Genomic DNA, 257,870 nt, shown 5'->3' on the forward strand with positions numbered 1-257,870 from the left:
TCTACAAAGTGAAGGTGCTGCATTTGAGCCATTTCGTACACAAAAAGAGGCCAAAGTTATGGCAGGACAACTCGTGGCTGCTGTTCACAATTCCCTGAGCATCTGACAGTTCCTGGCAGAAAAGAACATCACCATGCGGCAGTGACCTCCCAACTCACCTGAGCTGGCTCTGTGCGATTTTTTTTTTTCCTGCTTCGCTGGTGCAAGGGGGCCAACAAGGGGACCCATTTTGAAGATTTGGATGGCATCAAGATGGCTGTGATGACACAAAGGTGACTGGTGAGTGGGAGGGCAATGCAGGTTTGTCCTCTTATTTGTGAAATATCTGAAAACAAGGAGGAGAGCGTTATAATTCCACATAAAGTATATGAATCCAATCCAACAATCTTGAATTCAAACTTGGTATCTATATTGATAGTCTATTTTTTCCTCAAAAGTTAATTATATCGTGTATTCAAATAAAATGTGGTTATTATTTGTGATTGGAATGTACATGATACCTTATAAGGTAAAGCAAGTAAAATTTGCAGGGGTGGCTTGCCAGAACAGAGTGTGATTTGCTGTGCACATTTGTGTAAGATAAAGTCAAGATGTCAAGATGACCCCATTGTGGTTCTTCTCTCCCACTAACCTTCATCTGTTTACTCCCCTCTGACCGCCTTCTTCGGCATACGTGTTTGTGCTCGCCAAGCAAGGGACACTGAGATTTATTGTTTTTCACTGTAAGTTTACATTTCAAACAGCTGATCAATAACACAACAATTTGGTGTTTTACCTATGCTTCTCCTCTATAACCGATAGAGGCAGTAGTGTGCCGGATCAACCAGAGGGAGAACCACAACACAGAAAGTCGTAATAGAAGAAGAGGAGGGATCAGCTGATTTGGTATGTCAGTCGTGCAGTTCTGACAAATATTGGATTAATTCATTTTCTCAAGTCAAACGTGTTTTATCCTGAGTGTTTGATTTACACTAAGTTTACACCGACAATGAAGGCAATAACGCTGCGATGTTTCACCGACAAAGGCTAGCATAACAAAAGCGACCAACTTTGAAAAGCTTACTATGGAAAGCCACCACCAACGAACAACACAACGAAAACCAGCCAGCCTTGTTGTTATTCATATCTGAGCTCGTTGTCGGTAGGAATGTCAAAAGACATTTTATTTATCGTAAACATTTAACCTGAAAGACGACGCTGTAGCGAAAAACGCATTCCTGTTATCATATAGCTGTACTCCAGTCTGACCCAAGTGAGTACAGCACTTTAATTTTGCACTGACATGATGATCTGATCTTGAAGCTATATCATCTGAAATATGTCTGAAAGCTCAAGAAAAAGAAAGCACAAGAGATCCTCTAAAGAAGACGAAGTAAGACATAACACTTCCTTATACATATCGCAATTTAAGAACTTTTTACAGTAATAAATTCATTGTAACGTGATGGACAGTTAATGGAATAGCTAAAACACGCACAAGCACATTTTGGCAAATTTTAGTTTCCACTTTGTGTTGTTGACATGTGATACTGTGGTTTTCTCTCATTTCAGACATTCAAAGATCAGCAAAAGGGTGAGCGATCCAAGAGGAGGCACAATGAAAACCACCACTCTAGGTTAGGTATTGTATTGTAGGCGTGATATAAATATTGTATTGTATTGTATTTCAACTTTATAACAAATGAGTGAAAATATTGATATGAATGAAACTACATTACTCAATTTTTAATTTTTTGGCAAATAATGACTAACTTTCTCATTACATTTCTTCTTCCACTTATGGAAAACAGGGAGGATACTTGTCCTATCGAAGAGGAGAGGCGCCAAATTAAAAAGGCCGCATTCAAGCTCTGTAGGTCTACTGGGGAAGAAACAGACAGGAGACAGGTCTCTCAGACGGAGGTTACCCAGTCAAAGACAAAAAGAAACTCTGCTTCGACACACAAGACTTACCCTCATAAAGTGGAGCCTAATATTGCAGGGAAAGATAAGTGTGACAGTGGGAGTAAAATAAAGGAAAGGCGACCGTCAAGATCCCGGAACGTTAAGAATTCGCATAAAGATCATTATAAAGACGAAAAAGGTTCTAAATGTAGTTCAGATAAGAAATCTTGCCACGCGAGCCCACATAGATTAAAGACGAAGCGAAGAAGTCCCAGTAATCTTTTAGAGGAGCAAAGGAAACGATGTTGGGATTTGCTGAAGAGTAAATGCAAAGATATAGAAATACAGAAGACTCTAAATAAGAGCAAAACAAAAGAGACCAAAAAACAAAACCAGGCCTCTCGTCACTCCAAGGACTCTAAAAGGGACAAGCAAACTGAGTTAGTCAAAGAGACAAGTAAGGAAAGTCAGGAGTTGTTGGTAAAAGAAAACTTAAAAACAAAAACATGTACAGATTTCACCAGCCAACCGTTTTCTATTTCAACCGAGCCCCAAGTGTCTTTTCAAATTACTAAGTCATCAGATGCGCAGTCCAAAATATCCTGTCCTCCACCACCTGTACATTCAACTTTTAAGATCCCAAAGAAGGTTAAAGCGAGGCTCGTGGAGACTAACACGGTTGAGAGGAGTGACATTACTTCTACAAGTGGCAGAGCCTCCCGTTCGACTGAGCACGCAGTCTCTGAGGCTGCAACCTCAACCAGCGGCTTTAAACAGCCTCATAGCTATGTGGACGTTTCTCCGAAATTTTTTAAATCATTTGAGAAAAATGACGAGGTTCCATCATCGTCAAGTATCCATCCCACTACAAATGATGCCATCGCAGCGGCGGCATGTGACCAGGTGAGATATGGCATAAAATTTGTGTTTTGATTCGCAATGAAATGAGATTGTTTTTACTAATGAAATATACTTGACTCAAGATGCAAGTAGCGGAAGAGCTTCACCTGGCCCGGTCAGAGAGGAGGCTTGAGGTGGATGTAATGCAGAGCTATGGAGAGCTCACCTGTATGGACATAGACCCCCCAGAAGAGAGCACTACACAGTCTCTATGTAAGTTAAATCATTTTGTGTTGAATGCCAACGCGGATGAAAGGTCATCCCTTGGCACTGTCAGATGAAATGTGAAGTTACACTCACAGATCTTTCCAATGCCATAAGCAATCCATCCCAAAAAAAAAAACTTTTCGGCAAAGTCTGTCATGCTCAATTTTACGAGACAAATTTTGTTACTATGCTGGCAGTTTGCAGTGGTCTAGCACTCGTGTCTTGTGAATGTAGTTATGATGAATTGTGCTGAAAAAAATATCACTTTTAATCTATTAGGGATGGGAAACATAATATCGCTTTAAACCTGAAAACTCTTTGTCATTTCACTTCAGGAACGTTTTACATTTTTCAGGCAAACAACCAGCTCAGCAAAATGTCATACTTGTTCTGGACACCAACATTCTTCTCAGTCACTTGGATTATGTGAAAAAGATGCAATCTCGTGGCCTTGGAGGTGATTTTCTTACCTAATGCAATTTTGTCATCTAAATGTATTTTTTATGTCACATTTATTTGTTTTGGCGGCACGATGGAGCAGCTGTAAAGCCTCACAGTTCTGAGGTCCCGGATTCAATCCCGGACCCGACTATATGGAGTTTGCATGTTCTCCCCGTGCCTGTGTGGGTTTTCTCCGGGCACTGCGGTTTCCTCTCACATCCCAAAACATGCAACATTAATTGTACAACCTAAAATTGCCCCTAGGTATGATTGTGAGTGCGGCTGTTTGTCTCGATGTGCCCTGCGATTGGCTGGCAACCAGTTCAGGGTGTACCGTGCCTCCTGCCTGTTGACAGCTGGGATAGGCTCCAGCACTCCCGCCACCCTTATGAGGATAAGCGGCTAAGAAAATGGATGGATAGATTTATTTGGTTATAAAAAAAAGTATGTGACTGCGGTTGTAAATGTAATCAAAAGCAATTTTGATCATATATATAGAGTTAACTTCTTAGTTAACCTGCATAATATGTTCATACCTCATATACTTTATTCGTGTTTTATGCAGTTGTAAAATTTTGGTTTTACAGTTGTCCTGATCCCCTGGGTGGTACTCCAGGAGCTGGATTCTCTAAAAAAGGGGAAAGGCCTCACAAATTCCGTGGCTCACCTGGCCTGTCCCGCCATTTCCTACATTTACAACTCTCTGAAAAAGCGGGAAGGACACCTTTGGGGGCAGTCAATGCAGCAGGCCGCAGAAAGTAACAGTGAGTAAGCAGTTAAATCCCTCACATTTCTTATTTCATATCCAATTGTGCGTGTGCGTGTCCATTACGTCATATAGTATGTATGTTACAATATTGAAGGGTACCTCGGTAGGTTGTTTGCGCGTCTTCCTCACAGTTGTGAAGTTCAGGGTTTGAATCCAGGCTCTGCCTTTCCATGTGGAGTTTGCATGTTCTCCTCGTGGTTAAGTAAGTTTTCTGTGAGTAATGTCTGGATACATTTTCACTTTCCCAAAACATGTATTTTTAGTTTAATTGAAGGCTGTAAATTAGCTGTGTAAATTAATGTTTGTTTATCCATAAGTTATTGGCGAGTGACCAGTGCAGGATGCACCCCACCTCCTTCTCAAAATCACCTTGGATAGGCTTTAACTCACACGTGACTAATTAAGATGGTTGGAATGTTGCATTACTTGTCTGCTGATCCAGAATAGAATTTAAAAATAAATATACCTAAGACTCGTTTTCAAGAAAAGGTCTTCAACATGATAAAATGGGATTATTTCAGTGTCATTTATTACAGTACCCTACTGCACAGCCACAGTGTACAGTATACAGTACAACAGTAATTTAAAGTACTACTACTAGTACTTTGCTTGACTGTACCCCAAGCATTTGTCCAGTAGGTGGTGATAGTGCTCCGCTCCTTTTCTATAATTGATTCGCGTAGCTTTTATCAGACTTGGCCACAACAATAACTCAAAAACAAAACCTTCATTCATGTGGTGCATTCCCTCAACCAGCCTCACCCTCATTTGTCCACTGACCCACTCTCGAGCTGTGTTGCAAATAATCATTTTGTCTTTTATGTGGTAGATTTTATTTTTGCACAGGTGCTAAATTTCTCATTCCCTCCCCTGTCATTCTGCCTTTGTGCCCTCAGTTAATCTAATGGCTGAGAATAATGATGACAAAGTGCTGCAATGCTGCATACAGTACCAAAGTTTGTACCCAGGCTGTGTTCTCATCCTGTGCACGTGAGTTCCACTCTAAATTCTTGAACCTAAGCACAGGTGTTTAAATTTAGGGGTTCCACTCTACTGAAAACAGGAGCACATTGGCCTCATACTCATTTAAAAATAGCACATCCACATCTCTTTTCCCAGGTAACGTTTTCCTACCATTTTATTTTTCCATTGTAGAAATGATAAAAATCTGTGCAGTAAGGCTGTCCTCAGCGGGGTAAAGGCCTTGAGCAAGATTGACTTGGAGGCAGAGGTTGAAAGATCAAGACGCAATCTTAACCCCTTGCAAAGCACTGTCCACCAAAGACTTCCCCAAATGGTCTCGCCAACATCTTCTCCGACGATAGGAAGGAGTTGTACACCGGTGGCATCTCTTACTCAAGAACGTCAGTCTTTATCTCTTCCAGATGAAGGTGAGACAGCAACGCTCTTGAAAAACAAGAAGTTACTTGTTATTCTCTGTCATGGGACAGCGGCAAGAGCACATACCGCTGATGCACATTCCATCTCCGCTGCGTGTTCTTGGGCTTCACTAGTTAGGCTGCATAACCAGTAATCGCTCTTCGTCCATGAAATGCTCTGGGGAAATATACAACACAAATAGAGATCAGATTTTCTCGTAGAGCCCTAATTCAATGTGTCTCTGCCATATATGAATTCATACAATTAGTCATTGATGGTGGATTTTGTTTGTTTTCATCCAGCGATTCTAAATTTGTGGGAACAATTTAAGTACAGACCCTGGTCAGTTCTAGTATAAATCAAGGTCCATTGTGGCAAATTTGAATAAGTTTTGTGTGTAAAAACATTAGACCTGAAAGGGGAAATCCAGTGCTTTGTATCCAATGGGTCATGTAATATGTACTCTATCTTGACAATGTGATGTTAAATCGTCTCTCATTTAATAATGTTTTGAGATGTTTATCGACAATTACGACTTTTCAGGGGCGCTGCCATTTTCGTGAGTCACATGACCTACGTGGGCATATGTGACGTGTTAGGTGCCGTTCCAAACTCGATTACATGGGACACCATTATCCCCAATGCTGATTTCTCGGATTTATCCTCATCTGATGAAGATATAGGGAAGCGTTTGGAATGGCACATAACACGTCACATACACCCACGTCGGTCGTGTGGCTCGCGAAAATGGCAGCGCCCCTGAAAATTCGTAATTTGCGATAAAAATCTTCTCAAAACACTATTAAATGAGAGAGGATTTAACATCACTTTGTCAAGATAGAGTCCATATTACATGACCTATTGGATACATTGTTAATGCACACCACTGGATTTCCCCTTTAACAGCCATCAAACACATTGGGGAGAGGTCCTTGTTAAACAGGGCTCTCTCGTAAAAAACATATATGACCTCATAAATGTTCATTTGGTTGAATGGGCAATAATTTCCACAAACGCACTTCAAACTATTACCAGAAGAGTGTGTAGCTGTTTTTATGTGCTCATATGTAGGTTTTAACAGGAAGTAACTTGATTTCTTCCTCCATTCTAAGGTCCTTAATGGCCATATGTTCCAATACTTTTGACAGTTTAGTTTAAATTTCTGTCATGTTACCGTCTAAATTTGTGCACGCGGAGATCACCTTCTTTTCTCACGACTGTTTGCAAGTCTTGTGGCTTCACGCATGTTTGCACGTGCATCCAATTCCAGATAGCAAAAGTCTCATAGTGGAAGAGGACAAAATGAAGAGATGCGTCTCTGAGTTTGAAGAGTGTCTGCAGGGGGTGCTGTCCAATGTGCTTGAGACGGAGATGAAAGCTTCTTATGATGACTTGTGGGAAGAGGTATTACCACAATGAATAGCACACCTTCTACTTTCCATGGGAACATGTTGGGACATTGGAATGAGTGGTTTAGTGTCTTCTCAGGCTCTGGCTGTGTTTCACGCAAATGTGCAAAAATGTGTTAAAAAAGAATTTTGTGAACTTTTCCTCTCTCAATAGATCGTCTACTTAAAGCCGCCCTGGAGTCTTCTAGACATTCTGCATTGTTTGAAAAAGCACTGGAAAGCAGTATTTGGCTTCATTGTCCCACGATCTTTACTCCAAACAGTTTTAAATCTTATTGACTTCTTTAAACAAGGTAAGAAGTCTGGATAGAGTGTATGAACTATTTTTTCGGGCTCCTCATTGTAAATTTAAAGGATTCACACCAACACACATTTACACATTATATGGCACAAAATCAGATACCCAAGGCCCCAGATTTAGACCATATTCGTTGAATGATGAAATATAAATGGAATAGAAAACAAGATCAATGAATAAATAAATATGTAGTAAAATGTTAAAAGATACAGCTCTCCCTGTGCCTGTGTATGTTTTATCCGGATACTCTGGCTTCCTTCCATTTTCTAAAAACATATATTTTAGGTTTATTGAAGATTATACCAGCTATGAATGTCAGTGTTTTTTCATTATTTGTGTGTACATTATGTGTGATTGTCTGGTGACCAGTCCCAATGGACCCATCTCTTGCCCAAAGTAAGCTTGGATAGCTTCAGACTCACCCATAACCCTAATGAGGATAAGCTGTCTAGAGAATAGATGGTTCGATGTAGTATGTAAATAACCGCGAGCTATCAGGAAAAGAATAGTATGATCGATAGTGGATCATTTAATCAGGTAATGAATCAGTTTAGATATTTTGGGTTTTTTTTCATGTCGTTCTGAATTGTGGGCATGGAGGGGGTGCAGTCATTTAAAATATATATACTTTAATTGTCAATACTGCACTATAATGTGTGAAAAAGGGAAAAACCCAGTATCATTTATTTAACCAAATATGTACTAGATGTGTTTGACACAAATAATGCAGTGTTTGGGGGTTTGGGTTTTTTTTTTAAGCACATTCAACCTCTGAGAGGCCTCCTAATGAAAGTTGACAAAATTAACTTGTTTTGGAGGAGTACATTTTCTGAGTCCTGAATAATCTGAGTCGTTCATGATTGACCTTGCAAAATTCCACCTGTTAAAATGCAAACGCTTCCGATTTCCAAAAAGCTGACTTGGGTTCTGACAGAACAGAAGGCAATGCTGAGTCATCCCAGGCTGAAAAGCCTCAATCCGACGGGGAATGACGTGAGCAGCACTGCACTGCAGCAGATCTCTCCGGAACAACAGAATTAGGTCACCTTCTAAAACAGGAACAGCTAATATGTGTCAGTATATTGCTGAGTCACCTTTGGCACCGCCTCTTCCTCTCAATCCCTTTACCGTATCTAATTAAATTACCCCTGGTCACGAGGCATGTGCAGAGCATCAGCCGGTAATTCCCTGTCGCCGTGCATCTGGGTGTGGATGCGCACGTCACCACAAGCGCAGTGGTTTTTCATTCCGCACCAAGAATGTTAATGTTGTTTGGTGTGTCCTCGGTTCACACGAGTGTGCGCCACTGTCGTCTGAAGATATGGGAAAATAAACTGCTTTAATGGAAAAATGCAGAATATAATTTTCTTGCTTGTGAAGGCTGAATGGTGCAAGAGGAAAGCAAAGCAAAATTGTCTTGTTTGATTCAAATAGGCTGACGTGATCATATTAATCACAGCATGAGAAGCAGTCATTTGAGTGTCAATCCCCCAGGGGTATTAATTTAACGATCCTTTTCAATGCGGCCCAGATGATCATCCAGCACGTGCACAAAAGAGATCCTTTCGGCGCTTCCTTCAGCCCTGGAACTTTTCTGACACACCGCATGTATTTATTAGGCTGTAAAAAGGATTTGATGTGTTAAAATGCACCGCGACGAGCTACGTAATGACGTTTGCCCAGGAGAGTGCACTAAGAGCGCGATATCGGTTTGCTTGTCTTGCGCGATTACTGTAACGAGCAAATCCTCCATTTGCTTTTTGCTACCGTATTACTGTTTGTACAGCGCACGGAATAAAATAACGGTTGCCTAAATATGGATGATAACACCTTAAAGGCAGATTAATATCTGTTGCTATGTTCTTCCAGATCGATCAAAGGATTGCAGTTCTACACTGAGGACTATTAGAGAAGCGAAGCAATTTGTTCGGGAATTTGCCAAAAGGTCATGCCATGTTCCACAGGCACTCGCCACAATGGACAACATCATCCACAAGCTACAACCTCAGGTGTGCTGGATGCACAACGTGTTGTGGATTGTTTTATCCTCTTGCTGACCACTGAACAAGCTCTCTCAATTCCAATGTTCTCACCTAGCCCAAATCAGAGATCTGTGATGTTGTAATGAATGAGGACGATGAAGCCAAACAACCTCCTTCTCCTCATATCTCTCACCATGAAGTGTGGGCCATGTTCGAGAACATCTGGTGTAAAGTCTGTGAAATAAGGTAAGCTTAGTGGCTGATATTCAGATTTTAATGCACAGGCTGCACAATTCAGATGTAGTTATACAAAATAGTATGAGTAATTGTAAATATTTCATATGCATTGTTATATCTGTTCATTTGCTTGTGTTTTTCAGTGTACTATTTGTACGTTACAGTTCTGGAAAAAAAAAGTTACATGTACGTTGGGTCTGAGTGTCAAATGCCACTTTTGGCCTGCTTGGCTGTTTTAATTCAACATTTTTGTTACTTTATTAAAAAAATACTTGTTTGAATTTGGTTAAAATATTCCGCAATTTCCGGCCTATAAGCCATGACTTTTTTCGCACCCTATCAACCCTGCGGCTTACACGGTGATGCGGATAATTTGTGCATTTTTTCTAATGGCCACAAGGGGGCACTCGATTGGAAAAGGTAAGAGTGAAATCGCTGGAATATATGTGTCGAGGAAGTGACCTTTACCGGTATGGGGTTTTTTTTGTTTTTTTTTTAATCGGCCCTGTTAGCGCTGTGCTAGCATGTTGCTGCTGTGTGATTGTAGTGTCTCAGTGATTTTTACTGCTATGGTTTTTTTTAAACCGGCCCTGTTAGCGCCGTGCTAGCGTGTTGCTGCTCGGTGACTGCTGGGTCTCAGTGATTTAGGTATGTTTTTTTTTTTTACTGGGTGTTAGTACTGTGCAACCATGTTGCTACTGTGTGGCTGCCGCAGCTGTTTTATTTCCCCGGTATGTTTTTTTTTTTTAAACTAGCCCTGTTCATGCTACCGTGTTGTTGCTATGTTAAGCTAAGCTAAGGTATTATAACTTTGAAAACTCTTTCTGTGTACCGTCTTTGTAAATATCTCATGTTTCAATGTGGCTTTCACTGTAGGCACTTGCGGTTTTTACACCGGTGTGGCTTATGTATGTACCAAATGGTATTTCCTTTACAAAAGTACTGGGTGAGGTTTATAATCCGGTGTGCTCTGTTGGCCGGAAATTACAGTTAATAAAATTGAAAATGACAATGTATTGTTAATAACGTATTTATAAGAGTGTGGATGAGGATGTGGGTGAGTGCAACAAAACCTGAAAAACCGGTCTTTTGCCACGTTTTGTCATGGTTCTAATGGCAACCTACGGTGTATGATAGCCTGTTCGTTCCATCTGTAGGGTTAGTGTGCCTTGAGTCCCCCCAATGGCCCATAAAGGACACAGTCAGCAAATCTGGGAAGACTATAATACACAGGAAAAAAAAAAAAAGACACAAATGTGTCTGATACTTCACGTCTCCTTTTCTGTCGTTATTCCAGCTTGGAAGTGTTCAAAGCTCTGGCCTTTGATCCTCATTCCAGACTGAGTGCCTTTCCCGCAGGAGGTCCTGCTCCACCGCGGGACGCCGTCGTCTGTCTGAGGCAAATGTCCTCCGTGGTCTCACAGCTGCTCCAAGCCTTCCTCGGGTATTTCCGCCTACTTACCTCACTGTCTCACTCCAGATTCTGCATCTCTCTACAGTACATTATATTCTGTTTGAATTAAAATGTACATACCTGTTCAAATGCCAGATTTTTGTGACAGAAAAATAGACCACAATAAATGATATGAAAATGTTTTCCACAAGTAATGTGATGTGAAGCTAGTGTCGTTAGCTTTGGCTGTCAACTTGAGGCTAACCCACATACGTGTCCGTTTATCCAGTCTGGTGGTGCCGGTTTCAATTTCTCCTTGCATCATCACAACACCGTGTATTGGATGGGATGTTTCGGTGACAAAAGAACTTGGAAATTTGTACTGAGCCAGAGGGGCCAGCGTACATACTTGGTGTCCCAAAACAGCAGCTTAGTGGCCTTGGACCGGCATTAATGTCAAACCTTGCTCTCTGCGCTCCATGACTTGCGCTGTAAAATCTGACAACAAAAATGTCCAGAAAGTTTACTGGAAAAGGTGAAATTTATTTGGAGATAATCAAAAACACTAACTGGTCGCACGTGTGGACTGACTGGCCATTTAGTTTGAATAAATGGTTTTAAAAAACAATGTGTTGGAATCATATTGTTTTGGTCTCATTTATTTTTGTCACAAAAAAATGGCATTTGAAAAGCAGTGCATGAATTTTTCCATTCACTGGAAGTGATTATGGGACTTTCTCAAACCTCAGTCTTGGGAAAAAAACAAACAAAAGGAAAATATTTGCACGGAGGAGACAAAAGTCATTCTCGTATCGTCACAGGTGTTGTTTTCTTCAGCTGTGGGCCTGTCCTCACTTGTTTTTGCTCGTTTCTGTCTTCCACTTTCCCACAGCATGCTGACCTTTCATTTTGAATACATTACAATCAGCTTGACCTTGTAGCTCATTTTATCACCTTTTCCCATGATGCAACAATACTCTTCAATATTGTTTAGCTACTTGTTCAGCTACCTGCGGTTATCTGCATCTCTTCTCAAAGGTCCTGACAACATAGGCCTGCGCCTTTGTTTAGAGCCTATTTTTATATTGTCACTTACTGCTTCACAGAATCCAAATGCACCATCAAAGTTATGAAAATGTCATGAACTATTGAAAAAAAACACCCAATATAAACATAAAGCTCATCATAATACTAGCAGTTTACATGCAATCAGTTTTATCAACACAGTGGAAGACTTAATAGATTCTGAATGAATAGTATGAGGAGGGAATTTGTTTGCATTTTCATTTCCTCTTGGTATTCTACAGGTAGTTCCAGAAGTATTTAAACAATAGTAGAGTTTTTATTGTTATGGCTTCTTACACCAGGGAAATGGATTTAAAGTAAAAACTTTCAAGAGATTTTGTTTTAAGAGATGTGTTTTTTTGTGGCGTTGCAGTTAATAATCCGATGAGAACTTTTCATGTGATGTTACTCTCCACATAAATGGAGTGTTTTCACATCAAACGGCCATCCATGCCCTTTGAAGCCAGCAACTCCTTTTGAATCTCCTACTCCTCACTTGAATGGTGAATGTCTTCCTCTCGTGGGTCACCGCAATTTGCTTTTCAGGACATCTAGAAATGTCTCCCCACAAAAAAAAGCAATAACCCACAGAATATAATATCAGAACATCAGAATATTTGGGTAGAAGAAAAATCCCCAGGAAAAGCCATCCAAAGTGGAGATATTGTATCTCTGGTGGAGGCAGTGTTATACGATACCTGTTTAAAAATGCTAATTGAACAGGTCTGACAAAAGTAAAACAAATATGGCAGTAGCAAAAGATGGATGAGGGATTTACAAAGTAGGAAAATGAGAAAAAAGAAATTTAATTTGCATGATCATTTGGAACTGGTGGTCTTCTATATATGTCTCACATTTTTTTATTTCTTTGTCTGTATTCTTTTTAGTATTCTGTCCTCTTCTCCTGGTTTGCAAGAAGTGCAGGTGCTTCTCAACACAATCAAATCTAATAAGGTCGGTGCTTGTTTGTGCTATCTTCTATTCATTCATCAGTTTTCTCTTAATTTAGTCTTATCTTCAGTTTTAAGTAGAGCTTCTAATACTTATGCGCTGTTTCTTCAGATGGTTGACATGAATTCCAGACTTGCGGACACGGACCTACTCAGCTGTTTCTCACAGCAAGACTATAGGTAGGACACAAGCGCAACAAGTCCTGCAATTTGTCTCAGCCCTTTTCTCAAATATAACTATTTGCTTTGCAACAGCGATGGCTGGAGGCATATGTGCTGATCTCGTAGCCGCGTCCTCATGAATGTCACACCCCAGGAAGGCCCGCAGGAAATTTCATAGCATCCAACACAAACATCTACTTGTGATCACGGGTGCGTTGATTAGAATCCGCTGGTCAAAGGGGGATTTTTTTCCCATGTTCATTCTTTCAGCACCACAACATTTACAGTCTGTAGCATTTCATGAAATGGGATCTCTAGACAGAGTTGGATGGTAATTCTAGTGACTGGCCACATCATTGGTTATGCAATCTGGTAGTTCCTTGCGCCAATAAAAGAGCTATCGCAACAGCATCTGAAAAGTTTTTTTTGTTGTTTTGACACTGTCAGAGAAGTATTCCTTGAAGTGTGAATGCTATGGTTGTTTGCTTCTTGTGATATCTGTTTTAGATATTTACTGTATACTCTTGTCCTTGAAGACAGTAAATGCAACACTGCAATAATCAAGGTCGGAGCAGTTGGATGCCACTGCAACCTTCAACTGCAATATCGTTCACTTAATACTTCTCTGCCAATTTTGTCTGATTTATTATAAACAGTGCCTAACTGTCCATCCCCTACAAAAAAAAAAAATCAAATCATCTGTCATGCTCCTCCTCATCACATGCTTGAACAGCTGAATTACAGCTTTATGTGTGACTGCAGGTTGAACCGAGCAGCTGCCATGGCAGCAAGCCAGCGTTTTATTTGTTTCCCCACCTTTCCTATCCTCTGACTCTGCGACTGGTTCTGATCGTTTCATAACCCATTTTCATCAAAACCGTGAACATTTGGGAAAAGGTCGAAGAGCCGCACTTAGGCTGTGATGCAGTCCCCCTGGGGGCAGCGACGTGTAGGCCGGGGCAGGACTTCATGAAATGTACAGTGTGCCCTTAGCCATTTGCGGCCCCGCATATTCGCAGATTTTGGTCTCCCAGGTTTTTTGTTTTGTTTTTAATTTTCTGTATTTTCACGATCGTAAAGGCTTTAAATTCTCTTCTACAGTGCCTTGTCAAAGTATTCGGCCCCCGTGAACTTCATAAAGATATACTGTATATTTTCTTTTTTTTTTTTTCAAGAATCAACAACAACTGGGGCACAATCGTAAAGTGGAACTTTATTGGCTATTTTACATTTTTTACCAAATAAAAACCTGAAAAGTGGGGCGTGCAATATTATTCACCCCCTTGCATGAATACTTTGTAGCGCCACCTTTTGCTGCAATTACAGCTGCAAGTCGCTTGGGGTATATCTCTATCAGTTTTGCGTATCGAGAGACTGAAATTGTTGCCCATTCTTCTTTGCAAAACATCTTTAGCTCAGTGAGGTTGGATGGAGAGCGTTTGTGAAGAGCAGTCTTCAGGTCTGCTCACAGATTCTCGATCGGATTCAGGTCAGGACTTTGACTCGGCCATTCTAACACCTGGATACGTTTATATGTGAACCATTCCATTGTAGATTTGGCTTTATGTTTTGGATCATTGTCCTGTTGGAAAATAAATCTCAGTCCCAGTCTCAGGTCTTCTGTAGACTCCAACAGGTTTTCTTCCAGAATGGCCCTGTATTAGGCTCCATTCATCTTCCCTTCAATTTGAACCATCTTCCTTGTCCCTGCTGAAGAAAAGCAGGACCAAAGCATGAGGCTGCCACCACCATGTTGGACAGTGGGTATGGTGTGATGAGCTCTGTTGCTTTTACGCCAAACTTTTTGCATTGTGGCCAAAAAGTCCGATTTTGGTTTCATCTAACCAGAGCACCTTCTTCCACATGTTTGTTGTGTATCCCAGGTGGCTTGTGGCAAACTTTAAACGAGACTTTTTTATGGATATCTTTGAGAAATGGCTTTCTTCTTGCCACTCATCCATAAAAGCCAGATTTGTACAGTGTACAACTTATCGTTGACTGGTGTTGATCTCTGCAGTTCATCCAGAGTGATCATGGGCCTCTTGTCTTCTCCTTGTTCAAGGGGAAAAGCTTAGAGGGACGACCCAGTCTTAGTAGATTTGCAGACATCTGATACTGCTTCCATTTGTATGTGATTGTTTGCACAGTGCTCCTTGAGATGTTTAAAGCTTGGGAAATGTTTTCGTCTCCAAATCCGGCTTTAAACTTCTCCACAACCGTATCTCCGCCCTGCCTGGTGTGCTCCTTGGTCTTCACGACGCTCTGTGCACTTTAAACAGGACCCTGAGACTATCACAGAGCAGGTGCGTTTATATGGAGACTTGATTACACACAGGTGGATTCTATTTATCATCATCAGTCAACATTGGATCATTCAGAGATCCTCGCTGAACTTCTGGAGTGAGTTCGCTGCACTGAAAGTAAAGTGGGCGAATAATATTGCACGCCCCACTTTTCAGTTTTTTATTTGTTAAAAAAAGTATAAAACATCCAATAAATTTCGTTGCACTTCACAATTGTGTCCCACTTTTTGTTGATTCTTGACAGAAAAATGAAAGTTTTGGATCTTTGTTTGAAGCCTGAAATTTGACAAAAGGTTGCAAAGTTCAAGGGGGCTGAATACATTCACCAGGCACTGTAAATAGATGAAGCGTCAAATTAGACATTAGACACCTTACAATTTGGCTCACCTTATATGCACACAGAGTTCCAACATTTGCAAATGTTGTTGTGTGACTTGTCCAACAAAGTACACTTAAGCAAACTGGTTACATTGTTAGCATGCATGGCTGCATGTTTTTTAATGTAGGAGGAAACCAGACTAAGTACATAGCACAGTGTATTATTAAATATCTACATAAAATTATATTGTTACTTTGTTGCCAAAATGACTTGAAACTCAAAGTGTAGGACTTGCTACTTGACTCGGGACTTGGCTGTCTTGACTTGGGACTTGACTCGAGACTTGCAAAGGAATGACTTGTTCCCACCTTTGGGTATCAGTCTTCTTATGGGTCTGTTGATATCAGGCAGAGGCTGGGATTTGAACTTCAGTATTTTATAATGTTAAAATCACAAAATAGATGAGTATGATTATCTGTATTTTTTGTTCATACCAGTTTCTATGAAAATATCTTAAAGCCGATAGCTCATGGAAATTGCCTCACCTTCTTCTATGTTTTTAATTCTTTTGTGTCCTTAGAGAGAAGCTAAGAGTTGGTGTCAACCAGCTGACAGAGCTAAAGGAGGCCCTGGACCACTGTGTTCAGACCACGGGTCAGCATGTCACTCTAAACTTACAGTGAAGAAAAGAAGTATTTGAACACCCTGCTGTATTGCATGTTCTCCCACTTAGAAATCATGGAGGGGTCTGAAATTTTCATTGTAGGTGCATGTCCACTGTGAGAGAGATCATCTAAAAAGAAGAATCCAGAAATCACAATGTAGGATTTTTTCATGATTTATTTGTGTGATACAGCTGTAATTAAGTATTTGAACCCCTGAGAAAACCAATGTTAATATTCGGTACAGTAGCCTTTGTTTGGTATTACAGAGGTCAAACGTTTCCTGTTGTTGTTCACCAGGTTTGCACACACTGCAGGAGAGATTTTGGCCCACTCCTCCACACAGATCTTCTCTAGATTAGTTTCAGCTTCCTCCAAAGATTTTTTATTGGGTTTAGGTCTGGAGACTGGCTAGGCCACACCAGAACTTTGATATGCTTCTTGCAGAGCCACTCCTTGGTTTTCATGGCTGTGTGCTTCGGATCAGTGTCATGTTGACAGACTCAGCCATGACCCATCTTCAATGCTTTGACTGAGGGAAAGAGGTTGTTCCCCAAAATCTCATAATACATGGCCGAGTTCATCCTCTCCTTAATACAGTGCAGTCGTCCTGTCACATGTGCAGAAAAACACAGCCAAATATGGTCCTACCACCCCCATGCTTCACAGTAGGGATGGTGTTCTTGGGATGGAACTCATCATTGGTCTTCCTCCAAACAAGGCTAGTGGAATTATGACCAAAAAGTTCAATTTTGGTCTCATCTGACCACAAAACTTTCTCCCATGACTCCTCTGTATCATCCAAATGGTCATTGGCAAACTTAAGACGGGCCTTGACATGCGCTGGTTTAAGCAGGGGAACCTTCCGTGCCATGCGTGATTTCAAACCGTGACGTCTTAGTGTATTACCAACAGTCACCTTGGAAACGGTGGTCCCAGCTCTTTTCAGGTCAATGACTAAGTCCTGTTGTGTAGTCTTGGGCTGATTCCTCACCTTTCTAAGGATCATTGAGACCCCACGAGGTGATATCTTGCATGGGGCTCCACTTCGATTGAGATTCACCGTCATGTTGAGCTTCTTCCATTTTCTAATGATTGTGCCAACAGTGAACTTTTCTTTCACCAAGCTGCTTGGCAATTTCTCGGTAGCCCTGTCCAGCCGTGTAGGGTTGTATAATTTTGTCTCTGGTGTCTTTGGACAGCTCTTTGGTCTTGGCCATGTTACAAGTTTGAGTCTTATTGATTGTATGAGGTTGAAAGGTGTCTTTATGCAGCTAACGACCTCACACAGGTCCATCTGATTCAACATAATACATGCAGTGGAGGTGGTGGACCTTTAAAGGCGGACTAACAGGTCTTGAGGGTCAGAATTCTAGCTGATAGACAGGTGTTCAAATACTTATTTGCAGCTGTATCACACAAATAAATTGTTAAAAAAAATCATACATTGTGATTTCTGGATTTTTCTTTTTAGATTATCTCTCTCACAGTGGACATGGGACATGAACATTTCAGACCCCTCCATGATTTCTAAGTGGGAGAACTTGCAATATAGCAGGGTGTTCAAATAGTTGTTTTCTTCACTGTATAGTGTTCCCCAGAGCAGTAAAGTAAGACCAGCTATGGGTTACAGCTCAGGTTTGACTGACATCACTGAAAAGTTCACACCATGGAACTTGGTGTGTTTACGTTGGGCTGAAAAGAAAGTTACAAAAGGCCATTGTTGTTTTGTTTTTGAGTACGGAACACGCCAGTTTATATCAAGAAATCTTCTCCCCATCCATATGACTTAAAGGCCTGTTTTCTTGTTCATAGTTGTTTCATAAAATGCAATTATTGTTTTTTTTTTAATTGTGGTCCAACATACTTAGTAGTAGTAATTTATTATTTCCTATTTGTCTGTACCATATAGATTTTATATTATATTGTAAAACATTGTCTATAATTCTCAACGTATTGAGTTATGTAAAGGTAAACCTTTTTATAACTGCTGCTGTTGGACACAAACTGTTGCTTAAAGCAACATGATTCATATCGATTAAAAAATGGTGTCGAGTTTTGTATTTTTTTGTATATTACAGTATTTTGTTCAGATTTGGAAGAGATGATAGTGATTAAACGCTGTCAAGTGTAATTGTCGGGTGCGCTCATTTAAGAAATGAGCAAATGTTTTACAGATTTAAAGAAAAACCTGTTTTCTTTCCACTGTAGGTTAGTGACAAATGCTCCCAGTTGTATTTTTCCAGTATTTTAATGCCTTGCATGAAGTCATTTCTCTGTCAAAGTCACTTTGGAGAGCACATGTGAGCCATGTGCTGAGGGTGCATGTGTCTGAATGGCGTCTACAGTATAAGGGATTACAGTAGTGTGTAATGGTGGCTTTGCTGCTCAGCCTGAAGCATAAAATGTCATGCAGGTATAGCCGGGATGATTTGTGGTGGTGGGGAACTCAAATTACTACATGGTTGTAATGTTTTGTGCAGTTCAACACCACTGCCAGGTAGAACATATAGTATGATGGTGGCTTGTAGTGTAGTGATATGTAATTACATAAATATCACAAGGTCAGGCAGCTGCAACCTTGTGTGTCCAGTTATTCTGTTCAAATCCATTAGTTAATCCTCCCTCAAAGCAGGGCACGCATGATTTAACATTGTCAGAGGAAATTGGTGGCAATGCCAGGCCCTGACCTATGAAACGGGAAGACTAAAGTACAAACCGCCAATTCATCTGTCACCATATTGGTCACGTCTAGTGGCTCATGGTTAAATTGGCAATTATATCAATGGGGCACTGGCAAATGAGACGCATAATGACCCTTTTTGCACTGCAACTTTACTTTCATGAGTCCCATTTGTTCTCAGGGAAATGTAACATGACAAAACAAAAACGAAAAAAAACAAAAAAAAAAAATCAATTGAAATGATTTATTAAGAAATATTACAAATGTGATAATTGTCTTATCACTCCTTCCAGAAAATCTGTCATCGCTTGACAAACACCAAAGCAAACATGTTTTCAGTAACTGCAGCCACTTACATTAAAACATAAAAACTAATGTTAAGTTAGAAGCCTGGCTGTGCATGTGACCTGAGCACAAAAAAAAAAAAAAACTGGCACTGGTTGATGACTAGCTGTCTGCTACTGTTGAGAAATCTGCAGTGTATAAAAATATAAAAAGGCCATTCAAGATTCCAAACACAAACCAGATTTGTTTAAAATGAGAAAACAAGTTTTAAATCATAAGGCTCCATATCATCCACTTTAGTATGTGAGGAAAATGACATCCGCAACACAAAACTTCAATTCATATTCACACTTGCATTTTGAGTGACTAGTAGTAGAAACCCTCAGTTTCAAGTCTTAAAAGAGAAAAAGAAAAGCACTAGGTGTAACAAATGTTGGCGTATGACAAACAATATGTACAAGACGTAGAACAATGTACGCATTATGAAAAGGCTTCATTCGTGTTGCTTTGGGCAACGAGCCCCCAGGCCCACCAGATCCCAACCCGGCATAAAATAAAGACAGTCTTCACTGAAGACCCATCATCCAGGATCCACCCACCCCCTCATTCACTCAAAACACACACACATAGGATATCACGAAACACGATTATGTCACTTTAAGCCTGTTAGTTTGGGGAAAAAGGGTGAAGCACGGTCACTCCGAGAACGGGAAGAGGGCCTTGATGCAGTCGCTCCACTCGTCCGCCACCGGGTTGTACACCTCCATTGTGTTCAGGAAGTCGTTCCCGTCAAAGCCGCCCACGGCGTAGATGGCGTCGCCCAGCATGACCACGCCCGCGTTGCTGCGGGATGTGGTCATGCTGCCCAGCATCCGCCACTCATTTCGAGCCGGGTCGTAGACCTCCACGCAGCGGAGCGCGTGGGAGCCGTCGAAGCCACCGACGACAAAAAGTTTGCCTGGCGAGCACAATGTGGATTACTGACCAAGGGAAGAAAAATTTGCTTTCTTCTAACAGTATACAGGCAGGTCAATTTAGAGTAGTGGGCCTTTGGGGGAGCTCTGAGATCTACTAAAAGAGACTCAGCGATCACGTGTGATGTGTGTTTTGCTTGGCTGCAAGCTGTGATGCTGCGACAGCGCACGCTGGTGAGAACATTTGCCAAAACGCGCAAGCTGTGCGACAGTTCAGTAGGGTCCAGCCGTCACTCGGTGGGCGGCGGGATTAATGAGGCAGTTGTTGGCTCAGAAGAATCCAACCACGCAACTCACCTGACCTGACTCCGTGCCATTTTTTTTTTTGTTCCCTGGACTCCTAGGGGATTAGTCTGAGGGTAAAAACTTGGGTCGTTTTTCAATTTCAACTAACTTGTGACTGGCAATAGTGGCAGAACATTTCTAACACATCCAGTACGTTTGCACATTTTTTGTTTAAATACATGTACAGTACGTGTTTTCATTTAAGTTTTTTTTTTTTTAAGTCATCTTTAAAAGGTCAAATGTCATGAAATGGATGTTTTAGTATGTTATTAATGGAAAAAACGGCAGTCGGTACGGACCCAGTCGTTTCTTCCCCACCACAAAACATGATTTTGACGTAAATATGGCTTTTGTAACTCCCGCCATGAAACTCCTCTCGAGGGATTTGTTTTCAGCAAGAAGCAGGAAATGACATTGGAGGCAGGTGCGCGCTCAAGCAAACTCGTTTCTTTCTATTAGTTTTACCTGCAGTAAGATAGCTCTGCTCCTTCGTGTTAGGCAAAATGCCGGCTCGTTGCATCGCTGGATATTGCTCGAACACTCAGGAGGATGGATTCACTTTTCATACTTTTCCAAAAGACCCGGTTCGTCGTGAAAAATGAATTGCACCGGTGCAAAGGACGAGAGCTTCGTGTGTTCCAAATGACAGATAGGTGTGTATAAAGCTAATTTAAAAAAAAAAAAAAAAGTTGGGGGGCAGGACGTAATCCGTAAATCAGGGGTGCTAAATGTGTCATGTGTGCATCAGAAGGCTTCCATACAGCCTTGTTGGCCGCAGTGGCTCATCGCCGCCGCAGAAGTGGATCAGACAGGGAGGCGGTTTGGCCGCGGCGTCATCGTTGCTCTCGGGCGGCATTGTTTTTATTGTTGTTTTTTAGGTGGATCGGGCGGAGAGGTTGTTTGGCCATGATCCGATCATCGAAATATGGGTCAAAACAATAGGGTAATATTGCCCCGGACACTTTACTCGATTGTGAGATGTTCTCTCCTTTGAAAAGAGCTTCCGGGTCAGAAGGGGCGTGTTCGTCTCCCATAGTAGGTGGCACAGCGTGTTTTCAATGGCGAATGCCCAAGTGTGACGTCGCGGACAGAAGATGCAGCCAATATGGCGACCACTTGGATATCAAATGACACTTCCCCAACTTTGTGCATGGATGACGTGCTCTCCACTCGTATTTATTTTTTCATATGGACATTGAAGTGAATAAATGTTATATGTATTTTTCATTTCAATATCTATAGGGATGACACTTGACCTTTAAGTGGTAGTGAGAAAACAGCTCAAAGCAAGCAAGCTCTATATTTGGAGAACTGCATGCACGAGAGGCACCAAGTAATACTTTAAAAGTGAGTTTAAAGAAGTGTTCAAAGGGTGTGATTGTACATCAAAACTCTGAACATTTAAGAAAAAGCTTGAGGAGCCCCACTTAAGCTGTGATCTTACCTGCACAGACGGCCACGCCGGCCCCCCTGCGGGCCACATTCATGGGCGCTATCAGGCTCCAGGTGTTGTTCTCAGGGTTGTAGCGTTCCACGGTGTTCAGGCAGTTCCAGGACTCGGCCCCTCCGATCACATACATAAAGCCGTCCAACTCGCACAACGCAGCCTGGTGGCGCCCTGAAAACCAAACAGCAAGTAAGTTATTTCGCCTCGACTGCCACCAAAGACCTTTGAAATTGGAACGGCAGGTGAGATTAACACGTACTGATGTTGAGGGGGGCACAGCTGGACCAGGTTTTGGTGACTGGGTCAAAGGCATCACAGTTCTTCAGTCCTTTCTGCCCACAGGGGTCTGACCCTCCCACAACATAGAGCTTGTTGTTCAAGGAGCAGACACCTTCAAACAGAGAGCACAGGTGAGACCCCGAGTCGAAGCGATTCTTCGGAACAAATTCCGGAAAGGCACGCCCACCTGCATTGCAGCGGTTTGTCCTGAGCTCGGGCACCTGAGCCCACTCGTTGGTGAGCGGATCGTACATTTCCCCACAGCTCAGCTCATCAGAGTGTCCGTTTGAACCTCCAATCACGTACAGCTGTCCCTGCAAAAGCGAAAGCTGTCTTTGGGAATATGCTTGAAATGAACACGACTTGGCAATTAGAATGAAAGTCCCCCCACCAAAAAAAAAACGCTACGAATTTATAACTATTAAGACCAGATAAAGTGTGATGTGCTTGGATTTGTGCAGAGTTGCTTTAAGGTCTCGCTAGAGTGGGGGGGTGGGGCTTGCAATTTAAAATGGCGGTCATCGGTGTGCAGCGAACAAAGTGGAAATTCTTGAATTTAGAACGCATTTTTGCTTGGTTTAGAAATCACAAAATCAAAATGTGTATCGTGTAACAAACATTCAAAATAAAAGGGAATGCTTTCAAAGCGTGTATTTAAAAATAATGATTACTTCCAAGTTGCATAAAAATTCTGGTGGCAACTGTATGCTTTTATTTTAGTGGGTTTCTACTTCCTGTTCGGACTGAGCTGGCATTGGGCAACTTTTTAGTCTGCCAACTAAAGGACTTCAAATAGACTGTCAAGCTGTGATGTTTGGCAAGGAGCACCGAGTGCTAAGAGTACCACTTACTTTCTGGCTACCTAAAAAGAATGTTAACATGATATTTTAACATTTTAGTGTGTCGGTGATAGTCTTGTCATGGTAAGTGTCGTGTATATATCTACAATATAGTTTCATCTCGATTGACGACCGGCTCATTGGTTATTGGGAGACAAAAGAGCAGCATACCATCAGCACAGCCATTTGGAAACGAGCCCTTGGAGTTCGCATGGGTGCAATGAAGGTCCAGCGGTCCTCTTTGGGGTCGTAACACTCGACAGTCCTCAGACATTCCTCTCGGTTGTAGCCTCCTGCACAGGGCCAAGAAGAGCGTCAACCCGTTGTACAGTGGCATCCCACTCACTAGTTTACCTTAAAAGCTTAGAATATGACAGTGGTCATACATTGAGTTCTCAACTGCATGTTTTAGTTTTTTTTTTTTTTGCTATATCTTGATACAATAACAGCTGCATGAAGAATGAGAAAAGAATCATCTGCGTGAAGGTACCATGAGAACATTCTAAGCAGAAAAGGTATCCCAATGCTTTTGTTGAGTTTGTGAGTATTTCAGTGTGTGACTTTATTTGTAGTCATGTGGACGCATGAGTGTTGCTTTGCTTTAATGAAGTACCGTAATTTTAAGCCTATAAGCTGCGATTCCCCCCCCCCACACGCTTTCAACTCTGCGGTTTATGCGGTCATGCGGCTAATTTGGACATTTTTCTAACCACCGCAATGGGGGGACTCAAGCGGAAAAGGTAAGAGTGAGACCGCTGGAATGTGACTTATACCAGCCCGGCCCTGTTAGCGCTGCGCTAGCTTGTTACTGCAGTCTCCCGGTATGTTTTTTTTTTGTTTGTTTTAACCAGTCCTGTTAGCGCTCGGGTGACGGATTTAGCTTTAGCGTGCCCAGCGGCGCTAGCATTAGTGCTAGCGGCGGTAGCGTTAAACTCTGTGTACCGTCTTTGTAAATATATCGTGTTTCAATGTCAGGCTCAATGTGGGCATATGCAGCTTTTACACGGCTGCTGCTATGTACCAAATGGTATTTCCTTTACAAATTTACTGGGTGAGGCTTGTAACCAGGTGCGCTCTGCAAGCCAGAAGTTACGGTAAAGGCAGTTGCAGGCAGTCCAGTTACGAGGTTCCCAACTTGAGTTTTTGAGGTTACAAGTGGGTGCAATGAACGACTACGTGCAGTAGGATTGGAATATTTTGTTACACGGTACAAGGCATGCTCACATATATTTCTATGTAAACTTTTTCCATTTAAGTATTTACTTTGGTGTCGATTGATGAGATGACAGTACTTAGATCTTGCACACATATCGTGGTTGCATCACCGTCAAACTACTGTACCCGGTTTATTTTGATGGGTTTCTACATCCGGTTTATGTTGTTGCCGGACTGATTGGACTCTTCACTGGTATTGGAAACTTTTTGTTCTGTCACCTAATAGACTTTGGATGTTCTGTCACACGTTGTGATGTTTGGCAAGGAGCAGTGAATAAAGATGAACACTAACTTCTTACGCAAGGCGCTAATTGGCGAGATGCCTGAAAAGTGTTCACGTGCTTTCATTTTAATTCACATTTATTGTTGATTATTGATTTGTCATTAAAATTACAACAAGAGTTGGTTCTGACGGATTAACTAGAATGGTTAACACCTATTTAAACTTGAGATATTTTCATTTTAATATTACATAAAACATTGCATCATAAAATTTTTAATCAGGGAGACAGTTTTGACATTTATACAACAACTGAGTGGTCAAACTTCAAAGTTCCACTGCTAACACAGGATAGTTTTTTTTTTTTTTGTACCAACCTGCCGCGATGAGCCGAGAGTTGAGGGCTGCGGTGCCAAGGCCAGAGCGAGCATAACGCATGGGAGACAGCAGGTGCTCCTCCAGCTCCTCGGGCTGGGCCTCAAAGCTGAGACTCTTCAGCAGGCAAGGGGTCGCAGAGGGAGAGGTCTGGGGACTGCTGCGGCCGTGCAAGAAGATTACACACAACACACCGTCCAGCACAGCCAGACACAGGTAGGTGTTGTCTGAGGGAAACGTGTTGTTAGTGACAAGAGTAACAAGAGGTGCACAGTACTGTTAACTATGCTCACTTGTAGTCTTCTCAGAGGCAATATACTTCCACTCTCTCCTGGTGGTTTGTTTGGGGGCATTTGCTGCTTGGTTGGAGGGCGAAAGGCTTCCTGAGGAACTGCAGCTCATCGGTCTCTGGGTGCTCTCTCGTACCGGCTTCTTCTGCAAGAGCATAGCGCAGCTACAGAAGCCTGCTCCACAGGCCAACTGATGGCCAGCCCCGGCTAAATCAGACTTAAGCCTTCTCTTCATCAAGTTACGTTTATTGTGGACGCAAATAACCTCACACTCGAACTAACATCCGATGCCTGCAACATTGCGTCGCGGTCAAATCAGTAAGTCCACTCTTCAGATGAACCTCAACTCAAAACTACACAGAATTGTGAGAGGCCTGACAGCCAACTTATCTGCAAGCAGCAAAATTGTTCAATGTAAGCTCAGAAAGGCATTAATTTAATCAGCCGCAAATTTGTTACATGGTAACCCCCCCCCCAAAAAATTAACCTCCCACGTAGGTGCAGGCCTGTGCTCGTTGCATCACCAGGCATAAGCTAAGATAAACACAGCTGATAAATGCGGTAGAGCTCATCGCAGTGACGCTGGACACACTTGACGAGTACCTGCACAAACTGAAGGTGGTCCTCCTCCCCACCAAACACCTCAGTTTGCCCCTCAATCACCAGCCCTCCATCCACCAGCTTGTGATCAGGTGAGTAGTACAGCATTTGCACCTGGAAGACAAACAGGAACAACACACCCATGTGGCTGTCTCCATGGTAACACAGTAGACCCCCGGCATAAAGGGGATTAGAAGAGGAAAAGTGGGGAGGGACAAAGTCCTTGAAATCAAGTTTCTTGTCTGAGGAGTTTCCTTAAGACACACACGACATCCACGGAATAATGCCTTCAAGAAGATCCAGAGTCCGGCAAGGGTTCTCTTCCTTAATTGCATCTAAAAACAAAGAGGGATCGAGTGAAGAACGATGCGCTCCAGTCAGCAAGATCTTCTGTGAAGAATGAATAGGAGTTGTCCAATGATGTTCCAGTCTCCTGCTTGGAAACTGCTCCTCTTGAAGAAGCTGCTCATTGTCACGGCAGCCGCAATAGGCGATCAAAGACATTGCAAAACATTGGCGGCCTAATGGTTTACTCATTATTATTATTGCCATCTCAAAGGAAACAAAAAACTAAATACTGGAAATCTGCATGTTTTTTTTTTTTGTTTTGGCAGTTGCAATATTCAAGAGGCAATGTAAGGTACACGAGCAAAAAAAAAAAATAAATTATGGAAAAATGGTGAAGGACTGAAAAATGTTCTGTGAGCCAAATGGAGCAAATGGAGTTGTCTTCAACAGGATGCATTTTTGTGGGGTGCAATTTGAATTGTTGGCCTATATCAGCTTTTATTTTGGTAGCATTCTGTATACTGTGAGAATGCATGTCTGCAATAGGCATGAACAGATGGGAGCGCAGTGTTGCTTGGCTGCAAAGAGAGGCGGCTGCTCAGAGGCAGCAGTGCTTCCCCTCTCCTTTCTCTGACTCATTACCCTGGTGGATCAGTCGCAGCTCCTCAGCCTGGTCCCTTGCTGCTGCAAATAAACCTACAGGAGAGATAAATCAACGGGGAGGAGTGCCTGTTAGTTCTGGAGCAAAAAAACATGCGCCTGTTCAGATAGTCAAGTGACAGTAAAACAGATGAATCAAGGGTCAAACCTTCAAGAATCTTTTCTCTGCGTTTCACAGCAGAAGAGCACTGTAATACTTAAACGGGGTCATAAGAAAATCAACCACAACCCAAAGGAGAAGAGCGAAAACAAAAAAACAAAACAAAACAAAAAGAGCAAATAGGGGCTCTTTTGGTCTCACCTCTAATTTGTGGCATGGTTCAGGAATACAGTTTCTTACTGCAAAAACCTCAACAAATCAGAGGGAAAGAACAATCCTGACATAGCAGCATGACAACAGCATGCTAACTCTATTTGAGCCCCCTCGATGACTTCTTAACGTCAAAAACAGGAGGAGTCAGAAGGGGGAGGGATAGGATGCCAACCGCTCAGAGTTCAAAGGGCACACCCTGGTACTGACCTCCTCCATGAGTTGTTCCAGTTGTTCTCCATTCTCCCAAAGGCTACGCTGCACCCAGCTTAGCACCTTTGAGTAAAGCTTGCCATTGCTGGGCAGTGTCAGGTTGTCTTCCAGCATTACTTCTAACTGTGAACAAACAGTGAAAGTGGAGTTTAGCTCTCACACTGGAGGGAATTTACAATTCCATCTCAGTCATCATCATGGGGAATTTAAATTTTTCTAAAGAGCCTTAAAACAAAATCTGAAGTGTAACTGCATTGCATTGTGAGGTTAACTAAAAAACACAAACCTGTGTTTAAAAGTACATTTTAAAGTCAGGTTATTGTTGAAATCGTCCTATAAGGAAGGCATCACACAGTAGCCTTCCAATGCAAATCCCTTCATTGCAACATGTTCTATCACCTGCCGTAAATCTATTCTCAGGACTCTATCTGTAGAAGGTGCAACATCATTCATTATGTTAATCTTGTTAAAAGTTAAACTAAATACAGAGTTCATCCGGTGTTAGTCCACATAAGACTCTGGTGCTGGCAAGTAGTGTACAAATGCAGCAGTGCAAGTGGACAAGGATAAAAGCACCAGAAATAGAGATCAGTCACTGAGCATGTATACCGTAATTCCCGGCCTACAGAGCACACCTGGTTATAAGCCTCACCCAGTACATTTGTAGAGGAAATACCATTTGGTGCATACATACGCCGCAGCTGTATAAAAGCCGCAAGTGCCCACATTGAAACCCACATTAAAACATGAGATATTTACAAAGATGGTACACAGAGTTTAACGTTTGCACCACGCTAACGCTAGCACCGAACTAACAGGGCCAGTTGGGGGGGAGAACGACACATACCGGTAAAAGTCACTGAGACACGGCAGTAACTGCTAGCGCAGTGCTAACAGGGCCGGACCGGTAAAGGTCACTTCCTCGGCACATATATTCCACTGGTCTTAATCTTACCTTTTACGCTTGAGTGCCTCCTTGCGGCCGTTAGAAAAAAAAAATGCACAAATTAGCCGCATCCCCGCATAAACCACAGGGTTGAAAGCGTGTGAAAAAAGTCGCGGCTTATAGACCAGAAATTACGGTATTTGACCTGCTCGGTTGTGAGGGCCACAAGAGTCCCTCTTATGGTGTTGCCTTGCTCCATGATTACAAATGCCCCAAATCTCAATAACTCCCCGTCAACACTTACAACTAATGAACAACAATTAAAATAATTGTCACAGAGACAACATGCAAGTTTAGACAATTATTTTTTTTACCTTGAGGCGGGGAAGTTTGAGGAAGTCATCCTGTTCGGAAACCTCCAGTAGATGGTCTTGGATGTAGGCATCCACTTTGGCCAAAACTCTGGCGTCCGCCATTGAGCTGGCAAAGTTGCGAAAAGAAATGGCATTCTGGGAATCCATCTTAGACAGCAGGTAGTCGCCGCAAATCTGATAAATTGCACAGGTGGAAGTACATCACAAATTCAATACTAAAATGGTTTCATTTCGTAAGCGCATTCATATCAATCTTAAATTACACAAGGATCTAACTATTTCATAGCAATCAAACCTGTTTGACTCGCTCCATCTTGAACCTTTTAGCGGCAGTGTAAACATCCTTGACCAACTCCTTATCTGCCTTAAGCCTGGAATACAGGGGAAGAAAAGGTTTTAGAGTACCTGTGAGTAAACAATATTTTATTACTGTACTATAATTCTCATGTAAGGAAATCTCATCTTAATTCATCATGAAAGTGGAGGGGATTGTTTTAGATCAATCTCCCAAAAATAGGGGGGTCGGGGGTGCAACCCAAAAAGTTTGAAAACCACTCATTTAAGGTCCTACGAAAAATCTGCAACAGCTACTTACTGGGCAGTGTAGGCATAGTTGAGCAGGATCTCCACAGCCTCTGGGTCCAAGTCCTCAAAAGTGACGTGAGACACTCCATGAGGTTCAATGTCACTGTTGAAGATCTCAAACAAGTATGGACTGCAGCAAGCCAACACAGCACGATGGGCCATCAACTCATGGCCACATACCTGTCAAAAAGTGCTTTCTAAGTATTTTCTTCAAAGTTGCACTAAATGTTAGCGACTAAGCAATGTGTGCATTCACATTCTGTTCAAAATAGATGCAATCACATGATAGGAAGTCTACTTTAAACACACAATACTCAGGATGGTCAATTTTATTTTTGGAGAAGGTTGATTACTATTTTTCTGGACCCATCAAAAATTCCTTGTGAAGTTATGTCATAGCTGGATATGAACACAGATGAAAAGCTAAAGCAGGAAGTTACATGGTAGCTTGTAAGCCCTTCAATTCTCATTTTATGATTCACAGAGTGACTCAGTGGCGAACTCGCCCGTGTGAGAGGCTGGTTGAGGTTTGCCTTGAGACCATACCTGCAGTCTAACATCACAGAATTGACCACTCTTTCTCAAGGCGTTCATTTTGGCCACAGTGGAATCCAGGAAACTCTCGTCCTCAAAGATCAAATAACCATTCGGAATCATTTTGGCTGAATTTGTTTGGGCAAGCTGTTGAAAAGTACAAAAAAATTAAGTGTACAACTTGCAGCTCTTCTAGTTGAGTTAAGATCACAATAATTGGTCATTAAAAATTAAATAAATGCACACTCCAAGTGTAATCCTTAATCTGACATTTTAGCCTTTTTATATTGTTTCTAATTGTGCATTCATCAGGTCTTACCTAATAGAGAATAAATCAAATTCCAGGGAGTGCCACTACAAGAGTAGAACAGGAGCTGAAGGTGGGCAACAGGCAAAGCAGACCAGAGATTCCAGGGAAACTACGGTCCTCTTCACTCGGGGAGCGGGATGGGAAAGTTGTCCGAAGAAATGCCAGTTGACAGCAGCACAAGGGAGACGGAGGGTTTCCACCCTAGGAAACTATCAGGCTTGAAGCGACTGTAATCAAGTCCTCGTGAACCCGTTGGCTATAGAGTTGTACTTATTCTGTGTTGGTCATGCATTATAACCTGGAGGGGGAAAAAAAATAATAATAATAATAAAAAGATTAGATAGATTTTACAGTTGATGCCCTGCCATCCAAAATCCCTTGAGCAATATTAAGGAAGGCTCATTCTCTCGCTGCATCTCACAAATAAGAAACAAAAGCTTGACTCCAACATTCTCACATCCACACTTGCTGACCGATCCAACCAAGGCAGTGCATTTATAAACTGGCTAGAGTCACGATATTAACACAGTCGTCTCGAGCGCAAGTAATTCCACCTCAACTTCAAGACAAGGTCCTTGGCTGTTCCACTTTATAGGAACACCTTTTACAGAAGCATTGACCTATTACAATCACAGCGCAGGAGGGAACATTTTGTCCGTTTGTCTAAGACCTGTGCACGGTTGCGCCAGTACACAAAATCTAACAAATTCAATGAATCAACTGGATTTTTAATATTCTAATTAGCCACAAGAAGTACATGTTAGTGACAGCCAATGCTCATGCAAACTAACATGAACCGTGACAGACTCCAGGCACTGGCCCATAATCTCTTTCCAGAATAGCCGAAAGAGCAAATAGTCGACAAACAACACTTTATGGTTATGAACAACTAATTTTATAGCGGCGTAAGAACAAGTCATTAAGTGGCACATGGTGATCTTAGTTAATCTATATTCATGGCGTAAAAGAGTTTTTACCATTTTTCATTTCAATTTTCCATACTTATGGGCAGTGTTTTTTTTTTTTAAACATTTTCTGAAATATGACCTGAGTGGTAGCAGTCGTAGTACTACTGTGATCCATCACAAATACACTACACAAGTCTGCTTGGCCCAATCGGTATCGGCTAATAGTTACCATTTTATGATGATCGGATTCAATGTCATAATTTGCCAATCCGATCAATGATTCCAAAAAAGACATTTAGTCCACATCACCATTGTGTACAGTATATCCAAATTCTAAATCTAGTCACACATCTTTTGACATAGTACTGTAAATAGCTGACATATATATATATATATATATATATATATATATATATATATTTTTTTTTTTTTTTTTTTTTTTTGTATGTCAGTGGTGTGGGACGCGCAACACATAATGCTCGGATCAGATTACAAGATAAATTTGGCCTTTCACAATTGGATTATGTCAGACTACTCCCAAAAAAAAAAAATTACACCGCTGCCATTTTTTTTTTTTTTAAATAATCCCTGGGTGGGCTTCATCTTGTCAACTCAAAACACGACTGAATACCCTCGTTACCATGGCGACGACAACAATAACGGATTGTGCCATCTGTTTAAAAGAAAAAAAATGGGGGAAACGTGTGTTGGTCACTGGTACTTGAGGTATGTTCACATACTTTTATGATTATACTGCTCGCAAGCAGGTTAATTTTAAGTAGCCTAGCTAGCTAATGTTAGCACTAATGGCTCTAATCGTGTTCTATCTAATCACACGTTTTGCTGTGTGTGAAGTAATTGAATTACAATAAAGTAATCAATTTTCAAACCTTTACGGAGCCAAAGCACATATTTTACAATCGAAAAATCTCAAGGCACACCAACAAAGAAAAACGTAACAACACGTGGCAACATTAATTACTGTATGTACGTGCTGCCATCTAAAACCATTCATTTCTTTACTCAGTCACTATGCATCACTGCCATAAATAGATGAACAAAGAGATTTATTGTAAATATAACTTAAAGCATTTAGGTACACAACTACATATACAGTATAGTAAATTACTTGAATAAAAACACTGCTCCATCTTGCGATATGTTCAGTGATCATTTATCCTTCTTAAACACCCAGAATTCTGATTGTGTAAAGCCTAAATTATATATATATATTATATATATATATATTTTTTTTTTTTTTTTTTTTTTTGTATGTCAGTGGTGTGGGACGCGCAACACATAATGCTCGGATCAGATTACAAGATAAATTTGGCCTTTCACAATTGGATTATGTCAGACTACTCCAAAAAAAAAAAATTACACCGCTGCCATTTTTTTTTTTTTTTAAATAATCCCTGGGTGGGCTTCATCTTGTCAACTCAAAACACGACTGAATACCCTCGTTACCATGGCGACGACAACAATAACGGATTGTGCCATCTGTTTAAAAGAAAAAAAATGGGGGAAACGTGTGTTGGTCACTGGTACTTGAGGTATGTTCACATACTTTTATGATTATACTGCTCGCAAGCAGGTTAATTTTAAGTAGCCTAGCTAGCTAATGTTAGCACTAATGGCTCTAATCGTGTTCTATCTAATCACACGTTTTGCTGTGTGTGAAGTAATTGAATTACAATAAAGTAATCAATTTTCAAACCTTTACGGAGCCAAAGCACATATTTTACAATCGAAAAATCTCAAGGCACACCAACAAAGAAAAACGTAACAACACGTGGCAACATTAATTACTGTATGTACGTGCTGCCATCTAAAACCATTCATTTCTTTACTCAGTCACTATGCATCACTGCCATAAATAGATGAACAAAGAGATTTATTGTAAATATAACTTAAAGCATTTAGGTACACAACTACATATACAGTATAGTAAATTACTTGAATAAAAACACTGCTCCATCTTGCGATATGTTCAGTGATCATTTATCCTTCTTAAACACCCAGAATTCTGATTGTGTAAAGCCTAAATATATATATATATAATATATATATATATATATATATAAATAATCCATTTTAACATTGAACAGTTGGCTGATAAAATATACAATATATAAACGTATGATGGTTTCATTTGTACATTAAGAAACCATATCAGTAAACGCATTAAAAAAAATATAGCTATAGTTTGAACACAGAAAATGTCCTGAAATCCAACTATCAGCTTCTTCCAAAATCAGACAAAAAAAAAAGGGGGGGGAAACTGCCCATAAAAAAAAGAATGGATTAAGGGGAGAAAGTGTATTGTGAGATGATTTAGAACATCAGATACCAGGCAAAGAGGAAATACAAGCGAAAATAAAATACCAGGAAATTGCTCAGGTTTGGCGCACTAGCTAAACGGAGGGGAAGAAAAATAATGGTCAACATTTTCATAAGGAACAGCCGTCCATTACAGCACACACCATCATCTATTTGCAATCCACTAAACCCAATGTAGAGCAAAATTGGCACTGAATGCTTGAATTCTCCCAGTTTGTGTGTGGATAGTAGTAGCATTGACCCACTTCTGACTGATTATGCAACTGCTCTTAGTGAATGGTCTTGGGTGAAACTCCATCTGCTGACTTGCTACCGTTGTCCCTCCCTCCAGCAAATGGCCTCCCCCACCCACATGTTCTGCCAGCAAAGCCCCACCCAGAGCGACTTGCTGCATTGCCACCGGGAAAAATCCACCTCGTTTAAATTATTGGTGAACCTAACGGCCAAAAAATGTTAGTAACTAACTGGAATGAGAGATTTACTTGTTAGGTGTGAGTCAGACATTCTTTTGGAGAAGTAGCTTCGTGAGGTGTGTCATTGACTACCTGGGAAACAAAAGGGAGCCAAGGACAGATGGGGTGGATAATTGGAGCCCAGAGAGCAAAACTCAAGGTTTCCATGCGACTAGTTGAGCATTGAACAACTAAACTCGTAAGAGCCCCCTCCAGCGGAGAAGAAAACCTACTGCAAGACGTGTCGCACAGTTCTCATTTCTGTGGGCACTACATCAATTTAAATCGAGTAAGAAAGATGACGGTAATCACTTCGGATGCGTAAAAAATACGTATTAAAAATACCTACCCCGACAACAAAACTGGATTTATTTTTTTTTTTTTCCAATTGGGTGACTGGGATCACAAGATTTATAGCATTTGCACTTCTTGATGCCATTCAGCAGGTGTCAAATCACATTCCATAAACATTTATTTCAAAGCGAAATCATTCGAGTTACTTGAGAATTAAAGCAATTAGAATTAGCTAAATTGTAGCCACCAGTTTCCGTCACGGATTACATGCACAGTAGAACGAATTTAATGAGGGTAAGCCTTCACTCGAGGTTAATATTGAACAAACAACTCAAATACAGCATTGTAAAACGGCTTGGTTATTTTCCAAATAATTAAATGTCAAAAAAAAAAAACAAAAAAAAAAAACGTGGCTAGCCCGGCTACATGTTTTAGCCACAATGCCCTTGGTCTGCCTCCCCCCATCCCGCCCCCTCCTCTGCTCGACAGGAATGTCAGGGGCCTGCAACGCTTGGCGTTGTGCCACACATGCATCCCGCCACTGCAAAACGCCCGGAATAATTTGAAACAACAACTTGAAACACATCTTTGCGATGAAGCGAAGAACGCGATGGAGGATCTTGCTAGCAGTCCTTGTTAGCTTGCCAACGGCTACAATGGCAACCACGAGACTCGCGCGCGAGCCAACAAGAGTTCCATTTTCATTTTGAGGCCAACGACGACGCATTATTACACTTTTTGTCTATTCACGGCACCAGAACATTCTCGTCCGGCGGGGCATAACAAGTAAACGTTTATTTAGTGTTCGACGTTGTCGGCGGCGGCAGGAGGGGGGGGGGGGGAGCCGGGCCGTTTCTAGCAGTCTTCGCCCGGTCGAGGTGAAGCCAAGTCATTTCCATCCATTGTTGGGTGGTAGCCATTGCCACTTAAGAACCCACGCTGACTTTTCAAACATTTCACAGCAGAAGTACACACTGGTAGTAAAGGTATATTTTAGCTTACCTGAGGCGTTTGACAGTAGACGATATTAGACATATTTAATAAGAATTGAAGAGTTGGTGGGTTGTGTCTAAACACAGGATGCAAGGCGGCTTCAGGCGCTGCTTGTCCGGCTGGTGGCTGACTGTTGCTCCGTTGTTGAAGTTGTTTGTTTTTTGTTTTTTTTTTAAATTTATTTCTTAGCAGCAGCAGCTCGTCCACTCACTTTCTCTCCATTCACTCTGCGTGTGACCGGCAACCAGGCGCGCTCCCGACTAAACTACGCTGGAAACGTCACAAAGAGGCGTGTTTATTCCGCACGCACTGGCGATGAAGTGACGCATCATACGACGGATGACACAAAAAAAGCCTGCAATTACGGGCAGCCTTGCGACGTAGAATGGGGATCAAACACGTGCTCTCTGTGCTACAGTCCTAGTCGCGTAATAAACATGAAAACAGTAGCTATTCATCAGCAACATAAAAACAAGCAGTCATTTAATTCAAGTATTGACAAACAACAATCTGCAGGGCAAACTAAATCTTCCTTAATAATATTTCTCACACTTTTTAATTGGCACGATAATGAAGATACATATTTTTGGTCATCACTAGGTAATTCAGGTGCCTGTGCTAATTAATTGGCTGATAAAAGTCCCGTTCAGCTCCATATAATTTGGCTAAGAAGACCTTTTGTAGGTTTTTACCGCAGTAGGCAAGTTTGACCCGTTGATGCCAAACAACTATGCAGCAATGCTTCTGTACATTAACAGCAACCAGAATTTGGCTAATATAGGGTACAGTGTTATGCACAAATGTGTCGCAAATTCGTCCACCAGGCCTGACTGAGGGGATATATTTCACCGACGACTTTTAATTTCGGTCTACACTAAAGATTTGATGAACATCTAAATGACATAGAAGTGTACGTGTCAATCATTCATTCGCTGATTGGAAAATGTTCAGATGGTGAAACATCGCCATAGAATGATGTGTATTTGCATATTATATGGCTCAAATCCATTTGTAATTTGTATATGAGAGTAGGCCTACTTCAGAGGTAAAATATTATGAAAAGTAATAGAAGCATCAAGAATGTAAGTTAGTTTCAATGTATCTAATGTGAGTTAAAAAATGTGTTCCATATGTAATTAAATATGAATCATATTGACTGAAACCATAAAAATCTTTAACCGCTTCATCATATTTACACATGAAATTTATCAGCTAGCTTTAGGATCACAAATTAGGGCTAATGGGTTTTTTAACTATTGTTTGTTTGGTAACACAAAAAAATGCTTGCAATATTTCACTCAATGTTACCATTTATGATATGACAATTTGAAATTTTGATAGAGATTTGAGCAAAAATCATGGAAGTTGAGACACGTGATTTACCTTTGCGGGCCACAAAAACTCATGTGGTGGGCCAGATCTGGCCCCCGGGCCTTGAGTTGGACCCCTGAGCATTAGCATGTACTGCATCAAGCGTAACAACAAGATTCACCCCATGACAGCCTTAGATGCATAAATGCGCACATTAGCTTGATTGAGTCAAGTGACTATCTTCGATATGTGTTGGGTTTAATCACTAAGGACATCTTTTCCATTCCTCTATGTCAGGTGGGTCGCGGGAGGGGGGCGGGTGGTACATTCCTAACAAGGTGATAGAGGGTTTTGCTGGCAAGTGAATAGCTGGTTGCCAAGAGAGGTGTGCATCACATTTCAACTTCTTGTTTTGCCAGGCTGTTGCTCACTTTGCTTGTACGACCCCTTTTTGTCCTCCCAAGATCAGGTTAAAGATACTGTAAATATCTGAAATAGCATTGGAAAGGTGACATACTTTAAAGGAACAAATACAAATATTTGCTTTATAATAACACCACCATCACATGGCACTTATAGAAACATCAGTAGAGAAAAATGCAGTATCTGTAGCAGTTTAGAATTAAAGGGAGTGCTCGGTCTACGACTGAGAACCGTTCCTACAGTAGCGACTTAAGTCGGATTCCACCATTAAAATCAGAAATTACATCAGAATACTTTGTATAAAAACAAATACATTGAAATAAACAAGCATTACTCCTGAGAGGAGGATGGAGGAGAAGGTAAGGCTGTGCTTAGCTATTGCGAAGGAACCTGGTCCTCAATCCTCTCTCTCTTGAGAAGTATCAAAGAACCTTGTTTTGCGATCATTTTATCCGACATAGGAACGGAACCCTTCACATGCGCTAAAATACGGGCTTTGTCTTTAATAATTGTCACCAGGGTCGACCGACTGAAGCCTTGGTGGTATCCAATCTTTTTATGATCCTGAGATTCGTTTCCATGGAAATGGATTTTCTTTGGCTGCAGAAACATTGCTAAAAGACACGGCTTTCTTCATTGGGGCGATAATGTCTAAAAAGGAGGGCAAAAGTGAAGATACTTCCGATGCACAAGCATTGGCCAAACAAAATGGCGGACGGGGGACAGGCGTAAAGTCGAAACATCTTGCAACAAATTTGAAATCTAGAAATAGTCCCATTGCTATAAAAGTTTAGGTTGTATCCAGAAGTGTACATAAAAACCTTGGTCTGGGTCTCAAAGGAGAACTTGAAGTTGTTACTTGCTCTCCATTTTTTTTCTAAATTCATCAACCTCACTTGTGAACTTGAACTTTTAATAACTAATAATTATCTGTTCACATATTAATTGATGTATATGACACTTGCATTATCAGACAGATCTTTTTAAGATGTTAAAGTGATGTGTCATTTTCCTGTGATACTTTTTTTTTATCACAAAGTTTGGCACTCATAACATGCATTAAAAAAAAACATGAGGAGAGATGAGAATGAAGACATTCCATACTTTGTTGTAATAATGTCAATAATAATATAGATATAAATAAATATAGCATAGTAAAGGGGGATTTGTAGTTCTGCATCATCACTATTTGTGTATAGTGATAATGAATTCCAAATTCCGGAAAATACTGAATAAAACTGGATTGGAATTTGGGTTGGAAACAGTTAATCAGTGCTTCTGATAGTATTCAGGCAGGCAAAGAAACGCCTTGCTGGTCCTACTCTTCCACTACTTGTATTACCAATATCGATGGAGAACCTGTTCAGAAGGGCGACTCATTCTCAAATATTGCAAAAGGGGTGCACAGCAGTGTTTTTCAACGAAAGCACAGTACTGTTGCATCATTCATTGACAACCATCCAAAAATGAGAGGGTAGCAGTAACATTAATTAGCTCGTACAGAAGAAAATTGTTATGGCTACTTACAATGTAGTATCAGAACGTGTCAAAACAAAGCCTTCGGTGAGGGGCTTTCCTGAGCTGTCATCATTTTGTCAACATGGCCTCTTTGGCTATCAAGACAACACTGAAGCAAAAACCAGTGTAGCTCTTACACCTCAAGCACCGACCTACTGTATCAAGTAACATGGAGGTGCCGTTCCTGGTTTGCATGACAGTCACTGATTTGAAAGCCACTGTCAAAACCATTATCCTTCACGTACTATTACTTTACATCACTATTGTTCATGTGCAGTATTCCAAGCAGTCATATTTACATATTCTCAGATTCTTTCACTCATTATAAACTTGATGCAACATTTTTTATCTTACTTGGTTCATTTTGATCATTCTCATTTATTTTATCATTTTTTTTTAAATGATCATTTGGTCCTTGACCAGTGAAATTCCCCACTGGCATCAATTCAGTCTTCTGTTTGGAGAAAAGATTACATTGACATCATTGTGGAGTCTTGTGTAGGTGGTAAGCTATTTTCCAGAGTGGAAAAGCATGAAGGCCACTACAGCAGAGCAGAAATGTACTGCTGGCAATACACCCACCGAAGATGGCTTGTTACAATAAAAAAATAAAAAGAATTCTGTACTGTATTTTGCCTTATACAACCGCAAACCACAGAATTTTCCCTTATATGCTCTCTGTCACAGATTTTTTTTAAACAGTATTCATATGGAGTATGTCATACTATAAAATGGTTGGAGTATACTACTGTATAATATTACTGTCCCTGTATTGTAATGTCCTTCCATCCATTATCCAAGCCACTCATCCTCACAAGGGTCATGGGAAAGCTGGAGCCTATCCCAGCTAGCTTCAGACAAAAGGCGGACTACACCCTAAACTGGCCGCCAATCAGTCGCAGGGCAGATATCGACACCATCACTGAGCAGGAATTGATCCCACGCTGGCTGCACCAAGGTCAGGGATGTGTACCACTACACCATCAGTGACTTTTGTATTATAATGTACTACACAATTTATGTGTTACGTTTTCTTTTAACAAAAGAACCTGGGAATTCAAAATTATGACATTGCAATTCAACACACTTGTGGCCATAGGACTATTCGGAAGTGTCATCCATAAATCCATTTTCTTAGCTGCTTATCCTCATGAGGGCCACGGGAGTGCCGGATCCTATCCAAACTGTTAATGGGCAGGAGGCAGGGATTACCCTGAACTGGTCGCCACCCAACCACAGGCCACACAGAGACAGACAAAACAATCACCTGTTTGCAATTTAGAGTGTCCAATTAATGTTGCATGTTTTTGGGATGTGGGAGGAAACCAGAGTGCCCGGGGAAAACCCACGCAGGCACAGGGAGAACATGCAAACTCCACACAGGCAGAGGTGCGATCGAACGGTGGACATCAGAACCGGGAGACCAACACTTTCCAGCTGAGCCACCGTGCCGCCTCAAAACTGTTATTTAGTAGGAAAACAATAGCAGTTCGCTTTCAATCCTGAAATGCTTTGCACGTCCTTGGGACAAATCTTAATCGTTCAACATCTAGCCCTAAACTATCAAGTACTACAACACCTAAAAAAATGAAGTTTTACACTCAATGCTCTCTTTTCCTGCCGCGTCGTGTCGAAAGCAATTTCTGGTGCGTCTTGTTTGATTGGCGGATACTGTGTCACCGTGTGAAAGTGCACACCATTGAAACAATATCCTGTTTCACTTGGCACTGGTGGATAAATGGCAGATCTTTTGTTGTCACTACTATTGTGGAAAAAAAAAAAGCTCATGAGGGAGTGCTTTCTACAGCTAAAGCGAGCTGTTCAAAGTGAGCATGAATCACTTAACTTTGTTGTGACAACCGGCATAGAAATGAACGGTAAGTTCCAGCCGGCAACTACCCTTGTCATGTCACCCTGAAAGTCACGAGAGAATCACAAGAGTTCTGTACGACATGTCCAATGCAAAAATAGAAAAGGTACTGACTACTTGCTGGAGTACATTCTTCTAAGGGTCTTATTTTTAAAAGTCTTTCCTGAATCCTGCTGCACTGCTGCACAGGATATGAATCACTATAATAATAAATACAACACACACACAAACCATATTTGGTGGTTGGAAATAAATGGTCAGGACCACAGCGAGCAGCTTTTGGAAATGTTTAATTTAATGATTCCTGAAGCCACTGCATTATAAAAGCTGTAACACACCCCACTCTTTTTATTTTATATATATACAGGTACATGGCGGGCAGCACCGTGGCTCAGCTTGGAAGCGTTGGCCCCACAGTTCTGTGGTCCCGGGTTCAATCCCGGACCTGCCTGTGTGGAGTTTGCATGTTCTCCCCGTGCCTGTGTGGGTTTTCTCCGGGCACTCCGGTTTCCTCCCACATACCATGCAACATTAATCGGACACTCTAAATTGCCCTTAGGTGTGTTTGTGAGTGCAGCAGTTTGTCTTTATGTGCCCTGCGATTGGGTGGAGACCAGTTCAGGGTGTACCCCGCCGACTGCCCGTTGACAGCTGGGATAGGCTCCAGCACTCCCGTGACCCTCGTGAGGATAAGCAGTTAAGAAAATGGATGGATTCTCATACATGGGCCTTTGTCCAACCAGTCCTCATGTGCTTTGTCCTGGGACAACAGGTTCTCTGGCCTGTTACTACGACCACCTTGCCCAATGGAACTGGCTGGAATTTAACCTACCGGTAGATGCGGCTTTCTATGTTAAAATCGCTCCTAACCTTAAAACTTCTTACTATTTTTTTAGAGAGGAAGTTGTCGTAACTCAGAAAGTAGACATATATGACTGACAGTAGTTTTCCGAGTGCATTTTCATATTTCCCCATTCTCGTCTATGACTTTGCCTCTTATTTAGAGCGGTGGGAGTAAGCGCAATGTCAGGTGAAAAGGAATATTTACCAATAAGATTAAATGTCTTCAAAGCATGTGGGAGGGGTAAAACTATATTTTAAAAAGTTCTCTCTCTTATGGGTTTACAGCTATTTTTGGTCTGGTGGGTCTGGTGCATGTTCCCAGTGATAAATGGGAGCTCCCTTTAATGTGACTGAGCTACTCTCTGCTTTTTTTAAACATGTGATGATGTTTGGTTGTCTCAGACAATCAATTATGGCTCATTCCAGTTCCTCTCACCTCGTGTGTGTGTCTCTTGCTTTGGACTTTTATAGTCAAGCAGCCCCCTTTCATTTTTTTTTAAGCGTACAAAACAATTCATCTTAGCACTTGCTGTAATGTTTATTCGCTGTGCTCTCGCTTGTCACGTATGTATTTTTTTGTCTTGCAAGCTGGTTGGTAGGGAGAGCACTACAATGTAATATCATAGTGGTAAAAAAGGATATTATAGAAGCAAAAATTAGCCTGAAAAACAGGGGGAAAAATATTAGCTCAAAAACAGAAAAAAAATAGCCTGAAAAACAGGATTTTTTTTTTTTTTGTGACAGCAATACGCTTCCGTAGGATATTACAATATACCACAGAGAAATAATGGTCTTATGCAAATCATCACATGTAATAGTTTGTGGGCGGAATAACTGCAATTTGTCACCGAGGATTTCTACACCACACCGCCCGTGGAGATAAATTATTCATAAAAAAAAAAATTTTCAGAACACAGTGCTGCACTTTCTTCTATGGAGAAACTGTTCCCGATCCACTACAGAATGTTCTAGGATCTGTGTTCGAGGACACACACACAAAAAAAAGGTCTATGATAGTAGTGACAAAAATAATCCATCCATCCATTTTCATTGCCGCTTATCCTAACGAGGGTTGGGGGGGTGACAAAGAAATCATTCCCTAAAATTGCATTCAAAGAATAACTTATTCATCAGAGCGCTCATGTGATTTTTTTTGTCAGTCATGATTGTACCATTCATCCCACTTCCGGATCAAAATCGACAAGGTATGATTTGAAAAAGGAAATATTGCATCCCTAGTTATTAAATCAATTTAGGTATGTATGCAGCAATTTTACAAAATGCTAAAGAAGAAAAGCTCTGACTCTAAATATGAAAGCTCGAGCCAAAGTTCACTTTCCAAGGATACAGGCCACTAAATTGCCACGTGGAGGAGAGTTAATAATTGTCCAACTCATACTCAATTGTTCAAAGAGAAATTTCCAAATAACCTTCAGAGAGGGGGGAAAAAACGCTGCTGATGTTACAGCGACTTGCTTTGGACCTCCTGAGTGGGTTATTCTTTAGCAAGTGTGACCCAGATAACATTGCGGGTCAACCCTAAGGCATACAATTTTCATGCACTTGCAGGTGAACTTGTGTGTACTCTCTCACACACACATGCACACGCACACACATTACTGTTGAAGCAGCTTCACTTAACCACTGCGATTCTTCAACCACATTCTTGACCTCTACTTTTCTCCAGTAATTCCCAGTGGTTGGGTATTTGTACCACCACTGTTTACTTGTCCTTTAGAAGTGATAATACTTTATTAAGCCGGAAAAGATTATTACTTTGCATAGAAAATCCGTTACGGCACAGAAATAGACTCACTCACTGACATACCTTTTGGAGGCCGTTACACCAGTAATATGTAACATATTAGTTTAAAAATTAACGTGTGGGCTTGCCATAAATGAAATAAAGGGAAAATGATTGAGCTAATATACACATAGATGTCCCGCTGTTGGGAATTCATGTTCAGAATTCTTTACCTTTGACTATTGATACATACTTTTCGGCAACAAAAGTGCCTCAAAAATATCCTTCTGCATTTCATTCAATTTAATCTGACAGACCTGTAAGGACAAACAAGGACAGAAATAAATATAAGATGACTGAAAATTCCATAGCCAAAGTAATACTGTTCGTGCCTTGATGAATGTTGTCATTGTGTGGTCATCCGGGGACGAAATGACCAGATAAAGGCTCATGTTCTCCCATGCGGGTAAGTCAGAAAAGGGGTTCCCCCACACTCTCAAATCAAACATTAATGCCACCCTAAAATATATGCGTTCGCTCTCAAATCTGGCCCTGCACACATGTCCGCATTATCACATGTGCGCTAACAATTTTGGTTTTACACATTCTCACAACAGAGCCAGACACAAATTTAAAATATCTGGAAATATTGGCTTCCTGTACACGTGTTTTTCTCAGTGACCTGTGCGACAGGAATGCAGTGTTGATATTTTCAGCAGAATCATTGTTTTAGGTAAAAACAACTTCAGCACGTGTTTCTTTAGCTTTCTTAAATGGTGTCCTCGTGCTGTTTTCATGATAAAGGGGGGGGGGGGGGGGGGGGAGACAAGCACTGCTCTTTGGAAGTCAGATGACAGGTTGCATGTTTCCACACTTAAGTGGTACATTTTTCTCAGAACATTTTTTTCCCCCATTAGAACCTGCTAGATGTATAGTAAACATGGTATACAGAACTTTAGTGCTCTGACTGGGGTTACACATGGTACATTAGCTGCTTCTTTATAAAAAATGACCACTCCCTCTTAGTTGTTGGTTAATATATTTTAATTCACAATAATTATATAATGTTTGTTTAAATAACTCCATATTTAAGAAGAACAGCCCTCAACTTCTTCCAGGCTAAGATGTATACATAGAACATAAAATGAATGAATTAATGCTTAAACACATGAGCGTTGGGTGAATTTGACAGGTTTTTGATAATGAGGGCAAAGTTCCAGGAAGCTCAGTGTGTTGAACAGGATTGTACATCTGCTGGCGTGTGGGTTAACTTGAAAAGGAGAAAAGCCAAGCTTGGAGAAGCTATGTTTGTTGTGTAATGCACTCATCTGTGCATGTCCACCCACTCTCCTCCTCCCTGTTCTCCATTGCGTGGTCCTCCTCAACTCAAATCCCCTTTCAGTATCCATCATCCCAACATCTGTTGCACGATCCCTGAATAATCTCACTATTTATCGCACATTACCTTTTTTTTTTTTTTTTTTTTTGCCATTACTGGTGAGTCTTTGGATGACACTGAATCCAATGATGTCCTCTCCTGTGATTTGTACAGAAAATCTAATAAATGCGTCCGAAAGCACGAACACTAGATGGTATGATAGAGGGAATGACATTAGCTAACATACCATAAATATAATCAAAGCAAAGGACTGGTCATGCCATCAAGTCTTGTTCGTGTTGGAGAGGGAATGTAACTATACTATAGCACAGACTCCCAAATAACGCTAACACTCAGAGGACTGAGACCAATATTCTCCAGTGTCAGTCAAAATCTAACATTATGATCTATTTTTATACTGCTCAAGGATTGGATTACATTAGATGCGGCAAGCGACTCCTAGCTGGTAGTTTTTATTTCCATTTGTCAAGAAAGCATTTTTCAATATATATTCGAAAATGGAAATGGTCTAACTTTCTTGAAAATGATTTATATTCACCTATTTCATAGGAAGACACCCTCGTTTGTGCCTTTGGTAAACGTGTTGATTGTTTCATTTTGTTGTTTAACAGATGTGTTGTGTTGTAAATCATGTATAAGTTGGGATATTCTTATACCATCAGCCACGGTTGGTACTGGGGTTCACATCCTTGTCACATTTGACCTGTCATCTGGAATTTACCTGACAAGAATCAAACATGTGTAACAACCAACCAACCAAACAACCAACCAACCAAACAAATAAACAAACAAACAAACAAACAAATAAATAAATAAATAGATAGATAAATCATCTCACTTGATTATGCAGTTGCTTTCAGTTTTACTTGCATATGGCAAAGAGCAGTTGTTTGGCTCGATTGTAAGCTCCACCTGTAAACCACCAGATGCATATTTAAATAATTATAAACAGCTTAATCATCCTGTTCCATCTGGTCGAGGTTGTGGATGTGCTCTGGTTTCGTCACCTTGAGACATTTCAGTCAGTTGACACACCCGCAGGACACACACATCGGGTGACTGTCCTAGCAACACACCATGTTCCGGGTAGGTAACAATCAAAACATGACTCAGCACTTAACTGAGCGAACGGCACCAAGACCAGCTTTGAGGAAGATGCACGACAACAAAAAAAGCACCATGATGGCAAATGTCACGATGGCTGAGGAGAACGTTGAAGCTGTTTGACTCTTCTCCAATGCATCTGACAGTTTCAAACGACGGGACACTCTTCCTTTTCATTGATCATTTGCTGATGTTGAAAATTTGCCACTGAAACCTTTCAACCCTGTTTTTATATTTCTGGTGTCCGGTGGACTGTGCGAGACTGGCGCAGCACAAGGGGACCAATTGTGTTTGATTGTGCGCCGGTATTCGGAATGGTCACCCTCGCTAACTGTGTAAAGAGTTCGTTATTGACAGTAGTGAGAGAAGCGGAGTGGCGGGACAGGGTCAAAAGGAAGAATGGCAAGGGCTCACAAAGGATCTGCTGGCGTCTATGTGCTAATGAGCTCGATTGGACATGAGTTGTGTTCACAACAAAGGATGGACTTTGCAGTGACGGGGGGAATTAAATCCAGGGATTAGTAATGTTGGACACCAGTGCTCCAGCCCCCAAGGCTGGCATTCTGGTTGGCTGACTGGACGGCTAGACCTCATGTCATGTGGCTGTTTTTGTCTCACATATGACCTGTTTGCTACACAATGTGGCGGACATTAGGACACAAAGAGGCAAAGCATGATAAATCTAAAAAAAAATAATAATAATAATTTATTTTCAAAAACAAAAAAACAGACAAACTAGGCCCACAGAAAACTAAATACTGTACGAACATAAGTCTGAAAAACAAGGTTGAAAAAACAAGGAAACAAACACTAGGCGTAAAACAAAACATGACAACAGATTACCAACAAGAATCTGACAAGGACAGAAAGAAAGCCAGGAACTAAATTCAAAGTAACTGATGAGACAAGAGGAACAAGATATGCCCTGATTGATTGACATGAGGTAGGTCTGAGGAGGACAGGTGGAGACAAAATCTAACAAGCAGAACCAGACATCAACATTGTCATGGGACACTGGGGAAAACAAGACATGCATTTAAACAAACTAAAGATAATCTAAACAAAAACACAGATGATGACAAGAGGTTTACATATATTTCATTATTATCGGGCACCAATGCCTTTAAACCAGGGGTGTCAAACTTGTTTCTATCACAGGCCACATTGTAGTTATGGTTTCTGTGAGAGGGCCATTATGACTGAAGCCATGAAAATCTTTAACTGACCCATCATATTTACACATTAAAATTTATCAACTAATTTTTTTAAATCAGAAATCAAGGGTAGTGTGTTTTTCAACTATTGTTGATGTTTGGTAGCACAAAAATGCTTCTATCTCAATGTCATCAATTATATGATTTGACACATGATTTGCCTTCGCGGGCCACAAAAAAATCATGTGGCGGGCCGCATCTGGCCCCTGGGCCTTGAGTTTGACACTATTATTTGGATTTAACAATTTAAAGATATTTTACCTTTCACTGGCTTTGGATCCATTCTTCTTGACAAAACAGGTGCAAATTTGTAGGCCGTCTTGCTCATAAATACCTTTACAATTCTGGCCATAAATTTTCAAGAGGACTGAGACCAAGGTTCCATCATGGCTACCCCATTTTGTAGGAGTTGGCAGAATGCTTCAGGTTGTTGTCCACGAGGAAGACGCATTTGCTTTAACTTCCTGGTTGAACTGTTAACGATGCGCATTATGCTAAACAGTTCGTAGTTTCACCAGACCACAGGACGTGTCTCCAAAAATTGAGGCCTTTTTGTGTGTGTGCATTTGAATACTATAATCATCTGAGTTTTTCCAAATCACTTACTGCATGCAGACATCTGACTTTGAAATTTGCCCCCCAAAATACATTTTTATACTGCTAGTGTCTATAGGGTCGTAGGTGAGCTGGGGTCAACTCTGTTGGACTGATCGCCAATCAGTCGCTGGACACATACGTATACACAAACATGGTCCGCAGACTCCATCAAAACATGCTTTGATTAGTTTGAACTTAGAGTCCTGACCTCAAGCCCATCAAATATCTTTTTGGAGGAACTAGGACAGTGACCGCTGACCTTACAAATGTTCTCCAGGAACACTTCAAACAAGTAGAGAAAGATGGTTTCCTGCATCAAGCCCACATTTTCACTTCTCATAAGAGTACTGGCCAGGCATCTCAATATTTTTGTACAGGATAATGAAACACTCTTCTGAGTATCCCTTAAAGGTGCTCCATAAAATAAATGTATTTTGATAACATTTACTTTTCTTCATAAATCTAAAATAATGACTTTTAATATTTTATTTTAAAGTAAAACATAGGCCTTATGCACAGCAGATGTGATTATTGTACAGTTGTGAGCGTGTCATTAAAGAGACTTGTGTGGTTCTGTTTAGAGTGCACCTCACTTTTCTTCTGGGTCTGTCCTCAGCAAGATACATTCACAGTATTTCATCAACCCACTCAGCTTTGAAATTTGTCGCATTTTGTTAGACGCTTTGGTTATGATGCTTCGTGGCCGTGTTAGTGATGGCTTGCATAAGCTGGTTCGGAACAGGGTGTACCCCTGGCTCTTGAGAAAGTGATGACTTATTTATGTTAAGAAACATGTTACGCAATCACATCCTGGAAACTTGGTGTGACACTGCATTTACACTGCGCTTTTTGCATCCTTATTTGTTTACCATGCAAAACTCTGGAAAGCAGATCCCCCCCGGTGTGCAGTTTGGTTAGTGATTTTTGGACCTCCCCATTTGAATGTTTCCGTGTACCTTACCCCATCATCATCTACAATATTATGGTACCTCTGCTGGTGCTGGTGCTGCTGCTGCTGCTGCTGCTTCCTCCCACCTATTCACCATATGTCTATTCTTGCAATGAATAAATAAATAAACATTTGTATCGTAAGTGCGTGCAAATGGGTAGCAAATGGTGAAAGTGTGTTTCTGCAGTAGTATCACTTAAAGCCCTCTGACAGTATGCATCGCTCCATCTTTAGTGGTACCCGGTAGGTTTTTAATCTGGGGCCGTAGAACAGAACAACAGATTATAGCTACATTATGTAGTCTAATTTGTGCAATACAGTAAATTGAAGTATGCAGGCACTCCTTCGGTGTTCCCCTTGGGGGAGCCAAAGAGCTTCTGATCTGCGCAGAGGTGGGACGAGGGGAAAAATCGAATAAAAGCCATTCAATGCCCTGTGAAAAAAACAAATCATTATGTGCATTACGGAATGCACCCATAGATTTTTTGGGGGGATGGGGGGGGGTTTAATTAACTGGTCTAGTCAGCATGATGTTAGAAGAGCCAGATGTGTGTTTTCACTTCAGTCTTTGCTCGTGTTATGTTATGTTTGAAGGGCGTCTTCTTCAGCTACACAGCCATTTGAAAATATTTTGCCAGTTCCTCTTGACCAAGACATAACCACTGCGAGCACACAATAGTGTGATAAATATGACTAGCAGAAGATGTAATGTAATGTACAAAAAAAATTGAGTATGCTTGCAATCTGTCCCCTGAAAGTGTCCACAGCTGCACTGTTCCCCAAGTTCATTCTGGGTTTGACCTTTGACTGCTGCTCTGTGATGAAGCAAGAAGACACTGACACAAGAAGAAGACATTGGAATTTTGTTTTTAATGTGAGGCTTGCCATGCAGCTGTCGGCCTTCTTGCCTCCTTCTATTTCTTCCAGATTAGGGGGTTGCTTAAGCGCACTGCAGAACGAGCTGTTCGTGTGTATACATTATTGCATTCTAGATGTGTGAGACACACTACGTATGTTTTTCTACAGGATGCTCAGAGTATGCATTATTGCGGCTTCTTGTGGTGCAGCCACAGTACAAAGCAGAATAGAATACTGTAAAGGACACATGTGCAATCAACCCACTCGAATAGATGGAACATGCATGCTCTTCCTCAGTGCTCCGCTCGGAGGCGTCGGAGCACTTTGAAGATGCCCAAAGACTGCAGAAGTAATCGACAAAATTTGGTAATCTTGTACTGTACTTGTATACAGTATACAGTATAAAAAACACACGAAAAACAAACAAAGACAAACTCATTATTATGTATTTTCTACAGTCTCTTGCCTGCTCCTGTCTGATTTTAAAATATAGGATATATATTTCTATTAAACGCATATATTTGGGCGGCAGGGTGGTGCAGCTGGAAAGCGTTGGCCTCACAGTTCTGAGGTCCGGTTCGATCCCGGACCCCCGCTGTGTGGAGTTTGCATGTTCTCCCCGTGTCTGCATGGGTTTTCTCCGGACACTCTGGTTTCTTCCCACATCCCAAAAAAACATACAACATTAATTGGACACTCTAAATTGCCCCTAGGTGTGATTCTGAGTGTGACTGTTGTCTGTCTCCATGTGTCCTGCAATTGACTGGCAACCAGTTCAGTGTGTACCCCGGCTCCTGCCTGTTGACAGCTGGGATAGGCTCCAGCACTCCCCATGACCCTTGTGAGGATGGGCCGCAAAGAAAATGGATGGATGGATGGATGGAAGCACATATTTGCAAACAGTGTTTCATAAGGTCTCCTGTCATAAATTGGCATTAAACTGGATTGAGTAGTTTTAATTAGACTAGAAATACAACAGTTTGAGTTTTTGCAGGTCATGCCAATTTTTCTGTTTCATACTTGGAAAAAAAAACAAATACACCATATATGAACTATCTTGTAAGACTTAAGATACTTTTTGTCTTTCTTTTTCAGGCAAATAGGTCCAGTAAACATGAGTTGTATCCCTTTTTAAGTTGCCCCTGTAGTTCTTTTTATTCTGATGGATTTTTGGTGAAAATTCAATCAGACAGAACAATGTTTTTTGAGGGGAGCAACTGAAAAAAACAAAAGGTAGAGGCAGTGAAAAAATAGCAAATATTACAGGAACAGAAGACAACAAAGGACACAACATACTGTAGCTGGAAAAAAGATGAGGAAAGTTAATCATTATTATAAGATTACACATTAGATTAAAGTTTTGTATGGGTCAAGTAGGACAGGACTGGACAGGACAAGGACACGAGGGGCAGCATGCAGGATAGAGGCATTTGATGCGTCTATATACATTCTCAAAATCTAGAGAAACAGAGTGCAAGTGAGGGGAGAATCAAGACAGAAACACCAGGAACAAAGGTGTGTTGGACAACTAATCTACAATAAAGTCCTTCTTGACAGAAATCTCACGTGGCCAAACGTGGTTGAGCAAAAACTATAAAGAAGAAGCCCTTCTAGATATGTTGACAAAACTGCTGATGTTTCCTAACTCCCAAGTGCTCCTGAAGGCACGGGAGGCCGAGTGTTGTAGAGTGGCGGTGTCGTCAATAAAGACTTTCTTTTGAAAAAAAAAAAAACCCTGAAAAACCCTGCACTATTTTTCTTTTCTCTTCAATCAATCCGTTAATAAATCAGAAAGTTTTGATGAAGCAGTGTTTCAAAATATTCTTGCTTTATAGATTGGTTTTGTTGAAGAATTTCAACATGGCCCTTACATCCATCAAATTTTGTGCATGCAGCTCTCAGAGGAAAAAAAAGTTTAGACACCCCTGTGCTGGATTGAATCATAGGCAAAATGCTTTTATTCAAAATTTTATCTTCTACTGGATCACATGATTTATCAACTTTTGGTGGGAGATGGTGGATGACTGGTTAGCAAATCCGCCTCATAACAAAAATGGAAACATAAACATGAAAATTAGTGGAACAACATTATCGTCATTCAAAACCGTTTGCAGCCTGTGTGCGACCAGTAGATGACGCCAGATTTGACTTTGAAAAAAAATCATTGCTCTGATTCATGAGAACTTTTGCACAACTCCTGGAGCACAATATTGTAAACCTTTTGCTATTTCAAAATGTCCCATTTATGTCCATTTACTGCGACGCACAGTTTACATGCATATGCATATCCTGGTCTTCATATCGGAATTCTGATTACATTGTTTTGCGATCGCATCCAGAATGTGAGTCTTACATACTTACTTATATTGTAAGACAAAATGACACGTGACGCGTGCTTTGCTTAGCGTGGAGAGGATGCGCAGCCCCGCCACCGTGACCCCCCCACCTCCACCCCCAAAAGTGCTCGTCCAATCATAGCGCTGCTACTCTAGCGGTCTTGGAGGCTTTGTGCTCAGCTGAGTGGTGGTCTTCGTCAGAGCGGGAGTCCAGCAAGGACCAACTGACTCTGTCCACTTGGCGACTCGAGGCGAGGAAGAGCAAGAAGGCAGGCAGGCCACAGATGCTGCATCCAAGCGCAAAACTTTGATTTGGCTTTTCTTTAAAAAAAAAAAAAAACTTAATGCCTGCGCTCATTTATCAAAACTGACACTTGGGCTTTATACTTTTTTTTTTTATTATTACTTTTTTTTTTTTTTTTTTAACAATTGCATCTTTTGTGATCTGAAATGGGCACCCGACTCGGGTGGTTCCTCTTCGGCCTTTCAATGGCGCTCTCCTTCGGCCAGGACGCGGACATCCCGGAGGGCGCATCCACCCTCGCGTTCGTCTTTGACGTGACCGGCTCCATGTACGACGACCTGGTCCAAGTCATCGAGGGGGCGTCCAAGATCCTGGAGACATCACTGAGCAGACCCAATCGAGCGCTCTACAACTTCGCTCTGGTCCCCTTCCATGACCCAGGTCCAAATTTCCTTTTCATTCACGCTTGTTGCACTGAACAAGGACTTCGCTGCTTTATTATTTGGAGAAAGAGAAAAGTGAGAAATCTCAGTTTGCTCACAATCCGCCCAGTGTCGCTCACACCTCCAGATGAGCTTTGGGGTCTGCGCACAGATGTTCATTCAGCCTGGGGTGTGGGGTGGGGGTGGGGGGGGGGTCACCATAATTAGCTTCAGGTTACTTGGTGTGCTTTAGCGTCGCAATGTTATGTAGCTTGATGGTTAGCTTTCTTTCTGAGGACCTCGTGATTCCTATATAAACTCCGCTGAACTCATGCGACGTGCTTTAAGATGCGTTTGTTTTTACTAGTTGAACAACTTTGGTATGCTAATAGAACAAGTGAATATAACGAGCAGGTATCCCATGATTCGCTTGCGTAAAAGCAGTACCCATAAGTCTACCACTGCATTGCTAAGCAATTATTCAACAGAAATGTAGTTGAGCCAGTTTTTATTATTAGTATATACATATATTTTTAAAGTACCACTGACATGGAATGCACGATTTTTAGTATGTTATTAATGAAAAAAAAAAAAGGCAGCCGGAATGGACCCATCTGTTTTTTCACCACAAAACATGATTTTGACGTATATGTATATTTTTGTAACTCCCACCACGAAAAACCTCTCGAGGGATTTGTTTTCGAGAAGAAGCAGGAAGTGACGTAGAGGGCAGTAGCGCACTCAAGCGGTCTCGTCTGTTTATATTAGTTTTACCTGCTGGAAGGTAGCTCGTTGTTCCTTCGGGTTACCCAAAATGGCGGTTCGTTGTATTGCTGGACATTGCTTAAAAACTCGGGTTTGGATTTATGCTGCATAAGTTTGCAAGACACTCGGTTCGTCGTGAAAAATGGATTGCATGGGTGCAAAGGACAAGAGCTTCGTGGGTTCTAAATGACAGGTAGGCCTGTATACAGCTACTAAAAAAATAGTTTTGGGGGGGGGACGTAATCCTCTCAGAATGTAACAAAAGATCCGCGCACCTAAGTCATGTGTCGATGTACCCGTTGGCACCGAGCACGACTTCGGACGACCTTCCGCCGAAGCCGTGCCTCATCCGCCGTGATCACAGCTTCGGCTGGGTAGCTCATTCCGGCAATGAGCTGCGGTGGCTCATCGTGGCGCCGAACCAGGCTGGGGTGGCTTGTCACGGCGCGGAGGTGGATCGGATGGGGAAGCGGTCTGGCCGCGGCGTCGTCGTCGCTCGCGGGCGGGGATGTCTTTATCACCGCTCTGTGGAGGTGGATCAAACGATGAGCCGGTCTGGCCGAGGCGTTGTCGTCGCTCGCGGGTGGGGTTGTTTTTATCACTGCTGTGCGGAGGTGGACCAGACCGGGCGGCGGTTTGGCTGTAGCGCTGTCGTCGCTCGTGGGCAGCGTTTTTATCATCGCCACGTGGAGGTGGATCAGGTGGGGAGGTGGTTTGATCCGCATATCATCTGAATATGGCTCGAAACAAAAGGCTAATATTGCCCCGGTCACTTCACTCTTGAGAGATGTTCTCTTCTTCGAAAAGAGCTTCCGTGTCTGAAAGGGGCGTGTCCCATAGTAAGCGGCACAGTCTGTTTTCAATGGCGAATGTCCTAGTGTGACGTCAGGGACAGAAGATGCAGCCAATATGGCGACCACTTGGATGTCGAATGAGACATCCGCAACTTTGCGCATGGATGACGCGATCTCCGCTCATATTTATTTTTTCGTATAGACATTGAAGTGAATAATGTTATATGTATTTTTCATTACAATATCTATTTAAGAATGTTTATAGGAATGACACTTCACCTTTAAATTAAGAGCCCCACATCCATTGTCTGTGATTTCGTCTGATGTTTTCTCCATCTTTATAAGTTGAAGTTTTCCCTGATGTGAAAAATGCTCCTTTAACAAAAAGTTGATGGAAAAGATAAACATGTGACTACATTTCGTACATCAACACTGGGGATGATTATTGAGTATTTATAAACTTGTTGTGCAATATTAATTGCAGAGCTTTCATGCGCCCTTAAAGGGAACATATATATTTGACACAATTTGAAAGAGTTCCCAGGTGCCTTAATAAAATGTCTCTGAGATGCTTTTGTCAAAATACCCCAGATATTAGGAAATATAATTACTTGAGGGCGGCACGGTGGCTGAGCTGGAAAGGCTTGGCCTCACAGTTCTGAGGTCCCGAGTTCAATCCCGGACCCGCCTGTGTGGAATTTGCACATTCTCCCTGTGCTTGCGTGGGTTTTCTCCGGGCACTCCCGTTTCCTCCCACATCCCAAAAATATGCAACATTAATTGGACACTCAAAATTGCCACCAGGTGTGATTGTGAGTGCGGCTGTTTGTCTCGATGTGCCCTGCGATTGGCTGGCAATCTGTTCAGGGTGTCCACTGCCTCCTGTCCGTTGACAGCTGGGATAGGCTCCATAACCCTTGTGAGGATAACCAACAAAGAAAATGGATGGATAATTACTTGACACCTCCTAGGTTCTGTCTTGTTGAAATTAATGAGCGGCAGCGCTCATTCCACCCCAGATTCTGCAGAGATCAGCCTGGCTACACATGCACTCTGGAATTGAAAAAATTCTCCCCGCATGTAAAACACAGCACGACTTCTCTTTTTACGTGTGGATTCAGCACTTTGTCAATTACTTTGTACGGACTTTTGCGTGTAACACAACAGACGCATCGGCAAACACAAATGTGTTCGCGCCCCCACCGCATCGACAACTTTACCAAGCCATCAATTCAGTTTTGCCTCTGAAAAGTTAACGCAATTAGCCAATGCTCGATGGGTCACCCAACATAACTGAGTGCAAATATGCACACCTTTTGCCTTTGATGTAGTGATTCAGACAGTGTAACTTGGCTGTTGCTTGAAGGTGGCTCTGGATCTTCAGTCAACCTAGCTTCAAATGATGTGTGCTTTCACTTAAATTAGCCCCGCTGTTGTATAACATTGTTTCCTCATCATCAACATCCTTTTTTGGCCATGTTGTTTCATTGACAAAAGTCTTTCGTCCAAAAACCGAAAATCCACTTTTGGGCCATTTCTGGCTGAAAATCTTCAGTGACTGCATTTTACTTCACTTTGATTCCAGAGAGAACAAACAACCAAGTTCTTAACATTAATTTAATTGATTAAACCTAACCCTAACCCTAACTCTTCTCCAAATTTTAATGGCATCTTATCTGTAATAAAAAATATTGTATTTAAGACCTTAGTGTACTCTTAATGCTTTTAACAGAGACAAATGGATCCAAAGAGAGCTGAGAAATGCTAGTAGAGTTCAGAGAATGGAGGGATTCCTATTCCAGATGTTTGTTTTCCTCAGCTAAATTTCGGCATGTCACAGATTCTTTTTAAGCTCAATTTTGCAATCATTTATTTAAGCAGGCAGCTGCGTTGCCTAGAATAACAATTATCTTCAGGGAGAAACTATTCACAGTGTACACAAATGATGAACTAATTATTTCATGCCTCTGGGAAAAGGCAAAAAAAAAAAAACCCTCTGATTAGCAGGGAAAAAAGGAGGCATTGGTGGTGTAATAAGGCATAATTGTAAGCAACTGTTACCCACAGTCTAATGGCATAACTGCTCTATTGTATAGTTTTTGTGTTTGTCCACAATGTGACATTTCTTTCTTTCTCAAAGCTTTTACGAGGATATGCAAATATGTTCTCCAAAGGCTTCAGGGAACGGGAGGATGAACAGCACAGCACACCGCAAGCCAAAGTAGCAAAATATTTCCCCAAATGTTCTCCCCCAGTGCCTCTGCTGTCCATCTTGGATCATATATATTTTAATTTTACTTTCCCAAATATGCCGTTCCTCTGCTGACCCACTATGATAAAACACCCCCCACCCCCAGTTTGATTTGGCTCGCTTTCAATCAGATGGCAGAACTGTGACACAGTAAACATCCAAGTGTGTTTATATTTCTCCCACCCTGTGTTTTATGCTTGAGTGTGTGTTTGTATCAAGCGGGTGTCAAGAGGTTGCCTGGATCTTTGGTTCCGTCAGGAAACCCCCACAATCCCCAGACCTTCCCATCCTGGAGAGAGAGAAAGCAGAATGATACTTCATAGGTTATTTTTATGATGTGCAGTCTTGTTTATTTAGGACCCCACTCTCTTATGAATCTGTTGAAGGATACTTTTAGTTTTCAATTCTTCTTTACTTTCAAAATGTAGAGTTCAGATTCCTTAATGTTCACATTTCCTCCACTTCTTTGTTTGGATCAATCTCAAATGCCTCCATTTGTTTCTTCTGCCGTTTCCGAGTCAGAAAATGTTAACAACTTGTTGCCAAGTCGTTGATGTAATTTCTGAATTTTTCATTTTTTTTTCAAATAATTGTATTTACTTTGGGTGAAGTTTTTGTGAGAGTTCAGGCTGGCTTTTGGGAAACGTTTCTATTTCTTATTGAGGAAATTGTCTTTAATTCCTCACCATAGCCAACATCCTGGAACAAGCTGTGTTCGACCTCTCTTGGACTACACTTTGAAATCGAGGCGGAGGGCTGATGTCATGTTACTGTTTGTTTAATCGGTGTGTTCTGGAGATTTGTTCTGCTCATTTGATGGCCTGACTTGACTGGCTCAGCCAGCTCTTGAAGCATGGAGCAAATAAGGGATGGCATAGCTGATTAAAGGCACTCATCCCAGAGCTTCCTTTGTTGGCGTTGATTGTCCACCATCCCCTCTTACCTTTGTGTTCTTTTCAGAGCGGCTGTTTGTGTCTGAAGTGCCGCACCTACGTAAAAATTACAAGGAGCCTGCTTTTGGCTGGACACAGTCATTAATGATGCCGTTAGACAGGAATGTCAAAAGATAAATGAGGCGCTTTGGGAGAACAGAGTAGTTTGGCCAACTGCAACCTGTGTGTCCCAACATAGTACAATATATTTGAATGAGCTTACATTTTAAGTACAGGAGCCGCCTCACCCAAAGTGCCTTCAAGCACTCTTAAGACAATAGCTTTCTACTTCATTTAGCTTTGTAATTAGTGCTCAAAGGTTATCCCGAGGCCTACGGGAATGTGTGTTCATCCTGCTTCATTTTATTGAGTTACATATGGGGAAAATGTGTTAGCATGTCCTAGAGGTCACCAGCCTGATGTGACTTGCCTGGACACTCCTCCTTCCAAAAGTTGAAACAATGCCGTATATGCGCATTGGGCAAAACAGGCCGAAGCACTTCGTCCCAGCTGAATGGCGAAGGGGACATGACACACACACGTAATAACTTTAAACTTCTACTATGTCTTTTGTTTAACACAAGATGTCACCACAGAGCTACCAAATATGCTTTGTTCTTGTTTACATACATGTCATATCATGTTGGTATGATTAAAGGATATACATGTAATTTCACTTTTCTCTGAAGACACCAGCCAAAGTTTGGCTTCAAACTATCACGTCATCAAGTCGCGGTGCTGGTCGTCAAGAAATTATGGTCATGCAAGTGAGTTCTTGTTAGGATATGGTTACATCTCGAGCGAAATGCTTGTATCGTGTTTTTTGAAAATTAAAAGAAAAAGCAAAGCGCACATGTAGTGTTAACTTTGATTCTTGCTTCGGTGAGCTCCTGCAAGATTTGCTGAGGGGTACTTTACATACTGTTTGAGGTGCAATAAGTTGGCATCTGACGTGACGTCATGCGTGATAGTGATTGGAATTGAGAATTTTTTTTTCGTGATTTGAGAAGGAATTTTAGGAGTCGGAATTTTCAAATTGCACTGCATTCAAATCCTTTTTAATGTGGTTTGTCGCTGCAAATGTCCCGTTAAGAATTCCAGAAGATGGCTTTGAGAAAAAGAATGTGTTAGGAGATGTTATGAGGCCATTGGACAATCAGTGGAAGCAATAATGTTTTAACTATAACACGTAACGAGTCAGTGAGTCCCTGATGGTGTAGTGGTACACGCGCCTGACTTTGGTGCTGGCAGTGTGGGATCGATTCCCGATCAGTGATGGTATTGATACTTGCCCTGTGACTGACTGGCAACCATTTCAGGGTGTACCTTACCTTCTGCCCGTTGATAGCAGGGTTGGCTCTAGCACTCCCATGACCCTTGTGAGGATAAGCGACTAAGAAAATGGATGGATGGATGGACCTAACCAGTCACTTGCATTTGAAAAATGTACAGGTTTGATTAGTCATGCGTGCAGATATAAAGTTGCCAGTGTGTTTTCTGTTTGTAATTATGAGTATGAGTTAAGAGCGCGGGGGAGGTGTCAGGTAAACAAGGAAGTAGAAGTAGGTTGAGTAGCAGCTCGTTGTTAAAGACCGTGTGCTTCCGTGTTTAAAAAAAAAAAAAAAAAAGACGTCAGCCTGTGGTTCACTGCGCTGGATCAGTTTTTGTGTGCGACAAGTGCGCAATGGCCCAGTGGCACAGCTTAGAACGAACATTGGCCAAGACTACACAAAATAAGCAACATATTTCAATATCTATGTATTTCTACTTGTAACAAATTTTACACGCGTGATTTTTCGTGCTCGACTGCGCAGATTTGCGAGTGCGATGGCGCTCCAATCCAAATGACTCCCTAGTCATGTTCACCTTTGAACTTGTTCTACCTGATGCAATATCCACTTTACATCTGCCCTCCAAGTGTAGTTGTAGTCCTCTCATTTGGTTCCATCTTTGTTTACAACATGTCCAACTGTGTAGTGCTGACACATGTCCGATAGACAATAATGCATTTATGCTTTCTGAAACGTGTGTCAGGACACTCCACGTGCTGAAGGAGTTCCGGGCTACAAGGGTCAAGGTCAGGCTGCCTGCGCCCCACGGTACATGCATCAGTGATGTGTGGGGGAGAAGTCACGTATCATGACATCCCCTCTCCATGGCTGAGTGGTAGAGACCACCTTATGTGAGTGGGTAACAGACACCATGCTTTGCTCATGTGCAAGTTTTGTTAGGCTACTGTTTTATCAATCTTTCTCTTCTTTTTTAACACCACACCTGGGCAAAACTTAAAATTGCTTTGGTAAGCTCTGGAACACAAGCTGGAAATCTCCTAATAAGCATCTGTGGGTGGTCTTCTGTGCTAATCTGCTGCATTTTAGGTTTCTTTGTCAGTTTGAGAATGCATAATTATGCTGTGCTTTATAAAACAAACACGACACTTTGTGCAGTAAAACACTCAGTCACTGTTGAATGCAGTCGTCATAAAGTGCTCGGTCATGAGATTTTGCACATTTGTGGTTGCATGTTGCCACTTAGTGTGTTTCAAACCTTTAAACTTGTTCTACCTAACTCTTAGCTTGCCTCTACTTTTCTTAATGTAAGCATTGTGGGCAAAAAAAAAAAAAAACCACGCACAAATGATTCACGCAATAATGCCTCAGCACAGCACAGTAATAATTTTTCCGTGTGCGTTCTGACCAATGAGGGAGAAACCGTTTGAGATCTAATAACCAAACACCAGTTGAAGCCACTTTTTTTTATTTATTTTGAAACCTCAGGTCCAACGTGTCATCAATGTGACGCATAGAGCATCTCTTACCTCTTTGCTCTCGGACTACGCAGTGGTCAGGTTCTTTGTTATGCTTTTGTTTTCAACACGTAACACAATCACCATCACCTTTTGGTATATTTTCCTTTATTTTCCTGTGATAAACAGTTGGTTAGAAATGTTAATGAAGTTTGGCTGAGTACAGAACAACACTATCACAAAAGACTTGGGATTCATAAATATCCTCAGAATCTTTCCTAACTAAATGGAAAATTCTTCTTCTTTGGTTATATTTTTCAAGTGTGCAACAGTTGTGCATGGTTTAATAATACAATTAACAATACTTTTTGGGGGTACCCATGGGAGAAATCTTTATTTGCCTGTCTCCATTAAGTTTCATCTGGAATTCATCAGAACAGCATTGTTAATCCTTTTATGATGGGGAAAGGTCATTAAAGTATTGTCAGAATGATAATGTTGATTAAAATTGGAAGGGTTACTAATTATAGGCTATTTCACTTTTGTGCTTGCGTTTCAAGCAAAAAAAGTAAAACATGATAATACGCACCAGATGTGTGTTTACGTGGGGTGGATTACACCCAGATCATGGAGTTCAAGTGCATGGTTGAACGCTGTTAAGGTCAAGGGTCAACAGTGGAGACAGGGGTCAGACAGGGTCTAAATAGGTAGAACTCCATAACCTGTGTCGCCAACCTTTGAATTCCACGTGGGCACATATTGTATTATGCAGTATATCTAATCTTCGCGCACCTAAAATAAACTTATTCCAATTTATTTAGTACCATTCTATTCATTTGTCTTACTTCCCTGAATGAGAAATATGGTTTTATCTCATTTTCCCAAGTTCCTTCTAGGAAAGTGTTGATTATTGGTCGCTTTTAATGATTGAAATTTGAAGCCCTTTTGAATCATACATGGTGAATTCAAGTGTAACGTCTTAGTATGAATTGACTGATATAAAGCACTTTTTAAAACATTTTTTGAATAAGGAATATATTCTTGAGTGGAAACATGCAGCATTGCTTATGTGGAGCCACAATGGGTCTAATGTTGGTACATACCGTTGCCTCAAGCTGCAGATTTCAGTTACTTAAGAGAGAGAATATTATGTTCTTGTTCCCTTTGAATTGTGTTATTGTGTTTGTAGACAATACAAAGAGCACTTCAGGCTGTGCGACATCCTGGAACTTCCTCCAAACACATTTGGGGTGTTATCGTCAAACACATTGCAGTTTAGTTTTCTTGCATGGAGAGCGGTGTCAATTGATGCGATGAATGAATCCACCAATCTGTTTCCTGCACACGTCTCGTGAGGGACATACTAAGAGACATCCCTGTGTCGTGGCCAATGGTCACACCTGAGAGATTCATAAAGTTGGTGATGTCATTTTACAGTGCACCTACGTTAACTTTTTTTTAAAATCCGGATTTGGAACACACAGTGGCTGTGTTTTGTGGCACTGAGTTAGAATTCATTATCCAGTGCGAGAGCCACCCATGAGCAGCAGTCCTAAATGTACAAAAAATTCCCACAGTGTGTGCTTAATACGTCCCTTGGGGTCACTCACTCATCTGTGTTGTTTCTCCAACAGCATTATACCACTCAAATTCTTCTTTTTCTTTTCCTTTCGGCTTGTCCCAATCAGGGGTTGCCACAGTGTCATCTTTTCCCATCTAAGCCTGTTTTGTGCATCTTCATCTCTAACACCCACAGTCCTCATGTCCTCCCTCACAACATCCATCAACCTTCTCTTTGGTCTTCCTCTCGCTCTTTTTCCTGGCAGCTCCATCCTCAGTACCCTTCAACCAATATACTCATTCTCTCGCCTCTGGACATGTCCAAACCATCGGAGTCTGCTCTCTCTAACCTTGTCTCCAAAACATCCACATTGGCTGTCTCTCTAATGAGCTCATTTCTAATCCTATCCAACCTGCTCACTCTGAGTGAGAACCTCAACATCTTCATTTCTGCTACCTCAAGTTCTGCTTCCTGTTGTTTCTTCGGTGCCACCGTCTCTAATCCGTACATCACGGCCGACCTCGCCACTGTTTTATAGACTTTGCCCTTCATCCTAGCAGACTCTTCTGTGACATAGAACACCAGACACCTTCCGTCAACTGTTCCACCTCGCTTAAATCGCTCAAATGCCAGCTCATATTGGTTTCAGATCTGTCATCACTCTCAGTAACAAGCGCCTCATTCAGTTTGCTTTGTTTCTTGCATGTTATAGTCTTCATTTCTGGTGTCATACAATTTTGGGTGTGTACGTGTGATTTTCAACTCGAATGTTAGTGTGGGATGGAAGCCCGACATTCTGTGATACCGCCGCTGTATTGAATGGAGTGGTGCCACAATAAGCAGCCTCTGAACACGGTGGTCCTCCTCCATTTTGGGAAACTTTCCAATTCAGGCTCATGTTCATTTACATTAGATTGAAATAAAATCCTGTCATCTCGATCACTGCAGGCTAAAAGTCATTGAGCGTCAGGTATGGTTGTCTAACATGGTAGGCAGTGAGCAAATAGAGGCGATAGAATAGAGTGGAAGGATCCTAGCACTACTGTCCTAATGGAAAATACAAGATGGAAGCAGAGCCAAAGCAAGCTCGTGCTTAAAATGTTCAGCCCGTTTTCCACCAACATCGAGATTTCTTATTACGGCAATGCCTTGGCTCTTGAATTATGTCTGCTAAAAATATTACCCTATTTGTAGATAATTTAAGTTTGTTCCCAAAAGTATAGCAGGGAACACGTGCATGCTCACTAATGCATGTTGAACAGTTTGCAGTTCCACATGTGTTCTTATTTCACTGAGGCCAATGGAATGAATTACACCGAATGGCTGATGGTCATTGACAGCCACTCTTGTTCTGGCACATTTTACCCTGAATCAGCAGAATGACAGAGCGCTGTGTGTGTTTATAGCCTCTGTTGCTTTTTAAGTGCTGCAACTGCTACTTGTTGTGAACTGAACATGTGAGTGTGCGGACTCAAAATTGTATAAGACACTCACTGCATTTTCTCACACTGATACAGCAGCAACTCCTAAGTCGACTCCTATTGGAACTCGACCAAGGTTTTTATTAAAAAGTTAAATCTTAAAAACAAGCAATTGAGCAGGGGGACTGAAAGGATTTTGTTCAAACTCAGAGGTTGCAAAGTCTGTGTTTTTGTCAAGTCTTATGAAGGACGAGCAGTTAAGACAACATTGCATTTCCTTTTCAGTCGGCCTGGCCTGCTTTGCCATATACAGTAGACTACTTGGAGAAGCTGTCTTTTTGCAAATTAATCTTAGTACTTTCTAATTAGTGTTTGGGCCAAAATCAAGTGGTTGCCGTGCTCTACATGGCCCAGTAAAACAGGTGAACTGGTGCAGACATTTATCTCCGGTGATGTGTTGATTGGCAGAACTGAATAATTATATTTTTTGTAGATCCCAATTAGAGGGCATATTCTTCAAAAAGATGTATGGCTGGCCTGCTTTTCTCAACTGTGCTGCTGCCCAAAAAAAAAAAAAAAAAGATTTCCTGTCAAGACATCCATAACTGTGACTCCCTCAGTTTAGTGGCCTCCGAATTCCATGCTGTTGATGTAAGGAAAAAGAAAGTCACACCCCGCTGAATACAAATGGGATTCCGACAAAATTAACCTTAGTCTGAATGTTTGTATGAGGTGAAATTGACATTTGCCAACTTTTCGTCTGCCTCATTAAATTATTTTTTGAGTGTTACATCTCGCGTGTGATGTGCAGATGTGGCCTGCATTCATGGCATTACAGCTGGATGCTGTAAGAATTGGTGAAGCTTTGATGATTTGCTTGTAGCTCACTTATGTCAACTTGTATTACTGGCAAACTGAGACGGAAAGAAAAGGTGGAGATCTTTAGCTCGGGTTGTCTGATCTACGCTGGTCTTTTTTTTTCTTGGTTGTTCTTGACGCATTTTGCCAGCATTCTTTCACTCTTAGTTCATTCACTCAGCCTCACTCATGCCAATTATTTGTTCTTTGTCATCTTGGAGGCAACATTTATTTCCTTTCCTTTTCTCTTTAGCCAGGATTGTAGCCAGGTTTCTTCTGTACGGCATGTTGGTTTGCGTCACATAAATGTAACAAACTGGGTCTGGAACACGTGAGAGGTCTTTGCACATAGAAGCCACTGACATTGAATATTATTTACATAAAAACATTTTTCAGAGATATTAATCAATCCATCCAATCCATTTCTTTCACCGCTTATCCTTACGAGGGTCGCGGGGAGTGTTGGAGCCTATCCCAGCTGTCAACGGGCAGGAGGCGGGGTACACCCTGAACTGGTTGCCAGCCAGTCACAGAGAGACTTAAATCTTTTTCTTTTTTTATCTTTTGCAGGGAGCATTCACTGAAAAAAAAATGTAAATTCCAAGCAGCAAAGGGACACTTATTGCATTTCCTAAGCACATCACAAAAACATTGAATGAATCTTACACACGAAAGTTTTCAACTGTGTGTAATTATTCTTGCATTTACCAATAAAAACGTTTTTTTTTTTTTTTTCATAGTCTGGCATTTTCATTGTGTAATCAGTGCCAGTACTTGGAGCCTAGTCACCTGAAAATGTTTGGGCCCTACTGCAAAAAACTCCTGGAGAATTTCAGAATCAATTTTTTATCTAGACAAAAACTACCCATCATATTCACCAGAGATGATGATTTTTAAATGTATTAATCTGCAGCAACATGTTTGGCAACTCAAACTTGGCTTAATTCCCACGACGGAAAAATGCTAACATTACTATAGCGCAGCTAGGCTGCTCTGAGGTGAATCTGAAATCTGATTGGTGTAAGAAAACTTCACATTTCTAATGTATTGTTGTTTAACTTGAATTTTTAGATGTGCCTTGCAATTGGCTGGCGACCAGTTGAGGGTGTGACAGTTGCGATGGTGTTTAAGCCTTGCTGAATCCGATTCTGATGACACACCACTTATATTTTTTCATAATGGGTTTGGTACAGGCCACTTTAACAAAACCTAAAAGCTTTTTCTAATAATCCTTGATCTTTTTCATCTTACTTACTGATGAATTTTTGATGTGGACGGTATGTTGTAGCACAATTGTTTTTAGAGCTATTCATAAAACTCCGATAATCACCAAACTAGTAGCCCCATGTGTTAATGATTTGGTTGCACCATTTGTTATCAAAAGTTTTGGGTCAGAGACCGGATCTGAAGGAAGCAGAACTGGAGGCAGAAGAAATGAGGATGTTGAGGTTCTCGCTCGGCGTGAGCAGGTTGGATAGGATTAGAAATGAGCTCATTAGAGGGACAGCCAAAGTTGGATGTTTTGGTGACAAGGTTAGAGGGAGCAGACTTTGATGGTTGGGACACGTCCAGAGACGAGAGAGTGAGTATATTGGTAGAAGGGTGCTGAGGATGGAGCTGCCAGGCAAAAGAGCGAGAGGAAGACCAAAGAAAAGGTTGATGGATGTGGTGAGGGAGGACATGAGGACTGTGGATGTTAGAGAGGAAGATACACGGGATAGGCTTGGATGGAAAAAGATGACACGCTGTGGAGACGGGACAAGCCGAATGGAATTGAAGAAGACTGGACCTAATGATCAAATTAAAGACTGTTTTTTTAGTGTATTTTTTATTTGATCTAATCATCTCAAGGTAGAAGGAAACTGCAAAGTGGATTCTTTGTCTACTTATGTGTTCTTTTGTAGCCTTCATCAGGCTCATTTCACAGCACAGCTGCAGTGGCTGAAGTCATTCAGTTTGAGTTAAGAAGAGCTGAGCAGCTCATTAACAGATCAAAAAAAAAGGAAGATGAGAAACAGCAGTGGTTGCCAACACAGCAATGGATACCCAAGTCTCTTGGACGGTCAATGTGTGATTAAAAATGTGAACATTTGACCATTTAAACGTATTTTTTCTCTGCAAAAACATACAGTAGACATATATAAAGTTCATCCTCCAAATATTCATAACTTCGCCAAGTGTTGAGTTCGCCTGATTTTTATTGTGCTGTGTGATTGTCTGGGAACCAGTCCAGGGTGTATCCCACCTCTTGCCTTAAGTCAGAAGGGATATGCTTCACCTCACCCCTGACCCACAACATGATATGTTGGAGAAAAAAAGGCTGCGTGCATTTGGCGGCTTTTATAATTCAAATGGGTATGTTTTGGCCACGAGAAAGTGGCAAAAGACAGTACCAATGGGTGTGACAAATGTACAATTAAAATATTTGCCAAAATGTCATTGTTGTTTCATTAAATACTGAAATGAAATTCGCAGAACGTTTCAAGGAATACAATCTTTTGACTGTTGTAAAAAATCCGTAAAACTCTTTGCATAAACTGCAGCTATCTAACTATAAATGTACAATATATGTATATGACCTGTATTGAGAAATGGTAAGTTGTTTCAAATTTCTGATGCCTGCAGCTAAGCATTTGCCCAAAGGATTAAGCGAATGTAATGATGTTTTCTTTTACATTTTAGCAAGCAAACATTAAACATTAGCTTTTTTTGTTTTTTGCAGAAATTGGACCGGTAACAATCACAACAGACCCAAAGAAATTCCAGTATGAGCTGAGGGAGCTCTACGTTCAGGTGGGTTGGGCAGGCATCAGGTTTACAGAGTTTCAGACTGGCAGGGAACAGCTCCTGTCACAAAACAACTCATGCTGATACGTTTATTAGGAATGGATAATAATTGCCAACAAGTTAGCTTTCTGCTTTGCATTCCCAATAAAATAAAAGTAGCTGACTTCACATCATTCCAGAAACCCGAGGATCTACAGCCCAAGATTTTGCTCAGTGTTGCTCAACAAAAATTCATCTTAGTCTTCCATTATTTCCCATTGTGTGCACATCGGAAATGAATGAAATCTGCAGTCTCTCTAACTAAAGGAGACCTGCAAGAATTGCATTCTCAGGCTTCAGTTTTTTTTCTAATCTGGTGTGTGAATGTGTGGCGTGGAGCATGGAGACAATCCAGTTTCCTCTCACTTCCTGCTTGCTGCAGTAGCGCGCCTATCTGTCCTTCCTTCACCCTTCCACTTGTCCAAAGATGTTTTTTCACCAATGTGCATTTCAGTTAATGACCAATTTATACTTTTTGAATGTTTTGGGACCTTAGAAACAAATGTTTCAAAATTAATTCTAGTGTGCCAATGAAGTGGTTGTATTTTAGTCAACTGGGGAGATGTCTGAGGACTGTCTCATGCCTGCAATCTTGCAGAGGATGTTTCTCTTTGACACGAGCAGGCAGTCGGACACAGATACTGACCAAAGAATAGCGGCCAAGAAGGGCAATCACATGCTTTTCTAATCTACTTGCTTTGTTTGCTTTCTCTCTGTATCTCTCACTTACGTGACGACTGACTGCACGCCCCACCGACTTTAAGGTCCACAAGAGTATAGAATTTTACGAATGGATGCACTTTTAAGTTGGGTTATGATTCACATACAGGGGATGAGTTTTATGCAACTGCTGTTTACTCCATTCCTGGTCAATGCCCCACCATAGACAGAAGAAGCAATATACCAAATTTGAGAATCAATAGCAATACTTTGGCATTTGGTAATTGTGTGTAGTTGGAATTTTATTTCAGATTGATTGCTAGATGCATTCGAATGCTGTCTTTGTTACAACCGGTCGAGAGATTTTCTGAGTTAGAACTTCGAAAGAGGCTTTCCTGTGATGTTTTCTGTGTGCTTGCACGGGTTTACTTGCACTTTCCAAAAACATGGAAGCTTGGTTATCAGAAGACGCTAAATTTTCCTTTCAGTGTATACCCTGTCTTCTGGAAAATTAAAGTTGGATTGAATCAGCTGCAGCTCTCCCGCCACCGTGATAGCAAATGAGTTATATGTGGCTCGTTATGGTCAGTAGTTTACTACACATCATTATGATGGAGCTGAAAAAACAAACATTTGAAACATTTTTGATCACAGGGGTAGATAGATTTCTGCCTTTTTACGTGACGAAAACTGAGGACAAGCTGTCAGTGTGTGGGCATGCGATGGTAGTGTGGCACAGTCAAAAATGGCATGGCATGATGCGACTATGTTGATGAGTTCCAATTCTTCTCCAACAAAGTGTAGAAGTACAAAATTGAAACTACACCCAGCTGACATCTTGAAATAATTTGATTTGGTAACTGTAACTTTGGAATAGGCTAGTAAGTTTCTTTCGGCTTGTCCCTTTTGGGGTCACCACACCATGTCATCTCAGATGAACGCACATATATGTTTGGCACAATTTTTACGCTGGATGCCCTTCCTGACGCAACCCTTCTCAGGGAATGGAGGCCCCAGTGGGATATGAACCCACAACCCCTGGTTTACCAAACCAGTGATCTAACCACTGAGCTCCAGGGCCTCAACTTTGGAATAGGCTAACGATGTCATTTTCATTGCCAGGGTGGTGGCGACTGTCCAGAAATGAGCATCGGCGCCATAAAAATTGCCCTGGAGATTTCCCTACCAGGATCCTTCATTTACGTATTTACAGATGCTCGGTCCAAAGATTACAAACTCACCTATGATGTCCTTCAACTCATCCAGCAGAAACAGTCCCAGGTTTGTCTGTTATTCTTGACAATATATATATCACGTGATAATTCAAATTGACATGTTTGTATTGTGTGTGACTGTAGGTTGTGTTTGTGTTGACGGGGGACTGTGATGACAGAACTCACGTTGGCTACAAGGCTTATGAGGAAATCGCCTCCACGAGTTCTGGACAGGTCTTCCATCTAGACAAGAAACAGGTCAATGAGGTAAGAGTGTTACTAAACAGAAATTCATTCCTACATTTCTGTACTCCTCTGAATTTGAAGTGTCTGAGTCATCGGGAAAATATTTTGATTCACTAAGACGTGCCTTGGCCATGAATATAAAAGCAGGTAAAACTTCAGAATTTAAAAAGGACCAGACAATTTACAACTTCTCTGTATGTGTCTTTCGTAGAATTGAACTACTGTTCTAGTGAATAAATCAAGTAAAAAATATCAACATGCACATTTATTCTCCACAAGTAATGGTGGCATTTTTTTTTTTTATGTCACAGGTTTTGAAATGGGTGGAGGAGGCTGTGCAGTCCTCAAAGGTCCACCTGTTGTCAACCGATCACGTCGCCGGGGTCAGCAACACCTGGCAGATCCCCTTTGACCCCAGTCTCAAGGAAGTCACTGTTTCCCTCAGTGGCCCCACACCAGACATCCAGATTATAAACCCCCAGGGTAAAATGAATTTTACATAAGACTGCATTTTTAAATGAACTGTATTTTTATGGCACAAAACATGAAGGGAATAATTAAGATCTTATAAATAATTTCTTGACAATATTTAACCATGGTAGGTTTTGAAAATGTACTTATGTTTATGAAGCGGGCGGATAATAACCCCATGTTGATGTTTTGCCTCCAGGGAGGACCATGGGGAAGAGTGATGGTCTGACTGAGCTGTTGCACATTCCCAACTCTGCAAAAGTTGTCAACATCAAGGACCCGCAGACTGGATTATGGTCTATCAAGGTATAAGATCCTGTCTTTACCTAGAAATGTGGCTGAAATTACAACCTTGTACCAACAAATCCCAGAGGGCAGATGTTTTTCAAAAAGACTTACAGCAAATGGCTCAGCAGACAAACGTTTGAATGAGGTCATGTATCACGCCCTAAAAGGCAGCTAGGAAGTTTTCTCAAGTTGAATTATTGCAATAATACGTCATTGTGTTCAGATACAGTGACAAGCAATGAATTTGGGATGCACGTTTTTTTTTTCCAAGCAGTCTCGGTAGCTAGTGAAGATGCTGAAACATATTTGTGTTTGGGCATACTATATATCTTGTAGCACCATTCTTGTATTGTTGAAATGAATGTCACCCTTTTCTCAGAGTATTGCCAACTGGGAGACACATTTCATATAGTGTCAACGCCAGATGTTGGAAAATGACAAGTATTTTTACCTGACTGATTTGTGAACAGCGGCGTGTATTCTTTGCTGATCTCTGCTGTGACATTTACCCTCACAGCTTCATTATGTGTCAGTACTCGCTTGATTTACGATGAAACCCATCAGCTCCAGAACTGTGGCGTCACTTAAGATTCATCCCAAATGATTCAAGTCCTCCAGTGAAACATTTTCTTAAAGTTCACTATTTTAGTTTTACATAGGGATTTGGCGGTTTATTGAAACTGGAACACACACCATGACCAATGAATTCATAAATAATGGGTAGCTCCCATCTCTTCTGTTGCTCCTAAATCTTAATGCTTTAGTGTACCGAGACATTTTATGGCAATTTTATGTGCTCAACTGTTCTTTTCTAGAACTACTGTGTCCTCAAAAATAATGTTAAATGCACTTTGAGTCCAGTTCTGTATTATGAGGTACAATAAAGACCACTGGTTACCAACCCGGACTATGCTCTGCATAAAAAGTTTATTATGGTCTTAGATGACTACAAAAGAGTATTGTGTATAACGTGTTGCTTTTAATTGACTAAGAGAAAATATTACAGTATATGGTTGCTGCCGAATTGAAACATTCTTTCACATTATCAATTTGATGTATTGTTAAAATTTTGGATCCAAACAACAAATGGCAATTTTCAGAACAAGAATCACCATTTTCCACCACATATGCACTTCCACGTCAAATAAAATTGCTCACAATCTCACTCAGGTTTTCAAGTAAAGATGTTGAAGAGTGACGTTGTTACTTTGTTTAAATATACCAAACACAGTCAACATTGAGGTGATGGCAAATGTAATGTTTTGAGCACCTCGGTAACAATAAAGGTATAATTATATCAAATACAGTTGCAACTGAAACTAATTAGTACATGTGTTCGTAACATCGTATTAGAGGGAATTCAATATGTCCTCATCTAGACATAACAGAAAAGAGAAAATATGTAAGGAATGTCACAAAATGTGTTCCGTGGCAAATAAAAAGTTCTGGGTATGTTCCAAGCAAGTCAGAGTCCAAAAGCAGCGGCCATTGCAAATACAATAACCTCAACTGAGAGATCCATCTTCCGTTTCAATGGATGTAATGATCAGGTGCGCCAACAATATGGGCCGTACCACTCTGAATCCTCTTTATGCTCAGTGCAATCGCCCTGCTTTCATATCTTGCATCCGGTATTTTGTGTCCAACAAGGTCCTTCCATTTCTCACACTCAGTATTTACAACTTTTTCTTCTTTTGTCCAACTTGGAGAGATTTGGACAACAGGAATATTCAGCATGCTATGTGTTGACTACTGGAAGGTCTTGTTATCTTGTGATATTCAACACTTTCATTAGATTTTTGTGCCAACTTTAATGAAAGTACTGTACTGGGAACGTTCATCTCAAGGCTTCTGTCCCATTCGATCTCGTTCTTGTATTCTCATTCATCTTACTTCAATAAAAAAAGGGGGGGGGGGGAACTTCCTGCTTTCTTGTTCACGGTGCTGACCATGGAACACCTTTTCCAATCTCAAGCTGCTCTGTGCTGTCTTCAAGACTAAAATTAGCTCTTTTTCATATGTTTCTTTAAGAACTGTGGAAACTTATTTCACTGTTCTACTATGCTGGGTTTGAGTAATGCTAATTGTTTGTGACAGGATGGAGAAGTCTAATGCTCTGGCCATAGATGGTGTTTGAGAAGGTATTGACTCAACTTTAATCTGCTTTCAATCAAATATTGTGCATTGGAGTGGAGGACGTTTTACACAGCTGTCTTATATGCAAAATGTCTGTTTGCAATATTGCACTCCCATGTGGTTTTTCTTCTAAAACATTTAGTCTACTGATTTACGCTTGACTGCTTTAAACACGGTTTTGTTCTTCTTTGTAAAAGTCTATTAAAAGGGGTTGTAAATTGCAGATTTCATAATTATGTCTGCACCTAATCCATTTTGTCCTTGTGGCATTCCATTGCTTCAGCAGCTTCCCTTAGCAGATGTCATCTTCCAGTATTACAGTATGTGCAAAACTACCTAATCTTACTCTGTAGACGAGCATTCTTTTGAGAGGAAGACTACCCTCAAGTGTTCTCTTTCATGTTAGGCAAATGCTACTGAGGCTGCGACACCTCCAAGGTGTTTTACCTTACCACACCTATACTTTCATAGTAATTACTCAGTCTCCATGTGAGCCAGCCATCAAAGAAGATGACCGTGAGCCATTAGACGACATTGATTATAGTGATTGTGTGTGTCTAAAGTACAGTACGAATGTCTGACTGATAGCCTCATTTTTAAATTGCGGATGTTTTATAGGGTCATGTGTAAGATGTTTGAATGTGAGAAAGTCAGACCTAATCATTTTGGCGTGTGGACACTTGCAGGCACACAAAAGGCTGTTATTGAGCACAGAGGTCCTATCTGTTGTGTCTGCTTTTGGAAAAATAAAAGCAACAAATGTTCAGAATGATTAACAATAAAGATTTGTGGTCAATTCCAGACACAGCATTTACAGACTAATTTCTGTATAGTACTAGAAAGAGCTGACCCCAACCATAATTAGATGTACTAACACGTGCAAGCATAGCCGAGTACCACACCATGAGAGAAGGACAGTAAAACCCAAATGCAGTCAATTACAGTTAGCGAAGACTTGTTTGATAGAAGTTAAAGACATCTATGTGGGGTGGGAGGAGTGCAGTATAATCATAAGTCAAAAAGAACTCAAACCCTTAGAAAAGGTGAGCAAGGAGGTTGCAACCCTTGTGTGGCCTTCTACTGTTAATTTATAGTAACAAGAAAACCGATTCGCTTGTAGTATTAGTCAAAATTAGCTAGCAAGGAAGCTAAAATTTACAAGTGGTCCTCTATAATTATTTGAGAGTAGCTAACAAGGAATGTCGTCGGACTGAAACCCAAAAGTCCAAAGTCATCTTGCTGATGTGTCAATGTATTGCCCAGATCGACGATTTTGGTTTGGTTTGATTACGCATGGACAGTTTATGGAAGCTTCGGAAGATTTGTCACGTGACCTCTTTTAATTTCAGACTTCTAGCAAAGGAAGACACTCAGTTCGGATCTCAGGTCTCAGCAGTATAGACTTCCGAGCTGGCTTCTCTCGAAAACCCACTGTGGATTTCAAAAAGACAATCAGTCGCCCGGTCCAAGGTTAGTGAGGTTATTAATAATAAAGCCCAACATAGCTTTGTTTGTCATTCATCATTACTTTCAAATTTGTGTCATCGTCAGACTATTTTTTGAATATCACACTTCAAGTATGAATTAACATTCTGTTCAGGTATTCCCACCCACATACTGCTGAAGACGACCGGGCTTTCTCCACCTGCTCGGGCTGACAGGCTTGAGCTCTTGGCAATCACAGGCAAAGTTATTAAAACTTTGCCAATCCGCTATTACCCTGAACGCCAACCATATAGCCTATGGAACGTCACTGATTTTATTCCACCAAATGAAGCTTTTTTTCTGCGGGTGACAGGATATGATCGGGATGGTTTTGTGTTCCAGAGAGTTTCCAGTGTTTCGTTTTCAAGTATTATACCAGGTCAGCAATGCAGGCTTAAAATACATTTATGAAAAATTTTAACGGCAAAGGATTAACTTTGCTTTCGAATGTATCTCTTGTTAGATGCTCCAAAAGTGTTGATGCCAGCTACTACGCATGGTTATTATCTCCAGAAAGGGGCTGTCAGATGTCAAGTGGAAAGCCTGATTCCCTTCACTCTTCGCTTCAGCAGAGACGGTAGACGACTTGGGGTGGATCAACTATTCAGGTTAGTTGTGACATTGATGAGGACACAATACCATTTGAACTGAAAACAGAGAGAAGTGATTTCACATGGTACAATATTATCTGGTTATACTGAAAATATACTTCAACGTTCTGCATTGGTGGTTATCCTAAAGCTCTGAGACTAATTTGATTCCAGTGAGTCCCACACGGCATCATGGGAGATAGAAGAGGTAACTTTAAAGGATGAAGGCTACTATGAGTGCATTGCTGTCAACAGTGCTGGGACAGGACGAGCTCGCACCTTCCTGGATGTATCAGGTAAGCACAAATCTGAACAAAAGTAACTTACACTTACATATGGATGGGTTTTTTTTTAATTAATATAATAATATTCACAAGCAACACGGATTCCTTAATTTATCCAAACTGCAATTCCATGTTTTTTTTGTCTTCAATCAACTGGAGATAATAATGAAATTGTTTTTAATGTGTTTTTTTTTTCATTAAAAAATATTTAGTTAATATCTGTTAATTTCTGTTATTAAAACTATAAGAGAAAACAAGGACATCGTAACACTGTATAAGTCTTGTGGTTTTGTACAAACACATTTCCCATTGTATAAAAATCCTCTGTGGAACATTATATTTTCCATTATGACGAGTTTCAGCACTGTCGCTAGAAGTTACATTTGTCTAAATGCTGCTCTCCAAACTTCCTGCTTTTTGAAAGTCCCCCAAGTTCACTTCAATGGAGACCAAGGATAATGTAGAGGGGGGGAAAAAACTAAACTCCAAAACCTACAGTGGCCTTGCAAAAATAGTCATACCCCTTGAATCTTTCCGCATATGTCAACCTTCCATTTGATGGCAGATGGTACTATGGTAATATGATAAGACAGAAATGGAAAAGGCTTCGTAGGATAGGACATTGACACTTGATTAATTCGAGGTTTTTTTTCTTTTTTTAACCGTGGTTTGTTTGGAGCAGTTCATCTGAAATATGATCATTAAATTGATCAAAGACTTGGAGCTGTGCTAAAATGATGGTGGAAAAGGGAAAAATATTATATTATATATGCTTCTGGAACATTTACGAGGGTGATTAATTTTATTGAGCTAGGAAAAAAATACCACACATCATTGTCTTTTGGAAGTCAACATTATTGAATATTATCACAATACGTCACCAACATAGTTTAATTAGTTGCAGCTTCATTCCAATGTATATTTTTTTTCTCTTTAACCGTTGGTCTGACATTAAGTGAACCTGGACAACCAATGACATAAAATCCAGTATGTATCTTGCACTGCACTGATCAAGACCAGAGATCCATAAGACCAGTCTAAAAAAATCATTATCCACATCACGAGATGCTTCCTTCCTCTAAACCTCACGTCTACTCAAATTTTCTTGGACATCAGTTTAGTCATAATTGTACAATCCTTCTACAGAAATGTTTAAAAGAAGAGTAGAACAAGAAATATTTCCATTGATCTTCTGACAGTTAACATACTGTTGCATTTTAATGTATAGTATGCTACCTTACAATTGTGTTAATAAGAAACCTTTGTATTTTATACTTGATAATACAGTATAAACTTGTAATTTTTGTCCTCCTTGTGCAGAGCCACCTCCCACCATCACAGTTCAAGGCAATGTAACAGCTTCTCCGGGATCCCAAGCTGTCCTCACCTGCCATGTTGTCAGCACAGTCAGCTTCAACCTGACGTGGCTGAGAGAGGGTCTCGATGCCCATCTGGACCCACGGGTACACGTCTTGACGAACCTCTCGCTTCAAGTATCCGCTGTTACGCCAGATCACTCAGGCTGGTATGAGTGTATTGCAGTCAATGAAGGAGGGATGACAGAAGAGCGAATAAAACTCATTGTGCAAGGTAAGGAGCGTTTTTATAAAGATGCCGACTTTCTGTTGTGTAAAAATGAAGGCTCCTAAGCTTTTCTTGGACATGTGGTTTGTTTGTGTTTACGTATCCCAGCTGACCTTGGACAAAAGGATTCCTTTTTGTTAGCTGGGCTAGGCGCAGAAACTGCCAATAGTAGCATAACAGTATAAGCAGTATAGAAAATGAATGGATTATCTTATTTCCTCACTATCTAACCACAATTTGGAAGTAAATCACAAAAGAGGAAATTCAGCTGGGCTAGTTCATGCAAGTAGATGACGTGGATGATTTTATGTGGATAATGAAGTTAGGAAACAGATCGATGAAAGACGGAAAGTGGATTTGTGGATAATTGAGGGGAGGAACTTCAGCGAGGAAGCATTTTTTAAAGACCCGATGCTGCTAAGTTAAAAAGAATGTTCACACATTTAAAGAGGCAAGTGAGAAAAGAACCAAGATGGACTGTATGAAATATGCAGGCAAAATGTCAAAAAGTACTGACCCGTATCGTACAACACTCTGGTGTGTACGGCGTCATGCTGTGCTATGTAAAACTGCAAAAGGGTTAGATCAATGTCTCATATCTTTGACGGACCCTGGGATTGTCATGTCTGCTGTAAGCAGTTTCCCACACTGTGCTTTCTGCAAGCGGTCTTCAGTGACTGAATTTGGCAGTTCGAGTGGAACACACCCTTAAAGGGATGAGGGACACATCATGAATCAATTGGCTTGTCTCTGAAGATTCCACACTTTACCAGGTCTGGAGACAGCATGAGGAGGTTGTGGAAGATTACTTTTTTGGAGGAACTCTGAATTTGATTGAATTTATGAGTGCCTGAAGGAGATAACGTACAATGTTGTTTTCTTGACTAGAATGCTTGATTACTGTATATAAATCTTGAGTGTCATTTTCTCTTTAGAGGTGCCTAGAGTTTCAGTAGAGCCTCGGAACCAGACGTATGTAACAGGAGAAGAAGTGAAGATCAAATGCTTGGCCAGCAGCTACCCGCCACCCGTCCTGGCCTGGACACACAATGGCATGTTTATTATGGCATCGAGCAGGTAGGTTGACTATCCATTTCAAAATTTTGAAGCTTTTATTGGCTGCCTTAAGTTGTAAAATCTAATTTTGTTCAGACACAGAATGACATCTGATGGCGTGCTATCAATAAGAAACATGGAGAGGAGGGATGAAGGTGCTTATGGCTGCTTGGCCAGCAACCAAGCTGGAACTGACTCAATGGTTTCCGTCCTCACTTACATTGGTAACTGACACACAAAGTCATTTACTGGACACATATACAAATATTAACAAACCTTACTGCTTCCCCTGCAGAATCTCCTGTGGTGACAGTGGCTGTTGGTGAGATTCTCAGCGGCATTGGAGAAACCACCACGATGGCCTGTTCTGCATCAGGAATCCCGAAGCCAGAAATCTGGTGGTACAAAGGTAACAACAGAGAAACGGGCCAATGTGGGTGTATTTTAGACAAAAGAAAAAAATATTTAGGGCAGAATAATGCTGTGTAATAAGTATATAGGCAAGCAATATCTTCTGCTCTCCAGGTGATGTAAAATTGCAATCAACATCTTCACTGGGCATAGATGCGCTGGCAGGTATAATGAACATTGAGAATACCCAGGAATTGGATGCTGGAGATTACACTTGCGTGGCGTCCAACACTGCCGGCACCTCATCAGGAAAGGTTGCCCTTGATGTTGGAGGTACTTATCGCCTTGCTTTTTTGGTCGTTTATTTTGTACCGGCAACAGGTACATTAACATTCTAAAAATATAAATGCAGTTGGAAACCACTAAGCAACTCGCACACTTTATTATTCACAAAGAGAAGGTTTTCTTTTTTCAGTGATCTTGGTTTGATACCAATTGCGTGTTATCGAAATATATACAGTACCATAGCAATTAAACACATCAATGAGTATGTTTTATGAATACTTTATAGCAGTATATTTCACAGATGCTACAGGTTTTGAATGTGTGTAGTTGGCATGCTAGCAGCAGGAATGTTCACAAAAGCAGCAATCTTTAAAATGAATGTTTAAAGGCTGCCTCAGACATTGAGTATGGGAGGCCTCACGACAAACAAATGTCTAGATTCTGTAATCCTGGGAAGACCGCCTAAGGTTATTCACTTTTGAGATTGTCTGTGATCAGTCACCCTAACATTTTATGAAAGTATTAGTCAGCTTTATGGGAACCTTGACCACAGTAGAATGTTGTCGTAATTGACTAGGGTTCAGTGTTCTTCTTTTATACAATGGATGAGTGTTCTCCTCAAAGACAAATTTTCAGTTTATACTCAGGCAGGCAGATGGAATAGTGTGTGATAAGCTAGCAATGAATAAGATGTGCAACAGACCAGTGGAAGATTCTAAACATACTTGTGTGAAATGGTGCGTAATAAAACAAAGGCCTTTTTGTCCTGGTATTAAGAAAGACATGCCAGCTTTATATTTCAATTAGCTGTGTGGTGTATGCAAAACAAAAATAACGAGGGCATTATTGTAAAAATGACACGTCAGTCACTGGGAACAGTTCTTTGATGTGTCAGTGCACAATCCTTATGTAATACGGAGTTTGGTTGGTTGCATGTAGCACATACAGTGAAGAAAATAAGTATTTGAACACCCTGCTATATTGCAAGTTCTCCCACTTAGAAATCATGGAGGGGTCTGAAATTTTCATCTTAGGTCCATGTCCACTGTGAGAGAGATAATCTAAAGAGAAAAATCCAGAAATCATAATGCATTATTTTTTAACGATTTATTTGTGTGATACAGATGCAAATAAGTAGGAAAGTAATGTTAATATTTGGTACAGTAGCCTTTGTTTGCAATTACAGAGGTCAAACGTTTCTTGTACTTGTTCGCCAGGTTTGCACGCACTGCAGGAGGGATTTTAGCCCACTCCTCCACACAGATCTTCTCAAGATCGGACAGGTTTCTGGGCTGTCATTGAGAAACACGGACTTTTAGCTCCCTCCAAAGATTTTCTATTGGGTTTAGGTCTGGAGACAGGCTCGGCTATGCCAGAACCCTGATATGCTTCTTACGGAGCCGCTACTTGGTTTTCCTTGCTGTGTGCTTCGGGTCATCCAGGGGAACATTTCGTGCCATGCATGATTTCAAACCATGAGGTCTTAGTGTATTACCAATAGTCACCTTGGAAACGGTGGTCCCAGCACTTTTCAAGTCATTGACAAAGTCCTGTCGTGTAGTCCTGGGCTGATTCCTCACCTTTCTAAGAATCATTGAGACCCCACAAGGTCATATCTTGCATGGGGCTCCACTCTGATTGAGATTGACCGTCATGTTTAGCTTCTTCCATTTTCTAATGATTGCGCCAACAGTGGACTTTACTTTCACCAAGCTGCTTGGCAATTTCTCCATAGCCTTTTTCAGCCGTTAGGCGTTGTACAATTTTGTCTCTGGTGTCTTTGGACAGCTCTTTGGTCTTGGCCATGTAACAAGTTTGAGTTTTACTGATTGTATGGGGTGGACAGGTGTCTTTATGCAGCTAACGACCTCACACAGGTGCATCTGATTCAACGTAATACATGGAGTGGAGGTGCACTTTTAAAGGCGGACTAACAGGTCTTTGAGGGTCAGAATTCTAGCTGATACACAGGTGTTCACATACTTATTTGCTGCTGTATCACACAAATCATTAAAAAAAATCATACATTGTGATTTCTGGATTTTTCTTTTTAGATGATCTCTTTCACAATGAAAATTTCAGACTCCTTCACGATTTCTAAGTAGGAGAACTTGCAATATAGCAGGGTGTTCAAATACTCATTTTCTTCACTGTATTACACAGATAAAAATGCTTACCCCTGTGTTCTTCAACTTCACCGCAGATGCACCAAAGTTCATCCAAAAACCATTCAACATGGCAGCAGAGATCGGCTCCAATGTGACCATACCGTGTCAAGCCCAGGGCCATCCAGAACCGCAGGTCATCTGGAGGAGACTGGACGGGTTACCCCTTTTTATTAAGCACCACGGACATAGCACCTTTACTCAAGACAAGGGAGGACTTCATATCACCAGTGAGTTCTTCGTTTACCTACTTCATATGAACTACATTTTTTGGATTTACACTTGACAGTTCCTTTCCTATATCAGACCTGTGGGTTGAGGACGAGACAGAATACGTCTGTGAGGCTTACAACCATTTTGGAAAGATCCAAACCCAAGCAAGCATCACTGTGACAGGACTGGGTAGGTACAAGAATTATTAAATATGCTCATGCCGTAAATTTCATTTGACTCCTTTGTCAATATGGCCGAGCTTCACAGATCTTGTATTTAGAGTACCTAAAACAAAACACGTGTTTTGATCATGGCGTTGATGGCATATATTACATACTGGAATACTGTATAATCTTGTCAACATTTTTACCAGTGCATTTACACAAATATGCACAAACACAAAAAAAAAAAAAAAAATAAGCACATGCACCATAATGTGTTTTGGACAATACGAGTATGTGTGTGTATTTCTGTGGGTGAGTTTGTGTTACCAAGGAAAAATCTCCTTTCCTCATTCGACACCCATTTGTATGTCACAAATTCCACAAATGACATCATTGTTGTTTGTCTGAATTTGTATCATCTCCAAAGACAGGAAATGGGTGTTTGCATACGTATAATGGATGAATGAATACTGGGTGGTGCTGATTGAAAACCAAAATGTATGGGAATACTCTAACTACTTGGATTTCTTGCATATATTGGTCATATGATTTGATCTACCCTTGATCTAAGTTACAACAATAGACAAACACTCACTTCCTATCATTGTGAGGCAGAATTCACCAGATACTAATCCTATCACACAAATAATTAGACTGCATTCTTGTTTTTGTTGGACACTCCAAGTAAACATTGACAGTTGAGGGTGCAAAATGGATGTGAACTCCCCGTCAAATTTATTAACCATTCGGAGGAAAGAATCGGGCTACCTAGACTCCAGTAAATATGATAACATGTGAGGTCGTGGTAAATGATGACCTGCGCTTTGAGAAAATTTTCTGTTCTCTAAAAGCACTGGCTGATGTGCCTCACACAAAGGAGCATTCAGATACTTATAATTGCACACTTGAAAGGATCACAAACCTATTTCTAAAAGCCTTTATGTTCATTAGAAATATAGTCTAGAAAGGGAGAATGTTCAACATTTTTGCAAATCCTGTAAGGATGGCTGCAAGAGGGTGGCACGGTGATGCATCTGTAAGGGGTTGGCCTCACAGTTCTGAGGATCGGAGTTCAAATCTCAGATCACCTGTGTGGAGTTTGCATGTTCTCCTCGTGGGTTTTCTCTGGGCACTCGGGTTTCCTCCCACATCCCAAAAACATGCAACATTAATTGGACAGTCTAAATTTGCCCTAGGTGTGATTGTAAGTGTGACTGTTGTCTGTCTCAATGTGCCATGCGATAGGCTGGCAACCAGTTTAGGGTGTACCCTGCCTCCTGCCCGCTGACAGCTGGGATAGGCTCCAGCATGCCTCCTCCAGACAGGCGGGGCTGGGATTCGAACTCCGGTCCTCAGTATTTTTGGAGGACACCATAAACTCCTGACAGCCTCACTTAACGCCAGCAGCTACATATCAAAATGGATTCCACAACATTTGAAAAATTTTATGTATAGTTAAGATGTGTAGCTGAAGGGATGCAGCTAGTGTGGTTTTTAGCTATTTTGATCTCTGGGTGTGACATGTGCCATAATTCTTAAATAGATTAAAACTCACAAACCCCTGGTGATGTGAATGCACTTTTTCATGATAATGATCACTTTCAATTGTCCAAAGCAATACATGACTGTTTGAATGTTATCTGCAGTGCCACCTGTCATTGCAATGAGTCCGGTGGTGATTAGCGTGATCGAGGACCAGCAGCTAACTTTACCCTGTGTACTGTTGGCTGGCAATCCACTACCTGAGAGACAGTGGTTGCACAACTACGGCCTGGTAAGTACAACTACCAATAAATACAAGTTAAATAAAAGTTTTTTTGTTTGCTATGCATATGTTCTTTGACTTGAGCATCATATATAAATGAACCTGGCCAATTTCAGGTGACCTCAGATGAGTATGTGACCATATGGAGGGATGGCAGTCTGCACATAGAGCGAGTTCGGCTGGACGATGCTGGTGACTACACGTGCTTGGCTGAGAGCGCTGTCGGGGCCACCAACCACACCACCACAGTCAACGTCTACGGTCTGGTGTTTTGTGTTTTGTGTGTGTTATTCCTTTCTCAAAATGCAAATAGTGTACGAGTGGTTAGCACGTACGCGTCCTGATTCTTGAGTTTTGGGGTTTCGAATCGCATCCCTGGCCTTCATGTGTGGAGTTGAATGTTCTCTCTGTGCTTGCATGGTTTTTCTCTATGTATTCTAACTTCTGCCCACTTTTGGCTGATTTGATAAACGTGTTCAATCTGGTTGCTCTGACGCCATCTCTGTAGGCCAGATTTGTCATCAAAGATAAATGCAAAAATTTGCCACTGAAGCTGAAGCTTGTCATATGCGCATTACACCCTTTTATTCGGTCACGTTTATTTAATTTCATTTATTTTCTTGTTCCCCCCAAAATGTCAAAGCTTTGAAAAAATGTGTTCTGTGACTGCAGAAAAATAAAACAGATTATGATTATGGGATAGTAACAAGGTGGGGTGTGAGAAAAATGTATTAGCTTTGCCAATACTATGTCTCCCGTGAAGGAAAGATATTTTCCAGATGCTTCTAGGATGCAAGACATCCTGATAATGTTAAAAGAGTTCATCCGCAAAAACATTGCAATGACTTTTCTACTTTGCTCTTGCTATTAGTGATTCCATCCATTCAGCATGGCCCACAAGTTTTCAGGACAATTGAGGGGACACCCATCTCTCTGCCTTGCCGTGCCAGTGGAATACCTAAACCTGAGATCACCTGGTCGAAGGTCTGTTTTAGTAATTATATCCTGTTATAGTTATATACAGCATATATTCTTCAGGTGCGTGGGTGAACCGAGAGCCTATCCCAGTAACCAAAGGGTAAATGTGTAGTACTGTACTGTACACCCCTGGGGGATCACCAGTCAGTACAGGGGCAGACAGAGACAATTGTTCACACTCACATTTGATCTTAGAAAACATTTAGAGTCTTTACGCAAGCACACGGATAACATGCAGAAATGCCACAGAAAAATCTCTCAGCTAAAATGTCCTTTTAGGCTAGCAATGTCAAAAATATATCAATGTGTTAACCGGCAATCCAGAAAATCATCATTGTACTTCAGTAGAATAACAAAAGAGATTACTCTCTTAACCGTAGTGAGGATAAGGTTCAAAGAATGGACGGACGGATGGATGGATGGTATACAACATGAATTGGAATTTAACTTTTTAGGGCTATCTACATCACTGTCAGCCAGTTTTATGGCATGACTATCATACTAAATCATTTCAAAGACTTTCGTCCACATACAGGAGCATTTTATGACATGTCGATTCCATTTGACACATATGTAGACTTACTTTACGTCCCTTTCACCTTAAAATCGTGAAAACTGCTACCTTTGTGCGTGTGTTAGGCAGGGATGAGCTCTGGGTACTAAGATGCAGTATACTGGATGTGTGTCTTCCAATATCTTAAGATACAAGTTGAGGGACCTCGGTTAAAAGGACACAAAATGTTAATCCTTGCTACTGTATGTCCCACAAACAATATATTTAAAGTAATTTGTCACACATGATCCGGCAGATACACGCTAGCTTTGTTTGATTGTATTCATTTGATTGTGTGACGCATTTCATGTTTTGTCCGAATATTTTTCGAGTTGCATCGTCGGTATAGTGACGTCAGTAGCGGGTGTTTTCATTCACCCTTTGAGATTTGTTTTGAAGGGTGGCGAGCTTGTGAACTTGGGTGGTCCAGACTTCTCTTTGGACTCTGATGGCAGCCTGCTTATTGCCTCACCCTCTGGAAATGAGACGGGAGAGTTTCTCTGCACAGCTGCCAATACTGCCGGTCACACCTCGAGAAAAGTTCAGCTTACTGTCTATGGTAATGTTTATGCAGTACACTTCTGAAAGTACTTAAATGTTAATACAGTAATGCTAACTATTCTTAAATATTGGGAAACGCCGTTCACTCAAGACGATTGGCCTGATTCAGCAAAATATTTTAAATGATTTCATTAAATATGTTCTTAAAAAGGTTTGTTGAAAAAACGCAAGAATTATAAGATCACAACGATGACGATATACTTTTATGCTCTTTATATCTTAAATTATCAAATGTGTCTACCTCTGTGAAGGTTTGTACATTAGTGAATTCAACAGTCTTTTTAAAAAGTGCTCAGGAGCTATTTTTGTGCATTAGGGTCATTCCAGACAACACGCTATTTTTAACTTGTAATTCTAAAACATCATATCATTCACACAATGAAAGGACACAAAGATTTAGGTTGTTTAAAAACGATTTTAAAATTGTTTAGTACATTTAACAGTATGCTGTACCTTACAGACACATTGGGGTCAACTGGTTGAAAGAACATTTTGTGATTCTAACTGAAAGATTGCATACAGTAGTTTGAGGCATTACTGTGTAGATTCATTGACACATTTGTCCTTTTTTTTGCTTCCAGTCCGCCCTAGATCCAATGCTGGCAGTGCCAGTGGCTCCTTGGACCCAATGAGAATTTCAGTGACAGAGGGCGAGGATGCAATTTTGCTATGTGATGTCCACAGTGTCCCTCCACCCTCCATCAGCTGGGCCAAGGAGAAGCGGCTCATCTCTCCTTACTCCCCGAGGTAAAACATACATATTTGACCACATGCGATATTAAAGTAAAAAAAAAGAAAAAATCTCTGTGGATACAGTTGATACAGTCAAATATAACAGGATAAAATACCCACATTGTCACTGCAATAAAACTGACAAAATAAAATGACGTTTGTCAGATGCATGTGCGAAATATACAGTACTTCTTCTTTTCCTTTTGGCTTGTCCCATTAGGGGTCACCACAGCGTGTCATCTTTTTCAATCTTAGCCTATCTTCTGCATCTTCCTCTATAACCCCAACTGCCCTCATGTCTTCCCTCACCACATCCATAAACCTTCTCTTTGGTCTTCCTCTCGCTCTTTTCCCTGGCACCTCCATCCTCAGCACCCTTATACCAATACACTCACTCTCTCGCCTCTGAACATGTCCAAACCATCGAAGTCTGCTCTCTCGAATCTTATCTACAAAACATCCAACTTTGGCTGTCCCTCTAATGAGCTCATTTCTAATTCTATCCAACCTGCTCACTCCGAGCGAGAACCTCAACATCTTCATTTCTGCTACCTCCAGTTCTGCTTCCTGTTGTTTCTTCAGTGCCACCGTCTCTAATCCGTACATCATGGCCGGCCTCACCACTGTTTTGTAAACTTTGCCCTTTGTCTTAGCAGACTCTTCTGTCACATAACACACCAGACACCTTCCGCCAGCTGTTCCAACCTGCTTGGACCCGTTCCTTCACTTCCTTAACACACTCACCATTGCTCTGGATTGTTGACCTTAAATATTTGAAGTTGTCCACCCTCGCTATCTCTTCTCCCTGTAGCCTCACTCTTCCCCCTCCACCTCTCTCATTCACGCACTTATATTCTGTTTCACTTCGGCTAATCTTCATTCCTCTCCTTTCCAGTGCATGTCTCCATCTTTCTAATTGTTCCTCTGCATGCTCCCTGCTTTCACTGCATATCACAATATCATCTGCGAACATCATGGTCCAAGGGGATTCCAGTCTAACCTCATCTGTCAGCCTATCCATTACCACTGCAAACAGGAAGGGGCTCAGAGCTGATCCCTGATGCAGTCCCACCTCCACCTTAAATTATTCTGTCACACCAAAGGCACACCTCACCATTGTTCTGCTGCCATCATACATGTCCTGTACTATTTTAACATACTTCTCTGCCACACCAGACTTACGCATGCAGTACCACAGTTCCTCTCTTGGTACTCTGTCATAGGCTTTCTCTAGATCCACAAAGACACAATGTAGCTCCTTCGGACCTTCTCTGTACTTTTCCACGAGCATCCTCGCAAATAATGCATCTGTGGTACTCTTTCTAGGCATGAAACCGTACTGGTGCTCGCAGATACTTACTTCTGTCCTGAGTCTAGCCTCCACTACTCTGTCAATAACTTCATTGTGTGGCTCATCAACTTTATTCCTCTATAATTCTCACAGCTCTGAACATTGCCCTTGTTCTTAAAAATGGGAACTAGAACACTTTTCCTCCATTCTTCAGGCATCTTTTCACCCGCTAGCATTCTGATGAATAAGTTGGTCAAAAACTCCACAGCCATCTCTCCAAATTGTTTCCATAACCTCCACCGGTATGTCATCAGGACCAACTGCCTTTTCCATTTTTCATCCTTTGTAGTGCCTTTCTGACTTCCCCTTTAATAATCATTGCCACTTCCTGGTCCTTCACACTTGCCTCTTCAACTCTTCCTTCTCTCTCATTTTCTTCATTCATCAACTTCTCAAAGTATTCTTTCCATCTATTTAGCACACTACTGGCACCAGTCAACACATTTCCATCTCTATCCTTAATCACCCTTACCTGCTGCACATCCTTCCCATCTCTATCCCTCTGTCTGGCCAACCTCTAGAGATCCTTTTCTCCTTCTTTTGTGTCCAACCTGGTGTACATGTCTTCATATGCCTCTTGTTTAGCCTTTGCCACCTCTACCTTTGCCCTACGTCGCATCTCGATGTACTCCTTTCGCCTCTCCTCAGTCCTCTCAGTGTTCTTCTTCGCTAATCTCTTTCCTTGTATAACTCCCTGTATTTTGGGGTTCCACCACCAAGTCTCCTTCTCACCCTTCCTACCAAAACACACCAAGTACTCTCCTGCCTGTCTCCCTGATTACCTCGGCTGTCGTTGTCCAGTCTTCCGGGAGCTTCTGCTGTCCATCGAGAGCCTGTCTCACCTCTTTCCGAAGGGCCGCACAACATTCTTCCTTTCTCAACTTCCACCACATGGTTCTCTGCTCTACCTTTGTCTTCTTAATCTTCCTACCCACCACCAGAGTCATCCTACACACCACCATCCTATGCTGTCGAGTTACACTCTCCCCTACCACTACTTTACAGTCAGTTATCTCCTTCAGATTACATCGTCTGCACAAAATATAATCCACCTGCGTGCTTCTACCTCCGCTCTTGTAGGTCACTATATGTTCCTCCCTCTTCTGGAAATAAGTGTTCACTACAGCCATCTCCATCCTTTTGGCAAAGTCCAACACCATCTGTCCCTCAAAGTTCCTTTCCTGGGTGCCGTACTTACCCATCACTTCTTCATCGCCCCTGCTTCCTTTACCAATGTATCCATTATAATCTGCACCAATCACAACTCTCTCGCTGTCTGGGATGCTCAGAACTACTTCATTTAGTTCCTTCCAAAATTTCTCTTTCAACTCTTGGTCACATCCTACCTGTGGGGCATAGCCGCTAACCACATTATATATATAACACCCTCAATTTCAAATTTTAGTATTGTGCAATAGCCCACATTGTCTGTCTGTACTATGGTAGAGTATAAGAACATTTCCCATTAATATTTGCACTGTGTCTAATGAATATTTATTTATTTTTAATGTCTGTATTCCTTCCAGGCACAAGCAGCTCCGCTCAGGTTCACTGAAGATCTTAGAGAGTAAAGTGTCAGACAGTGGGCTTTATGTGTGTGTAGCCTCCAACATTGCCGGCAACCTAACTCAATCCTTTGAATTGAGTGTTCTGGGTAAATTTCTATGAACATACACTCAACACTACACCACTAGCAAAAAGCCCATGTGATATTATTAGTTTATTGGAGGGTAAATTTTTCGATGGTAAGTACAGAGCATAATTTCGGGGTGCTAATTTTGAGGTCATTGGAACACGAATGAGGAACAATTAATTCATCATCTAGAGGAGTTAAGAAATTCTGTGCTTTCTTTATCACTTATCAAGTATTCCCAGTAGAGTAGTCGCTGTTATGGCTGTAAAATGGCTAACTTTGTTTTCCATTTTAATTTCTTGCCAGGTTTTACAAAACTTTTATTTTTACTTTTATCCAATTTTACTTGCTTCAGATGGGAGAATCCAATGTTTTATCTTGACTTCTATTATCTACCCACCAGTGCCCCCGAGTATTCAGACTGGTCCCAAGGTCATAAAAGTCCAGATGGGTCATCCTGTTGAGCTTCTGTGTATAGTGCAAGGCGTCCCGAAGCCAAGCCTTTCCTGGACGAAGGACGGCAGGAGGTATCCGACGTCGCCTGACGGCATTCTCACTTTGGGCTCGGTGGGGCTGGATGACGCAGGAATGTACACCTGTACAGCAGCCAACATTGCAGGCAGTGATGAAGCGCAAGTTCAACTGCTGATACAAGGTTGGTTTCAACCATGATCTCATCTGATAATGTTGTTTTACAAAATTCTGGGCCCAGCCACTTTTTGGATTTTTTTGTTTTTTATGTTTTTTTATACCTGCATTTTGATTGTGTGGCTTGTTTATGAACAATAGGTACTGTAAATTTACCCGGATGAATGGGTTCAATAGAGAGCTGTATAGAAAAGTCTGCATTGTGTGTGAATTAAAGTGAATTTTTCCATGCTGAGATCAATTTTGAATGTATTTTTCATTTTATTGTAGCAGGGCCACAGTAGAGCGTCAATAGAATCCTTATACAGTATTATGGCGCGTGCCCATCGGGCAAGAAGGGCTGATCAAAACATTTAGTTTCACTTTTCACTCAAATTTCCTGAAAATTACTCATAGTAAGTTTATAGTTTTTGATTAATGCTGGCACACAAACAGGCACACACAATCTCACACATACAGTACACAAACAAGATCTCGTCTACTTTTGTTTGCAGTTTGGCACCTGGAATATGTCTCCACTCAACTTTTTTTCAACTACCGTATTTTCCACACTATAAGGCGCACCGCATTATAAGGTGCACCTTCAATGAATGGCCCATTTTAAACTTTTTTTTTCATACATAAGGCGCACCGCATTATAAGGCGCATAGAATACACGCTGCACTAGAGCGTCAGGTTACGTTATGCATCCATTAGATGGAGCTGTACCGAAGGCTCAATATTGATCCATATATAAGGCACACCGGATTATAAGGCTCACTGTCAGCTTTTGAAAAAATTAAAGGTTTTTCGGTGGGCCTAATAGTGTGGAAAATATGGTATATTGTGGTTTGTAACTGTCCCTGTGTGTATTTTCAGTTCCCCCAGTGGTCGAAGTATTGGAGCCCCCATTCAACAGTCCCTTACAGGAGAGAATTGCAAACCAACATATTGCCTTCCCGTGCCCTGCTAAAGGTACATAACTGTAATCACCTATGCTTACTGAATATTGTCTCCTGTGAAGGCACTTAAAGTATCTTAAAATAAGGTTACCTCTGCTTATATACAGTACAAAAGCTTTTTTGCTCCACTTGTTGACGTAGGCCTTCCCAAACCGGTGATACGATGGTTGCGTAATGGCCAGGAGCTGATTGGGAATGAGCCCGGTGTGTCTATCCGGGAGGATGGCACACTGTTGATTCTGGCATCTTTGTCGCCACTGGACGACGGGGAGTATGTCTGTGCTGCCTCTAATGATGCCGGGTCCACAGAGAGGAAATACCAGCTCAAAGTCAATGGTGACTGATACCATTAATATACTCACTACCACGAACACTTTTGCTGATTGGATCTCCTATTATAATCACATGTAATTGCTTTGCAGTGCCCCCCACACTCCTTAACAGTGACACATCAGGAAACCTGTCTGTGGTTCAGAGCCAGCCTACATATTTGGTGTGTGATATAACAGGAAGTCCGACACCAGTTATCACCTGGTTCAAAGATGGAATTCCTGTAAGTAAAAAGATCCTGTACAAACTTAGATTTGGAACTTGATAGTTTCTCAAGCCTTCTTACTGTGAATATCATCAGAGTGACTTTAATGAGCACTCCATCTGTTCACTTGCTGTATGAGGTGAGTTTTTCTTGAAGCTGGAAAACACCATTGTTGACAGGATTCGAATCTGCGCGGGGAGAACCCAATGGATTTCTAGTCCATCGCCTTAACTGCTCGACCACAAGAACCTGCAGCTCCCTGTTGATATTGTCATTATTACACTCACAGCAGTGTTTTTTTTTGCGCATTTGTGTGTGTGTGTGTGTGTGTGTGTGTGTGTGTGCAGCACCAAGACATGATTTGAGCTTCTAACTCTGATCTATCTATCTATCTATCTATCTATCTATCTATCTATCTATCTATCTATCTATCTATCTATCTATCTATCTATCTATCTATCTATCTATCTATCTATCTATTGACATTTACGATCAGGAAGATTTGATATTGAACTTCTAGAATTATTCTTTAACTATTCGTGTCTGAGACAGAGAACATGATTAAAAAGTATTGTATTGCAAGTAAGTCGATTAACCAAGAGCATTCAAATATTTTAAAACCAACCGTTTTCTCAGTATTGGGTATTTGTTACATAGAACTAAAAAATATTAAGCTTTACAACTGGGTTGCTGCACTAAAAGTACCCTCAGTAGTTAATATCCTGTGATTTTGTACTTTTTTTGTATGTTCTATGTTATATAATATTTCTTTTTTTTTCAACAGGTAGACACTAGTAACAGCATTCAGATTCTTGATCAGGGGAAAACCTTAAAACTCCTGAAGGCAGCCATCGCAGATGCGGGCAGCTACACCTGTAAAGCCATCAACGTGGCTGGCAGCACAGAAAAAGACTTCTTTGTAGATGTATTGGGTGAGTAAAGAGTCACTATTGACCAAACATGTATTTTGTATGTATAAGTAACTGCTGAATTGACGAGCTAGGTGCTCCAAGGTGGGATCTGTTTTAAAATCTTAGTTTGTGCAGCTCTCTTGTTGAAGTTTGGCTATTTTCGTCTCTCTCCACATTCCAAAAACATGCATGTCCGATTCTGTCTTATTGCTCATGAGGCATTTGTTTGATCAGTGGTTAAGTGAAGGTGTAATCTTCAATCTTAGCCAATGGACCTTTCCGACTGGTGATCCTAAACTCCGCCCCCTTAGCTACAGTTGCCATGTCCCACAAGCTTCCAAAATGGCGAATGAGCAGAACAGGTTTTAAGTCGATTCTCTATCGCGTATTTCAGATAATATTGCGGTATGTTTTATGCCAAATGCATCAGACTTGTTCAAGAGAGTTCTACGGAGACGTCTCATCTATTTCACGCAAGGATATGTACACGGAATTAAGATTTTGGATGGAGCGGGACGTAATGTCAGAGTTACAGCGAAATGTTGGCGATCGATGCAAAAAAGTTTCATGCCTCACAAACTTCATATTGAAATCCAAAAGGATAAAATAGTGGAATCGTACTGCACATGTAAAGCAGGCTGAGTACTTTTTACTTGGAAAGATCATGAGTAGTAATATTGTAATCTTTATAAGTGAGTTAGGTTTGATTTTCTACAAGTGTATTTAAGCAATGGTGATTAACTCAGTCAGTACCGTAGTCACCAGATGAAAAAATTTGACTTGGCTCGTAATCAAACCCAGTGCTCTGTCTTAAAAGTCTGATGTGATACAAATAGGCAAATAGACATTTCACTTGCATGATATGGCGCATTTACGTACCCCTAACCTGACTCTTTGGCATAAAACATTACACACTTCATTGAGCAGGTCAGTGATAAACTAACAAAGTGAAAGTTGTTCTCTTGCAATGTACAAAGCACTGATAATAATTCAATCAAACTCAAGAGAAGATACTTCTCCCTCGCTTACCTTCGTACATACAGCCTTGTGTTTGTTGATATTGTTCACATTTAGTTGTATGTGCGGTCTTCTGCGAGCCTTAATCCTTCGTAGACACTTCGTCAACTGTGCTTTAGGCTTTGGAAAATGAATCAACCTGGCCCCTTGTAACCTAGCAGGATATCTTTCATCAGAATTACACGTTCCCGAAGAGCATCTGAGGACTATTTTCTTCGTAACATTAACTTTTCCAAGCACGCGCTACTGACAACCACTATTGCTTATGGGACAACATGGCAGCTGGGATGTCTCAAGCCAGGGGTTAAGACAATGCAGCTATCTGATTGGCTATTATTGTACGAGTGTTTGATAGGTCGTAAAGGTCCATTGGCATCAGCTGCGTCGGTGCCGGTCAGGATATGTCAAAGAAATCGGAGGAATTAATGATTTGTTAACCATATTTGCTCTGTCTCAGTGCCACCGACAGTTTCAGGGTCAGACTCTCCCCAAGACATGTCTGCAATTCTGAAACAGGAGATCAGTTTGGAGTGCCAGGCCAAAGGTGTGCCATTTCCCACGATCCAGTGGTACAAAGACCGAAAGTTGGTACCCAATAATATTATAATGGTCAAATTCAATGAAGTCTCTTTTTTTAATCGTTCTTTTTCACCTCTGCTTTGTCATCTTTGTAGGTTAGTATTTCTCGGCGATCCAAACTTGGAGGTCACCAACCAAGGTCAAGTTTTAAGAATAAAGAGTGTCCGTCTAGGAGATCAGGCGAGGTATCAATGTAGTGTCATGAATACGGCAGGCAAACAATCCAAGGACTTTAAGCTCAGTGTATACGGTGAGTGTTTGACAAAAAAAAAAAAGAGTTTTGAGGTGAGGCATTCCTGTTGCATGGGGAACCCTTTTTTGGGACCAAAATGGCTTGGCAAAATATTGGGAAAATATCTAATATAGCATTAAGAATGGCATAATGTAAAAAAGCTCCAGAGAAGGAATTATTGCTAATGGTTTATGGAAACAGATTATTTAATTTAATAAATTGTCACACAAAAATCCAGAGGTAAATTACAGTTCCTAAATTAATTTTTTTTTTTTTTCTCGTGTTTCAAGTTCCCCCATCCTTTAAAGGCGGAAACAAAACAACAGAAGTCACCGCCCTGCTGGACACAGTCGTCACACTCGAGTGTGAGGCACGGGGCGTACCACTCCCCATCGTCACCTGGTACCGAAAAGGAGAGGCCATCTTGTCTAATCGTCAGTCTCAGTACGTAGAGCAGGGGCGTTACCTGAAGATCCCTCGAGTGCAGGCATCCGATGCTGGCCAGTACACATGCAAGGTGTCCACTGTGGCCGGAACAGCTGAAAAGAGCTTTGAGCTTGATGTATATTGTAAGAAATCAGTATTTTCTTCTCACTGGACTACTTCAATTTAGTACTGTACTGGAAGTAGAATGTCATAACCTGCAGCGCTCTCTGCAATTTCTCATTCTGCCTTTTTTTACTTATTCATCCTCCACTCCCAGTGCCGCCTTCCATCGAAGGGGGGCCGAGCGGGGCTTCTGAAAGCAAGGTGGTCCTCGGTAAGCCTCTCATCTTGGAGTGTGAGGCAGGTGGCTACCCTCCCCCTTCCCTTACCTGGCTGAAGGATGGCGTTCCAGTGCAACATGGAGACGGCGTTCACGTCCTCGAACAAGGGAGGAAACTAAAAATTTTGTCAGCCACGGTTGTGGACTCGGGGCGCTATGTTTGTGCGGCGACGAGCATTGCTGGGGAGACAGAGGTCAAGTACGACGTCAGAGTTTTGGGTATGCACGAATGTCCGTGGGGATATATTTATTTTATTATAATGTAATGCCTCGGAGGCGTTATCGATTCAACCACATCCGGAAATAGGCGAGGGAGATGCTTTTAGGCTGTTTTTTGTTCTATATTTTGGATGCCTTGAAACATTATTCAAACCTCTATCGCAAGTCCTTTTAAACACTTATGTGTGTCATGTGTACTGCTTATCTTTGCATCTATCTTGTGAAAGTAACACGTCCTGTCTCAGTGGCTTTGCAAATGTAACGAATACGGTCTTGTGTAAATAAGGGCAGAGGATATGTACATGTGAATATCCAGACCTGGAGAATGCATCTTAAAAAGAAATGATTTCCCTTAGTGCCGCCTTTAATTGATGGAGGAGATGAAGTGACTGATAGGACTGTAATAATAAACAGTCCTTTGGAACTGGACTGCCACGCCACAGGGGCTCCTGCACCCGTCATAACGTAAGACCTCAGATTTATTCATTGATTTATTTTTACCTGTTACGGAGAATTAGGAACAAAGTCATGTCCATCCTTAGGTGGTATAAAAATGGGCAAGTAGTCAGACAAGGGTCGGGGCTTCGACTTGCAGCCAACGGATGGCGGCTGATTATCCCTCGCGCTCAGGTCTCGGACACGGGTCGCTTTCAATGCGTGGCCACCAATGAGGGAGGAGAACACGAGAAGGACTTTATGGTGCTTGTACAAGGTAATGGTTTCTTCAAATAGAAAGAAAGAAGTTTTATAGTGGCGCATTAAATATTTGGCACACAATATGTTAACGTGAAAATTTACACTCCAAATGCAAGCTGCTGTAAATCTTTTGGTGAATATTTCTATTGTCTTTCTTTTCATGCTTTATCCAAATCCCATTTGGGCTATTCTCTGGTTCTATAAGTCCACCCTCTGAACTATTCCAGTTCCTCCATCGATTCGTTCCCCGGAGAATGCCAAACGTGCCGTGGTTCTGCACGAAACGATCAGTCTGGAGTGCATCTCCAGTGGCATCCCTGCACCCACCATCACATGGCTTAAAGACAGTCGACCTGTTGATTCATCTCAGGAGCACTTTAAGGTTTGATCAATAGATTGGAGTATGAGAGGTCCAGTAGTTGTTGTCTAATGAAAACAAGTTGGTCTCGGTTTTATGTGATTTATACATAGAGAAGAAAGAGAAGAGGTATTTACTCTAACTCTTCACACCTAAAACCAAGACAGCTTTTTCAATCTAAATCTAGAACAAGTAGTGAAACTTGCAATTGAACCTGAACGGTAATTGGACGCGTTTGTCGTTGTGTGTCTGTGTGCATGTTTTTTTTTTTTTGGTTTTTTTTTGCACACAAGCTGGAGTCAGCAGGCAGAGTGCTAAAGGTCAGAGGGGCGAGACAAGAGGATTCAGGGAAATACACCTGTTTGGCCACAAATGCTGCTGGTGAAGCTCAAAAAAACATAAGGCTCAGTGTCCATGGTAATGAAACAATACTCCTTGAAAATGGACTCCTCTGTGTATTCTTTTTTTCCCCCTTCTTTATTGTTTTACTACTCTATTTGGTTAATTCCGTGTGTATGGGTGTCTTTCGCAGTGCCCCCCACAATCTCCACCTCTGGAGACATCATCAACCAGACCATCCTGTCAGGCTTCTCTACTGAGCTCGAGTGCAAGGCTGCAGGCAATCCAGTACCCGGTGAGACTCGCAAACAACTTCCTTTCTTCCTTTCTAGTTCCGAGGCAGTTTCTTCTAGAACACGAACATCCCTGTTTACTCAAGAATGTTGAGTTTTTTTTCTCACTGTACGTATAACGGCCGTCAAATAGCCACTGTGATTTTCAGTTTTCGGAGTACAGTACTTTTCCTGTGCCCCCCGGATGGTCCTCTATATTTGTTTCTCAGAATTGTTTTTGCCCTAGGCGCATATTGAACTAAAATGGAAGTTGAAATGCCCTCAAAAATTGCATGTGAGCACGCCTTGCCAAAGAAAATTGATTTGAGGATTCTGATACAGTTTGATACATGCATCACACCGTGCCATATGTTGTAATGCTCAAACATGCAATAAATACTCCAGGAAAATCATTTTTCATTCAATAAACAATGATGATCGGCAATATCATGAGTGTGGTTGCTTGTCTCTTAATATTGACGCCTGTTCCTTTGTCTAACAGCGATAATATGGTACAAAGACGGCCAACCTCTGACAAGTACAGCAGGGGTGACTATGTTAAAACTTGGCCAGGTGCTGGAGATTGAAAGAGCTCAGTTATCAGATGCGGGGATGTACAGATGTGTGGCCATCAACCTCGCTGGATTTGCTGAGATATCCCAAAGCCTGCAGGTCTTTGGTTAGTGTCTTCTCCCCCGCCCATTATTGCAGATGTTTTCTGATCCTTTGTGTCAGTTAAAAATGTCTGATTGTGGTTACAGATTTGTGTGGTTAATCAAAAAACAAATTCTTCCCTCTTTTTCATGCAGTGCCTCCAGTCATCTCGAGCCGAGGTGGCCCGGTAACTGTGGTCGTGAATGAGGCTGCTAAGCTGGAATGTGAGGCCACTGGAGTCCCCTTACCTGGTCTCACCTGGCTTAAAGATGGTAGCCCTGTGACAAGCGTATCTCACGGCATACAGGTTTTTTTATCCAACACCATTTTTGATGTTGTTGTTGAAACAAACAAAATCCCAAGACACACAACGCATGATTTCCATTATTAACATATAATATCAAGCCTTTCATTCATACATATCTATACACTGAGTCACCAGACACACTCGCTTACCGTGGCTGTCCCTCAGGTCTTGTCCGGTGGAAGGGTGCTGTCTCTGAGCAGCGTGCAGGTGAGTGACACGGGCAGGTATACTTGTGTTGCGGTCAACGCTGGAGGAGAGCAGCAGCGAGATTATGAGCTCAGGGTTTATGGTGAGTCTCTCAGCATTCATTGATTGTTTGGTTCATTCTTCGTTTATATTTAACTATATGATACGAATCATATACAAACAAGAGTTTGTGCACATTAGAAGTAAGTGTGGTCCTTTTTGTGATGAAGAAATGGAAAAACTGGTCAAAAATCTCTGGGGCTCAATGGGTGTACGCTTGATTTAAATCCCATTCCTGTGAGTCAAATGTTTTTTTTTTTTGTCAGGAACTGACATGTTTTTTATGCCAGCAATTTTCTTACAAGTTTAAGTATTTAAAATTTTAGTAAAAATGATTGATGATGATGATAATGAATGATAAACGTTCTTGGCAAGCACTGAGGAACAAAAGCTCTGCTTGTTCCATTGTTCCATTCTTCCTTTTCCATCCTTTTCTTATTTGTTTTACTGACAAATTGCTTTTGTCATCAGACTGCACTTTATCTTCCAGCAGACCAACAGAGATCATACCGGGAGTGTAGCACAGGGTTCTTGACAAATTCACGCATATTGACAGGAAGCGCAGCTGGAGTAAGCTTAGCCTTCCAATAAATATTGTCAGCTTCCTGCATGGAGCTGAGTGTGATGGCATTTCAGTCATTACACAAGTCCAATCAAAGTCACTTCGGCAACATAAGACGTGGTTTACATGTGGGGGAATCACGGAGGCTGCACATGTGTGACCGTGTCGGTCCCCCCCGCCCCCGTCGTGTCTGTCTAAACATACACTGGACATATGCGGAATGCAAACATTCACATGGTATGTGCTTCCTCTGAAGGATCGAGAAGCGCTTGTCTGAAGAAGTAATCGCACATTTGCTGTGGTAATTGCTACCATTCTTCAGCAGCTTCCTGTGTCTGGCCGAATGCTGAGTTGAGGGTTTGTTTGAATCCTTCCCCTGTGACTTGCTCTCTGGCTGTCCATAATGTGGAGGAAATTGCCTTATAGTCATTTTATCAGTCAGGCCACGTTTATGCAAACAAGCAGAGTGTCTTGTTCAGAGAAATAATGATTGTCGAACACCTGAGTAAAGATGTAAGGTTTACTTATTTAAGGTTATTTTGTTTAGTTCCAGACAGGTTCCTGCAAGATCGCTTCACCACAACAGTCCCATTATGTTGTTGTCAGCTTTGCTTTTGTTTCTTTCAAGAGCTCAAGATCAACATCTCAGTGTTGTGTAATTTAGGTCATGGTTAGGTGTTTGCTAAAAAGCTGCCCTGACTTTAAATCCATAAACAAATGTTGAATGGGGTTTATTGCTGCTCTCTTGGCACAAGATAATGAGCACCAGATGCTAAAAATAGAAGATCGTGTATCAACTAGGATCACGTCATTCTGCCCAGATAATATTCATAAACTATAATGCAAAATGAAAGGGTTCATCTGTAGGGCTCTACAGTCTGGTTTACATATGACATTTTTTCAGCCTTCATAACAAAAATAATGGTCAGTGCTGTTTGTTGATAGATTTGTGATTGTAATTGTGGTTTACTGTGATTTAGTACAACACTACATCATATTGAGTGGTATCTTTCTTTCTCCTCCCTCATTAAGATCAATAAAACAGTCACCAAAACACCTTTTAGTATGACTGTGATAGTGCAACCTGCCACCACAATAATAAAAATATTGTTGAATTACGATTTGACAGTATTAATCAAAACTATGCATCATTATCTTTGTTATGGCAAAATATGATGATGCTCTTAGTGTGTGCGTTATGGTTAATGATATAATCTTCTGCGTGAGGTGTTTTTTTTTTTTTTTTTAAATCATACACACTTATCTTCCACAGTGCCGCCCAACATCAAAGGCGAGGAAATGAACGCCACGGTGATGCTCGGTAATCCTGTGGAGCTGCTCTGTCTGAGTGATGCCATCCCCCCACCAACTCTGTCGTGGCGCAAAGATGGTCGCCCTCTCTTCGGGAAACCTGGTCTGACCCTCTCAGCTGATGGAAGTTTGCTCAAGGTAGGAAATTGACCTTAGTAGGCAACTAGAAACAATGAAACACTTGCTATTTCTCACCTTTTGTTTAGTTACTACAGTATATGTCATCTATATAGTATTTACTCAAAGTGTTTACATATACTCCATGGACAAACCTCTTAATACATTTATTAATAAGTTAAGGTCATTGATCAATCAGGGCTTGGCTTTGATGGCTTAATTAAAATCACTAAAACGGCAGCAAAGTGGTGTTGTGATTAAATAGATGGATGGCACATATCCAAAATGTAGACATGTATCTCTTTCCACCTTTGTGGGAACAGTTTGGTGCGGCTTAGGTAGCTTTGGTGTGGAAGAATGTGGGAGCTCTGTCTACAACGCCATCAAACACTTGTAGGATGTACCTGAGGTTGTCCACTTCTCATGTCACCAGAATCGTTCTCTGCCATAAAATCCCATAGCAAATCTTATGTAAAGTCTTTCCAGTAGAGTAGAGAGAAGGGAAAACTCCATACATTCTTGCTTTGTTAATTCATGTAGCTGTAAATATTGAGTGTCCCAATGCTTAATAGAATGTACAGTACCAAGGATGGTATTGCATTCACAGTTCCTCTGTAAATCTGATTGCTAGGTTGTCAGTGCTCAGGTGCACGATTCTGGCAGGTATACCTGTGAGGCCACGAACATTGCCGGCAAGACACAGAAGAATTATAACGTGAATGTGTGGGGTGAGTTCTGTACTTCTGTACTTTGTATCTGTTGTTAGATTAAAGCGTCCAGTGTATTTTAATGGGTAATAAAGCTACAATGTCTTTGGATTTTAACTGTGCACGTCTTGTTCATCAACTGCAGTTTACTTACATCGACTATTGTTTAAAAAAAAACGTCTTTGTAACATCACATCCACTATCTGAAACTTGTTTATCGGAGCCACCATTTTTAAATTGTGGCGTGGATTCGCCATTTCTATTTTATTAGACAGTTTTATTTACAATGAAAACCATACACATTTATTCCGCAACGAGAACTTCATATTGGAGTTGTTGCACAAAATCCTCACAAAAAAAGTAAAAATAAAAAACGAGTTGAAATGACAAGTGATGGAGACTGGAGTTAATAGATTTGTTCTCTTGCTATTTCAATACTCTGATTGATTATTAATTAGCAAAAAAACACAGACCACGTGGGGATTGATCAATGGTTAAAAAAAAAAAAAATCCCATATTTGGACTTAGGAGGCTTCTGCCTGACATCAAGGATATGTAAAAAGAAATAACAGTGATTTTTTTTTTTCCTGTACACCTCTGCGAAATACACGTGTAAAATGGGTTCAGTATTGGTTAGCTCTTTTTTTGTGACTTCTGCAGTTTCTCCAGGCATTCGAGACTCAGATCAGGTGTCGCCACTCACGGTGATTGAAGGAAGTCTTATCACACTGGTGTGCGAATCCAGTGGAATTCCACCTCCCAGTCTGAGCTGGAGGAAGAATGGTAGGTTTGAATGTTTATATTGAACAAAATATATCCAACAACAATAGTGTACCTGTATTCGACACACTTACTGTGTCTACAAATATTTGCGTTGAACAAAAAAAAAAAAAAAAAACATGTGAACTGTAATATATTAGTGGGTGATCTTTTATTTGTGACTCAATTTCTTTATCCCAGTATTTTTCACTAAAACATACATATACAACAACACTACAAGGCATTTGTGTATTACTCTCACGTTTCATTCCTGCTTGCGTTTCAGGTGCAGTGCTCCAGTATGACCAGCGGCTCAGGGTTTTGTCGGGGGGTCGTCATCTGCTAATTTCCAGTGCTGAGAGGGCTGATACAGCTTCGTACGTGTGTGTGGCCTCCAGTCCAGCAGGCAGCACCTCCAAGGAGTACAGCCTGCAAGTTTATGGTTCGTACACAGTGACTAACCTAAGGCAACCATATTTTACTTAGATGTATTTCCCATATTGCAAATTGTGTCCTGGTCTAATAAAATGATGGTTGAAATACAAGCCCCAATCCCACTGAAATTGGGACATTGTGGGAGACCTAAATTGTATCCTGTTTTTTTCTTTTCGTTTCACATAACATCCCAACTTTGTTGGAATTGGGTTTGTTTGAAAAATTTCCAAGTTGAAATTTCTGTTTAATATTGTACTCTCCATATCTACTGCATGAGAAGCTACAAGATTTGCTTAGAGACATAGTATATCCCTTAAACAAACATCTGTAACAACTGTGTGCTCTTCTCACTTCAGTTCGCCCTTCCATCAGACACAGGGAGGACAACGCAGAGGACGTCGTTGTGACAAAAGGAGGCAATGTGACATTGCAGTGCGCTGCAGATGGCGTGCCACGGCCAGCGGTCAGCTGGCTGAAAGACGGACGACCCGTCACAGGCTCGCGTGGGGCCGAGCTTCTGGATGAGGGAAGGGTGCTTCAGATTAAAGATGCTAAGGTTTCAGACACAGGACGCTACACTTGTATTGCTATTAATGTGGCAGGGCAGGCAGACCGCAAGTACGACATCACTGTGCATGGTATGAAGTCTCCTCTATTTTCTTTAGTCAAATTGCATTGTGCTTTAGTTTACTTTTTTTTTTAACTCTTTGTTTTCCAGTGCCACCTACCATACTTGGTGAGGTTCAGTTCCCAAAGAATGTCAGTGTTGTTGTGAAGAACCCTGTGGCTCTTAGCTGTGAGGTGTCTGGCATTCCTCTTCCTGCCATCACCTGGCTGAAGGACGGTCGGCCAATCGGAGGCACCAGTTCTCTTCGTGTTCTTTCAGGTAAACATCTATACGCTGCAGTCACTCACATTTAAAAAATGTACAGGTGTGGTCAGTCATGCCCGCAGATAAAGTTTCAGGTGTGATTAGGAATGGAATCTCAAGACCTTAAAATTGCAAACTTACAATGAAAATGTCAACGTACAAAAAAATACATTGCAAACTAAACCAAGGCCACTACGAGCTGTAAATGTGAAAGGTCGTTTGCAACTTTTTTCTTTTTTTTAACCTGCAATGATATCCCTGTCTGTTTTTCTAGGTGTAAAACGGAATTATTGCTTGCAGAATATCTAGCAATGCATGTTGAAAGCTGAATGATGCTCCCAAACAGTTTTAAGGTTATGTTATGTTGCCTATACTTAAAATACAGAATTACCTATTTATGCACTGTATTGTGCTTTCATCCTCGATCAGGCTGTGCCAAGGTGGAATTTTAACATTATACACCATCTCATCCTGTACTTTCTACTTTGGCTTCACACCAGACCTTTTTTACTCAAAAAAACCTTCATTTTCTTCTATTATTCACATACCCGACATTCATTGAAGCAACAGCACTTTTTTTTATTTTTTTTATTTTTACCATTATTATCGAGAGTAAACAATGCAGCATGTCGAACTCACTTTGCTCTACCTTGCGCAGACTGTGTGGGTGGACGTTGTTTGTAATTATGACTTTACCCCTTTAAGAGCCGAAGGGGGGCGGAGTCAGGTAAACTAGCAGTAGACCATGTGCTTCTGTGTTAAAAAAAAAAAAAGCGTCAGGCTGTAGTTCACTGCGCTGGATTGGTTTTCATGTGCGCTCAGAATGTCTATGTATTTCTACCCGTAACAAATTTTATGCGCGTGATTTTTCATGCTCGACTGTTCAGATTTGCAAGTGCGATGACGCGCAGGCGTGATTGCGCCCTTCAAATCACAGTGACTGATGCTGGTATGTTTATGTATAATACAAATGAAAGCCCAATTTCCATTTCTATTGATGAATGTTTTTAAGCCCAAAATGTGTATAAACATTGCCAAATGACAAATGATGCTAACTGAATTGAATGTGTTTACGATTTAGGTGGACGTAGCCTGCGTCTAATGCATGCAGGGGTGGAGGATGCTGGGAGGTACACTTGCATTGCATCAAACAATGCTGGCGAAGAAAAGAAGGATTTTGACCTTGATGTCCTTGGTAAATAAAGTTTTCTTGTGTGTGTGTGTTTGCTACGGATATTCAGACATTGATTACCGTTTCACACGTTTTTACCTTATCACAACAGTTCCACCAAGTATTCTACAAGAAGGAAGTGTTACAGACACAAAAGTGAAGGAAAGACACAACATTACTCTGAGCTGTGAAGCTTCAGGTAAAGAACTTCTGCAGCATTGTTGTCATGGCCATCTTGATGTCATCCACATCTTCAAAAGCGGTCACCTCGATGACTCACATGAGGTTGTAAAAAGAAAAAAAATAGGAGTTAGGTCGGCTGGGTAGGAAGGTTTCTTCATAGCAGCTGTTTTTCCCAGGAAGGAAGTGTCACATGCTCAGGGCATTGTTAGCAGGTACGTTGTTGTGGTGAGAGAGCCTCGAATTGTCCTGGCACAAATTTCACCTCTTCTTGCCCATAAAACAAAACAAGATGTCTCTGGCAATGAGTAAGTTGATTGTCTTACCCGCATTGAATTGAAAAGATTATCATCAACGTTTATAGTTTGGGTTTGAAATACAGTACATTTTTTGTGACTTTGTTGACTCACCTCTTACATGCCAACACCATTTTCTGCAAATGTTGAAAGTCTCTGTTACTTTGGTTAGGTAACCCAATTCCAGAAATCATATGGCTTAAAGATGGGAAAGAACTAGTGGCTGACAGGGGCCACCATGTCTCCTCTCACGGACGTCACCTCCAAATTTCTGGTGTGAAAGTGACAGACACTGGCAGATACAGCTGCCTGGCATCGAACATTGCAGGGGATCGCAGTCGCCATTTCCACCTGAATGTCTTGGGTACATACACACGAACCTGCCAAGGATCATTCAGTTACTGATTTCAAACATTGTCAGGTGATGTTCTTTGACTCGCTTTCATTCTTGTCAGTTTCTCCTACCATTGCTGGGTCGGGACCGGATGGTTTGGCAGAAGAAGTGACGGTGACCCTGAGCAGCCCCACCTCACTGGTGTGTGAAGTTCAGTCGTACCCTCCTGCGCTGGTCACCTGGCTCAAAGATGGCATAACGTTCGAATCCAGCCATAATGCCAGAGTTCTTCCAGGTTTGGTATTATATTGAAGACTGTCTTGAATTCTTCTCAAGGTCGTATTTCACATCTGACCACTTCACTGAGTTGGTCTAGATTGATGCATATGTGAAAGTTTGATGTCAGTAGTTTAGTAACCGGAGCATTGTACACATTAAACGTCAGAAGTTCTCTGTTTATCCGTTCCCAGGCGGCCGAACCTTGCAGATTCTGAAGGCACAAGAAGGCGACGCCGGGCGTTACACTTGTGTCGCTACTAATGAAGCTGGAGAGACACTCAAGCACTACGATGTCAAAGTATATGGTGAGCTTACACAAATAGCATGCTGTGACTTGTTCAATACAACCATCTTAAATCTCCTCATTTTTAAAACTGATCATGTTTTTTTTTGTCTTTGCCGACCTCAGTTCCCCCACAAATCGATAAAAATGATATTCCAGGCGAAGGACTAGCCCCGAAAGAAGTCAAGGCCAAGGTCAACAGCACACTTACCCTGGAGTGTGCAGCTCAAGCCTTTCCTACCCCGGCGTTGCAGTGGTACATGGACGGAAAGGTACGCCGTCATCTTTTGTGTGTAATGCATTTCCGTCTGTAAATTCAACTATGATTTCTCTTGTTGATGTTTTTGGTCTGTATAGGTTCTGCAGGCTGATGAGCACGTGTCCATCACAGCTAATGGTCGGATTGTTCAGATCAGACATGCTCAGGTGTCAGACACTGGCCGCTACACTTGCATAGCCAGTAATGTAGCCGGAGACGACGAGAAGGACTTTGATGTAAATATACAAGGTGAACTGGGTTGGCTGATGATAATGTGCCTGAGAGCAAACGTGAAATGAATGGATTTGTATGTCATTTTTCTTGAGCATTGTATTTTAAAATCAGCATAATTTTTAATTATTCATTCAATTTCATTAAATGAGAATCCTGCACTGCTCCACAACCCTAAAACTGGTCCACGAATAATATATAGTATTTATGTATTTATTTATTTATTTTCAGTTCCTCCTAGCTTTAACAGACCCACTGGAACTGGCGATACACCGTCCCTGTCAGGCTTGGGAGTGGACACTCGTGATGTGATACTCAATAATCCAATCTCTTTGTATTGTGAGACCAATGCTGTACCCCCTCCTATACTCACGTGGTACAAAGATGGCCAGCCACTGACCTCTAATGACAACATTCTGATCATGCCAGGTGAGATGGAAACAAGCGAAAGAAATAGAAGAAACGAAGATAACAAGCCAATGCATAGCAACATGTCAATGCTTCACTGACAGGAGGAAGAGTGTTACAGATCCCCAGGACCCGGGCGGAGGATTCGGGCAGATACACATGTTTGGCAGTCAATGAAGCAGGCGAAGACTCCATTCACTATGATCTTAGAGTGTTACGTGAGTAGATTACATTGACATTAGACTGAATTTAATTGAATTGTGGCACGGCGTTGGCCCCACAGTTCTGAAGACCAAGGTTCCAATCCCAGCCCCGCCTGTGTGGGATTTCTCCAGGCACTCCGATTTCCCCCCCAGATCCCAAAAACATGCATCATTTGGAGACTTTAAATTGCCCCAAGGTGTGATTGCGAGTGCGACTGTTGTCTGTCTGTATGTGCCCTGCGATTGGGTGGAAACCAGTTCAGGGTGTACCCCCGCTTCTGCCCGATGCTAGCTGGGATAGGTTCCAGCACTCCCGCGACCCTTTTGAGGATAAGCAGCTCAGAAAATGGATGGATGGATTCAGCATTTTCAAGAGATTTTGTAACCTCTGTTCAAATATATCTCCATCTTATATTAGTGCCCCCTACTATACGAGGAATGCACAGAGATATACCTGATGAGTTGACAGTCTTAGCCAATAAAACAAGTTTTTTGGAATGCCAAGCGGATGGAAACCCTGCTCCCAAGATCACCTGGTTTAAAGACAGCGAGCCAGTCAGCCCTGATGGTCCTCATAGGATTCTGTCCAATGGCAGAACACTTCAGGTAGCAGGTCTGCAAATGTTACTCTTATGTTTAATCAAGGCATACATCTAATACTATGCATTCGGTGTCAGGTGTTGACAGCTCAAGTGTCTGACACAGGACGCTATGTATGTATGGCTGACAGTGTCGCTGGAAGTGTTGAAAAATCCTTTAATCTCAATGTACATGGTGAGACAAAGAAATTGTCACGTAAACGTTTGTTCAAATTTATCTTTTTCCCCCTAACACTACATCAGTATCTCTCTTCTTTCAGTCCCTCCAACTATTTTAGGCCTAAACCATGAGAATGTGACAGTGGTGGTCAACAACTTTGTGTCCTTGTCGTGTGAAGCCACTGGTTTCCCCCCTCCCGCCTTGAGTTGGTTAAATGACAGGGGTCCAATTCAGGGCAACCACAATGCACTCATCATGCCCGGTATGTTAAACTGATGTCACGGAGAAGTACTCAATTCTAAAATGTAATTACCGTAATTCCTGGCCTACAGAGCGCACCTGGTTATAAGCCTCATCCAATACATTTGTAAAGGAAATACCATTTGGTACATACATACGTCGCAGCTGTGTAAAAGCCGCAAGTGCCCACATTGAAACCCACATTCAAACACGAGATATTTACAAAGAAAGATGGTACACAGAGAGTTTAATGCTAGCGTCACGCTAATACGAGAGACGCGCTAACCCTAACGCTAATGTTAGCATTGTGCTAACAGGGCTGGTTAAAAAACATACCGGTAAAAAACACTGAGACACGGCAGTAACACACTAGCACAGTGCAAACAGGGCCGGACCGGTAAAAGTCACTTCCTCGGCGCATATATTCCACAGGTCTCACTCTTACTTTTTTCGCCCGAGTGCCCATTTGCAGTCGTTAGAAAAAATTTACAAATTAGTCCCATCACCGCATAAACCGCAGGGTTTAAAGCGTGTGAAAAAAGTCGCGGCGTATAGGCCAGAAATTGCGATACATGAATTCTTCATATATAGCAGTTTGATTTTTGCCCGTAGGTGGTCGTACAATACAAATCATGAAAGCCAAAGTGTCTGATGGTGGAAAGTACAGTTGTGTTGCCGTGAATGCAGCAGGAGAGGCTTACAAAAACATCTACCTGACAGTTTTGGGTTAGTCCTCCCTTTATGTTTTGTGCAGTACGCTGAATTCTAGAAACATGGAATGTAAGAGTAACAATGTTCTATTCTTCTTGGCCTCATAGTTCCTCCGAGTATCCGGGACAATAACGGGGACTCTCCTGTGATCGTCAATGTGCTTGCGGGTAAATCAGTGACTCTGGAATGCGAATCCAATGCAGTACCTCCTCCCACCATCTCCTGGTACAAGAATGGAAGGATGGTGACAGAGTCTGATAACTTGCACTTGCTGGTTGGGGGGCAGACGCTTCAGATCAGAGACTCAGAGGTGCGACTCATTTTTGTAGTTTTGAACACCCATGATGATTTTCTCAAGGCAAGTTGTTTGTAAATTGGTGTGTGTGTGTGTTTTTTTTTATTTTTTGTCACGTCCGATGTTACTGACTAAAACATCTTCCTCTCTGTTGGGAAGCCTTGGGTTTTTTTTTTTTATGCTGCAAATTGCTATTAATCAGAATGCAAGCGCTTTGCCCCAAAATGCTTAATGTTTACATAAATCTGATCAATAAAAGGATCATTAGCATTGATTTTTAGAATCTTGATCGTGTGTATTCTCCTTTTGCTTTCAGGTGTCTGATACTGGACAATATGTGTGCAAGGCCACTAATATTGCTGGTCAGGTGGACAAAAACTTCCACCTGAATATTTATGGTATTCATTTTTTCCCCTGACTATTCATTTGATATGCATTTTATTTCTGAATTTAAGACTTCCGATTTGGACGTCGTTGTAGTTCCTCCTGGTATCGATGGCCCAGCAGATGAAAAGGTTGTTGAAACCATCAGCAATCCAGTCACCTTCACTTGTGACGCCACCGGGATCCCTCCTCCCAGTCTCACGTGGCTGAAGAATGGCCGACCAATAGGTAAACCTGTTCCCATGAAGAGATGCTCTGACCGTTTTTTATTTGTCTCGGTGGTGTTCGTGTCCATGAGAATGAACAGGTCCTACGTGCCATATTTAAAAGCGTTGAACATTGAATGAAGTTGATGTATCCTTTTTATAGAATGACAATGACATGAATGTGGTTTGTTTAGAGAGCTCAGGTTCTTTGGAAATGCACATCTTCTCTGGAGGCAGCAAGCTTCAGATTGCACGGTCACAGGTGTCTGACCGTGGCACTTACACTTGTTTGGCTTACAACGTGGAAGGCAGAGTGCAGAAAAACTACCACCTGACCATACAAGGTACCCGGAGACTTTGAACTTGAAGTTTCCTCTGAAGAACATCTTCTCAAGCTAATATGTTCAATTTCTCGAGTGCATCCCGTTGCCTGGAGCTAAAATCAACAAAACTCTTAGTCCCCCCTAGTATCTCTGGGTCAGAGCTACCCAGTGAGGTTGGAGTCTTGCTAAATGAAAGCATACAGCTGACATGTCAAGTCCATGGCTCGCCACCTCCGAAAATCCAATGGTTAAAAGATGGAGAAGTCCTCAACAATGCAGAGAATAAGGACTTCAGGTACATTGTGACATGAAAAAAAATAAATAAATCACGATGACAATGATTATGTTGATGATGATGTTTAGGATCAGTCCGGATGGCAGCAATCTCACTGTGACTGCTGCCCACGCCACTTACAGTGGCAAGTACACCTGTGCAGCCTCCAACAGTGCAGGAGAAGAAGACAGGATATTCAATTTGAATATATATGGTCAGTCAAACACGAAAGTCACATGTTTCGCATTAAACAAATGTGTCCAAATGCATTTACTCTCCTGTTAATCACCTAGCACCGCACTTACTCCCTCAGCGCCTCCTGTGATCGAGGGGATCAGTCAGAAAGTTGAGGAATTGACCACAGTCCTCGACGGCGCAGTCAACATCGAGTGTGTCGCAACAGGATCTCCTCTGCCACAGCTTAATTGGCTCAGAAATGGCCTCCCCCTTGCAGTGTCCTCACACATACGTCTTCTTTCCGCTGGCCAGGTGCTCCGGTAGGTCTGTAGACATGGCTCTGTTCAAAATGTCGTCTCTTCAGCCACCAATTAAAGAACAACTTTACTAAGAATGATTTTCCCTGTTATCCTCTTTATCTATCTGAGTCACCCTAACCAGAAAACAACAATAACAGCACATTAGATGTCATTTTGTCTCGCGTTGAAGCATATTTCCATTATCGAGAGTAAGAAATCGTACAAAAAATATATATACTGTATATGTCATTCTCTCACATTTGGTGCAATGAGCCATGTCAAAGGAAATTCAGTTACACCAGCTCAATGCGTCGGATCGCGAGGCAGATCGTGTGACGCCGTGCCCAAAAAAAAAAAGACGTTAGACTATCATCCACCTCGTCGCTTGATTCAGGTGCGGCCAGTACGTCGAGCGCACACATGTTCTAGCAAGCCAGCCTCCTATTTACGGCAGTTGCGGCGATGCGCATGTGCACCCGCGAGAGGCCGGCTGCTTGAAAATTAGATAGTAAGTAAGTAAGTTTCTTTTGGCTGGTCCCGTTAGTGACATCTCAGATGAAACGCTCATATTTGTTTGGCATAGTTTTTACGCCAGATCTTTGGGGAAAAAAATCTGGGCACGCCTGAGTTACATTTAAAACATTTCTGGGATATAACACAGGTAATGTTTCAGTATCAAAATATAATAAGTATGAGATTGTGATTTACTTTGACTTGATCCAGTTCTAATGTTAGACTAGTCTGTCCATATATCTAAATGCGAACGGTCATTTCCCCCATGGTACCGCGTTATCTTGAAGTTGATAACTTGACCCCTCTCCATGCTTTAGCAAGATATACTGCTAGCTTTCATCAATGGTTTGACAATAGATAGCGCCGTAAATTAGACAAGATTATTACAATACATTATGATGAAATAAAATGATTTGATGATATGAATATTAAGTTTTGAAATTGAATGTCTATTGACCTCTTTAAAAATGTCTGTCTCAGTGCAGTGTCAATAAATTATGATTACTGTATGAGGTAACAACTACATACTCGGGTATAACAATTCTATAAGTTATTTTAAGGTCTTGAGATTCCATCCCTAATCACACTTTATATCTACGGGTAAGAGTGGTGGACCACACTCGTAACTTTATATCTGTGGGCATGACTGAATATACTCGTACATTTTTCAAATGTGAGTGACTGATCTGTACATATGTACTGTATGTGGAAACACATGTATTAATGCACTCAGGCATTTCTTTATGCCGCCTTTCTATGGGTGCAGGACTAAATACGACTGCTTTGTTGTGCTCATGCAACACGCCAGTCCCATAACTTTATGAAGTAATTGCATTTCCATTATGCAAAACCATATCTTAAAGTTACAACAAAATGGACTTGGGAACACAGGTGCAAATGATTCAGCAGTCAAAAATCACGATGAATATATTGGTGAATCAAGGTTAAAGATGATGCTAGAATGCTATTTTGAATTTTATTATATTGGTGATGGAAAAACCAGAGGACACCAGCACAGGAGTCTCACAATAATTATTTTTAAAAATAGAAAAATGCCAAACAAGGCTCATGTAAATTGTTTAATAGTAAATTAGGAAAGGGCCACAAAATCAAGAATCAAAGTAACAAAGAAACAAAACACTCACCACAGTGGGAACCATGATAAAATGAGAAATTCATTTCCATCAACAGTACATAGTCTGATAGAACAAACCCCGGAAATGAAATACCGACAAATTAACGCTACAACAAGGCACACATGGACAATATGCGTCTCGTGTCTGGAGGGAGCTGATTGGTGGACACAAGGTGGAGTGGTGACGAAAACCGGTGGAGACGAAAATTAAACCAACAGACTAGATGTAAACATGGGGCATGAGAAAAAAACATGAAAGAAATGTAATCTAGTCAACCAAAGTCAACAAAAAGCAGATCATGACAGTACAACCACAAAAAACGCAATACATACTTGCATACTTCTCAATCATGACATCGGTTTGTAATTATTTTGAGAAGTGTTCATAGAAAGCATTCATCCGTAAATACCACTTTGTGATTAAAATGTGCAACACCTATCTTTAAATTTGTTGAAAAGTCCAAAATGTATCAACATTCTTCCGTGCTGGATGTATCAACCAGGATTACACGCACCCAAGTGTCCGATGGTGGCACCTACACCTGTGTCGCATCAAATAGAGCAGGAGTTGACAACAGACATTACAACCTACATGTGCACGGTGAGTCTAATCTGATCATTGTTTTCTAGTCTTGCGGTGAAATTCTTTGAAAGGCGATCCACTGTTAACACATTTGTTTAAACTCAGTCCCCCCAGGTCTGGATGGAGCAGGGAGCACAGAGGACATGACTGTCGTTAGAGGAAACCCGGCTTCTCTCCTGTGTTCGGCTGATGGAACCCCAGCCCCATCTGTCACATGGCTCAAAGATGGAGGGCGGCTCTCATCAGGGAAGCAACTGAGACTACTACATCAAAATACTACTGTGGAGATAATCCAGGCTCAAATCAGTGACACAGGAGTCTACACGTGTATCGCTAGAAACACAGCCGGTCAAGCAAGCCGTCACTTTAACTTGAAAGTGCTCGGTGGGTTAACGTCGTAGTGAGACTGTTAACTTATCGCCCCCTAGATTTGTGCTGGTGAAGTGTCTTTTCTTTCCTTTTCAGAACCTCCACGAATCCAGGGATCTGGTGTACCAGCAGAAGTCTCTGTGGTGGTTAATAATGGACTGGAGCTTCAGTGTGAGGCCTCAGGTATCCCTCCACCCGCCTTGACATGGCTGAAGGATGGCCGTCCTCTCCTCCAAACAGCCAACCTGCGACTACTTCAAGGAGGAAAAGTGCTGCGCGTGGCCTCAGCCCAGGTCCCAAATTCCATTATTCTTCAATTAGTACTTTGCCTACTTAAATCTAAGCTATTCACAATACCCATACTACATTACACAACGTATTTGATAACCTAAGACGCACCTTCAAATGCTAATTCAGTTGGAAGATACTGGCAGATACAGCTGCTTAGCCAACAGTCCTGCAGGCGATGACGACAAAGAGTTCTTAGTGCGAGTGCATGGTAAGTAACAGACGCATAGTCAGCGTGCTTCACGGTAGCCTCGCCCTTCGAATGGGCTGTAAAATGTAACGAGCTTTGTTTTTCAGTTCCCCCGAACATTGTGGGGGAGAGCACACCTCAGGATGTGTTAGTGTTGCACAACGGACAGGTGACCCTGGAATGCAAGTCTGATGCCGTTCCACCTCCAACTCTAAACTGGCTCAAAAATGGTCAACCATTGCAGGTAAAAAAACCCAAAAAGTTTATTTCTCTATGAAAACTGAAAAAATACATGACTTCTCATGATTTATGTGCATTAATGACATGTGGCATCATGTAGATGTCAACACGTGTGCGCGTTCTCTCAGAGGGCCGCTACTTGCAGATCAACATGGCCGACCTCGGCGACGAGGCTCAATATACCTGCGTGGCCAGTAACATCGCTGGCAAGACCACACGAGAATTTAACCTGATTGTCAATGGTAAAGGTATTTTTTATAGATTTATTTATTTGTATAGACCAATTCAAAATGTATGCAAAAAAAAACAAAACACTGATACCATCGGGTGGCAGAACATGGCTGACTACTACTGACCTGGAATGAGAAAAAATGACAAAACTTCAATTTTGGGTTAGATTTCTTTGAAATTCCTAAAAAAAAAAAAAAAAAAAAATAGATCTAACTTAATCCCGCAAAACCAGTGCGTGTGGAGAATAAGGTTAATGTTAACTATACATGAATTTCCACTGCATCTATTTTTGAATCAGCTTACCAGTGAAATGTAAACTATGGTGGTGGAGAAGAAACTTAAAATCATCATTCAATCAATGTAACCTGTTAATGTTTTGTTTATGAGTGGTGCCATCTGAGAATGTTTTGCCTTTTGCGAGTTGGAAGTCACGTTAATTGGTCTACATAGAAGAAATGGTGTCACAAGACTTTTAAAAGACACGATCATTTTTTTCCCTTCAGTGCCCCCAACAATCAAAGACGGCCCTCAGACAATGTCAGTTCGTATTAATCAGCCAGCTGTGCTCGAGTGTATTGTAAGCGGTGTACCAGCACCTCGGGTCACATGGAGGAAACATGGAGCCATATTGGTCGGCAATAACTCCAGGTACATGAAAACTCTTATCAAACCCAAAAAGTTGCCAACTGTTGTTTAAATGTATATTTTTGCTTTTTCGATGAATTGGCTGTGCAACCATTGCTATGAAAATGCACAACTTTTTTTTTTTAATTCATGTGCGTGCAGGTACACATTCATTGAGGATGGCTCATTGCACATCCACTCTGTACAAGTGACGGACACCGGCCGCTATTTGTGCATGGCAACCAACCCAGCTGGGACACAACGCAAGAAAGTAGACCTCGAAGTACACGGTGAGAATAAACATGCAAAGACATGATCAATTGACTCATTTAACGGTGTCCGTCGGCCAACAAATGTTATCTGTATGCTCTCATCTTACAGTGCCTCCGTCTATTCTCGATGGACGCAGCAATGTGACGGTTACGGTTAATGTTCAGACCACCCTCGCTTGTGAGGCCAGTGGCATACCCAAGCCCTCTGTGATCTGGCTGAAAAACGGCCGAGCAATCAATACTGACCAGAACCAGAATATGTACAGGTTGATTCAGGTTTCCTACCTTTCTGTTTCATTATGCAGGATCCCCTAACTCAAGCGTTCCTTTCACTAAACAGAATATTTTGCGTACTTCATTATATGTTTATGTATTTTGCAAGATTACAAACTAGCAATATAGTGTTCTCCTGCTATTCGAGAGGGATAGGTATGAAAGTAAATAAGTGCCACCAAGATTTGAAATTGAAATGTCACAGAAAACAGGATTCGAATTTGAACTGTAAAGTGATCACATTTTCAATAGTTGCTAGGGTTCACCATCTCTGCCACCAGGCAGGGTTACTTCAGGTCAGAACCAAACAGAACCTGGTGGCACTGACGGTGAATTTCAGACAGCGAATTGTAACCAGTTGAATTGTTAACATTGAAAAGTTAGACTGAAATACAACTATTGAAAATGTGATCACTTTACATTTCAAATTAAAATCCTGGTGGCACTTATTTACTTCTATAGAGAGCCCCTTCCTGAAAATAGCAAAATATTTTAACTATTAAACTATACTAACTATAAAAACTAATTGTAAAAACTTTGTACTATTTAGCTGCAAAGAACTAAACATACTGCAGTTCCTTTGGCAGCAAGATTGCACAAGATTGTGGCAAAGCAGTCCATGAAGCTCCTCAACTGAGTTCAACTTACAGTAGTTCCTTGGCACCAAAGTAATAATTTTACAGTGTATGACAGGGCTTTTGCATGAGCACGAACAGCAATTAGGCAGGTTTTTAGTTTAGTCCCGTCACTGATTTAACAATAACTTAATTTTTTTTAATGTGTAGGTTGCTTTCATCGGGCTCGCTGGTAGTGATAGCGCCCACAGTGGAGGACACAGCTTTGTATGAGTGTGTAGTCTCAAACGAGGCAGGGGAAGATTCCAGAGCCATCAATCTCACTGTCCAAGGTGAGCGACATCGGGATTCTGATGATATTATGTTTACCAGTGGCGGGATAATATTTGGATGGTGATTCTAAAGTAGAAAAAATTTCAGTAAACTGTTTACATGCTGCTGTTTTCCCCAGTTCCTCCGTCAATAGCCGATGAACCCACAGACTTGGTTGTAACTAGATTGTCCCCAGTGGTCATTGCCTGTACTGCATCAGGTGTGCCCGATCCCACAATTCTCTGGAGCAAAGATGGTGTCAAGCTGGTCGCACAGGGTCAAGGATACACAATCTTGCATACAGGTCAATGTCATAACGGTCTTGTTAGTACGCATTTGCAACAGCCCTCATATTTTCTCAAAAGCTATTCCGGGTGTATCTCAATTGAGTATCTGGTCATTTTATGGCAGTGACTAATTAATCACTGCTATAATACTGACGTGGGATATTGGATCGTGTTTAGGTCAAGTAGAAATAAACTCAGCTGAGCTCAGTCATGCAGGACGCTACACATGCACAGCAAAGAATGCTGCAGGCTCTACTCGTCGCCATGTGCATCTTGCAGTACAAGGTAAGAAGATCTTCAGTAAATTAGATTCGCTTGAGTATCTTGAAATATGACACGTTCCCTTTTCCATATTACTAAATACTACAGTTAGATGAAATGTTCATTTTCCCATTCGTTTCCCCAGAACTTCCTGTGATCCATTCACACCCATCCACACTGGAAGTGATCCTCAACAATCCCATCGTGCTGCCCTGCAGAGCCACAGGCTCCCCAAGGCCGACAATCACCTGGCAGAAGGAGGGCATCAATATACGTACCACAGGTACCACCTTGTCCGTATGTGTGTGTGTGTGTGTGTGTGTGTGTGTGTGTGTGTGTGTGTGTGTGTGTGTGTCAGTAATCACGTTTGATCGCTTGTAAAATAAAAACATTTTCTCCAATAGGTGTCACAGTGCTACCTAACGGAAGTCTACAGATCACCAAGGCGTCCGTGTCCAACTCTGGAACTTATATATGTGTAGCTCAAAACCCAGCGGGTACAGCCCTGGGCAAGACCAAGCTCAGAGTACACGGTAGGTAAGACAATATTGACTAACTGTTATTGCAACAGCTGAAGTTCTGGCATTGAATGGTCTCCAGGAACTATTCATTCATTCATTCAGTATCTACATCTTATGGTTGTACTGTCCTCCCCAGTACCTCCGTTAATCACCTCAGAAACCCAGGAATACCTGGCTCCTGTGGACTCCTCTGTGACGCTCCAATGTCACTCGGATGGCGTCCCTCCCCCTTCTGTCACCTGGCACAAAGATGGACAGCCCCTGGAGGAATCCATACGTCAGCGGGTGCTCGGTTCCGGCTCCCTTCAGATCGCATTCGTCCAGCCGGGCGATACAGGAAGATTCACTTGCACTGCTGCCAATGCTGCAGGAACCACTAGCCTGGAGATGAGCCTGACTGTACAGAGTGAGTTGTCCTAAATACAGAGAGCTTACCTTTAGCATATTGCAGTCACTCACATTTGACTTCGTGCTTGCAAATCTGCACAGTCGAACATGAAAAATTACATGCGTAAAATTTGTTACGAGTAGAAAAAAATAGATATTGAAAGACGTCACTTATTTTGTGTAGTCTTGACATGTGTGTATTTAATAAATGTTAACTAAACAAGCCTGCTCCTAAACAATCAGTATTCACCCGGAAACAGGAAATGGAAGTTAACCGTACTGACCATGTCCGGAAGTGATGCCAAACGCGCATGTTCAGACCTTTTTCACGTACTGCAAGCGCATTTACGTTGAAAGTCATCAACATAATGAGCCTTGTCAAAGAAAATTCAGTTACACCAGGGGTCCTCAATGCGTCGATCGCGAGGCAGTTTTGGTAGACGCAGCATTTTCAATACATTGCGGGTACAGACCGTTCATGTTTATTCCTTGACAAGCCAGTGCATTTAACTTTTCTTCAGATAAAGTTGGTCGGATCAAGAATTTTTATTGATGAAAAATTTTAAATACCGTTTTATACCATGTTCTACTAATATCAGTTGAAATTGGAAATGATCATTTCTGAGATTTAAATTTTTGCTTTCTATTTTAGTTATGTATTTGTTCATTTTATTTTTAATTTACAGTTATTATATTCATTCAGTAAATTATTTTAAGTTCTTGAGATTCTATCCCTAATCACACCCACAACTTTATCTGAGAGCATGACTGACCACACCTGTACATTTTTCAAATGTGAGTGACTGCATATTGTATTGTATTGTATTGTATTCTATAAATCAAATCACCTTCTGACCATTAATAAATGTACCCTTTACAGTTCCCCCCTCCATTCTTGACTTAGCACAGGAAGTAGTTGTGGTGGAAAGTAATCAGGCTCAGCTGGCATGTGTGGCGAATGGCGTTCCTCAACCAACTCTGTCATGGGAGAAGGACGGAGTTCCTTTAGGAGAGGGAACTGGGGAGTACACCATTTTGCCCTCTGGGGAGCTGGTTATCGATACTGCTCAGGTGAGGCACATAACTACATTCAACGTTCTTACAGTATACTGTTTGTCCTATAATTTTATTGGATGAATATAAATGATCTCCCGCCTTTTCCACCATCTACATCAGCCTGGGGATGCAGGCAGGTATACGTGTGTTGCCACCAACGAGGTGGGTCATGACAGTCAGACAGTGACCCTGTCAGTTCATACTTACCCGGTCTTCACCAAGTTGCTTGCAGACGTCTCCCTCAGCAAGGGCGACCGCCTCCTGCTGGACTGTGGAGTCAGTGGTATCCCCCCGCCGAGGATCACATGGGCCTTCAACAACAAAATAATTCCAGGTGCATCATTAATTATCAAAAAGTATTTAGGGGTTGGGGGGGGAATCTCTGAACATTTGTTAAAAGGGCGCTAACAATTTCTAGGTGTCTTAATAACATGTCTGTGATATTCTTCCATCAAAATACCCCAAAGATCAAGAATTATCGTACGGCTTCCACCCCATTACTATTCGGCGGGGGGGGGGGGAGACCTCTTTCATAAAAATGAGGGACTGGTGACGCTATCATCTAAACTGGAGCATTATTTCGGATTAGGGTTAGAGTTAGGTAAGGAAATGTCAATTTGTCACATGTAATGAACAATATTGAAATATTGGAGGCGGCACGGTGGATCAGCTGGAAAGCGTTGGTCTCACAGTTCTGAGGTCCCGAGTTCAATCCCGGACCCGCCTGTGTGGAGTTTGCATGTTCTCGCCATGCCTGCGTGGGTTTTCTCTGGGCACTCCGGTTTCCTGCCACATTCCAAAAACATGCAACATTGATTGGACACTCTAAATTTCCCCAAGGTGTGATTGTGAGTGCGGCTGTTTGTCTCGATGTGCCCTGCGAATGGCTGGCAACCAGTACAGGGTGTACCCTGCCTCCTGCCCATTGATAGTTGGGATAGGCTCCGAAACTCCCCGTGGCCCTCGTGAGGATAAGTGACTAAGAAAATGGATGGATGGAAATATTGGAAAGTTGAACAAACTATTATCCTTTGACTCTGATTTTAGAAAATGTCATCCATCAATTTGTTGTGTATTTATAATAACATGATGAGGTGATTAAACAGCCCTCTGAGGAAAACCAAATGTATCTCATGACAAAAATTGTTCCCCCAAATGCTCCCTACAACGTTTTTTGTCACATTTTTCATTCCTTTGGTGTTTGCGTGTCTGACTATAACGAGGTGTCCCGTTGCTTTTGCAGTTAAAATGAAACAACATTAGAGTTTTTATATTTTTCCCTATAATTCACTTGACATAAGTCTTGTTACACTGACTTGTACCGAAATAAATAAAACAGAGTAGTGAGCTTGCACATGAGGGAAGATGGGATTTTATTTTTGATGATGATCAACTTTTATCTTCATGTGAAACCTGCATTACTGTAACGTTTTTCCATCATTGTCTCTAATATGCTGTAGTTCACTATGATCACATGAGCGGCCACAGTGAGTTGGTGATAGAGCGAGTGAGTAAAGAAGATGCTGGCACTTATACCTGTATGGCAGAAAACTCAGTTGGGAGCATCAAGTCTTTGGGCTTTGTCCATGTCAAAGGTAAGAAGACATTTATCCTTCCTTAAAATCTTTAGTTTAAAAATGCATCATTACTTTGTTTTCTGCTTTCAGAGCCTCCCATCATTGATGGGAACCCTCACTCCAATCGTATTGAACCTTTGGGCGGCAACGCCATCCTGAATTGTGACGTTCGGGGAGACCCACTTCCCACCATCCTGTGGAGCAAAAGTGGAATAAACTTGCACATAAACAACCGCATTCGCCAACTGGACAATGGTTCTCTAGCTATCTATGGCACAGTGGTAAGAAAGCACTGTAGAGTGTGCATCTAATACAATGTGGCATTTCCACAGTTAAGCGCATTTCTTTTTGACACATTTTTTGTGGGGGTTTTCATTTAATTTTTCACAGGTTGAGGATGCAGGCAACTATATTTGTGTGGCAACGAACGATGCTGGTGTTGTAGAAAGAAGTGTCACGCTGACCTTGCAGAGTAAGCTCCAAGTGATACTTTTTGGCAGGATTGACCAATACAATCGTGTGTGCTGAAGTCCACATGTGTCTGCATTATTTTGTGTAGGTGCACCCACCATTATGGTAGAGCCTGTAACAACAGTGGTGAATGCTGGCACTACATTGGTGCTCAACTGCCAGGCAGAGGGTGAACCTACCCCTGTGATAGAATGGTCCAGCCAAGGGCGTCTTCTATTGGGGGGCGACCACTTCTCCATTCTGTCAAATGGCTCCCTTAGGGTAAACAGTGCCCAAAAGGAGGACACAGCCGAATATGAATGTGTGGCTAGAAACTTACTTGGATCAGTACTGGCTCGGGCTGGGCTAACTGTTCAAGGTAAGTCCTACCTCTGCCTCAAATAGCCATAGTCATATATAATCATACAAAAAATTGACCATTGTGTAATTTTGTTATATTTTCCAGTTCATGGAGGCTACTCCGAGTGGGCTGAGTGGGGCCCTTGCAGTTTAACATGTGGGATTGGTTTTCAGAAGAGGCAGAGACAATGTAGCAATCCTCTTCCTGCCAATGGAGGACGCCACTGTGCAGGATCAGACACTGAGACCCGCAGTTGTCACGGGAAGCCTTGTCCGGGTAGGAGTACCGTTAATGTCTGGCGATAGGGGATGTTACATGAATGTGATTGCATTAGGAGATCCACAACTGAGGATTTGTACTTTTCAATCTATAGTTGATGGTAATTGGTCAAAGTGGTCTTTGTGGGAGGAGTGCTCTCGTTCCTGTGGTCACGGTAACAGAACAAGAATGCGGACCTGCACTAACCCTCCAGCTCAGCATGGAGGGAGGCCATGTGAGGGAAGGACCGTGGAAGTCATTATGTGCAGTGTCCGGCCTTGTCCAGGCAAGATGACTTATGTGGTTTTACTCACTACAACACTCAAGTCACTGGCTATAATATTTCATACTACAATTTAATGATTGTCTAATGAGATCATAATTCAGCTTTTGGAAAGTTTATAAAGCTCAATTATTCCAATATTGATTATATTTTTCTCAATGTTCTAGTTTTATGGGCTTGTATCTAGCTAACAGTCTAAGCCTCCAATGAATTCCTTGTTTTTTTGGGGCTTTTTTTGTACTGATACAGTCGAAGGTGGCTGGGGGCCTTGGCTACCTTGGAGCCCATGCAGTGACACCTGTGGAAAGGGGACACAGTCCAGAATCCGACTGTGCAACAACCCCCCGCCAGCATTTGATGGATCACCGTGTGAGGGCGCAGACACACAGACACAAGTGTGCAAGGAGAGACCATGTCCTGGTAAGCACTCTGTGGTGGATTGTATGCAAGACTCATAGTTGAATGAATGATACAATATGTAATAGTGAAATCCTTTTTCAGGCATGTAACTAACTGAACTCATGATTATATTCAATAGTGGATGGGAAGTGGTCATCGTGGGTAAGCTGGGGTGCCTGCAGCGTTTCTTGCGGGGGCGGAACCAGACAGAGAACGCGCCTCTGTGCCAGCCCCGCCCCACAGTATGCTGGGAGGCAGTGTGAAGGCAACGACGTACACATTGACTTTTGTAATAGTGACCCCTGCCCAAGTAAGTTATCACCACTTTAGATGAGTTCACATGTGCTATCCGTGATTGAATTCTTCTGCTCAAGTTCTTGTCCTTTCATGTGTGCAATATTTTGCTTATCAGTCAGCGGGAACTGGGGTCCATGGAACAGCTGGGGCAGTTGCAGCAAGACTTGCAATGGGGGCCAGATGAGGCGTCACAGGACATGTGACAATCCCAGGCCAGCCAACGGTGGCAGAGCATGTGCAGGCGCGGATGCACAAATACAGAGATGCGAGACAGCCACGTGTCCTGGTGTGTGTTTGTAACTAGAATAGTGTAGAATAGAATAGTAGCATACTGTTTCGGTTCATTTTTTGGGGGGCGGTAGGACAACCCAGCTGTTCAAGAGAGTTTGTTTGAAATGAAGTTGATGTGAATCAGTTTTGTGTAATTGCAGTTGATGGTAATTGGGGACCATGGCAGTCTTGGGGAGAATGCTCTGCTTCCTGCGGGGGTGGAGAAAGGACACGCATGCGTCTCTGTAACGGCCCGTCACCCAGCAACGGTGGCCGCCTGTGCCCGGGCGACTCCTCCCAGCTTTCCAGGTGTAACATCGAGGCCTGTCCAGGTAAGGCGTTTGGATATAGGATGTGTCTTGTACTAAAATCCATGTTGAATATCGTATCTCCTTGCCAGGTGGGCCACAGATGGCACGGGGAGGCATAATAGGGAACATCAACGATATAGAATTTGGTATCGCCGTAGTGAATGCCACCATCATGGACACCGCAACTGGTGGCAGACTCATCAAAGCATCCATGTCGAATATACCAAGATCATTAGGTCAGTTTTTGAAGCAATTTTGTAAACTACTATTCCGATACTTGGGACCTCCCAAAGGAAGTAAATATCTCTGTCCTCGAGGGCCTGCAATGAGGAATCTCATCTCCATCCTCAATCCCATCTACTGGACCACTGCACAAGAGGTAGGACAAGCTGTCAACGGGTACACATTGACTGGAGGTATCTTCAGGCGAGAAACACAGGTGGAGTTTGCCACAGGTACATATGCGACCCATCACATGAACTTCATGACTATGCAAATATTGTTTCATGTGTTTAGTACAGCTCCAAATGTTGAAGAATTGGAATTTCAAAACAAATAATATGTGCAGGGATCAAGGGACATGTGGTAACCCTGCAATGATATTTCTCACACTTAGGTGAGATTCTGAGGATGACTCACATTGCCCGGGGCTTAGACTCAGATGGAGCATTGTTACTGGACATCGTCGTGAACGGACAAATCCTCCAGCTGCCCTCACATCTTGACATCAGCATCAAGGTACACACGTACATAAATACACAAATACATATGATACATTGTTATTTGTAACAAAAATATTATTTTTATCTTCATATAATGTTATATGGTGGCCCAGTGTGTGGTTGGTTAGACCGTTGGCGTCACAGTTCTGAGGACCAGGGTTCAAATCCTGGCCCCGCCGGTGTGGCATTTCCATGTTCTCCCCGTGCCTGCGTGATGTTTTCTCCGGGCACTCCGGTGTCCTCCCACCTCTCAGAAGCATACATGGTAGGTTAACTGAGGACTCTAAATTGCCCATAGGTGTGAATGTCAGTGTGAATGGTTGTTTCTATGTGGGCTGCGATTGGCTGGCAAACCGGTTCAGCGTGTACCTGCCTCTTGCCTGAAGATAGCTGGGACAAGCTCCAGCATTTCTGCGACCTTTTTGAGGATAAGCACCTCTGATAATGGATAGATGGATGGATGGATAGATGGATAATGTTATACGTAATGGGTGTCCAAACTACAGCCTAAGGGCCTTTGTAGGCAGGTTTTAGCGGGTATAAAAATTTTAAATTCACATGGTCTGTGTCATTTGCCCGTTTGGGAGCGATAACCCTGACTACCACTACTTCTACTAATAAATACCACTATTATTATTATTAATAGTACTTTGTATTAATAATAATACACAGGCTTTATATAGAGCAATTCCAAATGATGCTCAATTTTTGGATTCATGACCTAGCTGTTTTTTTTTTTAAAGTGGAGAGGGCGCCACAGTGGCTCAGCTGGAAAGCGTTGGCCTCACAGTTCTGAGTTTTTATGTTCAGCGTGGGTTTCCTCCGGGCACTCCGGTTTCCTCCCACATCCCAAAAACATGCAACATTAATTGGACACTCTAGATTGCTAGATCTAGAGGTGTGATTATGAGTGCGGCTGTTTGTCTCGATGTGCCCTGCGATTGGCTGGCAACCAGTTCAGGGTGTACCCCGCCTCCTGCCCGTTGACCGCTGGGATAGGCTCCCCGCGACCCTCGTGAGGATAAGCAGCAAAGAAAATGGCTGAATGGAAGTGGAGAATGTCAGTGGCCCTTGCATCCTTTGATTTTTTTGTATTGTATGCCACCCAGGGAAGAAAAAGCTTTAATCGCCACTGTTAAATAGTTTTGAAAAAAAAGAAAATAACTATGCTAAAGCCATGTGAGCTGTGTTCCTATCAGGACTACACAGAGGACTACATCCAGACAGGTCCAGGCCAGATCTACGCTCTGTCCACACGTATGTTCAGCATCGACGGGGAGAGCGTGCCGTACTCCTGGAACCACAGCATCTCCTACGACGTGTCCAAGGGCAAGATGCCCTACCTGGTGGAGATGCTGCACGCCACAGCCCTCAGCGCTCAGTATCATGCCTTGGAAGAGGTGCTGGAATACACCATCCAAGCTCATATCAGCAAGGGTGAGAGAACCGATCTTAATTAAGAATGAGGGCAAATGTTATTTTTACTCTCCAACAGAGATTGAGGGAGCCACGTTCTGATTGCGTTGAGCTTTACTTGGTTTTAGTTCCTAAGTTGATCTGTTCCATTTAAGTTGATTGTTTTTTAGTCTGACATTCGTACTAGAAAAAAAAATTCCAATGTTTTTCACTCCAGGTGATCGCAGTAACCAGTGTCCTCATGGGTTCACTTTGGTTTCTGCAGGGCCGTACTGTGCAGGTGAGTGTTCTTCGCTTAATTTGTCGTCTATGAGACTTTATATATTGACATATTTACTGTACAAAGTAAATCACGTGGATTGCTCAGGGGTGAAAGTATAAATGTTGACTAAAATACAAGTGACAAAGTTGAATATTGATGTGGGAAAAATCGACTCAAGTGCAGACAAAATATATACCTGTACTCTGTTACATGACAAGACTGGTTCATGTCTTGCTTTTATGCTGCAGATGAGAATGAGTGTGAAGTGGGAAATCCTTGTTCTCATGCATGTCATAACGCCATGGGCACCTACTACTGCTCTTGTCCCCGTGGGCTCACGATCTCAGCTGACGGCAGGACCTGTCAAGGTACGCAACTCTCGTACACGTTGAACGTCCGTCCTTGTTGTGTCGTAAGCAAACATTCCTCGTCCGCCCGTCCCCCCCGCCCAGATATTGACGAGTGCTTGCTGGGTGCGAACGTGTGTCACGATGGACAGGACTGCGAGAACACTATTGGATCGTACCACTGCGTTATGCGCTGTGGCCGCGGCTTCAGGAGAGCGGCCGATGGTCACAGTTGCACAGGTACAACAACATAGTGGGATCGGCTGAGCCTGGAAAGGATGTTGAAATGTAACCTTTTTAAATCTCTCATCTTTTTTGCTCAGATATAAATGAGTGCCAGGAGTCCAATTTGTGCAATCAACACTGCGTGAACACAATTGGTAGCTATCGCTGCACCTGCGGGCCCGGTTTTCAGCTCAGAAACCGGCGCTGTGTTGGTAAATGTCCCCTGAAAAAAAATCCTTTTTCTTTCATTACCTATCCTAGAAGAGACTTATTGACACTGAGTCGTCAGTTTATACACATAGAGTAGATGACGACTCTTTAATAGTGCTGTATCATGTTTATTGCTGGACATAATTTACCCATGTGCTGTCATATGGAAGTAAATTAGTGCCACCAGGATTAGAATTTGAAATGCCACAGAAAATAAGATTAGAATTTGAAATGTAAAGTGATCACATTTCCAATAGTTGCTAAAATTCTCTGTCTAAAATTCACCATCCGTGCCACCAGGCAGGGTTACTTCAGGTCAGAACCGAATACCCAGCCAGTCGCAGTTACGCTTTCTTGGTCACGTGACGTCACATACTAAGAAAGCGTAACTGGATTGGCTGGCTATTTGGTCCTGACCTGAAGTCACCCTGCCTGGTGGCACAGACGGTGAATTTTAAACGGAAAAATTCTAGCCGGTTGAATTTCAGAAAGCGAATTGTAGCAACTATTGAAAATGTGATCACTTTACATTTCAAATTCAAATCCTGGTGGCACTAATTTACCTCCATATTGTCATCCTTTTCACTTTGGAATGATCACAGGACTACTACATGAAGACAGAAACATTTACATTCACACCAGAAGCAAGAGAAACTACACCAGAGAACCATAATACTGAATGTAATTCAAATTAAACCGTAAAATGCCAAATGATCCTAAATTGTCATAAATTGGGAACTACATGTAGAGTAAACCCCAGATTTATTGGTGATGACTGAGCCCTGCCGCGAATCACCCCCCCCCAAAAAAAAAAAAAAAAATTGACACGCCCACAAACTGTTCAAAATTACCTAGACTCTATTGATTTTTAGTCATAAGTATACCACAAATTATGATCCAAAAACACTTTTATAGCATTATCAACTCACTTTATGTTATGCTTTAAAACAAATGGCTTGGAGATTATTTGATTTTGAAAAAAATGCACCAGAATCGCACATGTAGATGTAGGTGCGTCAGAGACTCTCCGCTAACAATCCAGGCAGAACTTAGCTCCTCCCTGTCATAGAAAGACAAGTCATCAATATACACCCCTCAACACAAATTACTACTTTCCAATTAGACAGGGCTCGTGTGGCATCATGTGGCATTTTAGAGATGATAGAAAGGAGCCCAAAAATGCTAATAATTGAACTTCTCACTCAATAGCTGAGGATAGATTCCACACAAAAAAAGGGTGTAATCTTGAGGAGCTAATTGGAAATAAGTGAGCTTTTTACTGTATGGCATTTTTAGAAAAATGGTGTTCTGGGATGTGACACTTTGCAGTTTATTTTTTCTCCCAAATGTCACCTCAGATATAAACGAGTGCAGACAGCGGGTTTGTCGATCGGACCAGCAGTGTAAAAATACTCGCGGTGGTTACAACTGCATTGACCTGTGCCCCAGCGGTATGACCAAGGGCGCCAATGCGACGTGCGTAGGTCAGTATCGCGTGCGTGCTCTTTGGCATGCTCGGAGTTCCGTTCTTCGACTTACACCACCCTCTGTCGTAGATATTGACGAGTGCAGAGATGGCATCCATCAGTGCAGATACAACCAGAACTGTGAAAACACCAAAGGGAGTTACCACTGCACGTGTCCACGTGGCTACCGATCTCAGGGAGTGGGCAGGCCCTGTGTTGGTACGTACTTCATCTTTGGCTCTTTTTGCGTGCACGTGCAAAGATGTTATGTTGAGTTTATGTACAGTATCTTAGAAAGGAGGATTATGCTAAGTATTCAATTTTTTTAAGGACTTGCTAATTGCTTGCGCCTGACTTTGCTTAAATTTGCCAGCAAACTCACTCCCCTAAACACAGACTATCTATCCTGCTATTTGCCATCTTGTTTAAACATCACTGCAAGCTTACACCACTCAAGTCCTGAAAACTGCTCATTTGCTTCGGTACTCTATATCACAAACATTTGGCAATGCCATGCATGGTGCCGTGCGCTTATTCCGCTTGGGCCAAAGAAAATGGCTATGGAAAGACTTCAATAAGAAAACAGTTGCTAATTCCACACTGCAGTGGTTCGGACTTGTACTTCAACCATCCAAAGACCAGCACCTTTTCGTTTCACCCCCTGACAGTTGGGACTCTTCTACTTTTGCCATTTCAAACTCTCGTCTGACCCTGCTTATATATAACAGCACAGCACACTCCTGCCTGTGATGTCACTGACATGTCTTCTAGTTGTCATCAAATTTGAACATCACATTTCAGATTGTCCCAAACTTGAACTCTTCATAACTCATTGATCATTTGTGATTAGAAGCAGCAATAGATGACTAATGTGCATTGAGTCTCAATACATTTCACACGGGTTGAAAATGTATTGTTGTACAGAGGGGTAACTGATATATCCCCCTCCCCCATCCTCATCTCTCTTGTCTATTTATGTTGACCCTCACCCCATTTCTTTTATTTCTGTCCTCGTTATCTTTTCTCCTCAACCATCTCCACGTGGCCTATTTCTTGCTGTTTCTATTTCTATTCTGTTCTCCATTATTGCTTTTCTCTCTTCTCCTGGTGCTGGTCTTTCTTTGTGTCGAGGGCAGATATAAATGAATGCGAGCGGCTTCTGCAGCCCTGCGCCCACCGCTGCGTCAACACTCCTGGCAGCTTTAGGTGCACCTGCCCACCGGGGCGCTACCTTCTGGGGGATGGCAAATCTTGCGCCGGGCTCGAGCGCCTGCCCACTTATGAGACTTACTCATACGGCTTGCGACCGTCGCAGTCCTATCCTGAGCGCAACCCGTACCGGCGCCTCCACCACGGCTTGGCCTCTCACAGCTATCACTCCTACACCGCCAACGCAAGGGGGCGCGACAGTGGCCGTAGTCGCAGAGGAGTCGGGATTAACTCAGCGCATCAGGGCCCCGAAGCTTGTCAGGAGGGGTTTGTGTCCAAAGATGGCCGCTGCTTAGGTAACTATGGCGGTTAGGCAGGGTGAAACCGAGCAACACGGTGCGGCTGATTCAATCTGAACTGAAAAATGTGTTTTTTTTTAAATCAGAGTCATTAGTATTCTCCCAAGGAAGGGGGAAACTACGGTACGTATTCCACTTCCTGTTTTGATGACGCACTGCTTGCCTTCTGCGTTTTGTGCCAGATATCAATGAGTGTGAGGTGAGGGATGCCTGCCAGCACGAGTGTATGAACACACCAGGGAGCCACAGGTGTCTTTGCCCGGCTGGTTACCACCTCATGACCAATGGCAAGACATGCCAAGGTGGGTGCCGCACTTCTGGACCACCGCATTTGGTCTTTGACCAGTTCTGAGAAAACGTCACGTTCGCATATAAAAAGACATTTGGATGTAAGTTGCCTGTTGTATTTCTAGATATAGACGAGTGCCTTGAGCGGGACATCCAATGTGGAGCCAACCGCGTGTGCTTCAACATGAGAGGAAGTTACCAATGCATTGACACGCCTTGCCCACCAAACTACCAGAGAGAGCCCATCACAGGGTAAACAGCAGAGCCCATTTAAACTGTCCCCTCCTCATTGTTGTGTATGTTTATGTTCCAGTAATTTTCCAAATTTGTCCCTATTTTTTTGACGTTTCTCTATTCCACATTTTTGTTTTCAACTCATTTCATTTAGCATCTACAGTACCTGTATTGTAATAGTCACTGACACAGACATTTTAAAAAATGTGTTGCTGCCAATGTTCCCTCTAAGCTGCGCAACTGTGCATTTGCGCACGTGTCGCACACTCAGCGCAGAGGAAAACAGATCCAGCGCAGTGAACTACAGCTTTTTTTTTTAAACACGTCAGCACACTGCCTCTCACAAAGAGCTGCTGCTCGGCCTCACCGGGCCACACTACTACTTCCTGGTTTACCTGACACCGCCCCCCTCCATTTTAAAGGGGCACAGTCATAATTGCAAACACCGGGGTATGTGAGTCATTGAAGAAAAAGTGGTGAAAGTGGACGAGATTTTCTCTTTTTTGAGTAAAAAAAAGGTCTGGTCTGAAACTAATGTAGAAAGTCCAGGATGAGATTGTGTGAGAGTGTTAAAATTCCACCTTGGCACAGCCTGATAGAGGATGAAAGCATAGACCAGGGGTCACCAACGCGTTGCCATATAAGGCGCCCCCGCGAGGTATGTTCTAAAAATACCATAGGCCACGAATTGTTACTATTATTTGTGCTTTAAATTCTGAGTCTGACTTGCTTGCGTGAATTAAAATTTTAAAATACCTGTAATGTCATTTACTACAATAAATTAAAACAAAAATATTTTGTGTACGTGTAATGAACTGAGTTTGAAATTTGCCGCCAACATGCCACATAGCCCTTCATACGATCGGTGCTCACGAAGTAGCCCTCAGCCTCAAAAAGGTTGTTGAGGCCTGGCATAGACAACAGTGCCCAAAAAGCTAATTCTGTCTTTTAAATATCGGAGGCAACATAACATTACCCCCAAAACTGTTTGGTAGCATCATTCAGCTTTCAACATGCATTGCAAAAGATATTCTGCAAGCAATAATTCAGTTTTACACCAAGAAAAACAGAGGGGGATATCATTGTTGGTTAAAAAATTTTAAACAAAGTTGGAAGCGACATTTCAAATTTATAGTTAATACTTGGCTTGGTATCTATTTGTATTGTAATGTCTTTTTTTGTTTGTTCACATTTTCAGTGTAAGATATCAAAAATACAAAATTGTTCTTAAAAATGTTCTGATGGGAATGTGATCTGAACCTTTTAATGAGCCATGTAACTTCAATGGATGACACTGATTGAACACAGTGTTGCTCGCAGTGGTCAAAGGGGGGCGCTCATGGGCTTAGTGTGTTTGCTCAGACACGTCAAAAATTAGAGGGAACATTGGTTGCTGCCTTGTTGAAGTTTGATAAATTCTCCCGTTATGCTTGCAATCTGTCTTTCAGGTTCTGTCTGAAGAACTGCCCTCCAAATGACCTTGAATGCGCTCTGAGCCCTTACGCCCTCGAGTACAAGCTGCTCTCGCTTCCCTTCGGAATCGCAGCCAACCAAGACCTCATCAGACTAGTGGCCTACACGCAGGACGGAGTGATGCACCCGCGGACCACCTTCTTCGTGGTGGATGAGGACGTCACGTTACCGTTCGCCATTCGAGACGAGAACCTCAAAGGGGTGCTGTTTACCGTTCGACCCTTGCGAGAGCCTCACACGTACCGCATGAAGGTGCGAGCCCTGTCCTACAGTGAAAATGGAGGCATCGAGTACCAGACCACCTTCATCGTCTACATCGCAGTCTCGGCCTACCCCTACTGAGAGCACTTTAAATGACGCCAGGCTGAAAGTGTGGCGGGCTTCAGTTGCATCCACCTCATGCGACTCCAATGGGATGCATTGCGTTCCGACCAAGAGATTGAACTAAGAACATTGACTTGTGTGTGAGGGGCTTTGGAGACAAAACAAGTCCTAGCTATTTATTTCTTTTAATTCCTGCCCTCGTGTTTGTACGGTCTCAGTTAATCAATAAATGGTTGCTTCCTGTTATACACAAAACGCCCACCAGATTCTCACAAAGGCATTTTCACTAATTAATCCAAAGAATAGACCTCATCCACGTGACGTCACCGTTTTCACGGCGCCATATTGCCGGTCAAACAGAGCTGCTCGACATTGTGGGAGACATTGAACCGGAGGAGAATATTTACAATACCCGAGACCTGTTGTGCTGCTGGTTGTCACAACAGATGAAATGGATATTCAAAGAGATCATTCGATTGAATAGCAGCTGAAAAGACCAGAAAATATCGATGGATTTTGGCAATTAAACATGAAGGATGGTGCCCAACCAAAATACACACACGCCTCTGTCGCGATCACTTCATTTCAGGTAGGAATTATTCTTAATCTCAAATTACGAAGTCTTTATAGTGCCAAATTGACTCATTTGAGACGTGTGTGTGTGTGTGTGTGTGTGTGTGTGTTTGTGTGTGTGCATGTGGCCAGAATATGCTTCCGTGTCCAGGGGTCCTTTATTTAAATATTGGTATTTGTATTGAATACTATCTAAAAAGATCGATGGATTTTGGCAAAGGTTAAGATGTAGCCGAATACGCTTCCGCGTTCACGAGCCGTCTCGCTGTTGAGAACAGACCCAGCAACGAAGTATTTGTATGTGTCCAGACTTTTATACGCTTTCAAACTTTTTCATGTAAATCTCGACGACTTACTCAAAAGATCCACGTGTATATCCAGTTATCCAAGACAAGGAAACGAATTAACGGTCCAATTTCTTATCGGTGAAAACATCGACTTCGGCATTAAATACGAATCCTCTATGCCAAGTTTAACAAATTTTTCCACGTACCTTTGTTTATTTTCACCTTCTCAATGTCTAACGGTATCGGACAAGACTCTGGGTGTGATGCTATAAGACATATTTTCGTGTCATCTCCAACCGACTTACCATTGAACAATGCTTTGCTAGAACGGCAATATGGCGAGGTAAATAAGTCTCACGTGATTTTATGACGGAGTTGCACGAGCTCTATTGGGACATGTGGCCATTACACCAGCAGGAAGTGAAAATGTAAGCAAACGTGAGATGTGATAGAACCGAGTAAAAACTTGCTGGCCAACAATCCCATTTTAACAGGCTTGAGGTCTGGGAACAGGAAAAGGCTTTAACCAAACTGGCCCCACATGAGTAAATTTATCCAAAATGAAGATTTCTGATTGAGGAGCAACTAAGCCAAACACTGGGTGATTAATTGATTTGGTGTTCCAAGGTTTTTGGTGAAATACTCAAAGCTTTAACTTATTGGGAAGCTTTTGAATATACCTTGCATTGTCGAGAAGTGTTATTTTTTATGTGGCATAAAGGCACCCTCAGGAAGCTTTCCATCATACCCACACATCATAAAGAACCCTGGTTTATGTCATGCTGTTTTCCACCAGCTGAGATGTATTTTATTTTGAACTTGTACATAAGTGTTAATTGTTACATGTATTCACTTTTTTATGCAATATTGTACTTTCATTTTTTTAAATAAAAAATAAATTGCATCATATCTTTAACGGTAGAAAAACAACGTGCAGCACAGTTGCCTAATGTGTAAAATGTCCAACTTTTTGAGATTTAATGTTGGAACATCACCACTGGCCTTCTTGTGTGGGGTTAGCGTGTTCGGGCGCTTCCTCCTTTATTCCAAGGACAAGCATTTCTTTGGGCTCCAACACGTTCTAAAAAAGCTGGGACAGGTGGCAAAAAAAAAAGAGAAAAGTTGAGGAATGATCATCAGCCATTTGGAACATCCCACATGTGAACAAGCTCACTGGCAACAGGTGGGTGCCATGATTGGTTATAAAAGGAGCATCCCTGAATTGCTCAGTCGTTCACAACCAAAGATGGGGTGAGGTTCGCCTCTTTATGTACAAGTGTGTGAGAAAATAGTCAGTTTGTTTCTCAATGTACAATTGCAAGGAATTTAGGTATTTCATCATCTACGGTCCATAATATCATCAAAAGGTTCAGAGTATCTGGAGAAATCCCTACATGGTAACCGGCAATCCTGAAAACCGACATTGAATGCCCGTGACCTTCGATCCTTCAGGCAGCAGCACATCAGAAACCGATATCAGTGTGTAAAAGATATCACCAGATTGGCTCAGGAACACTCCAGAAAGCCAACGCCAGGAAATTTTGGGACTACATCTTCTTCTTTTCCTTTCGGCTTGTCCCGTTAGGGGTTGCCACAGCATGTCATCTTTTCCCATCTAAGCCTATCTCGTGCATCCTACTCTCTCAAACACCCACTGTCCTCCCTCACAACATCCATCGACCTTTTCTTTGGTCTTCCTCTCACTTTTTTGCCTGGCAGCTCCATCCTCAGCACCCTTCTACCGATAATACTCACTCTCTCGCCTTTGAACATGTCCAAACCATTGAAGTCTGCTCTCTAACCTTGTCTCCAAAACATCCAACTTTGGCTGTCCCTCTAATGAGCACATTTCGAATCCTAACAAGGGCAAACAGAAAATGGATGGATGGCAAGAGGACACAAAAATGACAAAAGTTTCAACCAGCATTCACACTATTTTTATTTTTTTTTTGTCAAAAAAAGCACAAACATAAAAAAGGAATATTTCGTAAGGCAGTTTTTTTGTACATCAGTTTGGTTTGTTTCCTTGACTCCTTGCCGTCGCCAAGAAATACATGACGCAGAAGACAATCGCACAAGTTCTTCTGATCATGTCGAAACGGCCTATACTGCATTAGAAAATACATCTAGCGTGTTGGAATGCAAAACCACCGATGACAAACTCGAACCATTATGATTCCATTTCCAAGAATGAAAATAATGTCAACTGTCGTGAAGCTTTGGTGGAACGATAAGGAAACTTCACACATTAGTGATTCGAAATAAGCAGGGAAATCAAAAACTGGGAACTGGGAATGAGTTACAGTATTGTTTATAAAAAGGGTTGCTGCTCTTACATAGTAATCTTTTTCGTTGAAGTCGTTTTGTTTACCACAACACAAGGACATCTAAGTCATCTAAGATGACATACATAAACTAATTGTTTCATTTGGCAACGGATGAGCTACCTCGTAAGGCAGACAAAACCTTAACAGGTTTCCCCTGGTTATAGAAAATGTTTGGGATCATGATGTCAATGACAAATCAATGCGCATTATATTTGTACTTAGCTACAGAGCACAAAATATACAAAAGACAGGTACGGAAATCCTTGAGTCACTGCCCGAATTGTATTTTTAGATTGACAATTAGTTTCTGTGTATAAAGACACAAACCAAATATCTATTGTCCATTATTTGTCTCTCTTATTAAAGCAAGAATGCTGACTTAGCTCAAAATCACTTCAAACATGGAAATTAAATTGGGATTTGGTCATGAGGTGGTTAAACGCAATAAAGGTTCCCGTTTAAAAATAAAAAAGAATAACTACTCTTTAAGGTCATTAGTCCTAGTTGAAGAGCTGCTGGAAGCCGAAACAGCTGGGATGAGGACGCACTTCGTGACCAACATGATTTTAAGCATAAGGATGGATAAATGTGCCAAATGATTTGAGAACTTAATGTGAACCAGATAAGATTAGCAAATTGATCTGACACAATCCCGCCGGCTTGACTCATCTGATTTTTCTGGTAGTCCATACGCCATCTGTTACATTGTGTTTGTGTGTGTTAACGTGCTCCAGATTTAAACGGTCTTCCTGGCTGTCAGCACCCGCACGATACAGCCCGCTCCTCCAGCGGCCAGCGCCTGCAAATGACCACAAATGGATTACTTACTGAACACATAAAGGTAAATTTCTACTTAAGAAGACAATAGCATCCGCCTACAAATCCAATAATTTTAAAAATTTTAAGAAGGGGCATGAATACCTGGTCGACAGTTCTGAATTCTAGTATTCGTATTCCAATGTTATGTCGTCCAGCAGAATGAGTTCCAAGCAGTGTGCCGCGAGCGACGTGTGGCGGCAGAAATGACCCAATTTGACTTTATTCGTGTAAAAAAATATTCAGACAGATTCCATCTTTGTTCATCAGGCCATGCCAGCAACATATAGTGACAGGCATTATATGACAGAAGGTACCGTAATTTCTGGCCTACAAGCCGTGACTTTTTTTCCCCACACGCTTTCAACCCTGCGGCTTATGCGGTGATGCGGCTAATTTGTGCATTTTTCTAATGGGCGCAAGGAGGCACTGGAGCAGAAAAGGCAAGAACGAGACCGGTGGAATATATGTGCCGAAGAAGTTAACTTTTACCAACCCTGTTAGCGCTGCGTTAGTGTTAGCGTGTTGCTTATATGTTACTGGGGTGTCTCAGTGATATTTACCGGTAAGTTTTATTTTAACCGGCCCTGTTAGCGTTAGCACGAGATTTAGCTCCACGCTAGCGTTAAACTCTTTCTGTGCACAGTCTTTGTAAATATGTCGTGTTTCAATGTGGGCACTTGTGGCTTTTACACAGCTGCGGCATATGTATGTACCAAACGGTATTTCCTTCACAAATGTACTCGGTGAGGCGTGTAACCAGGTGCGCTTTGCAGGCTGGAAATTACAGTACATAACTGATATGTATCCAGTTTTTGTGTTGTGGTCTATTAAAAATAGGAGCATTTGCTCACTAAAGGTATGGAAATGCTGCAAAGCCAGCATAGGACAACTCAGACGACAACTATAACAACTCAGCTACTTTACTGGTTAAAGTTGGAATGAGGTTGCAACCAAGTCCAGTCATAACAGCCATGCTGTTATGACAGTATTATAACACTAATTAAGCAAAAGAGGTTTACAAGTTAAGTGTTATGTCACCAGAATGGGAGAAGGAAAAGTGGGATGAGGAGAGAGACATTATTGCTTTTAGAATATATGTCATTATTATTATTATCATCATCATCATTTGGGAATTTAATTGAAACAATACATACTCTATAGTGTGTATGTATATATATATATATATATATATATATATATATATATTTTTTTTTTGCAATATTCCTGGGTGGACGTGCCATCAAAACAAACCTTTTCATGCCACTGCAGGAGGACAGCGCTGCTGTTTTCCGATGGCCTCTCAAAGCCTTTGTAGATGTATTTCATGAGCAGGTCCACGCCGTTCTTGTCCAGAGACTGAACGCCTTTCTCGATGTCGCTACTCTTAAAGGCGCTGAGGACTTTGAGCACCAAGCTCTCCGCGCGGTCCTGGTGACAAAATGGTAACATAAACCGTGCAGCTTCAAGCCAAAACGTCAGAAAGAACCCGGACCCACCTTGACGTTCTGGTTCTTGGTGTTTATTGGTGGGTTCTTAAGGACGGCGTGCAGAGCTGCCATGTTGTCTCCTGTGCAGACTCCGGTTAAGGATGTCACACACGTTAACAAGCAACATTCAACATCTTTAAATAAAATTATATCAGTCAGGAGCAACCTGTGATATGAATCTGATGTCGATTTTTATTGTATTTATATTTTCGTGGACCATAACGAAAGCAGTTTCTGCCTTGGGCAGCACCAGTGGTAACACTTTTCCTTCATCACTGTACTAAAATTACTGTGAAATTGAAAATAATAATTTCTGTTAAAGCATTATAACAAAATACATGTTAAAAAAAACAGGAAGGAACTACAAATCTGATAGGTTGAAATAAGAGGTGGGCGGGACATGGCTCTTTGACAACCAGGAAGTGCCGCACTTTCATACCTTATAAGGCATTCCATCAAAATATTAAAGTAAGTTTTCGTCGTACAGCAACATTTCCGAGACGGCACGCGGTACTATAAAATCTTTATAATTCACTCGAATGCCGAGGATGAGAGGTATAAAGGCTCAAAGTGTTTAATAAAACGCGGGTGGAAAGCTCGCCTCTGTCATACTTCGCTCAACCATCCGAGCCCGAGGTCGAATGGAAGCGGAAATCCCTGGAATGTGACTGTCAGGCAAGTCTGGGCAGTGACTGGCCTCATTGTAAACGCCCGATTATAGCAAGATAACGAGCCGCCCGAGCATACATTGACATAGGCTCTTTCACACATTTCATCGTTCCATATTAAATCACTATTTACCACAATATGCTTCGCATGCTAGCATAAAGCGGGATAATAACGTTGTGGATATTGTCTGATGAGGGAGTCCACCTCAGCCTCGTCGGGACCCAGCTGGTTCTCCCCTCCGTCCTCCTCGTCCACAAATTTGTTCTCGTCGTATTCATCCACGTCCACTCGCCTGAAGCGGGCGGACATCACGTTCTTCGACATTTCGGTAGTGGAAGGGGAAATAAAGGGGGACGACGAACTGAATCAAGGAGCGTTGACGTTCAAGCTTAATTTCCGGCCTTTTCGCAGTCAACTGCAAGCAGGAAGTCGCTTGATGTCCGCTGCTTCCGTGTGTGGCTTTTGGTTCCGCTTTTGTGCGCCATCGCCACCCTGCGGCCAAAGATTTGAACTGCAAGCAGCCCTCACCTCGACCGCTAGAGGGCGAGCATGCCTCACAAATCAACCCTTTACAGTCGTTTCAATCGCCTTATTTCAAAAATGGAAAAAGGAAGAAATCCAACGGACAGGATTCCAATTACGCCATCTTCTGTTTCATAGAGGTCAGAGAACACAGGTGATAGGTGAAGCGTGAAGTTTTTTTCAAACGTTAATTTATCCGATTGGTCTAAGGGTGGTGACGTCATTTGAAACCTATCCATTGGAAGTTGGATCAAGTCTCAGCACTTCAGCATGAAAATATGCGTGTACATTATCATAGCAGTCAAAAAAACTGCTGAAAAACACAACTGAAATTATCTGGAGATATCTGAATTGAAAAATGCTTTTTGAGATGGTTTGAATCGTTTCAGAAATGTGGAAGGAGGTGATCATCTAGAGCATATAATATTTCTCTAAATTTTTGAAATAATGTGAACATCAGTGCTTTTGGGAAATGTGGTGAGAGGGGAAAAAAAAAGAAATGTTCCAAATATGTCTTGGATTAATGGAATATTTTGAAGTTGGGATGGGTTGAACCGCAGAAGAAATAGGTCAGGATGATGTAAATCTGTCAGATATCTAATTTTATTGTGAAATGTGTATAACTCGGTGAATGTGATAATAAATTTAATTTTGAAAACAATTCCAACATCCATCCATGCATTTTCTTTACCGCTTCTCTTCACTGGGGTCGCGGGGAGTGCCGAACCCAATCCCAATATGTCCTAAATCAGCTTTTAAAAAAAAATTCAAGTGACTCTTACAAGAAACATGTAAAATGGTAGATGTGTAAACTCGCTCTTATATTGGGAATTTTGTTGTGAAAGTGGGGGATTTTATGAATATGCTACAAATTGCAATGTGGTGAGGGGGGAAAAAAAACTTCCAGTATGTCTTAACTGACCTGAACACTTTAAAATTGAAATGGTCAGTTGACTCAGTCGAGAAATATGGAAGGAGGTAAATGTGTAAAATGTGTTTGTACATATACCTCTTTGATCATTTTCTCATTGAGGAATTTTATATCCATTTTATGGAAAATTGTTTCCAAGATACAGACAGCATCCTGTACTGAATGAGCGGAACAGTCTGACGTTGCACTTGGAAGCCTGTAAAACTCTGTGCTGGAACACTTGCCCACTTGGTTCAGGCTTTGGAGTGGAAACAGTGGAAATTTGGGACGGTGGATGAAATCAGCCCATAAAAATTGCAAACGCTTTTGCAACACAGCAGCACTATACGGAATAATAACACAAAAACAACATGGAAAATGATGTGCATTGCCGTTATTCATATTGCAAAATACTTTATTCATAGGTGGAGCTTCATAAAATGTCACCTGGTGTTTTTAGTTAGTTGTGTACAATGATAATGTTTTGTGATATGATCAAACCTCTGACTTTTATTTTAGCAATTGGTTTTATTTTTAGTTTGCATTTTTGTTCGTTCATGTTTTTATGTATGCTCAATTGTTGAAATCTGTTTTTTCTTCCAGTACGTTTCTTCTTCTTGTTTGATTTATGCAATAATTGATTAGTTCACTATAACCTCAATCCATCCATTTTCTTTGCCGCTTATCCTCACAAGTGTCACAGGGATTGCTGGAGCATATCCCAGCTGTCAACGGGCAGGAGGCGGGGTACACCCTGAACTGGTTGCCAGCCAATCGCAGGGCACATGTAGACAGACAATAGTCGCACTCACAATCACACCTAGGGGCAATTTAGAGTGTCCAATTAATGTTGCATGTTTTTGAGATGTGGGAGCAAACCGGAGTGCCCAAAGGGAACCCACGCAGGCGCGGGGAGAACATGCAAATTCCACACAGGCGGGGCCGGGATCGAACCCGGGTCCTCAGAACTGCGAGGTAAACGCTTTACCAGCTGATCCATTGTGCCGCCTCGTTATAACATTTATAATGACTAATTAAATGAAAGACATCAAATTTGAATGCAAAATAATATGATGTTTGTCTGTTATCCCCGCGCCTACGTGGGTTTTCTCAGCGTACTCCAGTTTCTTACCACATTCAAAAAAACATGCATTGTAAGTTGATTGTAGACTTTAAATTGCCTCATAGGTGTAAATGGTGTGCAAGGGAGCCCTGCCATTGGCTGGCGACCACTTCACTCGTGAGGATAAGCACTGCGGAAAATGAAGTCACGGATGCAATTGTCGCACTGTTTTTTGTTTTTTTATTATTCAGTTTCTTTTTCCACCCTGCAAGTCTCACATTATGAGTTAGAGTGGTTACGATGTTGAGTGAATATTGCCCCAAATGAGACTGCGTTGAGACTTACAATTAAACTTACACTACTTGATGTGCTATGAAGCGGGTTTTTTTTTTAAACTTGGATGAGTGAAATGGAAAATACTTTTAAGACTCCCACACATGTTCGTGGGGCCTTGGAGAAACAGCTGGTGGTGAAAATGTATCTGCCATGATGTAAATGGATGATCTATACATCCTTTAGGCTTGGTAAATTTCCACACGGAATTGACGTCCGCAGTGTGTGTGTGTGTGTGTGGTGTGTGTGTGACATGCTGATTCATGGCCCGCTCCAACGGGTGGAAATATTTATTTTTCTGGCTGCAGGTGGGTGGTCGGCGGTGATTCCTGAAAGCTCCACGTCATCACGGATTTTAGGATTTTCCTGCTCTGAGTGAAAGTACGCGTTTACCAGAGGAGGAAGTGAGGGCGGGGGGAAATTTCCATGTTGAACTTCAACGCGGTGAACTTTCAAAGACTCTCGAGAAGGATCTGCCAGAAAACTAAAACACCAAAATTCCCACATCCCCCAAAGCTATCCTTTTTTTTAAAACCGGGATTCTTTTGCCGTTGTTATGACAACAAGTGATTTGACTTCTTTCCGCTTGTCCCGTTCGGGGTCACAACAGGCTCATATTGTTCATATTTGTTTGGCGCAGTTTTTACGCCGGATGCCCTGCGTGGCAAGCGAGAATTCTACCACTGAACCAACAATGCCTGTTTTGACAACAGGTACTGAAGCTAAATCGGTTCTGTTTTGTATGTTTGTTCTTCGCTGCCTTTTTCTCCTCCGTCTAGACTGTCGGCCTCCTGCCGCAGGGTAATCAAAATTAATATTGCATGCGCTCTACTGTTTGCAACTGTTGCACTCAAATCACTTTCAACACACACACAAGCAGTATTTGGTGTGTTCATAGCAGGGACACGCACACCCACTCATCCAGCGTTGCGTGCACGGGTCATGAGTGTGTTCACTGAGGGCATTTAGGAGTGCCCCAGCCCATCAGTGTTATGCGCGTGACTCAGCACATCAAACGCGGAGGAAACAGGCACCTACATGACCTTCACGTGCCAGGCCCCGGCCGGAGGAATGCATTACGCCCGCCGTTTCCTCTCGTGTAAGGTGCACGGCATGCAAATGAGGCGACGAGTGAAGAGTTAAAAGACGCCGGCGTCCGCAAGGCATTTGTCAAGCCTTACAGATGCTCTCCGTGCAACAGAAGAAGAAGTATCTTAAGCACATAATTGGCTTTTTCCACACGAGGAGCGTTCGGCTCATTAAATTGGGTAATGTGAGAACTTGGCGTGTGTTGTGTGGGAAAAGGGCTCGGAGACATTGGCGGAAGTGACTGGGATTTGGGATTTTGCACACCACTGGCATGAACTGAAATCATATTTTTGGACTTTTTATTAGTTGTATCGATTCTGATATGTCATTCCAGTTTGAATTTCATCATAATAATCAAGATGTTTCTGTGACAGTGCAAACAGTAGTCAACAATAATTCCACTGGGACATTTTTTGAAACTGAAGTGACAGGACTTAACGGTAAGAAACTGATAAATATAAATCTGATGATGACTGCTCCAGGATTATTTGGAATTAACAATGTCCCGCCACTAATGAGATGTACTTTTGGAAGTGGCCCGCGGGCTGCTCGTGTTCATTTGGATCGACTTTGTGCCCTCGGGCAGCATGTCGATGGAAGGAATTCTCAACAGGGCCCGGGATTTGCCCAGCTGCTCTCGCTGGGAAAAAGTTCATGATGAAATTCCTTCTTCCTGTGTTTTTCTTTTTTTTTTTTTTTTTTTATGTTCAATGGTGATCTTGTTTCCATATAAGAATCCGAATACACTCAACTTGCCTTCAGAGTACTTATTAATTGCAAATGTTTTGGTGGGGTCGAAGCTTACTCCCGTGGGATCCGGAAGCCCAGTTAACGTCCATTCCAAATCGCAGTTCCTGTAGCCTCAGCATCTCCTTATCAATTTGGTTCTCGCCTCCTGCCAGCCTGAATGTTATCAGTATGTGTGTGGTACGTGTGTGTGGGCAGATGTGTTTCTTCATCACAGCGTGGCCAGTTTGAACAAACAAAAGCGAGGGTGTGTACTTCCCCGCGTCCAGTAAGCAGCAGCATTGAAAAACATCTTATATTGGTACCATCTTCAATATAGCCTTTCTGTTATGATACAACATACAAGGCTCAGATGGTAAAGCGTTGGCCTCACAGTTCTGAGGTCCCGGGTTCGATCCCGGTCCCGTCTGTGTGGAGTTTGCATGTTTTCCCCATGCCTGCGTAGGTTTTCTCTGGTTTCCTCCCACATCCCAAAAACATGCAACATTAATTGGACACTCTAAATTGCCCCAAGGTGTGATTGTGAGTGCAACTGTTTGTCTCCATCTGCCTTGCCCTTGGCTGGCGACCAGTTCAGGGTGTAACTTGCCTCCTGCCCGTTGACAGCTCGGATAGGCTCCAGCACTCCCTGCGACCCTCGTGAGGATAAGCGGCTAAGAAAATGGATGGATGGATATAATAGACTCACGTCTGTATGTCAACATTGTGCAGGCAATACATTATGTATTTATAACATTTTTTTTCTCAGGGAGGAAGTACGTTTCCCATTTGGGTTTTGAGCAAAAAAATGCTTTCCATTGGAATGCAATAGTGGAGGATGCTGTACAATATGACAAATATATTTATATTGTTTACATAAATACACAATGGTCAGCATGTGATACGTGAGTTTGACCACTTTGTATATTTTTTGCTCCAAATGTGTGATTTATTCGTTTTTTTATATTGGTAGTGGAATCACAACCGGTTAGTGTTTGCCTCACAGTTGTGAGGACCGCCTGTGTGGAATTTGCCTTTTCTCTGGACTTTGCTGTTGTGACATGACTTTCCCCATTGCTGTCTCATAGTTCACACAAAATGCCTTATTTAGGAAGGCTGTTGCTAATATGAAATCACAGCAAAGATTTTTTCAACAACAAACATTACACGGTATTTTAAATGCATTTATTTAATTTGTTCCTTTAAACAATTGTCCTTCGGCAACTATACCACAGTAGATGGTATTCTGTATGCCTTACACTTCAACATAAAGGTGTTTGAATGTCTGTGACAATTTATGAACACAAATGTGTAACATCACAGTCATTAAGAAATTCTAATCATTTGACCTATTGATAACATGTGATTATTGCAGCCTAGTAATACACCGTTGACACAGATTTGAGGATGAATTGTGCCACAGGAACTCTAAAATATTAGTAATAATATTAACAATAACCATGGTTACAAGTAAAAACCTCTGGCCTGTCCACATTTCATCAAACAGCGCTACACACTCATTTCCATTTACCACACAATGAATTCATCAACACAATACATCAAAATTTGAAATACAGCTAACATAAAAAGTGAGAAACAGCACAATTAGCAAACCATTTGCTAACAATGTTTTTTTTCTTCTTTTATGGCTACCATTGAAAACAGAAACATGAGTACAATAGTGGTCGGAACCATTTCAGTGTAAAATTCCACTGCGGTGTGCGTGTACCCTTTGAGCCTCTGCAGGTGGAGGTGTAACCTGTCAAATTCCGGCCTTCCACAGCTGGGGGTGTAGTGTGTAAAATTCCACTGAAGTAGAGCTATCGTTTTCTGATGCTATCTCACAACCCGACCTTCCCTTCATCTGACCTGAGCGCCATGTTGAGGAGCGCTAAAACCCGGTCAGGTGCCGGGAGCTTGAGGAAATGGCCACCGGATGACAAACTTGGGGCTTTATCTCAAAAGTGGCCTGAAACAACACAGTCAGGATATTAAACACACCTTTAATCGCAATGGCGAGAGAAGCAGTGAGGCTGTTTCTATGGTATCAGGTGTTGTTTTTTTTTGTATAATGGCTGCTTTATTATGAGGCACTCCCTGCTCCCTCCCTCCCTGTAGGTGAGTAAACAGCATTGAAATGTTTGCGGGGTAGCACTCGCTGTGTTTAGAAGTTACCATCAAACAAATGATGACAAGCTTCTCGGATGATTTCAGTCGGGTTTACGTGTTTAGACGAGTCATTCCTCCGGAAAAAAAAAATAATAATGTTGCGTATTGTTAAGGCACAAAGAAGATGGAAGGAAGTTCAACCAACAAATTGATATAGCACAAGGCTCCGAGGCAAATTTAATATCATATGTTGGAGGCAAGATGTGGAAGTACTTTACCCCAGGAAGCAGTAAGGTATAAAAGCATTGATATGTGACTTAGCTGTTTCTTAAAAAAAAAAAAAAAAATAGAATACCAACAACTTGTTGCACACAGAGTACAAGCGTTGACATCCAGTCTTAGCCAGGAGTAAACAAAACATCAGCTGCTTCCGATCCGCGAACAGTTTTCCCAGTGTGCAAATGAAGTCAGGTGAAAAAAATGTCAGTGTGTTTCCGAGGCTTTCAGCGGCAAACGTCACAGTTCTTGACTAAACCCCATTCGGGTCCGATTCAGCAACAGCATCAAAGCACGACATACAAAGTCATCGGCGGTTTCCAAAAAGAAAATGCCCATCTCGAAACGGAATCATATCGTGAATCCAAAGTCTCCATCTTGTCGCAGGCTCCTGGTCCTTACTGGTTGTTTTCATGGTGAGTCCAGGGTTTGCCATGAAGATTCCTTTTGAGGAACCTCTTCTTGGGTATATCACTGAGGGAGAAGGTCGACGTGCGGTTTGAAGGATTCTCCTTCCGAGACACGATGCAGTCTTTAATGGCATCTTTAATGACCTACAAGAGGCAAGCAAGTGCAGGGATTAGCACCAACAAATAGTACCTGATTCACAATGGTAATAATACATTTATTATCAGCAATTCTGTTCTGAATTCCGTTTGAAATAAACAAACAAAAAAATGTATTCTATTTTGTGAATTGAATGACAGCACAACTGCAGTATCATTGATCAATGTTCATTTCGAGACTTTGCAATACAAAACAAAAGCAAAGGAAAGCAAAGCAAATTTATTTGTGTAGTGCATTTCATACACGAGGTAACTCAATGTGCTTTACATGCTTAAAGGCATTTGAAAACAAAGAGATAAAACATTTAAAACAGGATAAAAACAATAAAAATGACAAACAATGTTACAAAAAGACAATTAAAACCGCATCCAGTGCAAGCAATATGATCAAAAAGTGGATATATTCTAAAAAGCATGAGAAAAAAAGAAGAGTTTTCAACCTGGATTTAAAAACATTCGCACTTGGGGTTGACCTCACCTCTGTTGCCAACTTAGGTAATAATAGCTAAATGCTGCTTCACCATGTTTGCTTTGGACTCTGCGCTCCACTATTTGACCTGAGTCAGTCGATCTCAGCGCTCTACTGTGTTTGTATTCCGTACGCGTTTCTTTCGTGTATTCAGGCAAACGTCGTTTAGTCTCTGACGACCGGTACGTCTTTGTCACATTTTCAGCAGATGTAGGCTCTCAAAGCGATGAAAGGATAGTTTGTTTACATTCAACCTTTTATTTACCAGTGGTGCAGCCCACCCGAGTGACATCATGCACGCTACGACGGCGAGATTACAATTTCAGCGAGCCATCACACTCATACTAGTCAGTGGAGACGAATGGGGTCCATATAATAATAATAATTTATGTTATATGTTCAATTCTTATTATGTACACCATTTTGACATCATCTTTTTCACCTCCGATAGCAAGATTTATCAGAACTGGATGTAGCAGAAATGAAGATGTTGAGGTTCTCACTCGGAGTGAGCAGGTTGGATAGGATTAGAAATGAGCTCATTAGTGGGACAGCCAAAGTTGGATGTTTTGGAGACAAGATTCGAGAGAGCAGACTTCGATGGTTTGGACATGTTCAGAGGCAACAGAGTGAGTATATTGGTGGAAGGGTGCTGAGAATGGAGCTGCCAGGCAAAAGAGTGAGAGCAAGACCAAAGAAAAGGTTGATGGATGTGGTGAGTGAGGACATGAGGACACTGGGTGTTTGAGAGGAAGATGCAGCAAATAGGCTAAGATGGAAAAAGATGACACGCTGTGGCGACCCCGAACGGGACAAGCCGAAAGGAAAAGAAGAAGAAGAAGTTCTCAAACATTTTTTATTATCACCGAGGCTCAAATGTCAAGGCCACATAAAAACTGTAGAGGACGCATGGGAATAAGAAATGATGAATCCCAAATGTTGCCTTAAAGCGGGAGGCGTGGAGGGATTTGGAAGTGATCTGTCGGGCCATTGCGTCACATCTGCCTCCACACTCAGCCCGGAGGTGACTCAGTTACAGTCAGTGAAAGTCAGGCTTCCCTTTCATAGTGATGCACCTGATTAAACTTGTACTATAAGAGTAGAAAGTTTTAATGTTGCACAATAATATGATGGTGACAATTGTACAGTGGCAATCCAAATATGCAAAACATTCCCAATGACCACAGTGAATGAAGAATCCTCAGAAATTTTGTCATGGATCTCGTTGCAATCGCAGCCGTTTAAATAAAAATACATTTAGATTTACAAGCCAGGAAAAGCCGAACTGACCTCCAAGTTGTTGAGGGTGTTGAACTCCATGAGGTCGTGGAGTCGAGTGTAAGCCTCGTTGGAGTACTGGAAATTGAAGGTAGAGAACGGCGACTCGGGGTCGTCAAAGATGTCAAAGTCTGCCAATTCCTTCTCTTTCTCAGTCCCTCTGGGAACACCTTCCATCATATGATCAGAACGGGTACATCATCAATAACTTTATCAACCTAAACTTCATGAACCAGATCATTCCAGAATTACTTTTATTTTGTCTTTATTTTGTTAAAAACACATTTTAATGTAATGCAGTGCACAATAACGATCATATTGTTAAAGGAGAAATCCACTGGTTTGCATTAACAATGTATCCAATAGGTCATGTAATATGTACTCTATTTTGACAATGTGATGTTAAATCCTCTCTCATTTAAAAGTGTTTTGAGAAGAGTTTTATCGACAATTACGAGTTTTCAGGGGCCATTTTCGCGAGTCACATGACCTACGTGCGCGCATGTGAGAAATCAAAACTCATTGTTTTCATAAAAGCAGAATTTGGGACACTGGTCTTATGTCGGACGGATGTCATTACACGGCAGCTGAAGGTTTTTCCATGGATCAATTTTCTATAGCAGTTGTTCTGATTAGGGCTGCGCATGAGCAGGAGCCTGTAGAATCTAACCTTGGCCGAGAGGCTTGTAGCACCCTGGACCGGTTCCGAACCAGTCGGCGGGCCCATCGAGAACAGCCATGCACACTCACATTTGTAACCAATGTCAATTTAGAATCTTAATTTGGGAATGTGGGAGGAAGTCTTCGTACACGAAGAGAACCCACATGAGATCCCAGAACCGGGTGCATAAGTGTGACCGTGGGTTTGGATGGTTCTTTGTCTGTCCGTACCCAGGCATTAACCGGACAAAGCTTATCCCACTTCACCCTGGTCAATTGTAAAGAGTGCAATGAGTGGGAATTGATCCTCAACCCGTTTCCCAAAAGTCAGCTTTCTAAACCTCGACCCTAACAATGGCCCAGTTACTTCGTATTGCTGCCATCATAAGATAAATGCCTAACTTGCATCCATGTGTAAAACAAATTTACACGTGACGCATCGGCTGCACACAGAATTGTCAGACAAAAAAGCAACATGCAGGAAAAAGTTGTCATTTGGAAAAGTGAAGCAACCAATAGGAAAACTGATTCAACATTCAGTCTGGATTACGTTGCAAACTGGAAGTCCATTTATGGACTTTGTTGACAGTCAAAAAAAAAAAAAAAAAAGGAACCTCCATAAACAGAGTGCGGAAGTATGTGGGCACGCACAGCTGACCGAACGAAAAGAGGCACTGGAGAGAGGATGAGATGGAGATGAGGTGCGAGGATGACTTTGTGAGGATGGCCAGCGATAGACGGCATGTTTACTCATAACTCTCCCACTGCACTGACAGATTCCCTACCGGCACCTGGCTCCTCAAGGAACCATCCTTCTCACAAACAGCTCGTAAAACACACACACACGGACCGCCGCTCTGTGTCCGCATGGGATTCCAGACTCCAAAATGTATGTTGTTTTAAAGATACATCATTTCCATTAATAACCACAGCAACCTTAAGCACACACATTAAGTCGTGAGCAATGGGGCGCAACGGGCAAGAAATAATTATCTGCCGTCTAGAATTATCGCGTAACTTCAAGGAAGACATGCCTCATGCGCCTTTACGGTAAAATGGCATCAAGGCGTACTGTTGGAATGTTTTTCCTTGCACATATCCTGTGGAAAACTCACCATATGCACACACTTACCAGGGGCTTTGAATTGCCTGAAGTTGATATTGACCAGGACAAAGTGGATGACAGTGGGGCAGTTCTTTTCGCCTTTTTTGGGTTTGAACACGTAGCATTCCTTGAGGCCCTCTCGGTCGAAGACTTTTGGATCGATTTTCGGGAATGGAAGCTTGTTCATACGCGCCCACTTTTCGGCCAACAGGAGCTCCTGGTGTGAACATTTACAAATGGTGAATGGGGTCATGTATAGGGGTGCCACGGCGCTTTCATTAAATTTAAAATGTAAAAGAATATTTGAAAAGGCAAAGACATAACGCAATCCATGGTGTCCCAAGCTGTACTCTATTTGCCTAAATGTAGCGTGACATCCCTTAGTACAAATCTATCTCGACACAATGTGGAGTCGGACCTTAAACGGGGGGCTGGAGTCGCTTGGGCGTGCGGAGAAATCAAAGGAGATGATGAGGTCGACGCCACGTTGGGGCCGCAGGATGAGAGGATAGGGGAGGTTGTAGGTTAGGCCGCTGTCCACCACGTGGATCTTCTTACTCTTCACGTCCAGAGGCTCGTAGATACGGTCAAACTCATCTGGGTCTAAGAAGGTAAAAAATAAGGCAAACAAGACTGACATAAATTTGTTGGTATGGGAACACTTTTCAAACAACACAACAAGGACTTTATTAAACAGTGACAGTTGTAATCTAATATGTCCCTTCGTTCTTACTTTAAATCTTTAAATCAAGACTATCTAAAATTTTTTCATTATAAATATGAAGGTTGCAAAGGCTTTGTTAATATCCTTGACCTTATGTTAATTCAACATCTATCTATTTTCTTCATCACTTATGCTCACGAGGGTCGCTGTTGTGCTGGTGCTGCGTTTGATCATTGATACCTTTTATGTGCTGACTTGACTTTCAATGCCTTTTTTGCTGCTTTCTTTCTTCACGTGTTCAATACTTTTTCCCTCTGTCATCTCACGCTATTACGCAACTTCATTTCTGAGTTCATTTGTTCTACTTTCTCCATATGTATGGATTATTGGAATATAGATTAAATATAAAGAGTGCAGTAACACAAATCGGACTTGCAAAAGTGGCATAATCAAAATATGGGAATAAGATGACCCAAAACTTAATTGTAGCGTGCATCCACCTGGTCATTAAAATATCGTAATTTCCGGCCTATAAGCCGCGACTTTTTTCCCACGCTTTCAACCCTGCGGTTTATGCGGTGATACGGCTACTTTGCGCATTTTTTTCTAACGGCTGCAAGGGGACACTCGAGCGGAAAAGGTAAGAGTGAGACCGGTGGAATATATGTGCCGAAGAAGTGACTTTAATCGGTCCGGCCCTGTTAGCGCTGTGCTAGGGTGTTACTGCCGTGTGTCAGTGATTTTTACCAGAATGTTTTTTTTAAACCGGCCCTGTTAGCGTGGCTATAGGGTTAGCGCTTCCGTTAAACTCTCTGTGTACCGTCTTTCTTTGTAAATATCTCGTGTTTCAATGTCGGTTTCAATGTGGACACTTGTGGCTTTTACACGGCTGCGGCCTATGTATGTACCAAATGGTATTTCCTTTATACATGTATTGGGTGAGGCTTATAACCAGGTGCCCTCTATAGGCAGAGAATTACGGTATGTCTTGTTGTTGTTACCTGTGACAGCGTCTACCTCCTCCTCCGGCGTAGGTGCAGAGTAGATGACTCCGCTGACAGGAGAGAAAGGGATGCTGGTGTTCAGGTTCAGGCCCAACATGAAGTTATGCACCTGGTCAAGTGGGCGGGGAAGCCAAGATTCATGCACACATCAATAGAGGCCTTCTGATGATGACCTTTTGCGATGTGATTTTGGTCACCTTGCCTGCGCGGCCTTCCCTGGTGTTGAACAATGCCGAGTCACTGAAAAGCGAAGTGAACATCCTTTGAACCCAGCTGGCCTGAGCAGTGCGATGATACTCGTCCTCTGCCTCTTGGTTCTCTGTGCCAGCTGAACACAAGTATGTTTGAAAAAAAAAGACAATTTAGCTTGCAGATACAAATGAGCCATCATTGAAAGTACACTGACGTCATAGCTTGAACATGTTGTGACTTTGCTTTCAGCCTAGTCAGTATGAGTTTTTTAAAAATTTCCCTGGCTTCATAAGAGAAGAAAAAAAAACATGAGATTGCAGAGTGCAGCAATGCGGAGTCACCTCTGTAGCAATACCTGACAAATGAGGAAGTTTGTTTGGGTGCTCACTCTTTTCAAATACTCTAGATCTGGCTATTATCTAAATAGATAGATAAGGAGGGAAATGTTTTTTCATTGGCTTTCTCCAAACGTTATAACGTGTCTTGTGCAAGCATTTCAAGATGATGAAGTGTTCCTGTTTAAATGCTTTTCTGCAATTTAGAGAACAAAGCACGATGTTCAGTGTTTTGTAATAGGTACTTTTGGAGCAAATGTTAAGTAGTTTTCATTCGTATTTCCCTTCCCCTATCCCCTTATTCATTATTCACCCAACATTTTTCAAGTGTCATGGCAAACACATCATTACAGAGGGAACATTGATGATCCTCTGGACTTTGGCCTTTACGTGCAATAGATGCAAATGGAAAATGTTCCGCAGATATGAAAAGCAAATGGTCACAATTTCCATTTTGCTACAAATATATGGCTTAATAAGTTAACGGATTCTGAGCCACAAAAGTTGAACCTCACCTTTGCGGGGTTCATCCTCGTTGTCCATACTGTCTTCTCCCACGATGTGTTGTGGCTTAATCTGTTCTGTAAAATAAGACATGAAATATTTAATGGAGTGGAATTGGAAGTGTTACTGGAAAGGATAAACACACAATACTCTTTTCCAAGGAAAAAAAAATGGACTGCAGCAATTCTGTGCATTTGGCAGTCACAATCACAAGCGTCTAATCGGTAGATCAGCTTCATATCTGCATGAGCATCAGGTTTCCAGCCTTTTTTTTGCAAGTGCAAACCTTTGAAAATCAGCTCCATAGTGTTCCCATCAAAGCTGTGCCCAAAGGAGTTGGTATTCCTCTCACAATTCTTCATAACGACAAAAATAGCCCAGGGGGCAAGAAATATAATACAAGTGACAAACAAATGCATTATTGAACAGGATGGGGGCGTTACCACGTTTGGCACATTCAGTGCATTGTGCCTGTGCGTGAAAAGGTCATCCTAAGCAAACGCGTTAGAACTAAACAAACAGCAGAAAATTCCACGGAAGATGATACTTAAAAGCTGTTGTGGGAACAAGAAAGACTCACACTACACAAATGCGCACACACACTGAATGGCCCTGCTACATTACAGTTTAATGTGAGCATGTAGACCTCTTTTTAACAATCATTGTATATTTTCAAAACATTGATTCACAGGAAATAGCATTGCATTTTGCATAGATACAGTCTAGTGAAAAAAATTTTGGCCCCTCCCTGATTTTAGAATTTTTTGGAATATTTGTCAAACTTTTGTTTCACTACAGCTCATCAAGCCAATTTAATATCTCATAGAGACCACTCAAGTAAACCCATAATGCGGTTTCTAAATGATTTTAACTATTGACAGAAAAAAAACAAAATTCTATCCCTACGGGGGAAAAAAATTGCCACCTTGTTAAACCAGGAGTTTAATTTGTTGACTCAAAAAATAAATTGCTTATGTAGGCTGCATGATGTCAAAAAAAAAAACATCTCACGCCACAATCCAAAGAAATTCAAGTACAAATCAGCAAAAAAAAGTGATGGAAATGTATCAGTCTGGAAAATATTACAAAGCCATATCCAAGGCTTTGGGAGTCCAGTGAACCACAGTCTGTGCGTCCACAAATGGAGAAAACTGGGAATAGTGGTGAACCTTTCCAGGAGTGCTCAGACAACCAAAATTACTCCAAGAGTGCAACAGTGACTCAGGCAGGAGGACACAAAAGTAGCCAGAATGATATTCAATGAACAGCAATTCTTATTGAACTCCTCTAAGATCAGTAGTGTTCATGACTCAACCATAATAAAGGCACTGCGGAAAAATGGGAGCGTTCCTAAAACCACTTCTGACAGAAAGCTTGGGTTACATATCCTGAGACACATTTTGATTAGACTCAAGACTTCTGGAGGAATATCCTGAACTGATGAGACAAAAGTTAAATGCCCTGGAAGGTGAGTGGGCACTACATCTGCTGTAAAAGAACAGTATTTGAACATCATGCCGACAGTCAAACATGGTACTGGCAAGTGGGAAGGTTTGGGGATGATTGACTTCTTCAGAACCGGTGATTAATGCAACAATGAATGCTATCTACCAGAAAATCGTGTGGGCGAATGCCCGGCCATCACTTTGTGCCATCGAGTTCAAGCGCTCTTGGTTTATGCAGCAAGAAAACAACCCGAAACATTCCAGGAAGTCCAGCTCAGAATGGCTAAAAAAACATGTTCAGTCATGGGTGGTTGGAGGCAACGTAGGGCAAAAGGTGAACTACACCTTCTATTAGTCGACAATCCATCACAGAGCAAACGGTCACACTACAGTCACATTCATACCGTCACTGAGTGGGAACTTAACATGGAAGTCAGCCGAATTTACCACCACACCAAAAGTGACTATTCACAGCATCCTGCAGTGTAATTATCACGTACCAAACCCAGAATCCAAATCCATTTCCAATATAAGTACTAAGCACGATGAAAGAAGAAGTGCTTACCTAACTCCTCTTCCATGGTGGAGCCTCCGGTTGTGTTTTTCACCCCAAGTACTCTGTTGAAAAGAATGGAGAAGGCGCTGCCCCACACACCTGCCACAGCCCAAACGCAGACACAGTATACTCAATACACGTATTTTTAATTTCACTTGTAATGGGCGGCATAGTCGCTCCTCACCCATTAGAAAGTGAAGAGGGTTTTCTTTGTATTTCTTGACGACTGTTCCCATGAAGAATTTGCTTCCAAACAGGCCGGGTGTCATGAAGGTGCCGTACTTAGCCATTCCAATTTCATACGGGCTGAACTCTACCCAGTCTGCAAGGGAAATCTCAACGTAAGATCACATGACTCGGACGACCATATCACGACAGGCTTTTGTTTTATTTTCAAATTTGAAGACATTTCTAAAAGGTAATAGAAAATAAGGTGTGAAAAATCTCTGGACTTATTCTAGTCTCAGGTCAGCACCAAGATATGCTTAACAACTTTGCACAAATCAGGCTTTAAACTTGATTATTGTTAAGGGCCACCAATATTTTATCCATGCGATACCTGTGCACCTCCCCCCTACCACCACCGCCCTACCCCCGCCGGGGGTAACAACGTAAAGGTGGATGCCCTACCTTTCAATCCATCAATTCAACTATAAAAAAAGCTTTGAACAAATTAAAATTACAGTATTTAATTCACACGCCTAATAATTATTTCATTAACTAATCGGAACGACAGGAATTGGAAAAAAATGTATTGAGGACGCCATTTCAAAGAACTTATCATGCACTTTAAATGAGCTGTAAATATAATACGAAAAGCTGCTTGACTTAATGGCACATATTCTCTGATATTGCCGTTTGCTCGCTATCACTGTGTGATAAATGTTGCCTACTCAACATCCATTGCAGCCCGGCCATCCCGGAATTGGGATTCACGATTTTCCGCGGTGTAAGACTTGAATTGTTGTATGCTGGACCTGATTCACGAGGCACCCGTAATTTCCATGCATCCATCCAGGCATTCATGCATTCGACTAATCCTGTTCAGGCTCAAAACTGAGCTGGAGCTTCTCAGATGACTGTGGGCAAAAGGAAGCGTACACCTCTGACTGGCCGCGGGTCAACGACAGAGCACGTACAGAAAAGAATCTTCAATGAACCTATTATGCGTGTTTGTGCAATGTGGGAGGAAGCCACAAAGGCAGTTGTTTCAAAATGGTTTTGTCCTCCGGCTTCCTCCCACATTACATAATCATGTCTGTAAGGGTAATTAAAAGAATAAATGGTCTACAGGTGCGAAAGGTTGTTTGTCAACTGATTATGTGTCTTGTGGCTGGCAAGCGACCAATTAAGGGTGTACAGTAGCTCACCACATACCCGAAGTCAGATGAGCGAGGCTCCAGCTCGTCCATGAACCTCAATAGGATGAATGTTAGAATCTAGACGGCCGTTGTTCATTTTCCCCACAGTTGATCAAGGAATTTTGGTCAAAATCAGGTAGCACTGTTTTTCGGGGGGCGGGGGGGCTTAGTGTCTGATGTTTGTCTATTTAATACAACAAGGAGGTTGAAATGGGCCTCAGGGCCAACAAAGAGCATAGACCCATACAGACACGATAAAAGTAGCTTGTCATCACGACATTTGTTCAGGCTTGTATGACATATTGTACATGGAAGAGCAACAAACACTCCGGGCATATCACCAAAAATAGACACACAAATGCACGCAAACATTCACTCGCACTATTATTATACCAATTATTGCTGTAGAAAAGTCCCAATACTCAAGATAGCTTTTGACACCAAGGTATTTCCTAGGACAAGATTCAGTGTCAAGACGAGAGTCGAGACAAAATACAAAATGCGTACTTGTCACGCTTTGAAAGAAAATTGTTTGAAGGTCCCGATTTAAGTTTGATAATGAGATTATGAGAGCGGGCAAATAGTTACCTGCAAACATGAGCTCAGAAACATCTGGCTTGACATGCAGACACGTAAAGAGGGGAAGAGGACTTTGCGCCTGGTTTATTTTCTCCTGAATGTCACTTAGCTTGATGTCCATCCTCTAAGGAGAATCAAAAGATTGACTAATGTAGTTGAACTCATATTACAGAAAAGGAATTCCAATGAAGATGTTTCATGCAGCCCTTACCGCGGGTATGAGTGTTTCTCCTATAAGCATACCGAAAACATCAGTAAAGGTAACTGGCTGTCCGGAGGCCTTCTTGGTCCACAGCGCTTGGATGTAATTGGTAATATGTTGGGGCAGGAGGAGCCTCAAAGGATTACTGCTGACTCTGTTCATGAGTTCCTTGTTGATCTCTTTCGGGCCCTTGTTTGGAAACTCAGGGTGCGAGTAGAGGGTGGACATGTACCTAGAGACCCAAATCGAGAGGATTGAGTAATGGAGCACTTTAGTATAGAACATATCTAAGCACGGCAGTGCGGTAACAAATGTTCCATATACCGATACCGATATGCGGACCAGAGATTCGGGACTACTGATATGATGGTCTGGACAGGAGTATGAAAGAAGGGAGTATTAAAAAAAGGAGTACCCACCAGGTGGATCCGGAGAGACCGGCAATATAGGTGGCACAGTCGAAGACTCCAGACTCAAACAGGGCCTTCATCACACCCGAGTAGCCCACCATGGCACGAAAGCCACCGCCTGAACCCGCGATAGCGATAACTGGTACCTGTCTCAGACACAAGAGTAACGTTATCATTAGTGGAAGCGTGTTTAATCATTTTGCTTATGAGGCTCCCGCTATCTTATCCTTCCGTCTTCAAACTTCTCTTCGCTCCCTCCGCCACCTAAACATCATGTAAGTGACTTCTGATATATGTATTCCACAATTTCCTCATGGTAAATGGTTGCTTCCTGTGTCAGTGTGTGGTTAAGTCATAAGCAGATGTTTAAATATTCACACATCATTCCAAGAAAGCCAAGAAACAAGATGTCACATTGTGACACTGGCAAGTTATCTAATTTCTCAAGAACTTCCTGTACATGATGAACATGACAAAGCCTGGCTGCAGATTACAAATAGCCTCAAGGGCATCAGGCAAAATCCCCACCAATGAAGAAAATGAAACTTTGTACAAGGAACAGGAACAGAATGTTGAACACTTTCTGTCAGTCGTATTTTGATAGGAGAACTAGCAATTAAATCCAAGCAGGCTTTGCTTTGGCTTTCAGGCAAGCCCCACAATGATAATACATGCACCTCTTGGTAAGTTCCAGCCTATATGTGATTCCACATATACAGGTCAAAACAGAAAACTGCTTATTTCCAGTACATTTCAAAATATATACAGTATATGTGGTCCTAGTTCTAGAAAATGTATGACATCAAGATTGATGGCTACAGCTGCAGTTTTATTGAACAGGTATGGAGACCCACAGAACTGATTCTGATTCTGTAATGTTTTGTTCCCTTTTCCAAACAGTCAAGTTATTGATATTCTCGTTTTGAACCGCAATGAATATTAGTCCACATCTGAAGTGTGGGGTTACCTCAGGTTTTTATAGAGTTGAAGACACAAGAAACTAGGGGAGGCTGACTATTGCATCGCATGCTTGTGCCTGGGCCAAAAAGGGTTTAAGCATTCCTCGGACTGCTCGTGAGAAGCAATTTGAGCATACCGTAGCTTTGGGCTCGGCAGTTTTACTTTCTACACCAAATGCTGACTCTCTCCAACAAATCAAGGAACAAGTGTGCAGTACAGTTTATCTATCTCTCTGGGGGAGTCTTTAGTACGTCTAGATTACTTCCTTGCGCATCCCCTTATTCTTTCAATTCTCCCTTTGCAGATGTCATCACACCACAAACAGGTGTTACAGGTTCAAATACTTATTGATGTGTTCTTCAAGGGACTAAAAAAAAGAAAAAAAACTTTTTGAGCTTTTTCTGAAAACATTGCACACACACGCCCACCTCTTCTGGCGAGCTGGGAAGGAATCGAGGTTTCTCCATGTTTAGTAGCTTCTTGATGCCCAGCATCACTCTGTCCCTCCGGCTGTGCCGGAACTCTTTCTCATTGTCGCACAGTGCCAGGCTGAAGCGTAGATCCAACTTAGTGCTGGAGGCACAGAGACGACCATTTAAGTCAGGTGGGACAAAAGAGGATGTGGTGGTGAGAAAAATATGTCATTGTCTGGACCTCTATTCCTTTACCTTTACAAAATTGTGAAATGACTGGGACCACAAATTAATTCAAGGAAGTGAACTATGATTGTAAGTAAATCCCAGGAATGATCCTGTCTCTATTTAGTCATTCTCTCATGGGTAAAAATATTTGCACATGCTTATTCTGAGTAACATACCATATCTCCAGGAACATCTCTAAGTAGACCTTGGTTGCCTAGCAAAACAATGACGAGGGACATTCGATACACGTGAATTTCATTTTCATCAACTTTTTACACGGAAATGTTGCAGAGAATTACAAAGTTTAAAGTGTTTGTTTAATGTGTATGCCTCACTTTGCCAATGAGGAAGGTCTCCTTCTTTTTGTGGCCCACTTTGAGGTTGGCAATGTCAAAGGAAGCCGTCCCAAGGGTCTCGTCCATCACGTAATTGGCATCCATTAATGTTACCTGAGTATGAACAACATTATATTGACGTGTTTAGGCTCGCCTGTTTTATATCCTGAAACCAGTTTCTAACCAGTCTTGTCCAGAACAAGTATATGTATAAAAGTATACGTTTAAACACCTGCTGATGCAGCATGAACCATGCCGATTGTCATCCTATTCAAATGTACCAATAATGTTTTTTTTCTTTTTTTTTAACAATATTAGCATCAGTGTTTCAGATAAAACAAGAGAAGTCCAACCTCAAGGATGTTCTGCAGGTTGGGGTCTAAAATGAAATGAAACGTCTCGTCCCATTTTGGGTTGATGTTGTTGTCTATGTGTTTGGTCTTCTTCCTGCTTTCTGGCGCTGTCGGGATGAAGAGCTCCACATACGGATCTGGTGTGTCCACTGCACAAACACAATGTCAAATTATAGTTGCAAAAAGTACATTTAATTGCATTCATGAACAAAAACAAAATCTCAAATGTAGGCATGAAAAGGTGAATACTCTTTAAAATTTCTCATTCCTGTTCAATTGTCAAGTTCCTGTTTAAAACATCATGAGTGCACTGAAATGGAAAACTGCTTTACAGCTCATTAGGATGCTCGATGTGCTAAGCGAGTTATATAAGTGAATAAGATTCATTATTAATGTCAGTTTCATGTATGGAGATCAAGCAGGCTCACACAAGTCTCCAAGTGCTCCCTTGGTGACGCTCTCGGCGCAAACGACTGTCACAGTCAGTTTGTGGGAAAATTGTTGTTCCACCTGAAATACAGCAGTAGTCCAGATCATTTTTAATGTCACCACCGCACAAGCGGAAAATCTTCCAAATCAGCTAAGAAAAAAGGATGAAATACTCAGTTAAAAATAATCACAGATAAAAAAAAAACACAACAGTGTGGGTGCTATTCAATGCCTTTCTGCTTTGCACTGATAGGACGTGTCGAATCAAAATGATCAGGGGACGACTTAATTTGGTTTCATACGTCACATTGCAACCATATTCTTGAAGAAAAAGTCCAATGCTTCAATCATAGTGCTTGTGCTCCCAAAAAAACAGGGTTTCTTTAATTTGATATACAGGGCGTCCTCAGTCCACGACTCAGATCCATTGCTTCAGACTTAAGTTGGGTTCCACCATTAAAGTCAGAATTCAATCAAAATACTTTGTATAAACAAATACATTGAAATAAACAAGATGATGTACTTAGCATTACTGCTTAGAGGTGGCTGGAGAAGAAGAACGGGAGGCTGTGATTAGAGATTGGGAAGGAACCTGGTCCTCAACCTTCTCCATCTCGACAAGTATAAAAGAACCTTGTTTTGTGATCATTACATCCGACATACGAACGGAACCCTTCACATGCGCTAAAATACTGGCTTTGTCTTTAATAATTGTCACCATGGTCGGCCAACTGAAGCACTGGTGGTGTTGGTGTTTCTCCTTTGTCCAATCTTTTAAAGATCTTGAGCTTCGTTTCCATAGTAATGGATTTTCAGAAGCATTGCTAAAACACACAGCTTTCTTCTTTGGGGCGATAATGTCTAAAAAGGAGGGCGAAAAATGCCAAGATACTCCCGGCGCACAAACACGGACAAGCATTAGGCAGACAATGGAACGGGGGACTGGCGTTGTAAAGTCGAAACGTCTTAGGTCGAGACCGTCTTTACCCGAGGACTCTCTGTATATATTTAAAAAATGTACCATTAAGCATATTTTTAAAAAGGTGGTGCAACCCTTAACTAATGTTAACGGAAGAATGTGAGATGTGAAGAACATAGCATAGCATTTTTTGATTTTGCATTCATAGCAACAAGCCTTCAAATGTGATTAAATGACCTGTACAATTATTGACTATTTAACCCTGGAACAGATTTGTTCTGGAATAACTGAGGTCAAAGAAAGACGGTATGACCTCGGGGTTTCCACTGGATAAACAAAATAATATCTAGTCTAAAAAGTCTTAAAAACAGCTACAAAGATAAAGTTTATCTGAAATAAAAGGGCCTCTTTTGATAACCATCACAATATTCCTCTTCTGCAGAAACACCCATCATTGAGCCGTTGATTAATCTCGAGCAGAAGTTGTTAAACCTGTCTCAAAAAAATTTCCAGTAAGTGACATATCGGTTTCTCTTTTGCCCAATTTCCTTGGTTGCTGTAGGTGATAGCATTAATACGCACAATTATATTTGACGCCATGATGATGTGTTGGTGGTGGAAGCCTTGATCAAGACTGCAATTCAGGAGTAGAACATCTCAGTCCTCAGTTTACCGGTAGAGCCTGTAAAATTAAACACATCATTTCAAGCCATATTAACGAATGTTTTAATACACACGAGGGCAATTTGACTGTAAGTGCAACACATGGAGTCTGTCTGTGCCCGTGTGGGTTTTCTCTCGGCACTCTGGTTTTCTCACACGTCCACAAAATATGAATATGAGGTTATCTGAAAACTTTAAATTGCCCATAGGTGTGAAGGTGAGTGTGAACGGTTATTTCTTTATATGGATATGGGCTGCAGCACACCTGCAACACTAGTGAGGATAAGTGGGATAGAAAATGGATGGATGGATGGAAATTTCAGTTGACTGCGTGTGTGTGTGCGTGTGTCTGTGTGTGTGTGTCTGCATGTGTGTGTGCGAGTGTTTCCTCATCTTTTCAGAAAAGAGTGCCATAACGGATGAGCCTGGGAGCACGTAGGGAGATTTTGTAGTCATCCAACCTGTCACGTAGTTTGCCTCAGTGGTCCAAATTCTGCAAGTGCCAGCTCATTCTGGCCTCGTTCTGCAGCATACAATGGGCGCATGCATTGCTGTGTGTGCATGTGTGCGTGTGTGTGTGTCTTGGTGAATATAACTCAAAGTTGTCACGATACATTTTCATGCGTGGTGGCCAGAGAGACAACAGGAACCAGCAATGGTGCATGATGAACAATTTTTCCAAAATATTACCCCACTGTTGAACTATTTGGCTTTAAAGTTTATTTTCCTGTCTTGTGAGCTGCAGTCAAATTAGAAACTAAATTTTCAATCTAGGGAATAAATTTAATTCATACTGGTCTTTCATTGTATCACAATAATACTTGAGACAGTGTAAGGCTTCAAAGACTTGCAACATTACTTGATGTTGCGATGTGGCTTTACTTTAGTTAGATTACCGGTAGTTTGCATAGTACATCGATGACATTGTTATGCACTGTATTCGAAAGGATAATATTTGAGATGACTTCATAGTAATATGCTGATCTTGGTATGGTAAAATGTATAGTTCTTATCTGGAAGAATACATCAACCACATAGCCATCCATTTTCTTAGCAAGAGTCACTGATGGTGTAGTGGTACACACGCCTGACTTTGGTGTGGGCTGTGTGGGATGGATTCCTGCTCAGTGATAGTATCGATATCTGCCCTGTGACTGACTGGCGACCAGTTCAGGGTGTAGTCCGCCTATCGCCCGAAGCTCACTGGATGGACTTCAGCTTACCCAAAACCCTTGCGAGGATAAGCGGCTTGGATAATGACATGACATTTTCTTATCCACTTATCCTTAACAGGGTCTCGGGAGTGCTGCAGCCTATCGCAGCTGTTAACGGGCAGGGTACATCCTGAACTAGTTGCCAGCCAATCACAGAGCAGATGGAGACAGACAACAGTCGCACTCACAATCACACCTTGGGGGAATTTAGAGAGTCCAATTAATGTCGTATGTTTTTCGGGATGTAGGAGGTAAAATGGAGTGCCTGGAGAAAACCCACGCAGGCACGGGGAGAACATGCAAACTCCACACAGGTAGCGCTGGGATTTAACCCGGGTCCTCAGAACTGTGAGGCCAACACCCTACGGCTGCTCCACCGTGCTGCATCAACCACAAATGATAATGCATTATTTGTTCTTAGTATTAGAAGTGCATACACACATACATACATACGTACATACTTATTATTAGTATTAAAAGTATGTCTCGTAGTAATCAGTCCTATTTCTACCCCTGGTTCTGCTATCATTATCTATATCGCCCGATTTTTCAACCTCATTCAATACAACCAGTCGAGGCAGATGGCCGCCCCACACCAAATATTGGTTTTATAATAATATAAGTAATATTGGTTTCAACAAGTGAGATTTCTTTTTGTTTGTGAAGGGTTCTTCCTTTCCCAAAAGGTGTGTTTCTTTATTGTTTTTTGTTGTTGTACAAGATAAAGAGTAGACAAGCCGAAAGAAATACATACATTATTATTATCCAGACATCCATTATCCAAGCCACCTATCCTCACAAGGGTCACGGGAGAGCCGGAGCCTATCCCAGCTAGCTTCGGGCGCAAGGCGGACTACACCCTGAACTGGTCGCCAGTCAGTCACAGGGTAGATATGCTGCCTGCGCCAAAGTCAGGCATGTGTACCACTACACCATCAGTGACTGACTTCTATTATTATTGTTATTATTATTATTATTATTATTATCCAAAATAGGAGCTTTTGTTTTTATTTGTCCTGGCATTTCCCATATAGTGCTTGTAGAACTGCTCCGCTCAGGCTTGCTGCAAGCCACTCCAACAGGTTCTGCCTGATTCATTCTCCCTGGACAGATCATAAATTGCAAGACTACTATTTGACATGGATAATCACAAAACGTGAGAGCTGATTTACAAATGTGAAAGCACCACTTAGACGAATTGACAGGTCCAAGAACAACGACGGGCATATTTCCCCCAGTAAAGTCATCCGTCGCGCTCCTTAAGACAGATCGCTACGACAAAAATTGAGTATATTGGCCTGTTTTTTTTTCGTTTTTTTTTTTTTTTTTTTTTTTGTTGTTTTTGTTTTTCAGATAATATCGCCTCTGGTTTCCTCGTCATCTAAAGTTCCGTAAAGCCACAAATGCACTTCTCCCAGTGTGGCAGCGTTTCTTATTCACGCGATCAACCCTTAAAGGCGTGTTTGGAATAAAACAAAGTAGACATACCTCAAAGAAGATAAAATGACTGAACTCCTGGAAAAAAAAAATGTGGCGCCGACGATCGAGAGTATTTCATTCCACCACAGCAGTCGCGGCGGAGGGAGGAGGCGCCTCGCTCGAATCTGTCGTGGAGAAGCCGAGTTTACTTGAATGGAAGCGACACGTAAGCTCCTGTTAATATCACGGAAAACCCTGATAGCAACTTAAGAGAGGCGAGCTTCCTCAATGTGTGAAAAAAAAATGCTGACTTTCTTCAGAGGAAGCTTTGAATAGCGTCGCTCCAATAGCGCACACTGCACCCGTCCGCGTCCACTTGGGGGCGCGACGGATCGCTCCTATGGTTCTAAAACCAGTCACTGCAACACTTGCAGCTCAAATTCCATTGGCTTTCGGCACTTGAGGCAATTATTTGGACTTTTCCTTCAAAGGGTAATTTCTTTTTGAAGAGGTTTTCGCCTATGAAAGTGCAATCACAATTGCCCACATAAACCCTTTGTTTCAAGAACAACAACAAAAAACTGTCAAAAAAATCATACATTTATTTTAAGAAAAATAAATGCCAAAAAAAGGACTTCATCATGATTAGTGTAACAGTATGTTTGTACCTTTTTATTTTTATCTTGTTTCTCTTTATCGAGTCTGTAATTACAAAGCAATATGAATTCTTACATCTCCAAAATGAAATGAAACTAGTGAGGGGCAGGGCGATATAGGGAACGTTAAGATGACTCAACGTCGAAGAATTGATTGAGTTTGTGTAAGTAAAAAAAAAGTATGACTTCGACCTCTATGTGTGAGAGTTGCGTGAGGTGGCAGATGACGTCACAAAGCAGGAGCCCTATAAAGGTGTTCCCGTGAGCAGGATGGGAGGTTCAAGCGTTCAACTCGGAGAGGAAGAACAGCGTGGAGGTGGAGAGCTATTGCGGCCGAGAAGAGAAAAAAAATCACGCAAAGTCTTTGGAGTATGAACAAATACACTTTAACGCTTTTGGTCTTGTCTGTCAGTTTCGTTGTGTGCGTTGGAGGTAGGTCATCTTGTGTGATTTTGCTTCAAGTATGCCCAACGCATCTAGAGTGATTTTTATGAATGACTGTCCATGGAAATGCTTCTCAGGTAACCTTTGCTGCTCAGAGCCATGCCAGAACAGAGGTGTTTGCACAGCCCTGGGACCCGACGCCTATGAATGTGACTGCACACGGACCGGCTATTATGGTCCAAATTGCACAACCCGTGAGTACACGGAAACATTGGAGTTATCAATTTATCTCATTTGGTTGAGTGAGTAACTTTTCTTGTTGGGTCTTTACAGCTGAATTCCTCACCCGGGTAAAAGTGCTCCTGAAGCCAACACCCAACACAGTCCACTATCTTCTCACCAACTTCAAGGGCTTCTGGAACATCATCAACAATATCTCGTTTCTCAGGGATGCCATCATGAAATATGTGCTGACGTGTAAGTGTGTTAACGGAACCAGCACCGAGCTGGGAGACGGCATCGCAACGAAGCAATACTAACCGCCGTTCTTCTTCCGTTTTTCCTTTCTAGCTCGCTCCCACATGGTTGACAGCCCCCCAACCTACAATGCGGATTACGATTACAAAAACTGGGAAGCCTATTCCAACCTTTCGTACTATACGAGGGCGCTCCCCCCGGTGCCGCGGGATTGCCCAACCCCGATGGGAGTCGTAGGTGAGTCTTCACTTCCTGGCTTAGAGAAACCTGTTTTCTTAGATTCCTGAGTACTCAACAAGAGGTGCCTAAGTCTCATTACATCAGAAGAAGTACTCTCGTAAAATGGGAATTGTTGTGGCTTGGCAGGCTTTTTGTGGGGGTGTATAGCAAAAAAAAAAGAACTGGCCAAGTGAGGTTCTTTGAACAGATGTGATTCCCCTTTTAAATCGTAACAAAGGCTCAAGTGTGGCTTCTGTTGCTCATTTGAAGTACTTTTGTCGGCATTTCATTCAATCATATTTTCTGAGGCATAGTGCAAAAAAGAATCAATATATTTATTCTTCTTCTGTTGACTCGGTCACATTTTTATAATTGCTCATCCAGGTAAAAAGGAACTCCCTGATGCGAAGCTCCTCGCAGAGAAGCTCCTGGTGAGGAGGCAGTTCATACCCGACCCGCAGGGCACCAGCCTGATGTTTGCATTCTTCGCACAGCACTTTACACACCAGTTCTTTAAATCGGACATGAAGAGAGGCCCCGCCTTCACCGTGGCAAAAGGTCACGGGGTAAGGATGACAATTTTTTCTTCCTGGTTAATGTGCAAAATGATTGCTTTATGCCAATATGTTAATATGTTTTCAGGTGGACCTCAATCACATTTACGGAGACAACTTAGAGAGGCAGTACAAACTGAGGCTTTTGAAAGATGGCAAACTGAAATATCAGGTACATGTGGAGATGTTGTGTCACGGTATTGTCCCTCTCGGAATGCACAATTGTCTCACATTTCCCTAAATAAAACCAAACGCAGATGCTGGATGGAGAGATGTACCCTCCGACCGTAAAGGATATTGGCGTTGATATGCACTACCCGCCTCACATCCCCGACTCTCACCGCTTTGCTGTGGGCCACGAAGCTTTTGGTCTGGTCCCCGGTCTCATGATGTATGCCACCATTTGGCTGCGGGAACACAACCGAGTCTGCGACGTTTTGAAGCAAGTCCATCCATACTGGGATGACGAAAGACTCTTTCAGACCTCGCGGCTCATTCTGATAGGTGAGTGGATGAGAGAAAAAGAAAAAAAGGCTTGTAGTGTCGGTTTTGATGGTGTTATAATAGAGAAGACACGGCAGACTGTTGATGTAATTACCCTAAGACATTTTCAAAAGTCAAAGTTATGCAATCTATTTCACTAATCACCTACCTCAGACGCTGTTGCACACATAGGGGTTTTTATACTTAACATTTCGAAACTGATTTTAACTCACAAAGAGGTAATGTTTACTATAGAGGTGCCCATCATCATCTTCTTCATCACAGTACGCTGGTTTACTTCTCTAAAATGGAACCTATTATTTCCCCAACAGGTGAAACCATCAAGATTGTGATCGAGGACTACGTGCAGCACTTGAGTGGCTATAACTTCAAGCTTAAATTTGACCCCGAGCTGCTGTTCAGCCAGCGTTTCCAGTACCAGAACCGCATTGCGTCTGAGTTCAACACCCTGTACCACTGGCACCCACTGATGCCCGACTCCTTTCACATCGAGGAGAAAGACTACAACTATAAAGAGTTTGTCTTCAACACCTCTGTCGTGACAGAGCACGGAATTGCCAACCTGGTGGAGTCCTTTAGCAAGCAGATAGCTGGACGGGTGTGTTTACATATTTTTTTTCTTTTGTTGTTGCTGCTTTATTTTTATTGCAACAATAACCTGGTGATTGACAGTGATCATACTTTTTGCATAACTTTTTCTGTAACTGTTTTTTTTTAGGTTGCCGGAGGCCGGAATGTCCCTGCACCGATTCTGTATGTGGCGATTAAGTCCATAGAGGGCAGCAGACAAATGCGTTACCAGCCTTTGAACGCCTACAGGAAAAGATTCTCTATGACTCCATACAAGTCATTTGAAGACTTGACAGGTGAGCTCATCATTTCCAAGAGTACTTTTGATGTCATTTGTTGTATGCTAGCGAGTACGTTACTGTTAAAGCAACAGGAAGATTAAGAAATGTGACATGATTGCTGCACTGTTTGAAAAAAATCCAAGACGGATCTCCTCTTTGAAGTGTTCGGAATGTATTTTCACCAGTTTATAGTCAGATGTTCATCTCGTGTTGTACAGCGTAAACAGATCGTCGTCCCAGTGCGCGAAATGTAAACAAAATGTCAAGTGTTCTTGCTTCAGAGAGGAAGGGTTACAATAAAGAGAAAACCCAAAAGGTACACAAGTAAGACAAAGTATGTGTGGACATCTGTGAGAAAAGCTGGAACAAAATATAAAGCAAGCTCCTTTCATCCATCCATTATCCTCCCGCCTGTCCTATTCAGGGGTCACCGGTGAGGTGGATGCTATCCCAGTTCATTTTGGACTTTCTGCCAGTAAAACCCAGGGCACCTTTTAACAAGCAGCCGTTCACACTCAGATTCAAACCTACGGGCAGTTTAACACCACTCCCCCAGTTAACTTAACATGCATGTTTCTCGCATTCCTCGTTAAACCGGATTGATTAAAACTGCAAACACTAATTTCCTCCTTTCTCCTTGTTCAGGAGAAAAAGAAATGGCGGCTGTGCTCGAAGAGATGTACGGAGATGTTGACGCCGTGGAGCTCTACCCGGGCCTACTTGTGGAAAAACCCAGACCCAATGCCATCTTTGGGGAGACCATGGTGGAGATGGGGGCCCCTTTCTCACTCAAGGGCTTGATGGGCAACCCCATCTGCTCTCCAGAATACTGGAAGCCCAGCACCTTTGGAGGAAGCGTGGGCTTCGACATTGTCAATACCGCATCCCTGCAGAAGCTCGTGTGCAATAATGTGCGGGGGCCCTGCCCGGTGGCATCCTTTCACGTGCCTGACATCGAAGATACGGCCGCTGTCGTCATTAACTCGAGCACGTCCCCCTCACGCAGTGGTGACATCAACCCGACAGTCATTTTGAAAGAAAGGACTACTGAGCTCTAATGGGTTTTTGTTTTTTGATCCATCGGAACTATTTATTTATTTATTATTCTATTATTTATTCTATTTATGATGGAAATTCTATGTAAGCAGACTTTTGTATGGACGTTTCAATACTGTTGTATGGCTGTGTTTATTTATTCAAGGAGAATGTATAAGTTATTGTAAAATGAAAGACCTCAGTGACTGCAACCCAATACTTGAAAGCTAGTTTACGAGTCCATCGCAGTGTAAGTTTTGTTGTTACCGTGTCATTAGACCGAGTGCTGCTCGTCTCCCACTTGTGATTATTTGTTTTCGTCTGTTTTACTGTCACACAACGAATGTTACTTCTTGAGATCTGGAATACTACTGTAGGCAGTATAATAGGGACACTAATGGAAATATTCACAGTGAGTCACATGATTGCAATAAGTGTAAAGTATTTCTGATTAATAAATTATATTTCTGATATAGACATGGCCCTCTCGTCGTCATTTCGAGTTGAATGTAATATTGATAATAATTATAATAATAATTATCTAGCCCATTTCAAGGGAGCCATAGTCAATAAGCAATATTCCATGTGAAGGATTAAAATGTGTGTATTTGTGATGTAGGGTGCTCCTCCGCATTGAGAGGAGCCAGATGAGGTGGCTGGGGCATCTGATTTGGATGCCTCCCGGCATGTCCCACCGGAAAGAGACCCCGGAGATGACCCTGGAGAGACGACAGTATGTCTCCCGGGTGGCTTGGGCCTCAGAAGAGCTGGAAGAAGTGGCTGGGGAAAGGGAAGTCTGGGTATCCCTGCTGAAGCTACTTCCCCCGCAACCAAACCCAGAAAAGCGGTAGAAAATGGAGGGATGGATAGAAATTTGTGTTACTGATGTTTTATGAGTGAATACAGTAAAAGACAGCAGAGGCAGTAAATCAGTTGGGTTGGACAGAGAAAGTACCAGCAATGGAATCACAATACATAGAAACTAACGAAAGTGAATCATGAGGTTCTTAACGCGCAAGACTTGTTGAAAGCTAGTATTTGATTCATTTCATCTTCACTCATTCATTGTAGGCGCATGGCATCAGTGTCCTATCACAGGACACAATTTCATGAAAAATATTTAAACAGCAAGGTTGGTTTCAAAACCTCCCAAACTTCTTTGTCAATGTGTTTGAGGTGTTGGGGCTAATGCTTGGTTTTTGCAACGGGGACACCGGGGCACGGCCATGACTACAAATCTCTACTCAAAACTCTCCATAATAGCAAACACAAGCCATGCTATTATTTTTTAGGAACAAGCCATTGCTGAGTAGAATTTTTCTAATTGTACTATCATCAGTGTGAGAATGTCAGTCTTGAAAGTCTCTGTTCTATTTTTTGCTATTTCTTAAGTATTACATGAGTTGACCAAAGAACTTGCTGCTTGCACACTCCTTGGAGGCTTGACCACTTCTAAACTGCCAGTTGTTTTCCACTCATCAATAATTTTTCTGCTTGTCTCCAGATTGCTACACTGATGGGCATCACCTGTATATGTGCTTGTCTAAGATTGTTGCTGATCATTGGTGGTCTTTGCTCCTTGACTTTACGCATCACACCCGTATGCTCCATCCGTCCATCTTTTACCACTTAAAGTGTTCAGTGTTGCAAGTAAGTTGGACCCGATCCCATTTGACTATGGCAGACACATGATTTATGAAAGAATTACATGACCAATGTCTCTGCTCAAGCAAGTGCTAAAGTATTTACTTTCATATTTGGTGGTTATCAATTAATCTATTCCCCTTATGTCTCCAATAATTTCTCTTTGTATTTTATGCTTGTATACATGTACTCATGTGTTTCTCTTCATTTGATGGATGAATGGATGGATGGATTAATTGATTGATCGGTGCAACGCTGTAAATCCAGAAAAGTAGATGAGTACACCGGATGTAAAACTCATTTAACTCTGTTATGTATCCTGCAAACCCTGGATGGGTAGACTACATACGAGGGTCAAATCAATGTTGTTGTTTTTTTATATATTGTGGTGGTGATGATTCACACAAAGAAAAGGGAAGATCTTTTGTCTTGCAGAAGTTGGCCAAATTGAGCAATCTGCAACAAGTACACACTTGTATGCAACGCAACTGATAAATCACATGATGATGCTTAATCTCAGGTTTATTTGCTAATGAGCAGAACTGACCAGGATATCACTCTATTGCACACAACAAACAGTCATGAAAAAAAATGTACCATAATGTAAATGTAACACGGGAGGTAAATGAGACAGCCATTCAATGAACTACGGGTAAAATAAACTGACAGGATCAATATTACGTTAAACTGTATCATTCATGAACATGAAGGAGCAACGTCTTTATTACGGCAATAGTTCAACTTATGCTCGGAGCAAACAGCTTCACAATTCTGCTGCATGAAAAATACAGAAATACAAATTCTCATAGTGCAGTATTTTCACTGTAAAGTATTTTATTGTATTATCCAACCATCCATTTTCTTTTTCCACTTACCCTCATGACTCACGAGGGTCGTGGGAGTGCTGGAGCCTATCCCAGCTATTATCAGGCAGGAGGCGGGCTACACCTTCAACTGGTTGCCAGCCAATCGCAAGGCACATGAAGACAAACAGCCCCACTCGCAATCACACCTAGGGGCAATTTAGAGTGTCCGATTAATGTTGTACGTTTTGGGGAAGTTGGAGGAAACCGGAGTGCCCAGCGAAAACCCACGCTGGCACGGGGAGAACATGCAAACTCTACATAAGAGTTTTGGTGAACCAAAGTACTTGCATCTTTGGAGCTCAAACACGTTATTACAATAAGATGGGGAGTGAAAAAGTCACACAAATTTCACAATATTGGAAAATTTGAAATATAAATCTGCTGGTTTGAGTAAAAAAGTTTTGATTTGACTTCAAAACACATTTTCAATAAGAAAGCAGTTCAAAAGTTCCATTTCATCAGAATGAACAAGCAACATCAACAAATTGTCCATCCATTTTCTTAGCCACTTATCCTCATGAGGGTCGCGGAAGTGCTGGAGCCTATCTGAGCTGTCAACGCCCAGGAGGCGGTGTACTCCCTCAACTGGTTGCCAGCCAATCGCAGGGCACACATAGAGACAAACAGTCATACTCGGAATCACACCTAGGGTCAATTTAGAGTGTCCAATTAATGTTGCATGTTTTTGGGAGGTGGGAGGAAACCGGAGTGCCCAGAGGAAACTCACGCAAGAACGGGGAGAACATGCAAACTCCACACGGGCGAGTCCGGGATTGAACCCAGGACCTCAGAACTATGAGGCCAACGCTTTCCAGGTGAGTCACCAGTCGCCGTCAACAAATTATATACATTTAAATTATATATCCCAGTCTCTTGGAATCCAATACAATGGAGTTTGCAATGTAGAACAGACCGCTCCTACTTTGAGGCAAGCAGAGGTTTCGATGATCCATCCGTCAAGAAACCACATACAGTAAAGCGTGTTTGTTTTAAGGCTTCATGAACATTCCCGAAAATGTCCACGTTTCGACAACGGTTTTGCCAGGAAAGACGCTTATTCTTTTTACTGTACATGAGGTGTGAGGAAATGGCAACCAATCCAAATTCAACGATGAGGGGAAATCATTTGTCAGCAACAGAGGATGGCAACGTTTCACAATTATTTTTCTTGGGTCCCACTCCAAAATCAAACAACGTTGACGTGACTGTCGGCACAAAGTTGTGAGTCAAGCCGCGGACAATCATCCCCTTTAAACACAAACAATAACGGCCACATTTTCCCATCCACACGGACAACACTTTTACTTTTTTTCTGTTCAGTCTGGGCTGTTAGTTAGGAGGGGGAAAAAAACAAAACTACACAGAAGCTCTGGGAAATTACATTAATCAAGTCATGTGCATCAGTTGTCATTTGAACTGCCTTGCCTGCTCCGTTTGCCCGTCTTTGTCCTCCACAGGACCACGCGTAGGATTCCCTTTCACAAATACTTGCTCCATCACGGCATGAAAATGACCTAATTGTGTGTGGACATTGTTCTGTTTCCAGACTGTCACTTGCCCGAGGAGTGTTATTATTCCATTACGCAGCAGTGTGTGGCACGCTCAGGTTCTGGTCTAGGAAAGCTGGGTGGAGAAACAGATCTCACTTTGTGTGAGTGTAATCAGGATAACTCTGAGCACGGACGGGGTTAGCCAGAAAAGGAGATACGTGACGCCTCGCAGGTGCAGGCAGGAATCAGTCATGTGATCATCCGAGCTGCCAAGGCACACTTGAAGCGCTAGCACTGACCGATGTACATTGTGTGATATTTACATTTTATCTCCTGTTTGTTAATTGTTAATTAAGATTTATGTCAAATCATCAAATAAAGCAAATGATTCCAAGGTCATCCACGTAATGTTTCATTGAATCTTGGATAGCAAAGGACATTGTACAGTGGGGAAATTTACAAAGATGACACAGAATGAGGTCAATGCTCACACTGGTAACTGGTCAGTTTGACTGGATTCAAGACATGACCAATTTACCCCTCAACCAGTGTTGCACCACATCCTGGAACACTATTTTTGCTCCACCGCGTGGTCACTGGAATGATTCAATTAAAAACCATCACTGTTGCTCTCGATACCAATGTGTCAATGTGAGTAAGTGGATTCATTTTGGAATTCCACTTTTCACCTCCTCAGACCTTAAAACGTTTGCTGTCTAAGATCATTTCGGCATTGTTGACGTACTCTGATAAATCATAAAGATAGGGGGGAAAAATGTTTTAATTCTCACAGATTGTGTTCAGGAGTCCTGCTTTACCTTTTCAGACCTTATTTGGAATTTAGATCAAATGTCAAAATTTCTTATCTGCCACGGCCAAACCATAAATGTTCCGGCGGACCTGTGCATAGAATAATAGAAAGGTCTATTGTTCTTAGGTTTTGACCAGTAGTGTACGTGGTTTTAAAGTCACTGCTTTTTTAATGGTTCTTTTTCCCCAAAAACATTTGACTCACACTGTTCTATGATACTAACGGTATCTGTATGAACTGATCCATTATTCTACTGAGCAGCATATTCTTAGTTAAACTGATATGTGTATTTATGACTACTACTAGTATATTTCAAACCAGGAGGCCCTGTAGCTCAGTGGTTAGAGCACGGGTTTGGTAAACCAGGGGTTGTGGGTTTGTATCCCACTGGGGCCTCCACTCCCTGAGAAGGGTTGTGTCAGGAAGGGCAATCCAGCGTAAAAATTGTGCCAAACATATATGTGGGTTCATCTGAGTACACACGCTGTGGTGACCCCGAAAGGGACAAGCCGAAAGAAACCATCCAGGAGTATATTTCAAACTGTAACATGATTTACATTTTCCCTATTTTGTGAAGGCGTGTGTGTGCGCACGTTTATGTGTGCGTGCGAGTGTGCGTGTGTGCGTGTGTGCGTGTGTGTTTGTCAGGTTCCCATGTGAGGCCTCTGCCAGCATTGACACTGCCTAGGGAAAGGTGTCATTGTCTATGATGTCATTCTTTCATAAATCTTAGCAGTTTCGTAATTAGTTTTCATACTAACCACTTTTTCATGTTTTCTAGGTGAACAAATGACTACGGTGACTGTGAGGAGCAATCAGGGGATCATTGAGATAAAAATTATTTATTGGAATGCATGTTCTGTTTATCTATGTGATCTTTGTGGAAAAAGCATTAATTCGAATATCAACAGATTTTAACTATATCCTAAAAGATTGTGGATGGTAGAGGAGACCCGTCATGTGAATCATCAATTTATTTCTGAATTCATAGGAACCAAATATTAGGGTAATGGCCCAAGAACTGAATATTGGAGGAAAACTTTATGGAATATTTCATGTCTATTCACGCACAAAAGGATTTATGAGGGAAGAAGTCACTGACGTGGATAACCAGGAACAATCTTCGTCGCAGTTCGCCATGAGGGTGTTTGAAGAGTTTTAACAACGCTGTATGTGGTGCTCTCTGACTTTCAGGAGGGAAGATTTTTAATTTTTTTTTGGCACCCGTTTTTACTGGCCCATATCTTGCCGCCGAGATAAATTGCAACCTTTTAAGGTTACATTGATGGTATCTTCCCACTCCGTCACCCGTTATCACTGGGTGACACAGTAACAAAATAAAAACACAAAACAGCTGTAAAGCTTCTCCCCCAAGCACACGATGACAATACAAGCGTACTGTCCACACACACTTACTCACCTTTGAGACTCACGCAACAGATACTACACGAGGCCCTAAAGAAGTGCAGCGTTGATGACACTCCACACTGAGACTTTTAGAGACAAGAAAATGATTGTCTGGTTATCCTACTGAACACTGATAACTGATTCTTTGAAAGTCAGATCATTTTAATGTACTGAAAAATACGTCTCGGCTCTATTTGAGGTATCTATCTTAGAGGGAAGGCGTTTCCTCGTCATAGCGCTACTTCATAAGTGTTTCCGTTACTTTTGTATGAATAAAAGGTTTCTTGTCTCTGATAAAATACAATGTACATGACTTTGGAAACTGAACTCATTTACAAATGACTTGAGAATGTCAACTATTTGAGTTGGTGTACTCTCGGTATTCCCACGTTCGTAATGGGTGACTCGGGCCTTTCACCTTGACACACCTTGAATAGCCGTCATATCTATTTGTTTACCTTTCCCACCATTAAGTGTCTGCATTCCACTTGTGTACATCGCTTTCGAAACAGTTGCACTCATCAAAAGCCCAACAGTGACTGACTATACAGTATTTACGGTGGGTGATGGCTACAACTGATGGATTAAAGAACAATTTGAAAAAAAAAAACTGCAGCTGAAAGAAGGTGTTGTACATCATTATGTATATGAATAAAAGTGTAAGTGTGGACTTTAAAGGAAGCTGGTTAATACGTTTCAAGTGTTGTTGCCTACAGTGTTGCAAAATAGTAGTTCCAGTCACAAATATGTAAATTTCCCTTTTGTAAAAACATAAGATGTTATTCATTTAGCTTTTAGCTTTCCAATCGGTGATGAGATGGCGCAGTATGTTTATAGATGATGGGAGAATCTATGTTTAAGAATCCACAGGCATGCCAAAACTGGCAGGGGAGTTTTAGGATGCCTCGTAATAAATTTAAGAGTTCAATCAGCATGTAACTTCCATATCAGCGGCTTCATCTGTGTAAAGTTCCAGCAGGACCATTTACATTCATCCATCCATCCATCTATTTTCTTAGCCGCTTATCCTCACAAAGGTTGCGGGTGTGCTGGAGCCAACCCGGCTATCAACAGGCAGGGTACACCCCGAACTAAATGTGTAAATGTGATGATGCGCATGTCTGTGCACAGAGTACGTTATATGTTCTTGTTCTACTCTATGGATGGATGGATGGATGGATGAGAAGGGAGGTAAGAATGTCTATCTGTTTCTGGTAACGATTTGAGTCAGAAGATGACGAGTAGATTGACGCACTCAGGAATAGATTTCTGTATAGGCAATAGGTAATGTTCATTGTTCTCTGAAAATAACCACAAACATTGCGAAACAGATACCAACACCAATATGTATTGGCAATACATGTATGTCAGGTTTCTCAAGGGCAACGTAACGTTGGAGCATTGCTTTTGTTTGGCTACGAAGTAGGTACCACAATGGAAATTCCTGAGTGATCCACAGATTCCTGATTTTTTTGTTTTGTTTTTTGTTTTGTGACTGTTCACTGGGTATTAATAAAGATGAAGATTATTTCACTTTTCTTGCCCGTTGTTTGAAGAAGTTTGGAGATGAGCGAGGAGGAAGACGGAAGTCTCCACTGACCCATATGGGGGAATTGGCATCATCAATGTCACAATCACAGCGTCCATGACGTCACATTTGCTACTAATTGAGCTTGAAAGTAAACAAGCAGCTAAAGTTTCCCTAAAAGCCAATACTTTGTCTGTCAGTGAGTAAAACACATACAGAGAGATCATTTCAATTCTCCAGTCCCATTTAGTCGACTCCCGTTAAAGTCAAATTCCATGAATTACAGTGTAACAACAAGAACCAGGTGCTAATAAGACATACAGTACTTCATGGATATTGTGTGGAAAGTAACAACTAGGGTAATGTTTTACTCTGTAACTTAGATATTGACTGTCACATGTTCATCGCCTGCAGTCTTTGCCAAGCCTTACCTGGCCAAATGTTTCCATGACATCCTGTGCAGTGTTGCCACAACATGTCAGGGGACAGGTTAAAAAAAAAGTATCATTCCCGCAAAACTCTCTGTTGTCGAATACTAATGGGGTGTGTGTTGATGTCGTAACACAATGACAGCATTTGATAGTGTAATGCTGATCAGATAACTATATTACATTTTTTTTTTTTATTTAAAGAAAAGTTCACTTTAGTCACACTGCCTACATGTCTTACACAAATTTGTTTAAAACAGGGGGCCGGTTCTGTTAATAGTAAACTTTAGCCAAACAAGAAACATAAACAGTTTACTTAAGTGCAGACTTTTACGCACAGCATCGTTTAGTCATCTGTTGCTCTTGTGGCTATTTTCAACAGCAGATCAATGTGTAGTAAATCATTTCTCTTCCGTGTTACCATGCGTTTGAACTTTTTGCTAGTGCGGTTTGACTGATAATAAATCTATATAATTTTCCCCACATTTGAAATAAACAAATTCACGTTTTGAATCACTGAAAAAAAATTTGCAGTCTGTAAATTGTTGCACAAAAAGCATCACTCAGATTTGCTAGCGCTAACTATTGTTTTGCTAGACTTCCTTCTTCCATGAACAGGGTTAGCAGGAAATGAAAACTCCTCAGTGGGAAGAGATTGATGTAATTAAATTAACTGTTGGATTTGTTAATTTGATGTAATGGGTGGAAGAACATTAGGCCACCATTCACAAAAGTGTGCCTCTGCGATGTCAGGAATTTCCTGAACAATAAAAAAAAGAATGAATTTAAGAAAACCTCAATGTTTGTATAAGTGAGTCATGAGATTCGATGGCGACTACGGGGAAACACGCACATGTACTGTATATGCAGAGGCTGCCACTAACAAACAGTGTGACTGCAGTCAACTCAAGTGCACATTGAACCCTGAGCAGGAAGTTCATGTGGGAGAGGACCATTGGTGTGCAGCCTACAGTATTTCCAACTTGAAACACTGATCCTGATAAACACAGCTACATACGTACAAGTGAATCTACCAGTTGGGAAAAGTTTATCACTTTAGCCTGGGCCAAGCACTACAAACTAATTTTTAGAAGAGAAGATAATTTTTATTTTTTTGGGGGGGAGGGAGGGGGATATGCAAAATGCGTTTTATTCTGGTGTTACTGTATTTACATTCAAAGTCAGAGTAATGCAATGCTTCCAACATTTTTTTTTTCAGGTTCGGCTGCCCTCATCTTTATCTTCCATCAACATCGGTTTTGAGGATCTTCTGCCTTCACAAATCCCCTGCAAAGTATCTTTCCATCTCTTCTTTGGCCTTCCTTTAGGGCTTTTTCCTTCTAACCTCGGTTTCATAGCCTCCCTAACAAGTTCACTGACTTCGTTAAACTTCCTTACATGGCCATGTCACCTCATTCTGATCTCTTTCACGATCTCATTGAAATCAGCTCAATTTTGTTTTTCTCCCCTGGTGTCCCTCCCTTGATTCTTCCGAGCATCCTCAATTCAGTTGCTTCTAAAATCTTCTCCCCCTTTGTCCTTATTGTCTTATTGTCATTGCTGCATACAACACCTGTCATATGTCTGTGTTGTACAGTTTTACTTTTAGCTCCCATAACACATGGCAGTTTAAAACAACTACCGAAAAGAAGAAAATTGAGAAAATTCCAAACTTACAAAATGCATTATTATTATTATTATTATTCATTTCACTCCTATTTAAACACGACATACTTCAGTTACCGATATTTTGTGTGACAATATAGTTTCACATTGTTATTTCTTATAGACATGTAAGGATGCTGCCAGGGATTTAGGGCCCCCTGAAAATAAACAACACCCCTTAAGCCCCCAATACTCCAGTGCGGCAAGTGAAAAATACTGTTTTTTGAGGCCCCAGACAGTCGTCACGTCATCACATTTCTGCCCATTATGGCTCCCATGCAGACATGCCGGTGGCTTCATGCATGACTGTCATCCACTTCTATAGTTTGTTTTGTGTTCCTGTGGCTCCTGCCAGTGGACTGGCTGAATACAATGACAGAAAACAAAGTGTCCCGTACTCCCTGTAAAGTCAAGCAGCCAAGAGAGGCCCTCAGAGTAATACAGTATTAGTTTTGGGTGAATAATATTTATGAATGGGTTACAGTAGTGGGCTCGCGTTCCCTTCCTCTCTTATGAGATAAACACAGAGGGGTTGAGGGGACATTGTGGAGTCAGTGAAACTGCTCCTCACATTCTGTGCAAGGAAATTCAAACAATCCTGTCATAACATTTTTATCTTCATCATCATCTTGGAACATGTGCTACTGGAATCCTAACTCTAAAGTGACACTAAACCCCCACCGCCCCTCCACACACACACACACACACACACACACACACACACACACACACACACACACACACACACACACATGCAATTTAAAATTATCCTTTAAAATAACCTAGATGGAATTAGTCGGGTGGAGGGACAAGCAATAAAAAAAATGGGTTTCTGAATGGAATCCAAGTTACAAGAAAATATTTTGGATGACTGATACAATCTGAGATTTTGCATGCATGAAAACTGTTCTGACATGTTCCTTCAACCGCATGTGCCTGCTGATTTGGGGGGGAGGAAAAAAAGAGGGATGAGGTTCATACACATGATACAGCAAGTCATGTTGTTGATATCTTTGTTGCCAGGCACCAAAGCACAAATGCTCAAAATGATCTTTGGTTATTTTGCCACCACTACTAAAGCACCAGAGAAACAAACGTTTATTTGTTTGAGTTTCCACTGATCCACATGTGTTCTCCCCAAACTTTGATGGTGTAGACCACATTCTACATGGTTCATTCCACTGATTATCAAAGTGTGGTTCATGGGCTATCTCTATCTATAAAAGAATCACCGGAATAAATACAATTAAAAATTGCAGTTTGTAAAATATGAAATTCAATCAAAAATTTGGAATCAAGCCTTTAGCTATTCAACAATTAATTGAAACAGTGTGGTTGTATTTAACGTAAGTACAGCAAATGTACTTTTTTGGACTAAAACCTCAGCTGTAAATATTTTTTGGACTGTATTTTCATGTTTGCTATAAACTTTTTGAGGTGTACTTTGTGTAATAAAGCTCAAAAACCAGAATTTACTGGTCAATTATAAAGGGTAAGCAGCACGGTGGAACAGTTCATAGTGTCACGACCCATCGGAATGGAGGTAGGACCCAAATGCAGGTACACGGGAGACGCAGAGGTAATACGGGAAAAACGTTTATTGTTCCACGGTCGAGGATCGGGCAGGCAGTCAGGTGCAGCAGTAGTCAGGACGTCGGGCGTAGAGAGCAGGTCAGCGGGCAGGCATGAGTAGGTACACGGGAGATCGATCAAAGCAGGCAGTAGTATCAAAGGAGTCAGGCTTACGGGGTTGGTCGGAGGGCAGGCGGAGGTCGGTACACTCGGGAAGACGATCAGAGATACAGGAGTGCTGGAACGGGGCATGAACCGCAACGATCTGGCCCCGGACAAGTCGTTCCCATGGTCCTACATACACCGGGGCCAATCAGCCAGCATGACTGCACAGCAGTCCCGCACAGCCAGGGTTGGACCGGCAGGATCATGACACACAGTTCTGAGGTCCCAGGTTCAATTCCGGCCCCTCCTGTGCGGAGTTTGCATGTTCTCCCCGTACCTGTGTGGGTTTTCTCCAGGCACTTGTGTTTCCTCCCACATCCTAAAAACATGCAACATTAATTGGACACTCTAAATTGCCCCTATGTGTGATTGTGAGTGCAACTGTTGTCTGTCTCTATGTGCCCTGCGATTGGCTGGCAACCAGTTCAGGGTGTACCCTACCTCCTGCCTGATGACAGCTGGGGTAGGCTCCAGCACTCCCCGCGACCCGTGAGGATAAGTGGCTAAGAAAATTGATGGATGGGTGGAATTATAAAGGGTGTAATAAGGTATGGGAAGCATCTTGATGATTATGAATTTATATACCAATGTAAAGCGCTGTAAATTGTTGATTAAAACTTGATGTTATTGGTTTGGTATTTTTGCATTGACTTTTCAAACTCTTATTTGTCCGTTCCCTGTTCTCAAATCCAGGCACTTCATATGCAGATTCAGACAGACATGCTGTTAAGAAAAATAAATGTATTCTCTCTGTATGTGATTTTCCAGAAGGTTAAAAAAAAACAAAAAAAAACCTCCTGATTCAGAGTCAAACCAGGGAAGCGTCACGTAAAGCTGGACGGAATTTTGGACAGTCTCCCAAAACACTGCAATAGCCTGGAGTTGTCAAAATATTGGAAGGATTCCAATCCTTCCCGCTCACAAGGGTGATAAATGTGTCAGGAGAAAACAAATGAATGATAAAAAAAAATAATAAACCCATCCATAGCAGGTCAGAGGAAAATTACAGACCTACAGTATGATTTCACTGAAGAGATCAGTAGGGAATAACTTGGCAAGAATGTTTTAATTAACGACAAATAAAATTTGAGAAGTTTAAAGCAGAGAAACTATTCATCATTATTAAGCCTATTAAACTTGACTAGCATATGTGCCATTAAATGCCCTGGAAATATTTTTTTATTTTTTTGATCATTTCAACCTAACTATTCATGAACGGATTAATACAAAAGGATGTTAACCAAATTCATTTTTATCCATCATCGTTAGCTGACATGCGCTGCATCCACTAAAAACAAAAGTACTAAAGTGTTGTTCACTATATTTAGCGAATTTTTTCCTGTCAGTCACATTTATTCAGACAAGCAATCATTCATTATGTAAGGAGCCAATTAAGGCGTCAATTACACTGAACACTGCCCACCACATGGTGCACATTTGGATGTTGCAAAATTGTTCCTAAAAATATTGTAAACATTTGACTGGAGTTATACGTATCAAAGCCGCAAACACTTTGCAATGGTCACATTGTCTCACTGATAACAGTCTAGTATACGCGAGGAAAGCAGATCGGAGACTTAAAAATGATGCGTACCCGCACGGGTGTCAGATTTACGGTACTGATGATACATCACCATCATTATAGCACTTTTAATTTACTTGAAACTAAGGGAGGGAGATATATGTTTGGTTCAATATGTTTGTTTAATTGATGAACCGTTTCCCGAATGTATATGGGTATGTTTTTTTTTTAAAGCTACAGCAAATGAATTTATTGCAATTTATATTTATGTGTATAGAACTGCTAATCGGGAAACTCTAGAAGAACAGAATACCTAAACATGTTTCTGAATTTTTTAAAAAAAGGACAGAGATAAAGTGTACACTGCATTTCCAAAAGGTTGATGAGCCCCTCTATTGATATTTTGAAACAACACAGACGATATCTGAAAGCCGATCATCCTCACAAGTGCTTTCGACTACCAGTACTTTATCAGGTCTACGTTTTAATAAGCTTTGTAAGAGCAAGCCATTTTGACACAGTGTCACATTTCGATAGGATGTACCATGCAAAAAAAAAAGAAGTTTCCACAAAACGTAATGTGGCTTTTAATGTTGGCAAGGATCTGGATGAGGGTGTGGATACGGGAAATACTACCACAATTTCCTCATTATGGAATCCTTTTGTGAGTGAGCGTAAATGTTTTTTTTATTATTATTATTATTTTAATCATAGGCCAAAGACTTAGTTGAGGTGTGGTTCTGTTACTCAATTCTCCCAGGACCATTGTGATCAAAAACATGCATGTAGTGTTGTCACTGTAGGTTACAAGTATTGTGAATTGTTGCACATTTATTTTTTTAATAATTATTTTGTGTAATCTGGATGATTAATAATTAATCAGTGTTACAAATTGAATGACTTTTTCTGAGACCCCCTCATCGTCCAGACTCCAAATAAGTCACACTTGCACGCAGCCACCATTATTTGATTTGACTGAAAATGAGATTTTAATTGAGAAGGAGATTGAACATTTTCATCTTGTGGGATATATTTTTCATTTTTGGACCTGGTTTGAACCAAACCTAAGTGGGAGATAAAGGGGGCGGGACCACAGAGTTAGGGCGGCACTGCCCCCCTGGGCCACCAATGTTGGGGTTGCAGGTTAGGTGGCACCTAGCCCAGCAGACTTGAGCCTAGAGTCAGGATGCACCCTGGAACCGTGACCTGCCAATCCCAGAGTGAGCGTGTAAAGTTTTATCCAACGTAGAACCATGACCATACAGGATACAGCTATAAATAAATATGATAAAACAATAATGGAAAGGCAAAAAAAGGCAATTGCTATACTGTACATCATCACAAATGACCATTTTGAAGATGAAAAATAAAATACTACCAACAGATAGGACTGTACATTCAAAATGTGATTTCAAGAAATAGTAGCATGGCTGTGAAAAAGTGGAAAAATGTCCTGAGCTGTAAGAGGTTGAAATAAGACATATTTAGTAAAGTTAAAATAATCCAATAATCATCGTGAATGTGATGACTGTATGATCTATGATCATGAGATACAGACACACTTACTATTAGGATTAAAGAAAATCATGCTGTTATTCAGATATCAAAAATGTTTTGACGGTTGCAGAGAGAGTGATAAAACTAAAGAAAGCGCAAGGCTGCTGAAGTATTGTCAGGTCTTGGAACACGCCTACTAAATAATCTGCTGTATTCCATTCTAAGCATCCGGTGCTGAGATGATGAAAACCCCGCCTGACATGCATGGCTCCGTCCTCTGTGTACCTGAATTTAAAAAGTCTGCTAATCTTTTAAGCCAATATATACAGGACAAAAAAGGGAGGAAAGACGACACACAGAAGTCAAACACAATTCCACAACCTGATTCGGAAAACCTTTGATGATTCAGCAATTGACTGAAGACAACATAATCTAAATGAAATGTCTCAATGTCGAATTTATTTTTACAAATTTACTAGTGCAATTCTCTCTTTAGGTGAATGTGTGTGGTCAGAGCTAAAAACAAATGTACACTATACCATAGCTGACATCAACCACCACATGATTTGACCAAGTTACACAACAGAAATCATCCACGCATCCATTTTCTTTGCCGATTGTCCTCACGAGGGTTGCGGGGAGTGCTGGAGCCTATCTCTGCTGTCAACGGGCACGAGGCAGGACACACTCTGAACTGGTTGCCAGCCAATCGCAGGGAACATCGAGACAAACAGCCGCACTCACAATCACACATAGGGGCAATTTAGAGTGTCCAATTAATGTTGCATGTTTTTAGGATGTGGGAGGAAACAACAAAGTCCCCGGAGAAAACCCACACAGGTACGGGGAGAACATGCAAACTCCACACAGGAGGGGCCGGAATTGAACCTGGGACCTCAGAACTGTGAAGCCAACGCTCTACCATCCACCGTGCCGCCAACAGCAATCGAATCTAAAATATTCCACCTTTACAAAGATACAGTGGACATGTTTACATTTAATAGTAATTACGCCATCAGAGAGGTATTAATTTTTTGACGGTTTTGAGGTCCCAGGTTCAATCCCGGACCCGCCTGTGTGGAGTTTGCATGTTCTCCCTGTGCCTGCGTGGGTTTTCGCCGTTAACTCCGGTTTCCTCCCACATCCCAAAAACATGCAACATTAATGGACACTCTAAATTGCCCCTAGGCGTGATTGTGTTTGCAGCTGTTTGTCTCCATGTGCCCTGCGATTGACTGGCAACCAGTTCAGGGTGTACCCCGCCTCCTGCCCGTTGAGAGCTAGGATAGGCTCTAGCACCCCCGCGACCCTCGTGAGGATAAGCGGGAAAGAAAATGGATGGATGGATATGTTAGTTATTGTGGTTATAATTTGCAGTGGCACTATACTTTATGATGATGAGAGCTGTGTAATAGTTTGATAAACTGCAATTAGTTACATGAGCGAGTCAAAAAAACCCTTGACGCGGTTTGTGGACAGTGCGCTGTTTGTGTTGACAATGTGACTGATGAAGCATCCTTAGCTAGAGGTACTTTATGTTTCATAAGGTCACCAGCATCTGTTAATATTGTGTGAATAATTCGATGCCTGGGAGGATGTTCACTGAGTTACAAATAAGACTTTCATGGAACTTTTGAATACGCCGTGTTCTTGCTTCGGTGAACTCTTGTGATGTGATCTGTCAAGGGGGGGACAACAATATTGCTTCAATGTTGACCAAATCAGCTGCCTATTGGAAGAAAACAATTAGTCTCTCTCTCTCTCTCTCTCTCTCTCTCTCATCCTCTCTCTCATCCTCTCGCTATCTCTCTCTTTCCCTTGCTCTCTCACTTGTGGGTAGTTGGGCCTGTATCAAGTGGAAGCTTCTAATTCCTGAAGTGAAATCCTCTTAGGATCTATTTCCGTTAGGTCTACAGCGTCTTTTTTGAAATCTCCATTAGACGCCGCTCATTGGCTGGATAGAGTCTATGCATGTACGCAAAAACACACAACAAGTAGCAACAGACAATTCTGGGACAGGATCGAGTGTAGACCGGTGCGACTTTACTTAGCACACAACCTCAAGATATCAGTCTTAAAAGGTAAGAACAAATATTTTAAATTCTACTGAAATATTATTCTACAACATATTACCAACGCATTGTGTATATATGTTATATGTTTTGACTACAACTCTGGGGGTCAACAATGCTGTTTTCCTAATTTTCTCAACTATTCATTCAATTTACTTTTCAATCATAAATTGCAATAATTTGAGTATAACACCAACAGATTTAAATAACCTAACAAAATGTGGAAGATTAGTTCAGAGCTACAGTCTTCATCAATATCTAACAACAAAGATTATTTTGACTGTACATCATGAGTCCATTTTTCTCTCAAAGAAGTCTCTGTGCATTTCCATCTTTTAAACATCCGGAAAATAAACAATGAAACATTCATACGGGACTTCACGTGGTCCAGCAAGAACTAATCAAGGCAAATCTCCTCCAGTGACAAAGACCAAGAGCCCAGATAAGCTGAAGGAAGACGATACTTAACTGGAACGCTGGATTTTTTAATGCAATGAGGTTTTAAATGTCATTGTCCACCTTCTCACTAAATTGTGATGTAAAAATCTAACATCCACAAGACAGTACACAAAAAAAAAACAAGAATGGATACAACGATGGCAAATGGCAAAAAGGTTTCATATTTCATATACAGTAATAAGCAATAATGGAACAACAATGGGGTGACTTGTGTTATTCAAAGCACTATTCACGCCTATATTATTCTGATTCATTTCATGAGGTTATTGAACAGCATTATTTTTTTAATAACAATAGCTAAAAGAAGTAACAAAGCCACTGAGAGAGCCACTACAGTTAACTAATCCTCTTAGTCAGCATTAATTTAATTAAATGTGGGAATCACTTTGTAAACAAGTCCAGAGGTATAAAATGATCTTAATGCAATATGGTCTTTCATATGAAACATATTTGTGGCCATCGTCACTTCAAACTGCCATTCCATCATTTTGAAAATTCCCGTTATTTTGTCCAATTGTCTGCTTCACGCAGAGACATGTGTGACAAGATTGACCTGGAAGAAACGGCAACCCAGACGGGTGAGTGAAACAGTGTTGAAATCGCAATATTGTGGGCTTACTGTGCCCTTGTGTCAAATGTTGTGTGTCATGCATGGTTAAAAATGATAATGAATGTGTCTTACTCCTCTGAACATTCTCCATGACAAGAAAATGTGTGGGGGGGGGGGGGGGATTGTTAATAGGGAATGTGTCTCTAAGTGGATAACTGCCAAGAAGTTGGGTAATCTTTTTTTCTTAAGCAATTAGTGCTAGTAGGACTCCTTGAGCTTCACATGAAGCCTTAAGCTCTTGAACACCATTTCAACATTATACATAAGAGAAATGTTTTCTGTGTCGACATTTTCAACCCAACTACTGGTAAACAGTATTTGCCTACATTTCAAAAGGTCCCAAGGGAGTCATCAATGACTGGAGAAGGTTTAAGTTGGAGAGCATGGAGCAGGACAACCTGCCACCTGCCAAGCGGGAACTGCTCAGGCAAATGTCATCTCCTCATCGGAAAAAGGACGACTCGAGGGTAAATCTTAATCGCAAGGTATATTGTAGCGAAAAGGTGAAAAGATGATGCGTTAGTATTATCATTTTGAACACCAAGACGTGTGTTACATAATCCAACGTGAGGGTCTTTGCCTCTGCACTACAGTACAGTACAGAATTTCACCAATACACCGCTGCATTAATTGACTACAGAATAGTAGCTCAACGGGAAGTCTGTATTCGAACAAAATGAACGTTTTCACATTTTATTAACGATAAACAGAAAAACTGAGCTTGCTGTGACAAAAAAATGCTTCAAATGGGTAGTCAAAATTTGGTGTGGGGCAACAATTTTTTGATTGTGCCCAAATGATATTCCTCACAAATTCTTTTCATCTATGGTGCTACAACCTGTTGGCTAGGATATATTGTTGAGGTTTTTATTTCCCAATGAATACCACCTAATTTTCCATTTTTATTTCTTTAGTGTATTGTGACGGGCGGCATGGTGGCGCGGCGGTAGAGATCTGGCCTCACAGTTCTGAGGACTGAGGTTCAAACCCCGGCCGCAGCTGTGTGGAGTTTGCATATCTTTAATTGGAGACTCTAAATTGCCCCGAAGTGTTATTGTGAGTGCGACTGTAGTATGGCTCCATGTGCCCTGCGTTTGGATGGCAACTAGTTCAGGGTGTAACCCGCCTCCTGCGCGATGATGGCTGGGATTGGCTCTAGCACTCCCGTGACCTTTGAGAGCATAAGCAGCTCAGAAAATGGATGGATGAAAATAATGTGATATATTTGAGTATATTGTACTTTTCCTAGACATGGTAGTTGTTCCCATTCAAAAAGCACTTGTATATTCAGACTTAACGCGGTAAAATTGAATTTCTAATTCTTTTCAGATGAGTGTGCAAGAGTATGAACTGCTGAAGGAGGAGGATGAGGGCTGTCTCAAGAAATACAGAAAGCGCTGCATGCAGGAGATGCATGATAAGCTCAGTTTCGGGCCAAAGTTTGAAGGCGTGCACGACCTGGACAGCGGGGAGGCCTTCCTTGAAGTCATTGAGAAGGAACATCACAGCACAGTTGTCGTAGTCCACATTTACAAGATTGGAGTCAAAGGCTGTGAAGAGCTCAACAACTGCCTCGACTGTCTGGCAGCAGATTATCCCACCGTTAAGTTCTGCAGGATTGATGCGGTTTCCTCAGGTGCTGCCGAGAGATTCTCAGATGAGGTGTTGCCTACGCTTTTGGTCTACAAGGCAGGGGAACTCCTGGGGAACTTCTTGGCTTGCACTCAGCACTTAAATGAGGAGTTCTTTGCGACGGATGTTGAGGCTTTCCTCAACAGCTACGGTTTGTTGCCAGAGAAAGAAATGCCCATGATGGATGATGAAGAGGAAAATGACGTGGAGTAAACAATCATATGTGGCTGCTGAAGAGGGAGAAAAAAAATTGTCTGGTGGGTTGTATATAGAGCTTCACAAGGATAATTGGATGTCATGCAATTTGGCTAAATCCCTGATTGTGAAAAGGATGTTCAACATAACATTGGTGAAGGATTTTCAGGCATGGCTGCACTCAAATATGGTTGGGGTTAATTGTGGAAGACTTAATTTGTGTTTCAATAATAAAAGTACCATCACCAAAACAAACCATGTCACTCTAACTTTAACCAATGTGGTCATGCTTTCTTTTTGTAACGTAGAACATTTGATGTACCACATTTCTTGCTGAGGTTGAAAGTCTTTTAGCACCTGAATGGATCCATTTATACTGTAAGAGCTATGTAAATTCTTTCGCAAGCGGTTTTTCGAGATACTTGATCTTACCAAAGAAGTCTGCATGTGTAAAATGTTGTAAACAGACCTGGATAAATAACAAGTGAATCTCTTTGAATGTACAGTATGTTGTGTATACAGTCCACCATTTAGTAAAAATAAAAAAAATGATCTGTGTAATCATCTTACTAAGTTTTGTTAAAAAGTGCCCATGATTTTGAAGAATAAAACGACGTCAAATTTCGATTTTGAATTATTTGCCTCGATCACACCCACACCTTAAAATGTAAATCTTTACATGTATCCATGACAAGGCCACTATGTGCAGAAAATACAACATTGTGGTGTTTTATAATATTATTCAATTCGTAACAATTCTGTTTGCATATTGATTGTGAGCATGTTAAGCATTTAAAGGTTTGTGAGGCTATTTGCCTTGAGTATAATAATGCAACACGGTGAGGGCAGTGGTTTGTACTTCTGCCTCACAATCGAGAGGTTATGGTTTGTCTTTCTCTTAGTAGTTTGGCTTCCTCTCACATTCCAAAAACATGCACGTGAGGTCAATTGAAGATTGTAAATGACCTAAATGTGATTCTGAATGTTTTTACATCTAACCTGCAAGGCTGCAGGGTGGATCAGCTGGTAAAGCGTTGTCCTCACAGTTCTGAGGACCCAGGTTTGATCACGGCCCTGCCTGTGTGGAGTTTGCATGTTCTCCCCATGCCTGCGTGGGTTTTCTCCGGGCACTCCGATTTCCTCACACATCCCAAAAACATGCAACATTAATTGGACACTCTAAATTGCCCCTAAGTGTGATTGTGAGTGCAGCTGTTTGTCTCTGTGTGCCCTGTGATTGGCTGCCCCGCCTCCTGCCCGTTGAGAGCTGGGATAGGCTCCAGCACTCCTGTGACCCTCGTGAGGATAAGCAGTAAAGAAAACGGATGGATGTACCCTGCAAATGGCTACTGGTCAGTCGAGGGTGCACTCCCCCACCCCCTTGTCCGAACACAATTGGAATGCCAGTATGGAAAACATTTTAAGCATGGTTTGTCGCATTTGATCTCCGGGTTTTGCTTCTTAATCATTTCTGTCTGTTTTGTCTTTTTGTTAAAAATTGTCAAAGCTGTCCTAGATTGTTAGGCTAAATTCTTCTACTCTTTTGTCACAGCTTCTATCCTTGTATAGTTGGAGGCGATTTAGCAAATGAGGTCAACAAAATGCTTGGTTAACAGCTGTCTCTTGGCACGCCCCAAAGTCGAGGCTCTCTAAACCCCCTCCCTCAATTTTTTTTTTATCTAGATTAAAATGAAGACAGCACTCATTTGAACAAAAAAATGCATGTGTACTTTATTTTTAAATGGGAATGAATTTATATGCATCAGTTTTTAGCACTGTCAAATGTCATGTTAAAATACCATATTGCATTTGCATCTGCTACAAAAGCAAATAAAATACAATTGTCAGCTTTATCCTTTCAATATTGAAACCTAAGGCGAAGACAAACACAAATCAACATTTTGTAGTGATTCTGCCTTTGTGGTTATGTATCAGTTATTATATTTGTGTACTTATGAGGATTGGTGTCTCAAAGTTCAATAATCTTTGGCATATTACCTGCAAACCAGCACTTAATTCCCAATTAGTTCACTGACGTTTGAATTTTGTCACAGTAACTACGGATATTCATGAGGTGGTGTTTTGACACGACCACATCTGAGAAGGCTTGCAAAGCCTCCAGCTGGTAACACATCACATGCCTAAGATTTGTTCGATTATTTTTATACCAAGATCTTCTTGAGGTGTCAGAACATGTAGTCAACTGATCTCATACGCCACCTCTATCAAGAACCAGTGCATATTGCAATGAAAAAAAAAATCAACCTCTATCAGAAGATGAATAACCTCTCCCACACGAATGAAACAAGAGTCAAACTTATTAAACACAAGGAAGTTTGAAGTCATCTTCCATTCAATTTTTTTTATTTTTGACATATTGGCAGTGACATGGTGTGTTTTTAAGTGCGCAGTCTCTCACATGGATGACTTCTTGCCCCATTAGGCCACCGTAAATCAGGATGTAATGTTCTTCATAAATCCACTTGGATAGACTCATCAAAGACAATCCAGTGTAGGATGAACAATCAAGTAATTCATTTTTAAGATCCATTTTTGACGTGTGACCCCCCCCCCCCTCACCTCCAAGATTGGATACAAGCACGTCACCATGACTATTTCAAACATCCCCTTTTCCCCTCCACAAACAGGTTTGCAAAGGAGGAATCATCAATTTACAGAAAGGTGATCGCGGGTGAGAGGGTGGGAGGCAAGGGTCTTGTAAAAAACATCGTGGGATGACTCATTCGAAATGTTTGCCCCTCCATACCCCCATACCTGATATTATATTCATATAACTGATTAGACTAATCAAAAGAGGTTTTTGCCTTTTGTGTTTGGACTTGTAATAGTCCAGCTTGCATGCTCTAGTTCACCCACATAAGAAAAAAAATGTCACAATGATGACGTCATGATTGTGCTATACAGCCCACTATTGGCCACTCTCACCAAATTTGGACAATGGGCATAGAGGAGATTGTATAACTGGTATGTGTTTACTGGCTTTCAACCTGAATGAAAATATAAACAAGTTAACTTACTTTACGTGTAAGTTCATCCTGATAGGTTACAATAAACATATCTACATTTAAAGAAAAAGAAATGTTACAATGTAGCCCCGACACGTGCCAAACTAAGGAAATAAGTGGTAAGGCATCAGAATGCAACACATGTAAGCTCAAACTACAACAACTCCGCATTCACCTTAAAGCCAAGCACACCTGTGATTGTCACGCAAGTCTAAGTTTACCCCTTAACTTTGTTCATGTAAATAAAGCCAATAAAAATCAAAACAATGTGATAGCCAGTCTGGATCTTTCTCCGGATGGCAGCGTGTGTCACCATGTTTCTTGGTATCCGTTGACACCTTGAATTGTAGCTTCTTGTTTCTATTGCTGTGCTTCTACGGAAATATGCTTGCTGCAAATCACAGTAACCAGGTGGAACGACTGATCTTAAAATAGTTTCTCTGCCTGGAGGCAAACCTTTCCTTTCATTCCTCTCACGTTCACTTATTTACTAAAAACTGATGATGAAAGAAAGAAGACATACCCATCACTAGATGCATGTGAAGAGCAAATAACATCATAAGATAATGAGAAAATGACTTCATTCATTCATCTTTATTCATTCTTTGAGATGAACATTCTCTTGAATTCCCGACAACATTCCTTAAAATGAAATTACTCAAGTATGTGAGCGCTGTGGCATGTTTTTTATGTGCATAACATGTGCAGGAATTAATATTGATTGTTTTGCCGATTTCAAATTGTGACAAATCACAATAGCAAGTTGATCCCAAAGAATAATTCCATAAAATAGTTGCTTTGGTTTGAAGGTTATCTCTGAGGTTTTGAGTATCTTTTCTTCCCTTGAAATACTACTTCTACATCCAGCACCAACTTAGTTTAAACTGTTAGCACCATCTGCTGGTGAACCCTGTCTAACAAAGCAGCCCAACGTGAATTTATTACGTTATTTTAATGTAAAGGGAAACGAATCAACGAAACCACCGTGTTTTGTCGTTGTTTTTCTTGTTGTTTTGTTCTGTCTTTTGCTGCTTTTAATTTGATCTAAAAAAAATCTCCACAAGTGTGACCTGTAAGAAGACACCATGTAAGAAATACATGTCCCACAATGCACCAGTGAGGTTGACGACCCCAAATGGTAGCCCTGCGCCTGCGCATGTTAGCCTTCAGGGAAAATGGCGGCACTCTTGCTGCAGGATTTGGATAGTTCTGAGCTGTCGAAGTTATCAAAAGAGACACTTAACAAACTCGAAAAGGTTCTGTCCGACCAACTTTCTGAAATTGACACTCTCAAGGCCCAGCAAGAACAATTTAGGGTTGACAGTGGTAAGATATGCGCCATTATTTCGCTAGCTAGTAGTGCTAAAAAAAAAAGCTAGTAAGTGGGCTTCGTTTACCATGCACACCATGGTAAATACAGATGTATTTACAATTAGACAATTTAGTGATTTGTTGTCACTTCAAAATAGTGCTTATGGTTGTCTAGAGTGCATTGTATTTAGCAACTGTTGTAGCAATTAATCTTCACTCGCCATATTGCATGCTGTTTTCAGTAGGATGCAATTAGCAATGATAAGGATGTAGCGAACCGAATACCGGTACTACTGTAAACAACATGACATTGTGCTTGTGATTCCTTCGTGTCTCCCAGAGCAACATTTCTTTGACAAGGTGAAACAGCTAGCTCAGTCTCGGGAAGACTTCCTGAGACAGACACAAGAGAACAGCAAACTTAAAGAGGAGTTGGAGGAAATCGGTAACTAACTTTGCGACCTAAACTTACCATATCTCTTGATTTTGATGCTAACTTACTATGTATGTGGTTTTCCCTTATTTTAGCGGATGAGTTCAAACGTGTTCGCGAGACGAACCAGCAATATGAAAGTGCTCAAGAGAAGTCTTTGTCAGAACAGGTAATGTAATTTAGTTTGTTTGTTTGTTTACATAGATCTGTTTTTTTCTTTCTCTCTTAAGATAACAGTAACTCTGCCAATATACCACAAAAAGTTTATTCAACCATATTTGTTGACTTACTTTTAGACTGTGCTTTCAAAAGCCAAGGAAGAACTGGAAACACAAAAGCTTGATCTTGTGCGGACACTTGAGAGGAGAAGCTTGGAACTGGAGCATTTAAATGGTACTGGCTATTAATCTTTTTTTTTGGTTTTTTAATTCCGCTTTTCCTCACAGTTGAGTTGGTACCTGTTCAACGTGCACTTCAAGTAAAATTACTCTTTTGTTTTTCTTGGGAATAAAATCCCCAACTAACACCAAAGTATTTATTTTTGTTGTCCCATTAGATGACTTAAGGCAACTGAACGATAAGTTGGTGGAGGTTAGTGCCACTAAAATGTCTCAGCAGCTGAGGTTAGATGAACTTGAAGCAGCGGAAGTCGACCTCAAAGTGAGTTGTAATGAATTTGATTAATAGTTATTGTATTAATATTCAATCACAAAATAGATTTTACATACTGCATGATATGCTATTATTGTGTGAAAGTATGTAATTTGGTGTTATGCAACAAACTAATATGACTCGTAATTGTTCACTGTTCCAGTACAAGGAGAAGCGTATGGAACAAGAAAAAGAGCTGCTGCATGGACAAAACTCCTGGCTGAGTGCGGAGTTGAAGGCCAAAAGTGAAGAACTTTTGAGCCTGTCACGACAGAAAGGTAATGAAATCCTGGAACTGAAATGCAGCCTGGAGAATAAAAAAGATGAGGTATGTTTCTTTCCTTTGTTGCTTTATTAATGGTGATATTATATCCGTGGATTGAATGAGTTTGTGGTGTGTATTTTGTAGTTAAACAGAGTCCAAGAACAAGTGGCCAGTTTGAAAACATTAAATGAAAACCACCAAAAACAGAATGAGGACCTCATCCATAAACTGAAAGAAGTATGTGCGGCCTATGGATACTTGACATTTTCACTGTCCTTGTGTTATTTGGAGATGGAAAGTTTAATTATTGTAATGGATTAACTTCAGATTAAGGAGCAACAGACCACTACAGAGGAGAAGTTCAGAAATGAGCTCAATGCCAACATTAAGCTCTCCAATTTATACAAGGTATGTTATGTGAAATGGTGTGTTACACAAACACATCAACATTTGGTTCAAATGGAAGCTTAAGTAGATTGTAATGTGTTATTGTTAATGAAGGGAGCAGCAGCTGATTCTGAGGCCAAAAGTGAAGAGCTGAGTCGAGCTGTCGAGGAGCTGCAGAAACTGCTGCAAGAGGCAGGGGAAGGTATGATGAAACACATTTGTCCAAGAAGGAAGACTATTTCTATACTTAATAGGACATGTAAAAATATCATAAAATTGTTTTTTGACTGCAACCACATAATAGAAATAGGATTTTGTGATGTCATATGTTCAAAAATCCAACTATGAAGAACTAATAATGATATACGTATTCATTTTGTATCTCTGTTTTTGTTCGTTAATATTTGCCTTGTTAATACTCCAATGTGGTACTCTGTTTTCTCCTTTTGCTCAAGTCAACAAAGCTCTTGAGGACAATTTGCAAGTAGCTAGTGCTGCTTCGGACAAAACTGTTGGTGAGCTAAAGCAGAGGATCGAAGGACTGGAAAAGGAACTGGACAATGCCAATGAGCTACTGTCCAACTTTAAACTAAGAGGTAATTTTGGTTCTATTGTTTTAAGGCCCTTAGATGCATTTTGTCATTGTAAATTGTTGTTGGTGTTTATTTATCGACAGTTAACCAGCCTACATTTCACGTACCATTGGTGACCCAACAAAAACAAATCTTTCTTGAAGTTTCTTTTTCTTTTCTGATTTTTTTTCTGCATGCATTTCTGTCTTTTGCCTGTTTTGTGTGTCCAGGTACAGTTGGCACAACATCTGTGCTCAATGAGACTCAAATGATGACAGTTTCTCCTACAGCAACTGCAGTGGCAAAGATTAAGCCAGAAATGAAACTGACCGAGGTGCGTGAAATGAAATTTCAACTGTCAGATTTGTATTGTAGCTCTCATGGAGCTCACATGATTTTGGTGCTGGTATTTGGCTGTAGAATTCAATTTCAGGCATCTAAGAAACGACATAATCCTAAATCTTATTTTATTTCTGGAGTTCATTCAGTATTTCAGTTTGATGTTGGCATGGATATGTTTTGCTCACCCAGTTGGCTGGGGATTGGCTTCGCTGGGGTTACATGCACTAGGCCCTTGTGCTCAGGACCACCGTGCGGTGTGCATCTTAAGGGCCTCCTTCGTGCAGTATGGCATTGTTCCGGGTGTTGCGCTGGGCCAGCTGCTCATGCTTTTTGACAGGGTTGGCGTGTGCTTTAGTTCGTTGCCATTGGGCACCTTAGTCCACCATCTTCTCCGTTGGTTTTTGTCACTTCTTATTCAATGCCCAACCCTACTCATGACAGATGCTTAAATCTGTCTTGTTTTGGTGGGATATGTTGATTCCCTGGAGCCCAATGCTCTTTGGGGGTGATAGGGGCAGTGGCAGCAGTGGGACTTGTAAGGTGGGCTTTTTGCATGGGGGACAATCCTGCGGTACCCTGCCCCTCCTTTTGGGACTGGTCAGGGCGTTTCGTTTGGGCCGTCCCTTGGTCCTGGGTGGTCAATGGTGTCCCTCCGGCTAGGTCGCCTACTCGACAGGCTTGCTGAGTGCATGTCTTCACCAAATGTAACCGCTCCAGCCCCCACACTCCCCCACTCCACCATCTACAAATAACTGATGTATAGTTTACTTGTCTCTAAATATCTAGAATGTCTGCCAATAGTTCTCACCCCTAGTCCCCTTGACCCTTTTGTACCTTGAACCATTTTCTGCTCGACTGCATTCTCAATAAACATCTGATAAATTAACATAAGATTCAAATTAACCAGAGGGAGTACCTCAAATTCCCCTGTTGTACAGTGAGACTTTTCCAGCACAAAGGCATTCAGAGCCAACATTCAACAAGGTCATGAAGGTGAACAGGACAAGTTTAAAAAAAAAAAAGTTAACATTTGATACACTTGAAATGTTTCTGCTCACTGTGGAATATTTTGATTTGTCTTTCTGACTGTGTTTTGTTTCTGGTATTTTTTTTACATTTTTTGTAGTTGTATACTGCCTATTTAGAAGGCCAGGAGCAGCTGCAGTTTGAGCGATTGGAGAACAAGCGTGTCAACAAATATCTCGATGACATAGTACAAGAAGTGGAGGCAAAGGGTCCCATTCTTAAACGGCAGAGGGATGAGCATGAGCGCATGCAGAAATCCGTGGCGAGTCTTTCAACCAAGCTGGAGCACGCTGTAAAGGTAAGTAACCACATGTATGTTCCAGGTTTTCCACAATGAAATATGTCATGAAATAATTCTCTTAATCTAAGAAAGAGGACATTATCTGATTTACCGCGAGCCAAAATATTAACATAATTTTTACACTGTCACTCGATTGTAAGTTACCCTTATATAGGCTTGCCAATTTTATATCAGCTCTGACAGGCAAGTAAGGTCTACTTAGACATTTTCCTTGTTTTCTCTTGTTTAAAATTAAATGTACCATAGCTGTGATGTGTAAGAAAATTTGAACTTTGAACTGTATTAGTCCTCATGTTTATTCATTCCTTTCTGTCATTGGAAATTCATTTTGCCTGTATATTGTATGTGGGGAATTGTTTGGACGATTTCATCATACATTTTTTAGTTACGGTGAACAACATTTTACCCTTGTCTTTTAATGTCAACAGCTTCTGATGTCTGCATGATTGTGTGTTTCAGGAGGTGCATCGTCTGCAGAATGAGGCTGATGAAGCCAATAAGCGTTCCTCTATTTTAGAAAGAGACAATAAAAGATTTGAACTGCAGCTTGCAGACATGGCTCAGCAGGTAGGTTCTTCTGACAAAAAAATGTTGGTGTGGGTATGTATTATAATCAGGAAAAACTGAATTGAGATTTTTTTCGATTTTCAATATATTACCCTTGTGTTAGGTGCGTGTGCTCCTTATTGAGCTTGAAGAATCCCGGGGAAATCATGTGTTTCTTGATGAGGACTCGAGTTTGGGGGATGTTACCAGTACCTCAGAAGTGATCACCCAACACTTGGTGACCTTCCGGAGTGTGGAAGAGCTACAGAAGCAAAATCAGCGTCTTCTGGTGGCCCTCAGGGATCTCAGTGATGCCCAAGAGAAAGAAGAGTTAGAATCCTCTGGGTACAAGTATGTTATTGTCATTTATCCTCTGTCATATAAAGCGGAAGCTCCATTGTATGATAAGTCATCACGAGTGATTTTGTAGAAATGCTGTTGATGTTTCTCTGGCTGGATTTAGACTCCAACAGACTGTCATTCAGGTATGCACAACTGTATACCGAAAATAATTTCCTTGCATTTGGCTCAGCTACGGCGTTTAGAATATACATTTGAAATTATCTTTAGAAAATGCACGTGTGTATCCAATTTACTTAGCCCGCAATTATTTTAAAATACATATATCATCAGTTCTCATCTTTTGAGAACTGGAGTCATCTACAGCATAATGTAGAAAATGCAACAGTGTTGCAGTTTAATAAGAGACAAAAGCTGTAACATTTTTTAGCAGTCTGATGACTATTTTGGAACTCTGGCAGTTCTGCAGCAAATGATGGGGAACCTATTTTCAGAGGCGAAGAGGATGTGAGGGGTAATGGCTTGCTATTTGCAACGCTTCTGTGCCAATTCCTAAATGGAAGAAGTCCCAATAATCTTGTTCACTGTCCTCATCTCACATTTGTTACAATTTACACTGCAGGTCATTCCAATTTCAACTTAATTCAATTTTTTTTATTATTTTTAATACGATTTTTGACTTCTTAGATTTTCTTTTGAAGTGAGCAACACATAAAATTAACTCATATTTATATGTACTGAATCGCTGAAACAACCCACATCCGCAACTGTTAAAAATGTAATCCGTACAAGACATTACTTGACGTCAATATCGCAGATGTAAACAATAAATATGGTAGTATGAAGACTTTAAACCGATTTTATTGGCATCATCATTTTATGCTGACGGGCTTTTGTGTCATTATTCACCGATCGGATCAATTATGTCCTCAATCGGCTTCGCATGACACATTTTGGTCTGCATCATTGCAAGTATGAATTCAAAACCTAGTTTATCTTTAACTTTGTCACTTGTCTTGTGGTGTGGTTCTATTACTATGTGAGAGCCAGTGAAGTTTTTTTCCACTCCTGTCGGTGCAAAAAAAAAAAACACAGTCGGTGTGGGACTATTTTGCTGTGTCTCGGACAAACACCATGGAAGTTATTTGCAGTTTGTGCACAACTGAAATACGTCTTGGGGAATGTCATCTAAATGCTTTAACAACAAATTTGATTGGGCACCTGAAGAATGTACATGCGAATGCCGCATTCAAGCAATAAGGCGTTGGGGCGAAGAAAAGCTAAACGGATGTAATCTCTGAAATTCGGTCCATATCGCTAGATCAATGAGAAAGTTAGGGTAAGCATGTAATTAACAGTACTGTATTCGTTAAAGTAATTTACTGACAGTAAGTAAGCAGCCATTATTTCTGCGATGTTGGAATGTTGATTTGACCAAAACTTGTCAGTGGCCAAATCCTTGAATTCCCCCTAAAAGTCACTGATGTATTAACTTTTGTTTGTTTGCCTTCAGCATATAGTACACAAGTACTTACAATAAATGAACAAGTCATATAAATAGACACATTCCTCCATGTAGTTATCGGTTGTTGTTTTTAAACATGGTGATTGGTGATCAGCCCCAAAAATCCTGATTGCTTAAATCCTAATAGTATATTATAACAGTATTACTACTATATTAGTCAGTACATCTGGATGTTCCTGCCATTGGTTTATACTTTGTTAACCTTATTCCACCGGCCACCGGCGGTATTTATCAATATTGACATTGTATTTAATGGACTATGCTTTGGTATGTTTGACTTGTCTGCTTATGCTTCCGTTTCATTGACTGATTTTTATCAGATTTTCTTTTTCCACATTTGAGGCCTCATTCTTACATTGAGATATCTTTCATCCATTTTCCCCCCTCCCCAATGCTGCCACGATATGTGTAGACATATCTGAATTGTACCACCTGAGAGCAAAACTAAATGGAATCATCTTACTTAAACAATGTAGTGTACATGGATCTTATATCTGTAATGAAGAATTAACCTAATCAGGGTGAACTATCACAGCCGCGTGGAAGTCGAGCAGACTTTGGAGACCACTCTGGCTGAGGTGGAGTCTCTGAGGGAGCAACGCAACAAGCACATAAAGATGTCAGAGTCTATCATGAGGCAAAGGGACATGTACCGTTTGCTGTTGGCCCAGGCAACAGGAGTGAGCTTCTCCCAGCAAGGTACCACGCACATTGGAAATCATGAGGATTCTGTTAATTGTTAATGGCGAAAATGAGATTTTTACATTGAATATAAGATTCTTCAACAAAAACAATGTCAAATCTGATCAATGTTAGGCTCCCTATTTAGCTCAATTTTCTGTTTAAGGTACATCAGCTGAGGAGCTCCCAGTCACGTCCACGCCTGGTCGATCACCTGCAGCCACTCCCACCGCCGGAACACCCACCACACTTGTCTCCATGGCAACTGACACTGCTGAAGCATTGGAGGCCAAGGCAGCCTTGCGACAGGTGTATTAACTTTATCATTTTAGTCACTTGCTTACTAGGTTGCGCGCACTGCTGGAAATGAAGCGCTTGTTTAAAATACTCCCAGGTTGTGTATTTGAATCTAAAGCCTTTTTATATGTAATAGGATGTGTATTCTTACATATGCAGTTGCAGGAAGTGTTTTCCTCCTATAAGAAAGAACGAGTGGAGAGTGACAAAGCACTGGCTGAGCAGAATGACAAACTCCTGGAGCAGCTTTCAGACCTTCGCTCAGAGAACGCCAAGACAGCAACACAGTTGGAATTTGCCTCCAAGAGGTTTGTTCTATCTTGAAGAGTGGGACTATTTACTGTATTTTTCAATAAGCATATACTCTCTACAATGTTATGTGAATCTGGTCACATGCTTCTTCATTTTAATATCAAAAGAATTCCGTCTTAGGAAATAATTTTAGTAATGAGTAATTTGTTGCATCTGTCCAAGTCAGTCAAATTCCTCATTCTATCAAATTGCCGCCAGTTGCGTTGCAACGGTTAACACAGACAGCTGATGACACGCATGCACACGCATAAATACAAGCACTTGAACAGAATGAGGGTAAGGGTGATGGAGGGTCTTTTTCACAGCTATTTATGACAATATTCAACTAATAAGCAAATTCCCTAAATTATTATCATTGTTAGTATCAATGACTGGAGTATTTAGATGTTTTGCATCTTGGGTAAAAGATGTTTGGACTTTTTTCAAAAGCTGATCCTTCATTGTGTATAAGCATAGTCTAAGGAGGTTCTAAAAATGTTTTTGCTGAATATGAATATATTGATGAATCACAGATTTGTGCTTCAAACTTGTGTTTAAGCGCCTATTTGTACGTACAAACAATTAGCAAATGGAGGCCGATATCCTTAGATAATGTGGCTACATAGAGTGATGGCTGCTCTGTGCAATGTAAAAACTAAACAAAAATCTTAAACTAATGACAGATATCAGTGTGTCAACCATTCAGCATTTATCAGCACAGTCCTACCCCCTCACAAGTTCCTAGTAGTCTTTAGAAGACCCCGTGGAACAGGAGAAACTAAATAATCCTCGAGGATTCTTTACTCCCCTGGCATTTTTTAGGGAAATTCCTGGAAAGGTTCTTGCAGTGGAAAAATGGCTATAGTGTATTTCTGGCATCAACCAAATAGTCATAATTTTCCTTGTTACATTAAAGCTTGAGTTTGGCATTTCATTCATAATTTTAAAGAGTAAAGATCTTTCTTTCATCACTGTCAGGTATGAGATGTTGCAGGACAATGTTGAAGGCTTCAGGAAGGAAATTGCTTCCCTCCGGGAGAGAGAGCAGAAGATGGCCTCTGCCACACAGAAGCATGAGCAGACCATCAACACATTAAATGAGGATCTACGAGCTGCACTGGAAAAACTTTCAATGGCAGAGGTATTTTTAATCACGAGATAAATTGCTGCTGTGGCCATCTGTGAAATAAATTAATTGGTCTTACTTTAAGGGTCTTGCTGAGGGTCTGCGTAAAGAGAGAGACATGTTGAAACTGGTTGAGTCCAGGTTGACTCAAGAGAAGGATATGATCTCAAGCCAGCAACAGAGTCAGAACCTTTTGATGACCAATCTTCAGGCTATTCAGGTAATTTAAACTATCTGGAATTTCTTCCTCACTGTCATGGCCACAGAACTATCGGTCCCAATCATAAGTTATTGTTTTATAGGCAACACTTGAGCGTTCAGATGCTGACACACGTCAGCGTTTTAACACCCAGTTAGAGAAGCAAGAGCGAGAGATCTCTCAACTGCAGAAGAGGCTGGAGCATGAGGTGGAACAGCGGCATTTGCTGAGCAGAAACCAAGAAGTAGGAAATTAGAATGAGCTCCTTGTTTTGAGCCACAACACTTTTTTGCATTGATTGGGCCTGGCTGCTCATATAATGAGTTTAAAACATATTTGAATAGATATGTTTTTCCTTCAGACTGCACAGTTATAAATAATTGAACTGAGGGCAGAAAAAGCACATCCATGTAATTCACTCCTTCCTCTGCTCAGATCCAAGTATTTGAATCAAAGCGACAACTTGAGATGCAAGTGGCTTTACATGAGAAGACGAAAGACCTGTTGAATGCTGCTGAGATGGAACTGGACTCCCTCAGGTTGCTGCAAGGTAGCAGTGAACAACGTCAAATCCTGTGCTCCCCCTCGACGCCTAAAACTAGAGGTTGGAACAACAAACAAGTGCATACACTGTTTTACACTGAATTAGTTGCATTAAGAAATAGTTCTTGTTTACCAAAGTGACCATTATCATTCCAGTTGCTATTACAACTATATCTATGCAGATTGTTACTTCGCAATGTCCAACATTCCCGTTTATGAAACAAATATTTAGTTTACTAGATTTAAGTCTATCTGGTGGCTTGTTACTGTTGCCCATGTGAAAAAAGAGCAGTTTAAACAACATTATTAACTTGTCGTTTCTCAAAGGCTTGCAAGTTTCACACCAAGAACGTGAGGATCTTCAGGGTCGCTTGCTGCAGGCTGAAACACAGACAGAGCAGCTGGCAGAGAGCCTCAAAGAAGCCACTAACAGCATGGAGCAGTACCGAGCCATGGCTCAGCGTCTGGAGGAGTCCCTGGAAAAAGAGAAACAGGTGAAGGACACTTCTATATACTGTATATAGGGGCAGATGTCTTGTATTTGAACAATTGTTGCAACCTTTCTGATGATGTGCTATTTTTCTTTTTAAAACATTTAGGTTTTTTGTTGTAATTCTTATGTGCAGATAACGGAGCAGGCCCGTGCTTCTATTGAAAGTCACGTGAAGGAGGCTGAGCAGCAGCAACGCAGGCTTGAGGAGAAACTTCTTGATGCTGAGAAAGAGAAACGTAATATGGAAGAAGAAAATATGAAGGCTATCAACTCCCTGAATGAGCAGGTAATCAAAGATCTTTCACAACTGTTGCTATATTTTTGTGGGTCTCTTTTAAAAAAGATAAAAATTTAAAAAAAAATCTTTTCATCATCACCTTATTAGATGGATGATCTCCAAAGGAATCTGAAAAGTGCCCAGGAAGAACACCAGATGGCACTGCAGCGTCTATCAGCTGCTGAAGCCCAGCAGTTGCAGGCTTTACAAGACAGCCAAGAACAGGTAGACTGCCAACATGGTTAGAGGTCATGAATATGATCCTGTCAATGATAGCTGTTTACCTATAGCCTTGTATTTCTCTTTATTTCCTTCAACCTAGCGTAGTGTAGGAATGAACGATATGGACAGAATTTCATATGTCAATATTCATGCAAGATATCCCAATCAATATTGTGGGGCTGTGGGCTCAGTGAAAACAAAGCTATATAATAAAAAAGGATGTGAAATGTGCAATTTTATTTTGGAGCTGACTGTCAGTCATTAACAGAGTAAGAATAGATATCCAACAATAAACTGCAGCTCTGCTTTGGGAATAAGTATAATGCGCCAGATGGTGCTTGAAGCAGAAGCACATTATATCAGTCTACAAAGGACATCATAAGTACAGTACATTCAAATTGTATTAACCAGGTGTGTGTGGGTGTGTATGTGTACATTTTATCATTTTTTTTGAAAAACACAGTCAAACTTGTCAAAGTCAAAACTTGTCAAACGCGGGTCCAGACAGGACCTCTCACAAAATAGGATGTCCCCCATGTGCAGTACTAAAAACCTTGTTGTGCGCTTCACATTGTAAAATATATTGTTGTCGCAATTTTTGTGAAGCAAACACGGCCAACACGGCACCTTGCTCTCGTTTAGAAACTTTTTAATCCAAAAAGTCACCAAAAATAATGGAGGATAACGTTTTAATCTTTGTTCTGTTGAACTCCATCAATGCCTTCCGTTCTCGACATGAATTCCCCACTGTGTAGGAAGTATGCGCCTGTGTGCTTGTCTGCCCATTGCTCCCACCCTCAAATATGTCATTGGCTGGCTTAATCTGTTGAACCTGGCAAGAATGAAATGTGGTTTATGATTCACTGGCCTTACCATTGCATTCATAAGAAAGATAGAAAATAACCTCTCCGCGCTGTTGTGAGTGGGGAAAATTTTAGTTGAATTTGAGATCTTATCTTAAATGCTCATATCTTAATATTTATAATAATGGTACATCATTCAGCTTTAGTATATTAGGTTTGTTTGCTTTTTCAAACTGGATTTACAATTCTGTGGAAAAGTATTGGCCCCCTTCTCAAATTCTTATTTTTGAATAGTTTCTGCACTTTGCTTAAACTCATAAAGCAAATATAAATATCGGACAAATATAACCCAAGTGAACTTAAAATGTAGTTTTAAGTTGGAATTTAATTTATTAAGGGAAAAAAAAACATTTAAAATTACCTGGTTCAGTGTGGGAAAAGTAATGGCCCGTGAAACATAATAACTGGTTGAGCCATCCTCAATTGCAACGACTGAAATCAACCGCTTTCTATAATTGGCAATGAGTCTTTCACATCTCTGTGGATTCAAGTCTGGACTTTGGCTAGGCCATTGGAAAAAAATAATTTTTGTATTTATTTACTAACTATTCGTGGTTCCTTTCATCCATCACAGTAAGCTGTCCAAGTCCTGAAAGAGCTAAGCGGCCCAGGACCACTACCATTATCATATGATGTTCTTTTTCTGAAATACAATGCTACATTTACCTTAAATGTAACGACGCACAACTTTCATCTCATTAGTCCATATAACATCCTCCTGAAAGTATATAGAATCTTTTTGTGTTTGTTTGTTATTTTTGGTCAGGAGTAGTTTTCTTTTGGAACTTTGCTATGAATGCCATTTTTCCCCAGTCTCTTCCTTATTGTTGTCACGAACACTGACCTTAACTGAGACAGGGACGCCTGCAAGTCTTTAGAAGTGGTTCTGAGTTCCTTTGTAGTCTACTGTTTGAGTCATTGCTGTTTTCTAATGGTAACCTATATAGGCCAACCACTCCTGGGAAGGTTCACCACTGTTCCATGTTTTCTCCATACGCAATTGCTTTCCCTGTGATTGACAGATTTTTTTGTTAACCTTTCCACAATCAGAGTCCAGGTTTGGAGGTAATCAGGTTTGTCTGATCAATAAAAATGAATCAAGAATTAGCCACAATAAATTATTTAACAAAGGAGGATGGGGTTAATTATTTTTTCCATTCCTGTCCAGGTAACTGAATAGTTTCCCTTAACTGAAATCACCATTTAAAAACAGTTTTTTATGTTCACTTATGTTTGTCCATTTACATTTTTTTGGATCTTAAACATTAAATTTAAATACAGAAATATAAGAATTTGAGAAGGGTGCCAATGCTTTTCCATGGCACCGTAAACTGATGGTGTTTTGTATCAAATTTCTAAGGCTAAACTGGCAGCTGAAGCACAAGACAAATATGAGCAGGAGATGATGCTGCATGCAGCAGATGTGAAGGCAATGCAGGATGCTAAGGCTCAGGCCCAGCAAGCAGCTGAGCTCAGACAGCAACTAGAGGAGAGAGCCCAAAGGGCCAGTGCTGAGTTGATGGAGGCCAGAATATCCTGGGGGGAGCAGGAAAAGATCCTCAAGGTGGGTTTTAAATCGAATAATTTCAGAAAACGCCTCACTGGATTATGTGTCCTATCTAATATGTAAACTCTCCAGACCTACTGTATTTCATTTCATTCTAATCTTACAGGAGGAGATGTCCAAAATAGAAAGCCGCTATGAAGAGATGCAAAAACAGAACGTTCTCTTGCATGAACAGATTCAGGCAATGAGTAGCAAAATGGCTGATAATTTGCAGCGTGCTGCAAGTGAGAGTCCACTAAACTTCTCTTTTATGCAAGAAGGCAAATCTCAAGAACAAGTCCTCGAGATTCTAAGGTAGCAGACATTTACAACAGTAAAATTTGATTTTCACTATGAAATAACATTCAATTTGTGTCACAAACCTTACATACTCTCCTTGTTAATTGTCATTAGGTTAAAAGTTAAAAGTGACAGTCGAGTAACTGAAATAATGCTGGTTTAACTGTTGAAGTATCCTTAAACAAAAATTACTCACACTGACAAATTAAACATAATCAATTACTAAATAAACCTATTGAAAATTTATTCCAAAACCACATTCACCATAATCCTTGTTTGACTTGGATAACATGACAAGCTTATTTGAATATTATAAAATCTGAAACTGCAAAGTTTCTATATAATGACCAACCTTTTGCCATTATGTGTCAACAGGTTTGTGCGTCGTGAAAAGGAGATTGCAGAGTCTCGTTTTGAGTTTGCTCAAGGGGAGAGTTTGCGTTATCGTCTCAGGGTTGAACACCTGGAACAAGAGCTAAAGCAAGTTCAGGGCAGCTTAAGTGCTGCACAGGAGAAAATGCACGTACGTTTGTATGCTAAAGGAACCAACACTGAATGGTAATGCTTATTGGCAATAACGTAAGATACAGAAAAGGTGGAAGGATACTGTCTTTTTCGGTCCTTTGACGTCTTGTTTCCCAAAATATACTGCACTTCAAGAGTTTCGACACATTTTATTCTTATCATTGAATGTGTATGTCCAAACCTGTGGCTGATATTGTTGAAGAAATTTGACGTGCACATTGACTGGCTAAACTTAATCAATGAAAAACAGATGTGCCAGTATACTTAACGTATTGACTGCCATTGATGGCTTTAGAAGTGAATTATCCATCTTAACTGAGAAGGCTGTCAGTGATTAAACAATAGTTTCTGACCAAAATCTCAAATGTTCTTGCGTGTCAGGTGACCGCAAAGACCTTAGCCCAGCATGATGACCTGATGAAGAAGACAGAAACAATGAGCATCTTGATGGAAACAAACAAGATGCTGCGAGAGGAGAAGGAAACATTGGAGAAAGAACTGCAACAAACCCAAGCTAAGGTAAGGTTTGTGTGCATGAGATATGATTGAAAATATTAATGTACATTTCTGTCAAAATTGACCAGATACACAGACATCACAAGCTCTCTTAGCAAGTAACGCCTACAATCTCAAAATTCATTCAGGTTAATCACCTGGTTTATTTTTTTAGGTGCAAAAGTTGGAGTCAGATGTTTTGCCACTGAAACAGGCAAACACTGAGCTGACTGAGAAGAGTGGCATGCTACAAATGGAGAAGAAAATACTCGACGATGAGATCAAGCGCTGGAAGGCTCGAACACAAGTTAGTGATAGTTTGTCCAACTGTGCTCCCCTCAATGGTGCCAAGCACAAAATGAGGCCAGGGGGCTCCTGTCTAACAGTATGTGCTGTAATATACACGAAGACAGTGCTAAAACAATTTGGCATTGTTCCAAAAGCTTCCGCAGTGAAGCCTTTTCTTTTGGTAGCCCAGTACTATTTTTGGCCTCTATGAGGCGGCTTCTGAGCAACGGGTCCTGCAGCACATACGTTCTGCCCCATGTGCATGGAGAACTCCATTCTATTGTTGTTGGATCCCAAGTCATATCGCATATATGTGTATGTAAACTGCACTGTATGTGAGGACAAGGCAAAGTACAAATTGTGATTTCTTTATGAACCACTAGTCGGAATATAGCTTACTTGAAGAATGAAAATGCATCAGGTTCCAGTAATAAGTAACAGTGGGTACAGAAAGTATTGAGACCCCCTTAAATGCTTCACTGTGTTATATTGCAGCCATTTACTAGAATCACTTACGTTCATTTTTTTCTGCCATGAATGTACACAGAGCATGACATATTGACAGGGAAAAAAATAAATTGACATTTTTGCAGATTTATGAAAAAGAAAAAAAGAACTATGTCAGAACTATTAAGATACCTCAGACTGGGCAAAAGGTTCCCCTTTCAACAAAACAATGACCCTAAGCACATAGATAAAATAACGGAGTCGCAGAGGATCCCCAATCAAGGTGTGGAAAAACTTGTCGCATCATTTCCGAAAACCCTTATGGTTGTATTTTGTTCAAAAGGGTTGTTCTACTAAATACTGAACAAGGAGTCTGAATGCTAGTGGCTGTGCAATATTTCAGTTTTTGAATAGAATCTGAAAAAATTTCAACAATTCTTTTTTTTTTTTTCCTGTCACTATGTGAGTACATTAATGAGGGGAAAACAGATTTAAATTATTTTAGCCAATGGCTGCAATTTTTTTTTAAATCAAAACAGTTGGAATACTTTTTGTACCAACCGTACCCCTCCTTTACTAATTTTTTTTAATTAAAAAAAAAACATTTTAGCATTTGGTGAGTCAACAGAAAGATTCCGATCCAGAAGAGTACAAGCGTCTTCATTCAGAGAAGGAATTACATCTGAAACGTATCCAGCAGCTCATTGATGAGAACAACAAGATCAAAGCAGAGGTTACCAAGTAAGAAATTATAACTATAATTTTTTGGTGTGAGTAGTACATAAACTTCCAGCAGTCGTAACTCCATTCGAATGATTAGGTAACTATGTTCTTGCATAATAAGTTATTCTGTTCTGTTAACATCTGTCTTTAGAACCAGCAATCTCTCAGCATCCCAGCAAAGCCAAATACAAACCTTGCTGGATAATTTAAGTAAGACAAACGAGGAGCGAAATTCGCTCAAAGAAGAAATCGTTGCAAAGAGTCTGGAAATCCAGGAGAAGGTAAAGACAATTACCCAGGTCAAAAAGCTTGGACGTCGCTACAAGACTCAGTACGATGATCTCAAAGTAGAATACGACAAGGTAAATACACCAAACACTTTCGACTGTCTTACAGTTCCTACCCCAGTTAAACCTTGTCGTGTACTTCTTCAAGGTAATAGCTGAGGCCGCAGGGCCATCCAAAGAAGAAGAAGCTCGTCAAGCCTCAGTTCAGGAACTGCAGGGACTTAGAGACTCTCTCAGTCAGGCTGAAATAAGGGTTAAAGACCTGGAGGGACAACTGGAGAGCATCAACAAGGTGAGCCAACATCAAATATTTTATTTCCTCTGTTGTGGTAATTAGTGAAGTCTACAGCTGTACATTTCTAGTTAGTCAAAAAAATTACACACTATTGTACTGGAAACATGTTTGCCCCTCTTTATGCCGTCATTTTCCCCTTTTAAAAGGTGGTGACAGAGCGTGAAATTGAAGTTCACAATGCTCAGGAACAGTCATCCAGGCTGCAGACTGAGCTAGGCAGGGTGAGACAGGAGCTGCAGGAGAAGGAAGATGCACTGAAACGGCAGATGGCAGACAAGGTGGAGAAGACCAGGAAGGCAATTGTTTTTGCTAAGCAAAGGATCAGCCAGCTCACAAGTGAGAGAGCGTTCCCTTCATTACACTAACCTATAACCCTAACCCAATCATCATTGTGATATTTAATTTGTGATGGGTTTTTTTTGTACAAAGCTTAATGTTCTAATTAATGTCTTAATTTTCTTCTTTTGTATGTATGGAATGTTTATGTACTGTACAATGCAATGACAAAGTATTCTTACCCCTTGAACTTTTTATGCCATCTTACAACCACATTTTTGAGGGGAAACTGTGATCATTCCACACAAAGAAGCGCATAAGTTATTTTAAAACTAGTGAAAGCACTGAAACATCAACTACATACTACAGTAAAATACAAACTAAAAATCAGACATTAACAATAAAATTACAGCAACGGCATAATCGTAATATGTTCTTCCTTTGCCTTTTTGAGTCGCACAGTGTTTTTCTTGTTTTTTTATTTTTATTTTTAAGTTTCAAAAGAATATGTCATGTCTAGGCGCCAAAGACGAGCTGCAGAAGGAAAATGAGGAGTTTAAGCAGCGATGTGAGGAGCTAAAGCAACAAAGTGAGGAGTTTGAAGTCCGTGTAACCGCGATAAAGTCTCAGTACGAGGGCCGGTTTAATCGACAGGAAAGAGAACTAAGAGAACTGCGAGGTCAGCAAGAAAGACAAGAGCAAAGAGATGAGCCTGTTGAGGCGGGTCCAAGCAAAGTGAGTCTTTGATTTTTGATGGGAATTTCTGTTCTGTTGAAAATAGAAATAAAAATTAATATGGCTTGGTGTCTGTTGTGGTTCTAGCCTCAAGAGCAGCAAAGAAGTACGGAACAGAGACAGATCAGTCTTAAGTCCACCCCAGCTACAGACAGGGGCAGGTATGATGCACAAAAACTAAGGAGTTTGTCAGGGGTGGAGTGGAGAGCTAAAGCATTCAGTGAAACACTTATCCAGTCTAAATGGGTGATACAGATGTGACCTGACAGTCTTTCCACCTTTTGCGTTCAGTGCCAGCACATCTGAGCCGCCAACTGCCAACATAAAGCCAACACCTGTAGTAGCCACAGCGAGCAAGCAAGCCGTCAACCCCGGGAACAAGCCCACTCCAAGGGCAAGCATCAGGCCCATGATCACCCCAGCCACTGTGCCCACTCCTACACCCACTGCTACCGTAATGCCCACAACACAGGTTGAGACACAGGAAGGTAAGTCTTAAGATTGGGATGTAGACGCTTGAACATTCTCTAATAATGTTTGTAGTGACACGAATCACATTTCATCTGTAATATTTTTAAAGGAATGTCATGTCTCATAGTGATGTGATACTATATCATACTCAAACAATGTCTTCTACATAATGACCTAACTTCCTCTTCAGTGATGCAGACGACAGAGGGTCCACCAGTGGAGCATGTGACTGTATATGGGAGTGCTAGTGGTTCTGTACGCTCAGCAAGCCCCAACATCCAGACCACCTTAGCCAGCCCCATGTTGACCGTGCAGCAAACCCAAACACAAGCCACAGCTTTTGTCCAGCCTACGCAACAGCAGAGCGTCACCCATGCGGAGCCAGTCAATCAGGAGCTGCCACCTGTGGTAATTGAGGCAACACAAAGCTCGCAGGTGGAATGGCCTTCAACATCCTCCACCTCTGCTGTATTTGGGACCGGTGAGAATAAATTAAATCATCTATATAAGTATTGAGAATCTTGTACTGTATTTTAAATAGATTCACCAATTGTTCAATCTCACTATCTGAGATTTGGCCAAATAAAGTCCACGCTTTATCTAGTTTCAGCCACACCAGGATCATCTTCCTCAATGTCCAAAAGACCCCGTGAAGAAGATGAAAGTAGCAGCACTGTTGTCACAGACACCGAGGCTCCTCAAGAGGACACCTCCAGGGCTCCCATTCCAAAAAAACTGCGCATTATTCAAAGAGTTGGTCCTGAGGTGAAGAGGTTACACAGGTTACACGTCTTTATTTATTTTGAATTTGTTCAAGACACTGGTGTAATGTGCTGCTCTCAGGAAGAAATGATGGCTGATGACAACGCAGAAGCTGAGGGTGTGGTACCAACAGACAGTCAAGAGGGTATCGAAGCCAGTCAGGTATGCCAGCATTTCACATGAAAATGTAAAGAGAAATGAGAACCATTAGGTGTATGTGAGAAAACATCCAACAGTGATATTTTGATTTCCCTGAAAAAGCAGTTTTCCAACCTTTATTCAGCAAAGGGACAAATTTTGCATTTAAAAAAAATCCCATATCACACCACCAACAAAAATGTTAGTGTATCCAGTACTGTATACTGAAATGATATTTCAGTTCACTTAGTGTGAAGTGCCGCATGTCATCCCTATATGACGTTCAAAATGTCTAGAACCCTCGCACTGTTAAATGGCTTTTCCACACACAAACATGATGAAAGTTGCATATATAACAAGGGTTCTTTGAATCCCCAATGAGGGGCAGGCAGTGGTGCTCAAAGCACTGAATATTCCCTTTGCGCATGCACAGTTCGAGTATGCATACCAAAAAAGTCTCATGGTGTCCGACGTCACATGGCCTCAGCTCGTGAGAACATGAGGATTCTGAATGACAGAACACACTGGTAGGCATTCAGAATTCATAGAACCGTAGTTACATATTGTAACTCTCGTTTTGTCATCCTTGCTGACCGCTAGACTGCGGTCCCGGTCAACATTGCATGTTGAAACTCTACCTCAGAGGCGGGGCTGTAGCCCAGTCCTCACTGTCCGAAAGGTGGCTGACGCACTAATAAGCTCGTCACGATGTAGGAGACATGCAACCACCATCCATGCACGGATCTCCAGGAAAAACTCTTGCTAAGGGGGTCAGGAGCGAGTCATCCTGTGCAGAGGGCACTGGCTCCAAGGAGGGCACCAAAGGCAACAATACAGTTTGCGTTTTCCTTTGTGAATGACCAAACAGGACCCTGACAAGCTGAGGCAAAAGGGGTGCACAAACTGCCCTTACACAGCAGAGTTGGCAGCGCTAGCAGACCTGCACCAGCAGCTTACATCCATCACAAGACCAAGTGTAGCTCGACAAAGTTGCAGGAAGAGGGCAGAGCTCCTACTCAACAAACACAAGACACGCAGGACTAGCAGCCGTAAGGTGGTAGAGGAGCTGTGAACACTGCCATCACTAACAATGGCCATAAATGGAATGCAAAAATCATTGCTCAAATTGGATCATTTCCCACAGCACACCTGCTGATATCTCATGACAGTGGTTAGGTATTACTGTATTACATTACTGAGCACTGTTTATGTGAAATGAAATGATGTTGAGATTCTTAGTTTTAACAGTGCCCGGACGCCACCTCATTACGTTATGTTAAAATGAATTACTAAGAAAATACTTTGAACAAATTGTTTTAATGTTGGAATCAGCATTGGTTGCTTCACCTTCTAGACGGAAGAGCTTGCGGCGCTGGATGATGATGATGAGAGTGCAGCATCTCAATCTACCACCATGCACCAAGAAGTTACTCTCACACAGAGTGAAACTCCTGAGCAGCAGCTAGAAGTAATAGTCATTGTAACCGATACGGAGAGTGAGGAAAACCAAGAAGAAGGGGATGAAGAGGAGGATGAACAGGTAAAGGTAGAGAAAAAAGCACCTCAAAAGCTTCATTCGGCTGCTTAAATACATTGGGAACACTGCATATGCGATTCCAAATTACATCATTGGAATATTGAAGAACATTTTCATTTTGCCTACAAAAAAAATTTAATCACATCTGCTATTTTTAGATGAAAATGGCCTGCTCAATCCACCAGCAATTTCGGACATAGAGTACTGTAATATTTGTTGCATCAATATTGATCTTTCTCGTTAAATCATTAACTTATTATATGTTAGGAGTTTCGTCCAAATGGTCGACTGTATATTAGAATTTTTCCAGTGAGGGTTCTACTCCACTCTGCCCTTTGCAGCAGATTCTGTTCATAACCTCGATGGAAAGAATTTCTAAGCGTAGCTAAGGTGATGATGGGGTTCGGTTTGTTGACTTTAGTATTGCTGGATTTGCGGATGGTTTTTTTTTTTTTTTTTTTTTTGCTTTACCGGGACTTTCAACTCTCACCGGAGAGCACAACAGACTGTTTTGTGCTTTTGATGGGAATCGCAACCTCCAAATCTGAGGCTATGACCCGCAGTCGTAAAAGTAAAGAGCAAAATGTCCTTTCCCTGTCCTGCTCCATTTGGAGGAGTTCACTTTTCTTGGGGTCTTGCTCACTATGGAGCAGGAGAGCGACTGGTGAATTGGTGACGCATCCGACTTTGCTCACTTATGTTCTAAGCACAATTAAAGAATTAGAAAAACATCCCTGAACTAGTTGTACAAGCACTGCCTCCCCCCCGTGAACTACTATTCTCATCGAGGATGAATAAATACCGTTCCACTATGGTGTTGAGTGTGTCTTTATGTCAGTTGTGTGATTGACTGGTGATCAGTCCAGGGTATACCTCATCTCTCACCCCATGTCAACTGATACACGCTTAAGACTCTCTGTGACCCTGTTGTTGTTGTTGTTTTATATTCTGTAGGACTATGATGAGGGCGATGAGGAGGAGGTGGAGGAAGAAGAGGAGGAAGATGACGGAGAGGAGAGTAACGAGGGCAGCGGAGAAGGCAATGAGGCCTACGATGGAGATGACACAGAGGTTCGATTAGCACACGTGTGAAGTACCGGTAGTGACAGCCTGACCCGTACACTCACCCACACACTTGTCATTTCCAGTAGACGTGTTAACCCTTCCCACACTCAGGTCCTGTGTGCCTCACAACTGGACTCAGTTTTTCCACTCTAATCCCAGCAGAACGTTATCCATGTGTCATAAATTGCACAGGGCCAAATTTGCTGTCATCTATAATCTTTGTGAGTGAAAGTAGCATGATGAACTGCAAATCGCTACTTGTTGTTTTTGTGTAACTCTGCTGTTATGTAATAAAAGTATGACTGTTAACAAGCTTTGGTGGAAAGAAAATGCTTGCCAGTTGGCTCTGAGTGACTGAAGTTGGCACCCAAAAAATAAGGAATACCACAGAAGTTAGTTTAGACCTCCAAAGAAAAAACAACAAAGTAGATCATTTCAGTTAAGATTTTTTTATTCCCAAGAGGTCTTTATGGTACATTTGAGAGTTCCATTGGGGTAGTTTTGTTTTTTAACATTCTTGCCCTTCTCAGAAGGGGTCTGTAATCCTATCAATTCACAGCTCGCATCATTAAATTGGAAAATAAGCGATTTTCTGTCCCTTTGAACTCGGCTTCATTTACTTTTAAGTTCATCAGAAGGTGTTTATGCATGTGAAGTACTCTTGCAATACTTTTTGTTCCTTCCTTGTCTCAGGGAGCTGACGTAACCGATCCAGGGACAGAGACGGAGGAGAGTTTGGGGGCGTCCGACTCCACCCAGAGACCAGCAGATTCCCAGACGGCCAGCTGTAAGATCCAGGAAATCTTATTAATGCACACGTGTTGCTCCACCTTAGACTCGCCCAATGTGCTCACAACCTGTCCCGTCATCTAATTAGTTATCGAATGCTAAACCATGACTTAGAGAGCTGTAATGTTGTTGTCTGTCTGAAGGAGAGGGTAGCACCAACTGTCCTCTTGTGACTACAATGTTCCTACTTTAAGGGAAAAAAAAAACTCAAATGTCAGCAGTCTCTTTACTTGAATGGTAAAACCACTCTAAGAAGATGCTGCAATGAAAGATAATTTCATTTCACTGACATATCGTGTTTCCAAATATTTTAGTTGAGACCACGACAATGGAGGCCTTCTCTACTGAACAACCCATAACAAGCTCTGGCATTCGTATGCCCCAATCACCAAGGAGACCAACACATCCACTACCCCCCACTCAGGTATGTTGCACATAGCACAGATCATCTGACCAGGTCTACTTACAGATTACACCAGTGCGCGTTTTTTAATACCCTCTTCGTTTATTAACACGGAACCCAGTTTATATGTGCCAAAATACAAGATAATAAAATGCAATTTAAGTCAGATTTCATGTATAAAAAAAAAATTCTCCCACTGGATTGCATTGTTTTAAAATGAACAAAGGAAGCTCATTTTGTCATACAGCTTCAGCGGAAAATTGTACTTTTTTCCTCGTTTTTTAGATGTCGCAACGGATTCCTGCTCGTCGCCAGTCAGTCGGCAGAGTCCCTCAGCTCTCTGGGGTCCCCAGCAGTGCTGTAAGTCCCTCTGCAATATTTTTTGTGTGCCACACCCAAACACACACACAGCGTGTAACATGACATGATTTAACCAATCGCTCATCTTTACAGCAGCACCACATTGACGACGAGGACCGGATGGTACCTAGCGCTCCCACGCTGGTGGTTCCACACTGCTCTGATGGTTTTGACCAGGCTGTCCAGTGAGTCTCACACATGCACACCTTTTCATTCTACCAAGATCATAATCAGGTGAATTATGTATTAATACATCAGAGAATATACCAGCAATTGCCAAATGCCCTACTATGAACCCGTGCTATTTGCTGGGGTAGGGAATGCCACCCACCATAAATCTAATAGTCACCCTACCAAAACAGGTTTGTTTTTGGCTACAAGACTGTGCCATAACACTTTTTTTATCATGACGAAATGAAGCTCTTTCCCTCAGATTACACCCAAAAAAATACTTTTGACTTGACTTTGCCTTGAGAGCAAAAACAAATAGGTGACTATTCAAGCAAATAATGGATTTATTTATTTTTTAACTAACGACTCCTGTTATTTTGTACTTTAAGATAGTCTGAATGACCCGTGGCATGACGCTGCCTCTCACAGAACAGTCTTGCCAGGACAGATGTCTGTCTGTCAGGAGACTCATGTTGTTGGTGGAGATGTTTGCTTTCAGCCCTCATAATGTGTGACCAACACAGCTCACCACGCATTATTTGGGCAGAAAGTACACACATGCTGATTTGCTTGGGTTTTTTTTTTTTTTTTTAATTGTCAATTGTAGAGTAGAATATTGTTGGAACCTGCTTTAACTGCAATTTATTTTACTTTTTTTTTTTTTTGTCTTTAAGTTCTAAATGAAATCACTTGTGCATAATAAGCTTCCATGGATTTAAACTTACCACTTGGTGTCTCCATGTTTCTGCTGATTAGTGTCCCCTCCTAACTCAGTATTTCTTTCAGCAGTTCGCCCCAAATGGCTTCAAGTCGGACCTTCCGTTTTGGCCAATCTGATGATGTGCCACAGACCAGCTCAGATCTCGGCCAGCTTGCAGCTCAAGGAGGTATGTATGTAGTATGGATGTGTGTTCTGTGAACCCACTATAAATAGTGAAGCATTTATTGTGATTGTGACTCTCTTCAGGTCTTGGGATGTTTGACAGCCCCTTGTTCCTAGCATCTCATGAAGAGGAGTCTGGTGGACGCAGTGTTCCTACCACACCACTACAGTTAGCAGCCCCAGGTATCACTCAGTTCTCATTGAGATACTTAACATGCCAACACACGACCACAGTGTCAAAGAAACGACGTGTACACTCCTTTTTCCCCCATTATTAGTCTTCTCTGAGGTAGTTCCATCAGACACTGTTGAGCAGGCCTCTCAGTCGGTTCCTATGGTGAGCACGTCCACTCCTGGGCTCCTCACGGCAGGCACAGCCAGTACAAGCGAGGAGAGAGATGACGTCTTTCTGGAGTCAGACCCTGATAAGTAAGACGCCATCAATGTTATCAGCAGACCAAATACTTCAAATAGTGGTAGAAATTCTTAAACATACGATTGTTCTGTTTTCAAGTTCACTTGAATGTTGCATCAAGCTCTCTAAATTGCTTAAAAAGTACTTAAAAGGATAAACAAATCCACTTATTCCTCGCTTGAGCTTATTGACATGATGGGTTTATATCAATTAGACAAACGGCATTTTATTTTATAACGCTTGATTTGACAAGCCACAAATTTGTGTGTGTGTGTGTGTGTGGTGTGTGTGTGTGTGTGTGGTGTGTGTGTGTGTGTGTGTGTGTGTGTATATATATACACACACACACACACGATAACCGATTTGTATAAATACATACACTGGCCTCAGCCCAATAATGTTGCGGCATCTTTGGATTTTTATTACGGCACTTTGTGTTTTTGGGTAGGGCTCTATCTTTATTTTTCATCATTTGCCAACTCTTTGCAAAAACGCTCCAAATCGGTCAGATTTTGAGGGAATCTCCTGTGTACATCATTCTTCAGATCACCCCTCAGGTCTGGGCTTTGGCTGGGCCTTTCCAAAGCTGCTTCTGGTGAACCCATTTTTCTTGGGTCATTGTGATTCTAAAAGATGAAGTTGGTCAATTTTGGAACAGAAGCCTTCAATGTTTTGTGCTGCCAATGGCTGCGTTTGGACTTTTTTTAGGCGCCAGTTCCAGTTGGAAAAAAAAAAGTATGATGCTGACACCATCATGCTTCACTTTCGTCATGGTGTTCTTTCGGTGATGAGCGCTGAGGTGTTGGCGCCAAACATAACTTGGAATTGTGGCTAATAACTTCAACCTCGATTTCGTCAGACCATAACACAATCTCCCATGTGGATTTGGGAGCTTTCAAATGTTTTTTGCAAAATTTAGCCGGGCTTGGATGTTTTTCTGTATACGAAAAGACTTGTCTTGCCAAACTACCCCAGACATGTGAAGAAGACCAGAGAATGTTACCCCCATACTAAAATGCCACTAGTTGCCAGGAATTTTTTATTTTTCTCCTTCAATGTTGTTGTTAGCGCCCAGTATTTCCTTTTAGTAAATTATTTTAGCATTTGTTAAAGGACAAAAACAGTAATTCCATCACTAGCTTCCCATGACTCTGAAAAGAATAAGTGGTCTAGTCTTTGTTCTCAAGTCCTAAGTCAAGTCCCAAGTCCTTACTTTTAGTTTCAAGTCATTTTACCAAGCGGATAAAAATATATTTCCAAATCAAGTCTTTTAAGATATGGTCAAGTCCAATCTAAAGTCATCAAATTGAGTCCAAGTCATATGCTACAAAACTTTTATTTTTAATTTTATTATTTTGTGGGGTCTTTGAAGGAAATCAGTTATAGTTTGGATCCTGAGTTTGAAAATATTTGGGGGAACCAGTGATCATAGTAAAATAAAATCTTAATTGTAATGAATCGTTAATTACACTGAAATAAAATGAAAAAGGTTGTGTGTATTCTCATAAAAAGTGTACTTGACGTGTTAGTTCCAGGCCAAGTGCTGAGAGTTCGGTGGATGCTGTGATATCTCAAGATGATTTGGTGGAGCCCAGTCAGCCCTCCGACACGGCCAGCTTGCCGTCCACCAGCCAGGAGCCTTCCTCCAGCTCTGCGGGTACACTTTGTAACCCAACATCATCTGACGTTCTCATACATTTTAATAGTAGTAGTCCCTTTTGAAAGGTTCGTTGCTCTCTCCGCAGATACCAGCAGTGCTCCAAGCAGGGCTGCACCCAGCAGGCAGCTGCAGCGTTGGCCAGGAAGCCACGGTGGGCGCGTGAAGAGAGGAGGTAGGATTTGCTCTCTCATCGTCCGGTATCGCCATACACGCATCAGGAGGACACAACAGGATGTTGTTACTAGATATTGCCTTCTCGTGCGTTTAATCAAAGTTGTCTTAAGACTCGGAGCCTGTAACAGTAGCCTCCGTGAGACTGGCGATACTATATTTTGAAAGTAGTTTTATTTATATCTAATATAGTTGGGGAGCATTTCAATGTTAAAATAGTTGAAATGTTCATTTATTTCAGTTGTTCAATTCATAAAGTAAAACTAAGATTTATCGCATGCACAGGAAAACACTTTTCTGACGGCCAATCTTGTCTACATAAAGTTTTTGTTCAGTTATTGTCAAAATTGATTTAGTATATGCACTGTTACTTAGTTCCACAGTGCTGTGCTTTCAACACTGTAAGAAAAGAACCTTGCTTACAGTTTGACAGTCTTTATTGCAAATTAAATATACAGTTACAGACGCTGCTTCTAACACATGAATATCTTTGCATACTTTTGAAAGGTGTGCGTTTTTATTGGAATGACACTTTATTCAGTCACTATATGTGATGTTTAAACCTCAATCCCAACAGGACAAGCGTTTCCTTCCCGAGGAGTTCATGGCAGACGCATCGCAAGATGAAGCTTCCACAGGGAAATCTTGACAGAGCCTCCTCCATTCAGTCTTGATCTTGTTCGCCTGTTCTAAAGCCCTTTGCTTTTATATTGCTTAGAAATTAATGGAGTTTTGATCACAGTCTGTGATGTGCTTTCTCTAAAATGTTATTAAAAGTTTTAAGTCTGTACAATATAGGCTGTGGTCATCAGAGTTTTTTGGGACAATTGATGAAATTGTTGTTCTGCGCAGATGGGGTTTCTCTTGTGGGAGGGACAACGGGTCGCTCGCCGTCCATCCTAATATTGTAGGATTTAGCTGCAAAAGACATAAAAATAACATGGATTTGGGTTTGGGTTCTGTCTATATCAGGACATTTCTGTGCCATAAAGGGGAAATGGAGCCATTTGAGAATTCATCTGATGACAGTTGACTTTTAAACGAGAGGTGCAAGGTCCAGACTGATCGCCAACCAATTGCAGAGCACACTATGAACAATTTGGTCTTCAATCAACTTGTTTTGTTATGTGGAATACTACTATAATTACTACATCCTTGAGGGTTTAAATTTCTTGTACTCTGATGGAACTTTAACTGCTGTCAGTACTGCAATAAAATTGTTCTCTATGAAGTTTTTTTTTTTAATTTTATATCCAACCGTGTTTGGCACACCCAAACACACATGGTCCCTGTTCTAGACTCCTCGTAAATCTGTTTTAAATTTGTTTTTAGGTAAAGCTCTGCTGCTACTTACTTCTTGAGAAGACGTAGTATCTGTAGCCCTCTGGTTCCCTGTAACTGGGGACAGAAACAGCCGAGGTGACAGTGGTGGGGAATCCTCGCCAGGTCGTCCGTATGTTGATTGTGGGTCCCAAAAGTGACTCTGGAAACAATTCGGCTTTGTCAAAAAACACCTTGTTAAAATGTCACACCTAATGGTTCTCATAACTGGTGCAGAAGCCCTTTCCCGTGTGCTAAATCTCCCAGGATCCCTCTCAGTTGAAGCATGACTCATTTCCCAGAGAGCTGTGTTGAAACTCAAAAGTGGCCTGCGTAAGTTCACACTGTGTCAAATTGCTCTGCCCACACCCACTGCGACATTTACTACACAGTTTTACTCCAAACAGCCTGAAATCCACTCCTTTGATCAGAAAATCTGCCTTTTACAAGGTTAATTATGCTCAGTTTTGATTGACACTGTTAAGAGAGGCATTCGTTGACTGGTCTTCCCTAAACAACACATCCTGTCAGAGATGGCACGCTCGCTCAACATACCCTGAAAACAAAACCTGTTTAAACATCCCATGTTAAAATTTGCACATGATATCAAAATGTGACCAATTTAAAAAATAAAAGACTACAACGAGCTATATCGTTGATTTTGTCTGATTGACAACCGGTAAATAAAGTGTATTTTGGGCACAGCAGTTTTATCTAAATTCCCTTGTGCACTAACTTAACTACCGTTTTATTTTATACCTGCATGTCTTGCCACTCGGTTGCGGATTGTGTAAATGGCAAATTGGGGTTTCTTCTTGTTACATGATGGGCTGGTGCCAAACTTATATGAATATTTCTGCACCAATCCACCTGTGAGAATCGACAGAAAGTGGGCATGGGTTCATACGTTTTGTCGAATGGAATATTGAATAATTTGAGTGTAAAATGTGGTCATGTGGTTCACCTCTCTTGAAGAAATAGACAGATTCTCTCCTCCCGCGGTGCTGAGGCACAGGCAGAGCAGCCGTGATGTGACCCCGAAGTCCATCGAAGCCCGTCTCGACAAGCTTTGGATAGCCCGGGTCCAAATTATTGTTCTCAAATCTCCAATACTGGTTTCCCTGTGAACCGTATGAAACCCGTACATCAAAAACTGACATTTACCTTTTTAAATTTTTCCTTTTGTTAGATGATTCAAATGAAGTCACACAAATTACCTTGAATATGTATGTTTTCCCCTGACAATTGCAACGGGTGAACACGGTGTCAATGGGGGACGGCACACCCCACGCTTGTGTGATGTCACGGGCTGGACCTGGAACCCTGTTTCTGTTCAAAAACCAAAAGTAGTGACCTGTGGACCAAAACATTAACACGTTGTTAGACACTAAAAAAAAAAGAAAAAAGTCTTAAGTAATATGTATCATAAGCATAGGACTTTGAAATCCATTGTAAAAAATGACCTAGATTATGACTACAATTGTGTGCTGAATATAGTCAAAAGCATTTTCTTTCATATAAACTATAAAAGATCAGAAAATAAATAGAGACATACAGTTAAGTTGAAAACTACTATCGCTCCTTTCAATATTTTGACAATACTGTAGTTTCATAAGTTCCTTGGTAAGGTTTTTTTGCTTTCATTGACTTTCATTTAATACAAACAATTACATTTTTATGGCTAATCTTAACTCTATATTTTTACAATACGTTCCGAAAGGTTTTGCCTTTATGGGCGTTTTATGAGAGTTGATTCGTTAAAAACTAGTCATGTAATAATGTTAATGTCATAAATTACAACGTGAGATGAACACAAAAACAATACTCCTGTCTGAACTGCGTCCCATTGTCACAACAACAAATTTTATTTTCAGAACCGTTGTGACTTGACATGTGTAGTTTTTGTAATGTTTTTTTCTCATCTTGGCACCAACCTCTGAAGACCACAATTGTGCCGTTCCTCAACGTGGTGACTGCACTGGCAGGGCGCCCGCTGCACAAGTTTGTGTCATTGCTGTCATCTGCAAATAAAGACATCTTGGATAAAATCATTGCTCTGGAGAATATTATATATACGTACATATATTTATTATAACATCAATTTAATATGTAAGTGGTTGGTTCTGGACAGGAGGTATTTCTATGTTTCTTTAACATCAATGTTTGTATTATTATTACATATTGGCGCGAGCTTAAATGCTATTGGACATAATTACTCAACAACAACAAAAATATGGCAAACAAAATTGCCAAGTGGGTAGTAACTCTTGGAAACTACCAGCCACAGTGGATGGTGAGCAAAAAAAAGTTCATCTCAATCCCTGCCGACCACTGCACATAAACAAATAACTCTTAATAACTCATCAACTTACAATGTGGTCCTTATATTCAAACCAAATGTTTACCTGCTTGGTAGTCTCTGGAACTATCCACCATCTGCACTGCTTCCACTGGCTTAGTCCCAGGTTTGAGAGCAGGTTTCTCCACAGGGGCTGTAGTCGTCAGTAGACTGGAAGGGTTTGGCTCGTCCTGAGCTTTAGGAGTGGGTTTAGATGATTGAGGGCTGGTCGGTTTCTGGGTTACTGTCTGTGGATTACTGGAAGGTTTTGCTGGTGTAAGCTCATTTGAAATACCAGCCTGTGACACATCTAAAGGCGAAGGATCAACTGTTGTTATGATATCAAGGTCGGACACCGCTGGAGGAGCACTCGTGGTGGGATTCTTAGGGTCCGATGGAGAGGAATCGAGGTGTGTTGTAACAACTAAGGTGGTTGATGGTGGGACCATTGTCGTTGAATCAGGAATCATAGGTGCTTCAGAGCTTTTCACTTCTGTGGAGGACTCTTGCGTGGGTTCTTTAGATGCTAATGTTGGGGAGGACTCTTGTGAGGGTTCTTGTGGGACTGAAGGTGTGAATGATTCTTGTGTGGTTTCGGGTGGAAATGCAGGTGTGGAAGACTCTTGTGAGGGTTCTTGTGGGACAGAAGGTGTGGATGATTCTTGTGAGGGCCCTGGTGGCGGTACTGAAGATGTGGAAGACTCTTGTGAGGGTTCTTGTGGGACTGAAGGTGTGGATGAGTCTTGTGAGGGCTCTGGTGGCGGTAGTGAAGATGTGGAAGACTCTTGTGAGGGTTCTTGTGGGACTGAAGGTGTGGATGATTCTTGTGAGGGCTCTGGTGGCGGTAGTGAAGATGTGGAAGACTCTTGTGAGGGTTCTTGTGGGACTGAAGGTGTGGATGAGTCTTGTGAGGGCTCTGGTGGCGGAACTGAAGATGTGGAAGACTCTTGTGAGGGTTCTTGTGGAACTACAGGTGTGGATGATTCTTGTGAGGGCTCTGGTGGCGGTAGTGAAGATGTGGAAGACTCTTGTGAGGGTTCTTGTGGGACTGAAGGTGTGGATGAGTCTTGTGAGGGCTCTGGTGGCGGTACTGAAGATGTGGAAGACTCTTGTGAGGGTTCTTGTGGGACTGAAGGTGTGGATGATTCTTGTGAGGGCTCTGGTGGCGGTACTGAAGATGTGGAAGACTCTTGTGAGGGTTCTTGTGGGACTGAAGGTGTGGATGATTCTTGTGAGGGCTCTGGTGGCGGTACTGAAGATGTCGAAGACTCTTGTGAGGGTTCTTGTGGAACTGCAGGTGTGGATGATTCCTGTGAGGGGTCTGGTGGCGGTACTGAAGATGTGGAAGACTCTTGTGAAGGTTCTTGTGGGATTGAAGGTGTGGATGATTCTTGTGTGGTTTCGGCTGGAAATGAAGGTGTGGAGGATTCTTGAAAGGCTTCTTCAGGGACAGAAGGTGTGTATGACTCTTTTGATGGCTCTGGTGTTGGTACTGAAGTTGTGGGAGACTCTCGTGAGGGTTCTTGTGGGATGGAAGTTATGGACGGATCCAGTGAGGATTCTGAAGTTGTGGCTAAGTTGGGAACTGCAGTGGTGGTGACTCCATCAGCCATCTCAGTGGTGGTTAACTTGACCTCGTCTTCTGACGCTGTCATGGCCAATGTAGCTGCCTCTGTGCTGGCCTGCGCCGTGTCTGTTATCAATTTGGCTTGAGTGGAGGCCACATCCACGAGCTCTGTTGGAAATGACCCATACCCGCTATTGCTATCTGGTGTCTGATTTTCCTCTGTAACTTCAGTGTAGGGCAGTTCATCATTGCGAATGGTCTCAGTGTACATGCCTGTATTCACAATGTCACAGTACAAAAACAGTGTTAAAATTTGCCGTGAAATTGAAAATGTCATTTGTTTCCCATAAAATTGCTCACCATCATTGAGATTATCAGGTGTATATGCTACTGGATTCACTCCTGGAACCTCATAATTATCTGTCACAGGAAAATATGAAACAGATGACACAAATGTCTGCACGCCTAAGCATGAATGAATACTTTCAAAATACATTCATACTAAGGAACAAGCAATGCAGTTTCCCAAACATTTTGTCTACATGGAAGAACATATGGATTTCATTCATTATTCCGACAAGTTTTTCTGCAAGATGTTGAGAGTGTGTCTTGAGAATTTGCTCCATTCATCCATCAACATTGTGAGGGTAGATTTGGACCTGAAAGAAGGCCATTCTCACACCCATCCATTTTTTTTTGAGCCGCTTATCCTCACAAGGGTCGCAGAAGTGCTGGGGCCTATCCCAGCTATCTTCGAGCAGGAGGCAGGGTATACCCTGAACCGGTTGCCACCCTCACAACGATCCCAAATTATGCTTGATGGGGTTGAGGTCGGGGTTAGGGGTGAGTTCTTCCACACCAGAATCATCCAAGCATGCCTTTATGGCCCTCGCATTGTACATCGTGACTCAGTCATGCTGAAATCGGAAAAAGCCTCCCCCTAACTAGTGGTCTAAGCCATCCCTTATTGGTTAATTACCAATTAATAGATTAAGAGACGTGTTCCAATATTTTTGTCCATACAGTATATGTCTTGCTACCCATTTTTTTTTTTTTTTGCTTTTGCTCTCTTGGGTGTGAAGTTGTACTTATTAGTCTCCCACACTATGACAGTTTAGTGCTCTCTTGTGTCACACTTGGACACTCGAGCTTGTGCTTTTTGGCCCGTTCTGCATGGAGATAAAACCACAGTAATAGAGCCACAAGGGGACAATTGCTTAAGAACATCCTCTTGATAATTGAGTCTTGCTCATATTCATAATAGATGATCTCAAATGTACTTCAGAAGACCTTGGATTACACCACTGGAATCCATCCAGTCATCCATGTATTTTCTCTACAACACGGTTGAGCTGGAACCTGTCCCAGCTACAGTAAGTGGGCTTCAACTACAATTTTTACTCTTGTCTAAATTTCCGGTGGGGGGTGAGAGATGGGGTGCACCATGGACTGCTTGCCAGAAAAGTTTGAGGGAATTAGGGAGACCCCGAACAAAAGGAACAACATGCAAAGTCCATACAAGAGGGCAAAGCCGAGATTTGAACCACACAACTCAGAGGTGTGAGGTAGAAGGGCTAACCACTGTTCTACTGTGCTCCTGGAGTATTAGGCAAAATTTAAAATCATTACCTTCTTCATTTTCCGCGCTGAGTGCCAAATTTGGCTGCTCTGCTTCATTTGCGGTTTCCTCTGTTGGAATATGGATGAATAAATGTTAGAGGGATCACCGCAAGCGCTATACAGTATTTTGTTCGCATACAGTATATATTGTGTTCAAAACAGGCCTTTTTTTTCCAAGTTAAAGATACCTTTGGGGTTTTTAGCGTCTACATTTACACATGAACTACTCGTTCCTGGTGCTGTTGCACTGGATGCTCCACTGTTTTCCTCTGTGGCAATTGTTAAGAAAAAAAAAATAACATCAAGCCAATGTGTTGCTGTGGATTCCTGCAGGAATCGCATGCTACATGCAGGTTGTCATGCAGAACTACTCGGTGCTGAATGTCTTTTTTTTTTTTACACCATCCCTGTCTGTCCTATTTCTTTATTGTGTTGTTCATGCAAAGTGACAACAAAGTCATGGATATGGATAATGCACTATATTTTCTGCCCCAAACGACTTTCGGAACACTATACTGATCATGCTGAATGTCCTGGATAAAGCTTGCCTTCTGCATCGCAGTGGATCTTGTAATCTGGACAACACTGCTTGAATTTAACACAATCAGAGTCGCAGCTACACAGTTGGCCTCTCTTGAAAGATTCCCCACATCGACCTCTACAGGAATTCTCTGTGGCAGATAAATGTAACACGACATGCTTGTGCAGTGAGCCGCAGCACATGAACGTAGTACATACTGTATATAGTGATAGTTTTTTTTTTTAATTCTTGAGGAACACGAGAGCAATAATATTGTCACTCAACTCATTGGTCGCTTTGGGGACATCAGCAGGCCAATGAAATCCAGTATAATTATTATCATCCATCCATGTTCTTAGCCGCTTATCCTCACGAGGGTCGCGGGGAGTGCTGGAACTTATCCCAGCTGTCAAAGGGCCGGAGACAGGATACACATTGAACTGGTCGCCAGCCAATCGCAGGGCACATGGAGACAGACAAGAGTTGTACTCACAATCACACCTAGGTGCAATTTAGAGTGTCCAATCAATGTTGCATAATTTTGGGATGTGGGAGGAAACCGGAGTGCCCGGAGGAAACCCACGCAGGCACGGGGAGAACATGCAAACTCCACACAGGAGGATCCAGGATTGAACCTGGGACCTCAGAACTGTGAGGCCAATGCTTTACCAACTGAGCCACCGTGCCACCCCTAATTATCATCATCATTATTAAAAACCTGGTGGCATGATGGCTCTGCTGTAAAGCTTTGGGCTGACAGTTTTGAGGTCCTGGGTTCATTCCCGGACCCACCTGCGTGGAGTTTGCATGTTCTCCCCGTGTCTGTGTGGGTTTCCTCCGGGCACTCCGGTTTCCTCCCACATCCCAAAAACATGCAACATTGATTGGACACTCTAAATTGTCCCTAGGTGAGATTGTGAGTGCGGCTGTTTGTCTCCATGTTCGCTGCGATTGGCTGGCAACCAGTCAGGGTGTACCCCGCCTCCTGCCAAAGGATAGCTGGGATAGGCTCCAGCACTCCCGTGACCCTCGTGAGGATAAGCGGCTAAGAAAATGGATGGATGGATTAAAAACCTTTCTTTATAAGGATAACAAAACCAAACAGGCGAATCATGAATTTTTCGTATGGTTGTACATTGCCAGTATTATGGCTAGTGAGAGTAAATTTGACCGTAGTATCTTAATGTCCATATTGGTGAAAGCTTATGAATAAGACATTGCGTCATCTGTTGAATGCTGAGGTTTTGATTGGGGTTCAAATATACAACCAATATTGATGGTGCGACATGATTGCGGTACGAGATGAAACACAGTATCCACTCACTTGTGGTGCATTGAGATTCAAAGTCCAGGCAGCATTCGCCGTACGCCACGCAGCTGTAGTCGCATTGGCACAGGTAACCGCGGTAGTACTCAATACCACATCTCCCTCTGCAGCTGGCTGTTGATGGGAAAACAACATTGAAGAGGTCACATACACAGGACTCACTGCGTGGTAAACTACTGCCAACGTGGTAAACATAAATGAATACAACACACAAATGCCGTGAAGGATTTGTTTACTCACAGCGTGCAATTAAACGTAACAATATGACTAAAGCATCATACTCACTTTGACTGACAATCGGAGTCACGGCACAAGCCAGCAGAATAAACGAACGTAGAAGCGTCAAAGACATCGTCCTGTATACCTGAAAGTAATTTCTTTGAGTTTAATATGAATGAATGGAATTCATGCACAGAAAGAAAAAAAAATGTCCCTACCAAGCATAAGTCTCTGTGTTAATCCTGCTTAACTTTGGACTCCTGCTGCTTTTAAAGGCTCAGTGAGGCCGACTAGCGCCGTCATAATTGGCAGATCCGGTCTGTAGTCGAAAGTGATGAGCTCACAGGGCGCGGGGAGGGTCTTCTCGCTCAGACAGCTCACACAGCGCCTTTCCTCACCAACACCTGGCAGTACACCAGCCAGACTTCTGAAAATAAAAACTTAACGATGAGCCACACAGAGAAGACAATTATTGCATCATCAGTGACCTTTTTCATCATCGTTTTTTTTTGGGGTGGGGGGCGGGGGAACAATTATTCCACGTGTGTGAAAACAATACTGTCAATTATTTTCCGTGCATGAAATAGTTAAGGCTTGATAACTACTGAAATACATGAACTCACTTACATTTCTGATTAATGGCCATCTTTGTGTGTGTATGTCTGTACAGTATATATCTATATCCATCGATCCATCTATTTACTTCACCGCTTATCCTCATGAGGGTCGCGGAGAGTGCTGGAGCCTATCCCAGCTGTCAACAGTCAGGAGGCAGGGTACACCCTGAACTGGTTGCCAGCCAATTGCAGGCCACATGGAGACAGACAACAGCCGCACTCACAACCACACCTAGGGGCAATTTAGAGTGTCCAATTAATGTTGCATGGTTTTGGAATGTGGGAGGAAACCAGTGTGCCCAGAGGCAACCCACCCAGGCATGGAGAGAACATGCAAACTCCACACAGGCTGGTCCAGGAATGAACCTGGGAACTCAGAACTGTATATATATTTTTTTTCATTATTCCCCTCCCCCCTTTCAGTCTCCTCTTCAGGAGGTAAACTGCATGCTTTATTGAGTTAAGGTCCAGTGATTGACTTGGCCAGTCTAAAACCTTCCACTTTTTCCTCTTGATGAAGTCCTTTGTTGTGATCCCAGTGTGCTTTTTTTTTTTTTTTTGTCAATGTGTTGTTGCATGATGAAGCTTCTCCTGATTAGTTTGGAGGCATTTTTTCTATACATTGCCAGACAAAATGGTTTTGCAGATTTCAGACATCATTCTGCTGCTACCATCAAGATTTACAATTAAACACTAATGAGCCAGTTCCAGAAGCAGCCATGTAAGGCCATTACCTCCATTATGCTTCACTGATGATCTTGTGTGTTTTGGATCATAAGCAGATCCTTTCTTTCTCCCTACTTGGGTCTTTCCATCACTTAGGTAGAGGTTAACCTTGATCTCATTCGTCCATCAAACTTTGTTCCAAAACTTTTGTAGTTCATCTCTGTACTTCTTTGCGAAATCCCATCTGCCCTTCTGGTTATTTTTACTGATGAGGGGTTTTACATCTTGTGGTATGGCCTGTTATTCATTCTATTTTTTTTTTTTTTTAAACAGATTGCGATACATTTACATCCGCTCTGTGGAGATTGGCAGTGATGTCACTGACTGTTGACTTTGGGTGTTTCTCCACAGCTTTCACATTTTTATCATTAGCTGCTGTTGATACCCCTTGGCCGACATCTATTGCTCAACAAACCAGTACTTTCTTCTTTTTTGAGGACATTCTAAATTGTTATGTTGGCTAAGCTCTGCTTGATTTTCCCTCATCTCTCTTACTTCACTTCGATATTATTTGCTTTTCTATTATAGGCAGCTCTTTGGTTTTCATCTATGCTAAACAGGAAATTCAGTTTTCACAAGTGAAACCCAACTACCCTCTAATGTTTGAGCAAAGAGTCGAAAAGGCAAATCCTGAGCAACTTGAAACATCCGTCAGTCACATGTTCCAGTACTTTTGATCACTAGAAAAGTGCGCTGGTTCAAACAAAAGGTGCTCTGTCCTGAGTTGTTAAACACATCCAGATGTAAATACTATGAAGTTAAAAGTGGAATTCGTCTCATGTTACAAAATCAGTCACTGCCATTAGTACGGGTTATATTCCGTGTCTCAGTGGAGATTTAAAAAAAAAAAGGCATTTATTATTTTTTTCCCCCCATCAAGGAGAGTGGAACAAGTGGATCTAGTGCGTTCTCTTGTGGTGACGCTCTGCATTGCTTTCCATCAGGCCCAAAATGTTGCGTATCATTGCCTTAGATGCAAATATATTTATAAAAACGCCGATAAATTCACGTAGAGGCCGACCCTCTCAACAGTTCAATCAGATTTTGGAGTTGTGCGTCACTTTTGTCGTTGTTGGAAGAGACACGCTGATGCTTTGCGTTTCGAGGGCGTGCGTTGTACACAAGGCATTCTTGCATATCAGAGAGGCCACAGCTGGCTTCCATCTTCCGTGGCCATCACTGACAATGAGCACTGCATCAGCAACGTGTCACTTGCAATCCTTGCCTTAGGGACTTCTTTTTCCTTCGGCTTGTCCTTGCCACAGTGTGTCATCTTTTTCCATCTAACCCTATCTTGTGCATCTCTAACTATCTCTAACACCAACTGTCCTCATGTCCTCCCTCACAACATCCATCAACCTTCTCTTTGGTCTTCCTCTCACTCTTTTGCCTGGCAGCTCCATCCACAGCACCCTTCTACTAATATACTCACTCTCTCGTCTCTGGACGTGTCCCAACCATCGAAGTCTGCTCTCTCAAACCTTGTCTCCAAAAGATCCAACTTTGGCTGTCCTTCTAATGAGCTCATTTCTAATCCCAGCATCGCTTTTTTCTTCTTCTTCTGGCTGGTTCTCCCCGATTAATAGAAAGCCCGAATTACTGATATGCTTGTTAATTTAATTGATCCCCCCCCCCACCCCACCCGCCTGAGGTCTGAGTTTTAAAATATCCCAGTTTGATGATTGTCGTTGAACAAGCACTGAACGCACTTCCGAGGCTGCCGAGGAAAAAACGAAAGTGACGTCACGTTTGGTTTCGCTTTTCTTGATTTAGCTCTTAATGATTCACGTTGACAGCTGGGATACGCTCCTGCACTCCCTGCGACCCTTGTGAGGATAAGCACCAAAGAAAATGGTTGGATGGATGGATGGATTCATGTCGTCGCAATTTCTCTTAATGGGATTTCACTATAATTTAATAAACATGTGATTTTTTTTTTTTTTTACTTCCCCCACTCGCCTCCACCCACCAGGGGTCTGTTGATAATGGGCGCGTGCATCTAAAACGCACCTTCGTCAATCTTCCTGTTAGTCGGACTTCAAGGGGCGCGGTCGCGGACCTGCTTTCGTTTATGACGTCATCCATCGTAGGAAGACGCAGAATAGTTGGGCTGAGCGTGTTTTTTTTTTATGTATTTATTTTATGTATGTTAGTTGAGTTTGTATGTGTGTGTGTGTGTGTGTTTGTGTGTGTGTGTGTGTCTGGCTCGTGCGTTGTCCAAAGATAAACCAAATTAAAGCGAGTCATCTGTTCACCGATGAACTGCATGCAGCAACTATGGAGCACAATACAACCGAATCACCCGAACAAGTTGAAGTGGCCGCAAGACGTAGGGAGGACAGCACGACTGATGCTCCTCTAGAGAAGAAGACAACTGCAGAACCTGAGGAGGAGGAGGAGGAGGAGGAGGAGCAGGAGGAAAGCATATCAGCACTTTCTGAGGAACAAATGCCTGATGCATCTCAAGAAGAGCAGGAGGAAGAGGAGGAAAAATGCACGTCAGTACTTTCTGAGGAACAAATGACTGATGAGCTTCAAGAGGTCCAAACCACAGCAGCCCATTCTGAAGAGGAAGCCACTCTGGAAGAAGAAACCTTTGCATCAATTGAGAATGAGATGGAAGTAACTGGAGCGATTTTGGAGAGCAAGGCACCTGCATCGCTCGTAACTCAGTACACGCAGACGTTGAAGAACTTCTCTTCCAAAGACCAGTATTTTGAACAACAGATAGAGCATCGCAAAAGAGAATTAGATCTAAAGCTTCAACAACGAAGGGCCTCGAATCTGCTCCAGAAGATTATGGAGCAGGCTGCTCCGGCTCTGCTCTACCAGGAATATGAAAGACAGAAAAATCGTTCTATAGCTGAGGAGTCCGGCTCGTTTGGCGTCTGCAGATCCGCCGCCGAGAACACGGGAGAGGTCCAAACCGGCACTGATCAGACTGACGAACACAATAAAGTAGCAGAGGGTGAAAATGAGAAGGGGCAGCACACAGGAGGAGGAGAGGAGGACAAACACGAGGAGGTTGAAGGCCATGGAGGAGGAGAGAATCAAAATGACAGCGAGGCGCAAGAGGTCCTGTCACAAACAAGTCACACAAGTATCCTGCGCAGGAGGCGCATGGCGGAAGAGGAAGAAAAGATCTCCAAAAAACAGTCAATCATGGAATGGTTGAAGAATTTTTTCAAGATAAAAACAAAAAACTAATCCTCATCCGAGTGAAAAAGTGTCTCCCTACCTCTGAGCTTGTGTGGCTCGACACGGGGATTTCATTTTCCGTGGGATGAGATGCACACATTGCTGTTACTATGTATTGATATCTTGGTCGAATGATTGTACTAGTAGGCCAAAAATTGGCACTAGTAGTGAAAAAAAAAACTTTCCTCATAAGACAGGCATATTATTCTACTAGTGCAGCTGAGTTGTGTGGCTGAATTTATGTCTTACTAGAGAAGACCAACAGTGTACCAGTACATAGTACATGGTAACATAACATAACATAACATAACATAACAAAGGATATTGAATAAATGTTCAATTGACTTTCCATACACTGTAGACAGTGATTCCCAATGGGGGTGTAGGAAGAAATTAGCTAACCAAAAAAAGATTATCAATTAGAAATACTGTATATATGTATTCATATGTCTATGCCAGCGATGTATAGTGTCAGGCCAAATTATTAGATGCTCTAGAGGGTACAAGAAACGTGTGTATCTACCTGTTGCTGCTGATACAACAGAATAAGTGATAGCTTGCTGCAAGCAAATCAGATTTCCCACTAAGTGCAATAAAGTACATTTAGAAAAAATCAGTCGTATTATAGAATTTATTGTTCTATTTTTTTTTTCCAGTAGTGTGCCGTGAGGTTTCTTCAGGATTAAACGGCCGGTTTCGCTCATTGAAAACTGCCAAACTGCCGTAGAAGCGTATTCGGGTATGTTGGTGTAGTTGCTATCCTCAACCACGCGGGAGCGCCATCGCTCGTGTGCGAAATTGAGCAGAGAAAGTCGAAACAAAAAGCGACCGTGCAAAATTATATTCATTGCGAATGCAGTGTGTGAAGTTGTTACGTTCTCAGCCCTTTGCGCACGTAGTACAACTGTCAATATTCTTTATAGGTTAGAAGCCGCTATTAAATGACGAATGCGTCTTCAAGTGCCAAGTCTTTTTTTTTTTTTTTTTAAAGAGAAGGAAGGGGGTGGGCCTGATTCTATGTAAATAATCAACCAATCAGATATTAATATAGGCACTGAAAAACGCCCCATTTCCCGTTGCTATGCCTACTTCGCGGATTCTCTATGAGTGACGTGCCGGGCAGCCAATCGTCGCCATGCAGGGTGCGAGCGGGAGTGCACAACGGGGAGCTTTGCTCATTTCTACTACAACAAGCGTCCCGGCTGCTGAACCCGAGAGTCAGTGAGGTGACGGTTACTGACAACGCCGGGGATGGACAATGCTATATAAACGTCTCCGGAGAAGTCGACACGGCCGCAGGTCATAAATTACACTTTATTTCAATGTACGTCGGTTCAGTCTCCGTTAATAACACAGTAGACTTGAGAAGGCGTCGTGCGGTTTGGTCAGGCATGGCTGTGACAGCGGTTGTTTGACAGAAGCTAACCCAGCAAAGGTGGAGTTGACCTGGAGAAAACTTCACGGATGGAATTGCTGGAACCGCACTTTATAGTTTGCTTTTCTTTGACGAAGTAGAAAATCATTCAATTTTCCATTGAGGCGTACATTGTGTCAGGGTGTTTTTAACAATGTATAGGAAGATTAATGCTACCTTTTAAAGTTAATGAGTATTAATTGTTTCGTATTAACAAGTTTTCAGGCTGGTTTCAATTCCAAAATGTACACAGTCAGTACTTTTCATGCTAGGGTCGCAGCGTTGGTCTATGAGCTCAAACACATTTTTGACTTTTAATTTACCCTCTGTGATGCCTTCTGACACGTTAGCCTATCACCACAGGTATCGCCATGCCATCCGACAAGTTGTTTGACTTTGAGTAAGGTTTATGTGACTCTTGAACAGATTAGACGCTACTCAAAGGTTATGAGCTAAATATTGGGTTTCTTCCCAAAAGGTACTGTACGGTAAATACAGTATTCAGTTACGATTCATGGTTTCATCGATTTTTTTTTTTTTTTTTTTTTTCCAGTCAGCTGATCAGTTACACATGATTGTAAAATTCTACAAGTATTATTTATGGGATTTTATCAGGCTCTCCCAAAATATAAATTGACTTTAACTATCTGTAGATGCTGAAATATGTGAAGTACAGTACATACTGAACCTGGCTTGTTGATCTTCTTTTCCTTTCGGCTTGTCCCGAGTAGGGGTCGCCACAGCGTGTCATCTAGTATTCTACTGAATAAGTTGAATAAGTTGGTCAAAAACTCCACTACCACCTCTCCAAATTGCTTCCATACCTCCACTGGTATGTCATCGGGACCAACTGTCTTTCCTTTTTTCATCCTGTTCTGTGCCTTTGTAACTTTCCCCTTACTAATCATTACCACTTCCCGGTCATTCATGCTTGCCTCTTGTACTCTACCTTCTCACTCATTTTCCTCATTCATCAACTTCTCAAAGTATTCTTTCCATCTATCCAGCACACTACTGGCACCAGTCAACACTTTTCCATCTCTATCCTTAATCACCCTTACCTGCTGCACATCCTTCCCATCTCTATTCCTCTTGTCTGGCCAACCTGTAGAGATCCTTTTCTCCTTCTTTTGTGTCCAACCTTGTGTACATGTCGTCATATGCCTCTTGTTTAGCCTCCGCCACCTCTACCCTTGCCCTACGACACATCTCAATGTATTCCTTTCGCCTCTCCTCAGTCCTCTCACTGTCCCTCTTCTTCTTCGGTAATCTCTTTGCTTGAATGACTTCCTGTACTTTGGGGTTCCACCACCAAGTTTCCATCTCCCCTTTCCGACCAGAAGACACCCCAAGTACTCTCCTGCCTGCCTCGCTGAAAACCTTGGCAGTAGTATTGTTGATTTTAATGGTGAAAAATATCATGTGGTGCAAATCAGTACTATTGCATTTATTAGTTATTCATTTTTTTAATTTTCTCATTCAAATCATTCAGAGAAATAACCCTCAAGCACCAAGTTGGTTTAACACGGTCAAGATCAAATGAAGTTCTCTTGAGTAAAGAGGACGAACAATTTTCTAACATTGATGTATTGGTGGTATTGGTGTATGAAACAAGTGAGTACATTTTTTTGATTTAACATTTAATTCCTGATAAATTTATATATACATATTCTATATAATGACCATATGCTGTATAACTATAATTCTATTATAACTGTAAGTATAACTATATATACTAGATAACTGATTTATCAGTTGCACTGAGCTAAAATCTAATAAGAGAGCCAGTGACAAATGGGAATCACCAGAAATGGGGAGAAATAACATGAACTGTGATTATGTGAGAAAACATGGACATGCAAAGAAAGCTTTTCTACATGTAATACTGTATGCAGCCAATTGTGTGTCCATGGTACATGCAACACTCAGAGGAAGAATGAAAGAAGCAGCTGAATAATGGGTCGCCCTGTTTTGCATTTTGATTTGAATAGACTAGCCTATTGACACCCGCGGAATTATTTTAAATAGACAGAGCAAAATGTCCACATGGTTACAGCCAGGCATAGGCAGATGGACCATACTCGATGAATTTAAGAATATTCTTTTTAACTGATCTTGTTCTTTCAGAACAATTGGCTCCCATTTAACATGTTGTACTCTTGCCATGACATTTTAATTATACATAAGCTTATTTTATACCTGCAAAAGCCATTGTGACTGCCAAAATCCCGAGGCAGGGAATCATAAAGCGGCAGAGCAAATCGAATGTTTCACACAGCACAAACAAAATGTTATTGTTCACTGTTGATCATTTATTAAATGTTTTGCATTACTTGACACCTTTTCAGGGCCTCAACATAACGAGCCCATCAACCAAACATGAGTGAAATAAACAATCACTAACAATTTACAGAGACCATCGCACACCTACCAATGCACTACAATTGTTCTTCTGTGGGGAAACGATGTTTTTAGGTTCCACATGCGGACCCTTTCTTGAAAAAAGAAAAAAATGGAATATCATGGAAAAGTTTTTTATTAACGTAATTCTATTCACAATGTAAAACTTTCATAGACTGTATGTCAAGTGCCCACAATTTAAAAAAAAAAAAAAAAAAAGTTAATTTTGACATAATTTGAGTTTTCTGTTCATAAACTCCACGAAATGAGGAATTCAACAAATTGCTTTGAAGAAATCAGCTTCTACTTCTCCATTTTTGTAGGGAAAAAAGACAGAAATTTGGGTCATGTTGAATCAATCAAAATATAGTACTCTCAAAATGATATGCTGCTCTTCAGTACTTGGGGAATCCCTTTTTTTTTATCACTGCCTCGATACGCCATGGCAATCAGCCTGTGGCATTGCCAGGGAGTGATGGAAGCCAAGATTTCCTTGATGCTTGCTGTCAGTTCTTTCTTTTTTTTGGTCTGGTGGCTCTCATTTTCCTCTTGATAATACGGCTCTTGATGAGGTTTGGATCTGGGGAGTTGGCTTGCCAGTCAAGCGCTGTGATGGCATGGGCATCAAAGCAGATTTGGTGCTTCTGGCGATATGGTCAGGGGCCAGGTTCTGCTGGAAGATTGAATCTGCATCTCCATACAGATCCTCAGCACAAGGAGTCCTGAAGTCTTTTAAAACATTCTGGTAGAGTGTTGCAGAGACCTTAGATTTAAGAAAGCAGAGTTTACCAACACCTACACTTGACATTTCACCAAAATTCTGTATGTGGATATTTCAGACTAGACCTAAAGTAGCTTGGTTTCTGTTCTTCACCAGTCTTCTTACAAACCCTTGGACCTTGATTCCAGAATAAAAGGCAAAGTTTACTTTAATCGGAAAAGAGAACCTTGGACCATTGAACCTTGTTTTCCTTGCCCCAGTTCATTCCAATAATACCTAAATTTGCACATTCATTTTTTTTTAATTGCCAGTTGTACTTGAATGTAAAAAAAAAAAAAAAAATGAGGAGGAGAATATTTACAATAACTGAGGCCTGTTGTGCTGTTGGTTGTCACAACAGACGAGACAGTTCTTCAAAGAGATCATTCTATTGAATTCTAGCTGACTAGACCAGAAAATATCGATGGATTTCGGCAATTAAACATGAAGGATGGTGCCTAATAAAAATACACATACGCCTATGCAGCGGTCACTTCATTTCAGGTAGGAATTATTCTTCTCAATCTCAAATTACCAAGGAGTATATCTAATTCCAAATTGGCTCATTTGAGAACAATGCGTATTAAAAAAAAAAAAAACGTCAGTCGCAGAGGTTTACGAAGGTTAAGTGTGGCCGCAGTCGCTTCGGTGAACGTTCTGTGGAGACGACTTCGTCCTCTTTTTTGTTTTTGTTTTTTTCAATCATAGTTAATGAATGCGAGTTTGAGTAAAACTAGGGGTCATTTATTTAAATATTGGTATTTGTATTGAATACGAGCTGAAAAGATCGATGGATTCCAGCAAAGGTTAACGTGTCGCCGAACACACTTCCACGTTCACAAGCCGTCAAAACCGTCACTATGTGGGATTTATTCCTGATTGAGAACAGATCCAGCAATGAATTCTTTGTATGCGTCCAGACTTTTATACGCTTTCAAACTTTTCTCTGTAAATCTCAACGACTTACTCACCAGCTCCATATGAAATATCCAGTTGTCCAGGACAAGGGGAAGCGAATTCACAGTCCAATATCTTATGGGCAAAAAGACAGACTTCGACATTAAGTACGGGTCCTCGATGCCGAGTATACTGTATCTAATTTTTCCACGCACCCTTGTTTATTTTCATCTTGTAAATAGCTAACAGTATCAGACAAGACTCTGGGCGTCATGCTATAAGACATATTTTCTGTCGTCTCCAACCGACTTAGCATTGCACAATGCTTTGTTAGACTGGCAATATGATTATGTAAACAAAATTCACGTGATTTTTATGACATAAGTGCACGAGCTCTGTCGTTGGCCACTCATTAAAATTAGTAGCAGAACTCACTACATTGTCCCTCAGTTGGGTCGCGCGTCTATGTGCAATTACCCTAAATTATACATGCAGGTTAGTCCATATGATCTTGTGAAGAAATACTGTTGAATTGTCTCATACAAGACCATGACCTACGCTTGAGGCTGTTAATGTGTCCAGCCAAGGTGCCTCTCCTCTACAGATGGAAGGATCCCGGGGCAATCTGGTCCTGGCTCTTTTTCTGGGTTAGTAGTTCATGTACTGCCTCGCTGTGTATGATAAGCAACTCATATTTCATGTAAAAAAAAAAAAAAAAAATGAGAGTTTGTCGCACGAGTGCATGATTTGGTCGCACCATTTTGTGAGGAGGTACACTATGGACATGGCATACCATAGTTTTATTTGAAAATTGACACTGGCTCAACGTATGATTATTGAAAAATGTTACTGTGAAAAAGATGTTTGTCCACAACAGGCAATAACAGACAAAACAGACCAATTAAATTAAAAAACACAAAGGCGTTACTTTTATTTGAACATTTGTTTGACTCAGAGGGGCAAGTTTTTATCGTAAGAGCTCCTAACCCTCGCTCCCTGAGGAAAGTCACTTCTTTCTGAGCTTTACCACAACCCTATGATTGACATACATCTAAAAACAATTGCATCAGTGTCCCATCAAAAGTATCATTTATGAATTATCCATCCATTTTCTTTGCCGCTTATCCTCACGAGCGTGACAGGGAGTGCTGGAGCCTATTCCACCTGTCAATGGGCAGGAGGTGGGGTACACCCTGAATTGGTTTTCAGCCAATTGGAGGGCAATCATATGAATTTTCACACTATTTTGAAAATTATTTGCTAACAAAACAAGCCAATTTGCCTCTTTAAAATCATAGTCCCAGGTCATAACATGGATAAATCATTACTACGGCAGTTATCACACTTTATTTGAATGATATTGTGTTTTCCTGTATAATTATCTTTGCACATATCTTCTTATGTCTATGCTGTAAACAGCGTTTAGATATTTTTGCTTTGCGAGCTTCATAAAGTTATTAAAACCTTTGGATGTGACCATGTTTGTTATAAGGTGTGAAATGAAAAGTAAAGTAAGATTGAAATGATATGAATATGGGACGTCACCTGGGGAAACAGCTTGGTCTTATTCCTGTGTGACAGCTGTAGCACCATTGATAATAATTATTTCGTGTATAAAGAAAAACTGTGAGTGGCTTGACGAGTACCAGACTTGACAAGATAAGTGTTGTGTAGCTATCTTGTACACCAGTAGTCCAGATGAGTTGACGGGTCACACTTGTCATTTAAAATTAATAAATAGCGGGCTCGCGTCAACGTACTGTAGGTACGTGATACGTGGCCAGACACAAAGGAGTATGTCGTGGTGGCATATGTGACGCGACAATGCTGTTGATAATAGTGTCTCCTATCTGGAAAAAGCAGGCAATAATGATGCAGCAGGCAGGCAATCATATCGCACTGGGTCGCTTCTAACTGAAATGTGGTTTATAACAATGATGGAGAGTGCTCCCTTCTCTCTCTGTCACTCTCTCTCACAGCAGGATGAGAAAAAAAGGCTATTTTCAACTATTAAAACAAACGTGCAAATGCGACACAATTTGTAACTGTAAGTTAGCTGGACAGTGAAGCTAAAACCGCAATCCTGTATAACAGAGGATTCTGTATTCTGTGATAAATTGCAGAGACTCACTGTTCCAGGGTTGGGGCTCATTGTTTCTAGACATGTGCATCCTAGGACTCACATTGCTTCAAGTGTAAAATTATCTACTGTCTGTAAACTCAGTTAAGTGTGTCACCATTTCTGTCCTAATCGGTTTCATTATTTTTTTATTTCTAACAAATACATTTTACAACGAAAATACGGCAAAATTTGATTTCAATAGATAATTCTTTGTCATTAATAAATACTGTAATTATTAGTTTTGTCACTTTCACATTATTTCAATGACCAGTTTGTGTTTTCTTTTAAATTGAAAGGATACTAGTAATTTAACCTACATATGTTTAAAAATGTGATATAAAAAATTATATATAAATTTATATATATATATATGTATATATATTTTTTTTTTAATTTTTTTTTTTAAATGAACATTAAATTAATAAGGTTCGCGAAATTTACTCTAGCTATCAGTTAAGCAAATTTCTCACTTAATCCTCTATTCAATGAGTGTCTACGAGTTCTCCTTTCATCTTCTGTCACCTGTACCTTTATGTAAACGAGTGTTGATGTAGTATTTATTCTTAAAATACTGTTAATATTTCAAACAAAAGAAAATCCATACATAGTGAAAACAATAGGAGAACACGAAAAAATGCCACACGAAATATAATGTGGGTCATTAAATAAAAGGCTACTCGTGTCAACATAGTCTTAACGCAGTGAGAGGTTGTATGGATGTCCTTGTTAGATTGCGAGGAGTTATTTTTCTGTGGCGCTGCAACGTATTCTCATGCAGCTGCTCTTGCAAGCCGTGCCTGTCTGGCACATGGTCACGGGCTGCAGTAGTGCTGCATTGACAAAACTACATTCAATCCAGCACAATGGTGGGATGACTGCCTGGTCTTTGTTGATCACATTTCCCCCCCCCATATTTCCTCTTTTAGTTAAAAAAAAAAGGCTTTTCTGGACTGTGGAGGTTTTTTACCTTGCCATTAAATACAGTATATGTCACCCCCTTGGTCATAATGGTTGATTTGGCTTTCTTTATGTGTTAATTAAGCATTGTCTTCTTGTTTTGGTTTGCAGGGACATTTTGAGAGTGCAGATTTTGTTTTGAACATGTTGGGATTATGTGTCTTTGTATGAGCCACACAATGACTCACTACCAGAATTAATACACCAGTAGTAGGATTCAGATGTTCATGTGCTTGGATATTACGTTATGTAGAATGTCCACACACTGTTGAAATGAGTGAGACAAATATTAATGTGGAAAAATAACCTTCAATTGAGAAATTTGAATGCAGAAATGTACACACCCATAAGATTAAACTTTGTTGAAGTCAATTTAGATTTTTATCACTGTATTCAGTCTGTTTTGCCTATCTGCATGCCGCACCTTTACAACCAAATTTCTTTGTTAGCAAATCCTTCCGTCTAGCCACCCAACTTTCTAGGCATACATACAAAGAGTGCCCAAGGTTGTTTTCAAATGTAGGAGATGGCTGCAGCTCCACCAATGTTGCTGTGGGGTTCTTGGCAGCCTCCCTGTACTGTTTCATTCTTTTCATACATTTTGAATTAAGGGATGCCTAATCCATGGTGATCTTATTGTTGTGCCATATTTTCCATACTTTGATGATGATCTTTTTAGACTGTTATTGTCAGTGTGTTGGATATTTTAGATTATTTTCCTTTGTCAGATTGTATTTATTGTCTTATCCATGTGGTTGTCTTGCTTATTACTGTATTGTCTTCCTTGTTGTAGGTCTTTCAGTACATGACATACAAATTCCCCAGGCACTGGATTTTTACATAAGATTACAGTACTAAATATGCACATTGAATCCTACTGTATGCAGCCACAGATATTTCCGACTTGCTGGTATACATGAGAACTAATTTCACCAAATAATGAACTCAATTTTGCTCTTTGTGGAGATTAATCTTATCTGTACAATCTTAAAGCCCATGAAATGCCCGATTTTCAGTATGTTAATCAAAAAAAGGCAGTCGGAATGGACCCAATGGTTTTTTCATTACACTTGATTTTGACGTATATGGCCATGAAAATCCTCTGGAGGGATTTGTTTTTGAGAAGAAGCAGGAAGTGACGTTAACAGCAGCAGCGCACTCAGGCGTGCTTGTGTGTTTCTAATAGTTTTACCTGCTGGAATGTAGCTTGTTGTTCCTTCGTGTTAGCCAAAATGCCAGCTCGTTGTATTGATGGATATTATTGGAACACTCGGGAGGATGGATTCCGCTCTTCATTCTTTTCCAAAAGACCCGGCTCGTCGTGAAAAATGGATTGCACAGGTGCGAAGGATGAAAATTTTGCTGGTTCCATGACAATTAGGTGTGTATAACAACAATAGTTGTGGGGGGGTGGGGAATTCTCTCAGAATGTAACAAAAGATTCCCGTACGTAAATCAAGGGTGCTAATTGTGTCGACGTGCCCATCGGCGCCGCATACAGCTTCACCGGCGCCTCGTCCGACCCAGACAGCTTCAGCCGGGGTGGCTCATACATACTGTCGGGGAGTCTGTTGTTAGTTAGAAGTGATTGTATATCATCAAAATATGGTTCGAAATTATAGGGTAATATTGCCGCGGTCACTTCACTCGATTGTGAGATGTTCTCCTCGTTAAAAAGAGCTTCCGTGTAAGAAGGGGTGTCGGAAAACTGTGAAAATTTTGTTGTTCCTCTCCCATAGCAAGTGTCACTACGTGTTTTCAATGGCGAATGTCCTGGTGTAACATCTGCTGGTGACGTTGCAGGCAATATGGCTACCACTTCGATGTCGAATGAGATTTCCGCAACTTTGCGCATAGATGACATGCTCTTTGCTCATATTTATTTTTTCGTATAGACATTGAAATGAATAATGTTACATGTATTTTTCATTACAATATCTATTTTAGAATGTTTGACAGTGGGGCTTTAAACATCTGGAGCTGGGTTGTACCATACCCATTCAGCGTCTCACAGCATCGTAAACCTACAGAAGGGGAATGCCATATTAATGTTTAAGAGCTATGAGTTGTTTGTGTTGACCTTCATCTCCTTGCTTGTGAGATCTACTTGTACCCACTCCACTGCACTAGTTCCCAGCCTGACCTTTGAGCACACGGGGTCACAGCTCACACCTTTCTCTTCGTCTACTGGCTCGTGCTGAGTCCAATAGTGGCCAAAATAAAGTGGCTTTTAATCTGTGTGGTGCGCCAAGGTGTCCCTTGATTAAACGCATTACAAGGATTAAGAAGATCAATGGCTATACAGTAAATAGAAGATTGAAAGTGTTTTGTTTCAGTTCAGTTGAGTTGATGACTAAAGTTTAAATCAGAAGTATCAACCCACACAACAATTACCATGGCAGGTCTTCCATTTCCACTTTCCTTCTGATCACTCCTCCACTCAACCTCCTTCCTTCACTCACCTCATCCTCTGAGATTGTCTTCTGAAGTATTTTATAAATCTGTTATACCCCAGATGCACCCTTCCTACGTGTCTCGTGTGTTTTCATGAGGACATTACCAATCTAAACCTTGTTTTTTTTTTTTCTTATTCAGATCGCCACCTGGATGATACTGTAAACTAAGGTTGCACGATATGGAGAAAGAATATTGCATTTTTTTTTCATCTAACCCCGCAATATATAGTCAATGTGGAAAAAATGCACGATAACATACATGATGGGGAAAAAGAGTGCACATTTCTTTTCCATTCTCTCTGTATTGTTTGGACAGTTTTAAAGTAAAATAGCTTCAATCTAAGTAGTAGTGCACAAAAGAATACTGATTGATTTTATTTGAATGAAATGCTCTGTCATATTAATCAGGTAATAGTCCAGCTGCCCTGTGTCTTATTTGAAGGGTTATAGTTTACCATAAAATAGGTTCTAATATTATTACAATTCAGTGTTCTGCTCTGCTGGTCATTTATTAATTACAGTTGATCATAATGACGATAATCAAACAACTACTACTTAGTAATTAGTTGTGGGTTTTAGTGCCATCTTGTGGCTTCTTGGAGTTTTATATAAAGAACACAAAAGCTGTAAAGTAGTGACTTTAGGGAATAAGCTGATGATAGGGTCCACCAAAAAAAATCAAATAGGTGAATTCATGAATAATGAACCTTGAATAAGCAGTGGTTCACTGTACTTGATTGTCAGACAGCAAATATAAAGGAAATCAAGAACTTCATCTATTCTTTGTGCTGTATAAACAAGGCAATCTTTAAAACATGAAATGAATTTCTAATAAATATACGTCCTTTCTGCTTCCATTACAGTTTAGTGACTGTTGATTGATGATGGCTTTCTTTCAGAACAACTTCTGGGTAAGTGTCTCGAGCTCTTTCTTCAACTAAAAAGAGTAAATACAAACTGTCCGTGCCGATCAGTTTGATCCAAATGCACAAGGATTACATTAATTTTAAAGCAACAAAAATTGAGCTACTAAATCCATGGTATGCTTTTGGAGTGCTGTTGTGCTGTATTTGGATTTCTATAGTCTGATGGATTCTTTCTCATTTTTGCCTCATGAAGCGAGCGTGACAAAATGTGACATTTGTCATTTTGGTTTCTTTCCACAATGTAGTTATTTTCTAAATACCTTACCCTCTGAAGATAATAATCATAACTTATAAGAAGAAAATATGGAAAACAAATATTTAAATAGTGCAGACCTAGAAATTAGTATCTTAATTTTAAAAAATCAATTATTGATCAGGAATTACTTTTGAAAGCAGTGAAAACTGGTCAGGGAGGCTGCCAATAGACTGACTGCAAGATTGAAGGAGCTGCATGACTTTATGGCCAGTAATGGCTTTTTATTACATGTGACAACAATCTCCCATCTTTACAGCCTGGCTACATTTTCTAAAAATCTTTGCATTTGAAAAAAATAATCTTGAAATTCTTGTCTCTTCTCCTGCTGCTATGAAAGGATGCACCTTCCTGATGTTATTGACACTACTTTGCTGTGAGGCCAGCTACACTGTGTAAATGGTCTTGTCGGCAGGAAACATTTGCGAGTCAGCGAAACACTTTTTCTTCCTGACTATTCAGCATCTGTTTGCGGGACTTAAGCTTGGCTCTGCCACACTGACCATTCAGCAGCTGTTTGATCTGAGACTCAAAGTGGGCTTCAGGTCGATTGGACTGATCGATGGTTTTTACAGTTACTGTCTGTGGGATATAATGAAGTCCATGCATTCACATACTGTATTTAAATTTACACAAAGGGGGGCACTTAACAGTATAACCTACCGTAAGGTGAATTACAGTAGATAGATTGCCAAGCTTTGTTCCAGGTTGCAATGCATCAGTCTTTCAAGATTTCATGTTTAAGACTGATGAATTCCATATTAAGTCTCAACTCCATGTCAATAAATGATGAGAACAATTACAAAGGAGCAATGAAAGCACTTACAGTGGGGCAAAAAAAGTATCAAGTCAGCCCCCAATTTTGCAAGTTCTCCCACTTAAAAATGTGAGGGAGGGTGTAATTTTCATTGTACGAATACCTCACCTATGAGAGACAAGATCACAAGAACAAAAAAATCCAGAAAATCACAGTCTTGTTTTTAAAGAATTTAATACCAAATTATGGTGGCAACTAAGTATTTGCTCACCTACAAACAAGCAAGATTTCTGGCTGTCACGGACCTGTAACTTCTTGACCAGTCGGAGCAAATTCTCCTTTTAAGCCTTCATAGGAATGTTGCCCTGTAGAGATTTTACACATTTACATACACTGCCCCCAATACCCTCCTATCTCCCAAGTCCCTTCATTGTGATGGTAATGAGCTCCCTCGTGGGTAACCAAAATGCTTAATTTAATTGATGAATAAGAGATTGACAGCGGTCAAGGGAAGAGGGGGTTTGCGTGATTCACATCAAGGATTTTCATCAAACTCAAGTATATTTGAAGAAGGTTAGCATTGGGGTGTGTGTAATAGCTTGACATCTTCAATAAGTGTTTTTTTTTTCCCCAGGAGAGCGGTGGGATATCTTCTCACATTGATCTGAAATTAAGAATTATTCTAAACATTGTCTTATCTGCAGTTCTGAGATTGGGTTCAACAGCTGCAGGCTCTTTTGTCTGCCTCACAAATATAAGTCATGACACTTGAAATCAACCCCCCTAGGATTTACCATCTGTGTTCATGGTTTTCAACAAAATCATCAAAAGAAAGTTGTCCTGAAGCGACAATGGATTAATCACTGATGCACCTTGTATTTCTGATGAAGACATAATTATTTACCAAAAAAAGGTACTGTATGTTGCCTTTAATCCCCACCACGAATGAATTGATATATATGCACACACACACACACCCCATAAACCTAACCTGTCTTCAAGTTTTTTCAAAGTGAAATCGACATGGCCTACCACAAAGGGAGCTACCTCAATAACACAGGATAACCCCCAGAATATAAACAGTTTTCTCCCAAAAATGAAGTGAAGACAAAGACCAATCACATCAAACATGAACCACCTGGAAGCTCAGCATCAACACCATGAGTAAATATTTTAATACTTATAGAATATTGGTTATTGGTTTATAAATCACTCAATGGTTTAGGTCCTGAATACATGAAAGAAATGCTTTTGGAATACAAACCCACTAGAGCTCTGGGATCAACAGACTCGGGTCAAATGGTGGAGTGCAGAGTCCAAGGCAAAATTGGCGAAGCAGCATTTAGCTTTTATGCTGCACGCAAACGGAATAAATTCCCAACTGCGGTGGCGTCAGGCCCAAGTGTGAATGTTTTTAAGTCCCTGTTGAAAACTCTTTTTTTTTTTTCCCGTTTTTTTTAGTTTCCACTTTTTAATGATATTTCTTACACTGTATGCTGTTTTAAATTATACTTTCATTTTTTAATGTTTTATCGTCGTTTTTAATCTTTGTTTTTTACCCCTGTTTTAAACATTTTACTTCTCTGTATTCAAATGCTTTTAATCATGTAAAGCACATTGAGTTACCTTGTGTATGAAATGCGCCATATAAACAAATTTGCTTTACTTATCTTTATCAAATTTGTGCTGCACTTCCCAAAGCAGAATATGGAATTTCTTTTGCAAATATCTTTACTGTGAACGATCATTAATACTGAATGTTCATACAGCCTGCATGCTTTAGGCTGTAGCAGGAGTGAACAGGAGCTGTGGAGTGTGTGTTGCACTCGGGCCTGAGTGGCAGCTCATCTATCTCTTGTGTGGGTCAGGTTGCAACAGCAGAATCCTGTCAACTGCATGAACAGAACAAATTCTCAAGCGTAATCATCAATCTCTCTGGCCTTTCCCCCATTTCATACAGACAACTCCTGTGTGCAAAATCTTACTATTTTATGTGTTCTTAGTTGTCTAATAATAACAACAACTACAATAAACACCATGTGGGAATCTTTTGATGCGACTATTTTTTATAGTATGGACAATTGTATTTGTGTATCTGCCTCTGGTTTACCTACTTTAGCAGTCTCCAATAGGTCTGTCTGCTGCACTTTCAATAAACATCAGATTAATAATATATTTACATCCATCCGCTTATCCTCACAAGGTTTGCGGGACTGTTGTAGCCTACCACAGCAATCTTCAGGCAAATTGGCCTAAGGTGTGATTGTGAGTGTGAATGCTTGTTTGTTTTGATGTTCCCCTGTGATTGGCTGGGAACCAGTTCAGGGTGTACCCCGCCTCCTGCCCAAAGCTGGAGGTAGCTGGGGTAGGCTCCAGCAGTCCCGTGAGGATAAGCGGCTCAGAAAATGGATGGCTGGATGGATACTCAGCCATAGCTGCAAGGAATGCAAGGTTATCAATACTGTAATACTGTTATTTCATGTTTTTGTTTGCACATTAAGAAAAAAAGTCTTGTTTTATTGCTCGTTTAAAAAAAAAAAGAAAAAACACCCTTCAAGCAACAAGTTTTTACTCATGTTTTTGAGATTGTAGGGCGAAACCTGCAGCTGGCTACTAGTGTGGACCAAATTGGTGGGAAGGGTGGAGAAATGAAATGCCAGTATTTTGAGGGTAATGCTATCAGCAACATTGAAAGTATTTTTATATTTAATTTTTTAGTATTTTTTGTTAAATGAACTGAACTATGAACGAGTTAGTTCAGAACATGAACTTTCTCTACATGGATCATGTATAATTTTCACAGCGTAAATTTGCGGGATTAAAAAAAAAAAAAAAAAGTTTCCCAGTATTATGCAGCCCGACACTAAAGAGCTACCTGATTTTCTTAGTGTCATGCTGATTTGCTGTTTGCTAGGAGGGTTTTGACACATTATTTTTGCCTTGACAGGGGGAGAAAAATGCCGGCTTTGATGTGCTCTACCATAACATGAAGCACGGCCAACTGGCAACCAAGGAACTTGCCGAGTTTGTCCGTGAGAGGTAAGGTTAGTGTGTATTTGTGAAAATGAGAGGGGTCGGTGACTCGACTGGGACTCTCTGCACACTTGTGTATTTAGAGAGGTAGTCTGGTTTCTGCAGGCATTGTGTGAAATGTTCAGCTTCTGTAAGCAAACTTACTTGAATTTCATGCTTTTTATCTTTTCAAAACATTTATGAGCTTTGACTGGGTGAAGCGAGTTTCAGATTGTGGTGCGAACACACTCTGCTGTGACTTCTGATCTGTCTTCACAACCGTTCCACTGTCTCAAACCATCCATTTTCTACACCACTTATCCTCACCAGAGTCGCAGGCTTGCTGGGTTTGCTAAGCCTAGCTCAGCTGACAGGAGGCTTGATACACCCAATCACAGGCGATATATAAACAATCAAATATTCCCACTCACTTTCACACCAATGGGGGATTTTGAATTTTCAATTAACCTGCTGTGCATGTATTTGGAATGTGGGAGGAAACCGCAGCACCTGGAAAAAACCCCACACAGGCACTACGTGGGCCCAATTAAAACTTCCTAGTCATCAATCAGGAGCAGAGCGGCACCATTTGGGGAAATATTCTTAATTGAGAGGGATGTTTTTCATTCCGTTTAAACAAATAGTGTATTGCAATTTCGATTCAGCGGGTTATTTTTTTTATTTTTTATTTTTTCCCCCGGAGCGAGCTTACTATCCTCAGCATTATTCAGTCTTTAGTATGACCGACACATTGTATATAGCCAAGGCAACCCTTTCCTGTACCAGGACTAAATGTTGTGATGAATCGATACGAAGAACAAATGTTTATTTTACAATTGAATTGTAAAAGTAAAAACATTTCATCTCAGTAAAAGGTTGATTTATTGATTTACCTTCAAGCCTTGTAAAATAATACTGTATAATGATGAACTTGTCAGTAGCAGTAATTATACGCTCACCTAAATGACCTTATAAAAGCCGTTCAAATGATAAACGCTATTAAATACTTAATGTTCTTATCAATTAAAGTAAAAGTGTCAAGAGGATTCTCTTACTTGATATTCTTCAAGAAGCATCTCTCACCAGATGCCTTGCATCCCACTGGACTGTGTTTTTACATACATTTGATAATATATTTTAAACTTTGCTGTACTGTTATGAAAGTTTAAATGTTGGCAGCAGTTTGATCAGCTTGCCGAATATAAGAATTTACTATGAGGAAAAAAATGGTTCTAAATACAACCAAATCACAGTTCAGCCATCTTCCTCCAGATGTGAATTTAAGTGCCTTGTTGAAGTTTGTTTATCATATCAGATCAACTTCATTCAGCAGTTAGCTGTGATTAAATTGAGACGAATAAGGAACTTCTGCTCGGAGGTAAACGCACAGCATGCACTGTCACTGCGTGGCATAAAATCCTGAAATTGATTCCGAAGGCCTGTGCACATTCCTTGCAAGGGGAAACTCGCTTATCGGCTGATGCATACAACAACAAATCAGCTGTCAAAATATGAAGTGTGTAAGCCCACAGGACGAGAGAGAACATCAGTCTTCTTCTACCTCTGCATTCCCGAAAGGCTTTTCTCATGAGAGAGCGTAACTGGGACAATTTCTGGTGTTGTTATTTGTCTGTCAACACTTTTAGATGTCTCTTTCATAAATCCATCTGACACATAGGAAAACTGTTAATTTGAGATTTGGAAGACTGATGATCAACAAGTTGATTCTAATAAATGTCATCTGTGGAGCTTGTGCCTCTGTTTTGTGATAGATATGTTGAACAATTGTAAGATTTTATTGATTGGCATTTAGAGAGTATTTGGCTTACTAATGCAATAATGTACATCATAGAAACAGCTGAAATTAACTACTGAAACAGGCAAACAAAAAAAAAAAGATCTCTGATCCTGGTTATACTTTACAATTGATAGTGTTGTGCTCCTTTCCAGTAAATCATCATACAGTAACAGTAAGGAGAAGAAGCCTGCATCTTGTAAGGATTGTGCACAACTACAGCATTTTTCATGAGCAGCACCATGTGTTTGCATTAAACTCACTCCTCACAACCAAGTTATAATTTTCCGCCTTCAGCTATTTGGATCAATATCACTATATTGTTTCTTCTCTGCAGATTTGTTTTTAAAGTTTAATGCACGGCCTAGCTAAATAAGACTATTAATCATTTCCACATGGTTTATATCGGGATTTACCGAGCATTGACAAGAATACATTATGGTCACATTAATTATGCATTCTCATTAAATAAAGTTTGATGGTGTTACGAAGAATAAATGTTATTCTGATGCACCAACTGTTTTGCTGTTGCAGCTTTGTACTGCCCATGCTTACAAACACATATCCACAGGTATAGAGTGTATAGGGCTGAAATGTTGCGATGTCCAGATTTCCATGGCTACCCTGAAATAAAAACAACTCCATATGTTTGTCTGCTGATGTTTGTTTTTCCCAGAGCTGCCATCGAGGAAACGTACTCCAAATCCATGGGCAAACTCGCTAAAATGGCCAGCAATGGAAGCCCACAAGGGTAAGTGACTGGGTCCATTTAAGTACAGATAAAGTATCAATAAATGGAAGGGTGTTGAACCTCTATTATAAATAGTGACATGACTACATATAAGATATGGATGAGAACCATCTGCGCCACCAAATGTTCACATTCACTGCTTGTCTTTTTTTTTCTTTCATAGTTTCTGTTCTCTGCTCTTTTTAAACAAGCACTTTCAGTATGTTATACTGCAGAGGATGTTTTTCAAGTCTTTGAGGAACAGTGTTGTTTCATTTGCCTTGCCATACTTTGTTTTTAAATATAACAAAATTAAATTGTGTTTCCAAGGTGAGGTCAAGGTCACCTCATCTACTTCTTAGTTGTTAATGTCTGTGGAAGTCCAGAGGAGGCATTTAAATATTGTACGTAGCCCAACCAGCCTCTTATGGTCAACAATCGCTTATGCTAAAGAATGGACAAATTTCAATTTGATGGTCAAAGGTCAAGGAACCTGCATTGTCATAAATAGTACAAATAGTCATTTGTAGCAATATTTATTGAAAGAAGCCTTTATTGTTCAGATTCAAGTTGGTTACAAGAAGCCCTGGAATTTTATAATTCCTTTTAAATACACTTTGCATGTGTGGGCGTCCGTATGCGTGTGTGTGTGTGTGTGTGTTTTCCCTTCAGGACGTTTGCACCAATGTGGGACGTGTTTAGGGTCTCTTCGGACAAACTGGCTCTATGCCATCTTGAGCTCATGAGAAAGATGAATGATCTCATCAGAGACATCAATAAGTATGGTGACGAGCAGGTCAAAATTCACCGCAAGGTATATGTCTGGGAAGTTCTCAAGTTCTCACTGACAGTGATGATCATATGTAATTTTTGTGTGTGTTTTTGTGTTATTCAGACAAAAGAGGACATGGCAGGGACAGTAGAGGCTGTGCAGGCTCTGCAAGTTCAGAGTGGCCACCTTCAAAAGTCCAAAGAAGGTTACCATGCGAAATGTTTGGAGCTGGAGCGGCTCAGGAAGGAGGGAGCTCCACAGAAAGAGCAGGAAAAAGTTAGCTCCTTAAAAACACATTTTAAGCAAGATTTAGATAAAATCACTCCTTTATTACAATTGATAATATTGTGTACTTTGTAGAAACAATGAAATGTATACAATACATAATTTTCTATAAACAATTTTAAAACAACAAAAAAAATCCCCTCTATTATGAGGCATCAAAAATAGTTATCTTTTCTGTCTCTCACTAGGCGGAGATGAAGTCTAAGAAAGCAGCAGAATCGTTTGCACTATGCATCGAGAAGCACAATCGAGTAGGAGGAGAATTTGAACAGAAGATGAACGATTCTACTCAGGTAAGCTCCAATTTCAGGACCGCTTGTTTTTTTTTTTTTTGTTGTTGTCCCAACCATACGCTTTCCCTCCCGACTTAAGTGCTCCATAACCTCAGAACACATTAGTCAACATTGTGCCTTCCCCAAAAAATCTGAATTTAAACCAATCTGTACATCCATGTACCATTGTTATATTAATCACCTTCATTTTAACTTGGCTTCTGCTGCTGTTTCCATGGGGATAATCAACATACCATAATGACTGCCTCCCTGTTTTAGATTTCAAATGATTTCGGGAATAATTACCAGTTATCTCTTCTAAAAGCCAGTAGGAATACCTTTACGAGTAATTTAATAGAGCATCTGTAAATAACTAACTCAAAAATGTAAAACTCACAAATTAGTCACTGAAAGTGCAGGATTTTTATATGATGGGTTTGTTTACGCTGCCTTCTGTGAAATCCTGATCTATGCAGAATTCTGTTTTCTTTTTCTTTGTGGAATAACTTTTTCTGTTATTTTCGTCATTGTAATTTAATATAAGGTGGAACGCTCTGTTATTTCGTCATTATAATTTAATATAGGGTGGCACGGTGGTGCAACTGTAGAGTGTTGGCCTCACAGTTCTGAGGACCAGGATTCAAATCCCGGCCCTGCCTGTGTGGAGTATGCATGTCTCCCCATGGCTGCGTGGGTTTTTTCTGAGCACTCCGGTTTCCTCCCACATCCCAAAAACATGCATTCAATTGAGACTCTAAATTGCTCCTAGGTGTGATGTGAGTGCGACTGTTGTTCGTCTCCATGTGCCCTACGATTGGCTGGCAACCATTTTAGGGTATACCCTGCCTCCTGCTCAATGACCGCTCGTACTGGCTCCAGCACTCCCACGACCCTCTTGAGGATAAGCGGCTCAAAAAATGGCTGGATGAATGGAGTTTAATATTTACTTGATTTGTTAATTAAATGAAACCCAGAAGCAGTAGCCATTTATAATGGGGATCTGAAAAACTGACTTGCAGACATCCACGCAGTATATATAGTAGGGCTCACCCTTGCCCTCTTCCCCCATTCTTAATTGGAATTGACAGTAGTGAATAACTTCCAAATCAGAATCACATCCTTATTCCTTGTATTATTCTGAAATAATAGCCCAACAAATAAAAAGCCATCTTGTTAATTTCAAAAACGATATTTTGACTCTAGCCTCAGTGGGGCCGACAGACCGGCCTGGGTTCCCCGGTGTGGGGACGTGTCCTGTCTACTGGGCTGCTCTCAGGTGGATCCCTGGGCCCGAGGCTGCCCCTTGACTAATTGGGTGTGGTCCTCAGCTTCTGCGGTGCAGCTGCAGCACTGTGTTTGTCAGTCTTTGTGCATGGGAAAAAGTCTCGATTTACTTGTATGTATCCGTATTCGCGCACTCCTGTGACTCTTGCTGGGTGCGGGGCCACTCTCTTATGGCGTCAAATAACTCTTCAGTATGCAAATTACTTGGGTGTCCCCTCAATCACACTCTCGTCCTATAGACTTTTGTAATTTACATAGTCAATCCCACCACACTTCAGTTGTATAGCCAAGTTCATGACCGTGTCCTGCATGCTTTTTTTCCTTTTCTTGTGCTGTCTGATATCTTCCTGTCCTTCCCTCACCGGTGTCGCAGTGCTGCCTCTTGCAACACACATCTCTTTTATTGTTGTACATATGTAGTGATTTACTTTTCTCATCCTGTAACAATTTGTTTTTTCTTTTGTGTGTTTCTCTCTTCTCCCGATCAACTGTTCTGTTTGACTGATTGAATCTGAGTCTCATAAAGCAATTATAATAATAACAGACCACAACGACAACTTAAAAACTCCACAGTACACAGGCACATTAAAACTGTTTCAACATAAAAAGGATACAGATCTTCCATTCTTCTTGACCTAACAACAGATGAACAGGAAAAAAAAAGAATAACAAAATAAACCACTGAATACACTGGCACTTTTTGGCTGACAGGTTGTGGTTTCCATATATCCTTCGGAAAAGTTTTTCTCTTTAGTTTAAAACTGCTTACTTCAACCAGAAATCCTTGCCATCCTTTGGCCCAAGGTAGTAGCATGAGTCTGCTTTGCTCCCCTTGGTGGACAAAGCTGTTGCCTTTCTAGCTAGCTGTTGCCTACCTTGCCGTCTCACGTCATCTTTCACACTGTATTGATACACTTTCTCCCATTCATTCCGCCGTGGTCGCTGTCCATCCTGGCGATGGCTCCTTTTCGGCTTCAATTGTGGAGCATCCAGGCACCTGTGGAAATCCTCACAGCTGGACTAAGGGATGTCTCATTCCGTAGAAATGTAGTTTGTATTTTTTTTTAAATTGTGGGGTCACAGCATTGCAGCTCTTATCAGATTACAGTAAGTAGTATGTTAGTTAGTTTCTTTCTCAACTGATTCGGATGCCAGTTCACATCACCACAGATTTTTGCATAACCCTAATATGTAGTAAGCTGAGCTGAAAATATTTAAGCAGGTCTTGATCACAGTGGTAACACTGGTGGAAAGCAGAAGACTTTTCAGAGTAGGCTCTTAGTACACACAAAATAAACTATAAGAAAAAAGACTAATCATCTATATGCATTTTTCCTTATGTAGAGGTTTCAGGAAATTGAGGAAGCCCACTTGCGACAGATGAAACAGTTAATTAAAGGTTATTCCCACTCCATAGAAGATACCCATGTACAAGTTGGGCAGGTACGTTTGACTTGTTACTGATTGACAAATTTAACCACGTTATTGTTGGACTGTAAAGCTGGCAATATATTGGCCCTAATGTCATCAAATCATTCTCAAAATTATTTGCCATGTACATCATCATCATTTTCTGCTCTGCTACAGGTCCACGAGGAATTCAAACAAAATGTAGAAAATATTGGCATCAATAACCTCATCCAGAAATTTGCAGACCTTAAGGGCACTGGTAAAGAGAGACCAGGTACTGTTCACTCACACAGATGAAACACTTCATTGTGCAAGACCATAGTATGACTATGAACAATAATTCACACTGTCAAAATAAAGTAGGGATGGAGAAAATCCATATCTTGAGCTTCACTGTGGCTAAAACATATAAAGGATTTCAGCAGTGTATTACTGTGTTCTGCTTGTGTGTGTGTTCTGCAGCTGTAGTTGGTTTTGAGGAGTACATGACAGCTCTAGCACCCGAGGGGGGAAAGAAAAGTCGGGCAAAAGCCTTCAGGATCCCTGGACTGGGCAAGAGGGACAAGGAGCCAGATTCCACGTGAGCACAGTTAGATAGTTGCATCTCCACACATGCGCACGGTCTATTTCTTGATGTTTTCATGGTTGATGGGCTCTATTTTTTTTTTCTTCTACATTGTTAGTTTTACTTAAGAGTTACACGTAAATGAAAAATAATTCCCTTATGTTTGTTTTGCAGGGATTCTGCTGTGACAGAGATACCGGTCAGTATCTTATCTTATTCACATCCGCCACAGTTCCTGATAGTGAGAACAGTATCAATTCACTTTAAATGCAAAAACTCACCCTTGAATATTTTCTGTGGTAGAAGCTGGTGACAGTGGATGAAATGTGTGACAATGACATGAGCTACAGTACGGTTCTTCCCAGGTTTTCTTAAAACTACAAAGACAAGATATTTACTGTTCAAACTGATAAAATTTATTGTTCTTAGAAGATAATCATTAATTTTGAATTTTATAGCACTATTAAGTTCCAAAAAATCAGGGAAAGGGTCATATTTACCACGGTGTTACATCACCTTTTCTTTTAACAACATTCAATTAACTTTTGGGACCTGCGGACACTAATTGTCGAAGCCTTATAGGTGGATTGATGGTTTGATGTACAGCTTAAGGTGTTCAACAGTCCGGGGTCTCCATTGACATATTTTACGCCTCGTAATGTGCCCCAGAATTTCAATGGGAGACAGGTCTGGACTGCAGGCAGCCCAGTCTAGTACCCACTCTCTTTTACTATGAAATGCAGAATGTCTTTTGACATTGTCTTGTTGAAATAAGCAGGGGCGTCCATGAAAAAGACGTTGCTTAGATAGCAGTGTATGTTTCTTCAAATCTTTTATGTACTTTTCAGCATTGATGGTGCCTTCACAGATGTATATGCCATTGGCACTCAAATAGTCCCATACCATCACAGATTCTGGCTTTTGTACTTTGCATCCATAACAGTCCGGATGGTTCTTTTCCTCTTTGGCCCTTAGGATCTGACATCCACTATTTCCAAAAAATCTATGAAATGTGGACTCGTCGGAACACAGAACACTTTTCCACATGGCATCAGTCCATCTTAGGGGACCTCTGGCCCAGAGAAGCCGGCGGCGTTTATGGGTGTTGATAAATGGCTTCCGCCCGAGGGATCGAATATTTCGGGCTTTCACTGTTGGTTTTTGGCCTTACCGCTGAGATGCAGTGATTTCTCCACATTCTCCCAACCTTTTGATATTTTGGACCCTACATGATGAAATACCAAAATTCCTTGCAATTAAATGTTCAGCAGAGGTGAGCCTCGCCCCATCTTTGCTTGTCAGCAACTGAGCAATACAGGGAATTTTTTTTTCCACCTTTCCCAGCTTTTTTTAGAACGTGTTGCAGCCATAAAATTAAAAGTTCTTTTTTTTACCATTTTAAACATCAAATATCTTTGTTGTGTACGTACTCACTCAAATCCTAGTTGAATATGAACTGTTCTGCTTGAGTTTCATTGGATTCTGTTTGCAATTTTAGGTTGTACTATTTGTGTCTTGTTGAGCATCACCAGCTATGAAATCCAGCATCTGTTGCCGTCTTTGCATTCTGGTCTTAAAACTGTAATTGATTGCAAAAAGTCTGCAACCAATTATTCAAATGTGATTTTTAAATTTTTTTTTTTTTAAACGAGTATTATTTTCTCCTATGTTGGCTGGCAACCAGTTTACGGTGTACCCTGCCCTTCGTCCACAGCTGGGATAGGCTCCAGCACCCTCGCAACCGTAGTGAGGATAAATAGTGTGGGAAGTGAATGAAAGAATGAATTTATCCCATTACTTTTGGTCATCATATATTGTGTTTACTATCTGTTGTAATTTTTACAAAATTCACCTATTTTGGATGAAAATACCTTCTATCAAAGCTGAAAGTCTGCAATTCCATTACGGTGTTTTTTTTTTTTTTTTTTTTTTTAGCCAAAAAGATGACTATTGGATTGATATACATTATAATAATTTTTGTGTGTGTCTACAGAATTCACCCTTTGATGTTGACGACGAAGGATTTGTCATCCGAGCTGACAGCAATCAGAATGATATCCCTTTCTGGTCATAATACTACAGTTGTTGGAACACAATGATGAACATATGATGAAAGAATTAGAGACAAGTGACCTTTTATTTTGGAAATGTAAAAAATTATATGAAGAATTAGAGCGATAAGAATTCATTTTGTGAATGTTGGCGGAAAACCATCTCAAATTGTGCATCTGGGCGAAGACATGCAGCCATGTTTTAGGGGACCATCTTATCAGATTCCAACCTACTCAGTGTGTATTTGCATAGTACCAGTATTTGGAGGCCAATGCGAGGTACTTATTACTCTATTTCTTTGGTATCTCGGCATACTTGTGGTCAATACCGTACCCTGACTTTTTCACACAGTCAGATGAGATGGGCACAGTACACCCACGACACTAGTGAGGATACATTATTGGGAAAATGGATAGCTGTGTGGTTAATGCTGTATTATCGTATTCAACAGCAAGGTGAAGTAGGAGTTAGCAAGTATGCCTCTTGTACGGGTAGGGGTTGCATTTTCCACTCCAGCCTTCCTGAGGTTAGGTTACGTGTTTCCCTTGTCCTTGCGCGGGTTTTCTCTGGATACTCTGTCTTCCTCCCACATTTCTACTTTTCCTCCAAACAAAACATGACACCACAGGATCTTGGTGTAAAATATTAATAATTTCAGTCCAACTACATTACAGTTTTCATGACAGATTACACAAAGTTGACTCTCACATCACGTACACAATAGGCGCATTCACTGAATTAAATCTTGTGATTGAATACACTGAAAAGCTCAACAGATAAATCTCACAAGGACCGTTATTAGGGGGTCAGGGGTCGTTGCTTCATCGAATGTTGAATGCTACAGTTAAATCTCTATCCTAGTTAGCTGAAATGGCTACGTGCATTACCTTCATTAAATTGAAATGAAAAATTCAAGATGAACTGCTCCACAGTGCAATGACAGTGTACTAAAACTGACTCATGCCTCTGCGTCCAGATCAGTTTATCATCACTAACGCTGTCTTGCCCTGACAGCCTCAAGATAACAACTGCTGTCTTTGTCACTGTCCCCTTTTCTCATTAGACACAGTAGAGCCACATGTGACAAGGAGTGAAAATAGAGGCAGGAAGTGGCTGGTATTTTGGAAAAAAAAAAAGAAAAAAAAAAAAAACATCTCCCAATACACACTGCTGTGTGATTGTTACTCATCTTTGCCTGTTTTATGGCCTTTCTGTATAAATGCATCTTCTCTGTCCTCTGGTTTAATCACAACTTTTAGAGAATCCAATTTATTTCTTCTCTCTAAGGTTTCTGTCTCAATAGAGGAACTTGGGCAATATAAACTAAGCCTGCTAGTTCTTTTTTGTAATCTACAGTCATGTCTTCCCCATTTATTATACTCTGGATGCTCTCAGATTTATTTTTAAAATTAGTTATTTTACATTTTACGGACCAAACAGCATATATTATGCGGGTTCTCCTTGACTCTCCTGTGCCTCTTCACGCTGCTCTAAAGAGAAGGAGAACAACTTCTACTCCAGTGACTCAGACTTTGATGATGAGGAGCCCAAGAAATTCCAAATCCAGATCCGACCAGTGGCAAATAGCAACCGCAGCAGTGCTGCTGCCTGTGAGAAGGAACTGAAAGCCACCGTGGGGACTCTCACCCTGCCACCCAACAGAGGGGTATGATTACCTTTAGTTACGTGTAAGGATTATTATGCATTTGCATGAGGGAATTGGGCTAAAAACTTAACCATTGCAAAAATGGTCAAATATGTAGGTTTATGTCTGGCAGCACTGTAAACACTGCTTTGAAATTTCCTTCACCTTTTAGGTAAATGTCAAACGACATTTTTCCAGTAAGTAGTTTTTCTATTCTATTCTGTTCTCATTGAGGAAAAAGTAAAAGGTTGAAAATCTAGAATGCACTGCCCTCCAAATGTTTTAGAACACAAAAGTAAATTCCTTTGTTTTTGCTGTAGACAAAAGATTTGGGTTTCAAATCAACCATTCAGTTTTTAATTCCATGTATTTATATCTTAATCTGATACACAATTTATATTACAAAGGTCTGCATTATTTATGATGAAACGCCATATTTTAAGTGTGTGAACGTGTTTGAAATAGTGTTGCACCCCCTACTGATACCAGTACCTGACATATTTTGACATCAAAATAACGTGGTGGTGGTTTCCTATGGTACCGGTATTCATTTATTTGGAAAAAAAAAAATGAGACTAATTAGTCAGGCTATTCTTGCCTGTCTTCCAACATGTTAGAAATGCCTTCAAAGTGTGGAGAATGTGTGTGCGTGTGAGCCGGAAGGAGCAAGCAGCATACCATACTGGCTCCTCTGCAAGTGCTGGCTGTACAGACGTGCAGGTGTCTCCCTCTGATTGGTCAGATTTTGAGGGCTCTCATTGGACCAATCATTGGCTCTCTACTTCATCTTGGTAAATTTCAGGTGTGTGTTTCACTCAAGGAGGATGAGGCCCTACACACAGTGCACACACTGCATTTAAGGAGGGCTGACTCTGTTGGATGCACAGCATACGAAATGATGGCTTCAAAACAAAGAGCTTGTCTTTTAAATTGTGTGAATTGTGTATCTGATCCAGAAGGTAGTACCTGGAATTAAAAGTGAATTAAAAGCTAAAATATTGTGTTCTTTCATAATTCATCATTTGATGACAATCTGTTGTTTTTTTGTCTTCATCAAAATTAAAGAAATTGCCTCAGTAAATTCAGTACTCTTAGAGGGGAGTGTGTCAACGGTTAAATAATGCAATGCTGCAAACTTACTCGTTTCTGAATGTTTGTATTTAAAGGAAACTCAAGTACTGCTGGACATACAGAAGATGAAGGAGCCTCCACAAGAGGTTTTTTTTTTCACCCGTTTCTACGTTGTATTGTTTTGAGGCTAGCTTTCTCTGCCAGAATAATTTAAGAAAACAATAACTCCAGATAATCAAAACACAAAAATGAATCTACTATCTTTCTCTTTTCAAATTTTTTATATTTTATTACATCAATGTCAGAGTAAAAGGGTTTACGGAAAACAGGTTAATTTACACGTGGCACTATGAGAGTCCAGGGATGCACGTCAGGGAAAATAATAAGTCCCTGCAACTTACAGATACAGTAATCCTGTGCAATATCATGGTTCGTGTGTCGTTATCCTGCCATATTTAAATTGTTTATTAGTTGCTTTATAACAATTGAATTTTTGGAAGGTTTTTTTTGTACAATCCTTTTATCTTTTTGTTATCCTTTGCTCCTGCTCCCTCTGAATATATTAAGCCTGTCATGCAGATACTTTTTGGAAAAATATATCACTATTTTATATAATGTGAGTGTGTGTGTGTGTGTGTACGTACACACACTACACTTCCTCAAATACTGATACATACTGAATGCGTACCTGCCAATTTTTGTGCATTTCAGACCGGGGACACTCATCAAATAAGAATTACCGAGCCACATTTTGAGTCCTATAGAATATTTTAAATTATTTCAAGTACAAAGTAAGTTGCAGTCATCATTTACTGTGAATTAAAGTGCTCACTAAACCTCATCAAGCATCACTGAGGAGATGAGTGTTCAGCCAACTGGCTGACCTTGAAGAGACCACCTTCCAATGGCCACAGCTGACTTCTGCTCCTGCGCCAAAATATGTTTGCTTAGCAACACTATTTGCTAGCTGCCAACACCTTTGGGTGCAGTTTGAGATTTTGTTCGACTGCAAGCCGGTAGCAACGAGGCATTCTTTTTAAATCAAGAGGTAACGACATTATTGATAAATCTATTACGACAGTCATGATGGAGGGAACAGTAGTGGTTAGAGTTTAGTAGCATCTGGTTAATTACTGGTATTTCCTTATGGGAGAATATAGCTCGTTTTATTGTTGCCTCCACTCGAACACTCATCCAGTGGGTGCACTGATGAACATTTTTGCTTGAATGACCCAATTTTGTTATAATTGCAGATACTGAACAGGAAAGCCTGCGCAGGTCAACTTCCAGTCCAGATCACAGCAGGTGACATGCTCTGCCACTCTTATCGTCTCATTCTGGTTTCTTGATAGTTTTCTCTGTTATAGGTGTGCTTTAATTGAATTGGCTTGGTGTTCAAACCAGACTGAAATTTTAAGATTTGATTCTGAAAGTTCCATTCTCTTTAAACACGATTCAAATCAGCAGAAAAATAGATTTGGACAAAGTTGAAGAACTTTTTCTTAGCCTGAGAGAAAGAAGCACATTTTATCCATGGTTAAACATTACATGCCACGTACACAGGCCAGAGACTCTTGAACCTGCATGAGCACAATCCTGTGAACATGCACTAAGCAGGAAAGAATGTTGCACAGAACAAGCACCCTTAGCCATTGGAGTTTCTAAAAAGTACTTGGGAGACTTAACCTGGGACCTGATCTGCATGACTGCCTGAATTATTTTCTCTTGATCAGGTTGAGTTCCACTGCATCCGGTGTTGACAGTCTGTTTGGACCTCCGCTTGAAACAGCCTTCAAATTTAAAAGCTTTGGTGGTCGGGAACAACTCCAAGAACAAAGATCTATTGGTGCCTCTGAATGTAAGAGTAACAATAAACATATTTGGAATTTTAATTTGAAGACTCTGCCCATTGTTTGGCCATTCAACTGTTGATTCCCCCCCCCCCCACCCCTTCACTTCAGATGCTGCCTTTTCATCAGAATCGTCCTCACCAGAGAACATAGAGGACTCTGGTCTAGATTCACCATCGCTTCAGCCACTTGGACACTCCCCCGAGCCGGCGGGCTGGGCGGCGTGGCCCCCTGTTTCACAGAGCAAAGAACAGACACAAACACGAGCACGACCT

At 41.3% G+C, this 257,870-nt stretch overlaps 10 protein-coding genes across 20 annotated transcripts in view; 6 read left to right on the forward strand and 4 right to left on the reverse strand.

Annotated features, from left to right (window-relative positions):
• Nucleotides 1-688: 688 nt before the first annotated feature.
• swt1 (SWT1 RNA endoribonuclease homolog) lies at nucleotides 689-18,434 on the forward strand. 3 transcript variants are annotated; one of them, XM_061824449.1, is made up of 18 exons: nucleotides 689-722; nucleotides 802-1,252; nucleotides 1,303-1,372; nucleotides 1,552-1,616; nucleotides 1,791-2,787; nucleotides 2,868-2,997; nucleotides 3,347-3,448; nucleotides 4,020-4,196; nucleotides 5,098-5,191; nucleotides 5,357-5,592; nucleotides 6,852-6,985; nucleotides 7,145-7,283; nucleotides 9,158-9,297; nucleotides 9,386-9,516; nucleotides 10,805-10,951; nucleotides 12,853-12,919; nucleotides 13,028-13,095; nucleotides 16,280-18,434. In XM_061824449.1, the coding sequence occupies exons 3-18, from the start codon at nucleotides 1,319-1,321 to the stop codon at nucleotides 16,380-16,382; spliced, it is 2,784 nt and encodes a 927-aa protein (XP_061680433.1). In that variant the 5' UTR covers nucleotides 689-722; nucleotides 802-1,252; nucleotides 1,303-1,318; the 3' UTR covers nucleotides 16,383-18,434. The 3 variants fall into 3 exon arrangements, with proteins under 3 accessions (XP_061680433.1, XP_061680430.1, XP_061680432.1); XM_061824446.1 differs by having other exon boundaries at nucleotides 690-722; nucleotides 802-1,372; XM_061824448.1 differs by lacking the exon at nucleotides 689-722 and having other exon boundaries at nucleotides 829-885.
• An 840-nt stretch (nucleotides 18,435-19,274) lies between these two features.
• On the reverse strand, nucleotides 19,275-35,295 carry ivns1abpa (influenza virus NS1A binding protein a). The gene is made up of 15 exons (XM_061824450.1): nucleotides 35,010-35,295; nucleotides 30,023-30,311; nucleotides 29,716-29,850; nucleotides 29,180-29,349; nucleotides 28,880-28,955; nucleotides 28,585-28,758; nucleotides 27,322-27,447; nucleotides 25,857-25,967; nucleotides 25,257-25,398; nucleotides 24,966-25,190; nucleotides 23,325-23,446; nucleotides 22,502-22,628; nucleotides 22,295-22,426; nucleotides 22,033-22,206; nucleotides 19,275-20,287 (listed from the first exon to the last, which is right to left on the reverse strand). The coding sequence occupies exons 3-15, from the start codon at nucleotides 29,824-29,826 to the stop codon at nucleotides 20,025-20,027; spliced, it is 1,953 nt and encodes a 650-aa protein (XP_061680434.1). The 5' UTR covers nucleotides 29,827-29,850; nucleotides 30,023-30,311; nucleotides 35,010-35,295; the 3' UTR covers nucleotides 19,275-20,024.
• A 16,235-nt stretch (nucleotides 35,296-51,530) lies between these two features.
• Nucleotides 51,531-130,112, forward strand: hmcn1 (hemicentin 1). Of its 2 annotated transcripts, XM_061824970.1 has the most exons (107): nucleotides 51,531-51,851; nucleotides 65,883-65,953; nucleotides 67,769-67,927; nucleotides 68,005-68,127; nucleotides 68,418-68,589; nucleotides 68,777-68,883; nucleotides 72,351-72,471; nucleotides 72,602-72,865; nucleotides 72,950-73,094; nucleotides 73,251-73,372; nucleotides 74,681-74,950; nucleotides 75,880-76,021; nucleotides 76,097-76,224; nucleotides 76,296-76,409; nucleotides 76,526-76,684; nucleotides 78,840-79,031; nucleotides 79,108-79,203; nucleotides 80,825-80,952; nucleotides 81,060-81,204; nucleotides 81,815-81,927; nucleotides 82,874-83,033; nucleotides 83,617-83,782; nucleotides 86,645-86,772; nucleotides 87,155-87,406; nucleotides 88,258-88,353; nucleotides 88,482-88,676; nucleotides 88,763-88,893; nucleotides 89,660-89,807; nucleotides 91,261-91,387; nucleotides 91,478-91,632; nucleotides 91,905-92,183; nucleotides 92,318-92,599; nucleotides 92,956-93,064; nucleotides 93,142-93,311; nucleotides 93,523-93,677; nucleotides 93,947-94,070; nucleotides 94,186-94,287; nucleotides 94,767-94,943; nucleotides 95,074-95,225; nucleotides 95,391-95,514; nucleotides 97,307-97,482; nucleotides 98,093-98,189; nucleotides 98,829-98,951; nucleotides 99,214-99,369; nucleotides 99,719-100,000; nucleotides 100,081-100,248; nucleotides 101,315-101,428; nucleotides 101,517-101,603; nucleotides 102,053-102,244; nucleotides 102,336-102,509; nucleotides 102,685-102,798; nucleotides 102,903-103,048; nucleotides 103,134-103,284; nucleotides 103,498-103,695; nucleotides 103,779-103,892; nucleotides 104,296-104,483; nucleotides 104,555-104,651; nucleotides 104,737-104,898; nucleotides 105,489-105,602; nucleotides 105,695-105,897; nucleotides 106,199-106,280; nucleotides 106,363-106,494; nucleotides 106,667-106,816; nucleotides 106,931-107,090; nucleotides 107,159-107,283; nucleotides 107,383-107,566; nucleotides 109,697-109,794; nucleotides 109,882-110,160; nucleotides 110,242-110,438; nucleotides 110,563-110,644; nucleotides 110,731-110,867; nucleotides 110,964-111,105; nucleotides 111,598-111,742; nucleotides 111,881-112,008; nucleotides 112,100-112,256; nucleotides 113,049-113,170; nucleotides 113,290-113,454; nucleotides 113,615-113,722; nucleotides 113,844-113,981; nucleotides 114,103-114,231; nucleotides 114,356-114,625; nucleotides 115,487-115,677; nucleotides 115,783-115,996; nucleotides 117,123-117,257; nucleotides 117,330-117,520; nucleotides 117,630-117,711; nucleotides 117,799-118,068; nucleotides 118,156-118,326; nucleotides 118,424-118,594; nucleotides 118,841-119,011; nucleotides 119,130-119,300; nucleotides 119,403-119,573; nucleotides 119,719-119,889; nucleotides 119,958-120,104; nucleotides 120,186-120,323; nucleotides 120,485-120,606; nucleotides 121,790-122,027; nucleotides 122,224-122,286; nucleotides 122,517-122,636; nucleotides 122,721-122,855; nucleotides 122,939-123,052; nucleotides 124,409-124,534; nucleotides 124,607-124,735; nucleotides 125,653-126,021; nucleotides 126,207-126,326; nucleotides 126,438-126,564; nucleotides 127,995-130,112. In XM_061824970.1, exons 1-107 carry the CDS (start codon nucleotides 51,617-51,619, stop codon nucleotides 128,359-128,361), a joined length of 16,848 nt encoding a protein of 5,615 aa, XP_061680954.1. In that variant the 5' UTR covers nucleotides 51,531-51,616; the 3' UTR covers nucleotides 128,362-130,112. The 2 variants fall into 2 exon arrangements, with proteins under 2 accessions (XP_061680954.1, XP_061680955.1); XM_061824971.1 differs by lacking the exon at nucleotides 125,653-126,021 and having other exon boundaries at nucleotides 51,532-51,851.
• A 1,005-nt stretch (nucleotides 130,113-131,117) lies between these two features.
• arpc5b (actin related protein 2/3 complex, subunit 5B) lies at nucleotides 131,118-134,963 on the reverse strand. The gene is made up of 4 exons (XM_061824968.1): nucleotides 134,689-134,963; nucleotides 133,846-133,917; nucleotides 133,601-133,777; nucleotides 131,118-132,329 (listed from the first exon to the last, which is right to left on the reverse strand). Exons 1-4 carry the CDS (start codon nucleotides 134,827-134,829, stop codon nucleotides 132,267-132,269), a joined length of 453 nt encoding a protein of 150 aa, XP_061680952.1. The 5' UTR covers nucleotides 134,830-134,963; the 3' UTR covers nucleotides 131,118-132,266.
• Nucleotides 134,964-140,318: 5,355 nt separating this feature from the next.
• On the reverse strand, nucleotides 140,319-160,196 carry pla2g4ab (phospholipase A2, group IVAb (cytosolic, calcium-dependent)). 2 transcript variants are annotated; one of them, XM_061824966.1, is made up of 19 exons: nucleotides 159,866-160,196; nucleotides 157,083-157,182; nucleotides 155,581-155,662; nucleotides 155,153-155,301; nucleotides 154,800-154,913; nucleotides 154,641-154,678; nucleotides 154,252-154,396; nucleotides 152,873-153,009; nucleotides 152,463-152,685; nucleotides 152,261-152,375; nucleotides 150,496-150,633; nucleotides 150,321-150,410; nucleotides 148,322-148,387; nucleotides 147,477-147,607; nucleotides 147,277-147,388; nucleotides 146,030-146,214; nucleotides 145,639-145,828; nucleotides 143,859-144,016; nucleotides 140,319-142,087 (listed from the first exon to the last, which is right to left on the reverse strand). In XM_061824966.1, exons 2-19 carry the CDS (start codon nucleotides 157,098-157,100, stop codon nucleotides 141,932-141,934), a joined length of 2,247 nt encoding a protein of 748 aa, XP_061680950.1. In that variant the 5' UTR covers nucleotides 157,101-157,182; nucleotides 159,866-160,196; the 3' UTR covers nucleotides 140,319-141,931. The 2 variants fall into 2 exon arrangements, with proteins under 2 accessions (XP_061680950.1, XP_061680951.1); XM_061824967.1 differs by lacking the exons at nucleotides 157,083-157,182; nucleotides 159,866-160,196 and having other exon boundaries at nucleotides 155,583-155,662.
• Nucleotides 160,197-160,719: 523 nt separating this feature from the next.
• ptgs2b (prostaglandin-endoperoxide synthase 2b) lies at nucleotides 160,720-164,951 on the forward strand. Its single transcript, XM_061825978.1, has 10 exons — nucleotides 160,720-160,884; nucleotides 160,974-161,090; nucleotides 161,170-161,313; nucleotides 161,407-161,550; nucleotides 161,917-162,098; nucleotides 162,175-162,258; nucleotides 162,344-162,590; nucleotides 162,902-163,188; nucleotides 163,309-163,456; nucleotides 164,087-164,951. The coding sequence occupies exons 1-10, from the start codon at nucleotides 160,824-160,826 to the stop codon at nucleotides 164,497-164,499; spliced, it is 1,827 nt and encodes a 608-aa protein (XP_061681962.1). The 5' UTR covers nucleotides 160,720-160,823; the 3' UTR covers nucleotides 164,500-164,951.
• Nucleotides 164,952-181,025: 16,074 nt separating this feature from the next.
• pdcb (phosducin b) lies at nucleotides 181,026-184,621 on the forward strand. Of its 2 annotated transcripts, none has more exons than XM_061825979.1 (4): nucleotides 181,026-181,152; nucleotides 182,134-182,180; nucleotides 182,549-182,697; nucleotides 183,542-184,621. In XM_061825979.1, the coding sequence occupies exons 2-4, from the start codon at nucleotides 182,138-182,140 to the stop codon at nucleotides 184,055-184,057; spliced, it is 708 nt and encodes a 235-aa protein (XP_061681963.1). In that variant the 5' UTR covers nucleotides 181,026-181,152; nucleotides 182,134-182,137; the 3' UTR covers nucleotides 184,058-184,621. The 2 variants fall into 2 exon arrangements, with proteins under 2 accessions (XP_061681963.1, XP_061681964.1); XM_061825980.1 differs by having other exon boundaries at nucleotides 182,549-182,679.
• A 3,580-nt stretch (nucleotides 184,622-188,201) lies between these two features.
• On the forward strand, nucleotides 188,202-215,253 carry tprb (translocated promoter region b, nuclear basket protein). 6 transcript variants are annotated; one of them, XM_061825083.1, is made up of 51 exons: nucleotides 188,202-188,391; nucleotides 188,717-188,821; nucleotides 188,905-188,978; nucleotides 189,106-189,202; nucleotides 189,366-189,469; nucleotides 189,624-189,788; nucleotides 189,870-189,962; nucleotides 190,053-190,133; nucleotides 190,227-190,314; nucleotides 190,568-190,708; nucleotides 190,915-191,018; nucleotides 192,153-192,350; nucleotides 192,813-192,920; nucleotides 193,024-193,250; nucleotides 195,260-195,423; nucleotides 195,572-195,714; nucleotides 195,862-196,010; nucleotides 196,972-197,134; nucleotides 197,205-197,339; nucleotides 197,422-197,562; nucleotides 197,754-197,922; nucleotides 198,189-198,355; nucleotides 198,488-198,640; nucleotides 198,740-198,856; nucleotides 201,077-201,280; nucleotides 201,390-201,577; nucleotides 201,938-202,085; nucleotides 202,469-202,606; nucleotides 202,758-202,889; nucleotides 203,928-204,058; nucleotides 204,192-204,402; nucleotides 204,476-204,619; nucleotides 204,769-204,958; nucleotides 205,419-205,633; nucleotides 205,721-205,794; nucleotides 205,925-206,121; nucleotides 206,295-206,585; nucleotides 206,709-206,869; nucleotides 206,948-207,028; nucleotides 208,359-208,544; nucleotides 209,496-209,612; nucleotides 210,300-210,393; nucleotides 210,710-210,819; nucleotides 211,084-211,158; nucleotides 211,252-211,343; nucleotides 212,116-212,216; nucleotides 212,297-212,395; nucleotides 212,491-212,641; nucleotides 214,157-214,284; nucleotides 214,373-214,459; nucleotides 215,036-215,253. In XM_061825083.1, the coding sequence occupies exons 1-51, from the start codon at nucleotides 188,241-188,243 to the stop codon at nucleotides 215,083-215,085; spliced, it is 7,032 nt and encodes a 2,343-aa protein (XP_061681067.1). In that variant the 5' UTR covers nucleotides 188,202-188,240; the 3' UTR covers nucleotides 215,086-215,253. The 6 variants fall into 6 exon arrangements, with proteins under 6 accessions (XP_061681067.1, XP_061681068.1, XP_061681069.1 ...); XM_061825084.1 differs by having other exon boundaries at nucleotides 212,119-212,216; XM_061825085.1 differs by having other exon boundaries at nucleotides 211,255-211,343.
• prg4b (proteoglycan 4b) lies at nucleotides 215,240-223,502 on the reverse strand. The gene is made up of 12 exons (XM_061825177.1): nucleotides 223,436-223,502; nucleotides 223,148-223,264; nucleotides 221,852-221,974; nucleotides 221,313-221,372; nucleotides 220,044-220,103; nucleotides 218,184-219,956; nucleotides 217,713-217,799; nucleotides 216,996-217,132; nucleotides 216,743-216,899; nucleotides 216,538-216,648; nucleotides 215,813-215,941; nucleotides 215,240-215,376 (listed from the first exon to the last, which is right to left on the reverse strand). Exons 1-12 carry the CDS (start codon nucleotides 223,500-223,502, stop codon nucleotides 215,267-215,269), a joined length of 2,931 nt encoding a protein of 976 aa, XP_061681161.1. The 3' UTR covers nucleotides 215,240-215,266.
• Nucleotides 223,503-229,023: 5,521 nt separating this feature from the next.
• fcho1 (FCH and mu domain containing endocytic adaptor 1) overlaps nucleotides 229,024-257,870 on the forward strand; it is a 35,632-nt gene continuing 6,785 nt past the window's right edge. The window contains exons 1-18 of the mRNA XM_061824052.1: nucleotides 229,024-229,209; nucleotides 239,780-239,827; nucleotides 243,800-243,891; nucleotides 246,336-246,410; nucleotides 247,062-247,203; nucleotides 247,285-247,437; nucleotides 247,635-247,739; nucleotides 250,347-250,445; nucleotides 250,590-250,686; nucleotides 250,875-250,992; nucleotides 251,152-251,176; nucleotides 252,971-253,031; nucleotides 254,514-254,695; nucleotides 254,847-254,871; nucleotides 255,841-255,891; nucleotides 256,999-257,050; nucleotides 257,479-257,603; nucleotides 257,707-257,870. The exon at nucleotides 257,707-257,870 is cut by the window's right edge and continues 916 nt beyond it. Coding sequence (XP_061680036.1) covers nucleotides 239,798-239,827; nucleotides 243,800-243,891; nucleotides 246,336-246,410; nucleotides 247,062-247,203; nucleotides 247,285-247,437; nucleotides 247,635-247,739; nucleotides 250,347-250,445; nucleotides 250,590-250,686; nucleotides 250,875-250,992; nucleotides 251,152-251,176; nucleotides 252,971-253,031; nucleotides 254,514-254,695; nucleotides 254,847-254,871; nucleotides 255,841-255,891; nucleotides 256,999-257,050; nucleotides 257,479-257,603; nucleotides 257,707-257,870 — 1,596 coding nt within the window. The 5' untranslated portion in view covers nucleotides 229,024-229,209; nucleotides 239,780-239,797. The remainder of the gene's footprint in view (nucleotides 229,210-239,779; nucleotides 239,828-243,799; nucleotides 243,892-246,335; nucleotides 246,411-247,061; nucleotides 247,204-247,284; nucleotides 247,438-247,634; nucleotides 247,740-250,346; nucleotides 250,446-250,589; nucleotides 250,687-250,874; nucleotides 250,993-251,151; nucleotides 251,177-252,970; nucleotides 253,032-254,513; nucleotides 254,696-254,846; nucleotides 254,872-255,840; nucleotides 255,892-256,998; nucleotides 257,051-257,478; nucleotides 257,604-257,706) is intronic.

This window comes from Syngnathoides biaculeatus, chromosome 7 (assembly GCF_019802595.1).
Source record: "Syngnathoides biaculeatus isolate LvHL_M chromosome 7, ASM1980259v1, whole genome shotgun sequence".
Taxonomy (NCBI): domain Eukaryota; kingdom Metazoa; phylum Chordata; class Actinopteri; order Syngnathiformes; family Syngnathidae; genus Syngnathoides; species Syngnathoides biaculeatus.

Excerpts from the sequence above, each read along its gene's own strand:
- arpc5b (XM_061824968.1), bottom strand. The coding sequence starts at position 134,829 with ATGTCGAAGAACGTGATGTCCGCCCGCTTCAGGCGAGTGGACGTGGAT. Across the intron at positions 133,778-133,845 it reads CCAAGAACCAGAACGTCAAG|GACCGCGCGGAGAGCTTGGT; the intron begins GTGGGTCCGGGT and ends TTTTGTCACCAG. Across the intron at positions 132,330-133,600 it reads TCCTGCAGTGGCATGAAAAG|GCGCTGGCCGCTGGAGGAGC; the intron begins GTTTGTTTTGAT and ends GGTCATTTGCAG.
- swt1 (XM_061824449.1), top strand. The coding sequence starts at position 1,319 with ATGTCTGAAAGCTCAAGAAAAAGAAAGCACAAGAGATCCTCTAAAGAA. Across the intron at positions 5,593-6,851 it reads TTTATCTCTTCCAGATGAAG|ATAGCAAAAGTCTCATAGTG; the intron begins GTGAGACAGCAA and ends ATCCAATTCCAG. Across the intron at positions 12,920-13,027 it reads ACACAATCAAATCTAATAAG|ATGGTTGACATGAATTCCAG; the intron begins GTCGGTGCTTGT and ends CTGTTTCTTCAG.
- hmcn1 (XM_061824970.1), top strand. The coding sequence starts at position 51,617 with ATGGGCACCCGACTCGGGTGGTTCCTCTTCGGCCTTTCAATGGCGCTC. Across the intron at positions 88,894-89,659 it reads GGTTCAAAGATGGAATTCCT|GTAGACACTAGTAACAGCAT; the intron begins GTAAGTAAAAAG and ends TTTTTTCAACAG. Across the intron at positions 119,301-119,402 it reads TAATAGTGACCCCTGCCCAA|TCAGCGGGAACTGGGGTCCA; the intron begins GTAAGTTATCAC and ends TTTGCTTATCAG.
- ptgs2b (XM_061825978.1), top strand. The coding sequence starts at position 160,824 with ATGAACAAATACACTTTAACGCTTTTGGTCTTGTCTGTCAGTTTCGTT. Across the intron at positions 161,091-161,169 it reads TGGTCCAAATTGCACAACCC|CTGAATTCCTCACCCGGGTA; the intron begins GTGAGTACACGG and ends GGGTCTTTACAG. Across the intron at positions 162,259-162,343 it reads ATGGCAAACTGAAATATCAG|ATGCTGGATGGAGAGATGTA; the intron begins GTACATGTGGAG and ends AACCAAACGCAG.
- pdcb (XM_061825979.1), top strand. The coding sequence starts at position 182,138 with ATGTGTGACAAGATTGACCTGGAAGAAACGGCAACCCAGACGG. Across the intron at positions 182,181-182,548 it reads AGAAACGGCAACCCAGACGG|GTCCCAAGGGAGTCATCAAT; the intron begins GTGAGTGAAACA and ends ACATTTCAAAAG. Across the intron at positions 182,698-183,541 it reads GGGTAAATCTTAATCGCAAG|ATGAGTGTGCAAGAGTATGA; the intron begins GTATATTGTAGC and ends AATTCTTTTCAG.
- tprb (XM_061825083.1), top strand. The coding sequence starts at position 188,241 with ATGGCGGCACTCTTGCTGCAGGATTTGGATAGTTCTGAGCTGTCGAAG. Across the intron at positions 197,923-198,188 it reads CTCGACGCCTAAAACTAGAG|GCTTGCAAGTTTCACACCAA; the intron begins GTTGGAACAACA and ends CGTTTCTCAAAG. Across the intron at positions 198,641-198,739 it reads TCAACTCCCTGAATGAGCAG|ATGGATGATCTCCAAAGGAA; the intron begins GTAATCAAAGAT and ends TCACCTTATTAG.
- ivns1abpa (XM_061824450.1), bottom strand. The coding sequence starts at position 29,826 with ATGATTCCGAATGGTTATTTGATCTTTGAGGACGAGAGTTTCCTGGAT. Across the intron at positions 25,968-27,321 it reads TGGAACAACTCATGGAGGAG|GTGCAAATGCTGTACTACTC; the intron begins GTCAGTACCAGG and ends TTTGTCTTCCAG. Across the intron at positions 22,629-23,324 it reads TCCAAATGGCTGTGCTGATG|GGACAGCTGTACGTGATTGG; the intron begins GTATGCTGCTCT and ends TCGCTTTTGCAG.
- pla2g4ab (XM_061824966.1), bottom strand. Across the intron at positions 152,376-152,462 it reads GAGAAACACTCATACCCGCG|AGGATGGACATCAAGCTAAG; the intron begins GTAAGGGCTGCA and ends GATTCTCCTTAG. Across the intron at positions 150,411-150,495 it reads CCCTCTTCACTTTCTAATGG|GTGTGTGGGGCAGCGCCTTC; the intron begins GTGAGGAGCGAC and ends GGGCTGTGGCAG.
- prg4b (XM_061825177.1), bottom strand. The coding sequence starts at position 223,502 with ATGTCTTTGACGCTTCTACGTTCGTTTATTCTGCTGGCTTGTGCCGTG. Across the intron at positions 215,942-216,537 it reads CCGAGTGGCAAGACATGCAG|AGTCACTTTTGGGACCCACA; the intron begins GTATAAAATAAA and ends AATTGTTTCCAG. Across the intron at positions 215,377-215,812 it reads ATACTACGTCTTCTCAAGAA|CTAAATCCTACAATATTAGG; the intron begins GTAAGTAGCAGC and ends TGTCTTTTGCAG.